This window comes from Watersipora subatra, chromosome 9, assembly GCF_963576615.1.
Source record: "Watersipora subatra chromosome 9, tzWatSuba1.1, whole genome shotgun sequence".
Classification (NCBI taxonomy): Eukaryota; Metazoa; Bryozoa; class Gymnolaemata; order Cheilostomatida; family Watersiporidae; genus Watersipora; species Watersipora subatra.
Window position 1 is genome coordinate 43,631,146 of NC_088716.1, and position 227,175 is coordinate 43,858,320.

The following is a 227,175-nucleotide window of genomic DNA, read 5'->3' on the forward strand; positions in this document are numbered from 1 at the left end:
TGACAGGGCCATGCCTCGACTCGGCAGACAACACGGCTCCCGGTAGCACTTTCGGGCAGCCAAAGGTCAGCTGCCGAATCGATCTTGCTGCTGAGGGCGGAGCTAAGCAGTCATAAAGAGCTGTAAGAGACTCCGCAGGGGTGACCAACAGCAGGACGCCTGGAAGTCTTTCATTGTGCAGTTTACTGGATGTTCATTGCGTCTTGAACCGTACTCTTATATATATAATAGTTGTGCTACCCAGCGTTGCCAGGGTATTAAAAATCAGCTTATAAACATTGAGAAGTAATCAGAGTTGCCTGCCACTTGCTATTAGCCAGGCAGACTGCCAATGGAAAATTTGAGTAAGCTAACTAATGACAATCACTTACTTATGCAACGACAGTGTGTACCCAACCTGCAAAGCCGTTGGGTATGTGCTCTCAAGCTATCAACTGATTCTCTGTGGCCTAGTGGGTAGGGCGTCGGACTGGCGAACGGTAGGGTATGAAATCAAATCTTCGGTATGAATTCATTATTCCAAGAATTTAATAGCTATAGCTGGAATGCATACATACACGCATACCTTGAGAAGTATATATATTTATATATACTATCCATGTTATAGTATATATATAGTTTATATCTACCATATACTATAGATATATATATATATATTTATAGTATATATATATATATATGTATATATATATCTATAGTATATATATATATAGAAGATTTACTGTGAAATATATATTCTATGTCTTGCATTTGAGTGGTTTGTTTTGTTGTGGGGCAAGTAGAGGAACTTGATTGGTTCTTTTACAGTATGCTGAAGATTATTCTTATACTTCAGAATGCATTTTTGTGAGTTAACTTGGTGGTGTTGGCCTCACAGTCTGAAGGTCATGGGTTCGAAACCAGAGCGAGGCATCATTTTATGAAGCACTTTATTTCAGAGTGACAGTTTCAAGATTACAAGATCAGAGTCTATATAGTAATAGAAGCAAATACCAGTAGATAGATTTAATGTTTATATAATGTAATATAATATAATTTTTATATGCTACGATAACAGAACACTCGCCGTGTATCAAACACATTTAGTATATACTAGAGCAGTTTTATGGTATTTGTTGTAAGTAATCAATGGAAAACCGAAAGCATCTAAGAATGTGGCATTTGAAGGATAAATCTATGTTCAAGGATAAAAGTGAAGCTATATGGAATCTATTTGGAAAAAGAATTATCAAGGTTGGTGGGTTGTATCCCGACCTTGACATAGCTTAGAGAACTCGACCATTTTCATGGAATTAGCTAAATAATAAATAGTTATTTCTAATAGTAATAAATATATAATAAATAGATATTTCTCATCATGTATCAAATATTTACATCTAGCTGTCTCCGCTAATATTTTTTGGTTTTTAACAAGTATTTGGCAGCGTTAGTAACAGAACGCTAACTGACAGCAGTCATGCATCTGACTGCTGTTATTATAGCGCATGAGATGTGCTGATATGTAGAAAGAAACCAGCTCTGAAATTGATGAAGAAGCTTGCAAAACACTTTAAATATTTTTGGCAGTAAAAAAGTTAATGAAGGAAGTTATTATACCTTTCATTTGCATTGCTCTATTTTTAGATATGAAATAAAGTATGGAAAGAGTATGCTTCTCTATTGTCAAACGACCTTATTGATAAGACAACTATAACAAAACTTAACACACGATTGGTACAATAGGTTCAATTCAACTAGTGTATATAGTTTATTTACAAACAAACAAAAATAACATATATGTACAACAATACTTTCTAACGAACATTCGGTTTAAAACAACCGAAGAACAATTTTTTGAGTCGACCACCATTTTGTGGTGGGAAAACCTCAATATTGCCAATGTCCATGTCCAATGTAACATATTTGGTTTGAGGAGGATTAGCTTCCTGGCTACAGGAAGGCAAGATGCTGCTACCGTCAATAACTGTCACGCGAGCTTCTAGGTCAAGGCTTGAGTTGTCTTGTTCTAATGTAACATATTTGGTTTGAGGGTGATCAGCTTCCTGGCTACAGGAAGGCAAGGTGTTGCTATCGTCAATAACTGTCACGCGAGCTTCGAGGTCAAGGCTTGAGTTGTCTTGTTCCAATGTAACATATTTGGTTTGAGGGTGATCAGCTTCCTGGCTACAGGAAGGCAAGATGCTGCTATCGTCAATAACTGTCACGCGAGCTTCTAGGTCAAGGCTTGAGTTGTCTTGTTCTAATGTAACATATTTGGTTTGAGGGTGATCAGCTTCCTGGCTACAGGAAGGCAAGATGCTGCTATCGTCAATAACTGTCACGCAAGCTTCGAGGTCAAGGCTTGAGTTGTCTTGTTCCAATGTAACATATTTGGTTTGAGGGTGATCAGCTTCCTGGCTACAAGAAGGCAAGATGTTGCTATCGTCAATAACTGTCACGCTAGCTTCTAGGTCAAGGCTTGAGTTGTCTTGTTTGAATGTATCATATTTGGTTTGAGGGAGATCAGCTTCCTGGCTACAAGAAGGCAAGTTGTTGCTATCATCAATAACTGTCACGCGAGCTTCTAGGTCAAGACTTGAGTTGTCTTGTTCCAATGTAACATATTTGGTTTGAGGGTGATCAGCTTCCTGGCTACAAGAAGGCAAGATGTTGCTATCGTCAATAACTGTCACGCGAGCTTCTAGGTCAAGGCTTGAGTTGTCTTGTTTGAATGTAACATATTTGGTTTGAGGGTGATCAGCTTCCTGGCTACAAGAAGGCAAGTTGTTGCTATCGTCAATAACTGTCACTCGAGCTTCTAGGTCAAGGCTTGAGTTGTCTTGTTCCAATGTAACATATTTGGTTTGAGGGTGATCAGCTTCCTGGCTACAAGAAGGCAAGTTGTTGCTATCGTCAATAACTGTCACTCGAGCTTCTAGGTCAAGGCTTGAGTTGTCTTGTTCCAATGTAACATATTTGGTTTGAGGGTGATCAGCTTCCTGGCTACAAGAAGACAAGATGTTGCTATCGTCAATAGCTGTCACGCGAGCTTCGAGGTCAAGGCTTGAGTTGTCTTGTTCCAATGTAACATTTTTGGTTTGAGGGTGATCAGCTTCCTGGCTACAAGAAGACAAGATGTTGCTATCGTCAATAACTGTCACGCGAGCTTCGAGGTCAAGGCTTGAGTTGTCTTGTTCTAATGTAACATTTTTGGTTTGAGGGTGATCAGCTTCCTGGCTACAAGAAGGCAAGATGTTGCTATCGTCAATAACTGTCACGCGAGCTTTGAGGTCAAGGCTTGAGTTGTCTTGTTGTGATTGTTCAATCTTTTCCAACTTCATCTGAGGCCTGAATTTTATTGCAAAGCCTTTCCATTTACCCTGACCTTTCTTTTTGATAAGGTATTTCTTTTTTCTTTGCTGTTTGGGTTTACTTCTTGGACCTGTAGAAGCTTTAACTTTCGTACCAGGGATGTTAAAGAATCTGTAAATATAATGGTGGAGTAATTAATGATTGTCTGTCAATCAGCACAAACTAGTTATGGTACATTTTACTTTAGATGAGAAGAACAGACTCTATCACTACTGCTGTCATCATTAATAGGCATAGTATTAAATGCAGCCCTGAATTATGATAGAGAAGATATGGTAAGATTACACTGCTCTGACAATGCTGGAGTTGTACTTCTCACATCACACGCATTATCATTAGTGTTATCAACCAGATGAGATAACTTTAGGTGAAGCTGTTGTGTTGTGCACAAAGAGAAACTAGCTGCTCTGAATAAGTTTAATTATATCCGATCATACACAAGCTTGTGTTCTTACAAAAGTAAACTATTTACTATAATACAGTTAAGTGTATTCATGCGCAGGGTACAGGTACAAATTGTAGTATTTTAATTGTTAATTGTATTTTTAATAGATATTAGCTGACTTACAGTATCTTCTCAATCAGTGGGACGATGATAATAGCTATCGTAAGAGCTACACCATTTCTCTCTATATAATCTCGAACTATCGGTATGATCACTTGAATCAGCATGTGATCACATGACATAATCACAAAGCAAACGAGAAGAGCCTGAATAAACATGTTTCCTATTACAAGTTTGTTCAGCAAGTAAAATCTGATTGTTTACGTAATGCTGCTTCAGGGTTTTTATTGTTAGGGTAACGATGGGTGACTGCATTTGAATTGGTGGGAACGTTTCGAAGCAAATTACTGTAAATCAATTAGAAGGAATTAACTTTTGAAAGATTTTTTCAATGAGAACAAACACTTCCTTATAGGCTAGTATAAAAAACTCATAAAACATATGTAGATTCATACATCATATAACATAGATACCATCATATAATATAGATACATACATCATATGAGATAGATGCATACATCATATAACATGGATACCATCATATAACATATATATTTACATCAAATGACATAGATCATGCATCATATAACATAGATACATACATCATATGAGATAGATGCATCCATCATATAACATCGATACCATCATATAACATAGATACATACATCATATGGCATAGATGCATACGTCATATAACATAGATATTTACATCATACGACATAGATGCATACATCACATGACATAGATGCATACATCATATGACATAGATACCATCATATGACAGATACATACATCATATGACATAGACGCATACTGTACATCATATAATATAGATGCCATCATATGACATAGATATTTACATCATATGACATAGATACATGCATCATATGACATAGATATATACATCATACGATATACATGTAGATACATCATATGACATAGATGCATACATCATATGATATAGATACCATCATATGATATACAGTAGATGCATGCATCATATGACATAGATACCATCATATGACATAGATATGTACATCATGACATAAATGCATACATCATATAACATAGATGCATGCATCACATGACGTAGATACATGCATCATATGACATAGATACCGTCATATGATATAGATGAATACTTGGTATGACATAAATACCATCATACGACATACACACAGATAAAAAGGATAAGACATAGAGAAAGTGTAAGGCAAAACTTACCCAGAAAACACCCACCATTCCAGCTATTCACATATAGGTAGTGAAATGGACTACATTGAATGAAAAGCATGGTTACACTGACCTTCAAGGAGCTATCCATGCACATTCAATGAGCTTTACAACAATGATAACAATGGACATGGCAAGAGATTATATCTTCGATTATTACTACTTCCCATTCCGGTATGGATACTCTTCAGTCAGATTTATGTATACATACATACTTCTTACATTTTCATGATTTCAGTGAAGCCTTGAATCAAATCTTTTGGCATGGGGAGGCTTTCTAAAGGTTTTGTAAAATCCTCTTCTAGAGAAGGCAAGACAACTCAATGAAAGATCTATGCTGGAACTAATAAATGAGGGCCTGCAAGTGATGGATTTACCTATAACTTCTGTTCAGTATCTCACCTGCCCACATGCTTTCCATAAACATTAGTGTATGGAGGTACGATTCAACTGCTGCTTTACGTGAGCATGGCCGAACAGGTATCTCACTGCCTGTCAAACAAAGAAAAGGCGATGCAGCACTCTTGATACAACCTGAGAACACTACAGTTGACTTCTACACGTTATAGGAAGTAACGAGAAGAGCCGGCAATTGCGTGCTGTCTGTACAACAAAGTCACTTCACTGATTTGGCCCTCACCCTTTTTCAAATACAAAAAAAGAATGGTAGCAGCCTAATCAGCTGTTCCTCGGCTTTATCAAGCTGATCATTTGAGCAAAAGAGTGTTTACATGTGCTTCATGTTTTCACCACAACATCAGGACACATTTTACCCTCCTAAACATATAACACAGCTGCTCTCATAGACACACTCTACTCTCAAAGACATTCTATGCTCATAGACACATATTCAACACAATATATGCTCATAAACACACCCAACATATTCTATGCTCATATACCCACTGTCACTTGCTGAACTTTTTACCGAATGCCACATTTCTTCTGTAACATTTATTTTCGACGCAATGACTGGTGAGAATTAAAAGTAAAGTACTAGCTATTCGCAGGGCATAACCAATCACAGCTCATTCCCACTGAGAGAGAACATGAGCATATGACCCCTGACATATGTAAAGCATGACTAGATCCGTCTTGACCATCTGTAGAGAAAACTAACACGTCGGTAGAAGTCTGTACATACAGACAGAATCTAAGCAAGTAAATACGCCATAAGCATATAATACTACTAGCAAGACTTTACAACAATAGCCGGAGCAATGCTGAAGGAGGATTATTTTCATAGCTTTAGCGAAACTCAACTGACTATTATTTTCTGGTAGTTAGAACAAATCAGAAATTTCTTTAGTACCCTGAGAGTTTGTTCAAAACTAAGAAACAATTCGCACAACCTGAAGAACAAAAAGCTTCCAAATTACTGATACAAGGTGCGGACCACATTAGTCGCAAAGCAGCAATTTAAATTAACAAAATATAAAAGTAAAACAAATAATAAATATAGAAGGCATGACCAACTGCATCACTCTTTTATTGAAAGTGTAAGCTAGTAGCCTCAGATCAGAGTTGTTCTTTCTACAATAAAGTCGGATTAACCAACAACACAAGGAGTTATCTTACCTTACTTGATATAAGCAGTTACCAACCACCTCTTCTTAGCTAATTTTTGAAGCAACAACGATCCATCTTTGCAATAAACAAACTTAATTAAATAATAGATGTGACGGAAAATTCAAGCAAGGTAGTTCAAGACCAGCTTACCTTTTTCTCATAAAATATATCTAACAATCTACATGTGTTTGATCAACTACCTACGATAGAGAGAGCAAGCAGGGAATGGAGAAAAACAAAGTTTTTCCTATAAAAATACTTTTTTCTTTTTAAAAGCAGTAAATTACTAGAAAAGATATATAAAATTTAAAATTAAATTGGACATAGCAGCAGTGATTTACTAGTAATTAATGGACAAGGAACATAACAGCAGCCAGTGAAGGTATGTTTGTAGATCGTACATCAACTATTCCATATTTATGGTCAGTTTATTATATAAATCATAGTATCACTTGACTTGCACCTCCCGAGCGCTACTTCATCTTGGCCATCCACATGGGTGAATAACTCCTGCACATGTTACTTGGTATAATTGCTGAGAATTCTATGGGTTTAAAATCTTCTAGTCTGTGACTACGAACATAATGATCATAATCATGTAGTAAGCTACTGCTATAGAGCAGTAGAGCTACTTTAATAGAGACGTAGAGTTCCTATAATAGAGACATAGAGTTCCTATTATAGAGACATACAGTTCCTACTACAGAGACATAGAGTTCCTATTATAGAGACATAGAGTTCCTATAATAGAGACATACAGTTCCTATTATAGAGAAGTAGAGTTCCTATTATAGAGAAGTATAGATACTACAGAACTCACAAGTCTGGCTGAGCAGATAATTCCATCTGATGATAGAGCTGTTCGTACTGACGGTTAAACCCAGAACCGTGAATAGCAAATGCATTAAACTTGTCCACCTTTGGGGGGAAATAGTCGAGAGGTATGTTTGCTTGCCCCTGCCAACTACCTGTGTCAGCACACAATGTCGTAGAATACTTGAGGGGTAGCAGAGTCTGTATACAAAATCAACGACGTTAGGTCAGCCAGTCCTAGGACGATTGAGGTAATAACCTGTTCAAAAAACGATAGAAACTTATTTTTATAGAATAAGCGAAAAATGACTTTAAATTAATTTAACTTATTGCTATTAGATTGTAGGTAAATAATTTATAGTATTTAATGTAAGTACTGGGTAAACACCGAACTCTCTCATGACGAGCTCAACTGACTGGCTTACAATAAGCCTCGACTCTATAACGTTGTACAACCGTGAGATGTCATGCAACTACATGAACGTGCCACTAGTTATCATTTTATAAACAATTTTTAAATATGTTTACCGAGGAAGAGGTATATGCAGCTTGTAAACACTTTTTTGCATTTTATTTGTACTTGTTTCAGGATTACCTTATTACTCTTATTATTACTCTTGTCTGTTTATTTATTGTCACTAATAGTGTTTTATCACGACTAGACACGCCCTCAATGAGAACAACTGCTAGTAAATAATGTGTACAGGAGTGAATAGTTATTTAGTAAATAATGTGTACAAGAGAGGATAATTATCCAGTAAATAATGTATACAGGAGAAGAGAACTCTCCAGTAATTAATGTGTGCAGGAGTGGATAACTATCCAGCAAATAATGCATATAGGAGTAGATAATTATCCAGTAAATAATGTGTGAAGGAGCGGATAATTATCCAGTAAATAATGTATACAGGAGCGGATAATTATCCAGTAAATAATGTGTGAAGGAACGGATAATTATCCAGCAAGTAATGTATACAGGAGCGGATAACTATCCAGTAAATAATGTATACAATAAAATCGAAGTATCTCAAAGTATTTATTCCTTATGTACTGCTATCATGTCTGAACAGATATGCATTTGTTATTTATTGCTTAGCTCTCCTACCCTACCTGACTTATTGTCACCTATTGTATTAGAATTGATTTGCATGATCTTTATGCAGTTGACATTTCAAAGGTGGGTTGTAGCAGAGTTAGAATAATAGTGCACAGAGTCCCGCGACCAATGAAGCATATATGGGAGCTCGCTAGTTTCCAAATAAACAGGCCGCGCCTACCATTTTTATATAACCTATAATTGAGAGTCAACCACATTACCAAACAAAAATACTCCCATTTGCAGTTGCCCTAAAATTCATTGTTGTATTACATACCATATAGAAGAAGACAAAATTTCTTACTAAATGCTATCAATAATTTTATAATTAAAGGTTGACTTGCAACAAAAATCACATTACAGCTATTTGGTATCAAAACATTCACCATGTCTTACTCTGTTGTGTAGTAGGTGCCAAATATGTGGAAATGTGATTACAAGCTCTTAAAAGCTCAAAAACGAAAAGCCGCCGTAGATTGGAATCTTTTTATTTCGATGACGTAGCTACGAAATTTGGTTATCGCCTTGTCACGTATGTTCTCACGTGAATTGAAAGGCCAATACAAAGCTCAATATAAAACTTATCGTAGCACTAGTTTATGACAAACACTTCGGGTTTTACCGAAGACCCAGTATCAAATATAGATGCTCGCTACTTAACAGTTTTGTTTCGGTTTGGTCTAATCGGCAAGTCGTAATCTGATCATGTGACCCAATACTTCGCAAATAATTTCTGCAGCACTTTTCGATTATCACTGGTGACCAACAGGCTCGTCGTGATTATCAGACAATGATATGTACTCTTTCAAGCTAAGGCTAAAAAATTAAACGAATTTTTACGGTAAGTTATAGGATATCAGTGCTAAAAGTGACAGCATTACGATGATGATAAAACAGACGAGTAAGAACAATAGACATGGTTTTATTGAATGCGTGAAGTATATTTATGAAAATATTTCGACGAATAAGGTTGCATGAAAGTGTAAACAGAAACCATCTCTCACAACTACATCACATTTGAGCCGTTTTGGAAAGAGAATCCAAACTACGGCGGTCTCGTGTGGCTGCGATTAACTGTTCGTTTTTTGAGCATTTAAGAGCTTGTAATCACCTTTCCACATATTTTGCATCTACAACACAACAGAGTAAGACATGGTGAATCTTTTCATATCAAATAACTGTAATGTGAATTTTGTTGCAAGTCAACCTTTAAAGAGGGTTAATTTATTTTAAATTATAGAATTAATGACATCATCTTGTAGGGAAATTCTTTTAAATGGTATATAATACAACAAACAATTTTAGAGTGACTGCAAATGGGAGTTATTTTTATTAGCTGCTATTGCTGTCTCTCCATTACAGCTTATGTAAAATGGTCTGTTTGTTTGAAAACTAGCCTTTTCGTTTCCGGTTCTGGTCACGGGACTCTATGCGCTATACTCTATGCGCTATACTCTATGCGCTATACTCTATGCTGTATACTCTATGCGCTATACTCTATGCGCTATACTCTATGCGCTATACTCTATGCGCTATACTCTATGCGCTATACTCTATGCGCTATACTCTATGCGCTATACTCTATGCGCTATACTCTATGCGCTATACTCTATGCGCTATGCTCTATGCGCTATACTCTATGCTGTATACTCTATGCGTTATACTCTATGCGCTATACTCTATGCGCTACACTCTATGCGCTATACTCTATGCGCTATACTCTATGCGCTATACTTTATGCGTGTATACTCTATGCGCTATACTCTATGCGCTATACTCTATGCGCTATACTCTATGCGCTATACTCTATGCGCTATACTCTATGCGCTATACTCTATGCATTATACTCTATGCGTGTATACTCTATGCGCTATACTCTATGCGCTATACTTTATGCGCTATACTCTATGCGCTATACTCTATGCGCTATACTCTATGCGCTATACTCTATGCGCTATACTCTACGCGCTATACTCTACGCGCTATACTCTATGGGCTATACTCTATGCGCTATACTCTATGCGCTATACTCTATGCGCTATACTCTATGCGCTATACTCTATGCGCTATACTCTATGCGCTATACTCTATGCACTATGCTCTATGCGCTATACTCTATGCTGTATACTCTATGCGTTATACTCTATGCGCTATACTCTATGCGCTACACTCTATGCGCTATACTCTATGCGCTATACTCTATGCGCTATACTTTATGCGTGTATACTCTATGCGCTATACTCTATGCGCTATACTCTATGCGCTATACTCTATGCGCTATACTCTATGCGCTATACTCTATGCATTATACTCTATGCGTGTATACTCTATGCGCTATACTCTATGCGCTATACTCTATGCGCTATACTTTATGCGTGTATACTCTATGCGCTACACTCTATGCGCTATACTCTATGCGCTATACTTTATGCGTGTATACTCTATGCGCTATACTCTATGCGCTATACTCTATGCGCTATACTCTATGCGCTATACTCTATGCACTATACTCTATGCTCTATACTCTATGCGCTATACTCTATGTGCTATACTCTATGCGCTATACTTTATGCGTGTATACTTTATGCGCTATACTCTATGCGCTATACTCTATGCGCTATACTTTATGCGTGTATACTCTATGCGCTACACTCTATGCGCTATACTCTATGGACTATATTCTATGCGCTATACTCTATGCGCTATACTCTATGCGCTATACTCTATGCACTATACTCTATGCTCTATACGCTATACTCTATGCGCTATACTCTATGCGCTATACTCCATGCGTGTATACTTTATGCGCTATACTCTATGCGCTATATTTTATGCGCTATACTCTATGCGCTATACTCTATGCGCTATACTCTATGCGCTATACTCTATGCGCTATACTCTATGCGCTATACTCTATGCGTTATACTCTATGCGTGTATACTCTATGGGCTATACTCTATGCGCTATACTCTATGCGCTATACTCTATGCGCTATACTCTATGCGCTATACTCTATGCGCTATACTCTGTGCGCTATACTCTATGCGCTATACTCTATGCGCTATACTCCATGCATTATACTCTATGCGTGTATACTCTATGGGCTATACTCTATGCGCTATACTCTATGCGCTATACTCTATGCGCTATACTCTATGCGCTATACTCTATGCGCTATACTCTATGCGCTATACTCTATGCGCTATACTCTATGCATTATACTCTATGCGTGTATACTCTATGCGCTATACTCTATGCGCTATACTTTATGCGCTATACTCTATGCGCTATACTCTATGCGCTATACTCTATGCGCTATACTCTATGCGCTATACTCTACGCGCTATACTCTACGCGCTATACTCTATGGGCTATACTCTATGCGCTATACTCTATGCGCTATACTCTATGCGCTATACTCTATGCGCTATACTCTATGCGCTATACTCTATGCGCTATACTCTATGCACTATGCTCTATGCGCTATACTCTATGCTGTATACTCTATGCGTTATACTCTATGCGCTATACTCTATGCGCTACACTCTATGCGCTATACTCTATGCGCTATACTCTATGCGCTATACTTTATGCGTGTATACTCTATGCGCTATACTCTATGCGCTATACTCTATGCGCTATACTCTATGCGCTATACTCTATGCGCTATACTCTATGCATTATACTCTATGCGTGTATACTCTATGCGCTATACTCTATGCGCTATACTCTATGCGCTATACTTTATGCGTGTATACTCTATGCGCTACACTCTATGCGCTATACTCTATGCGCTATACTTTATGCGTGTATACTCTATGCGCTATACTCTATGCGCTATACTCTATGCGCTATACTCTATGCGCTATACTCTATGCACTATACTCTATGCTCTATACTCTATGCGCTATACTCTATGTGCTATACTCTATGCGCTATACTTTATGCGTGTATACTTTATGCGCTATACTCTATGCGCTATACTCTATGCGCTATACTTTATGCGTGTATACTCTATGCGCTACACTCTATGCGCTATACTCTATGGACTATATTCTATGCGCTATACTCTATGCGCTATACTCTATGCGCTATACTCTATGCACTATACTCTATGCTCTATACGCTATACTCTATGCGCTATACTCTATGCGCTATACTCCATGCGTGTATACTTTATGCGCTATACTCTATGCGCTATATTTTATGCGCTATACTCTATGCGCTATACTCTATGCGCTATACTCTATGCGCTATACTCTATGCGCTATACTCTATGCGCTATACTCTATGCGTTATACTCTATGCGTGTATACTCTATGGGCTATACTCTATGCGCTATACTCTATGCGCTATACTCTATGCGCTATACTCTATGCGCTATACTCTATGCGCTATACTCTGTGCGCTATACTCTATGCGCTATACTCTATGCGCTATACTCCATGCATTATACTCTATGCGTGTATACTCTATGGGCTATACTCTATGCGCTATACTCTATGCGCTATACTCTATGCGCTATACTCTATGCGCTATACTCTATGCGCTATACTCTATGCGCTATACTCTATGCGCTATACTCTATGCGCTATACTCTATGCACTATACAGCTCTGGGTTGTAGTATCTTAAATTAAGCAATAGAGAAAGATTTACAGCCAAGTATTCTATCCATGTTTATGTCATGTTGACTTAAACGTACATTCTTCAATGTTCACATTGTCTACAAGGGTGTAAAAAATTCACATTTTCGCACTAACTACACAAGTTATGCAAAAATTGCTAGCTTGTGTAGTTTATCGGCTCGATGGATTTGATATCACATGCGAGGAGTGCAAACATTGTATACATTGTACGTAGTGGGTAGATGATGTGTAGGTAGTGTGTAGGTGATGCATAGATGTGTAGGTAAAGGGTAGGTGATGTGCAGGTGATGTCTAGGTGTTGTGTAGGTGTTGTGTAGACGATATGTAGGTAGATTGTAGGTGATGTGTAGGTAGTAGTAGATGATGTAGAGGTGCAGGTAATGGATAGGTAAAGGCAATGAATGAACATTTCATATATATGGAATGTAATAATAGTCTGTAGAATCAAACATAATGGAGAGAAAATGTTCGTCATTGCAATCTCGCAAATTGTACACAAAAGTTTCTAAAGAACTAAATACTGTTAACCACCAGTAAGGACAGTAAGTAAGTACGTACATACCACCAGTAAGTACATTTGATGAAATATCGCTGCTCGGTCTATTTACCTCTGTAGGATTACGCCTCCCTTGCAAAAGAAGTACGATGTAGTGTCCGTGCCTGCATCATAAAAATGGAATCAACAATAAAGCAGTATGTATATTCATTCAACAACAACTATCAAGTAGCAAGTTTTCATAAATACATGTGATAATCTCCTTCTACTAGATAAGTTTTCACAGATGTAGTGATATTCTTGTCTTTCATACAGGCAGCACTCACCATGCAGGATGTATTGTAGCAAGCATATTATCACTAATAGCAAACTTCCAACCTAGATAAAGCAACAATTTTTTCAGCGAACAGCATTTATTGGTTTTCGGATAACCAATTTTTTTGCAAAATGGGCACTTTTACATGTGCCTTTTTGTGCCACATATTTCCATTGCAAGACCATTGAGAATAGAACCTGATGCAGAACTTTTACTATATATGCTGCCTGCGCAGCTATCTGACATAATTATGTCTGATGCTGACAATGAGCACATTGAAAGTTAAGACTGTCTTATGACAATTCTCAACACGTATCTCTATATTGCTGAAAAGGCTGAGAGTCAAACCTGCTAAGAGTAGAGATCTTTGTGCAACTGCATGTTAAACTGCAGAACCCCATACTCACAAAGCAGCTTTTTATATGTATTACTAGGTGCATGTAGGGGCTTCAGAATGATTGCATACATGTAAATACTCACGCGCTACCAATGCTAATCATAGATATAAAGACCCATATATATCTATGATGCTAATACATTAAACCCTAGAAGATAATATAGGAGCAAGTGCTATCATTCCTGTGTTACCCTAGTCCTGTCAGGGATTGTTGTCTAGCTAGCAAAATGCATAAACAGGTCAGCTGATAATTCAAGCATAATATTATGAAGATACTCACATAAAGAAATATTCGCTCATTCGGGCAAGTGTCAGAGGCCCATGCAAGCGTACCAGCAGCAACTAACTGAAAAAGATTGCGCAAATGAGATGACTCACGGAGAGTATTCGACTTCCAGGTACGTATCATTTTGAGAATTGAGGAAAGATGCCTCGACCACCTCATAATCCCATAAAAAGTCTGTTGGTCGTATAATTACATATAAGCTAATGATAATTAACTATTTCGAAATCGATGTGAGAGACTTATAAATCTAAAGATGAGAAAATGTGGGAAATATGAGTGCTATGAATGAGAAAACAATAAAGCTGCACAATGATCGCTTAATTAAACGATTAACGCGACCAATACAAATAAACGATTAACTGAGTTTGGCCAATTAATCTTCAATTAAAATGCACCCGAGGGGATGTAGTAATAATACGTTAGTAATTCTAAAGTAGCCGGTTACTACCCAGGTTTGGATCTAGGAAAAAAAGTGTGTGGTGCAAAATTTGTGTAATAGGTATATCTAGAGTGGGAGGGGTGCGCGGGGCGACCCCCTTACCTGGCCCCGCGCTAGCGGAACTTTTTGAAATTTAGGCATGTTAAAATGAAGGAGAGGTGTGTTTGAGCCGTGTAATCATTTGTTTGCAGCAAACAACAAGTTTAGAGGTAAAAATTGACATTAGATATGATTAATTAAATTGATGTTTTATAATGTTCCTTATACTATGTATATCAAGATTACATGTAAACAGAAAGTTAACAAACATTTGTGCAATAAAATAAAATCAAAACAAAATCAATCACAAAACTTCAACAGCCATTTGGTTTGGCTGTGCAGAAATTAGCCATCATTTCCGCAAACTACCATTAAAAATGTTTCGTAGTATTAGCTACATAACGATGCTATTATAAAACAGATATATTAGGGCGTACTTTTTTGAATTGTTGTTTTGTTGTCGAAAGAAATGATCCAAAGTTCGTTCTTGACCTTTCTTTTGAGACATTTTGCTTTTAAAGTTGTTTGTAGTACTTCTTTCAAAAAGGTTGTGGCTCAATTGGGGATGTTTATTGGGACCACTCTCATTTGTTTATAAGCTAAACAAATTCAGGTCAATGTTATTAAAACTGGTTCGTTATAACGAGCTCTGCTAGGCCGTTTTTGTTCATTTCCTTCCAAAGCAAGTTCTCAGTGAAATGAATTGTAATTTACTCAATTCTTGATGGATTTTAAATCTTGTTTTGAAATTTTTTGCCATATTTATGGTGGTGCATTTGCACCATATACACCACAGTAGATCCGCCCCTGGTACCCTCTCCTATAATGTATTTCTAGTTCACGTGATTTTTTGATGCACTTTGTGTATCAACATCTGCTTTGGTGTCTGTGTGTCTAATGAATATCACAAAATTTTGGTGTGTCCATATACCATGTTGTTGATGACACATCTCTTGTGGCACTCTTATGTAATTTCCTTGAACTCTGAAAAAGATATCACATAATGGGTAGTAATCCTATAATAGACATGTAAATAAACATACATATGAGTTGCTCCTAACTAGATGAAACCTTACTCTACTGTTCAGGTTCCCTATTATTGCTACTACAATATGAAAGAACAGTTGAAAATAAAAAGTATCTCTGTTTATCCTACATGTAGATACAGTGTATAACAGCCTCTCCTATTTACAATTTTTAAAATGGAGAATCGATAGGATATCAATTAATATTACTATGCCAGAATTGTAATTAGAGTATTACTATCCAGTATAGTAACACTCTTCCAAAATATTACTATACTGGAAGAGGGTCAAGTTAAGCCAATGTAAACAAAACTTGCAGCATGCATCTGTTGCCTAAAATAAGGCACCTGCATATCCAAGTAAAAATGTAACATACTGCAAAGAAAGAAACAATGGCAACTTACCTGAATCGCTGTACAGTAGTAATGAACTGCAGTGAGATAGTCACACTCTCTAGAGGAGCGGCATGCGCATCAGACGTTCCACTTTCTATTCATCACATGACACTGTCACCAGACTACCATGGAGACATGAAAACTTCTCTATTCATAGACACAACATCAAGCTTGTTGGTAACGCTGCAAGAGAAGGTGGGGAGGGGGAGAAACCAAATCTGTGTGCTAAATTCTAGTGAACGTGAAGCCTATAGTTTATAAGCAGCTGTTTTTGAACACCAAATTTGAATATTTACAAACCAAATGAGATTTGTTAATTTTGCTGTCAATTTTAATAATTCACGCCTTTTTTAAATAAAACGAAGAAACAAATGTTACCTAAATCAAAAACAGGGAAATACGCTTGAATTACTATTATCAATGTTCCAAAAGGTAGTTGGAAAACAGTTAGCTTTACAGGGAGTACAACTATTGTCTGGCTTAAATGTTGTACCCGTGAGTACGTTTGTCAGAGGCAGATGGAGTTATGGTATCACCATCACTGTGCTTAACTTAGTAGTAAGTCGATGATTGAAAGTCTTCAGTCCATAGAGGCTTGCTCTTTATGAGCTGCTGTAGGAGTGTCACAAACAAGTAAGTTCGTCGAAACAGGTAGGACAAGGAGGAAGTCGGATCTTCTTGAGCTATTGTGGTGTGCTTGCATTCATTTTTGGCAATTGTAATATATGCAATTTACCAGTTGAGTAGTCTAAGCAAAGCCTGTCCATAGGTCTCAAATTGTCAATTCTCATTATCAAAGGGTAGTGGCATTCCAGCATGACCAATAGCCTGGCTCTAATTAGCTTGTTTTGATTACACTGCAAGGTAAACTGCTCCTATGCCATTGACAACATTTTCATTTTTTGACCTTCTAGCTCGAACTGTTTCTTTCATTTTAGATGCTTACCCAAGGGAATCACAAAGAAATTTTGTAATGGTAGAAATTTGAGCTCCGCTATCGATAAGGACTGATTGTTTCACACTGGCTACCATAACTCTCACAATTGATTCACGTACTCCCAGTAAGAAGATAAAAGTTAAAAGCCAGAATTAATTGGATAGAGATAAAAAGATACAACCTCAAGATCTAGTCAAATTAAGCAAAAATCACATGCATGGTGTATTGGAACACCGTGTTACAGTTAAGTTACAGGTGGCTTTAAACTGCGCTGCTTGAGACGGCTCAGTTTCTTGACAAAGACCTTCTGTCATTTAATGCCTGCTCATATCAGCCTCTAATATTATATTCATACTAACCAAATCAGGGTCAGTAACATGCAAAATGCACAACAAACCAAACCAGTTCAAACCACTCTATTCAACAACATAGAAAATTACTCAGATGAACATCACTCTACTCATTGCCATGTCACCAAAGACCTATGCACTGTTACAAAGCAATTATTTTAAACCCATTACCCTGATCGCAGTATGTCAAAATATGAGATCTCTATGCTGCAGGATGTAAAAATGCAAGAGCTGGACCACACAGCTAGAATGGTCACAGGTAAAAATCAATTATTTTATCACAAAAATTCCCTCCAATTATAAATTACAATAAATTACAAGAACAACAGAGAACAGAAAGATGAATGCACTAACCTCATGAGCATCATCAACAAAGCGTATCGTGACATATTTCAAGACTTATCCATAAAAGATCCTATCTCAAAAATGGTCATGAAGGAGGACATGACAGACCAGAAAATTAATAGCTGCACAGTTACTTGCCAGCACTTTCAATCTTTTTCGATTTTTGGATTTCCTGACCATACAACCAAGTGAAAAACTAAAATAAAAGAGCTATGGAATGCAATTCCAAAAGCTATTCCAAAGAGTTATCAATTAGAAAACCACAAAAACAGTTTGGCAACAAAACCCACTCACTATTTACAGCGATATACAACAATGGCACAATATTCATCCAAGGCTGTATGGTCCTGTTTTATGCTGAAGAGGTTATTAAATCATTACTGACTAGTTGGCTCCCTTCAAACTGTTCCATGTTAACGGTAGAAAAACGCTGACTTTCACATATGTTAAAGAAATCCCTGTCATTCCTTCAGTCAGATAAACATTCAAATAGAACCTCTGATGACAATTTACACATGATTACCAGGTCCAATTCTCTTTAAGAACCCAACACAGCTCCAAGTCTGGTAAAAACATATTATAATGTGGAGTTTCCTCAAGGTGGTTTTATCGTATGAATGTTGACAAGGATAATTCAAGACGACTGCTTAGCTAGGCTGCTTGATCAGTACTGATGAGTCATAAAGGTAACACCAGCTGGACCACCCATAACATTGCTTCAAGGTCACACATACTTAGTACACATATAACAAAACAATAGAAAAAGCACAAGAAAGACAGTCTGAAAGGATTCTGGTTGAAAAACAGTTCATAGTAGACATACAAAATCAACTCGCGTTCGCTACACAAATAATAGGAAAACTGAAAAAAGCTATATTAAATACTGAACTCTAAATGACAACAGGTCCAAAATTAGGAAACCTTAGTCAGCGTGTGAATAAGCTAAAACACAGTAACAGAGAAAAGAAAAAAAATCATACAAGAATGCAGCTCTTTCCTAAGCCTCAGACAATCTAAGATAAAATTTACCTATCAGAAACTCAAACAGCAAAAACAATGCCCAGCATGTCCCAAACAATTCAAACAGAAATTTACCCAATAGCAATGCGATTAGCAGAAATGATGCCCAACCTTCTACAATTGCATCAGACATGATAAGAGTTATGTTTGCCCCAAACAAATGCATTGTAATATACGATTGCAATGATAAAACACAACTCAGCAAGGGTAGCAATATCAGAAGAATAATAGGTAAAGACAAATAAATCACCATTGATAGAATATCTCATAGCACTAATGGCAATGTTCTAGTTCAACTTAGCAAAGAATTAATGGTTGACAAAGTTATCTGGCAATGGGAACCAAAAACTTTGGAAACTCCAAAGTAAGAAAGATTATTTCAGCAACTCTAAAATCAGGCGTATTAAAGGGAGTTCCAACAGACAAATGATGAACAGATACAGGACGACCTACAACAAGAAGACTATAATGTCACAAAAGTTAAGCGGTATCGAGTGGACAGCTCATACACTACAGCAATAAAAATCAGAGGAAGTAGAACCAGTAGGAGGACGGATTTCAGTGACACAATGCTATAACTGCATGAAATCTGTTCACATAGCTATGACCATTTTTTCCGTATGAGTCAAAAGAAATGTCGCCACTATTCTGACCCCTATGAAGAGATGCATGATGAATGTCCAAAGGAAAAGAAATGTATTAACTTTGAAAAGAAGCACAAACCCCTGGATAAAAACTACTCATAATACAGAAAGCTCTTTCATCGACAAGAACTGAGATGAGAACAAATGTTATGCTCCATCAACTACTATGGCTAATAAGTCTGACAACAAGCGAAAGATGATACAGATTAGCATAAATGGTTTTTGTCACCTCTCACTATTAACTCTCGACAAATACATCAATCAAAACAAAGCAGATCTAGTATTCATTTTAGAAATTAAAACAATGCAGATTTCAAATGATTACTTCCAAAACTACAGTGTTCTCTTAAAACCAATCAACAACAACCTCTCTAAGCAAGGCACCGTTGTTATATTACTACACAACACTATAAGCTCTGACAGACTACACAGTATAGAACAACGAGATTCAGAAATACTTTTCATTGCCATCAACATAAATGGTAAATATTCATACTCGGATCAACATATATTCAACCTGAAAATACTATTAAACTAGAAACTGTTCTCAAACAAATTAGTAGAGCTAGAGTCGAGACGCCTAATCTCAAGTGCACAGAACTAGCTATACATGGTGATTTCCATGCAAGGAGCCCTGCTTGGAATGACTGCAAAACCAATTCACTTGGCCAACAGCTTTTTAACTACTGCAACAACCAAAACTTTTAAGGGGTAGACAAACACAATGATTTCACTTTTCTCTGCAATTATGGTGGAAGTGTTGTAGACCTAATGATAACAACCCAAAATACAGCTATCATAATAAGCAACCAGTACACATATGACTTCACAGAACTTTGCTCAGGAGCACCAACAAGAGGCCACATTCTGGTGTGGACTTTGTTTACAACACAGAAGATGCAAACAGAACCAAAAAATTCATACTCATATAACAGATGTGAGTGGATTAAGTAAACTACACAATTAGATATACTTTGAGCAGAAACATTCTCGGGATTGCAGCAGAAACCGATCTTACAATTATCCAGAACAAAATTTTTACCAATCTTACTCGTTTTAAAGAATCAAATATCCCAAAAATTAAGCTATCATGAGACTGCAAAACGTATTGGCCGTATTGGACTGAAGAACTATCAACCCTGTCGAAAGAACTAAGACAAGCAAAGGCAAAATTAAAATAGACTAAGAGTAGTTCTTTTGAGAATGGTGATACACTTGAATTGTCAAAACAAAAATTCAGAAAAGCATCAGAATATGCAAAAACAAAATTTCCTTGAAGCAAAAGCAGACAAGAGGACCGCTTGAAACAAGCGGTCCTCTTGACCACAGTAATAGTCCAGAGTTTTGGAACAAATTCAAGTAGACCTTTTATCACAATACTAATGCTCGGTGGTACTTAGATTGGTGATCTAAGTACCACCGATCTAAGATTGGTGGTCTAAGTACCATCAGCAAGATTCTAACCACCGATTCAAGTAAAGCAGAACTTTTTTATGACAACATCTTCCAAGGCAAACACTTCACATCAACTCTACACCACACTTAGTTATCAGGGATTCGTTAGGGATGCATGTTAACAATTTAGTCATCAGGGAATTAGGAATTAGTTAGCATTTAAACAACAGAGTTGCAGAAGAATTGAAAAATGCACCTAGATTTTCACGCTTGACCAGTCACAATAGAAGAAATAATCGAGTCTACAAAACAAATTAAAACCAGAGGAAAAGGACCCGACTACGACAGAGTACACCTTTCAATGATAAAAAATGGAAGTTTCCAGTTTCAAATTACACTCAAAATTCTGTTTCACAGTATCCTTACCTCAACCAGGAACCATTTTTCAACAATGTAGTTAATTTCTTGAGAAAGCATGGGAAGAAAGATTACACCACAACAAACAACTATCGTATCGCCCAATCACAAAAATCTCTCAATGTGGAAAAATTCTAGAAAGAATAATTTAGCACGAACTTAAAACTCTAACAGGCTGGATACCAGAATACCGTCAGAATTTTGTAAAAACAGATTTACCTCTACTTACCTATGGCCAATGATGATAGAATTTCAATACAATCAATCATCTAAACAAAAATTCGCGGGTCTCTTTATTGATTTGCAAAAAACGTTTGACACTGTATGGCACCACGGAATGTTGTTCAGACTCGCTGAATTAAGAATAAATGGACCCTTTTTTCAATTAATATCTGATATTCTCATACGACGAGCGATCAGAATTAAAGTTAACAACCATCTATCACAGCCAAAACAATGCGAAATAGGACTCCCACAAGGAAACATCTTATCCTCTGTACCTTTTATATTTTACACAAGAGACATGCTGAGCTTATGGAATGGAACTCCGCTACAATATGCAGATGTCTGTTTAGTTATCTGCTGAAAACCAAATAAAGAGCTACTATATGAAATAATGAAAAGCAACTGCATCAAGCTCACACACTGACTAGAACAATGGCGCATGAAGGCGCACTGTTTTAAGACAGATACTATTTGGTTCAACTGTAACTCAAAACAACTCCAAGTCAGCGGAGAAAACATAAAAATTACTAATTTTTCTAAAGTTTTAGGTTTAACCCTAGACTCTAAGTTAGCATTCAACAGACAAAAAGAAGTATCAAAAGCAATATTGGCCAAAAAATGGAGACTACTTTTCTAGTTCATCAATGCAGGGTTAAAGCCATACTATTCTAAAAAGATATTAGAATCAACCATAATACCGAAAGTGTTTTACAATAGTTTTATAGGGAATCAAAAAGCTGACATCTCTCTCCATAGTTGTTTGAAAGACATATACTAGGAGCAAAGACTAATCCTTCAATAGAAGCACTCCAGCATATCACAAACATACCTACAGCTGAGTCTTTAAGCTCCAGAGACATATACACATACTGTTGAGTGGCAATAGGACAAATTTATTTCGCAAAAACTTTGTTATCTACGAAAAGTAAACTTCAAAATAAAATACATTCTCACATTGTAAGCCTAAATGGTAGAAACACAACTATAGCAGACATGTCAAGTCATTTTAGAGGATCCACTATTCGAAAGCAACTAATTAATGATTGGCAACGCCAATGGATAACTCGTCTGATAACGGGACACTGTTATCTTCTTCAGACCTGAACCCTTGTATATAGTATCAATCAGTTTATTTTTGTACAAGTTATCCTGCATTACTTATTTGAAGTCATCCTCTCATGTAAATTTTATTTTAGGTTTCACACAAATAATCTCAAACTGAACATGAATTGTTCACTACTATCTTGTATTCAGAATACTTTTACAGTTTCCATTTTATTTGATAATATTCCTGAAAATAGAGGCTTTTTATTATTTTGTTATCAACAAAATAAAAGATTACTAATTAACTTCAAACCTGGAACAACAAGATTCAGAGATACTTTTCATTGCCATCAACATAAATTGTAAACGATTCATACTCGGATCAACGTATATTCAACCTGAAAATACAACAAAACTAGATACTGTTCTCAAACAAATTGGTAGAGCCAGAGCCGAAATGCCTAACCTGAAGTGCACAGAACTAGCTATACTTGGTGATCTCAATGCAAGGCACCCGGCTTAGAATGACTGCAAAACCAATACACTTGGCCGACAACTTTTTAACCACTGCAATAACCAAAACTTTGAAGTGATAGACCAACACAAAGATTTCACTTTTCTCTGCATTAATGGAGGAAGTGTTATAGACCTTATCATAACAACCTAAAATACAGCTACTATAATGAGCAACCAGTACGCAGATGACTCGAAAGAACTTTTTTCAGGAGCATCAACAAGAGGCCACGTTCCGGTGTAGACATTGTTTACAACACATAAGATAAAAACAGAACTGAAAATCTCATACTCTTGGAACAGATGTGAGTGGATTAAATATACTACACAATTAGAGATACTTTCAGCAGAAACAATCCCAGGGATTGTAGCAGAAACAGATCCTGCAATTATATGGAACAAAGTTCTTACCAATCTTACTCATTCCAAAGAATCAAACGTCCCAAAAATTAAGCTATCAGGGCACTGCAAACCTTACTAGAATGAAGAACTGTTAACTTTGTCGAAAGAACTAAGACAAGCAAAAGAAAAATTCAAATACAGAAGTTCTTTTGAGTATGGTGATACGCTTGAATTATCAAAGCAAAGATTCAGAACAGCACTGGAAGATGCAAAAACAAAATTTCTGGAAACAAAAGCAGACGCCCTCAACTGCAGTAATGGTCCAGAGTTTTGGAAGAATTTCAAGCAGACTTTTTATAACAATACTAATGCTAAGATCGGCGATTTAAGTACCACCAGCAAAATTCTAACCACCGATTCAAGTAAAGCAGAACTCTTCTATGACAACATCTTCAAAGGCAAACACCTTACCATCAACTCTACATCAGACTCAGTCATCAGGGACTCGTTAGGGGCGCATGTGAACAAAAGAGTTGCAGAACAATTGCAAAACGAACCTAGATTTCCACACTTGACCACACCAGTCACAATCGAAGAAATAATCAAGTCTACACAACAAATTAAAACCAGAGGAAAAGGACCCGACTACGACGGAGTGCACCCTTCATGATAAAAAATGGAAGTTTCCAGTTTCAAATTACGCTCAAAATCCTGTTTGACACTATCCTTACCTCAAGCAAATGGCCATTTTCCAACAATGTAGTAGTTTTCTTGAGAAAGCTTGGGAAAAAATGATTACACCACAACAAACAACTATCGCCCAATCACAATAACCTCTAAATGTGGAAAAATTCTAGAAAGAATAATTGAGCACAGACTAAGTATTCTAACAGAGTCAGAAGGCTGGATACCAGAATACCAACAACGATTTTGTAAAAACAGATCTACCTCTACTTACCTATGTCCAATGATGTTAGAAATTCAACACAATCAATCATCTAAAAAAAGCTGCAGGCATTTTTATCGACCTACAAAAAGCTTTTGACAGTGTATGGCACCAAGGAATGCTGTTCCGACTTGTTGAATTAGGAATAAATGGATCCTTCCTTCAATTAATATCTAATTTCCTCACACGACAAACAATCAGAATTAAAGTTAACAACCATCTATCACAGCCAAAACAATGCGAAATAGGACTGCCACAAGGAAGTATCTTATCCCCTATACTTTTTATACTTTACACAAGAGACATGCTGAACTCATGGAATGGAACTCCGCTTCAATATGCAGATGATTGTTCAGTTATCTGCTTAAGACCAAATGAAAAACTACTATATGAAACGATGGAAAGCTACTGCATCAAGCTCACACACTGGCTAGAACAATGGCGCATGAAAGCAAACTGTTCCAAGACAGATACTGTTTGGTTCAACTGTAACCCAAAACAATTTCAAGTCAGCGGAAAAAACGTAAAAATTACCAATACTATTCTAGTTTTAGATTTAACCCTAGACTTTAAGCTAGCATTCAACACACAAAGAGAAGAGTCAAAAGCGATATTGGCCAAAAAATGGAGACTACTTCTCCCGTTCATCAATGCAGGGTTAAAGCCATACTATTCTAAAAAGATACTAGATTCAACCATAATGCCGAAAGTGTTTCACAATAGTTTTATATGGGATCAAAAAGCTGACACCTCTTTCCATAGTTGTTTGAAAGACATATGTAGTACTAGGAGCAAAGACTAATCCTTCAATAGAAGCACTCCAGCATATCACAAACATACCTACAGCTGAGTCTTTAAGCTCCAGAAACATATACACATACTGTCGAATGGCAATAGGACAGAGTTATTTTGCAAAAACTTTGTTATCTACAAAAAGTAGATAGATTAAGTCATTTTAGATGATCCACTATTCGAAAGCAACTAATTAATGATCGACAACGCGGATGGAAAACTCATCTCATAACAGGACACTGCTCCACTGGTTTATTAAAGGACCTAGAAACAGATCATCTGGAGGAAAACCTTATTCCACTTATATTACCAAGGAGACAAATATCAATTTTAACTGGGCGTTTCACAGGCCACACAACCTTACAATATCACTTATACAAACTCAATTTAACATTTACACCAACATGCACATGCCTGGATGAGGACCAAACAGTAGACCATTATCTATACAGATGCCGCAATTACACCAATCTAAGAAAGAAAATATTTCCAAACCCTCACAACTATCAACGCCTGCTAGAACTTGTACATGAAAGCGGCCGATTCAATTGAAAACATAATTAACCCACTGTAGATAAACCATAGAAGTAAACATCAACGATACTTACACACACAGATGATACCGACCATATTATAGTCATCCTATTATTAATAACAATCAATCTTGCCACAATCAATACTCATAGAGGATCTATTCTTCAGACCTGAACCCTTATATATAGTTTCAATCAATTTATTTTTGTATGTGATCCTGCATTACTTATTCGAAGTCATCCTCTCATGTAAATTTTCTTTTAATTTTCACACAATAACCTCAAACTAAACATGAATTGTTCACCACTATCTTGCATTCAGGATACTTTTACAGTTTTCATTTTGTTTGATCATATGCCTGCAAATAGAGGCTGTTTATTATCACCAAAATAAATTATTAATAACTAACTTCAAACCTCGAAGTTACGAGATTACCCGCCATTTACTCCCTCATTAGGAATTTAACTATATTTCGCTTGTTTATTTGTTATTTTCCATTTATTAACCAAGGCGATATAGGCTGCCATGGCATACAAACCTCAGAAGGTGCAGAAGGTTATGGTACAACCCATTGTATCCTTTCAAGTCTTTTTATCCAACGCTCAGGCTTGCCAACCCAAGAGTGGGGCAATGCTTGAGATTTGGTTTGGGGCAACTGATGTATCAATGATAGTATATATAAAATTGTTGAAATTGGGTCCAAAATCTCACGCATTTTCATTTTAACTTTGGGTTGGTTGTGTGAGAGTTGGCAGGTATGCTAACGCTAATTACTTTCCGTGAAAATGGCGCTGATCATTATTTTCATGATGATGAACTTTTTATTATTAAAATATGATATACAACAATGAAGCAAAAACCTCTTTTTGCAGGCTAACATGAAATGAAATTGTATGGTCCGATTATAGTACATATTGACCTTAATAGATCGTAATATATTATATAGCTAAAAATGTATTATGTACAATTAAAATGGACGTGTTTATTTTGATTGTTCATGTTTGGCAATGTTGACTGGCAAAATTTTCTATTTAAACAAGATTGTATTAAGTGTTTGGCATGATAGTCTTACGCGTTTGGCAAAAATTGTCTTGAATGCTTGGGTCGACAGTATCTGCAAACATCTGCAGAGCTGGTCTCCTGACGTCAGACGGCCCTAGACGCCGTCAAGTGTTAGTGTTGGTCGAGTTAACGCCTGGCCAAGGCTATAATATTATCATCTGGTGTCATGTGAACATGAGACGACGGGTGACTTGCAGGAAGTCTATTAGGGAATCCCAACTATTTTCTGTTGGCTGTATGTGTGATCTAGCATCTTTGGAATCCGCACATATATGGAGGTAATGGTGATCATCTTCTTTTAAACAAGTGCAAGTTGGACTGTAACTGAATCCTGATCTGAATTGGAATAATTGGAGTCTGCTTTGGCCCGCTTTGTTTTACATTGAAGGCATATGCTCAAAATGTTATTGTCATGAGCTTTCATCAAAACATTGACGCCTTAAATAATGTTATGGTGTGACTTCTGAATTACCTCGGATGAAGTAGAACGATTTTTGTCACCATTAGCATAGTGAGTGTGCCCCATGTTTAATGTAGTGCTATTATATATATGGCCGGGGTTCAACGATACTGCTGATCATGTTTAGCTGTCAGCGGGCCTTATATTGTGTAGGCGCTGTAAATGTTTGCGATAGTTATGTAGTATTTTGTCTACCCAAATTCAGCAATTTTTTAAAATCAGCGTATAGGTTTCTATTTATATATTATTTTTTTAGATTTGCATGAGAATGCAAAGTTCTGTTGACCTCACCAGCAAAGAAAAAATTAAATATAACTTAAGTGAGTATATAATACGAGTAGTGGATAGAGTATTTTATGAATGCAAAAAACTTGGCCCTAGTATGAGATGGAGTAAAATAGATTAAACATTGTATATAGGCCTACATGAGGTATAAAAAAACGAAAGATTTAATTTGGTAATTGGGCTAGACTTAATTCACTGTACTAATGGATGTACATGGAAAAAATAAATATGTCTATTTATGGAGGCTCCCTACTCTACTGTTCAAGAGCCATTTATGGCCCTAAAATGTAGACAGCCCATTGTTTATGATAAAGAAAAAAAAAAGATAGGGTTTATAACTTTCTACACACAAACACACCTATATGTACGTTATGTTATGTATGTACGTATGTATATATAAGAGGTCTCGAGGCACTGAAGCATTCACGTCAAAATGAGTTATTATCTGGTAGCTAAAATATCGGTCAAGTTTTGTTTAAAGCAATTTCATATGAATTTGCCTACGCTATCATGAGTGGGCGAATATGTAACAAGCTAGTGATCACTGATCATGCTTGTAAAAGCTGTTTCCATATGTCATCAGCCAATTGGTTTCATTGTTTGTGCGATCTGGTCATCATATTTAACGCCACTGTTGAATTAAAAACGACATTTTTAAGAAAATTTTGGCGTCATATTCTATTTTTTAAGATTTATTAGTTTGTTATCATGCCTAAAATGTTGTACAAGTCAAAAGTTGTAGTAATAGGTTTGGTTTACAAAATTCTTTCATTGCTTTTCTTAACTGCGTTGCAGAATCTTATATTTAGATATTTACAGAACCGTAGTAGAATTTCTGTGTGGCTCAAAGATAATGTAAAGCTAAGAATTGAAGGGATTATTGTCGGCTTCGATGAATACATGAATGTTGTCATGGATGACTCGGAGGAGGTTCATCAAAAGACAAAGCGGCGAAAAACCATAGGTTAGTTGTATTCGTGTTAGTTATAGAACTTTTTGTATAGCTTTATATAACTTATTTCGTATTAAATAATAGTGTGTATTTTTATAATCATCAGAGAATCTGTATACATTTCAATTGTTTCTTTTTTGTGTGTATCAGTCCGCAGTAATCATCTGAACGAAAATTTTCAATGTATACTTTTCTGAATGCCATATTAATTCTGTGTCATATGAACATGGTAACTATTGATTTCAGCCGCTGTGTGCATACATGTACCCACCTTTCCTTATGAGTACATTAACAGTTTTGTAATAGTATTCCCCAAAGATTCTAAAGAAATTACAAAACCAATATTCTGCTTTTGCTCTAAAACGCGTTGTCATAAACCACACAGCATAAAGATAATATATATTCGTTGCGCATCTCACATTGCCAAACAAATCTTACATTGTGACTGATGGTTGGAAGTACTATAAAATCTCAAATTACAAGTTATTCTGTAGTAGTAGAAGTAGTTTACGATAGAATTAATAAATCATCTGCAAATCTACACAAAAAGTTGGTAAAAAATATCAGTTTTCACATAGTTGGCCCACCTAATATAATAGTAATAATGATCAAATAAAATAAGCTTGCAATAACAAAGTTATTGTCCACCGTCAATCTTTGCGTTATTTTAGGTGTGACAATAGATGTCGAATTGAAAAGCTGATAATGATTTTTAATTGTTTCTCATAATTACAGTTGATTAATTTAATAAATGGTGGAGGAATCTGAACTAAAGCAATGGTAGTTGTGTATGACATAAATTGCTATTGCAGGTCGAATTCTACTGAAAGGAGACAATATAACACTACTGCAGGCCGTAGATGGTGTGGGAGGATAACTGACCAACATCAGTTGCTACACTTGTACAGCATGCAAGGTGTCCATGTCCGACAGCTTAATGGTAATTAGGTGGTCTTTGAACACCCAACTGCTCTAGAGCAAGGCTGTATTTCCTGTATAGTTCCCATCATATGTACATAATAAATTGCTTTACACATTTGTTTCTATTTGCCATTGTTTTTCATTTGTAAATAGATCTGATTGCCTATAGATTTTGTTATGCATAGAAACTATCATAGATGTACAACTTCTGTTTTCTAGATTGGGCAACTTCCTTGCCATTTTTATACCAAGTTTAGTGAGAGTATTATTGGTAATCTAAATGCTAGAATCTCAAATGAATGTCTTTGAATTGCTACTATGAGCAAATGGTCATTATTGAGGCAATAGAATTAGCTCTATTATCGCTTGATGGAATTAGAACTACATAATACCAGCCATCACCCAGCAACCCATCACATGCCAGCAACAAACATAAAAGTATGCCATTTGATAGTCACACGTTACTGTTAAAGAACAACTCCTAACATGGCAACAACAACAAAGCAATGAACAAAGGTGCAGGATGTAAAAGTTTACAAAGTAGGATGGCACTGTCAATTTTGATGTTGGGTGAAGGATTAATTTAGGATTGTCGAGTCTGGTTTACGATAATGCAAGGACAAGTTTCACCTTGTAGATGAACTCTAATGTTGCAGTGCAACCAAGAATTACAAATAAGGCTACATCAAAAAATAAACGTGATTCGCCAATAAACAAAAGGAAAGCATGGACAGCAATAAGCTTTTAGAAGCTAAGCTATCATACAGTTACAGTAAGCAACTCCTAACTAGTGTTACAAGATTGCAGCCATCTTGTTTCAATAAAAATGTTTTTTTGGTGAAAAAAGACAGTAGTACTAGAAACATACCAAAGAAAGGTAATTAATAATACTCATGAGAGTCGCCAAGGAATTACCTTGTGTAAAAGTACATTACGGCCTTTGTATTAGACAGACATGGAAGTTGACATGACAATAAACCACCCCAAGTGAGAGGAAAATGTTGCAAAATATGAGCTCAACGTGTCTAGGCACTATGACATTGTTGAATTAACAACAGGTGTGTTAATAAAAATTGTCACACTGTATTTTACTTAGTTCTTTTATAAAGAATTATTAATTTTCATTTTGATGCACACTTTCTACAACGTCTTATGTTGTAATGATAAGTTTCGGTTAGAGAATTTTTTGTAGTTTTTCTCAACTGTTATTTAAAAACCTGAAGTTTAGATATTTACGGAATCAAATCAGAATTTCTGTACGGTTAAAGTAAAATGTAAACATAAGAGTTGAAGTGCTCCCTATTGCCTTTGACGAAAAAGCAGCCATGCTTCATTTTTTATACACCAGCTTATGATCAATAGGTCAGTGATTTAAATCACAAAAGAACCATTCCTGGCGTTAGTATCTAACCACATTTGCTTCTGTGCTCCAGTCAACCATCATGCCAGTATTAATACAAAACATTTCTGGCAGCAACGACCCCACAATGAGTAGGACCAGCCAGTAAAAGCAAAATCGTTAGCATTTACTACCATGAACAAAATGTTATTATTGCGGATTGCTCCGGAATCATTTGTTGGCATTAGAACTACATAAAACGAAACACCTCTTTATGTAATAGCAACAGATATAAAAATGTGCTGCATCATTACTCAATAATAGCAGAATTAAGGTTATGAGTCACATAATAAAATTGTAAATCGATAATGAGGGTACCACCAAAGTTTAGTGAAAAACGTACAATTACCTCGGCTGGAACGTTTCAAGAATAACCCTGAAGTAAGACGGGAAGACTGCCAACTTTTCGACATACTTTTTCACTAATGATTGCCAGCGATGGTTGTTGATGTAAATAGAAAAGCAAGCACAGTGATGTGGCAAAAAATGCGTTGGCGATTATGCTATATGCAGATAATGATTATAAAACATGAATTTCCAGCGTTTCGTCAAAGCCGACGTGTTCAGCTCAGCGCCAAAATATAATTTGCAATAAATCATTATTTGTTTTTTCATATGTGTTGATATCTTACAACATTTTATAACATTTTAAAATATAGGAGCCTAGAGCTAAAAGTGTTTTAGTTACGTTTTAGAGAAATTAAATTTTGACATAAGGGGGTTATGGTACACATATTGGTACCATAACTCCTTATCCTACTTTGGTACCATGACTCCACAAACAATTGCACTATGTTTGTGTTTCTCTTTGTAGCCAATTAAATTGCTATCTTCAGCCAAACTAGGAAATTAGCTGGTGATTGTGACTCAAATAAGATTGATAGCTTTGTTTTCAGGATTTCTGACCAACATGAATATAGACTTTTAAAAAAACTCAAAAATAAAATTCACAGACTTGACAACTCAAAATCACTGGTTAAAATCCCTTAATTGATTGTATTGATTTTTTTGTCTTAGAAGTTCCTAGATCCTATTAGACAGGCTCATTAAATTGAAAGCTGTCCGCTTTTATGTGCCTAAAATCTTCAAGTCGTTGATTTCTATGCAAAAAGTGCCTTAGTTCCTTTGGAGCCAATGAGGTTGCTCAACTTGTTCACATGATCATTGGAACAATTCCGGCAATCAAGAGAACCGAGTAGAAAATGCTGGTCAAAACCATAAAAATAGTATTGCAGAAAGAAAGGAAGATCTTCCAGAGAAACCAAATCAAAACTAAAAAAGTGACACTTTGAGGTGAGGTTAAAGTTTGAGTCTTTTCCAGTTGCAGATTTTGATATTTAGTTACATATCTAGCCTTGGAGCTAACTATAAACAGCATGGGGAACATTTACAATGAAGAAAATTCAGAACGCCAAGTAAAATACCGACTCTACAATGATATCTTCAACCATGAGCTCAACATAGCATTCGGATATCCACGCAGCTACATCTGCGACACATCTAGGTGGTTCACCATTCAGCTCACAGCAGCTCATGCCTTTAACGATGCCGAGAATTCGAGGAAACTAATCAATGAGCACAAACTCCTTCAGAGAAAAGCTTATGTGTTTAACACACAACTTACTGAAGCAATGAAATCAACAAGGGAAAAAAGGACGCAGTTGTTTTATTGATGGATTACGAGAAAAACCTTCCTTTCCCGTTAACCAGTGTAGACAAAGAATACTACAGGAGGCAGCTTTGGTCGCTTAACCTCTGCATCCACCATAGCGTTAGAGACGAAACAAAAGTGTACATATATGCTGAATACATTGCTGGGAAGATCCCCGACGATGTACAGTATATGATGTCTTGAACCTGTCACCTGAAGTCACTCACGTTGTGGCTATATCATGAGTGGGCGACTAAGTAACTACCTGGTGATCACTGATCATGCTTGTAGAAGCTGTTTCCATATGTCGTCAGCCAATTGGTTTTGTTGTTTGTGTGAGCTGATCATCATATTTAACGCCACTGGTAAATTAGAAACAAAACTTAAAGATAACTTGGGCATCGTATTCTATTTTTTAAGATTTACGGGTTTGTTTTCAAGCCCAGAATTTTGTACAAGTCAAAAGTTGTAGCGATAAGCATGGTTCACAGAATAATTTCATTGCTTTTCTTAACTGTGCTTCAGAATCTCATATTTTGATATTTACAGAAACGTAGTAGAATTTCCGTGTGGCTCAAGGATAATGTAAAGCTGAGAAGAATTGAAAGGGTTGTTGTCGGCTTCGATGAATACATGAATGTTGTCACGGATGACTCGGAAGAGGTTCATCAAAAGACAAAGAGGCGAAAAACCATAGGTAAGTTGTATTCATGATTAGCTAGGCTGGATTAGCTAGAGCAAGGCTGTATTTCCTGTATAGTTCCCATCATATGTACATAATAGATTGCTTTACATTTTTGTTTCTTTTTGCCATTGTTCTTCATTTGTGAATTGATCTGATTGACTTTAGGTTTTGTTATGCATAGAAACTATCATCGATGTACAACTTCTATTTTCAAGAGTGATCAACTTCCTTGGCATTTTTATACCAAGTTTAGTGAGAGTATTATTGGTAATCTAAAGTCTAGAATCTCAAATGAATGTCTTTGAATTGCTACTATGAGCAAATGGCCATTATTGAGGCAATAGAATTAGCTCTATTATCGCTTGCTGGAATTAGAACTACATAATACCAGCCATCACCCAGCAACCCATCACATGCCAGCAACAAACATAAAAGTATGCCATTTGATAGTCACACGTTACTGTTAAAGAACAACTCCTAACATGGCAACAACAGCAAAGCAATGAACAAAGGTGCAGGATGTAAAAGTTTACAAAGTAGGATGGCACTGTCAATTTTGATGTTGGGTGAAGAACTAATTTAGGATTCTCGAGTCGGGCTCATGATGATGCGAGGATAAGTTTCATGTTGTAGATGCACTCTAATGTTGCAATGCAGCCAAGAATTACAAATAAAGCTACATCAAAAAATAAACATTCACAAGTTGACAAAATGAAAGCATGGACAGCAATAAGAATTGTTCAGAAGCTATGCTATCATACAGTTAGAGTAAGCAACTCCTAACTAGTGTTACAAGACTGCAGCTATGGTTCCTTGGTGAAAAGACAGTGGTACTAGAAGCATACTAAAAAAGATCATTGATAATACACGTGAGAGTCGACAAGGAGTTACCTTGTGTAAAAGTACATTAGGCCTTTGTATTCGACAGGCATGGACATGACAGTAAGCAGAGATTGTTTCAACATATGAGCTCAACGTGTTTAGGCACTATGGCATTGTGGAATTAACAACAGAAGTGTTAATAAATATTGTGACATTATACTCCACTTATTTTTTATAATGAATTATTAATTTTCATTTTAATGCCAACAGTTTGTACAAGTCAAAAGTTGTAGTGATAAGTCTGGTTACGAAATTATTTCATTGTTTAACTGTGTTGCAGAATCTTATGTTTAGATATTTACAGAAACGTAGTAGAATTTCTGTGTTGCTCAAAGATAATGTAAAGCTAAGAATTGAAGGGATTATTGTCGGCTTCGATGAATACATGAATGTTGTCATGGATGACTCGGAGGAGGTTCATTAAAAGACAAAGAGGCGAAAAACCATAGGTAAGTTGTATTTTGAATTAGCTACATGTATATAACTTTGTTTTATTTTGTATCAAATAATAGTGGCTATTCAGAACAGGCTATATAAACCTGTTACTGGTAGCACATGTAATCCAGTACCACCTGTACATGGGTTAGGCCGATGACTAAACCATCAATCTCCATAGAAATTGGAGGGTTAACTGGACACCATTACAAAATTAAAAAACAGCCTCTGTAAAAGCACTGCGCTATCCCAGTGATGCTCAGTGGCAGCATTTAGAGGGTGAGGATAAGCAAGCCTCTTCATTGCCCAGCCACTGCAACAGAATAAAAATGCTAGCATGTCTCGACCTGTTCTTGCCCACTGGATACCATTTGCTTTCTGTCGAGGGAGTAAATCTGGTACTGCGAAAGCCAGAAATCACTTAAAAATTTGCACACAGTTTTGTGGAATAAATCACAAATTAAACAATGTCTAATACCTGCTTGAATGTCGTTCGAGTTAACAAGGTTTGCTGGGTCGCTTCCTCTTCGGCATCTCGCAAAAAGTAAGCTAGGGAAAAATGCAAACAAACAGAAACTATTGAATTTAGCTGAGTAGAATGTCAGCACATTGAGTAACAAAGAGACCTCAAAAAGAGGTATTTTCTAGACAGCATTCATTTTGAAGGAGCTCGGTAGATGCAACATAGACGTAGCCTGTCTATATGAAACTCGACAGTATGAGTAAAGTATTCTGGTAGACAATGGATACGCTTTCTTTTGGAGTGGAAAGCGGACAAATGAAAGAAGAGAGTCTGAAGTCAAGGTCACTATCAAATCCATCACCCAATGCCTAGAACAAGATTCGGAGCCCAAATCTGATCAGATCGTGTCAATGAGACTACCACTTTTTAAATAAAAGTAATACTACTAAAATTTTCAGTGGTTTAGTCAGTGATACTCTGGTCCTTGAATAATGTAGACGTTGAGTAAAAAATACTTCTTTCATATGACTTGTGAGCTACTGAAGTCTAAAGCTATGCCCAGTTTATTGAGAGTTCTGCCTGTGTTCAATACTATGTAAGTCCTCTACAAAAGTGATAGGATTTATGCTTGAGACCGTCTTGCTGCCAATTCTAGGGAATGTATCACGGAGTTGGTCAAATGTAGAGATATACAGTGTGTTAAGGCTAAAAGCCAATGCTCCCCTATACATGTAGGTTATTAAACGCTGGCATGTAAATATATTGAGCAGAAAATTTATGCCAGTCAAGGATCATTGCATCTAGACCTTAGTTTTTAAAGCCTGCCAACAAAAGAGCCAACCACAGGCTTTTTGATAGAGAGCAAAGCTTACAGTTCACTCTTGTGAAATTGTTTATCGAAACAACTAGGAAATCCTGTCACAGACTGTTTATATTTTACTCCATTCTAACGACAGGCATCTTTATCGTCAACACTGAGATAGTTGCTTGTATAAACAAAGCAGACAAGGCTGGAAAGATGGTAAGTCTCAGTTAGAAAAGTAAGATAGCACTAGATCAATATTATGTCGGAGTGAAAGACTAGTTTAGGGCTGTAGAGTCTTGGACTCTTGGCAATGCAAGGACAAGTTTCACTCGGTGGGTTGATTCTAATGTTGCAATGGAGCCTAAGAATCACGAATTATGGCAGAAAATGAGAAATATGATTTACCAATTAACGAAAGGAAGCTTGTTTGGTAATAGAAACTGCTTGGAAGCTATGCAGTCAGACAGTTAGAGTAAGCAACTCCAAACTAGTGTTACAAGATTGTAGCTATGGTTCCTTGGTGAAAAGACAGTACTAGAAACATACCTAAAAAGATCATTGATAGTGCTCATGAGATTCATTAAGAAATTACTTAGTTTAAAAGTATATTAAGGCCTTTGTATTAGACAGACATGACGGCGAGCAGAGATTGTTTCAACATATGAGCTCAACGTGTCTAGGCACTATGACAGTGTTTATTAACAACAGAATGGTTAATAAACACTGTGGCATCATATTCTACATATTTTCATAGTGAAGTATTAATTTTTATTTTGAAGCCCAACATTTTGTACAATGCCCAAGGTTGTAGTAAAAAGTTTTGAGTACAGAATTCCTTTGCTGTTTTTCTTACGTAGAACCATACATCACCCTATGTAATAGCAACAGATATAAAGGTATGCTGCATCATTGCTCCATAAAAGTAAATCAATAAACAATAAATTTATTTTACCGGCGCAAAGATTTTATAACACTGTTGTCTATTGGGTAATGTATATAATGTAGCATTAAAGCCCAATGTTGCGTGAGCGCAACCTTTAATATCTCAGGTCAGGGCGATAATAGAAAACAAAAAAAAATAGGAAAATACTTATACATATATCTGGAGACTGTCCAAAAAGTTTGAAAATTTTCAGTGCATATCTTCTATGTATGGGCCTCAGAGGGTTAAGTTGGAAACACATAAAAAAATTGTAAATAAATACTGAGGGCGGGTTTGGAGTTTACAGACCATTACCTACCATGCATACCATTGCCTGGGTGGAATGTAATACAATCGTTTGAAGTCAGAAACACTATGACTGCAAACTTTTCATAATGGTTGCATGCAGTAAATGTCGATAAGCGTGCGTGAGCGAATGATGTGGCAGGAAATGCAGCGGCAGTGCTGTTTTGCCGTAACTAATATTATTTAAACAAATATTATCTGCAGCAACATCAATGTATCAGCTTGAATAAATCTTTTTTCTTCTTTTAGATATGCTAATATCTTACATCATCTTATAACATTTTAATAATTCTTATTAATTTTAGAAATTCACTATTGCATTTTCAGAATTCAATTTGTGATTGTAAAATTTTGCTATAAGATTTTAAAATTTCACTATATTATTTTTAAAATGTACTATAACATTTTAAAGACTCTCTAGTTTTTTTTTAAATTTACACCTGCATTTTAAAAATATAGTATAACACTTTAAAAAGTTAAGAGAAATGAGTATAAGGGAGATTCTATCAAACGGATGGAAGGTCATGATGTAAAAGTGACAAGATCAAAAGAGGAAAGCAATTTGTAGAGTAATTTCATCTCACTCTAGCCAAAAGTTTTTTGCTCTGCAATGAAAAGATTAAAACTATCATAAAAAACTAGGAAAGTTTCTATTAGTTTCTTAAATTGAATTCAAGCAAGAGCACTAAAATTAATTTAATAGCTCATGACAGGTTTGACTACAAAAGGGTAGTAGTGCCCGAGCATAGCAAGTCATTACATCCCCTGGAATAGTTAGACCTAATGATTATACTAGAGCATGTCTACTGTCTCCGTTTACTGGGAGCTCGCGATCAAGCTAAACAAATGGGTTTCTCTCTTGAAGCTTAACAAAAATTTTTGATGCTGGTCAATAATTTGATAATGAAAGAATAATTTATCCATGATCATATTTCAAACATTGAAGACAAAAAAGTTCGAATTTATTTCAACAGTATGTTCTCAATGTTACGGGATAGCGGAGTAAATAGCGAATATAGATGAAGAGCGGAATATATACAGTATGGTAAAGCTAGAAGCATACTCACCCATATAGATGTAGATCATTAAACACGTGGCATATAAATATATTGAGTGAAAATTTAAGCTAGTCACGGATCATTGCAGCTCGACATTTGTCTTTAAAGCCTGTCAGCTAGAGCCTATCACAGACTTTTTGTATAGAGAACTAAATAAGTGTAAATAAACATAGCACAATTAAATTTCCAGACCATTACCTTGAGTGGAATGTATCAGGAATGGCGAACGACTCGTTGGAGGTCAGGCATATTTTGACAGCCATTTTTTTCAATAACGAATGCCAGCAGTAGCTGTCGATAACTTAGGTAAGCCAATGGCGTAACGGATATGCTCCGGCAGTGTTCCTTTCCGAGATTAGTATTATAAAGCAAATGTTATCTGCAGCAAAACCAGTGTATCCTTAAATAAATAAATCTGAATAAATTTTTTTTTAATATGTTAATATCTTACATCATCTTATATAACATTTTGAGAACTCTGTATAAACCTTAGAAATTCACTATAGCATTTTTAGAATTCACTTTGTGATTATAAAGATTTACTACAAAACTTTAAAAACTCACTATAATACTTTAAAAATTCATTCTATTATTTTTAAAATGTACTATAACATTTTGCAAACTCTCTATTTAAAAAAAATTTACAACTGCATTTTAAAAATATAATTTAATGCTTTAAAAAGTTAAGAGAAATGAGTATAAAGGGAGATTCTATCAAACTGATTAAAGGTCATGATGTAAAAATTACAAGATCAAAAGAGGAAAGCAGTTGAATTTGTGGAGTAATTTCATCTCACTCTAGCCAAAAGTTTTTTGCTCTGCAATGAAAAGAGTAAAACTAAAAAGATATCATCCTTGTGGGTGGAACTTTGGCCAAAGCTCTTAGAATCCTTTAATGGTGAACAAACAGTAATGGAAACCATTTGAATGAAACTATTTGAAGTGATAAAACTGGGCAATGTTCTACAGGCTGAATATAAAGAATTGCCTGAAGCGCTGCTCTTTAGCGCGACACATGTACAAGCCAGAAGAAGAGCAAGATGACGCGAGTCACCGAGCCAAATGTGAGGAAAGATCATCTATCTATATAAATTTCAAAGTCTGTCTGTATGTGTGTATGTAGATTAGTGTGTCCAGCAATAGCCATTAAAATCTTGGAATTAAAATCTCACATGGTGCTGGATTTCAACTCACAAAGATTGCAACTGCAGGTTTGTAATCTAATTGTGTAACCATGAGTCTACAAAGGCCCCTACAATTCATAACTCTCATTATATACAATATACACCCTTTTGCAATTTTACACGCCAAATGACGTATTAATTGAAACTCTTAACTTTATAAAACACGATGCTTGTTCGTCCTCGTACTAGCACTAATTTGTTTTCTGCAAAGCGATATCAGCAATAATTTCTCTTGAAATTAAAATTTGACGATTGTATCTCAGTTCAGCTTCATCCGTTGTGGTAAAAACGGGTTCGCAAACAGATAAGTGATAAAATTTTAGTTTAAAGTTTACTGTAAAGCATACTAAAAATGCCTTCAAGTATGTTTTAGTAAGCTAAATTCACATGAGTTAGATTCAGCATTTATGTTACATGTCTGTCTTGAAAGTAAGAACTCTGCATGTAGTATATTGTAATGTTACATTTTCTCGCAGATCATAACCACAAAGTGCACTAAAGATATTGTAGGTAACTATACTTACTAAGGTTAACATATTGTTTTGTTATTATTTTTTAATGATGATGATTTTTACCAGGCAGTGATTGTATTAGATAATTACTATGGGTTTCTATACCATTCTATACGTCTCTATACTCTCTATACAAATCATATACTCGTATACCAAATAATTTTTTATTGTAATCGTAGCAAAACAAACTATATTTAGCTATTATTTACTAATGATTTCACATTTACAATTAAACACCTTTACAGTTTTATTTTTCTTTCTAATTTATTTCAACAAAACACTTCTTTCATGATATGAAAATTAAAAGTTACAGTTGTTTGAAAACCTTAACAGTTGTATTATTTTTTCTAAATTTATTTGAACTGCACAAACAAACACTTTTCCCACGATATGAAACTTAAAAATTAGAATGGTAAATGCTCTATATATTAAATAAACATAAATTTTCTGTTCAAAAACTTTTTTATTACTTGAGCAACGCTGGGCAATCAGATAATAGCATTCAGTCTAATATAAGGTCTGCTGCCTACAAAAACTGTTTTAAACTTTCATGTCATGTATTAAGCTAAAATGATATTAGGAAAAATGGAGACTAGACATCTTGGAGATTAGAAATCCTGGAGCACCCTAAAATCAGCTGACTACAAAAATTTGTCAAGTATGTTTTTTAAAGTCATATGAACTCCTAACTGTAACTACATGTAACTGTAACTAACGGTAAAACACGTATAGTACACGTATAGTACACGTATAATACACTTATAATGCACGTATAATACATGTAAAATACATGTATTATAATACAGGTATAATACACGTATTAATAATACACGTATAATACACATATTTACATGTATACATGTATACACGTATACAAAAATACACGTATATATGTATATATATTTACATATATACATAGATCCTGTCTCCTGTAAAGAAACCCTATCTTAATTCAAAGGTCAACTATACCTCATAGAGAATCTAACAGCTATTTTGAGGGTTTAAAATGGCAATAGCTGTCAATAGTATGACTTAAAATTTTTTTAAGTTTTGTGAACAAGAGATGATGAGGAAAGATAACTTTTAGAAAAGGTTTTTATACTTGAGTACCCCGCGTTATGCATGCGAATGATTGACTACAGAGCCAACATTGTTGGTTTATGGATCGAATTGTTTTTGAGACATGTGAATTATCTCTCATCCATAATTCACATCAATATTTTTTAATGTTTGGTTAATTTCTCATTCCTTTGTTTTTAAATATTGGCTAATTCCTTTGAGGTATGCGTAACGTTGTCAAACGAATATTAATAGAATGCATAGCCACAATCTACAATAACTTACTGTTATTATCAAGAGAAATGTATGTCTGTACAAATTCTAAAGCCATCATCAATATTCTTTTCAAATTCTCGCCTGGTCTGGGTCAAGATTCTTCATATTTGCTCAAGTCTAGTTTAAGAGTTCAACTAACAGAGATTAGCCAGTCTATGATACAGAAGCAAAATGGCTGAGTAAAGTGTCACCTATTCAAAGAAATAGTTTAACTGGTCAAGTCACCAAATTAAACATGATACCTAGTACTTATGTAATGCATATATGATTATCAGAATATTGAACTGTTGTATGTTTCAGTATAATGGACAAGCAACACATGACACATTTATAATATAATATTCGTGTGAACAGTATAGGCTGTCAGCCTAACAGAGCTTAGATTCGTTTGTTCCGAAATTGTGATACATGAAGCTTGAGCTTTCTACAATTTTGACAGTTGTTAGCTGAGAACTTTTACTAGCGAGTCATAAAAGGTATGTTCAACAGTTCTACATCAAAGCTTATGACTAAAACTTATATATATATTACTTTATTGGCGATTACTTCATTTCAAATAAAAATATTGTTTCAAATTATGCCATACAACAATAATAAAACCCAAAAACTCAAGTTTACAAATTACTAAAATTAACAATGGTTTATTGTAGAGTTGCATTGCAACTCGTCAGATACGGACATGGTAGAAGTTATGTCACTAGTATATATAGAAGAATAACCAAATGCCCTGCGTTGCACGGGTAATAGAATAATTACCTAATGAATTTTAGTAACTTACCTGGAAAGCTAAATCTAAACTAAAATCTTTACTAAAACATTACCCATGCCTTTAGCCAGCTTAACAATAGTTACACTTAACAGTCAACAGTGCTAGTTATTAACCCCAAGCAAGCTCTTCAAGCGTGAGTATCTTAGCCAAAGTAATGACTATTTGCCAAGTGACTTAATAATACTGGGTAAGTATTATTAAGTCCCAGGGCCAATACTTAATAATACTTAATAATGCTTGCCTAGTTGTTAACACGGAATACAGTTGATCCACTGTATTCTGAGTAGCTTAATGGGTAAGGTTGCTGCCTCCAGATTTGGAGGTTCTGAGATCAAACCCAGCGTCTTGTACATTTATCATGACTACCTATAACTGAATACAGAGTTTAACAAAAAAACAAAAAGATATACACTAAGACTTACCTCTATATAATATATATATAGATTTAGGATGCATGTTTGATGATTTACAAATGTTTTTTATGTAGGCAATATATTTCAAGAAATGGATTTAGAGACACGCGTCACACAAAAAAGTATCGATGTGGAACTTGTGACATCAAAATTTATGCTGCCCTCTGCAAAGGTTAGGAGTTTTCTTTCTTACCTGTTACATCAAATATAGTTTTTCTCCTAGTATCTCAGGCTATTAGAGTCACCTTCAGTATAGTATAGTTTAAAATTCATTGTTTTTCCAACTGAAATTTAATCCTGTGTTTATGCATTTCATTACTTGATATGTCAAGCGGCAATGCATGCTGTCAGATATTAGGAGACAGCTGCGCCTTGCTAGTTTTTGTTCAGTCACACTCTTTTAGTTTCTAGAAACTTGTTTGCTGTCACATGCTATCTTGTTATCATCGAAATTCTGTACATCTGTCATTATTGCAGATGGCAAACACAATTTTGAGAGAGAATCTCAGTCAGTCCAGAATGTTACAGAGGCACAAGCGCTTGCTCGACAAACAGGCCCGCAAAGAGCTCCTACTAGTAGATAGATCTAAGAAAAACTTTCTGTTCTCTCAAACAAGAAAGCAAGGTAAGCGTAGAAGAATTTTAGAAGCTGATAATTTTTAATCGCCGATAGTTTGCTTGTTTACGTGGCCAAAAGTTTTTTTTTAGCATATCAACCGTTTTACAGTAGTTACTAGTATTAGCTTAAAGCTGCATTGCTGCAATTGCTTTTAGTGGGGGAGCCAAGGTATGTTTTTAGTGGGGGAGCCAAGGTATGTTTTTAGTGGAGGAGCCAAGGTATGTTTTTAGTGGGGGAGCCAAGGTATGTTTTTTGCTCATTGAAGAGAACTGATTTTGATTCTGCAAGTAACTTTTTCGTACCAGTGGCAGATAAAACGCTACAGGGGCGTCAACGGGGTAAAAGGGGGATTTGTATGCTTTTTCGTTGTAGTGTATATCAAAATGTTAGCATACTGTACATACTTTAATAACTGTTGATCCAAATCTCCTCTTTTTCATGTGTTATGCCGAAAATATTGTTGGCTTTGTATACTCAAATTTTACACCCTACCTCACTGTATGATCAGGGTTTTTTTGGAGATATTCAGGGGCATGTCATATTTTTGCAACATTTTTGGGTTCGCACATCAGCCATTTCCTTTCAATCATAATTGAGCTTCTAAAGATTATATATCATGATGACCAATGTGTTTATGTTCAGAATACTCAATTATATCTTTCTGGACTTATTACTTTTGAGAAAATTGACGCGTTTTGTATGTTATGTCTATTTCAGAGTCATCCCCAAATATGTATTATCTATGTTTTTGTGTGATCTGATGCATTCAAGATCCACATCTAGGTCAGTTTATAAGACTTGCACAGAGAAATGGCATTTTAGCTAATTTATTGATAAAATGCAAGAACTAACAATGAAATAACTGCCTATTATCCATATAATCATAAAACTAACAGTAGTAGTCATTTGCAGGGTCATGGACGATCTCGTTCCTTTGTTCCGTGTTTAAAATAGCGGTCGTTTTATCTGTATTTCTTCTCAGCGTTGTGAGAGATATTTTGGAGAATAGCATATTAACATTTTTTTTATTTCATTGTAACTAGTGCAACAATTGCCAACTTTTAACTTTGAGAGAAAGTTTTGTTGATATCGTATTTCGGGAACACAAATTTGTTCTATTCGAAAAATTTTGATAAAGCATCCTGTTTCATAGACTTGGGCAACAAACATTTTGTAATTAAAGGGACATCGTAACCTGTGAGCGCAATGTATCAGTTAACTTTTTATTTAGCAAGTGCAATCGAGAAAAGGCTATACGGTAAATGATAAGAGCGCAAGAATTGTAAGAATTCTGTAGCTTCATGGTTGGAGGCAAGTATAGAAAATTGTGGTTGTAATTTTCGTTAGTTCAAATCCAGCAAAAAGCAAGTTTTTCAATCCAAGATTTTAATAGCTATAATTAGACAGATATCTGAACAAACAGACAATGACTATGAAAAACTTTGATATCTATATACATAGGCACAGTGTAAGTATGCTTAACAGACAACTGCATAAAATGAGGCTCTCGTGCTCTGCCAACTTCTACTCGACGGGCTCCTTTTACATCGTAAACATTAGCAGGCTTCCCTTTTTTATGGGACAGCCGACTCGGTGGTAGGTCGAATTCTTTAAAGCCAGATGGCCATACTTGCCAAGTAGTTGAGTAAAAAAAGCGGAAGATTGACGGTAAAAGTAGTAGTTGAATCTGAAGCCTAGATTTTTTTGCGAAGTGTTTTTTCTTCTTTGGTATCTATATAGAAGGCCCTTCTACGATTTTGTTCAATGTTCAGGTACTCTACTATCAATGTGAGGTCATGGTTGTTTGCCAATGATATGTCCATGTATAATCTTTGTTTATTGATGAAAAACTGTAGAGAAAATTGTTAGACATCAACGTTGCTAAATCTAAATAGCCCAGGTTTTATGGCAAACATACGGTTTAATAGCAGTCTGTTTCATTGTTGCTAACTTTGTATGATGATGAAGGCTCACAACTAGTAAACAAAGGGAAACGACAAGTAAAAAAATTAAACCACTACTTTTATTAAAAAAGCTGGAGGAAAACGAGAGATTTTGTAAAAAAGGGAGACTGACTTAAAATACTGAGGGTCTCGGCCAAACCGGGAGACTTGGCAAGTATGCAGATGGCTCTTTCGTCTTCTAGCTAAGACGCAGGTCGTCCAAAAAAAAGGGTAAGCCTTTTGCTCTGTGACCCTGTTCAGCTGGTGGTAGTCAACACACAATAAGAACCTTTTATCTTTCTTTTGGACCAACACCACTGGGGAGCTCTTGGCACCTTCAGCTGACTAAATGGACCTTTTGCTGAGAATTTCTTGCGCGTGGCATTTTGCCCCAGCATCCTTCTTTGGTCCGAGTTAATGGAAAGGTTGACATATTGGCCAGAGCTCCTTCTTCGATACTATAGGATGCTCCACTTCAGAGGGTCAGCCCACATCTCTTTCTCACATACAAAACGTTGCTTGACAGCATGTTAACAGTTTTGATAACTGTTCAGAATGTCCCGGCTCTGTGAAGTTTTTTTTGCACTGCTTAGAACAGGTCCTTTAGGTAGGTTGGCACTTCTGCCTCTAGTGCTTTCGTACCCCGAGCCATGAACACCAAGCTGCAGAGAAGTGGTGCCTTATTCACCTGGTGGTCCTACACCCCAAATACGTGGCGAACAGGGTTTTAGCTTGGAACATCAGAGGTTTGTCTCTGAGCTTCAGACACTCCATAACTATGCTTCTCTTTGGCCCAGGCCGGTTCAAGCCTGAAGTCAGTAAGAGATCCTAACCAAAATTTTATTTACTCCAATCAGCAGTAATTCTGTGTGGTCACCCAACACAAAACAGACATTTCAGCCGGAGCTGGCACCACCATGTCTCTTACCACCTGCATCTTGCTAAGTAACAGTATTCCTTGCCTATTTATGTTCGACGTAAAGGGAGCTCATCATGCAGAGATTAGCAGAGCAAGGTAAATGCTCATTTTATGCAGTTGTCTGTTGAGCATACAAACACTGTACAGATTTATATATTTGCACAACATGTCAACACTTTCCCTCAGAAGGAAAGTCCAGGCTGCTGAAAGTCCATAGGACACTATGGGCTGTTAGGAATGGTATTAAAAATAGGATCTTTGCGAATGTGGCTCATTACAAAGACCTCCTGGGTCTTTATATCCTATAATAAAGACTAAGGAGGTCTTTATTATGGGATACAAAGACCAAGGATATTCTAATACAAAGTTTGAAAATAGCTGTATTGGCAGCCGTATGACACTGTAGAATGGATCAATTTTTCCATCAGCCACGGGATCGTTGCTATTAGTCGATTTGAGTAGGTCTATCGTGCCTTGAGGAAACCTAAAAACCTGCTTGCTTAGCATGTTTGTAGTGCATCTGGTGTCAATCCAAAACTGGATAAACTTCCTCTCTAGTTTCTGTAGAAGGAAGTATCTTGTGGAATGGGACCAGTTTGGAGTCTGTGTTCTGATCAGCTCATCACCACGCTCGCCATGAGTGGTAAAGTTAACTGAACCGAAAACTCATGCGTCTGCCAAGGCAGTCGCATGAGTTTTCGGTGTTGTACAAAGAAATGGTCTGCCAAGGCAGACCTTTAGGGTCTAAGTTAGGTTCAGTGATGGAGTGTGGTATCGGTTGGCTCTGCTGCTTTAAAAGCAGGCTTCCGGACAATTGCAGGCCCAGTCTCTCCAGACCAGTGTCGGAGCGCACCTCTTTCAACCAAACTCAGTGGGGCTTGTTTAGACTCTGGCTGTGCTTCCCCAGTTGAGCTGCAGCTCAAGCATTTGGACTCCAGCTTTTCCAGGTCTCGTAATAAATTTGGGTGGCTATAGCAAGAAATTTCCACATAACATTCTGAGTAGATATGGCAATAGACCTTTGCATCACCTTTCAATTTTAAGGCCATGGCAAAAGGTCGCCGTGTCACATCTTTGTTCTGGGTGGATATGGCAGAGAATCTCTGCATCGCTTTTCCATAATTCCTTGAAGCCTTCCTCACTAGAGTCCAGCCAGACTCAGCATGTCCATCGAGCTTCCCGAAGCACTTTTTTGTTAGGGTCTGAACAGTTGGGGGCCTTAGTACAACTAAAGGTCGGTACTAAAATGTTGCGACCTTTCGCAGTTTCCCCGGTTTTGTTTTTTCACTGGGAAAGTTCTTCTAAACGTTCTTCTGGCTCCCACAGCCTCAACACAGAAATGGTTGAATTGACATAGCTTCTTTTAGGCCAGGGATATCGAAATCAATTGTACAAGGGGTCAAAATTCGAAACACAATCTAGGTCACGGGCTGAAAAGGATAAACACTTATTGAACATAATAAAACTAAATGTTTTTGGAACATAAATATGGATAAAAACAGACAGGAATATTATTCTGAAACAAACTTTAGATTAAATTGACCCAAGAAGCATGCAGAAAGGCAGTTGAAGTGTTGCATTATGGGATCTGTAGTTCTGTGCAGTATTATGTCATCAGCATTTCATATTAACGGGTCATGAATAGCAATAACGTAAAATGTTCTTGCAGGCCAGATCGGATTACAAAGTGGGCCGGATGTGGCCCGTGGGCCGGATGTGGCCATGGGTTTGACACATGTGTTTTTGGCCATGTTGCTCTTCTTGCAGCTGCTGGACCTGCTTGGTCAGCTGATGCCCCAGAAGTGCAAGCTGGTTGATGGTCTGATCCTAGACCACTTCCGTCTACTTGGCTACATGACTTGCGGGGGCCGAGCCTTCCTCTTAGCAATGATACTGCTGACCAGTCATGATGTGACCCTCCTTAGCCCTGGGTCCAGCTATCGTCTGCCACCACACTAGTACTTTCACCCAAAAACAATTACCAAAAATTTTGTTGATCTACAATTTGTGAAACCTTCATATCTTAATCTGTCTGACACCGCTGGTCATCACGAGAAAGAAATTATGACAAAAACCAAATATTTTTAAAATTAAACTTCACTCAGCATTGGCTGTAAACATATTTTCCATTGGCTCAAGGCAAACCGACAATTATTGTTTTCTTTAGTTCTAGTGTATACATTTATCGATTGAGTGTTAATTAATCAACTATTAACTCACCAGAAACGTTTTGTAAGGAACCTACAAAAGGCGCACCACACCCCTTTTGGCTATATGCAACTGATGTGCCATGCAGCATTACAAAGCTTGTTGTACACAATAAGTTACATGTAAGAAAAAAGAAAAACTTTAGAGATAGTCATATTTATATCCTACAAAATCAAAGTCTTCTAGACTTTTGACAAAGTCGGTAAGTCAGAGTTCTAGTTGTTATAATGTTTGCATTACTATTTGTATTATCTATAATATAGCATAAAATAGGTACAAGAAACACAACAAGTAACTGGTCCCGAGTTGTAACGCGTAACCCATGATAGCACACATGACCCGGTTTCATTTCATAACCTCTTTATTGAACAATGAAGGAGAACTGGAAAAGTTTAGTGGCGCATAAGTAGATCATCCTATGACTACAAGACGTGCTTATTTTATGATTATATGGATAATAGGCAGTTATTTTATTCTGTTAGCTCTTGTATTTTATCAATAAATTAGCTAAAATGCCATTTCTCAGTACAAGTTTTATAAACTGATCTAGATATAAATCTTGAATGCATCAGATAGCACGAAAACATAGATAATACATATTTGGGAGATCAGAAACTCACTTACGATTGAAAGGAAATGGCTGATGTGCAAACCCAAAAATGTTTAAAAAATATGACATGCCCCTAAATATCGCCGAAAAACCCCTGATCATACAGGGATGTAGAGTTGAAAATTTGGGGATAACAAGCCAACAATATGTTCAGCATAAAATGTGAAAAAGAGAAGATTTGAATCAACAGTTATTAAGGTATGTATGCTAACATTTTGATATTCGCTACAGTAAAAAAGCATACAAAACCCCCTTTCACCCCGTTTACAACCCTGTAGCGTTTTATACGCCACTGGTACAGAAAAGTTACAGATTCAAAATCAGTGAACTCTCAGCTTTCCAATGGTATATGGGGCATAAAGTTCTCTTCAATGAGCAAAAAACATACCTTGGCTCCCCCACTATAAACATACCTTGGCTCTCCCACTAAAAACATACCTTGGCTCCCCCACTATAAACATACCTTGGCTCCCCCACTAAAAACATACCTTGGCTCCCCCACTATAAACATACCTTGGCTCCCCCACTAAAAACATACCTTGGCTCCCCCACTATTTGGTGTACGGAGATATAATGTGGATGCTTGGAGCAGCTAAGCAAGGTAGCTTGTTGACCTATAAAACTAACAATCTAACTCTATTTAACAGGTTGTGTAGAGTTGAGCTTTACAAAAATACATAAAACTCCTCCAGGCGTTAAATGCCTGGCGTACTACTATGAACTTTTATATTTTAATATTAGTTGGCAAGTTTTAGTTAATAAATGAAATCTAACATCAGCGTAACCTACTGTCTTTCTGTAGCTTTTCTATAATAATAAATACAGCTTTATGTTTACTGTAATGACTAAGAAAAAATTATCGTTTGAGAGGCTTAGCCAATGACACAACAAAGCATTCCTTTCGTTTATATTTTTAGATCGATAGCTCAAACTGCAGATGGCTTGTGTTACTATATAAACATTTTTTGTAATATTTACCTCTTTGAGTGCGCTGCCAATTTACTACATGTAAGTTATGCCTCAGTAAAGCAATGGCGATTGAGCGCATGGCTTCGAGCTCGGCAATTCCGCAATACTCTTAAACAAAACTTTGCAGCATATACAAATGAAGTACCAACATCAAACAAATTAATTTAAATATGAAATATTTATACTTTAAATATTATCAGTTAAAAAAATACTAATAAATTTTTAACAATTTGTATAAAGGCTACAAACAAAGTGGCAGCATCTTGAGTTGTTTACTGTTCAGCATCGTCATGGCAACTATAGTGACCTAATCAGGCTATCTGATCATCTGGGAGTTATCTTCATCAGAGAGGGCAAATTCTGCTGACTTTAGAATGACTTGCAGAATAAGGGAACAAAGGGTAGTTTTGGCGAAATATTTTTAGGTATTAGTTTTTAGTAATTACATTTGCAGTCTTTGTGAACCTTGCTTTGCTGCCGACACCTAACTGTTTATGTAGCTCACTTCCATCCAATTAGTTAACAATTGTAAAGAAACTGACCGAGTTCTTCTACTTGTTTCCAAGAATCAAACCACTCGAGTACAAAGCAAATGAGTATACATTTGGCTTTGCCCCTCGGTGGGCGGGCTGAGTCAGTAGCCGAACTTCAGCTGACTGGAGGTGTTACCGAGAGCCGAGTCTTCTACTGAGTCAGGGTTCAGAGCGATTTTGGCATCGGTCGCCTCGGCTTCAACTGTCCTCTTTAGATCGGCCTTGGCCCCGACGATCGGCCACCACACATTGAGCAGTTTTTTCCTTCTTTTAGTTAGTGCTTTCTTTATGGGGTTCTATTGGGCCGTCACTTATGATCGCCTCCACAAACCAACTTTTTGACATACAACAAAAAATGAGTGAACATTTGTTTTGACATGAAATAATTTTTAATAGATGATGTCCAAAATTTTTTGATATATTACAAAAGAAAATGTTAGAAAGCATATAAAAATTAAAACCTGTAAAATTAATAAGAATCGATAGAAATGAACATACGCTATTTCTAGTGCAAGTGAGAGTAAGTTATGTTTATTGTATGTTATAGTAAGCTATGTGGTGTATGCAAGTGAGAGTAAGTTATGTTTATTGTATGTTATAGTAAGCTATGTGGTGTATGCAAGTGAGAGTAAGTTATGTTTATTGTATGTTATAGTAAGCTATGTGGTGTATACAAGTGAGAGTAAGTTATGTTTATTGTATGTTATAGTAAGCTATGTGGTGTATGCAAGTGAGAGTAAGTTATGTTTATTGTATGTTATAGTAAGCTATGTGGTGTATACAAGTGAGAGTAAGTTATGTTTATTGTATGTTATAGTAAGCTATGTGGTGTATGCAAGTGAGAGTAAGTTATGTTTATTGTATGTTATAGTAAGCTATGTGGTGTATTTTATGCCTACGCATTGCTAAACTTACAATTCATTCTGATTGCTTTAAGGTGAAGCAACAGAGCCAGGAAAGGGGTTGCTAGGGTATTTGTGATTTTGTGGCACGCATTCCCATATTAGAGAATTTGGTGCATTCTGATAGTCAGAGTGCTAACAATAAGGAGGGTCATAAAGACTCTGTAGCAAATTATTATGTTAATATTACTAAAAAAGGAAACTACTACAAACAGGTATCGTATTCCTGAACAACCTTTAATTACGGTCATCAGGTGTTTTTCTTATTCGCTTACTTCTTCCTTGCTATTTGAAATGCAGAAAACTTCTTCATTTTTACAGTACAGCAGTTTTTAATAGTAAGCAATAAACTAGAATGTTTGATTAGTTTTTAATCTATGATTAGTGCGTCAGACCTAACTTCGGCCATGATGAATTAAATGAATTGATAGATTTTAACTTTATTAATGTTGATCAATGTTGCTTAAATCAAATTAGACCATGTGACTAAAATAAAATAAAGAATAGTAAAGTGAAGCTATGCGTATTGAAATAAAAAGCTCTTTTTGCATAACAGTGTTTTATAATATAAATTGGCAAGGTGTTGGGGTCTAGTATAAGGTGTAGTGTTTTTTCTAGAAAAGTAGGAATGTAATGGATGGTCCGGCAGATTGGAAATACGATCTGAGTATTTTAGGTAGCAAATATCTAATAACCTAGCCAGCTCAGTTTTAGGTCATTTAGATGTGGATTATAACTGTCTATATCAAGTAGTAGAACCTAGCCTGTCTTGACAAACTGTTGTTTTTGTGGAGTTGTCCCCCATCGAGGGGCGAGCAACACAACAGCTTGTCACAAGACATATTGCACCTGATGCATCAGCTGCACTTATAGGGAGTTGTTCTCTTCCGTCTATGCGGCTTGGTTGCGATGTTGTCGGTCGCTCCAATGGTAATCATAACGAATTTCGCGCAAAAATGTATGTAGAAAAAAATAAGATTACAATATTTAACCAGCGACCGGTCTCTGCGGTAAATTTTAGTAGAACTTGAGAACTTAAGCAGCAACAGCGACTAAAAATTTCGTTATTTTTGCGCTCTGTCAGTTTTATTTCTATTTTTGCATCAGTCAGTTTTATTTGTTCTTATGGATTTTATTTTCAATTTATTTTATTCTTAAGTTCTACTAAAGTTTACCGCAGAGACTGGCCGCTGGTTAAACGTTGTAATCTTATTTTTTTCTACATAAATTTTTGCGTGAAATCTGTTATGATTACCAATGGAGCGACCGCCATAACATCGCAACCAAGCGAACAACTCCCTATAAGTGCAGCTGATGCATCAGGTGCAGTACATCTTGTGACAAGCTGTTGTGTTGCTCGCCCCTTCGACGGGGGACAACTCTGCAAAAACAACAGTTTGTTAAGACAGGCTAAGTAGAACCTTGAAACATAATTTTTCAAAGTGTTCATATGTTTTTAATGCCCCATTACTGCTGCGTCATTCCTAATTAACAGCCATGATAAATCAAATAATTTGAAACAGTGTGACAAGCTGTAAATCATTCTTGAAAGCTTCACATTTTTGTCATAAAAGTTATTCTAAAGACATCAAAGCTATTTGTTACAAACCAGGGGTACAAATGACTAAAGCACGGGTTCCAACAAAAGCTATAATATTAGCAGACTGTCCATTTCCTTGATTTGTTGCAGTTCTCCAAGCATGTCAAAATGCCATTAGGTAAGCCAAGTAGATTTGACAGCCAAGCAAAGCAAATAAAATGCTTGACATAAACAATGACGTTAGCCGTTAGGTTTTTGTTGGCCTTTAACCAGTTATAAATGACCAGCAGCTAGAATAATTTTGTGGTTTTAACAGCTCTTTCCATGTCTAAACAAATTTTGAAGGTAAATGGAGAAGGGAAGACGAAGTGAGAGTAAATTGTTTAAATCTTCCTACAATAAAAGCTGAAAATCTACAAAGACCAAACAGTATGAAGGTTTTGTACAGCTCCCCGAACTACGATGCCGTAAAGCCAAATCAGCAGGTAAGTATATATTGATAAAACATTTAATAAGCTAAAGCAGTCTAAAAGTTTTTTTCATAACAAGAAAAAGCATTTTGATAACTACTTTTTAAAAATATCAACGGAAATTCTTCGTTAATAACAATATGCTCATACTTTCCAAGTCGTGAGCGTAAGTATGATAGTTCAACTAATATTTCATAAAAACCAACTGAAGTCAAATATTCAAAACAAATTAAAAAAGTTAAATTAAACAAAATTTGGAAAAACTAAAAGACCTTCACAGCCACAACATTACTATATATGGCTTTAATTCAGAAGCTATGCTCGTCATGGATGTTGCGGGATTGTCTGCTCTCTGTTAGTGAGATAGCCTTCCTATTTTTGTTTTTGTATTTTTAGATATATGTGCCTTTACGTAAGACGATGGGAATCAACACTAAGAGGACAGAAATAGTAAATCACAACACACAGCTTGCTGTGACACACCTGCCTCCCATAGTCAATATTAGTAAGGCTGTGCTCTCTAAATATGACAGGTGAGTTAGTCCTGACTTTTGGCCGCTTTTGCCACAGACCAATTTTTTGAACACTTTCGTACTTTTTTAGAGCAAGTACAACAAGCGAGACTTAGTTTTTTTTATCTACTTAGCTATAAGATTTATGCAGAGACCTTTTGTTTGCTAAACTATCCATGTTCCTTAGATGCTGCCAAACTCTTGCATATGATTGCCTCACCACACAAGAGTTTTAACACACAATGTATAACTTGAGTAAATATTCACTCCTATTTCGATATTGTTGGATGCTATTTAAAAAGTTGCAGCTTTGTAAGTAAATGTGTTAAGGCTCGTGAATATTAAAATAAAACATTAAAAAACAAAAAGAAAAACATGTAAGCTTAGTTTAAACTTGAACTAGTCAATGTTTGAGAAAGTTATGCTATCTTTAAAATAAGCGACTCTACAATTCTATTTGCGCTTCTTTATGTTAAACAACAATAAAACCTATTTTTATTGTTTATGATTTATTAATTTCATTTTTACATAATTATAATTTAGTTATTCAAGTATTTGCTCTAATGCATTTTAATGCTATCAGTATTGCCTGCAAATTTTGATGAAAAATGATCATAGATTTTTAGACTGTAAAGTGAATTAAACTAAATTAATTACTGCATATCATTCTAAGGTATACTATCGAGTCACTGTCAATTAATAATTGAATTAAATCACTCATTAAATTATTAACTAGCACTTAAATTTAATGCACAATTCTTACGCATGGTAATTTAACATTTAATGATTAAAGCAGTTTTCTCAGCAAATCATTAATCAATGCAACTATTATAATTAATGCAATTTTTTCAAATGCTTATTTGATAATTTACTGAAGAATTCAACTTTTGAAAAAATTCCCTAATTTTATTATTAATGTGCTTACTTGACGAATTAATTTGGCAATTTAATGCATAATTCAATTCAGTCATTTGTTGATTCATTAGGTATTAATGAATCAACAAATAATGTATAAATTATTAATAATAATAATATTATCAACAAATAATAAATAAATTAATGTATTTTTAAATTACTATTTAATTGCAATTTCTGCCATCACTCCAAATCTTAGTATATTATTCTGCTCTAACATATAAGCAGAATAATATACCAGGGTTTGACAATAGCAAAAATTAATTGTCATATTTTGGAGATGAATCAAAAAGAGATTTTATTTTTTATGCCACACTAGTCGTTTGTGGTATAAGCGGTAATCATTTTGTAGTCAATTGAAATCGGCATACAAACCTTTACATCAATGATAGAACTGCTGTTTCACTTACTAAAAATCTTTGTTCAGCAGCTACAAAATATAGATTGCAATAAAGTAGAAGCCAGGTTGAAATTACTACTTACCAAACATATGTGCCGGTTTCTCTTTTCTCTTAAAAATGGTCATAACAATTTAATTGCGGATTAAAATTTGGTAAATTTGTTATTCAATGTTTCACCCTTATGATCATTGATGTTTGTTAATTGTTATATTATTGATATTTTTAAGGGTGTTGTATTACGATAGTACAAGGTAACAGAGGTTAATTTACCTGCAAAGTGATTTAGCTATATCTCATCTGCAAAGTTTGTATGCGCTATGCATGTATTTTATAAACCTTTTTGTCAATTAAACGCATTTTACTAGACTTATAACAACTTCTAACGGGATTATCAATAATCTATCAAAGCACAGATCGGCAGCGATCGTGATTGGAATTTTTTTTCTCCAACAGATACAGAGGCACATCCTTCATGACCCCAACTTTGCTGTCTACCGATGCGAGGTTTACAAAGTGCGCACAACTTCTAGAGACTCTAGGCGTTACAGAACCAAATCAGGGAGCAGAAATTCTCACCAAAAATGACACGACCCGTCAAGGCTTCTACCTGTCCTGCCCAACTAAAAGTTCAGAAGAGGCAACTAAAACAATGCTACAATCTCTAAACACTACAAGGAGTAAGTCTTCTGTGACCTTTGCACCCACTACCTCAGTAAAAATGTCTACAACTGGGTTTTAGCAAACTTTCATCCAATATTCTTGACTAACCTGGGTGCGATCTCCTTCGACCTCAAAAACGGTTTGCTGTTAGCCAAAATTTCCAAACGCTTCAGCAAATTTTCAGAATGTCAAAACTTCAGCAATTCTGAAGTAACTCCAACAATTTTCATATTTCAAGAGATTTCGGTTATACTAACAGAATCAAGTTAATCAATTTGACAGTTTCCATAGACAAGGGAGTTACACAACATGTTGGTTGAGGAGATATTTACAGAGGTCTAACGAACTACAATAACAAGAATACTTGGTGCATTTTACTTACACTTCTCTCACTGCATATGCATGTAAAGTTGATACAATGTTACACCAATAGTATTAAGCTAGGCTTATTATTATTATTATTATTATTCTTAATATGAAGAGAACTGTTGCTTTAAACTATCTTTGAACATCAGTAAAAACCATGAAGTACCATTTCGACAAATCAGTTGTGTTCACCTTCGACGAATTAAACCAGCCAGTTTCAAACTTTTGCTACTCTGAAATGAGAGAACGATACAAGGTCAAGGTCATACAACAGTGTAGCGAAATACTTTATTCAGCCATAAAGCAAAATCTGGTGACCCAAACTGTCACAATGAGATGCAAAAAAATAGAGTCAGTGTAACATTGGTCAGGCCTACCATAGGATTTGCATTAGAAAACGAGAAAGGATCTAGAATGGTTATATAATCTTGTTCTGGAATATGTAGATTCTTCAATATTCTGATGATGAGAATAACGTCGTTAGATGAATATGACAAAGTTGTAGGCTATTCAAGGCTAGAGATCGTTCACATCAACCATAAATAGCCTAAAAAACATATGCAATAATAAATGTTTGAAGCACTAGTTGTTAGTCGTGTGCTCTCTGCAATACAATATATCGTAGTCAATAGTATATGAATGCAGACAACTCCGGATGATAACAAATTGATGCCCAGGGGTGACATTCTAAGGTAGATGTTCGATTTATTTAATTTATATAATTTCACAGTTAATCAACTCCATAAGCAAAGAGTCTCCAGAATGTTTTGTTGATGAATGATTAGTCGGAGTTGTGCTTCCGCTGAAAGAATTTGAGTAGCTGCTAATCTGTTTACGATTTGAAGTACATTTTTGCAAAGACTTTACACCAAATCAAACTACCATACAAAATGTGCCAAATTTTTAGCCAATCAAATAAAACACCAATATTCATGCCACTTGCTTGTATTTTCGGCGCTATTAGCATTTTGAGATATGATTAGTCAACTCCATGTTGTATTCCGTCAATGCTGTCTGTCGAAAATGAACAAACATAGTATGCAGCATTTCACTGGTCTTGTGTCGGAGACTGGGATAAAACTGTCAGTATGCAGCATTTCACTGGTCTTGTGTCGGAGACTGGGATAAAACTGTCAGTATGCAGCATTTCACTGGTCTTGTGTCGGAGACTGGGATAAAACTGTCAGTATGCAGCATTTCACTGATCTTGTGTCGGAGACTGGGATAAAACTGTTTTTATAACCGTTTTTTGTTTTACACAAAACAGACTTTGTAAACGTGGAAGCAACTCAGACAAATTGTCCAGGTGTGAACGCAACTTCAAGCATTTGCCATGAAAAATGAAACATATCGGCTTGCAGACGCACCTGTATACATCTTAGCAATAGACAACCACTTACAGAAAATGTCATGCGAATAGACGATGCCTCAATAGAGAAACATTAACACAGTTCAATAGTATAGCGTGTGTAACTATGAGTTAGCACTGTCTACACATAATTATATGAGAAGTTGTGACACAACTTGTGTGTGAAACTCAGTGTAAAACAACGGTTTGACTAGCGAGTCAATAGGCACTGTGTAGGCAAACTTCACAGCCATACAAATAGGACATCATTTTAGTAATCAAATTTTGATAAAGACTACATGGAAATGAAAGTGAAAACATCCTCATGAACACCTAAATTTTATGAGCAAACTGATTTCATAAACCTTCAAACCGGGTAAAGAGAAATAAACATAACTTGGTGTATGCTGTGAAAACGAGACTAACCCTGTACTAGTTAGCGGTTACATACACTACCATAAAATATATATTCAAATACAATAAATCCTGAATTACTCAGTTGCAAATGTATAACTGTAAGTGATATAGACAACAAACTGGGGCCTTCAACAGAATAAAATGCCTTTCATAAAGAGGTACGAAAAGGAGTGAATAATCATATGTAAAAATGTTAGCTCGAGTATCTTACTTGAGAGATAAAGTCAACCAGTATTACAGAAATATATGCTTTGTAATGGTACTGATCTCAATACCATAAATGGAAATACCTTTGATTCAGACGATGAAAATATTTTAAATACAAAAGGGGCCAAAAGAAATAGTTTTGATATACCTTTATAACTATTTGATGTTGATGTGTAATATAAATCATGAAAAGGCACAAGGCCTGCAGGTGACATGATAGTTTGCCAATATGAAAAAGCAATAAATAATAAGTTGGCACATTAAGTTTATAACATCTAAAGCAGTTCAATCGAATTTGACTGCATCCCCGTCTCAAATCTATAAAACCTCCGGTACAAACTACTTGAACGTCTATAACATTCATTTTATGTAAGGAAATTATGAATTACTTATGAATAGTAAGTACATTTTAAATCACCTTGACCTTCCCAACTCCCTGAATGCTTCTAAAAGATATTGGCAAAAATAAACAAATTTCACAACACCTTGAGAAGCATCTTGATATGACTGTGAAAAAGCGGATCAACACAATTTATCTAAATAAAACCTTAAAAATACATACAATCTAACTGTGATTTTCATCCAGAAAAAGAATTATGCAAAACATTCAATTGAAAATTTTGTCCAACTCTAAATAAAACCTTGATAAAAATGTTCCAAAAACTATTAAGCCATGAACAGCCATTGGCAGAGGGCAATGTTAGCCACAGCTTAGCCACTGTAAAACAGTACAACATTGACCGAGTATTTGCTCAGAATCACACAAACCGAAACAACAGACTATAACAATTTTCACAAATCTTATTTTTAAACCTTCACATAACATGATAAGGTTTAGAAAAAAAACTTATGTGGTGAAAATGATACAAAGGATAAAATGGCAAGTTATTTGGAGCATTGTTGAACATGCTGACACAAAATGACTGATTTTTCCTGCTACTCACAATTGTCTAGCAGTGGCAAAAAACACCATCTGTCTAGAGTTTGAGTTTTTCGGAAAGAAATCATAAAAGTTACTTGCAGAATCGAAACCATCTAGTGGAAACTTCACCAATAATGACACAAACCTGCTTAGCGAATTGGGGCAGAGCGAAGGCTGCGCGGTGAACATCTTCATTATAGTACTTCAGAATCATCTCCTCTTTCTCTGCACTGTTGAACACTGTGACTGGCTCCCTAAAGTTGGTCTCCTGCGAATAACATGTATAGCATTGTAGTGAGTTCAATGTTTAAATATTATATAAAAATCACTAGCCTTTGATTGGTTGGATGCATTTACAATCGATGATGCCTATTCAACAAGGAAAAGAAGTCTGTTTTTGTACTGCATTCTATACCCTGTTTATGAAACTAATGTTTATCTAAAGAAGACGACTCTTCAAACGAAATCCAAAAGAGGTTTTAATAATATGTGGTAATGGGAGCAGTGCCATGGAGAGCAGTGCAAAAGAGTTCAGAGATTTCAACATTAATAATTACAAAATATGAGTTTTGCACTGAACAACAGTTAACTAGATCAAGCTTGGTCTGAAATTATAACGAGAAGAAAAATCCCACAATATTTTGCATCCAGTAACTCATAAAATTTGGGTAAACCAGGTCACAGATCAGAAATACTCTTTGCACAGAAGGCTGTTGGTTTTGATTAGGCATTTATTATAACAAGGAGCGCTACTGCAATGCTTCAAATTACGATGTTTATTACGGAATGCATCAATAGCTCTACATGTGATGGATTCATGGCTGGCTCCATATTTTGTGGTAACAATCTTATGACTGCAACAGGCTGATAAAAATGAGCTACTGTCAAACCTCTTCTTACGAAGTTACAGTCAAACCTTTAAATATGAAGCTACAGCCAAACCTCTAAATATGAAGTTACAGTCAAACCTTTAAATATAAAGTTACAGCCAAACCTCTAAATATGAAGTTACAGTCAAACCTTGAAATACGAAGTTACAGTCAAACCTCTAATACAAAGTTACAGTCAAACCTCTAAATATGAAGTTACAGTAAAACCTAGACATATAAAGTATCAGTCAAATTTGTACGTACAAAGTCAATTCATTCTAATAGCTGCTCTGTACTAGAATTGGTGCATGCTAGGGCAAACATTCTCATGAGAACACACAGTAACGCATTAAGTTGTTCCTCGATTCAAAAGCCTCAGATACCTTCCTGATAAATACTGCAGTTAACTATGTACAAACATCATTAAATGAATGTATTATATATAACTATGTAAAAAGTTATTGCAAAAATTATACTGAAAAATAATTCGTAAAGTAATGAATAAAAAGCAGCTTGTATGGTTACTTGGAATGGAATAGAAGTGCAGGCTTGGAGAAGAGAAGGGTGGAAGAACTAGTTTTGGAGGTAGATGTGGTGATGAGGTATGTAAAGTAATTTACTCATCGTGGACTAAGGAAAGTCACTCAACTTGAACTAAGGAAAGTTTAAACTAACTTATATTTGTATTTTTTGCAAATTATTTTAACTTTCACTAAAATATTTCACAAAACCGCAATACATGTTAAAACCTACTAATGTAGCAACAGAACTATTTGAAACGCATACCCCACTTGTTGCACAAAGGATGAAGCCAATTTGACCACTAGGGTAGGTTGGAATTGTTGTGTATCCGTAGTCGACCACTGGATATTCTTCTTTACAGAAGTTCATCACTTTCTTAATGATATCTTTATGAAGCCACATACACTCACCTGCAGAGCACAACTAATCACCATTCAAAGGAGTCAGTGCATCTCCTCTGAGCATCAGTAAATCTTAGTTGCGGAGAACTAACGGAGCATTTTCAATGAGGTGAAAGAGTGACAATAAGAAGACTAGGGATTTTATGTGAATTAATAAATAATATAAATATAAAATAATTAACCAAGACTCTCAGTGGTTGAAGATTGTTGAAGGTTGAAGATAGTCTCAACGCTGACAAGTATTTACTCTCAAACCCAGGTAGACAGTCTGACCTGACAGCCTGCCTCAATAGCTGGGAACAAAGCAAGACAGGCCTTCATTTCCTATGACCATCTCAATGAAGATGAGGAGTTATAGCCTACCTTGAGAGGAGATAACTCCGCCTGTTCGTAGAGCTCTTTTCATTAACTGATAGTATGGCTGTTCATACAGGACACTTGCAGGACCTGTCAAAGTGAATAATCAGATACGACAGATGTACAAGGAGTGCCATATGTAGAATTAACTTTGAAGAACTGGGATGAAGAAAACATTGCGTCCTGACCTAGAACAAAGATGTGCCCATCAAGGGTTCGGTTATAATTCTAGGAAGACACTTGCATGTGTTTTCTATAACTAAAGCCTAGTTCCCATCATATTACCAGAGCATTGACGTGGCTCCCTCAACTCAATGTGAATGCTGCAAATCAGGCCGCTCATGTTTCTTTTATATTTCTAATTTTCTAGTAACTTTCACAGCAAGCCATTACACTTTCCTTTAGCCCAACCTTCTTCCTGTCACTCCTGAAACTTATTCTATGTGTATACTTTACTTATTGCAACGAGTGATTGTACAGCGAATAATTCATTTTCCGACATGTCTAATGAATAATCACCGCTCTTATTTGACTATCTCTGACCCTTATAGGATCAGATGAGTTGAACATATGCTGCGAGAGATACAAACTACATATTGGATACGATGACTGCAAAGCAAAAACTATTCGTACAACAGATAGCATACTAAAGTTGTAGAAATCAAAGTGAAACTACCAGTGTTATGGACTATCCATAGCATTTGAAACAATTAAAGTAAAACTACCAGTGTTATGGACTATCCATAGCATTTGAAACAATTAAAGTGAAACTACTAATGTAGACTACCTATAGGATCTGAAGAATCTGTAATAATAACGTCAAACTCATTTTCATGTTTTCTCATGAACTCAAAGCCATCTCCAATGTGAAGAGACAGCTTAGGATTGGAGAATCCTTTACTCATGCCAGGCAGGAACCTTTTTGACACATCCACCACCATCTGCAAGTAGGAAGTAAGAGACACTGTTGGAAACTAAACAGGCCATTATGGAATCTATTATTACCCTTTATTGGCAAATCTATTGAAAGCTATAAGATTTCTCATATGATTTTTTGGGTCCGGAATTGCAAGGGCAAGAGATAACACATGTCATATACAGACGAATATTCTTGCTTGTGAAAATGGAAAAAATTAGAATATTAGAAAAATTAGAAAATATTAAAATTACAATCAATATATGTACTAAAAATATTTCCAATAAAAAATTGATTCGTTTGCTCCCCTAGATTTATTCTTAACATTGAGACTTGAAGAAACCTTATCTAATAGATTCTCATTAACAAGGGGCAGCCAAACGGCAACTGAACTGAAGTTGCCTTTTAAAGAGCAGGAGTAGCTGAAGCATAAAGGTATTGGTATTGTTCAATTTGATTTGATCAAGCGCAGCCAATGCTCACATTTGATTGGACAACTTACTATTAGCAAGTGCAATATTTGATTTATTTTCTACGAACAGTCAATTCAAATATGATTAAGAACGCAACAAGTGGAAACACTTGATCATAGGACAGGAAATAGCAGCACCAACACTGATTTTCTGAGTTCAGTTCTGACCTGTGTGGTCATTCCTTAATAACTTCAGTAAAAGTATACGCACTTTGGAAATGGGGATTCGATTGGCATGCCAACCCCCTCCTTAAGCCTTAAAGGTTGACTTGCAACAAAATTCACATTGCAGTTATTTAGTATCAAAAGATTCACTATGTCTTACTCTGCTGCGTTGTAGGTGCAAAATATGTGGAAATGTGATTACAAGCTCCTAAAAGCTCAAAAACGAACAGTTAATAGTCGCCATCCCAAAATCGCCGTACATTAGAATCTCTTTCCAAAATGGCTCAAATGGGACATAGTTGTACAAGATGGCTTCTGTTTACACTTTCACCTAACCTCATTCGTCGAAATATTTTCACAAATATACTTCACGCATTCAATAAAACCATGTCTATTGTTCTTACGCGTCTATTTTATCGTAATTGTAATGCTGTCACTTTTAGCACTGATATCTTATAACTTACCATAAAAATTCGTTTAATTTCTTAACCTTAGCTCGAAGGAGTACATATCATTGTCTGATAATAATGACGAGCCTGGTCGTCACCTATGATAATCGAAAAGTGCTGCAGAAATTATTTGCGAAGTATTGGGTCACATGATCAGATTACGACTAGACGATTAGACCAAGTTGAAACAAAACTGTAAAGTAGCGAGCATCTATATTTGATACGGGGTCTTCGATAAAACCTGAAATGTTTGTCATAAACTAGTGCTATGAGAAGTTTTATATTGAGCCTTTTATTGGCCTTTCAATACGCGTGAGAACATCACGTGACAAGACAATAACCAAACTGTAATGACTACGTCAGAGAAATAAACTGATTCCAACCTACGGGGGCGTTTTGTTTTTGAGCTTTTAAGAGCTTGTAATCACATTTCCACATATTTGGCACCTACAACACAACAGAGTAAGACATGGTGAATCTTTTGATACCAAATAACTTTTCAATGTGAATTTTGTTGCAAGTCAACCTTTAAGGAGACTCCCTTAGAGACTGAGTCCATTGCAGAGACCATAACTAAACCCTATTGAACCCTAGTCACCTGCATCACTCAGTCGCCAGCTACACTACTATGCCAATTTTAGTGCTGTAACTAAACTTGGCCTCCATGATATGCTTAAAGGGTTACCCACGCAGAGTTCAAAAGATGTTATCAGAGACTATAAACATTTTATTATCATTCGAGATTTTGTTCGCTGTTTGAGGCGATCTGACTACCAGGATGTTTCAAGATTCCAATTGTCAAAACTTGATCGTAGTTGGAACACTCCAAAAAGAGTGTCACACTTCCTGTTTGTCCCTCTCATCAAGACATCGGCCATTTGGTTCAAGTTGCAATGTCAAGCATCTCTATTGGCTTACATTTTATTTTGTTTTTGATCATGGTTACACAACTCCAAATATAGCCTAATATACATTGCTATGAATGTTTCAAATAATTTAAAGATATGTTGGTCAGAGTTTACCCTACTGTTTTTCTCTAAATGCTGTATAAACATATGAGTACCTGATGTTGATGCGACAGTATATTTATCACTTATAAACAGCATGCACAACTACTGACATCATTCTTGCGCAAGTCTTTTTCTTCAGAGCATTTCAACTAAAATGAATTTTTGTTAAGTTTAATCTTGAAACATTCTGGCAGTCATTTCACTTAAACGAACAAACAAAATCTCAAAAGATGGAAACATAAATCTATACCTTTTGATAAAAGCTTTTGAAATTTGACATGAGTGATCGTTCAAAAGCTGTTACTAAGCGAATGCAAGACCAGCTTACTTTTTACACTTATCTTCTTTTTTTGAATTTCCACCATTCCTCTTCACGTTCACTTACAAATCTTAGTTTACAAAAAATCTGAATGCAGCCCGTTGTAGAACACTTTGGTGTACAGAATCTACACAGACTAATTACAGTAGTGGTTGTAGAGTGCAACTTTACAATGTGTATGATATAACTCATTTGTTGAGGAGACCAAAGGTCATAGGTCTATGTAGCATTTAGAGCACTGATTACACAAAAAGGACAGATGGCGTGGATAGCTAAGTACAGAAGTTTTCTCATCTTGGCAACCTTTTGAAATCTAAAATAAACCAATTTCTTAGTTTTAAAAAACAGGTAAAAATTCACAACTTTCTACAACAGAAAGCTGTGAATTTTGGAAAGTGAACAGAAAGTTTGTAAAGAGTTCAAATTATTTCAAAAAAAACATGTACAGTCAAACATGGATAACTCGAACTTCACGGGACCGAGCGAAAGTGTTCGAATTATCAGAGCGTTCCAGTTATCAGAGCACTGTCACAAGTCCATGTATTTACTTATTTATTAGTAGATATATGTACATATATAAACTATAATATAAATCAAAAGCACAAATGGCTTGTTTCAAATTAAATGTTTCTAATGTAAAGTTTAAAACGTTTTTATCAAAAAGTATAGAGATTTTTCTATCACTTGAGATTGGTTTGTTGTTTGAGGTGATGTTATTGCCAGGACGGTTTTTAGATTGACATTGGCAAAACTTGATCGTTGTTGAAATGCTCAAAAGAAAAGACATCAGTACATATACAAACTATAATATAAAGCAAAAGCACAAATGGCTTGTTTCAAATTAAATGCTTCTAATGTAAAGTTTAAAACGTTTTTATCAAAAAGTATAGAGACTTTTCTATCACTTGATATTGGTTTGTTGTTTGAGGTGGTGTTATTGCCAGGACGTTTTTTAGATTGACATTGGCAAAACTTGATCGTTGTTGAAATGCTCAAAAGAAAAGACATCTTTTTCTTTTGAGCGTTTTACCCACGATCAATTTTGCCGATTTTTCTTGAAGCTTATGCAAAGATTATCTCACTTTACCTTGCTTCCGAAGGGCGATCGCAAAGCGGATGTTTGGTATAAATCAAATTTCACCAAACCTTTAGAAAATTTGTTGACAAAAATATTTTGCCGATGGTGGTAATAACGACGCTTATGAATTACGAAAAGTTGAGGTTTACCTCTATGGCTTGGAATAAAGTGATTTTCTAAAGCGATAACAACCGTTTCGGTAGCCGTTGGGAAAAAACAGTTCGAGTTAACAGTGTTGAGTTCGAGTTATCCATAGCAATTTATCATTACGTGGGAACGGACCAAAGAAACCGTTCGAATTAACCATGTGTTCGAGCTATCCGTGGGCGAGTTATCCATGTTTGACTGTACTTCCTAAAATTTACGGTGCCTACATATAATAATAAAATATTGTGTGTAGTTTCTTCGCTGAAAGAGTGTTTACAACTTTTGAAACAGTTCCAAAAGTGAACTTTGTGAGTTTTTGTGCAATTTTAAAAGACCTACAGTAAGTTTAAAGTAAAGTATAAATATACCCCAGTAATTATTAGATATTTAGTTAGATTATAATGATTCTTAAACATTTCACAAGGAAGGTGGCTATATTCTGACTACATTACAAAAACCGGGCAACTTTTGAATTGAGAACACAATACATGTTAAAGGCCGGTTCACATTATGTAGCTGTTTGTCAGCGTTTCCCTTTCGGCGTTCAGCGCCGATTATGTGAACCGTGAATTGATGGCATAAACTAAACATCGTGGACACGCCGGGAAAGTTTACAGCTGTCAAACTTTCCCGATGCTTCGCTGAGCATCAACGACCACCTTACAAATGTAAACCATTTCGGCGATGGTAATTCGAGATCGTAGATAGCGTGATTTATTCATACCCGTTTACGATAGTCGCTGCAGGACTAGTTTTTGATTACCGCATGCGAAAACATAGAGGTTTCTTCATGAAAATTTAAAAAGCTAAATGTCAATGAGTATTTCTTGATGCAAACGCGGATGGGTTTTTGACAGTGTGAACATGGTTATCATCGACGATCACCGATGTTTGCGGCAACAACGCCAAAACACGGCGATATAGTGTGAACCAGCCTTTAGCCCGCTAGCGCAAACGAAGGAAAAGCTAGAAATACTATATAATAGCTTATAATGGAACGGATATCTTACAGCATCAATCTCACACTGTGTGACCTCCTTCACAGCGGGATGTTTAACCACCTCCCGTGCTACTCCTCCATCGCCTCCACCTATGATTAGAACCTGCAGAAGACAGAAACCTGTTCAGCAACTGATCAAGCAAGTGAAGACTAAGCTAATCAAATCAACAAGATGAAGCAACAAAATGATACAGCGGACCCCCGCCATACAACTGATACAGCGGACCCCCGCCATACAACATTAATGATACAGCGGACCCCCGCCATACAACATTAATGATACAGCGGACCCCCGCCATACAACATTAATGATACAGCAAACCCCCGCCATACATTAATTTGTTCTGGTGATGGCATTGTAAAAATTTCGTAGAGGGGTATAAAAATTAGTGGCCTAATAATTATCTAATGCAACACCCCTGGTAAAAGGCATCTAAATTTTATATATGTACCGCACATAATAAAAATTAGTAACAAACTAGTACATTTACCTTAGTAACTATAATTACCTACATTAACTTTAGTGTATTTAGTGGTTATGATCTGTTTATGATTATGGTTATGATTCTTACTTCCTCCTTTAATGTTGTCATCAATCTTAGGACCCATGGCCAATGAATTAAAGTTATACATGTAGTTCTATACGTATAATGAATTAAAGATGTGGTTGCGTCAAAAAATTCAATTTAATGAAATTAAGACCCATAAAAGGCTAAAACATCAGCTACAATTTGATGCCATTTTTGTCTTTGTAGACCAACCCTGTCCAGAGATAAATGCGTTTGAATGAGGCCCTCTTTTAAAAAGCTCACGTTCCAGCGGGTGCTTCTTTCGTGACGTCACAAGCAATATATCTGAAAAGAAACCACGAGCGATAAATATGAGGTCGCTCCCTTAGCCAATCATCAGCGTGAAATTTTTATATAGGCCGTAATAAATGTTATCACTCGTAAAACGCGTTGTCTGTGATCTCAAATTTAGGGATTTTACTCTATTATTAAATCGCATGGACATCGATATTTACTAAATTAATTAACATCGTTACTTTAATGAATTACTCGATCAACACGTTTTATTGGCGAACAACATACGTGTAATAATGTTATTGTAAAATTGCTGTAAAGTTACTGCGAAGGTGACTCCGAGTTTTCTTGGCGTCAGGTGGTTAAAGTTCTATGGAGGAAGCTCGGAGAATGGAGGTAAATTTATCTTTTACTTTGAGTCTCCTATAGAGTTTCCTGTTGAGTTTACATTCAGATTATATTTCCCTGTTTGAGGCTAAAATGTAATTTCCTGCGCGTGCGAGATACATATGTACAGTAAGTTCTTGACGGCTTCTTTTTAATCTTTAGCATCTAGCTATACAATGGCTTAGATTGGTGAATGTACTAAAGGCAATATTTTAGTACTCATTAATACATGTACTAATTAATAAAATTGTAGTTTTTTGCTATCACTAATCATCGTTTTATTTTTTTTTATCGGTTCACAGTTTTTTATCGCTACATTCGCTTCAAATTTTCTGTGGTATCTTTATCTAGTAAATTACATTTATGATTTGACATTAGATGTTCACTTTTCACTTGTAGAAAGTGAAGAAAATCGATTGATCAATGCAAATCTTTAATTTCCAGAACCAAAGCTTCGAATCGTTGGCTTGGCGTACTTGTGCCTTTGTTAAACGTTTATTCGTTTTTAAAATTACACTCGCAATCTATTTAACTCCCAATTTGGAAGCTGTCGATACGCTTTACAATGACATATCTATGAATGACATATCTTTATTGCATTTGTTTTACTGATTACAGAATGTTTATGTTGTCCCACCAGCCGAAGAAGCTTTGTCAGTGTGGAAACTGCCATAAAGGGGAAAGAGAGACTTGAATGTGTGCTGCATAAATCATGGTGTTTTGTTTGAGTTTGTTGCAGTAGATGAATTTGTCTTATTGTATCAGCTAAAACTATGTGAGTGGCCACGACTTGATGAATATTTTTAATAAAAGCTTTATGCCGAGATGAAAATATTTTTGCTTGTAAAAATGATATAATAAAATAATATTGTTGAAGATAATGCAAAACATGATTTGCAGAATATTGTAGTGAATTGGATATGGTATATGGATGTCCGCAGAACTGGAGAATGTGAGTTCAAATCCAGTTTGCAGCAGACTTCTCATCCTTAAAACTCTATCCCTGTCTATATTCTTTTCAAAGACGCTATTATTCGGTAAGAATACTACTAGTAAGAAACTAGTACGTAGACGGTGTAGGCAATGATATACAGCCCCGCCCCAAGAATAGGCGACGGACACAATGTGGGCGGGACTTGTGGGAGGCTGTATATCGTTAGTATGGGTAGCTGCAGAAATGTGCTGATACAAAGACCTCATTCTACATAGTTAGCTTGACAGAATTACTGTAGACCGGTAGAATTGGTAGTCGGTACCCAAATGTTTACACAACATTTGGAGAAAGTGAGAACAAATTTTCAATTTTCGTTATTTGAGGCCTTTGAAACCTTCATAATAATGCATCTGTAGCAGGATTTAAAATTTTATTCTAGCCAACATGAGCAAATACAAAATAAGATATATGCCAATAGAGCCGCGTAAGACTAGACTTTTATCGCAAATAGCCGATGTGAATACGAGAGATAGAGACAGGTTGTATAACGCGTGACATCATTTTGGGCAAGTCTGGGCACGATTTTGTGGCCTGAGCGTTTTTACCGCGATCAGACTTTTTCGATTTTAATCTTCAAATATCTTGGCAATGAGATCGCGTAACACAACAAACAACATATCAACTGATAGAAAAAAAAAATGCTTTCTTTTAAGATCAACTCAAATTTGACGCAACCACATCTTTAAGGTTTATAGTAAATATTATATTACCGTAAAACCTCTAATTAAACGCCACCTCTATTTGCCCGCTTCTTTGACATTTTTTTATCTTCATGAGCCCATAATAGCAAGTGATCAGTAGAATCAAAATCCTTAAAATCGTACTTATAATTACTCGGCTACATCAATAACAATGAACTCTTTCTTTTTTTGTTCGTACTGAGGTCCCAATCGAATTTCCCAACTCCAGAGAATTTCGGGTATATTGCAAATACTTTGAAAACAACACCATAAAAATAAATTAATAACTGTATCAGGCTAATAGTAGTTCCTTGTCTAACGCGGTGATAATATTTCAATGTATGCGAAAAACGGCTTACATTTACAATGGTATATGAACTACTAGTTATAGGCTAAAAGTTGTGTTCAGAGCTCACGCGGCTAAAAGTGTATCACTATTTGTGCGAAACGCAACGCATAAAAGTTTTGTTAATATCGACTAGTTCAGCGGTGCAGAAGAAGAGTTGAGGTCAGAAGACATGGTGGAAAATATTGAACAACCAGAAGATGAAATCGGTCCAAACCAAAGCAACAATCAAATCGCGACTGGCGAAGCAAGCGATGCAAATATTCTTGTTTCCAAAATATCACTTTTTGTTTCTGTATGGAATATAAGTATGGTTTTTTATGTCACTTGTTGAATATATATTTTTAGTATTTAGTAGATTACCATATAATCTTATAAATTTGCCGATTTATAGCATATTATTTTATAGCATCATAGCGGTATTCTAAACTCGGCTTACAATGGATCGACGCTTATACCTCTTCTTCTACTGCACATAAAGAGCCAGTTTTGGCTGCAAACTGTAGCAAACATGTCAATGAGTGCAATGGGCTTTTACGCAGCATTTTAAAATGTAGTTATAAAATAAAACTATGCCTTCAAATTTGGAATAGAATAGATAATGTAAAGGTTGACTTGCAACCAAATTCACAATACAGTTATTTGGTATCAAAAGATTCACCATGTCTTACTCTGCTGTGTTGTAGGTGCAAAATATGTGGAAATGTGATTACAAGCTCTTAAAAGCTTAACAACGTTATCGTATACCATATAACAAATGCACAAGCTAATTATTTTAGCAATGCAGCCACGTGTTACAAAGCCCCTGTTAAGAAATATTTTTTGTAGGCATAAGGTTCAATTGCTATATATGGGGTCAAGGTCAATTATTTTCACACGGACAATTATAGGAAACCCCTCGACATTCTTTCTCCATTCAGTCAGACAAAGACAGAACGATATTTTATTTTTACATTTGTACCAGTATCGAGAGGTATAGTCTGGTGGCCACAGGGCATTATCGTGTCAACAGGTGGCAGAAGATGGGGTCTATGGTAGCTTGACACTTTTAACATGTTTCTAATTTATTCATTACTAATTTAGTTTCCTACCGCTATTTTAGTTGATAAGCTAAGAGTAATTTGCCATTAAATGGTGAGTAGTTATACAAAAATAAATTTTTTCTTACGCCGTGTGCAGTCAGTCGGACCAGCCAATCAGAGCCGTAGACCAACATTTACGTCATGTTGTAGTACGGGGGTCTTAAATTACCCCGATATCAATTAGGTTTGTTGTCAGTTTCCTGTCTCATCGAGCGACCGCCGGCCTTTGGAGTAATGATCGAAAACTTTAATTTACTAATTATACCGATTTCCAAAGCTAGCTGTCATGGATTACATAATTCAATATAATCAACTACCACATTCTAAAGGCCCGTTCACACTATCGCTCAAATCGACGTTCAGCGATGGGCGGTGGGATGCGATGACGTCATTTTGCGATGAGCGGTCAACGCAATCGCTGCTAGCGACGATGCGATGGACTTTCAACACGTTGAACTTTGACACCGATGATCGCAACTATCTGCATATTGATTGGCTGTTTGCGGACGACATCGAATACAATTTCAACAATTGTCATGGTCAAGGTCATTTAGCAAGCATGGCGAACAAGTATGCCCGCGACGAATTAATAATCAGCTATGTTAAAGATTATCCATGTTTGTACGACTTCACATCACCTTCGTATAAAAAATCCAAAAGCATTAAAACCAATGCGTTTAATCAGATAGCTGCACAGATGAGCCAGCAGCTCGGCAAAACTGAAGATGGTTAGTATACAAGTATTGTCTGCGAATATTGCTTTCACCAGATAATATATAAAATCATTAAATTTTTTTTTGAGTTTGGGCTGTTGCACAAAGGATATAAAACAGTTGTGTATGATACCCCGATACTTACTATTATTCACGCTGTTAATATTTTGCAGGTATCAGTATCCAAAAGCGTTGGAAAGACATAAGGGATACGTTTTCCTCGTACGTGCGGAAAGAAGTAAACGCCAAAAAGAGTGGCAGCGGGCGAGGACCAAATGTAACATGGCCACTATGGGAGCACCTTCAATGGTTACGAGATTACAACAAAAAAAGATTGTAAGTTAATATATACCGTTTATTTTTTATAAGTTTCGGTTTAAAAAATTGTGGCCATTGTTTGTAGTTCAATTGTTTTTCAACTTGATTATAGGACACAGAGTAACTACCAAACAATGTCACAAGCAATAGATGCCCCTTGCTCTGAATCAGCTCCAATAGAGAGCATTGAGTGCTGTTCCACCTCAGCCTCCTTAAACAGCCCTCCTGCTGCCTCACCTTCAACTTCACAAACTATGCGAGATATGCCACCTACTAAAAGAAGGAGGCCTGCAGAAACGGCCGAAGATCCATTTCAGTAAGCATACGTAAAATACTAAAAGTTGGCAAGTATGCGTAATTTATGGGATCCTTGTAATCGAACTCACATGCACAACACTGTCCGATTTTACAGATTGCAACTCCAAGCAATTTCTACGAGAGTGCAAGAAAGAATTGCGCGAGAAGAGCAAGAGAAAGATATAAGTTATCACTTTGGAATGGAGGTGGCGGGATACATAAGAAAAATGACACCATCAAAGGCACTCCGAACAAAAATTAAAATCATGCAAGTAATCGCTAATGAAGGAGTTGATGGAGTTGCCGAAAGTGATGATGAAGCAGATCCAGCGTCATATTTAAATATGCTCAACTCTAACTAGAATATTTTATATACATTTATATTTAGGCAATAATGATGGGACAATTAGATTTATTTGATGCCAACTACACATGCACATTTGCTCTTATTAAAAAATTCTTTGAATTAATCGATGCAGTATTTTCTTGGCTTTCAGGTAATATAAAATTTACTGCTTTCAAAATAGTAGTTCAGGAGCTATGATAGGCAACATGCATAAATGATGGGACACCACAAATGTCCCATCATTTACACATGTTGCACTTCATAGTTCCGGAACTATTATTTTGAAAGCAGTAAATTTTATATGATTTGAAAGCCAAGAAAATACTGCATCGATTAATTAAAATGATTTTTAATAAGAGCAAATGTGCATGTGTAGTTGGCATCAAATAACTCTGAATGTACCATCAGTATTTATGAACACGCGTATTTATTCAAGGAGTCAATTATATAATAATATATATATATATAACGATATAAAATATTAACTGTCTAATTTGTACGGCGTAAAACATGATGCTCTTGATAATCAAGCCTGCCGCTGTTGCAGTTAAAGTACTGCATAAAAGAGTTCCTCATATCGATTGCATAAGTTGCTGAATTCCTAGGTGCAGGTTGTCTAACTTCATCTAAGGCCGTTCCTGAATTTCTCCATAGGCCTAGCTCATCATCTGTGTCGGTGTATCCTGTTGGCATATAATGCGCTGGTTCACGACTCTGCAGCAGATTGTGCAGCACGCACAGAGCACGCACGATGGTAGATACTCTCTCTGGCTGTCCTATCATTGTTCGCTGAAGAACACGCCATCTAGAACTTAGTACACCTGAAACATTACAGCATACCTTGTGAAATCATGTTATTTCAAGTTAATAACTTATTTTTTCCAAAAACCAAACAAAAACTTTAGGTGATAAAAACTAGCTTACCGAAAGCATTTTCAATTGTTCGCCGAGCTCGAGAAAGCCTGTAATTGTAAACCCGTTGTTGATTAGTAATTGCACGTCCAGGGAATGGTCTCATAAGCCATGTTTTTAATGGAAAGGCTTCGTCACCAACAAAGCAATATGACAGTGCATTTGGGTATCCTTGGATGTGTTCGTCTCCAGGTATTGCCATGGTACCTGCGCATTGACACAAATATTGAACAATTACGTTACATTAATTATATTAGCAAACATGTATTCGAGGTTGCCAATTGAACATTACTGCACATCACCATCTATGTAGCATAATACAGCATCTTCACATTTTCTTTCATACCGTGTTTTATATACTTGCCATTCATAAGAGCAGTCCCAAAGGAACACGTTTCGAACACACCAGCATCGCTCCACCGTCCAGCCTGTCCTACATCAATAAGTGTAAATTTTAAATTAGCGTCACATGCTGCCATTAAATTGAGAGAGTGAAACCCTTTATAATTGTAGTATTCTGAGCCAGCTGCTGGTGGACATTGCATTCTGATGTGTTTGCCATCAATGGCTCCCAGGCAGTGGGGAAAGTTCCAATGTTCTTCAAACCTGAAATAAAAACAAATCAACCCTCTCAGTTATACTTTTTTAATATAACTTTAGCTATACTTTTTTAATAATTTTAAGTTGAACATTCATTCCTGTCGCCTACCCACCCTTTGGCTATTCCTTTCCAATCATCAAGTGTTTGAGGAGGTTTCAAGTATAGTGGCATTAGGACATCCCACAGGGCATTGCAGGTTTCATGGATGATCATGCTTACAGTGGATTTGCCAATTCTCCAATGATATTTAATAGAGTTAAATGAGCAGCCTTCTGCCAAGTAGTGCAATGTCACTGCCAGTCTCAAATCAGCGGGAATAGATTCTCGCAGATGAGTATCCTGCTTTTCTATTCTATAACAAAATTTTAAACATAAATTCTACGTAATACTCATTTCTATAAACAATATTGCGTACTTAGGCAATTCGTAGCCAATAACGTTATAAACTCACCTATGCTTGATCTTGCTAAGAATATAATCAAATGTGTTCCTTGTCATACGAAAATATTGAAGATGGCAGTAGGCTGGATTGGTACCTCCTCTCAACTCTGGCAATAAATTGTAGTACAATCCTTTTTTTTTCGTTTTCCTACGATTTATTAACGGAATTTCCCAATACATCCTTTTGCTAGCTCGTTTATTAAGCTGATGCTGATCATAGCACAACATCAATGCTGTGAGCTCAAGTTGAACTAGTTCCCAAAACATGCTGCTTTCGTGATTCCGTGAAGATCTGCGTAATAACAGCAAAAATAACAAAATCTGCGAAAATAACAAACGGACTCGCGATATCAGGAATGCTCGTTCGTAATTTCTATTGGTTGTTGGTAGCGATCAGCCACAGTTGATCGCTCGCAGTGTGAACACCTAATCGTTGATGATTACGTCATCGCATCCCACCGCCCATCGCTGAACGTCGATTTGAGCGATAGTGTGAACGGGCCTTTATAGATAAAATGTTGTTCAACGATCTAACACGTTCAACACTGCATCTTTATGGCAAGTCTGATTCTACAAGTGAAGCCGACGCCAGATACAGGTTGTTCTCATCAAAGACATCTTATGAAAAAAAACCTTCCATCAAGATGGTTCTCTCCGTCGGCATTTAATGAGGGTCAATTACTAAGCAGCAATACAGCAGTGGAAAATTCAACCATTAATGGTGCCCCCAGATCCCACAAACCATGTCTGGAGTAAAGATGATGATGAGATTTCTGGGCAATGCTTTCCTGATGAGCAAAGAGCTATTCCTAGGCAGCTTGTCCAATGGACCAGTTGCTCATGCAAAAAGAGTTTGCACAAGTTTATGCGGCTGTGTAGAGTGCAGTAATGAAATGACTGATGAGATTGAGGATGGTAATCAATTAGACGGTGATGATGAGCTTCAAGATTATAATTATGTAATAGTTTTATTAAATACTTTGCAATATGCTTTCTAGAATCAATTAACAGTTTTTGATGTATCATGATAAACAGACTATGTACTTTGGTAAACATGCTATATAATAATCATACTAGTCTTCATAAGTCTTCATAGTCTTCATACTAGTCATCATAAGTACTAAGATACCCATACAAAGACATGATCTTTGATACCCATACAAATTAATCATCCAGAAAGTTGGTTGTCATCGAACATACTGCACCACACATTCCATCATACTGGTTACATTCAACATTTCAACCATACATGGCTTCAAAATACTGCATGGTTTTAACATGCTACCAGTACAATAAATCTAAAGCTAAGCCAGAAATTGCGCATATTGATGTCAGTTAAATAAAAAAGAAATAATTTTAATAATAATAATTTCATTTAAAAGATTAAGTTTACATTAGATTCGTTAGTTAGTCTGCATCACAACCAGTGTACCCAATGAGGTATACAGCATAGCCTGTCAATCAGTAGTTGTACAGGTATCAATGTAACGAGTATGAAGAGGGTTTCTGGCAGATCAGTGGCTAAGGTCACGGCGAGAAATGTTTGTCATATCAAGTCCCTGGCGGCCGACTACAATGTAAAGAATCGCATCCATTAGAGACAATGAGTTCAAAATACAAAATGATCATATAGACATATAAGAGCTGACATACATTTATGGTGCAATATTTATCGATCATAACCTACCCGAAAAACGATCTATCAAAGCATGTAGCAATAAATTTAAAACTTGAAAATAGGAAGAGCTACAATACTGATTTGAACGTATACGCAATGTGCATAGCCCTACATAAAAGTAATAGATGTACCCCCTTTAGCTTTAACCACAACAATAATTAGTTAACTCATACATCGCATACTTCTGTAAGGTAATAATTGATACGTGAGCGCTATAACAATACAATATAATACAATTGATTAGAATACAACAAAATATGTATTAATATATATTATATGACACGATATAATGCAACATATCAATCCTATAACACAATTCAAATCAGTTCAATACAACATAATACAGCTATTATAATACAATACAATAGAATATAGTTTAATAACACAATAATACAGTACTGATAAGTTCTGCATGACACAATATAGTAACTTAAAACTAACCAAACCATCAGTTAAATAACAATCATACATTTGCATAAAAGTACTACACTTTGTGTTGATATTGGTTTGACGTTTCAAAGAGCAATACAGTCTCCAATTTTGTAAATAGGCGAGCTAATTCTTAATAAAAATCAGCAGAGGCATTCTATATTACAAATAGTCCAGTATTACTGGTTTATTAAAAAAATACCCAATCTAGGTATTCTATTTATGAAGCCCAATAATATAAGTAGCTTATAATGTTATGTAGTGCTACCGTTTTAGCCTAAAAATTAAACAAATTGAGTTGAGCTATTGAGTGTATGAAACAGTGAGTGTCTAAAGACACAGCAACAATACCTACGACAGAGAGTAGTTTATCGTATAGTTTGTAACCAATACGTAAAATCTGGACTGAGAAGTTTGACTTGAGAGTTTGATTCATTATAATCAACACCTATCACTTATTGATCCAACTGACTACAGTACACAGTGAAGGAAACGCAAGATTTTCAATAAAGCAATGCATTTAATCTTTGATTAATTATTCATAAATATTAAGTAAATGAGTTTGCTATCATCTCACCTTATTTTTTCAGGGGTTTGAGATTCTTTGCAACTTGAGAAGCTCTTTGTTATTTCGACTCACTAGCAATCTTCCTCAAGCATTCAGTGTGGCATTTACATACGACTAACACTGCGAGTTGCGATCTGACTGTTTGTAGATGGTGCTCTACATCTCATAAAAACTTTGGATTATCGCTTTTTTCCGTTAGTAAAACTTTGTTGACTTCTTAGCATGTAAAACTTGATTATAATTAATTATGTAACCGATAACAGCTAGCTGTGGTAATCAATTTAAATAGAAGATACTAAATTTGCGCTACTACTAACCGACGTATACGGCAGTTTCTAACGGTGAACAGCGGAAACAGACTAAGGGCACAAATGTTATCGGTGAAAGCAAATACGCCCCGTATTAAACAAATGCATAGATTATTATGTTTACCTAGCTGATTGGCTGATTTGGCTAATTGCGCATGGCGCAAGGGAAATCTCATTTATGTATTTCTACCCATCTTTTAATGGCAAATAATCACTGCTTGACAAGAATAATTCCGGTAGGTATAATAAAAAAGTTAGGAGATGATTTATTCTATCCATTAAATCTAAGATTCGTTATACCCCATTGTCGTGCCACCTTGGCAAAAAAACGACACAAAAATGCCCTGTGGCCACCAGACTAGTACCAGTATTGTCGTATTCAAAGTTTTGATGGATAGCTTGAGGTGAAACAGTAACCTTTTTTACACACACACTTCTATGCAAGAATTGTTATTATTAATTCAACATACCGTAAAACCTTTAATTGAACGCCATGGCGCTCTATTTTACAACCCCTCCTCTATAGTGGCGGTCAATTGGAGGTGGCATTCAAATAGAGGCTGGCGGTCTATTTTTCCAAAGGGTCGTTAGAATTTTTAGAAAATAAATTTAGCCCTAATACAGCCGAAGCGAATGTTGCCTATATTTTGCTTTCTTTTCGCAGTGGAGCGATATGAAAACCTTTGGATGCAACAAATCTGCTAATTTACCTCTAAATTGTCAAAGATCTCTCAGAAAATGTTCACCGAGAAACCGAGGAATTTCTCTACCAGTTGATATTTATTGCTTGCAACTGACCTGCGATGATATTATAACCTGTGTCCTTCTTTGCAGTTTGTTGGCATTTTCAATTTTTATTTCATTCTAAATTTGAAGACTTTCTTTATTTTATATCTATATTTAACATCGTTGAATAAAGGCTCATTGCACTCACTGACATGTTTGCTACAGTTTACAACCAAAACTAGCTTTTTATGTGCAATAGAAGTGGAGTTATGAGCACTGATCCATTGTAAGCCGTGTTAAGATAGCCGCAAGGATGCTATTCAACAACATGCTATAAATATGCATATTTATAAGTCTATTTATGTCTGCACATATAATCTATCAAATGATACAAATATATATTCATGAACAAGTGATATAAATGAGTCATACTTACATTACATGCAGAAACAAAAATTGATGTTTTTAAAATAAAAAATATGTCGATCATTTGCTCGGATATCTGCGTTCTGATTGTTGCTTTCGATGAAACGAACATCTTCTGGTTGTCCAATACTTTCCGCAATATTTTCTGGCCTCAACTCTTCTTTTGCACTGCTAAACTAGTCGATATTAGCATCCAAAGAATTTTTGGCAGAGCAAAACCTTTACGCGCTGCATTTAGCACAATAAAAGTATGCTCGGTAAAAGTAATCTTTGGTCCAAAACTTGCAAACCGGTTTTTATATGCACGTCCTTCGAAGTATCAGGACCGCGTTAAACAAGAAACCGCTATTAGCCAGAGACAATAATTGTTTCTATAGCCTTGCTTTATAACTTCATCTACCATCACAAACTTAAGTCGTATTTTTTTATATTTAGGCTACTTCGAAGTAGAAAGACCGCGTTAAACAGAGAACTACTATTAGTCTGAGACCGTTATTGATTATTTCTATAGAGTTGCTTTCAAAGTTGTAACGAATTAATGAAAAGCTTTGGAATTGTACAAGAGAATTAACTGTTATTGATATAAACGATTCATTGTTACGATTTTGTGGACAGTTTTTTACTGGACAGTTGGTATTATGGGCTCGTAAAGATCAAGTAATGTCAGTGGGAGTCAAATGGAAGTGGCGTTCAATCGGAGAGTAGCGCTTTATTTTTCCACCCTTCTCTCAGGGTGGCGGTCGATTGGAGGTGGCGTTCAATTAGAGGTTTTACTGTACATTAGTTAACTATCTTTTCTAAATTGTTTATACACTTGCACCGCAGTGACTTGCCACAAGTATTGCCTTACATTAGGATAAGCTAACATTAAATGTTAAGCTATGCAAAAAGGTATTGCTTAGCTTTAACATTCAACTGCATAAAATGATACATCAACTAGCATAAATGCTAGTTTAATAACCTCAAGTATTTTAACTGACTGAATAGAAAAAAAATCAGTTTTTCTACCAAAATGATCAATTCGTGATTTCAGGTATCCTATAAAAATCACATGAGAAGATTAGAATAGCCTACCTTTGCTGGATTAGGATGACTATTTAAAGGAAGAAAAGAAATCATCTCCTGATAACTAAACTCATCTCGCTCTGTGCATTGGATCACGCCATCCAGCACTAAAACATTTCCATAGGTCTTGCTACAAGCAAGAACGATGTTAAAGGAATGATGCTGCAAAGTACCAAGTAAGCAATTGAAAACAAAGAACAGTCTAACATTTAAATATTTATGTTCGACGACTGCCCAAACTAAACTTACAAGTTCTCCATAATGCTACATTATATGTTAAAATAGACAGATAATAACAACACAACAATTCAATCGGCAAGACTATAAACAGATACTCATTCACTCGATTTATTCGCATACTTATCCATAGTTATGCTGACCTCTTGAACACAAGGATGTCTTGATATTCTGACTTTTCAGTAAACAACACTTCTTCAACTTCTAATGTCATGGCTTGTCCAGGCCATAGTTCATTTTTTTCTGCAAACCAGCCTCCTGTTATCGATGGATGGTCCATGATAATTCGTTTTTCACTTATCTCTTTAGTGCAGCGTTTCGCAGGCAAAACGGCAATGCGATTGAGCACGTTTATCGATGACCTTCATTGTTGACCTTCATAAGTATTGCTCGGCTCCGTATCACTTGTAGTAGGCGTAACCTCTTGTACGCACTGTCTTGGGTCTCAGAATATCCGTATGAGATTAGACGGCAACACTGATTTATATTACCTCTAAAATGGCCAAGGTCACTTATCCGCGTAATTATTTGAGCGCCATTCTTGTCCATGCTCCTAGGTCACGCTCTCCTTTATAGTCACCTGGCAACATTGTACAACATTTAATCTCAATGAGCTTGTGGGTGCTTTTATATATCCCCAATCTTAATCAACTTATATATCCGAGTCAAGAAAAAGATCTACATATTCATTCAACTTATATATCAAAGTCAAGCTAGCTAAAGATCTACAGATTCTAGGCTATAAGTTTTTGTTGTAGATGGCTATTGGCATGGTTTCAACAATAGGCAGACAACTCTATATGGGCTCTATATAATTTGCATTTATTATCAACAAATGTTTCCACTGGATTTAAGGGTATCATTGGGATCGTTCGCCTTACCAGCCCAGTGAACTTTAGCTTTAAAACTTCTTAACTATCTAATAAAAGATCACAATAGTTGTTTACATCACTAAGAGCAGAAAACTGGTCAAAACTGTTGTATAAATTTGACTAAAATCTTGCAACCTACATTGCTTTGTTCAAAAAGTGGTTGGATTGGCCTCGAGCCTAGATTAGCTTTTGTTATTGAACCAGTAGGTTCCAACACGCAATATATCTTGATTTGTGTTATATTTCTATGTGTTATTCGTTAACATAGACCAAAAGCAAACTATAAATCTTAATTACATTATGCTTGACCATCAAATTTTTTTGTGATTCAGAAAATAAATGATCTATGCATAAAAAATTAATGAGGCAGATGCTCTGATGATCCTAATATAACGTCTAATAGCATTATAGTATATATAAATTATATAATAAATTGAACTACTACATGCCTGCAAACTGCACAATTTGTATGCATATATAAAGAAGTCTTAAAAATAAATACTTACTTAAACCGGCTATAGACAATTTATGTTACAGCGACATAACAGACAGTGCACTGCCCTCTAAATAATATGTTTTTGTAGCATTATATCTGATGTTCACTTTATGTAAATCTAGGTTTCTTAAGTTGGCAAAGGGGTGCTGTCTTAAATCAATGTATGTTTCAACCACTAAAGCTAGTAGTGAGAAGTGATGATTATCAATTCCTACAGAAGTGTCAGTACAATGTTGCTTTAATTCAAATATATCATAGCGTGCAATCTCTTCTTTTACACACTTCAGAATCTTGGAATATTTCAAACATTGATTCGCTGATGTAGCCGCCGTCAGATACTTTTCGGTGCATAGAACAGTTGTTACAACACCATCACAAGGAGAAATCAAGCCACCGTTGCTCTTAACTCTTAACAGAACATGAATATCATAATATTTTGCTAACTTCCTTTAGAATGAATTAGGGAGAGTCTACGTGGCTCACAATGCAACTTTTTAAGCAGTTTTCTGACAAGCCAACCAGACAAATATGTAGCAATGTTACCAAGAACAGGATGTGATGTAATGTTTAGCATTCCTTTGGGAAGCATAGTTTGGCTGTCAATAACATCTTCAACATAATCTTCACTACCAACAGTTGGTGGCACATAGGTAGTAGAAGCTTGTAACAATGCAGTGTCATCCATAGATCTGACATTACCAGTAGCTCCTGGTGTAACACCACATCTTGTAACCAAGCGCCTAAAGATATGCTGGAACTGCTGTACTGATGAGTTGTTGTTCCAGCCTCTTGAAATAATAACAGTTATCCTTTGATGCAATTGGGAATAAAATGGAAATGGTGCTAAAATATGTACTGAATAATCCGGTAATACTTTGACAAAAGTACATGCTGTCTGTATATGGGGTGATAAACAGAAGAAAGCGTTCATATTCCTTATTCTTGCATGTTTATGCTAACGGTAATGTGGTCTGCATGTGTACTGATGCAAAAAGGACAGATAAACAAAGGAAGCCTTTTGGCATCTGAAAACTGAAAATATTACCAATGAAAACATGTTTGTCATTTGACAATATTGTACTTTAAAATGGCTATAGCATTATTGTCAACAACTCTAAAGACATGTCACACTTTGTTAGTCTAAAAGCGCATACACGGAAAACCAAAGGCTGAATCCAATTTTTCACTTCATATTAGTGAAGTTGCTGCAAACAGAAATAGGATATTTTGCTGAAAAAACTTATGTAATCTATATACACGTACATATTTTTCAAAGTACATGTATGTGTGTCTGTCATTCCGGCTATAGTTATTAAAATCTTGGAATAAAGAATTCGCACCGAGGAAGGTTTGATCTCAAACCTTCCTGTTCGCAAGGCAAGTCACTTTTGTGACTGCCTTTGTTATAATTGCAAAGTTTTCCTCCACTTTCAGCAGTCACCTAATTCTGATAACTGTCTTATTCAAATGCAAATATGGCAAAAGATTTTACTGTTCAATTTTAACGTTTTTAATGTCTTCTAACAATTTTGCTATTTAATTTCTGTTTGAATCGAGTTGTTGAGAATATTTCAGACAGAAGACCGTTGATCTTGTTAGGAACTGCTATGACAAGAGATGATAACTCATGAAGCACAAGCAAATTTAGTTTAGATTTTGAATTTTCTAAAACCATAATCCAAGATGAACTCATCAGCAAGCCATCCTTCCTGGTGCAGAAACAAGTACCATCAAATATGCAATCACAGATTCGGGAGACTCACAAATGGCACTAAACGTGAGCGACAATACTAAATTTATTGCTTAGTAAGTGGCCAACTGAGTTTCCCTTTTATTTTGTATTGTATTTCATCATAGTTGTCAGTTTCACAAAAATGTAGTCTGACTAAATGTGTTTGTAAACACCAAACTCTGATTTCTCTTTGACAGAAAGTCTCCACTACATGAGGCTATGGTGTTCAGATAATCATCCCACAGTCTTATGCGAGTTTCCAAAACTGTAGGATGATATCCAGTCTTCTGATTGGAGTCGGATGATATTCAGTCCATAGTCTCCTTCAAGATTTCACGACATGGCATGTTTTAATCAGATTTCACGACAAATGTATTTTCAGAAGATTTAGGATATGGCATATTTTACTAAGGTTTCATGACAAAGCGTATTTTGATAAACTTTTGTGATACAGAATGTTTTAATAAGATTTTACGACAAAGCATATTTTCATGAAATTTACTAAAATTTCTCGGCCAAGCGTGTTTTTATTCACTCATTTTCCAAGCTTCCATTGTTTTCTCTTTCTAACTCTAATACTCCCGTTACAGCTTCAACAGGTTCCACCTTCACTGCAAGGCCCAGTTCTATGCAACCTTTCAATGACTCTACAAATGACAGTAACTTTATAACTTATCCGCTAGCACTGCTACCAGAAGCCCCGACAATTGACACAGTGACTAATACTATGAATAACTTAATTAATATGTGCAACGAAATGACTCAGTTTAGTTTTTTCTGCATGGGTTTCTACTAACAATATTTGAACCTTTGCTCTAACATTAAACCAGATGGCTCAAGTAAACATTACATACTCTTTGGGACTGGGCCTGATAGTTATTGCATTTTTTACACCGTGTTCAATCTCGTCACTACACTGAATACAATGTACTGTTTATCCTATCAACAGGTTTTGTCTTTAACTTGCTCATCCTAATATGTATGCGTTTAGTTTATAAAATTGATGGTCTTCAGTTTCTTAAATCTGATCAAAGAAAAATACTGTTAGAACAAAAATTTTTAAGTAAAAGCTTCTTGGTTAAATTGAAAGATGAAATTTTTAAATTTTTGCAAACTTCAACGAAAAGCACAAAAATATTAATTTTGTTTAATTTTATTTTATTTTCATAATTTTTCATTTAATTTTTATCGCTAAATTTAATTTTAATTTCATAAAATATTAATTTAAAAATAAACTTGAAATAAACTAGTACTTAATTAAAAAAGCAGTACTGATCCTATCATAATTTCTGAAGCTGAAAATTAGTTGTTATAATACAAATTTAAAAATAAATAAAATGATTTTTAAAAGGTCTATTAAAAATTGAAACCAAACGGACTGACACGAGATTGGTACAGTGGGGCGAGTCACTGAGAGCAACATAGTTTACTTTGGTGCAGAAAGGGTTAATAAACTATGGTATACGTCACTGACACATAAATTCAATCACTCAGAGTTTGTTGAGGTTGACAACAGGCGTAAAGTTGATACAGTACTGGAACTACAGTATGCACAACTCTATCTTTTTTGCTCATCTGATTCCTCATTCTTGGCTCCTTATTCTGATTCCATATTCTTATTATTATTATTATATTCTTATTTACTTGCTCTGAGTTGTTACCAGACTTATTGTCGTTCTCTGGCTGCCCCTCTTTGTTGTCCGTTTCATTTATCCATATTGATGGTAAACAATTAAGGATATACATGTACATGTATACTCACAACGTTGTGATTTTTTCTATTTGGAATCAAGAATTTGGAAAGAATATTTTCTAAGAGCTTTGAAACAGCAAAAAATTGGAAGTACGCTGTTTGTGAAGTAAGTTTATTAACTTTGGGCAAAGCAATATAAAGCTTTTATACCCATGATACCATAATTTTTCCTATCTAATTACTAAGGAGCGTAACACACAGTGAACTAATACATACGCTAGTACCCTGACAGTCTAGTCTGTTGTAAGGAATCAGGTGTGATAATAAAGCTCATAGAATAGCTATCTGTACTGTTATTCTGAAACACCAGAAGTCAGTCGGTTGGGATGGGTGTTAAAGTGTTGATCTAACAAGTTGAATGATGCAACCAAATTCTGCTTATAAAAATCTATTACTTCATTTTATCTGAAAAGCGTGACGCACAGTAAACCAATGAACAGGCATGCTATCATATTAATATTACGATTATTCGAACGAACAAACCGACACCCTTTCATATTACTAGAAATTCTCCTGTCATACAGCCCACGACCAAAGGGATATTGGAAAAAAGAAAGGGTACTGCTGGTTGAGAAATGCAATATTAGCAGTCAAATGGCACTGCAGTGCAATAGGAGAACTGCAATGGTAGCTAGAATAGTAGCTGTAATGTACTGGGTGTTATTATGTACAACAAACAGCAATAATGAAAGGAAAAGATTATATGTTTATATCTCTACCCTGCAATAGGAGAAATGCAATATTGGAAGTAAAATGGCAAGCTGTTGTGCAATATACACAGTTTGAAAGTTGGTTGTGTTGAATGTAGAATGGTTTTGACAGCGATCCGTAACCAAAGTGAAAAAATGGGTCATGATCACAGAAACCATTGTTAAGTCGAGTGTGTGAGATTTAGAGTTACCTACACTAGCAAAAGGAGAAAATATTCAGTTATTTTGCAAAAAAATTTGATTCCAGCTTAATCACAGCAGGTTTTATGGTCAATAAACTGAATGCATGTTTACCATTAGTGCAAAAACATAGTTCTGAAAAAACTGGTGTTAAAGTTTGGAAACGAAAACCAATGCACAATTTTGTTTCACATGTACATTTCAAAACGTCATAGCAACCAATATCAAGAAGTTGTGATATTTATCTAGATTTTCGTCTTAATATCTACAAAATTATGCTGAATTTAAAAATCTAAACAGATTTTAGTTGGTTGTCATAGAAATAGCTGTATATCTATAAGAAAATGTAGGCCTATTACTTAATTTTGCAGATAGTAAAAACCGCTTGGCAGCACCGCGATTTTGGGCACAGCTGTAGTATCATCAACAAAATCTTTAGAAAAATAATAACAGTAACATATTGCACACCATCGATCACTATATACTTCGATCTTGTAAATTCGAATGATTATTCTTATAATTAAATATTTTTGAAGATAATAAAAATGGCTTGGCAGTACCGAGATATTGGGAACAGCCACAGTATCATCAACAAAATCTTTAGAAAAATAATAACAGTAACATATTGCACACCATCGGTCACTATATACTTCGATCTTGTAAATTCGAATGATTGTTCTCATCATTAAATCTTATAATAATCTTATAAAATTGAATAATTTTTCTTACAATTTAATATTGTAATAATCTTATAAGAATCGTTAAAAAAATATCATCGTCATTTCTTTTACTTTTACTGCTTTGGACATCAGTTGGAATACCAAGTACTCATTATAAGTGTCCAAAATGTCAGAGTCCGGTAGAATCGGCAAAAATAAACCATTACTTTTCAGCACTTCTACGTTAATCACAAAAACCTTCGGCAATTGGACAATGCCATAGACTGGTGAAATGTGCACGTTTCTCACGTGAAATGCGCATGGCTTTATGGTTTTTCTAGCTGTCGCGTGGCTTTATGGGCGTTTTGTTGATCGGCCTTAATTTTGATTAAAAAAGGCTTGTCAGGCTTTAATGGCAATTTTAGGCCAAATTAATCTGTCTAGTTATGTATTATTCAATCAGATGGGTAAGTTTTAGGATATTGTCTACACTTTTCAAAGATTTGGTAACATATTTAAATAGGTTTATATGTGTTTTGTATCATTATTATACTTAAATGACTCCACATAAAAATTGTTAAATTTGTTGATGAGATTTCGGTACAAGGGTTTGTGTATGGCGTTGATGAATAATTTTTGGGAGTTGTGTGCGCATATGCATTTATCATAAAGCTCCTGTTAGTTTTAGAATGATATAAACGCTGTACTTGGTATATGTATTGTTGATTGTCGTAGGTCGCAGGTAACATTAACCTAGAGGTCTGGCCAGCCAGAAAAAGTACTAAGTTCGTGAGCAATATGAGTCATCTAGTTCCTTTATTTATGTCCACGCGGGTACTATCTAGCGTACTGTTGTTTAGGTACATTTTGTCTACGATCCTGATTGGTGGATTACATCTATTTTTGTTGCAAGGAGATAGCCTCGTTATTTAGTGTTCACACGATATCCGGTTGTTGAATAATAATGTAAGGTCCTTCCTTCTCCATAAGATATACAGAAGACAGAAGATCTAGCTTAAATGGATAACGAATACGATTGACCCATAACCTGGTTTGATAGCAGAGAAACCCTTCTCAAGATAAGTATGTAGGTGCTACAAGTGAGTACGAAAGCAAACAATCTAATGTGATTAATAGGTTGGGAGTAAGTGATATACGGTAAATATGTACAAATGAGAGGGCCCGGCCCGATTCCATTTGGAATCTATCAAATCGCTTAGATGGAAATTTAGCACTCCTGAGCACATCTGAGCTTCCAATGTCCTGGAGCTCTTGTCATGTCTGTCATCCTGTTCATCTTGACGAGTTTGCAAAGCGTCCAGAGCATTGGGTACTGAGGGAGCTAGGGTTCCTGAAATGCTGGGAAGTGGGCTGTAAATATTCCTGTTGAAAAGCATCTCAGCTGGGCTAAAAGCCAGTCTAGATACGGGTGTTTGTCTGTAAGCTAGGAGAGCAGCATATATGTCACAGCCAGAATCACCAGTTTTTTTATGAATTGTTTTATGGTCTGTACATATATTTCAGCCATACCATTGGATTTGGCATAGTGTGGACTGGAGGTAGTGATATTAAATCTCTACTCGCTGGCAAAGTTTCTCATGGCATAGCTGCTGAAAGGCATATTTTCTGCAATGACCTCTACTGGGCCATCATGAACAGCAAAAATAGACTTTAGTGCTGCAACCACATCTTCACTTTTCTTGTGACTGATCAGATGAATCTCTGGATAGTGAGAATGAAAATCGACTACAATAAGATAGCTTTTGTTCTGGAAGTCCATGGTATCCATGCCAACCTTATTCCACGGTAGTTCTGGGACAGCGTTAGGTATCAGCGGTTCTTTCTGTTGATGATTAGCATGTCGTTGGCAGATTGAGCATCGCACTACCGTCTCCTTTATCTCAGCAGCCATGCGAGGCCTGTATTGACTTTGACGAGCTCTGTCGATGCACTTTTGCGTTCCAAGATGTCCTTGGTGAATCTTAGAGAGATACTCAGATCTCAAGGTCTCGGGAATAACTAATTGCTCCCCTCTATAATGTACAAACCCATCTTTAATGTAGAGCTCATCTTTAACACTCCAGTAGGGGTGCAAGCTTACTGGAGATGCTGTTTTGTTGCCCCAGGCCCATCCTTTGAGAATGGCACTCCACAGCTCCTGCATGACTGGGTTCATCTCATAGGCCATGGTCAGTTGATCTTTTGCCTCATCTTGTATCTGCATTGTGTGAACCATCACTGCCTCTTCCTCTAGTTCTTCATTTTCATTAGCTAGGTAGGTGCGAGACAAGGTGTCGGCTAGGTAAAAGGAATTTTTCAGAAACATAAGTGGCGCACCGAATGTCATACTTAAAGAGGCATAGCAACAGTCTCTGAAGTCTGGGTGAGACTTTATGTAAGTCCTTCTTGAAGATGCTGACTAGCGGATTGTGTTCTGTTTGTACATCAATGCGGTGGCCATAGACATAGCTGTGGAATCTCTTAGAACCAAACACAATCGCTAACAATTCTTTATCTATTTGCGTCCAGTTCTGCTCTGTCTCAGGGCTCTTGAAGCATAGGCAATTGGATGATTGTCTTGTGATAGGACGACACCAAGCCCAGATTGTGATGAGTCTACTTGTAGTGTCGTGGGCTTCTGTACATCGAAGTATTGTAGCACTGGAGCTTTACTTAGAAGTTCTTTGATTGTTTCCATGGCCAGGTCCTGTTCCCCACTCCAAGTCCACGCAGTGTCTGCCTTTAGCAATGCTTGGAAAGGTTCAGTAACTTCCGAGATGTTGGGTATGAACCCCCTGAGGTAGTTGAGTGAGCCTAACAGTCATTGTATGCCCTGTTTGTCCGTTGGTTTCGGCATACTAGTTATAGCCTCAACTTTCTCTGGCTCAGCCTTGAGCTCTTCTGCCGAGACGATGTGTCCCAAGTACCTCACTTCACTCTGATTCAGCTGGATCTTATCTTTGTTAAACTTCACATTGTACTCTCTGGCACACATCAGCAGCTTCTTGAGGTTGTCATCATGTTCGTCCTGGTCCTTGCCATATACGATCAGGTCATCAAAGTATATTGTCACATTAAGGTCACCGAATATCTCTTCTACTCTCTTCTCGAACACTTCAGCTGCAGAGTTTACACCAAATGGCAATCTGTTGAAAGCAAATCGCCCAAATGAGGTGTTGAAAGGAGTGAGTAGTTGGCTCTGATGGTCAAGCGGAACATGCCAATAGCCATGTTTCATGTCAACAATTGTGAATATCTTCATGCCTGCAAATTTGTGGGCGACATCATCCAGTGTTGGGATGTGGTGATATTCATGAAGTATCGCTTTGTTTAGCTCACGCGGGTCAAGGCGAATCCGTACACTGCCATTCTTTTTCTCAACCACCACCATACTACTGACCCACGGCGTAGGCTGATCTACCTTGGATATGATGTTGGCTTGTTCCAAAGACTCGAGTTCAGTTTTCACTCGATCTATCATTGACAGTGGAATTCTTCTAGCACAGTGGACAACTGGCTTGATTTCTGTGTGAACTACTATTTTGTGCTCACAATCCAGACAACCAATACCTTCAAAGCAGTTGGGGTATTCTTCAAGAATAATCTCTGTCGTGATTGTGTCTACACACTTTACCAGACCTAGTTTTACACTTGCAGCCAGGCCTAGAATTGGAGAGAAGTGGCTGTCCACCAACTCAAACCAGACATCGCCTTTGTTCACTCCATGATGTGACATACTCAATTTTGTCTTACCAATGTTGTTGATTTTGTGTCTACTATACGATGTGAGATTGGCTTTACTAGGTACTATGATTGGGTTGACGTTTTTGAGGATGGCAATCAGTAAGATGTTCGCCTCAGCACCAGTTTCAATCTTGAAATTGAATACGGTACTCTGACCATTGTGACTGATCGTGTATTCTTTCATCCAGTTACCCTCACCGTCTTTATCCTCAACAGCACCTACAAATAACTGATTCATGTTAGCCACATTCCCACCTTTGGAGTCAGATGTGGTTATGGCACTAACCTCCTTGCTTTCGAAGACCTTGGCAAAATGGTTTAGCTTTTTGCATTTCCTACATTCTTTCCCATAGGCAGGGCATTTTCCCCTCATATGCTCATAAGAGCAGAATTTGCATTTGAATTTCCTGGGTGCAGGAACAGGTTGAGAATCAGATTTGGGATGTACATCGGCAACTACACTGATCGATTTCTCATTGTTTAAGGTTTGCAGCTGCATTTTCGTGACTTAAGCTGCTCGAATTAGGTTGATTGCTTGATCAAGGGTGATCTCAGGATCCTGCAGAAGTTTTTCCTTCAATCTCTGATCAGAGATGCCGAAAGCACATCTACAGAGCACCATCATGCCTTTCATGTCACCGAACTCGCACTTAGTTGCTTGTGTTCTCAGTCTTTTGGCAAACATGTCAACAGGTTCCCCACTTGACTGTGTAAAGAACCAAAATGATTACTATTTGTATAACCTATTTCTTCTAGGATTAAAGTATAGCTCAAACTTTGCTAGTACATCTGGTAATCTGTTGGCACTCTCCGCAAGTCAGCAGTAGTGTCAAACTCAAATTGATCAAGTACTTCTACGGCATCATCACCAATGCAATGTCTTAAAATCGCTATTTGTCATATCCAGATGGCTGCATTGCCTGCTGGCTAGGTACCATCCTCATCTGCTGGATCAGCAGTGGAGTTCATAGTCATCAAGAAGTTTTCAACGTTCCTCCTCCATCTCCTCCAATTCTCAGCCAAGTTGCCCTCCAGGGACAGAGCAGCAGGGATTGACAACCCCAAGGAATTCATCACTCACAAAGCAATAGACACAATATTCAGTCGTGGGACAACCACAACACAGTATAATTACTAACAGTAAATACAACACTCAGGCGTCATAGGTTCTTTACCATTCATGTAGAGTGTATGTCGTAGAAGAAGTACTCAGTCAGATTCAGAACTCTTTCACACTCCAGAATGGTCTAGCTGCCACCATGTTAGTTTTAGTATAATATAAACGCTGTACCTGGTATGTTATGTATTGTTGACTGTCGTAGGTTGTCAGTAACATAAACCTAGAGGGCTGGCCAGTCAGAAAAAGTCCTAAGTTCGTGAGCAATATGCGTCATTTAGTTCCTTTATTTATGTCCACGCGGGTACTATCTAGCAGTACTGCTGTTTAGGTACATTTTGTCTAAGATCCTGATTGGTGGATTACATCTATTTTTGTTGTAAGGAGATAGTCTCGTTATTTAGTGTTCACATGATATCCGGTGGTTGAATAATAATGTAACAGCTCCCAAACACTTGCTTCACTCGTGTTTGGTCGTGGGAATATTCAGATTATTCTGAAACATCCATTCGATACTGAGTTTACATGAGTCTAATAAAAGTTAAATAATTAAACATTCAATTACGTCTTGTTCTAACAGCATTTTCGAATGTCTATCCTAATGTCCATCACTAGTTGCCACAAAACACAATCAAGCTAGACTTTAAGATCTACCAGTTTAATAATAATGATTCATTTTAAAGATAAAACATTTATTTTGCTGCTTATCTTTTATTTAATGGATTGATTGAGAGACTGTCATTGATCTGATTCCATGAACATAAATAAACTGCTGACAATATTGTAAGTTTTCTGAATGTTGATAGGACCAATTTAAACTTAGCCGCTCCTAGTTCTCATTATAGAGAAACATCAATGTTAAATGACTTTGGCTAGTTTTTTCTAGACTTCTGTGAGTCTGCTTAAAAACAAAAAAACGCAGTTGGTCACCGGCTACATAAGCAGTAAATTCAGTATCCTCACTTACGTTTGGAGTCATCTGGGTGCGGCCCAGATCTGTGGTTGCATATTTGGCAAATGTTGGCAAAGTTTTTAAGATAATTTTGTAATTCAATGCATTAAGTAGTTTCTACAGAGAATAATTAAATAAGTTAATTTAATTATTTGGCAGGTGAAACATGGAGCTATGTAAGGGAAACAACTTTTGTATTTACAACTCCAACTCTGAGCTGTATGTTTTCATTTCTTAGTATTTTGGTAGTTAAATTGTGTGGCGCATTGCATAAACATACTCAAAACTTTTTGAGATAACGCTTTAATTGCAGCTGCTGCTGTGTGCTTGCTTGAGCTGATAAGCACTTTAAGCGCTTATGAGTTGAACAGAGTAAAAGAACACATCCACATCAATGATATACAGCCCCCCAGATGGGGGCTGTATATCATTGTCCACATACAGCATTCAAATGAATATTGCCACCATACCTGCCAACTCTCACGCATTGGGCGTGAGACTCACGCAATCACCCCAAAGAAAAAATGAAAATGCGTGAGAAATGCGTGAGATTTTTGCCCCAATTTCCACAATTTTATATATACTATCATTGATACATCAATTGCCCCAAAACCAAATCTCACGCATTGCCCCACTCTTGGGTTGGCAGGTCTGATTGCCACCAGCTATCATGTTGTTATATCTGTTCACTTTTAGAAGCAGCTACTAGGGTCTTTACACAGACCTCAAATCATACAATTTCTCTAAACAAAGCAAACCAGAAACTGGTTGCAGACACCAGACCTATCAAGGTCTGAGTTACCCTATATGCAAATTTAGGTAAGACTTCTGCTTTGACTTGAGCTTTAAAGGGTTATACTATCTTAAATTGTGGAATTGTTGGCAGAAACCTTTAGAGAATGTTGTCCTCTTTTGCATGGTGCATAATACAACAATCAATTTTAGATCTACTACGGGCACTACGGAAGGAAGTTATTTTTGTTCGGTAATGTTGTAGCACTCCATTATCCCTCCATTACAATAGATTAAAATAGTGGGCGTGGCTTGTATGTTTGGAAACTAGCGGGCTCCATACACGCTTTCATTGGTCGCGTCATAGAGTTATCTCCCCCTAGAGTGATAACTGTGCATTCAACAACACGAGCGTTTCCGGTGCCAACAAGGAGCGTTTAGGCCACGCCTCTTTTTTGTGCTAGTCAATCGTAGTGATCGACAGAACAATAACGTCAGCCATGAGAATGATCATGAATTTCCAGTTAAGATAGTAATTATTGCTCATATTAAAGAAATGATGATTATAGTTTATTACTCTAATATATGCTTATTATTTAAAGCAATTCAATGAATTGAAAAGGCACTGAATAGATGGTGTTAAGTAAGTGAGTTAATGCAATCAGTTACTCCAATGATATACAGCCCCCACACATGAGGGGCTGTATATCATTGGTTATTCATAGATAAGATAGATAGTCATACTGGGGTTGTATTACATTGGTGTGATGGGAAGCTAATTGACTGCCATCAACTGAAAGTATTGACATTGTATGGTGATAGAGTGATTCATTGTCACCTCAGTTCACAAACAGCCCTTGCATATAATCTTAGATTTCAATACATATCAATCAAATACATAGACTAGCTTGAAGCAAAGATGTCCACTAGTTAGTGGACATCTTTGCTTGATGTAAGCAAGCAAAAAGTTTGAAAGTTAGAGTGGCAAATGTTGTTATATGTTAGATAAAAATAAATTATACTTAATTATACTAAATTATAATTATTTAAAAATAAAATAGACTTTTTATTACTTTATTTATTAAATAAAGTAATAAAAATTAGCTATGATTACAATAATTTTTTATTGTAATCATAGCTAAACAGATTATAATTAGCACTACTTGCTAATTAATTTACATTTAAACACATTTGCAGTTTCATTTTTCTTCCTAATTCATTTCAACAAAAAACTTCTTTCATGATATGAAATTTAAAAGTGGTAGTTGTTTGAATAAGCTTGAAAACATTTACAGTTGTTTTTATTTTCTCTCTTCTCTTCATTTATTTCAATTGCACAAAACACTTTTCATAATATGTTGTTTGAAAGTTAAAGTGGCAAATGTTATATATTAAATAAAAATAAATTATACTTAATTCTACTAACTATAATTAAATAAAAATAAAATATACTTTTTTATTACCTTATTGATTAAATAATTTTTCATTGTAATCATAGCTAAACAGATTATATTTAGCCATTACTTGCTAATTATTTTACATTTAAACACATTTACAGTTTTATTTTTTTTCCTAATTTATTTCAACAAAACACTTCTTTCATGATATGAAATTTAAAAGTTGTAGTTGTTTGAAAAAGCTTGCAAACCTTTAGGGTTGTTTTCTTTTTCCTCTTAATTCATTTAAACTGCTTAAAAATATTTTCTTATGATATGAAGTTTAAAAGTTAGAATAGTAAATCTTATATAAAAATAAATTTTCTGTCCAAATACTTTTTTATTACTCGGGCAACACTGGGTAGTACAGCTCATAGTTGATGGCAGTTGATTAGCTTCCCATCACACCAGTGTAATACAACCCCAGTATGACTATGTATGTTATCTATGAGTAACTGCTTGCATTACCTTCACTTTCACTCACTATCAATTCAGTGCCTTGGCAAGTCATGTAGGTATCAGGGATTACGTGTATGTCACAATTTCCATTTTCATAATTCATTTCCATATTATTTCCATTTCCATAATTCATTTCCATTTCCATATTATTTCCATTTCCATAATTCATTTCCATATTATTTCCATTTCCATATTATTTCCATTTCCATAATTCATTTCCATATTAATTCCATTTCCCTACTTCATTTCCATAGTATTTCCATTTCCATATTATTTCCATTTCCATAATTCATTTCCATTTCCATAAAAGTTCCATAATTCATTTCCATATTAATTCCATTTCCATAATTCATTTCCATATTATTTCCATTTCCATAGCATTTCCATAATTCATTTCCATATTATTTCCATTTCCATAATTCATTTCCATTTCCATATTATTTCCATTTCCATAATTCATTTCCATATTATTTCCATTTCCATATTATTTCCATTTCCATAATTCATTTCCATATTAATTCCATTTCCATAATTCATATCCATATTATTTCCATTTCCATATTATTTCCATTTCCATAATTCATTTCCATATTAATTCCATTTCCCTACTTCATTTCCATAGTATTTCCATTTCCATATTATTTCCATTTCCATAATTCATTTCCATTTCCATAAAAGTTCCATAATTCATTTCCATATTAATTCCATTTCCATAATTCATTTCCATATTATTTCCATTTCCATAGCATTTCCATAATTCATTTCCATATTATTTCCATTTTCATACCATTTCCATACTTGTGAAATAAAATTTCCATATCCATTTCCCTAAAATTATGGAAATATTTATGTTTATGGAAATGAAAAAGTAAACATTTCCATAATATGTTTAGCAATCCCTGGTAGGTATTGAATTGCTTTAAATAATAAGCATATATTAGAGTAATAAACTATAATCATCATTTCTTTAATATGAGCATTAATTACTATCTCAACTGGAATTCATGATCCTTGTTTAACCCTTCTCATGGCTGATGTTATTGATCTAGTCAATCACTACGACTGACTAGCACAAAAAAGAGGCGTGGCCTAAACGCTCCTTGTTGGCACCGGAAACGCTCGTGTAGTTATTACTCTAGGGGGAGATAACTCTATGGGTCGCGTAGCTCAGTGTCGTATAGGGACGTTCCTATACGACACTGGCGTAGCTTTCTCGCACAGGTATTGCTTATACCATCCAACGAGTTATTTTACTAAAGCGCATAAATATCGTGAACAGTGTAGTTGGTCAAAATGTTTAGATTTATGATTTTCTTTTAAGATCTATAGGCTTGAACAAAAAACCAGCCAATTATCTTAGGGTAGCGAGTCCAAACAATTAAAAAGAAACCTCATTATTCTGATTGCGTGGCAGTCAACTGATATAAAAGAAGTAGGCAATATACAGCTCGCGATTCGTTTGAATTGTTAGCAGAAAATTGTTTGCACGTTAGCATACCACATTTTATTACAATGTGTCGGTTGAGGACTTTAATATTGATGTGTATTCTGCAGCTAGCACTCTCTCAAACTTCGAGGTCTCGCCCTAAAGGTGAGTTGTTTCACATTACGTTCCAACTATTTTATTTAATGATTCTCCAATGTTTATTAACCTTTAATGTTATTTTGAATTGTTCATTAAACACTTTTGAATAAATTGCTTATTGCACTTATGTTAGATATTGTTATCTTAGTAGACTGATAGACCCCTTAAGAGATAATCTGCAATACTTACTAAGTTGGATATTTTGAACGCATGAATAAGATTGCTTTTGAATTTGCCTTACTTTTCTCGAGAAAATGTAAACAACTGACCGCTAGTTTTTATTTTATTTTAGGGTGTCTGTCGCTATGGGTTCGACCTCTAAAAAACTAACCACGCAGATTGTTCTTTTGAAACCGCAATATTTTCGGTCCTTGCTTGGTCACTGGCCTCGGTTTCTCTCATCATGAAGACCACATGTTCTTTTTAAGCAACAGAGACGTTGAACTAGCAGCTTGAATTTTTGTTTCCTCATTTTCAGAAGGTTTCATTCTTTAACTTGGTTGACTAAGTAGCCTACTAATCAGAAAAGACTCTTGAATAATGTTGTTCTTGTGTCAAAAAGTATGAATAAATTCTTTTCCATAATATATGAGTATCATTGTTAACCATCAAGCATCGAATGCATTTCTGCTGTTACAAGTAGCACATAATATCTGCTGCATATTTCTCATTTTAGAGCTCGTGGTCTTGATAGTCGCCACTGATACGAACCATGACGGGTATGGGCAATTCATGCACTCAGCACAGCTGAACAGTTTGACTGTCGAGGTAAGTTAATTGTTGCTTCTATTAAGATATAAGATATAATCATTAACTGGTTATTAATGAATATGTATGTGTTTATCAAATCTACTTATTTAGCCTATTCAATTGTAATGATTGGCAAGATTGATCTATTTTAGCCTATTCTATAGAGACTTCTACTAGAAGATTCTTATTATGTAAGCGTTATGCTTCACTAGCAATAGTTATCTGTATAGTAAAAAGCTAACTAGTAGTGCATTCCTATAAACACGTGTCACTTCATCGTTGCTCAAACATCGTGGACAGGTGATGTACAGGCCCTGCATATGACACCCACCGATCTTTTGTGCATTACGTGTTCATGAATATAATACAGTAGGCGGTATGCGTACGTGACATGCCTCTTGTACGCTTCTACCCGCTTTGCTCATGTGCTCTGGACTTAATGATCAATGAGCCCTGTTTAATTCTCTTCATCCACAGCTAAGCTATTAGCTTACGGATAAAGGTAGCCAAGTGTTTTGATTAGCTCCATGATGTCTGTAAATAGATTATCATTGACAGCGTGTTTTCGTTACTTACAAAGGCCTAAAGGCAGTTGATGATTTGTTTAAATGTTACTATTTTAGCTTTACACACGGACATGCCATTGACGGTCGAAATGGCTCCTGTCATAAACAATGCTGCAGCCTTTATTAGAAGCTTGAAGGATTCGTAAATATTTGCCAATCTTTTTACCGGCATCTGTGATTTTCAGTACTTTCTGAACGATTATTCTTGACTTTAATTAAAAGCGTTTTGTGATGAGAGTACATGTAGATACAGCTGTGCATGGCAGTGTCTCTTCAAAATCGGGCTGCCTGTTGCTATAGCAACTATGGTCATTGACAGAGGCTATACTTCAAGACTGCTGTTTTTATAGAGAATGTTTGTACTTACATAGAGGAAACACTATTCTGCTTAGTACTATTTTATGACTGAATCATCAAATGATTTCAGAGCGCGAAAGGCCAAATTTTACATGAAGCAGGTTTTGCATGTAATTTCGTGTGAATTGCTAGACATTAAGAAAAATGTACAGTAAGAGTAATTTGAAAAAAGAATTGAGTGTTTGTCAGTCTGTCTTTAACACAATGTCTCACCTATTTTCATGTGACCTATTTCCATCTGACCTATTAACATCTGACCTATTAATATCTGACCTATTAACATCTGACTTATTAACATCTGACTTATTATCATCTGACTTATTAACATCTGACTTATTATCATCTGACTTATTAACATCTAACCTATTTACTACATCTGACCTATTTACTACATCTGACCTATTTACTACATCTGACCTATTTACTACATCTGACCTATTTACTACATCTGACCTATTTACTACATCTGACCTATTTACTACATCTGACCTATTTACTACATCTGACCTATTTACTACATCTGACCTATTTACTACATCTGACCTATTTACTACATCTGACCTATTTACTACATCTGACCTATTTACATCTGACTTGTTTCTGTCTTATCTATTCGTATTGCCATTATCTTCAACTTCTCTTTTGCACAGACGATCGGTGCAGGGCAAAAATGGACAGGAGGGGAGATCGAGACCATGCCAGGTGGTGGAATGAAAATAAACTTATTAAAGAAAGCGGTAGAGAAGTACAAAGATCGTGAAGATATGGCGCTTCTCATTACAGACAGGTGTTTTTTCAATCATATCGAGTTCTACAGGAAGTGGGCAATTTTCATGCTGTCACCTGTTCCATAAGCTTTCAAAGCTTCAAACTTGAATTCTTATTCATTTATATTCTAGTCAAGCCACCATCTTTTTTTACTGATTATCGTCCACCGAAATTTTCAAACATGTATGGACGGTAGCTGATTGAGTTAAACTTTGGTGTTTCATAAACAGCCGTGTGTCAGGGAAATTGTTTAAAAATTTTCAGGTTTTCAAGTTCGTCAAGTTGTAATGACAAATGTGTTTCAATTAAGATTTTACTATCCAAATGGCATCGTCAATATCTAGAATTATCCACTAATCAACTTGCTAAGCATGAAAGTCAGCTGTGTATAAAGAATAGTGTTAATTGTGTTTATGTCAGAGTTAACTGATGATAACTTCACTGACCAAGTAGTTTCACATTATTAACAATATTCAACAAGGGGTCTTTTAACCGAGTTGTCTTCTCTACCTCTTAGTATTTAGAATGAGTGAACTTTTAGCTTCTAGGATTAATTAATGCTAATAGGTCATCAGTATACTGTTTAAACCTTTTGCCAATGACATCGTGATGGTGGAGATATCACTAAAATCAGATTTCGATGTCGCTCACACCTGTTTCTAGCTTTGGCTGTAATTGGAGCCAAATTTTTCTAACATAAAAATTAAGATTAAGCCATACAAATTTTCTCTCGTTATGTGTTAAACTTTTTCCAACATCGTGAAATTACGACTGATTGCGATTAACTTTCAGTTATGATGCTATAATGACTGGAAGCGAGTCCGAGATAATCGATGCCTTCATGGACCTACACGCCGAAGTTGTCTTCTCAGCAGAAGTATTCATTTGGCCAGACCACACACTGGCAGTAAGTTATCCCATCTATTTGCATATGAAGTTTAGAGCTGGTTCAAAGACAAAGGTATACCAAATACTCGATCTCTAGGCTTAGGATATATAAGTTGAGTTTGATTGCGCTCAGTTTTGGTATAGAGATGTGTGTTGGATACACTTTCTAAAAAAAATGTACTAGTGTCTTGTCGTTAGCAACGCTAATCATGATTGTTAAAAGGTTTTAGAGGGTCTTGAATGGAATATTTTAGGCAGCAAATGTTTTTAACAACTAATCAATGTTTTCATGAGGAATGACCGATATGGCGACTACCATGTTTCAAATGGTTGGTGTGTGATTGCAGCATAACCAACAAGCTGTTTGAGTGTTAATGATTGGCTTACACAAAGTTTCAGTAGATTTTATCAGAAAGTATCAATATAAAGTATCAATTATATGCGACTGTTTGTGATGTTTGAGGTGATCTGACTGCCAAAATGTTTTAAGAATAAAATGGAAAAAACTTGATGACGGTGAAAAGCTCAGCTCAAGCCAAAGTACACTCATGGCGTCTATAGTTGCAGAGAAACCAAAAGAATAGAGGCGCGTAACGCTGTAACGTAACGCAATATTCGCTATCAATGATAGCAACTAGTGACATCATTTTGGTACGTATTTCTGAACGCAGTCTGCGATCAATTGTTGTTGAGATTAATCTTAAAACATCCCGGAAGTCAGATCACCTGAAACATTTGCACATGATTGAAAAATATCGATACCTTTGAATAAAATCTACTAAAATTCTGTGGGAGTTCATCTTTAAGGACATGTTATAGACCTTATCTTAAATTCTGTGGGAGTTCATCTTTAAGGACATGTTATAGACCTTATCTTAAATTCTGTGGGAGTTCATCTTTAAGGACATGTTATAGACCTTATCTTAAATTCTGTGGGAGTTCATCTTTAAGGACATGTTATAGACCTTATCTTAAATTCTGTGGGAGTTCATCTTTAAGGACATGTTATAGACCTTATCTTAAATTCTGTGGGAGTTCATCTTTAAGGACATGTTATAGACCTTATCTTAAATTCTGTGGGAGTTCATCTTTAAGGACATGTTATAGACCTTATCTTAAATTCTGTGGGAGTTCATCTTTAAGGACATGTTATAGACCTTATCTTAAATTCTGTGGGAGTTCATCTTTAAGGACATAGAGACCTTATCTTAAATTCTGTGGGAGTTCATCTTTAAGGACATGTTATAGACCTTATCTTAAATTCTGTGGGAGTTCATCTTTAAGGACATGTTATAGACCTTATCTTAAATTCTGTGGGAGTTCATCTTTAAGGACATGTTATAGACCTTATCTTAAATTCTGTGGGAGTTCATCTTTAAGGACATGTTATAGACCTTATCTTAAATTCTGTGGGAGTTCATCTTTAAGGATATGTTATAGACCTTATCTTAAATTCTGTGGGAGTTCATCTTTAAGGACATGTTATAGACCTTATCTTAAATTCTGTGGGAGTTCATCTTTAAGGACATGTTATAGACCTTATCTTAAATTCTGTGGGAGTTCATCATTAAGGACATAGAGACCTTATCTTAAATTCTGTGGGAGTTCATCATTAAGGACATAGAGACCTTATCTTAAATTTTGAAAAAAATTGATTTTGATAAATCGCGGTAATATAATAATAATAATATTGAAGAACTCGTGTAATGCGATGTTGAACATTTTTATACACTTTATTGTGAAAATCTGTAATGCATCGAGTGGCCAGTCTCTTTTTGTCTCACGTCGATTCACCAAATATTTAGCATAACATCATCTCATGAGAGCACAATGAATGGTGTTCTAGCTAGTGTAGATGGTAACTAAAGCCTGATTGGACGCTTTATAACCTCCGCTCACATTGGTCATATGGGATGAGGTTTGACCAATAGATCAACCTAAACATTTTTATGCATATCATACATCTTCAGTGTTATTTTACACATTTCTGTCAGTTTTGTCCATGAACAGCAACTAATGTGAACCAGGTTTAACCTTCAAGTGGAACAACAAATTTCTAAGATAAATTTCTAATGACAAGAATAGACAACTCTTTTATATATGGGACTATTATTAAAATAGCCCAAGTTTGTAATCTTGAATGTATACTCTATTGATTGATCTTCTAGAGCAGCGGTTCTTGACCTGTTGGACACACTGAATCCTCCAGTTTATTAAAAAATAAAATTTGATTTTTGTCATGTTCAAATTAGGTATGTTTTACTGGTGCTCCCAATGAACTGCATTAAAATCACTGTGTTCACAGTGCAGAACCAATACAGTGCATGAACTCTCTACAAATTACAAAAAGTTTCATGAAAGTATGACCTTGCAAATCAGTGTGATTTCTGCAGTTGCCTCTGAGAAACCTCTATTAAACCCTGAAACCAACTCACCGACCACCTAGACTTTGGTGGAACCCAGGTTAAGAACCACTGTTCTAGAGCAATGATTCTTTTGCCTTTTACGCTGTTTCAACTATGAAGTCATACTAATTAAACTTTTAAAGGAGGTGTGACAGCCAGTATGAGCATTTTTTTAAAACAATTATGTAATAAACAGGTTTTTTTAATTTTGAATTAAATATACATGTACTTATAGAATAATTGATCAAGAATTCATTGTAGGCACACAATAATGCTCACATATTTTAAAAAAACTGTCGATAATAATCCAATGCAAGGGCGCAAGGCAGTGGTGCTCCCACTCAGTCCAGTTTGTTTAATTGTGTAGAGAAAAATAATTTGGGTCTATTGTACGTTGGTCTAATAGCTACCGCCCCTTATGTTGCTCATGACCCTTATGGGATCATCTCTAAATGTTTTGATTTTGTCGATTTTTAATGCTGACCAGTTTTGTATTACTATTTTTGGTGAAACAAGGACAATAGAATTGGTGTAGTTAGGAAGATAGAAATGTGGTCTCAGTTTTTAAAAATTACAGGAATCTTTGTAAAACGATGAATCGAGACGGTAAAGGATGCACTCTCATTCATGAGGTGCACAAGAAAGTTTCCAATAGTTGAACACTTTGGTGGCATATTTAGGTCATGTTCTTTATTTGCATAATACTATTTTTGGTCATAGACTCTATGCTCATATAAAGACACTAACAATCACTCATAACCTGTCTTGACAGTAGCCATCATATTCTACTCAATCTTTTACATTTACATCATTTCCTGTTTTATAATCTCTGAATCTTTCCTTATTCTCATTTGAACAGGGTACGTGTTGGCTAGTGTCACCGTTGGTGGGCTACTTTGACGTGTAACAACTGTTCTCACGTGTCATACACGCGCTTATGACATGTCACGTCCGCACAATTTTTTTAACATAATCACTCATTGTTTATTGCTTCCTTGTTCCACCAGGCTTGGTATTCCGCCATACATCTCTTCTTTAAGACTCCCTATCTTTCTCTTATCAAAAATTATTAGAGAGAGTTATGACCAGTGATTGAAGGTCATTATTCTCGATGAACTTTTGATATTTTTGTTGTTTAGACTACTCTAACAGACTATCACTAGGTTTCCATGATTTGAATGGATTCAGAGTTTATCTCTGCCGACGAATTCGCACCCTGTAGTTTCAATGATTCGGAATTGCACTTTATCAACTTTTTCAAGACTAGCGAAGTATTCCTCAAAACAGAACTTGTTAAAGTAGACTTGCTTTTGGGTCACGGTCACTTTTTAATTCACACTTCGTAGACATGTTACACTAACTCTGAAGGGATACCTAATCAGAATTTTCTTTATTAATAATAATATTAATATACCTCAATAATTCAAAACAGCAACAGAATTTACCACTTGCTATACAATTATTACTTCAAAGGTTGCATAAATGAAGTTCCATGGAATCTCATGGATGAGTTAAACCTAGGAAGAGGTCGGCTCCAGTGCAGTGGTAATCTCTCGAATAGGTAGTTGCAGTTGTTTAATGAATAAGGTAATAAGGTGATTATCTCATCATTGTCGCATGAGCAACCTATCGTTGGCTATAGTAGTTATATGTAATATACCCGTGTGGCATAATGCACTGAATTTTTCACTCTACTGGGGAGAGCTTAACTGGCTATTATTGATTTAAATCTATCCGCAATGAGCATTTCTGTGATATCAAATAGTACTCTCACTGCGAATGCCTTTGCACAAATTTTGCGAAGCGAAATGGGATCGAATCTGTTTGGATTTTGCTGTTTCTACAATTCGAAGTGGAAGAAACTCCGAATCCATTCGAAGCTTGGAAACGCAGTAAATCTCATATACCCTTCACTTCATAGCTACACCCTACAAATAAAGAACCTCAAGTGCACCAGACAAACATCTTACCCATCCTATATCTAGAACATTCTTGTATCATTAGAATTTCTCTTTTAAATATTATTTAATTCCCATGTTACTATTTTTTTTCCACACAGCGTGATTTGTTTTTATTGGCTGGTGAAATGAAGTTGAGATCAAATCAAGATGAATAAACATGCAAGTCCAAGAAAAAGTTCCTATGAGAACCAGATGTAACCTTTGACCTTATTTCTATTGTTGTCTAGCCAATGAAATTGAAGGGTTTGAAATAACTAGTTATATAATCAGTTAAATTTTATAACAAGAACCTTTCCTTTTATTTTTAATTTATGTTCATTTCCTATACATGTAGATGCTGTTTATATTTGCGTGCTATGGATGCATAGACCTATTAACTATAATACTATATAGTTAATAGTATAGTTAATAGGTCAATGTACGGATGACTCAAACCTTTTCCAAACCTTTCAACAAATATTTCATTTTATAGACAAATCATTATTTGGTTACCTACAGTATTTGTGTGTGTTTTAGCTCATCAATTAGTAAAAATATAACTTTAAACAAAAAATAAACTTAATAGTAGTTATAATATTGATTAAATTAAAAAAAATTAAAGCTTAATTTTTTACATAAGTAAGTTATTATGAGGCCCACATGAGCAGTAGCACTACAGCTAGTCGAGGCACTGGGCCTACCCGAATACGTGTTATATAAATATTTGTAAATGTAATGTGTATATATGTGTAAGTATGAGCTTGGCCTGCTCTGCCTCTCTCATTGGTTCTCCTATAGTTATGGTCTGGTCTAATATGTAACCTAGAATACATGTGTTGTTAGACTGCCTGAAGTACATGTATAGACATTCCCTTTGCCGGTATAAATTGCAATTATTGAATAAACCAGTCTTGCACTTATTCTTATACCATTTTAGTGCAATCACTTCATATCATGAGGAAATCAAGTTATCAGTTTTCATATTTTATTGTCTTTTTTATGCGAGTAACTCTTGTATTGTGTTATTTTGGCTGTTTATATGTGCTCATTATGAAAACCCTAGATATGCACCAATCAGGGTTGGCTGAGTAAAATCAAATGATTTAATTCATCCTAAACAAATCATGTTTGATGATTTTTTTGATTTTTTCCATTTCAGAAAATGGGACTTACAGAGGGTCTACTGTGAATATGAACTGCACAACTTGGTCAAAATGAAAATAAAAACAGCTTTTAATAAATTAAAGGGATGCAAAGTTGTTTTGTTATGTTGCTAATGTTTTCATGTGGCACACTTCAACAAAATAAAATAATATTATGTGAGTGATTATGAAAAAAAAGCTGGTAATTGATGTTTTTAAAAAACTTCGATTTAATTTTTTTTAAATCTGATTTAAATCCAGAAAATCTGAACCTTTTGATTAAAAAAAGTCATGATTTTTCCAACACTGGCACTAATCCTGGTATCTACATGGGTATCGATATAGATGAGAAGGGCCAATTGACCTCTTCTGAGGTCTAAATTAGAGATTTTTTACAATTCAACCGGTGAATCTGGTAGGCTAATAATGTAGTGATTTAGCATGTGGGTATATATGTATATATATATGTATATATATATATATGTATATATATATCAAATATCATAAACTGAAGGTTTTCTCACTCAGATATAAATATATGATTTCTGATACTGGTGACTAACTGTTATTCATATTTGAACAATGCATCTAATGAATTCAACGAAACATTCCTGTTTTAGTAGTAATTAATAGTAGTTGTAACACAGACATGCATAGTAATTAAAATTATTACAGCCAAACATAAGCTAGGATTGCGATGGAACGCTTCTATCTAGTAACATTATGAAATTGAATTAGGTTCATTGTTTTTTAAAACTAGCAAGTAAATAAATGTATTTTTTAAGTTGTGTATAATAAAAGAAATAAACCATGAAACAAGACATAAATTATTGATAAGCCTCTGGATTGAGTTAGCCCTCATTGAAGATTGATGAGTCGGATTGGTATGCAGATTGGTGTCCGGCTAGGTGTCCGGATAGATTGGCTCATGTACATTGAATTGAGGCATGTCTAAAAAGACTCAAGAGGCCAGCTGAGTAGATTAGCTGAATATTATTAGTTTCTCTCATTGTTGCTGAATGTACACATTGTAGCCTAAGTATCCACCAGTAAGGGCTGGAGAGTCACGATATCTCAACTCCGGAGGGTACATGGGCTACGCTGATAAGATCTATGAGTTGCTGTATGATCATGAGATTGCTGACAAGGATGACGATCAACTCTATTTCACCAACCTCTTCATTGATGAGTATCAGAGTCAGGTAAGCTATATATGATATATGCTGTTGACATATAGTTGTATTCGATTAGGCTTGGTGCACAGTCTTTGATATATATTTATAAGACTAATACATATATTTTTAATGTGGTCTTGATCGAAATGCTACATATGGTTTTGTCTGCACTTTTTAGGATGTGCTATAATTAATCTGAGACCATGAAGTGTATGCTGTTATGACAACATGATATATATAGTATCATACATGGTATCATACATGATATCATATATGATATCATATGGTCATGTTATATCATATATGATATCATATATGATATCATATATGATATCATATATGATATCATATATGATATCATATATGATATCATATATGATATCATATATGATATCATATATGATATCATATATGATATCATATATGATATCATGTTATCATATATGATATCATATATGATATCATATATGATATCATATGTAATATCACATGATCTGAACATACTGTGGGGAGTTCTTACCTTCGAGACATACGTATAACATAAATGTTGAATTTAACTTGAAAAATGAATTTAGCTTACTAAACACATACTTCTTAAAGCTAACTTTTAGTATGTATTTTACTAAACCAAACTTAACTTTGTCATAAGCTAAAATTTTATTACTTATCTATTTCGAATTCGTTTTGACAACTAATAATGCAAAAGTGAGATAGAAAGTGAGCATCCTATTTCTTTCAGGCGTTGTGGGAGAGATTTTGACAAATAGCATATCGGCATTTTCATTATTTCATCATAATCGGTGTACCGACTGCCAAATTATAATTTCGAAAAAAACGTTTTTGTTGATATTGTATAGCGAGAAAAAGCCAAAAAAAATCGTCTTTGTATGGCGAGCATGAAAAAACATCGTGTTCCATACTGTAAGGCAACATAATTTTACAACAAGGGCATCGTAAACTGAGGGTGCACTGTATTAATTGATGATTTAGCGCTTGCAATCACGAAAAGGTTCCACAGTATATGGTAAGAGGAACTGGTGTGATAAGAATGGCTTAACCTCGTGGTTAAACTTTTGGTTGCAGTCTAAATGAGTTCAAATCCAGTACAAAGCACATATTTTTTCTTAAAACCTTATCACTATAACTGGACAGGCGAATGACAAAATTTGAGATTTATATATAGATTGTTGCTGCCTGGTGAACTAAAAGGCAGCGAGGCACACTGTTTTTATTTCTAATGGAGTGTCTGATGAGTAATTCACCTGCTAGGAAGGCAAATCAGAAGGCAGCTTGTTCTAAAAGGGCTTTGCATGAGGCTTTTTCTCAAATGGCACACTCGGTGACTCTGACCACCATTCTGGCTCACCATATAGACAGCGAGATTTATTGTCACTGATCCATATGTTATATACGAGAGAAGTGTAATAGGCTAAGCCTTATTGTCTCTGCCATATCACAAAGTTAGTAAACTTGCATTTCACATGGATATGGGTTCATCCTCCCATTATAGTGGTGATATTCTTAGAAGCATACATATACAATATCCATATTACAAATACAAATAGATATAGTAAACAAATACAATATCTATTTGTTTACTATATCTATGGAGGCATAGACAATGGTAAACAGGGATTTATCACATTTTGCTCATGAACTCTGATATATTTTTGATGCATTTATTCTGCTGAAGGTTTCAATATGTATTACGCTTCTCAAATGGCTGCTCATGACAGCATGCAATGCTTATACCAACTAATATTTTTATCTGCATGCTGTTTGCCATTTTCACAGCGCTGACGCAGCAGCTGCACAGGTAATGCCTTGCGTTATGCTGCTCAAATGGACCTTGGGTTAAGGTTGACTATGCACGTTTCTCTCTTCAATCTATTCTCCCTTTGGGTCATTCTTATACAGTATTGAGAGAGAATTAGTCCTTTTTCACTGCTCTACATCAGAATCTATTGTATAATTGGTTGAACCTTGCTAATGATAGTATGCGAGATTTCAGCTAGGGCGAGACACCATTCATCATAATGCCATCTTGTTTCTTAGTAAAAGAATTGATGTCATAATAAATGAAATAGTTTCTGTCTCTGTGTATGCTAATCCGTATATTACCTGATTGACTCTTTTTATGATTGCTCTATGCTTGTCTGTCATATCTAGCTTTTCGAGTATTGCATTCAGTAGTTTTATGGTGAAGATCATAATATCGCTTCAGCTAAGGGGTGGCTCAGAGTACACCGAGGAGCAAGCGCCTACACTTACTCCAGCTGAGGCTATTGAAAAGATGTCTATTAAGCTGGACAAACGATCTACTATATTCCAAACTTTGAATGGAGTTCTTGGTAAGAATGAATTGGTCAACAAAAACACCAATAAGACTATACGTATATTGTTAGAAGTTGTCTGTCCTATATTGTGTTTTATATGGAAGCAAAACAACTAACAATATCGATGCTTTCTCCAATTTCTATTACCGTATATTAAACTAGGTGAATGCCTGGCGTTGCACGAGTAATAAAAAAAAGTTTTTGCATAGAAAATTTATTTTTAATCAACATATACAACACTTACTATTCTAACTTTTAAATGAAGGTATTTGTTTATTTGTGTTTGTGTCCGGTCAATGCATGATTCAAATATTTGAAAGCTCGATGCATAGCTGAAAAAGATTGGTGAAAAAAACATTTCTTATTTATGCTACACATTTGCTCAAAATTCAATATAGCTTTTACACAGTGGCAGGTAATGTAGTTGCTGTTGGCTTGAGTTACTCAATGAATTTGAGTAACTTGAGCTAGTAACTTGAGCTAGTAACTTGAGCTAATAACTTGAGCTAGTAACTTGAGCTAGTAACTTGAGCTAGTAACTTGAGCTAGTAACTTGAGCTAGTAACTTGAGCTAGTAACTTGAGCTAGTAACTCGAGCTAGTAACTCGAGCTAGTAACTCGAGCTAGTAACTCGAGCTAGTAACTCGAGCTAGTAACTCGAGCTAGTAACTCGAGCTAGTAACTTGAGCTAGTAACTTGAGCTAGTAACTTGAGCTAGTAACTTGAGCTAGTAACTTGAGCTAGTAACTTGAGCTTATATTTTAAGCGAATATTTTAATCTTTACTATAATAAAAGCCGTGTCTGTCCTAAACTGGTTAAGAGCGTTAGCAAAATAAATTGCATTTAACAGAAATCGAACCCGTTCATTTGGATGCATGGATGGGGAGCCAGGCACATTACCACTAAATCATGCAGCAACCTTGTCACACTTCGGAACAATTGTGCATATAATCATTACATATCCTGATCTCTCACGGCGCACTCGTCTGCTGAAGAGTGCAAACTTGTGTATTTTAACCAATCACTATTAACTGGACATACGACGACAGACAAACACTTGATTATATATATCTAGATCAAATCTTCTCCGGTACGGATTAGTTGTGACACTTCAGTGCAGGATGTCACTAGCAGCTTTGATTGGTTTTGTGTATTACTTACTTTACTCGACATAAACGTACATACATAAACTTACCCGAACTTACATATATTTCGACCAACCTACTGTGGCCTGTTATTTTTATTTGGTAAGTTGAAAAAGGTATTCCGATTACGTGTTCTGAGTGCAATTACTCGCATATTAAAGGTGTCTGTCTACGTGAACATTGCTGTTGAGTGGTTGAAACATAGCACATAAAATGATGCCTTCTTTTACAGATAATGTTGAGATCAAATACAAAAACTCAAAGAGTTTCATGTACAACCAGGCAGCTGGAAGCAGACCATTGGTCATCCATGGCAATGGACCCATTAAAGTAAGTTGAATTGCCAATTGTGGATACGCGCTTCATATCGGATGTTGTTAGGGTTATGTATCCTAATTTCCAAGATTAGCTTTGGATAATATAGGAATGCTTATAATTGTCAGCAGCGTCTAATATTTGATGGAATTGATGATCGCTACTCACTGGTGAGAATCGGGTTTGGATCGAGGATTAAAATATATTGAGGTGAAAAGTTTTCTAATCGTCCTGGTTTTTGTTGATATGTGCTTATTGTTTACTGGGAACTTGACCACTGTGGCGCTCTACTCCATAGATCAATATGAATTTGTAATGATCTATGGATGTTTGCTGGTAAACTATTGTTAATAGTGAGTTGGACTGTTTCAATACCCATTGTTATAAGTGCGGAACTGTAATACTCGTGTGGGCTGTTAAAGATGTCTATGGTTTAGTGACAATTATGCACCGTCATCATGAATGTTTAGCCAGTCATAATGCTGACGAAATCGGCGGTTTTTTGCATGTCGGAGTCTTTTTTCCTAAAACTGGTCCTTTCGAGTTTCAGAATGTACATTTCCCAGCCATCTCCGTTTTTTTAATGATGTCAGCCACTGCCTACTTTAGGATTTCTACAAACGTAGAATTCTTAAAATGGGCAGGCTTACCATCAATGACTGACATCGTTATTGAAAAAGGTCTAAAATGGCTGAGCCATGTACACCGAATGGAACAAGACTGGCTCGTACATCAACTATTATACTCGCAACATGTGATTGTAAATAAAATCAAAGAAGGCCTAGACTATGTTACAAAAATGTAGCTAAGAGGAATTTAAAATGCAGACAAATGAATACAAAATCATGACAGACAACTGCTAGTAGCCGAGCTGATTGTAGATTTGTTATCATACATAAGCCACACCCATAAGACAGTCATAAGTCATCCCGATTGGCTGCAAGAGAGTTTTAATTGTCTAACTATTTATGTTCTGCGGCACTTTTTTTCGTGTTAATTTGTTTTTTATTATCAAAACTATCATCATCTCAGCAACCCAATATTTCGTTACACTCTCTTATTTCATCTTGTTTTCACAGGTCTAATAATTTCATGATAACATTGTAAGATTGTCTTATTTGATGCTAGTATTGCGAATAGTGAAAGTTTGAAAAGTTTAGTTATAGTACTGTAGATAGTACAACCAAAATTTTTCCTGTACCTTTATAATTTAAATCATTGTAGAAACTTGCTGTTGCTCGCGGGTATCAAATAAGTTCAGTCGCTTTGATCTATTCTAAAGATAATTGCCAATTTTGTGTTTTACACGACAAAATGCTGAATGCATTGCCTAAAATTTTGATAAGCTTGGTTTTGGTAGTCCAGCTCGCAATCGGTTGTAAACGGAATTATGGAAACTGAATTTAATGGTTGCTGACTTGAAGCTGGAAGAAAATCAATAGACTGTGTAAATCTGACCTGACCATAGATATATATACCATAGGTATATATATCTATGGACCTGACACTAGTTATCGTTCTTATTTGTTCTATGAGATCAATAATTGATCTGTGTATCACCTTACATCACTGACTACTGGTACAAATAACATGTCCGGAGAAAAGTGAGAATATGCAAGAAATGAAAGCAAGATAAATGGACAAAAATCTAACCAAAGCTACGGTATTATGCACTTTTGTCTGCAGTTTTGTTGAAATCTATTGTTCTTCTTAATGATGAAAAATTTTTATTCGATATCTCGTGATTATGAACGATCGACTGACTTATCATTCTTGACTTAATCCGTATGACTGTGAACCAGCCTGTTCCTATTCTGCGTTTCTTTCAAATACACGACTAACAGAGAACTGATTAAGCTAGGTTGTGAACATTAGTGCAATAGGCGCCTGCCTTTCGTACAAAGCAATTGATTGTATTTGGTTTGGCTAAACTTTTTGTTTCAGGTTTCAGTTAGATTAATATGAACTGTGATGACAGCTTTCATTAAGTTTTCATGACATGGTTAATCTCCAAGTTTGCATCATTTGCAAGATGGAAATGGCAAAGATTCGCAAGTTAAGCGAGTTTTATTGCTCACAAGTTTTAGTCATATCTCTCATGCTTGCGAATGATGCGCAAGAAAATGCTGTGCCAGCTATTCTAATTTAGGCATTTTTTACACTTCAGCCATTCTTATTTCGCTTTGAGAAGTTCTGAATGCTCGACTATGACATCTGGCAAAGAAATCCTTATCTTTTGTAACGAAGTGTCCACGTTAATCTGTAACATTCAAGTGTCCATTGAAATATTTGTCACCGTTACTACTGTAACGGCAATAAATCAATGTTACTCAATGTGCACACAACTCTAAATCTGCATCTTGGAAGCTTAACAAAAATTGAAAAGGAATGTCAAACATTCCAATGATATTAAAATACATTTGTAAACTGTAATATATATTACAGCTTTTAAAGCTTTGCTCATTTCATAGTCATAATCAACCCTTAACTGATTATGCAAACAGCTTGAAGGCAGAACTCTACTAGTAAAGGAGTGCATCTGACCGGTTAGTATTCATATAGATATCATAGGTAGTTCTGAAAAGGTATCTGTCAGTGAATCTCATATCTCAGGTGTATTTCTACACATTCATAAACATGGAGTTGTTCTCTCCCTAAAACCGCCCACCTCCCTCCTTATTCTACTCGTAAACCCTTTCTCAATCTAGTACTTCCAACATCTACTTTAGCATCTGGACATCGTCAGCGTTCATACCAAGCCTCCGAAGCATGGAATCATCTGCCTGCTGACATTCAGAGAGTTAGAAACACTAATTTCTTTACGATGGTCTTGAAGCGGCGCCTGCTGCCGAGGCTAGAGTAGTCTGAGCATCATTGGGCTGTCTTTTTGAATTGCACTGGTTTTTCATCAATGTTAGCCACACCCTGCTCACTGTCTGCCAACTGGGCTCTGTGCCTCAATAAGCCAAGCTATTGTGCACATTGAGCCTTCATCAATCATTTTTTTGTGTATTTCTCCGCCATTGACTTGATGAAAAAATAAAATTCAATCTTCTGCATGCTATTTTTAGCCGTATGTAACCGACCGGGTAATTACTCCATCAAAAACCCTCAAATAAAATGAAATGTTTAGACTTTAGCATACCTTAGATACATTTGTTATTAGGCAAGTGTTCAGTTATCGTAGATTACGGTACTACATGAAAATATTTCAGAATATCACAAGACACAGCTTTCGCTTACAAGTGCTTATCCACTGTCAATAGTACAAAATCAAGTTTTTGTGAGAACTACTTGAGCCAGTCTCATATTCTAGTTAGCAGCATGCTGGCAGCCCTGTACACTGTGAGAATTCATCATGTGTAATAACTATGTGCACAATTATTCTGTGATGTAGCAGGATGATCGAGTTGTGTAGTTGGTAGTGTGTTAGGTTGAGAATCTGAAAACCTGGGTTCAACTCCCCTTTGTTGCCATATTTTTTCCCAACACTTAGCATGGCTACGGACAGACGCGGCTCTTATTATAGTAAAGTTTGGCCTTGCTAACTGTTCTATTTATGCATAAGGCAGTGTTTGTATTTGTATGTTTTTAGCACAAGTTCAACCGCCTTGTCTCTTACCTCAACAGCGCCTGGACGCCAACTGCAGGCTGCCTCGCATGTAGCAAGAACAGGATAGACGTGAAGAAAGAGGCTGACTTGCCTACCCTTTACATGACTCTTATGGTTGAGGAGACAACTCCGTTCCTGCACCATTGGTTTGCAAGGCTAGACAAACTCACCTATCCCCGAGACAAGTTAGATGTCCTCGTACATAATCAGGTATGTACCAGAAACTTGAATATTAGTTTTATGCAGCTATGATTACGTAGGCTCTATGTTTAGAAAGAGATTGACTCTAGGAATCACAGTGGATGTTTGCTTTATGAATGTGAGCTTAATTCATGATAATGCCTTCTCTGTAGATATTAACAGATATTCTCTATGAATCTCTGCCCTATTAGGATGACCTAATATTTTACTGGTAAAAGAACTTATACTCTATGAATTCACTTTATGGATTCCTTTTAATGGTGTATCCAGTTTAGCCTGCATTATCAGGCTCACCCTGGATATGCAGACAGTCTGTTCTATTAGTGTAGTAAGACTTGTGAGGTTAAAGCAATAAGTAAGTCTTAGAATATTGTCAAAAAGGATTTGTAATTGTGTAGCAATAGTTGACCAGCGAACTGTTGACAATAACCAAAGGTTTAGGTCAGTCATAATAAGTAAAAGTTAGCCAAAAGCGATTCATTCAAGTTGTAGTGGCTTTTAGCTCAAGACGTCTGAACCCTACATGGAAGTTGTCCACAGATTTGTAAAATAAATACTCTAAAAACATGTTTATTTAGTTTAGACGAAATTTTGGGGCAAGAGACTAATAGTAATTGTTAGTTCATATTAAAAAGATACACAAATAAAGCGAAATTGAAGAGAAATTAATGTTCTCAGGAGTTGTTTACTCATGACATATCTGAATGATCATCAGTCGACAATTTCTAAAAACCTTATGGTCTTCATTTGTTTTCTTTGTGGAAATGAAGATTTTTATAGTGTTTCTTTTATAATCTCACTAAGAGGCGATTTATTCATGTTTTCTTTATTAAGAATCATTAAATGTCTTAGAAAAACTTGGAAGTCGCTTTGACTGCTTACAACCAACCTGTTACAGCACCCATACCATGAGAAGGTTGTGTCTGAGTGGGTTGAGAAGAACAAGGATGCCTACAAGTCTATGGAGTATCTGAGCTCTGAGAAAGGTCTCAACGGAGCACAGGCTAAGAATTTGGCTATGTAAGCATGAAATGAAAGATAGCTTCTATTTTCATTGAGTGTTAAGTCATAATTTTCTTAGAGTTGAGGCTGAATAAAAGTGTTTGCGGGTAATTGTTATCTTCTACTTTAAAAAACATCTAATCAATGCAATAAATTAATTTTCTTCAAATAGATACTGGCAACATTACATCTTTTTGGCTGATGTTTACTACATCTACAGACACGCTTGATATAGGTATTTATATTTGCAATGATCTTTGAATAAATTTTAAATTTACGAATGGAAGTCAGTTTACAGTGTTTCAGTCAGATTTAAGTATTTTTGTTTGTGATTACAGAAACAAGTGCAGGGAGAGAAAATGTGAGTATTTGCTGAGCATAGACTCTGTGGCTCAGCTCACTAAGGAAAACGTTATTCAGGATTTGGTGTCTATGAACAAGTAAGTTTTATTGGACTTCTAGATGTCACAAATTGTCAAAGTCGTTTGTAATCTGTTATGTTTTATATTATTTTACAGTGTTTGAACAGCTCACTGGAGCTTTTCCAGCTCACCATGTTTGCAACCCATTAAATTTGACCATCTTCATGACACCTGTTAGGATAAGTTTTCCACAACAACTTAGATATTGGCTAGCTTGCGGACTGTAGCAATTGTTTTCTGCTGCAACTTTACCAAATTTAAGCTATTTTTACCACTTGAGATTAATTTTATTTATCACTGCAGTTACATGCTTCGAAGTTGTTTTTCTTTGAAGAAACTATATATGTGTATGGGAACATAGTTTGCACTGAACATAACATAATATTGCTGTACTGAAGATCGAATCATTCTATCGGCTAAGAAATTATTTATCACATATTACACTGTAGCTAACTAATTGGCTGCTATCGATTTAAATTTGTAGCGATTTGAATTTTTGTATTTATATTTTGTGGTTCACTAATGATTGGCTACTTGCTTTATTAGTTTTAAATTAAAATCACACTGAATTCATTTTCATTACATTAAGATATTAGCGATGGCAATTTTATGTTATAAAGGGCCGTTATTTAAAGCATGGAGGCGCGTTATATGTTCTCGGACATTTGTGCTCAGGTGCTTCGGTCATGTTACTTGTCAGGCACATAACAATGTTGTGTGCGACTCAATACAGGTCGTGCGTCTCGCCTATGATGACGAGAACAGGACTGATGTTTAGTACTTTCTGGGCAGCCATGCAAGAAAATGGCTACTATGCCTCTGGTGAAAACTACAAGGAAATTGTTTCCTATGAACAGATGTGAGTTGGCGGCAGGCGATGCGCGTATGTGTTTGTCTCTCCTCTGCCAACTCTGTGACCTATGCCTTCTATTCAAACTTGCATATAAAGTATAATATACTTTATATAGATATGAAGATATATATTATATATATGTTATATATATATTATATCTTCATGATCATTGAGAGAAAGGCAGTGTGTTGCGATGTTGGCATTGTAGACTCTTCTCTCCAGGTGATAGATGTGATAATTGTCAGCATGCTATTAACAACCCATTGTAGGTCAGCGATTTCACCGGTCATGGTGAGACCAAACTTTGCCTGGTCTACTTTCTGGGCATCTGTTAGCCCTAAGCATTACTATGAAAGGGCAGACGACTATAACGATATTATTCTCAATCAAAAACAGTAAGTTTTTGAAGTGCTAGTGTTTCAGGTCTTTGTTGAGTGATGTGATTGTTTGATGAGTTATTAGTTAAGTGATGTGATTGGTTGATGAATTATCTGTTGAGTGATGTGATTGGTTGAGTTATACATGTAGTGATGTGATTGGTTAATTAATTATCTGTCGAGTGATGTGATTGGTTGAATTATATATTGAGTGATGTGATTAGTTGATGAACTACGAGTAAAGCGACTTGATTGGTTTGTTAGCGGTTTTTAACGAGTTGAATGTTTAATTATGCTGTGTTTATTCTGGCTGGTTGGTAGGTTAGGTATGCACCTATCAGGTTAGACCGTCAACCATGTCTCACTAAATTTACCAGTCTCAAAATAATGGTGTTTTGGAAAATTTGATGTTTGCAAATAGTGATGTGATATCATGTCTAATGCTATAACGTGCATTTTGTGGTCATGTAGTCTGTCCATGACATCATTCAAGCGAGTTATATCATTGGTTAATAACCACGTGAGAGGGGAGCAATTTAGAGAGAGTGAGAATGAATGATGGCATGCACCTCCCCCCTTGTCTATGAATGCAATTCAATGTCTTGTTTGTGGTGTCCTTAATTTCTGTTCGGTAAGCGTGCATCATTTTTGGTTGCTGTAAAATTGCTGTCACATCACCTTCATAATTCTGTGACCTTGGCAAAGTTGGTACTCTTCTTTGCCCTCCAAATGGCACATCTATCAGCTTCTACTTTCCTTTGCCTTTTCCCATGTCTTCTTACGTTTACCCTTGTCCTCAAACCCTTTTATTAACTCTTGTTTACACAGAAAATATTTTGCTACGCGCTGCTTGTGCAATTGTTTTCAGCAGTTCGGCTCTAACATCTCATTGGCAAACTGAGCATTTTGAACTGCATGCCTATTTTGGCTCAAGTTCTAACACTATCTGTCTACTCGGGTGCATGTCTCCGCGTCTCCTAGTCAATTGATGAATGGTTTATTAATTGCTTATCACCTATTTTTGCTGAAAGACTGTCGCGTATCACATGGAAATGATTACATGTATGGTGCAATATTTAGGGGCATTTGGAATGTTCCGTACACATCTGGAGTGCAACTAATAAAGGGCCGCAAGCTCTCACTTCTTCCCGCTGAACCGTACAGCGCTGGTGATCTCTTCCCTCCACAAGATTACGATGTTGCCTTTGCATATCAAGCCAGAAAAGCCGTAAGTGGTCTAGCAGTGCTTTGCTATAGATGCCGAGCGATTCTTAAGTCTTTAGCGATTCATAAATCTGCTGCTCTGGACCTGGTATAAAGTTGAAAGGGTTTTTACTTTAAATGTTTTTAAAAAAGTTTATATAATACATATAATTTAATTTATGTACAGTAAAAATCATGGAGTGGCTATGGTGTTGTGGTTAGCAGTCTGGCCTGCTAAATGGCAGGTTAGAGGTTCGGGACCTGCTACAGGATGTCAAGAAGGGCATTTGGTTTCAAATTACTTTTGTGAGAAGGAAGACAACTGTAACAGGAAACCTCAGGAACGCAATGGGGAACCATCTCAGTGCCTTCCTAAGAAAACTCTTGATATGTCTAATCCTAATGCTAATCGGATATGTCTAATCTTAATCCGAGCATTAGGATACGATCATGACAATGAAGGACTTGCCTACAGCAGTCTACAGCGGACTACAGCTGATTACAGCTGACTACTCATACCTAGACTGACAAATTCATCTGAGAGCGCATTAAACTACATGATGTTTTCAATTAATTTATGAAAGTTATTTATTTACAACTCATGTCAACCTGTTATTGACTTCTGCAGCTGAGCAGTCGTTGTCAAGACATGAAACAGTTTTTGCTAATTATAATTTCAGGGATTGTTTCTACATGTGACCAACCTCGAGTACTATGGTCACTTGATGAATCCTGATTCATACGATACCTCGAGGGCAGCACCCGATCTCCATGAGCAGATGACAAATAAAGTTGATTGGGAACAGCACTATCTGCATGAAGACTTCTTCAGTAAATCTGTGAATGAAACATTCGATTTAGAGCAGGTTGGTGTTGGCAGTCAGTTTAGTTACAGCTAAGTCTAGTGGTTTTTATTTCTTGTTAAGTTTTTATCGCACTTTGCCAAGTTTTTTAATAATAAAATCAGAAACAATAAAATTTTTGGAAGTCTAATTGTGTCTTTATGAAGGTAGCTATATTGGTTTTGAGTTTCTTCGTTCCACATTGATTAAATTTTCAGCTAGAATATTTTTATTAAAATATTTATAGGCGATGTTTGCCTGCATGTTTTAATGATCATAACATCATATACATGTTGTTACGATTAACACTGTTTTATATGTAGGTTACGGGCTGTCTAGCTAGTATTGATGTGCAATTCTGAACGTTTCCTTTTTTAATGCTTGAAGATAACAATCTGTACAGATATGATCAATCCACATACATTTTTATTAGCTTATATCAAGTCATATACATGTATATGACTTGATATAAGCAATCAGCCATTAAAAATGAGATGTTCAGAATTTAGCCAACATTCTCATTCACAAACATAGTTTTACAGATGTTTGGTTTACATATTTAAAATTCGTACAAAATGAGGATTAATTTAATATATAATTTATGGTTATTAACTAAATTCACAATGAGTAACAATGTTTTAAGTGAACATTTTAGTTCTTCAACAAAGGGGTCCGGTTTATTCCGCACACCACTGTAAATATCCTAGACATACTGACTAAAGACTGACTGGCCAACTTTGCTCCGAGAATCCACCAATGACTGTTTCAGTGACTACACATTGCTTATTTCTAAATATTAACATATAACTCATTACTTCTTGTTATAAACATAAAATTACTTTTATAACAGAACTTCATATGTTGAACATTATGTCTTTGTTGCTATGGACTTTTCCACATTCAAATAACAAAAGTACAAGTAATGTATATCACCTATCACTTGCGTAAATGTATTGACCGTCATAATAACACGAATTGACGTAGAAGGTTGCGTCTTTAAATAAAATTTGCTGCTCAAACAGAATATAATCTCCAAATCTAAAAGTCTGCATTATAGTGAGTATTGAATGTGTACAAGACATTAGCAATGCTGTTTTACCGCTATGAAGGATAGCTTATGGGTAAAAGTAATTTGGAGTTATGCACCCTCGGATGTTTTGATGCGATTGCCATGTGACCACACAATAAGTAGCAGATATGATTTTGTCTGAAGCGTTTATTCAGAATCCACCATATACATGTATATATAGATATATATATATATATGTATATATCTATATATATATAAACTTTGAGTAAAATTTCCACACGGAGTGCTCGATATTATAAAATAGAGCCTGTTATACAAAAACGAAAGTTTAAAACTTATGGTTAAAACACTTTTATTACTACTAGTTTCATGCTCTGAAGGAGCAATCATCAGATAAAATATGTCAATCAACTACAGTTGTTTATATACTAGAGGTGAAATAGCTAACAGATTAAAATGTTTAAATACATAGAGTCCAGGGTCTTACTACAGCTTATGTCTTGTGATTGCATAACAAGAATTTGTATACATTTCTGCATGTAGATGACAGTTCATTTCGCCTGTTCAATGTAGCCAACTCAGGCATTCGGATGATGTAAAACCTTTCCCACAAGCACAGGTTACACGTCTTAGTTGAACAGTTAAAGGATGTTGCCTTTCTAACAATTCTCCATCTTATATTAAAGTCATTGTTGTTCTCCTTCAAGCTCCATACGTATTTACTCAATTCGATGCTAGGTCTCTTTTGTGCATGTCTAAATGTTGACTTGTGATTTGCATAGCTTGTTTTAAAAGTATCATCAGTAAGTCCAACATAGTGCTGGTCCGGCTGCTCATCTGCTGTTGTCACTGTTGCTTTGTACACTACTGACTTAGTTAAGCACTTTCCATCTAACAGGCAATCTTCTTTAATTCGGCAATTGCATTCTCTTGTAACTTCAGGGTCAACTTGCAGTGAGGCGCTATTGTGTGAGTTTATAGCCTGCTTGATGTTTCTCATGCAACTATAACTCACTTTGATGTTGTTTCGTTTAAATATCTTTCGCAGTGGGGGTGTTTGGAAACTCACTGTCTAGCATACGTAAAAATGTTTTCCCGATGCTGCTGGTCACATTTTTGCTGAAAGGTGGATTATACCAAGTTATCTGCCTTTGTCTGTTTTTCTTTTCTTTGCCTGTTGTTGCTGGTGAATATGTTAGCTGGTAATCATATCCACTTTTGTTTAGCGCATTCTGGTAGATTCCTGTTTCACTCACAAACGATACCTCATCAGATGAAATGTTTATAAGCCTTTTATTTATGGTATTTATTATTATCTATTTATGGTATTACCCTATTATTTATTTATTTGGTATCAAAAGATTCACCATGTTTAAAGGTAGGGCCACACGAGACAAAATTCTCACGAAATCGGCAAAATTTGGACGAAACAATTCGTACGAATTGACATTTGGACGAATTCGTCCATCGTTGGTTGCGCACGATGAACGAATCCTGAATTGGACGAAACGTCAGAAATTCCTACGAATCGTTGTTTGATTGGTCGGTTGAAAAGGTTAGTTGAATGTTGAAGGTCGTTTTCTTTTGCGCATGTTTGTACTGAAGCAAATGATTGAAACGGAATCGGCTTCAATTTATCACCGCGTTCTGATTGGCTAGTTGAAAGTTAGTTTTGTACGAATCCGTGGTGGGGAAACTCCGTGTGGCAGGTCAGAAATTTCGTACGAATGGAATTTCCCCAGATTAGTTGAAATTACACGATACGTGTGGCCTTACCTTTACTCTGTTGTGTTGTAGGTGCCAAATATGTGGAAATGTGATTACAAGCTCTTAAAAGCTCAAAAACGAAAAGTTGCCGTAGATTGGAATCTCTTTATTTTGATGACGTAGCATGAAATTTGGTTATTGTCTTGTCACGTGATGTTCTCACGTGAATTGAAAGGCCAATAAAAAGCTCAATATAGAACTTATCGTAGCACTAGTTTATGACAAACACTTCGGGTTTCATCGAAGACCTCGTATCAAATATAGATGCTTGCTACTTTACAGTTTTGTTTCAGTTTGGTCTAATTGGCAAGTCGTAATCTAATCTATGTGACCCAATACTTCGCAAATAATTTCTGCAGCACTTTTCGATTATCACAAGTGACCAACAGGCTCGTCATGATTATCAGACAATGATATGTACTCTTTCAAGCTAAGGCTAAAAAATTAAACGAATTTTTACGGTAGGTTATAAGATATCACTGCTAAAAGTGACAGCATTACGAGGACGATAAAACAGACGCGTAAGAACAATAGACATAGGTTTATTGAATGCGTGAAGTATATTTGTGAAAATATTTTGACGAATAAGGTTACATGAAAGTGTAAACAGAAACCATCTCTCACAACTTCATCACATTTGAGCCGTTTTGGAAAGAGAATCCAAACTACGACGGTCTCGTGTGGCTGCGATTTTCTGTTCGTTTTTGAGCTTTTAAGAGCTTGTAATCACATTTCCACATATTTGTCACCTACAACACAACAGAGTAAGACATGGTGCATCTTTTCATATCAAATAACTGTAATGTGAATTTTGTTGCAAGTCAACCTTTAAGGATTTGTGGTGGATGGTTGGTTCTCCTATCTATATATCGCGGAGTGTTGTTGGGTTTGTTGTAAATTTTATGTGTATTGTTGTTTAGATTCAATGTTACATCCAAGAAGTTGACTATTTTTCGGTTGGCGTTGATTGTGATTTTCAAGTCATTTCTCCTATATATTGCGCAAATTTTTTTCTTGGTATTTTTGTCTTTTTGAGCTCCGCCTTCTACGATGCCTAATCCATCATTCCGATATAATCCATAGTTATTACCACATTCTTTGCATATTTGGTGCAGAATGTATGCTCCAACTAGTTCGCACGTCTTGGCTCCATCGTAACTGCCCATCGTGACGTCGAATAGCTGGTCCGATGTCTTTTTCTCTCAGATGTTATTCTGATTGAACAGTACTGATCTTTTAGTGTGCAATATGACATATCCTTCATCTTGTATGTTGTCAAAATTAGATGCGAAATCTATAGCAGCATTAAGTAGTTTTGCAGATATCGATGGATAGAAATTTACAATGTCAAACTCAATAAAGGTGTATTTACTTTTATTCTGGATGCCGCTGAACCATTTCAACACAGAAGTAGTTGTGTTCTTCTACTGGTTTAATTTATTGCTTATTTTTACTTTTGAGTTTATACGTTTGAGTATCTGCTTACTTACTTTTCCGAGCTCCGATTTGGCTGGGTTGGTAAGACGGCATGTTGGGTTGTTGGCAAAATTTTCTTTGTGGTCTTTCATAGTTATGAAGGCTCTACTCTCTGCTGTTTTACAAATCCTTTCATCAAGTAGCAGTTTGGTTGCAATATGCTTGGCTTCTGTTGTGATGTTGGAGATGGTGTTGTCGCGTGTAGCCTGTGCTTGTGGGAAAAGTTTTATATCATCCGAATGCCTGAGTTGGCTACATTGAACAGGCGAAATGAACTGTCATCTACATGCAGACACGTATACAAATTCTTGTTATGCAACCACAAGACATAAGCTGTAGTAAGACCCTGGACTCTATGTATTTAAACATTTCAATCTGTTAGCTGCTTCACCTCTATTATATAAACACCTGTAGTTGATTGACATATTTTATCTGATGATTGCTCCCTCAGAGCATGAAACTAGTAGTAATAAAAGTGTTTTAACCATAAGTTTTAAACTTTCGTGTCTGTGTAACAGGCTCTATTGTATAATATCGAGCACTCTGTGTGGAAATTTTACTCGAAGTCATATATATATCTATATATATATCTATATATATAATGTATGTATAGTAAATACCAATAAGCTTTAATAATGACATTAGATTCTCTCTGTGGTACAAGTAGAGGTTTTAAGCTTATATATTACCTTTAGTTTACAACCACCTGCAGATAACAGTCCAATAGTTTCTTGTTTACCATCTGCAGCCCTGTCCAGACGTATTCTGGTTCCCTATCGTGAATGACCATTACTGTGATGACCTTATTCTTACAATGGAGACATTCGGGAAGTGGTCCGGAGGAGGCAACACTGTGAGTAAAACAGAGGAGTTGTTCCAATATCTTCATTCTTGTTGGCTTTGTTCTTATGTGCCGCCAAATTGTTTTCATTTATTTTAGTGGCATCTTTCTTGTTTATTTATGGTCTTCATTACAGGATGAAAGATTGGCTGGTGGGTATGAGAATGTGCCGACGAGAGATATTCATATGAATCAGGTTGGCTTGGAAGAGCAGTGGCTACAGTTGCTCAGGGATTACGTTCACCCAGTACAACTCAAGGTGTTCCAAGGTTACCATAGCACAGTGAGTAGTAACATTGAGTGCCTATAAAATAGCGATGCAAAGAAGTTTTGAGAGTCTTTGTTGTTTAAAATTGAAACAAGATTTAGCAGGTAATATTGAAATATATTCTTTAACAACTGTAGCTAACTTCCTGTACTTCGAGCTTTTTATCTGAGTGCTGGCTGCCTAAAAATTAACATTAAAATACTCTGTCTCGGTTTCACTTATGCTGTCAGCTCCGCAATACAAACACTTATCATGGTGTCCACTAAATTGAAGAAGGAAACTCTTTCATCTACTCTGGTGTATAAACTTGAGGCTTCCAAAAGTCGAGAAGGCTACGCCATTCTATAAGTTCGGTTTGGAAGTGCATCCTCCCAAGGCCGAACTAGCATCTTTAGCCCAAGTTCCTACAACGTAGTCACACGCTCAAAAGACACCTGCATATACAACAAGCTCAACATTTGCAATCTTAGTATGCATTTTGATCTCATTCCTTGTACCTTATACACAATAATTTCATATTGTCCGTGTTTTTGGCCAATTTCACATCATCTTTGTTACCAGCCATTCTCTTGTTCAAAGATTCAGGATCAAAAATCACTTCACTATATTTTCAACCCTTTTTGATGTATTTTGTAATCATCTGAACTCAATCTTTTTGTACAGAATAACTTCCCAACAAATGTCCTCACATCAGGTTTATAATTAATTATCTTGTTGTCATGTCTGAATAATTTGTCTGTTGACCAGGTTGTTTTGCAATATCGACTTGTAACGGACGTGTGTACCCAACATGTAGGCATTTCTATTTGCAGCTTCAGGCCATCATGAACTTTGTTGTAAGGTACAGACCAGATGAGCAGCCCAATCTGAGGCCACACCATGACTCCTCCACCTTCACCGTAAACATGGCTCTGAACACCAAGGATAAGGACTATGAGGTAGATATGCAATGCCCGCTCAAAGTGATATTCTTTTGTTGGGAATTCCGTCTGGAGTTCAGTTTATTGGTGTTTGTGGGTGCGACTCTAATGGCATGGATTCTTCATAAAGTGCTACCTATTTTCACTGACTATTTATCTTTTGTGTAGACTGATAGTTATTTATCACCCAAAAGGTGTTCAGATAATCTTAATAGAATTTTATAATAAAATAGAAATTCATAATAGAATAAGAGCCTTGTCCGTACTTATATGCTTGAAGTTAGAAAAAGGTTGCTTTCAATTGGATTCGAACTTTTTACTTTTGGCTTGGTAGACCAACACTCCATCACCTATGCCAATTGGCCTCCTTGCCATACTCTGGAATCATCGGGCAGTTAGTTGTTACACCTGATGATCTCTCACAGCACTCGAGACTGCCTGGGTACTAGTAGATATAAAATGTGTATGATCTTAATATTTAAAATTTATTCAAATCTGAGCAAATTTTTGACTTTGTGTTTCAAGTCAAAAGTTGCAGTCGCATTAGATTATCTGTCTGAAGAGGAATGATCAGTTAGGAATGGAATTTATTGATTGGTCAATTAATATCTATGGGCAAAAGATTGATTAAAATAGTTTTAAAAAGTTTACATAGAACCCTAAAGATTTGGTTTATCGACACATAGGAAAAATGAATGGTTCATTGACTACTGTCGTTGTTTGACTGAAGTTTGTCAAACTATATTGATCAGTTAATAATTGCTGCTCAATAAGTTCATATTGCTATTATTGATCATCTCTTGTGAAATATTCAGAGCTCTACAAATCGCTTTTCATCATAAACTGCTGATGCTATTGATCATTAGCTATACCTTGACTGTACATACTATAAGTCAACTGTACATACTATAGCTCAACTGTATGTACTATAGGTCAACTGTATGTACTATAGGTCAATTGTACATATTATAAGTCAACTGTACATATTATAGATCAACAGTACATATTATAGGTTAACTGTACATACTATAAGTCAACTGTACATATTATAGGTCGACTGTACATACTATAGGTCAACTGTACATACTATAGGTCAACTGTGCATACTATAGGTCAACTCTACATACTATAGGTCAACTGTACATATTATAGGTCAACTGTACATACTAGAGGTCAACTGTACATACTATAGGTCAACTGTACATATCTAGCCTATCTCGCAGCAGCTTATTATAGCCTTCGAAATTTTACTGTAGGGCGGAGGCGTACGGTTCCTCAGATATGACTGCTCATTGATTGGTTTGAGGAAAGGATGGATGTTGATGCATCCTGGACGCTTGACTCACTTCCATGAGGGTCTCACAACTACAGCAGGCACCAGATACATCATGGTCTCATTTGTAAACCCATAGGGTAGTAGAATGTAGCTCACACCACCACTGATGGATAGTTTTCAGCAACTTTTGTACATTTTAGAAGTATAAGACATGAACATCTTTTAGACTATTTGTTACGTTCAACTATGTTATCGTTTGAAAAATAATGTTACAAGAATTGAAGATATGAAATATGTTGTGGGAAATTGTCTCCTTTCAAAAAAATTAACAGACGGAGGAGACAACTCATAATTTACAACAGCATAATGAATACTTTTACACTTAGACAACTGGCTTTTGTCAAATCATTTTTACTAACAGTGTATTTGTGTACAGCGCTTCAAGTTTTATTTCCAGCTTTCTTCATTATGTTGCTTCATACTGCATCAGTGTGTCTGTTAGCTATCATATTTCTCACTCAAGACTATTTTAGACTTAGCTTTTTTGGTGCTGTTTTTTTTTGACAGTTGCATAATTATTAAATAAACATCTTTAAAATATCTATTATCACTTTTGTTTACACCCTTCTGATAGCGCAAATTTATGTACAGATATAACCAATGCACAGTAGTGTGTTTCTGGGTCACATTTGCCATAAACATTCCAACATTTCTTAGTACGTCACTGCAATTGATACCTATGAAGCTAATTGCAAAATTTTTTGACTGAATTGAAGAAAGCAGCTACAATATCTTGGTCTATTGAAAACCATTACCGCCCCCAGACAAATACCGACCAATAATCTGCTGACAATTAGATGTAGCACATAGTAATAATCATTAGTCTACTGAGAGGATAGAGTGTTGAATTAAAATAGAAAAACTCATACTACAGTACTGTAGGTGCTTACTGGAAAATTAATAATATGAAAAAGGTCGAGTGAAGTAGGATTAATTGAAGAAACATGCTTAAAACCACTCTTGATTTGGCATGCAAAAGAAACTTAGCCTAATCCACATCTCTCGTTCAAGTAGTTGTATTGAACATTGGCAACATTATCAATAATATGAGAAGCTGCTGATTTTGTACCTTTAACAGTTAACAAATATTTTTTAACTTTCCATAGATGAAATCAATAAGGATTGTTCTTGAATATTTCATGACTTATTTCCCTATACTTATGCGATGATGATGATGAACGTTTTATTGATTAAAAATAATACATAAACAAAAACAGAAAAATGCCCCTTTTTGCGGGCCAAGATGAAAGGTTAATATTTGAGAGTGTATAGATACAATCAGTATAATACAATACAGTATAACTGTTCCTGTACAGATTTTACAGTGTTATAATGATATAATATTGTAACGATGGTATAATAATACCGGTATATACAGAATGATACTTGAAACTAAAGACTGTATGACTAGGCCTATTAGATTGGCAATTTTTGAGGTTTATATTCTATCATCTGGATTGAGTATTGTTAGAACATCAGTCTTCTCATGAGATTAAAGAACGAGATGACTGATTTCCAGTTTTCTGTCGAGAGGTTAGTATGGGATCTGGCAACATCATAGTCTGCACAGAGGTTCGTGTAGTGATTCGCTGTTTTTTCTTCTATCAAACGGGTGCATATTGGAGTGTATGTTAGATTTAACCTGTATTGGAAGGAAAGGAGCCTGCTATGACCAGTTAGTAGGTCACACAGTGCCCCAAAATCCTTTCTTTTTGTGTGTTCCGGAGTCAAAGTAGGGAGTAGGCCATATAGGCACATACCATTCGTAAGCTGTGCATTCCATTGCCGTATCCATTAATTGTGAATGCACTCGTTGATCTTGCTTCTTGAAAGATCTTGAGGTTTCAATTCTGTAAGTTTAGTTGTCTGATGGACCAGTTTCCTTATGTCGGACATGAGTTTAAGGGTGAGTGTGCTACGAGGTGTGTCAGAGAGCATGGATAGGTTATTAGTTTTTAGCAATCTTCTGGTAAGTTGTAATCGCTCTTTGGTGTATAGAAGGGTTATAGGTGGGATGTTCGCCAGTACATGTAGTGATTCGCTGGGAGGGTTGTAGCCCGGTTGTAGTGAGCTCCGAGGAGTAGTTTAATAGGACCATGCAAGGAGATCTTAGTCTTATATACTTATAATGATGATGATAATGAACTCTTTATTGATTAAAAATAATACAAAAATACACTTATAAAGAGTTGTCCTCTCACAAATTTGGTTATTACACAACAACAAAATAAAATAAAATAAAAAAATTTTGTATTTATTCAATTAATTAAAAATAAAAAATTATACACATTATTGCAACTGCAAATTTTGCCAACTTTGACAGGCACGCAAGGTAACATCCAGTGTGATCTCCGCTAGATTCCGTATAATTCCGCGAACTAACCCAGATAATAAACAAACTAGCCTTCGACCCGGTCTGTCATATTTGCAGGTTTGTCTTACAGTATTTTTCATGGATAGCTAATTGAACGTGATCCTGTCAAGCTAACAGAACAAAGTTGTTTTTGCGTGCAATGTTTTGATTTTTAGTGTGTATTTAATGTTTTTATAACTTCTGCAATATCTACTTGATTGACTTTTGATCCTTGGGTAATAGTACATTGTACATGCGTTGTAGTAGGAAGTATTGTCATTTAGTCGCCACCCTGGTGAACACTTAAGTTTCATCAGTTATTCTCTTCGGATAAATTATTTTTATTGAGTTACTAAACATAGTGGTTAAGCATAAATTGAGGTAGTTTCAATTATATATTGCATGGCGCCCCGGAGGATATCATGCACAAGTCAGTTAAATGTTAGCATTTAGTGTAGCGTTATTTCAATTGTTTTTTACACGCTCGTTTTTTGGTGGTAAGAATTTTGCATTAACACTCTTGACAGAACATATACTTGATATGATTTTTACTCAGCATCATCCATTGGCTGAGTGGTTTCGTTTGAGGCTGTCTCATTGTGTCATCTTTGGTTAAGATTAATTGCCAGGGATTGAAAACCCTTCTAAATTATGCTACGTACCTTAGTAAGGTACTCCTTCATGAAGCTTCAAGTTGTGTCTTTCTCTTTTTTTCATCAATTGATAGATATAATCCATAGAACTCCTTCCATATGGTTTTCCAGTAAACAAATTGTTATGAAAATATTCAAGTAATTGCCTATCTTTTTAAACTGTTTCATAAGCTGTTTCGTGTTGAAAATGAACTCGATGAGTGCAATATGGCAGCATTTTTGGATAGTTTATAACTAACAGATTGTTCTGTTTGACAGATGTATAAGAGAGTAATAGGCCACAGCTTCAATATATATCATGATAATGGATGTTAGGAAAGATTGGATGTGTTTAAATATTCATAAATATCAATTTTTACAGATAATTATTCAGCTAGAATAATTTTGAAAGATTAGGGACTACCTAAAGATTAACGGCAAACCTATTTCTGCTGTTTGAACAAACAATCCATTGCATGAATGAAAAATTGTTGTTCCTGAGGTATATTACAAGTATTTAATGAAAGGAAGGTTATTGAGACTAATAGTATGTTGAAAGTTTGAAGCACTATACAAATATTCAGCAATGCATCAGAATGCCTTATTTTGTATCGTGTCAGGATGCATTCTAAACCTTATTGCTTGCTATTAACCCTTTCAGGTTCAATTAGATAACTCTATTGCGCACGTCCCGGCCTGATTAATCAATTGGCTGCTCATAAGTAATAAACTCGGTGTTGCTAAATTGCCCGTATATCTTTTTCTATTAGTTTTATCTTAAATGTGTTTTTTATCCAGGAAGAAAACATCTCAAGCTACATATATTTATTTTAAAATAATGTAGTTATGTACAAGCAAAGAAACTTTTTATGAGCAAAATAAAAAAATTGCTTCAAACCACTAAATGAATCAATAAGTACTAGCTACTAAAAGTATAAAAAATCAACACAACTTGGGAAACTATAAGTTTAGGTTGTTGGCATACTTGTTAGCATGAGCAGTTAGAAAAATCATGAAGATCCATGCACTACAAGCTGAGATAACTGTCATCATGTAAAACGTGGCTGGTCAACTTCTGATTGTATTCATCAGCTGTTGAGTAATTATTGTCTATATGCCCAATTTTAGCAGCGAGTACTAAAGCTGCTCGAAAAAAAAATACTACATCAAAGTTTACTCCACTCGCAAAATCACAACTGTCATACTAAGTCAGAAGTAGAAACGATAGTTAATGTTTGATATGTCGTCCTCACTCTTTATTAAAAGTCTAGTACTTGCCTGTAAGTAAATCAATCAAATTTGCTCTTGAGACTAGAGCTAGTGCTCAGGTGATAAAGTTGTAGAGTCGGAATATAATATTGAAATTATAATGATACTGCTGAAAAAACTGTCTGCCAATATTGCCCATATGTAGGATTTTTCTCACAATTTAAAAGCCTTTTTTAGCCTGGTTTACTAGTTTCAACCTATAGCAAACTGGTAGCAAAAATAGCAAAATTTAAAAGCTTATAGGATGTGTACTTTCAGAATATTACAGCAGAATTACGATATAGAAAATGTCGTGCATAAATCGCTTAAAATCCCCATCGATTCGGTGTAGGGGATAGCAACTTCCTGAATATTTGGGGATCATAAGTTTGTACCTACTAAGCTTCAGCATTGCAGTCTTTTGGGAGATTTCATCAAAGTACTGACAATATACATACGATTATGGTTTGTCTTCGCCCTATGAGCGTAATGCAGTCTACCAAATCAGAAAGCATCAAAGCAGAATAGAAACACAACACAGTGTACAATAACAAGCAGTCAAGGCACTAGGAACAGCTGCTTACTTTTTAGTTCTTTTCCTAGTAGTATGGCAACTAATTTAAGTCCATTAAGGCAGGGTTCGGGGTATTTTAGATTTATGAATAATAAATGTATTTACTCTCTGACAAGCGAATAATTGAAATCTATATTTGGTCAATTCAAATTAGCTCCAAGTTTAATGTACAATAACAAGTAGAGGTGCTATGTAATTCTTAGAAATTTATAGTAAAAATTTGATGGTAAAATTATTGTACTTAAACAAAGAGCTATATTCATTGGCATAATTTGGGTGGGATCTATTTTGCAACCTCATATTCAAGATAATAGTGTTTACACTTGGCAACCACCTACGCCTGCCAATATACTTAGCAAAAGTGACAACGATTTTGTATAGTACGGATGAGTCATAGTAATTCTGCTAATAAATAGTCAACTTTTTAAAATATTTGGTTGATACAGATGATCTGTCGATACTTATCGGTTCACTAATAAAAAGAAAATGATGCAATGTCTATTAGTCCATGTCTTATATGGCGAACCAGATATTTTATTTTGTTAAGCAAGACACCTATGGTAGCTTGTTCCATTGTCTAGTATTGGATAAAATATTAGCAGAAATACTTTTTAATTGGTTCAAGTTTGTCACATTCACGAATTATGTCAGTTGCAAAACAGTTTCATGTAATTGTCAAACAGTGCCTCCAAATTTTTATTCTGCTGGTACAAAATACAGCCGAATGCACATCCAAGTGGCACTATTTTACATCTTTTGTTATTGACCTTCATGGGGTGTACGGTGAACTAGTGACAATAAATTACTACTTGCAAGTGGTTTTTTGTCAATTAAGGCCTTCATTACAACAGCGTTATGGGATGGATGATCGCTGGGAAACTAAATCGGTATAATCTTTCGTACTACTAGTCAGGGAAGCGCTTTTAGTGAAATGACAATCCACGGTTACCCAAATGCGATGTTGTAGTTTTGAGGAAAATTCTTGTCTCATTTGTAGATATGAGTTGTTACATCATCTTACTCTTTGCTAAGATTTGTCTTTTGTTATGGTATTGACCTTTTAGGAAGTTGTGAAGCTGCTGCTCACTGATGTAAACTTTTAATTTTGAGTATATTGAGGCATGATGTGCTGTGACAGTAGTTTTTATATTGATCATGTAATTGTTTTTAAAAAGTAGTAGGGGTCCTAGTGTAGATTTATACAATATTGGTGTACAGTTGGTTTGGGTCAGTAGCTTCTGTATAATGGCAATATTTGTGATCCTATAGCATCTATCCTAAATCCTGTAGCATCACACTTGCTCTTTTTCAAATACAATTCTCCCAAGTCCTTGTTATGTAACTGAATTGTATTATTTATATTAATGAATTACACTTGAGTAGAAGTTTGTTGCCAACGTTTAACATTTGAACTTAGATATTTTGTATTTTACATCCTTGGTTAATGAAAATATTCAATTGCTGTAAAGGAGACTAATGATGCGGATTTGTTGGACCTCGGCCCACTTGGTTTAGAATGACCTAGGAACTATCAAAGTTTCACACAAGTTTATTAGAATTGATTAGCGCCACATCACAGTTTTCCATTTTACACACTTGAAGTCTAAAGCTAAAAACCTTCATTAGGAAACATCTCCGTAGTATATTGCAGACTGGGGTTGCTTTTGGATACTTAGTATTCTGCTACAATCATTGATATCATTTTAAACTAATGTTTGTGTTTTATTGGCCAAGTTTTTATCTATCTGCTTAGTATATCAAACATTTTATACATGTGTGATACTTTTATCTACACCTGTGAATTGGTAGCCTATCAATGCAAAGTTTCCGGTGTATTAAAATAAAGAGTGCCTTCTGTAATCGTAGTTGAAAGCTTATAATTGGTTTAACTGAACATGGATAATTCTACTGTTTTTGTAACCCACATTTGATTCATAGTCAGTCTTTGTATATAACAATAAATTATTTCGTCATGTTAGATAGTTTGCTATCAGGGCGTTTTTAGCCATTTCATGTAGGCATTTTCATGTGATTTCCTTAGAAGAAACTTTAAGGCATTCGGTTATTTGTGTATAGTAGCATGTTAATGAAGTCAAAATGTGGTTTCCAATTTTTCTTTTCTGAAGTACTCTCAACTTTTTTGTTCTTGTTTTCAGCATACTGTTGTGGTAGTAGTTTTAAATAATTTTTTTCAGATTCTTATTTGTAGGTTGTTTTGCCCCAGGCTATTGGACACGTGGTAGTTTTTCTGTAGTGTTTGTAACTTCGGTGGTTTAGCCCTGCGGCTGCAGCTCGTCCACTCATCTAGTCAAGGGCTCTTGTAAAGTAAAATATTAATAACCATACCAGAATGGCTGAGCCCAACTTAGAACAACTGCGACAGGAGGCTGATTCTCTCAAAAACACTGTTAGGGTAAGTAGAAAGACATTTTGGTGTCTGTCGTATCTTTAGTTAGTAACCTAGAGTGTCGTGTAGAGTAATTTTTACTTGTTTTAACTGTTGTAAGATAACTGAGATAGGAATTGCTGTTGCCAGAACAATGATTTATCCTCACAACCAACCCTTTCACTCGGCTGATCTTCAAATGTTGTTTAACATGGCAGCTGCTAGTCTTGTAACTTGAAGGCATGTGTGCGCTGAGCATATATGACTCACATAGATCTGCGTTCCGTTATGCTGTGTAGATGATAGCCAAGATACGCAAGCTGCAGTTATTGATTTTATCTCCGCTACTAGACCGACTATAAATGATCATTTTTGTCGTCATTAGCGTGAGTGTCTTTGTTGAACTCCCAGAAGGGCTAGCCATTGAGTGATCAAGTATTGCGTTGAACTAAACATTGGGTCTGCCCAATCTATGCTATTGGTATCATCTTTCAGGATCAGCGCAAGAATGCTGTAGACACATCTCTGAATCAGATGGTCCGAAATGTAGATCCTATCGGGCGTGTACAGATGAGGACGAGAAGAACATTGCGAGGACATCTAGCAAAAATATATGCCATGCATTGGGCTGTAGATTCCAGGTATTAAGAGCTAGAAATTAACTCTCAACCTGCCAGTTACTATATTGCCATCTTTTTAGCGTGTTTATATTCACTGTAATATATTACTCATGTTGCTAGGAATCTCGTGTCGGCCTCACAGGATGGCAAGCTGATAGTCTGGGATGGATACACAACAAATAAAGTACACGCTATTCCACTACGCTCTAGTTGGGTCATGACATGCGCCTACGCCCCTTCTGGTAACTATGTTGCCTGTGGAGGTCTAGATAACATATGCTCGGTGAGTTTTCATTATCTCAGTCGTTTTTCCCTTGGGCTTGCTGATATAGTCATAGTACCAATTTGTGTTTATCTACCAGTGTTTGTTATTTGTGAGCATGTTCACATCTGTATGTTTTAATAACATGTAAGTGAGGTACAGGTCAACAGCATTGGTTGTTGTTGCTGTTTGTCAGACAGCGATGTCAACTCGCTACCATTTGTATCCATAGTGTCTGTCGCTCGTATGGCTTACAGGGAGTTAGATAGAGACAAGCTGTTTCTATCAGTTTCTATCAGTTTCTATCAGTTCTTTCTTTGGTTCATTTTCACCCCAGAGCTCACTCATCCCTCAATGCACCCTCAGAGCTCACATCTTTGTTGTTTACTTGTTACCTAGTGATTTTGTAATTTGTTTGATAGCAAATTCGAGTGTAGTGCTTCATTTTTTAATATTGCTGGGACTATGAAAACTGAATCCAACCTACAACAATTTTTATATTTTGTATTTACTTAAATTATTTGTCAACTTTTTGGTACAACTATACTTACTTTTTCCTTCACCAGGAGTTGTCAAGTGTTTAAATCAGATGCTGTGTTGATATTTGTAGCCAAATCTTTAGCTTATCAACTTAGTATGGTAAGTCAGTTTGCATTTTCTGCTGGTCTGTTTGCAGGTTTATAATTTAAGGACACGAGATGGAAATGTTAGAGTAAGCCGGGAACTCCCTGGCCACACTGGCTATCTATCCTGCTGTAGGTTCATAGATGATAACCACATTGTCACTAGTTCTGGTGACATGACCTGGTAAGTAATATTCTGGGTTACAGCGCTTTGACAATTCCTGTTATTGATCTCTCCACACTGACGACCATATTTTTATGGGCATTGTATGTATGCTCATTGTTAGAGCATCTGTGCGATTTACAATATTCATTGACTCTGCGCTAATGGCTGGATTTGTGTATTGACAGTCTGACGCACTCCTTTGCCCTCCCTACTTATATCCACTAGTCTCCACTTTTAGCCACTAGCAGCCGCATAATCACCCTTAGTTAATACCATACATTCGTCTGAAGCAGCGTCCAGTCAATGTTCTCCTTGGTCTATCTCATTACGCCTCTCAGTTCTCTGGGTCAGACAACTCAGTAGGCAGCTGTTGATGCCTATTTATAGCTATGCATAGTCGGCAATACTATTTATAGATTCATTTATCAGCTGTCTTGGTTGCTTACAAATAATTTATACTTGAATGTAAAGGCTCGCTTGAAAACTAATGCTACTTGTTTTGACTGCTGTTTTGTGCCCGTTCTCTTGAAGTCAGATATCTTTTGACTTTGCGCTGTCTCATGTTGTGTATCCTTGACCATAACGAGGTAGTGCTGCGTTTATAGTGCATTGTGGGACATAGAGACTGGTCAACAGGTGACCGACTTTGTTGGGCACACCGGTGATGTGATGAGTCTCTCCCTCTCACCTGACATGAACTCATTTGTCTCGGGAGCGTGCGACGCCTCTGCAAAACTCTGGGATGTTCGGTCAGCAGATTGCAAGCAAAGTTTTACAGGTCACGAGTCAGACATCAATGCTATCACAGTGAGTGTTTCCTAGTAACTGTCATACCCGATTTCTTTCCTGATTGATGGTTGTGATACAAAGGCATCAATCAGTTTACTTACTTTCTAATGATTTATAGCTACATATATTGTAGAGTAAAGATAGATTATAAATAGTCTCTCTTAAGTTTTCGCTATCAAAACTATCTCTATCTCGAACCATTTGACCGAAATTACACAATGTCCTCAACTTCAAAATTAATATATCTTCGATGCCTCTTTTTTATGCTGGGCATTGGAGTTTTTCAGTGCCCAGCATTTCTTGGTGCTGTGTTTTTTGACAGTTGCATAATTATTAAATAAACATCTTTAAAATATCTATCATCACTTTTGTTTACACCCTTCTGATAGCGCAAATTTGTGTACAGATATACCAAAGCACGGTAGTGTGTTTCTGGGTCACATTTGCCATAAACATTACATTTCTTAGTATGTTACTGCAATTGATACCTATGAAGCTAATTGCAAAATTTTTGACTCAATTGAAGAAAGCAGCCACAATATCTTGGTATATTGAATAAACTAAATTTCTCAACCCTGAAATCATTTTTGGTACGAGGATAAACTGAAAATCAGCATAATTGATCTTATCAAGACTCTGACTTACAACTTTAGTTGTCTTAAAAATATTTCCAAACAGCTTTAACGGAAAGATTAACCTCAAGCTGCCTTCAGTAACTTCAACCAAATTTCCAATTCTACCCGAAGCCCATTTAGGTAGAGCTAACCCTTATGTTCCAATAACCATAGGTTGCAGCCATCGAGATTATGTGCAGGGAGCTATCTACATGTAATTTAAGTTGGGCGTTTAGCATTTAGCGCGCGGGACTCTACAGCGAAGAGTTGCGACTAAAGCATGTTCATTGAACCTACTGGAGAAGAACGCCCTGATAAAAATAAACGAAAATCTTAACATGTCTTTTTTCCTATGTGTCCCTAGCTTTTTAAACATTTACCACAGATTAAAGCTGTGCAAACATTTGGTTTACTTTTTATAATTCATTATGACTAATAAATTTAAGAAGTTGATAATATCCTAAAACGAGCATGAAAAATAATTCACATAGTTTTGAAGTGTTATTGAAAAAGGTGAAAGTTGTCAGTTCCAAAATTTTTGGAAAAGACAAATTTCAGAAAGCTTGCAATGGTCATTCAGTAGATTTTCACATAAATGATTTTGACAAAGACGAGCAACAGTTTTGAGAGTAGATCTTCCCGATGGAATGACTCTCGGTGGTTCAAGTTGAGCTCATCATTACCTTTCAAAACTATTAACATGAGTTCGAACATGAGTTCGAATCCTATACGAAGCAATCTTTTATCCCTGTCTCTAACTGTGGTTCTGGACAGACACGACTGTTCTCATAGTAAAGATCAAACTCAATACATTACACTGACAGTTTTTTGACTTACAACTGATTCTAAAAGCCTCGAAAGCGATGCAGCTCCTTTTAGACTGACTTTAGTGCATTAAATTTTTTTTTAGTGTTGAAATATAATTTTTCAGTCATCATAATGAAACTTGTGTGGTGATAATTTTAAACACGCGATCGACTAATGGTTTTTTAACCAGGTTGCTCCTGCATTGCTCGCTCACCATGTAAATTAGTTGGGTGCTGAAGTTTTGAAACACAGATACATTGTCATTTCTGATAAATAAATTTTCCTGCAACTACCTGCGATATGCTAATCATTTCTCAATTGTAGATGACATGGTTTCCATATTTTATCAATCCTGCTTAACTGTTTGAAGTAATCGCTCCTATTTACAGTTGTTTTATCTGTATAAAATTTCATTAAAGTATGCAGTGTCTCATCTGACTGTTTGATAGCTCTTGCGAGTCTATGGAGATGCTGACTATAATAAAGATGGCTGTTCACTATGAAAAACAAATCCTTTATCATAGTTGCTCATATATGTTACGGGTTTACTATTTATAGAATAGCCTTTGCCATTTGAATACACTCATCAAACTAACGGCTTTTTGATGGTATAGGATACGTTTGCTTCCTTATACTTGTATTACTCAAATTGCTCGCATTTGCTACATGTATTTGAAGATATTGTAACAATTTTTATGTCACAATATTTATGCGCGAAGTTGAACTTCAATGCGCCTCGAAGTTTGCAGGCCTTGATATAATTCATGTTTTCATGAAATCAATGATGAGAATTACTTGTTCAGAAGATTTACATGAATTGTTCAAATATTTATTATTAATGAACATGTATGTAATTTTTTATCAACATCCAGCTAACTTGAAAAAGGCTGTTGTATGACAAGATATCTGTGAAGGCTGGTTTAATTCATGGCATGAATTCCCTCTGCGTTGCCTGAAGGTGCAGAATAACCAAACTGAATATGCTGAAAGTGACTAGTTAATGAGTGTTACAACGTCATGCTAGAAAGTTTCAGGAAGGGTTTAGTTACGAGGTAGTGCATATTTTACTGTTAAGGCAGCTGCTAACTCTTTGATTTTGCTCTGCTTTAGATATAGCATAAGAGATTTATCCATGACACAGTAATTATCCACCTACGCTTGGTCTCAATGAGTCTGCTCTGTGCATTGTTAATCAATAGATTCTACTCATCGATTACGCAACTTGTGTTTTAGTATTTTCCTGATGGCAATTGCTTTGCTACTGGCTCGGATGATGCCACCTGTAGGCTTTTTGATATTCGCTCTGACCAGGAGGTAGGAATGTACTCGCATGACAACATAATTTGTGGCATCACCTCAGTTGCTTTCTCTAAGAGCGGACGACTTCTTCTTGCGGGCTATGATGACTTCAACTGCAACATTTGGGATACTCTACATCAAGATCGAGCTGGTAAATGCATTTATAAATTGACTACAAGACAGCTAGCCCTGATTTATGATTGGTGATAAAAACAGTAACATATTTTGAAAATGATAAACCTGTCACTTGTATGTATTAGTTTAAGTTTTGGGCCAGTTTCTGTGAGTAAAAGTCAAACCTTTTCAGAAGAAATTAGTTTGATTCCGAGTTTCGTGTCACTTGTCATATATTTCCACAGCTATTTGCTACACATCCGAAAAACGTATCAATAAAACCGCATTAAAACAGATGCATTGTACAAAATTGCCAAAAACTATAAAAGGTTGGTATTGCTGCCACAGAAACAAAAGCTGATGATTAGGCGCAGCAATACATAGGTTTAGAGGTAGGATACAGATGTACGGCGTAACTTATTCCAACTTGAACTGGGTGAAGTCTATACTAACTTGGTTTATGTACTTTTGTGGTATTGTTACCCTATAGGATGAATTTATTCGCGGAGTTAAGTTTCGCGCAAATTGCCTTTTTCATGCATATTCGCGGACTAATTTATTCGCGGGTGAACACAATCACTCTCTATTAAGAATTAACTCTATTGTGGCTAGTAATAGAGTTAACCCTTCGCATGCGCACACCGCGTGTTTCTATTTAGCTTACAACTACGAGTTGATCATGTTAAGCTATAAATCTCTAGCTGCGTTTAGAGGTTTTCACGAATATTCATCGATTTGGAGGCTTTTGATGAACCAACAACTTGTGGTAAGTAATGAGTTTTTTACAAAACCATTTACTAACTTCGGTATTTGAGGTTGATGGAGTTGATTTCAATGTAAAAAGACTGTAGGAGAGATTTTTGCGATGAGGACGCCATGCCGAATAACTTGTGAAAACCTTGAATAATTTTGTAAAGAAGCTTGATGTATTGGCAATGAAATTAACTCGAAGCCCCGGTGATGATTTTAACAAGGTTTTGGAACTCAGCTACGTTTAGCATTTATGCCTAGCAGCTAGTTTTTAATTTGAGGCAGTAATTCTCCCTTGTGATTAAAAATAGAACTAAGTATTCGCGGAATTTAATAATTAGTGGAATTGACTGTTCGCAAAATCGCGAATTTTTATATCCGTTGAATATTTTCATCCTGTAGGGTATATTATTTTGTAATTTCTCAAACTTCAAGTTCTCTTGAAAAATTGGCAATGTTTCGAGGAAATGTGAAAGTTGGGTGTTGAAATATCTTTTTGGCGTAGAATCAAATGTATGTACATTATACGTTGGAAAATTTATATAATTGAGGTAACTGTAAATAAAGGTTGGTTAAGGTAAAGTACCTATTATTAAAATATTTGATTCATGGATTTGACTTACTCATTTTTTCCGATTGAAAGAGACTGAGATGTGAATCACCTGCCTCCATGTAGTTGTTGATAAATAATCTGCTTATTTCTTGAATCTGCTTTTTAATCTAAAATAGTAGTAGTGCACTTTTTGATTTGTTCAAGCTTTTTAAGAAGGGGAGGAAATCCACTAAAGGTGACATAGCTCTGCATCACTGTACTTCACCTGCCATTCCACTATCTGTTAAATTCTTATTAGTAACTTGAAGATCTTATCCAGTTAAGCACATTTCATAAAACTGTTAAAAAGATGTCTGTGATAGATGTTACTTAGTATTTTAGCAGTCAAGAAGCGCACTTTATACATTAAATAATTTCTAATATATATTAAATAATCTCTAATATATATTAAATTAAACCTGTTTAAAAGGGAAAGCCAGATGACAAGCTGCATGTAACACATTTGTTCTTTAATTAAATCAATGAAGTTAGCTTATATCATATCTGATATCTGAAGAGCATCATTAAAAAACCTAATGTTTGTAGGTGTTTTGGCTGGCCATGACAATAGAGTATCTTGTCTTGGAGTGACAGATGATGGAATGGCTGTAGCCACGGGCTCCTGGGACAGTTTCCTCAAGATATGGAACTAAAGCATTTAAAACGGCCCTCGCCTTTTACTACTAACAAACTAACAAGCTTATGACCAGCTCAAGTGATGCATGTGACTTGTCACGTTTTCAGCAGCATTGCATTAGGGAAACTGTCAAAGCTTTTGTAGCTGAACAATGTTTAACACACGAAGGGCTGGAAGTCTAGTCAACAGCAAGTTGTAACATAGTCTCTCTTTCTGCTTGCCCTCATTTCCTGCCCTCGATAACCACCTCTTCTTTGACCTTCCTCTTTGGTTATCTGGCAGCGGCGCAAGTTTTAACTATTCTTATATAGCAGCTACTTTTGTCAGCATTGGTTCAACAGTGCTGCCCTATTTATTGTGTACTTTTGTACCTTGTTTACTTCAAAGGAGACTATGTTCTGTGGAGTAGTGGTATTGTCAATATTACGATAGTATTTAGATAGATTATAGTTTTCAGTTCGCCATCTACCATGGTCTGTCTTGTCTAGGTTGATCTTTCTCTCCTTTTCTTCACTCAGACAGAATGCTTGTTACCACTTTCTCTCTATACTTTCTACGAAATTCGTGTTTCTACTTGGCACACACAACTTGTTCCATTAGCGAATTTTCTGTTTGAAGCTTTTAATCGTTATGTTGCCAAATCATATTTGAAATGTACAGTAGTGATTGTGTTGTCAGTCTGTTTGATGTCAAATGTACATTGCTTGCAAGTTATTTCATTGGCAATTTTATGTACTTCTCTTACTATTATTAATCTTCTCATCTTAGCTTTATCGAGTGGTTCATTAAGCACACATCGATCTTTCCTTATTGACGTTCCCACAAAAAACTGCGGAATGATTAAGTTGGTTAGTTTTTGAGACAATTTTGTTACTGTTGCTGTACTCAAATATTGCTGAGAAACAGTTGTACTTTTGTTAGCTAATAATATATATTATGTTAACTTACTATTATGGATTTGTGTGAATCTTATATGTTATAATTTGAGTATTGTCTTGATAATAAAATCTCATTGATATTGTCCAATAACTTGGTTCTTATAATTTGTTACAACAAAATATAAGCTGTTTTGTCCTCAATATCTTCAACATTCCGAGTAGTTTGGCCTTACTCGATAGTCTTACATATCACACATATGTATTACTAGAACAGTATTGTTCGAAATGTTTGTTGTTATCATCCTACCGAGCTCATTGTGTTCTCTTATCACGCACTTGCAATACGCACAACATTGTTTCGCAGCTTTCACCACTTAAATACCAATTGCTGTTCCATATGGTATCAAATAGGAAAGACTCTAAAACAGCTACACGTTGTCTTTTTTTATTTGCCGTATAATGCATGATTTCGAAAAAAACATTTAGTGAGTCAAGCATTGAAATACTGAAAATACGCATGTCAACGCAGCAGCTGCGTTCAATTATTACAGGTAGTACATGCATGCCGTGTCGTTTTAGCTTTCCTATTTTGACACCGCCTCTGCTGCTTGCAACGGGCAGAGCCATTGAGTGTTACACTCAATGGTCGTATAGGTCCCTATACGACACTGCGGGAAGCAAGGAACGGTTGGAAAAACCACCAACCGGCACCATTTGAGCGACTCAACCCTATCGAAAACAACAATCAATGTAGCGACTACAGCTATTGTTGTTTTCTAAAACGACTCTCGCTAGGATAATCGGGAGTTCGCTTGTCAAAAACATTTCTTAACAGCTGCAACGTCTACGAGTGCTTCAGGTTGAATTAACTAGATTTAAAAAAACGTCACATAATTAGTTTCTCAAATACCACCGCAGCCTTAGTCTCACGATACTTCACCAGCGGATACTACATTAAATTTTTGCATATTCTACATGACACTTTGTGCACGGTGTTTGCAAATAAATTATTTCTTACAGGAAATTTAGCTATTTTAGTTTATACAAAATTTTTTAGAGATACAGTGATGTGCAAAAAAAAAGGGCCTACCCTAAATTGTTGTGTATTTCGGACAGTAAACCTGTGCTGAAGCAAAGGTGTTCGCTCCAAGTATAATAATGTATATATTTTTGGAATCAGCAGCTTCTGGAGAATCAGAACCTGATGTCATTTTTGATCTATCCTGCAAAATGTAATGTCTGGGATAGAATTTCCGATGCTCGAATTCCTGAAGTCCCGTTTTCGCTGCCTTATATACACAAATTCTAAATTTTGCAGAATGCTAAAATTTTAATATCATCTCAAGAATGAGTTGAAGTGTCAGACAAACTTCAAAGTGAGTGAATATCTCACTTCAATCAGAAGCTAGAGCCAATTAAAAATTGGCCATTGTTTGACGGGATTAGCGAAAATAGAGTAGGATCAAAGGAGGCTAATTAGTACTTGCTCATCCATTGCTAATCAATTTACACTGGAATTACTTACATCAAAAGAAAGCTGAGTAAATGCTGAGTCTATTGATATATAGTTTAGGTAGATTTCATTAAGTTGGCACAATTTTATGAGCATTTGAAATTTGGTCTACATGTACATATATTGGCAATGAGAATCAGAGGTGGGCCCTTTCTTTTGCACATGACTGTAAGCTAAGTAGTTTGGATTGTTACTGTAGTGTGCTCCAAGCCTTACTGATGAGCAGTTAATAAGGTTGCTTATGAAAATTTTATTTCCGAAAAGGTTAAAGCAGTATGCCACGAGTTACGACGTTTGACGAAAGTAATCAATTTGAACCATGTATAACGCTTAAGGTTAGAAGGCACTCTTGGAGAGACCCTGCTCTCTATATATATAGTGTTACAAACTTAAAAAGGTCATATTCTGGTGTAGCTTTTCGAGACAAATCTAATGGTATACTTGGTTTGTTCACCAAACAAACAGTTCTCATTTTATGAATCAGAATGTGGTTTCGGAGTCATGTTTCTCATGCAAAATATTTGGATGAAAGTTTTAGTGTATCCACTTTAAAAGTGGTTTTTATAGTGCTAAACAGTGTATATCATGATAATATGGGAGCAGAATTTTCAATTACAACTTTTATTCAGTTTAAAAGAGACAAAAAGTCCTATATGCGAAATCAGGTTGGAGTTTATATCATGGCTGCACCCCCTACACAGAGAAGAGAAAAAATCTGAGACCATAAATACATCAGTTAGGTTTCAAGGAATAGCCATACAACATTTCAAGTCTATATCTTTAAAATTGACAAAATGACAGCGTTTTAAAGATTGCAAACACTGACAAAAATCAAATAATGAGAAAACGCTGCTGAAAGTTTGGGAATAAAAAACGGATAATTTATTTATAGTTATGGGCAACTAGATTGTCATGAATACATCTCATACTCTTTTACAACCCTCCACTTGAATATTATTAAAACCATCCACTTGAATATGTATTATCATCTGGTGCAGCTGACCTTCTGTTTGTCTTCCTAGCAGCAATTACCACAGGTTCAGTTGCCTTGTTTCCACGTACCACAGGGCAGAAATACTTGAGACATTCTAATTGCTGAATTGTCAAGTAGGGGAGGGGTTACAAGAAACAAGTTTAAGATTGTTTGAAAGTGGTTTGACATACTTCTTAGGGGCAGCAATGGAAAGAGCACACTTGAATTATATAGGAAACATGTTTTTCTTGAAAATAATTTATTTGAAAAAAGTACTATTTTCAGGGTGCCTTCTAACCTTAAATATTATGCAAATAAAATGCAAGTCATAGCAATATTTTTCTTTATATTAAAAAACAAAACTTTATGTTCTTGAAATGAAGATGGTGATGAAGATTATGTCAATGGGAGTTTTTGAAAAAAATCAATAGAACACTGAGGGGGAACACATATTTTGTAAATTAGACATTAGAAAAGAAATGAGGGATGAAGAGTATGCACTAAGAAAAGAGATTCTAGCAGAGCACTAAGAGTTCAAAACTCTGATGTTGAATACAGAATTAGAAACAAGATAATTCAGACCAAAAATGAAAAGGGGAATGGGTTGCAGCGAACAAAGAGAACCCGGAGATCAAGGGGAACAGGGAAAGCACAACAACAACAGTTTAGAACTTTTTTATGCTAACAAAAAATATCTAAAAGGGAAAACTACAACACTATCGATGTTAACGTTCGACTATGGTGTAGTATGCTTAACTGAAACTAAACTTGATCACACTATAAGTAATAAACATATTTTTGATTGCAATCATAAAACAATTTATAGACTTGACAGGACATTATACGGAGGAGGTGTTTCGATAGCTGTAAATCAAAATATTGATCATGAACTTATAACATTCAAAAATGAAATTTCTTGTGAGCTAATTTTTGTGAGAATAAATGGCACTATACTAATTGGTTGCTACTACCGACCTTAACATGATAGAGAACTTTCAACATTAAGTTCTGCTATCGAGGAATTGCTGCATAAATATATTGGCGGCACGCTAATACTTATTGAAGACACGAACTTTCCAGGTATAAACTGCAATGATCTACCGAATAAAAATTGCTCCATCAAAATTTTTAGACACACTAAAACAACATGGTTTGCATCAGCTAGTTTTTTAACCTACACACATACTAGGTAACACATTAGACCTAATATGTACAAACAATCCGACAGTCATAAGATGTACTGATGTTATCAGTCCAGGCATTAGTGATCGCTATATAATTACAGCAGATCTTAACATCGACAAAAAAATTATCAAAATTAACAAGAGACATAAAAATGTACAATAAAGTTGAACTTGAAAAATTCAACAGTGAAATACGGGAGGTTGAAAATCAGTTGTCTCAAGTATCAAACATTGATGAAATGTGGAATGTGTTTTCAGCTGGACTGAGTATAGCTATTAGTAAATATGTGCTTACAAAAACGATAAGGATAAAAACAAACATTCCTGTCTGGTTAAACAAGGAAGCATCTAAACTTATCCATAAACAGCGAAAGACTTATAATCAGTTTAAGAATTCTAGGGATTTATTTCTATTAGAACGATACAAAAAGAAGAGAAAGGAAACAAAGAGGGCTGTAAACAGGATAAAGAGAGATTATATTGAAAACAAGCTCTGTAATCCCTTAAAAGAAAGCAATACTAAGCCCTTTTATAAACACATTAAACAAACTGACAAATCTATATCTGAAAAAACTTATCAGGCTAACTCTCCCAAATGGTAATACAACAGAAAATCCGGTCCAATGCGCCAAAATGTTGAATAACTTTTTTCACAGTCAATTTTGCCAAGAGCATCAATTAAAGGCATGCTCAAGCAATCAAAACGAGTACACATGGCCGGTAATAGTACCAGATGGTATTGAAACCTCAAGTCACAATCTTCAGGCTGGCAAAGCAGCTGGGCCAGACATGCTCCACAAGGAAGATCTACAAATAAATGTGAAATTAACTTCAAAAGGCTTAGCTAAAATACACAATAAATCTTTTGAAACTGGAAAATTGCCAAAAGCATAGAAATCAGCAAATGTTACTCCTCTACACAAAAAGGGCAGAATGTACATACCAAATATCTATAGATCCGTTTCACTAACAAGCATCCCATGCAAAATTCTAGAACATGGGGTTTTGAGAACACTTAATTTTAAACTAGACTTTATACTCCATAACCGTCAGCATGGATTTAAGAGAGAACTTTCTTGCGAAACCCAGCTTTGTGGAACTCTACATGACATATTATACTCAGCTGAGGCATCAAACAACATGCATGCAGTTGTACTTGATTTCACAAAAGCATTTGACAAGGTACCTCATGAGCTTCTAATGCAAAAACTTTCTACTATACAAGGTAATGACAGTTATTTGTTAGCATGGGTACATGACTTCTTGTCTGGACGAAATCAATGTGGGGTGTTCAATGGAGTTAAATCTACTGTTCTGCCTGTGACCTCCGGAGTACCACAGTGATCTGTATTAGGGCCTACTCACTTCTTAGTGTGCATCAATGACACTGCTGCAGAGACTGCTCAGTAAGTCTGTTTGCAAATGACACTCTGATTTGCCAAGTGGTCACCAACACAACTGATGAAAATCATTTTTAAAAAACATTGATTCGCTGCAACAATGGGCAGATAAAGAGAAAATGAACTTCAATGCAACTAAGTGTCACATTATCTGCTTTAACAACAGTATAGTAATACCAAAATACGCCCTTGGTGATCAAGTTCTAGACCATGTGGAAGACACATGTTATCTTGGTGTCCAGTTACAATCTTACCTAAGATTTGACAAGCATATTTATGAAAAAACAGTAGTTGCAAAGCGACAACTAGGCATAATAAAATGAGCCTTATACTGGGCTTTACAATCTGCTCGGTTGCTGGCATACAAATCACTTTGTCATCCACATCTTGAATATGCTGCAGCAATATGTGATCTGTATCTAAAGAAACACAGCAGACATAGAATCTGTTCAAAATCAACCTGTACGTTTCATGAGCACCTTTAATGACCAGAAAGTGTTAGTGAAGCGAAATAAAAGTTTGGTCTTGAGCTACTACAAAAGAGATGTCGTGACATCAGACTACGACTTTTAATGAGGATACTTAGTAAAGAGGATAAGCATTCAGCACTGAACAGTTCATACGACCAACTTATTAACCAATCCGAGCCTCACATTCAAACTCGAACAAACAGTAAAGGACTACCATCATCCGTACATGCCACTACAAGTGAATACTTTAACAGCTTTCTACATAGAACAATTAAGAGACATTAAAAATCCTCCAAATAACCACTCAGCTAAAGCACCATAAATTTATATAGCAAGTTAAGCTTGCACTACTGACTAGCATTATACTCTCAACTACTCAAAAATTGAAAATCACTGACAAAATAAATTAAATCATATGAGGCACACCACTTCCACATTAAGTGGTCTAGTGTGAAGACAACTACGATGTACGAACCGCTAAGTAGGCAAATTTGATGATAGTTTTAAGATAGAGTAATGGTTATCCTATTAAAATAGGTTAACTATTTTAACGCCCTTTAAAATAACAACTTTATTTCTGCAAATGTAGGTTTGAATTTTGTGGCAAGAACATTGGGAAGCCATTCTGAATCTTTGAAACTAACATACACGCGCTGTGCTTTATCAGCATGTTCTACTTCATAAAATGTTTCTAAGCAATGTGTTGTTTGCACACCGGATGCATAAAATGATATTTAATATTATGTATCATGAACAGGTAGCTTTTATGGTACTATAACAATGGATATATATATATATATATAAAATTGTTTCCTCACCCCGGTTAACCCATATGGGTGGTAATTTCTGCTCTAACTCGGATCTCCTACCAGAGACCTGGGAGTTTGAGCACTCGCCTCAAGATCTTAGCTGTTCCCAATAGCGCACTTTTCTGCAACTCACCTGAGTTGATTGCTGTCGTTATTTGGGCAAGCCACATTTTATGCGCTGGTGTTATTGCGCCCAGTGCCTTAATGACCACTGGGATTACAGTTGTTCTTACATCCCAGCACTTTTCAATCTCTTCTCCAACAGGGAGATATTTCTCTACTTTTTTCTTTGCTGGCTATATTGTAGTCATTGGGTACTGCTATATTTATTATCTAAGAGAAAGAGACTATATATAGACTATATATATAATATATATATTATATAAACATGTTTTATACAAATATATATATTTATATAATATATATATTATATAAATATACAGGGCAGTACAGGACAGATAGTGCAGTTGGTAAGGTGTTGGGACAGTGATCATTAGGTCCTAGGTTCAAACCCAAACAACTGCACCCTTCTGGTGGTCCTTAGACAAGACCCTTGCTTGTATAATGTCTACAACCTCTACAACCTCAATCACCAAAACCATGCCGGCTCGGACATTGCCGGTCAAACAAGGTCTGCGCTGCCTGTAGCTGAACCAGGACAAGGCAGTGAAAAATGGACTACTGGTTCAAAACGGATGATCAGGACTCGAACTGATAACACGGACCTCATGCAGTGCTACTTTATGAGTGAACCTCAAAAGTAGGGCTACATGGGAAGAATGCGTCAACTGTAGATAAACATGCGCCCTGAATTGCCACTAACCGCTAAGCAACTTGTAGCTCAGAGGAGTAACATAATCAAGTGGCATCTCATATCGGAACTGGAGGTAGATGAAATTAGGGAACAGTTCACCCAAGGAACTTTGACCAACGAGGAGTGCATATCAACACACACTATCACACATACACAATCTTATGTTGACTCATGGGTTGAAAAAGACACGCACTTTGACCTTGACCCAAGAGTGAAAGAGCTTGCGGAAAATATCATCAACAAGATGCCAGCCGCTAATGATTATGGAAGCAGGGTACCACTACGGAGAGTTAGCAAGGCCATACCTAAGAAGCTGAAAAACCAAGACCATCTCCTCCAAGACCGTCATCTTGGAGGAGATGGGTATTAAGCCACTGCCAACAAGGCTTCAAGCCATTCCATCCTGGCAGCTGAGGCTACAAAATAAGAAGAAGAAAGTTGCGCAAGAAAGTTGGTAAGCGCAGTGAGAGATCTAACCACAGTTTGGAGCATCCAAAAAGGGAAGCCACAATAGAAGCTCTAGAATCGGCCAAACATACATTTATATATATACATATATATATATATATATATTAAATGTATGTTTTGAAGTTATATATACATGTATATATCATGGCTTCTATATCAAATTTTTGTAAAACTGGTGTAGATAAACTATCTTACAAAGATGCTAGATATACATGTATTTTATTAGGATATCAGTAGGGTATTATGAAAAAGTAGGGATACTGTCTTGTTGTTGCTAGCTGTTAGAGAGTTAAGAGTAATAACATAATGTTTCAAAACCGAATTAAAATAATGAACTGTTATATTTATCACATGACATAACTGGAATAAAAAACCTCTCCGAATTAAAACATATTATAACACTCAATTAAAACTGTTATATTTATCACATGACAATTGGAATGCAAGCATTTGCCACAACATAAGTGATTTTCAAGGGCATTTTTTAGAAAGTGCTTGGCTGAGAAAATATCAAGAAACCGGTGGTATTTTAGCATGTTGTTTTTGTAAAATACAAGCACTATATTATACTATTCATAGGTCCACAGACAGCTGTCAATATATGCATTCTATTGACAAAGGCAATTTTGAGATAGTAATACAATTTAAGAATGTAGTTGCAAAATTAAGTAGTTTATTAGGTAGGTCTGCTAATTATTTTGTGATGTTTTTTCAACGTAATCACTACATAGTTTTCAGACTTGAAATCAAATGATCAAGCTTCCCACTTAGTAATAACTAAAAACTCTTTATGGCCCTTTAATTAACTAATCAATATTACATTTACTTATTTATCATTTAGTTGCATTTATATCTTAATAAATCTTAATTTCCTACATCCGTCAGCTATAACACAACTAAATATGCATTCAAGTTTCATACATTTCTCTTGTTGCCAAAAAAAATTTATCGTGAAAGATTTTTCGCTTTTTTAAACTGATAACTAACTTCAGACAAATTTAATGCGTTGAAAATCTAGTGACTGATTGTCTTTCTAATGCAGATGAATTTTTACAATCATTGGCTGATGTTAGTCCAATTGAATTTTTTATGATTATTCCGATTTTTGCTGTCATTCGTTATACAAACATAATTACATGTATTAATTACTTTTCTCTTGACCATCTAGCTTCACCTAAAATGTTTAAAATTTATTTATTTTGCAGTAAGTCGATGTAAAACGGTATGCAAAGTACTTGATGTGAAATACTGATAAAAGCAATTTAGTACCAAATAATCTGAAAAAATATAAAGGTGTTACAGCAAAAGTGCCTAGGGAATAAATGGTTTCCCGACCTTGAGGTGATAGTTGAAAGTTGAGAGTCATCTGCTCTTGCATGGTAATATTTATTATAAAGACCATTAAATGAACCGTTTAAATTGTTTTCAATGCTTTCAAAAGTCAGTGCTTTTGAAAGCATTGTCAAAACTCTTGCTACAAACCATTCATATCAGTTTACTGCGCTAAAGTTTAACGCACGCAATGCTATTGTAACTCAAAACTAACTTGAGTTGATATGCTCTAGTTATATTGGATGATATAGTGATTACCCACCAGTGATTACTTCAAATCTCAAAAACCGTGACTTTTGCACATTTAATTTATGATTTGATAAGATTGATATAGCTTTTTGTAGTCACAAATTTTATGAAGCCATATGACGTTGTCAGTCATATAATTAAGTTTATGAAAATGAGTCTGTAAATAATTGATATGGACTATTCGGCATGTGATGCAAGTATTTTATTTTAGATAAATGAATCGGGTCGACCATGTGGAGAAAGACGCTTTACGGTGTTCTTAGATCAAGTTCAAGAAGCTTGCATACACTCAGCAATAGGAGTGCTTTTAAAGTTGAACATTTATTCTTGCAGACTGATCGTCCTGCTACATTTGGGTATCTTAGAGAGGTTGGTGGCGCATTTACCAAAATTTTTTTTGTGCTGTAAAATATTGTAAATGGAGTATACAGTCATTCATCGACAGGAGCTTAATGCGTTCCGGGACTGTACTCGTAGGTCAATTCTCTCATACCTCAAATCAATTTTTTCATATTAAAATAGCTAAATCCAAATTAATCCTTCCCACCTTCTGAAAAAATCACTTAGAAACAAGATATTACTATGGAAAAGTGTTTTTTCAATTGTTGTAATTCAGCACCTACACTCACAAAGTAACAAATACCTATCTAGTAGGTATGATCTGGAATAAATTGTGACATTATTATATACAGTACTTATTACAGTACTCTGTATTATATAGTTTTTGTGCTGTATACAGATTTTACCTTTAAGACAAATGGTAGCGGCTAATGGTGGTGAGAGAGACTTGACGGTAACATGTTCAGTACACTACACTTTTGTGACGCTAATATAACATAAACTTCAAGTTCAACTTAACGTGAATTTAGCATACTAAGCACAAACTTATTAATATGTTTTAATCTTACACGGAACTTGATTCTAATTTTGTCTTTTATTATCTTTTTCTGACTTGGCTCTTTTTGCTTTTCTTTTCGGCTCACTTTCACCTTGACTTTTATCCGGGCTTTTAAAACTTTTTAAAACTGATCCGACGAGAAAGAACAAGTAATGCAATTCTTCTAAGCGACCTCTTGCATACTCGGCCATCTAGCTGCTGTATCGAGAACCGTCTAGTGACCATATCAAGAACCACCTAGTGACCATATCAAGAACCATCTAGAACTCGTATCTCAAAGTTGTCTCATGTTTCAAGGCAAAAATTTGTGCTATTTTTCCTCATATCACAAATCTATCGTATGTTTAGACACTCGTATGGGGAAGTGTGACTGTATTTAAACAGCATGTCATTGTTTTTTAGGTTGATGAAAGGTATGTTCTTGTATTCATGTAGTTTTTAAACTAGAACAAGCTAGTCCCCGAGGGTGCGATCAAAGTGTGTACTTGTATACCCTCTGTATTTTTATGATGGACTTTTTTTGCTTGTTCAAATTTCAACTGTATATGAGACTTCACTTAATTTAAAATGAAATGACAATTTTGCAGTAGAAGCTTTATAATTCAGATAATTTTGACATTGTATGTATGAAGTTTGTTTGTATCCCAGATGAGCAACGAGGTGTCAAAAGCTCGACACGCCGCACGGTCATCACACACTCCAACAATATTTGATAAGATCATTAAACGGGAAATTCCAGCCGATATCATCTACGAGGATGAACGGGTCAGTTCTCTTATTCATGCTTTTTATGTTTTAAATTGTATACAGAAAATAGTGGCATTATTTAATTTGTGTGGCAATGTAAATTGCCTATCCATTATTTGTAGTTCTAATATTGTGTTTGTTAGATCAGTTCATTTGCAGAGCCTATGCAATGACTGTCTATCTTGTATTGCTTAGTAACCAATTAATATTACCAAAGTCCAGAGCCTATGCAATGACTGTCTATCTTGTATTGCTTAGTAACCAATTAATATAACCAAAGCGAGACATGAAGCTCTATATATCTCGTGTCAATTGAATTAGAACTGCTTGCCAACTACTAGAATATATTTTAATTGGTTTAAGGTTAACTGTCAGCATGTTGAAGTTACATTTACGTGTAATAGTATCATTGGGATATTTTGTTTGTCAGTACTAATTTTAATGCTTGTTGAACGAAAAACCACTTTTATAGATAAAAACACTCAAAAGACAAAATATTCGCTGTTATATAGAGCGATTTTTTCAACAAAACAAAGACTTAGGAATTGTTGATGTCAATATTGTAGATTAGCCAATGGGTGAGCACGAGACAAATGAACTTGTCCGGCCATTACTTTCACCATTATTTATAACGTATCATAGCAGGCATTTTATGAGATTTTAAACAGCCATGTAACAGAAATCAATGATAAAAACAAGATTATCACTAGTAATACTTCCCAAGTACCCTACGTGTATATGTCATCTGTCTATAGTTGAGTGTCAAACGATTAGTTTACTGCCCCGCAATTCAATCTTCTGCACATGCAGGGCAAGGCTAAAGCAGCTTGCACAAATACTGATAAAGTCTCCATCATATTTATTTATCCTGCAACAGTTTTCAAGTCATGGTTATTGAATTACACCAATCTGCTTGGCAGTCTTATTTTGTAGATTATGTTAGCACTAAATTCTTCTTTTACACATTGAAGTTAAAAAATGTTCTGTAACAGTCTGCTATTCCGGAAAATCATTGTTTAAAAATCTATCAACACTCTATTTCCCCTAATAAAGATTTTTATGAACGGTTTTTAGATAGTCTTGCGCAATTCCAAGCAATTTTAAAGTAATTATATGGCGCCGCGACCGTTTCCAGTCAATTATTTTCAAATATCGAAATCTTGTCCATTTTCGCACTCTGTCAAATGTCGGCTCGACCTAATATTTGGTTAAAATTAGACAAAAATTTGTTCAAACCCAATTGGTAATGTTATGTGCTACTGACAATGCATAATTTCATAAACTGTCAATTAACCTTTAACCTTTAAAGGAAGCTGTTTGTCATCCTACATGGTATGTCCTATGCCTCTTGGAATGCCAAATATTGTCTTCACACCTTTATTATAGTAAATTTGTTGTTTTAGCATGCATACAAATAATTTATTTACTAACATTTACAAATATGGTTATGTCATATGCATATATGACATAGCTGCAAGTTTACTGTTTTAGTGTTTAGCCTTTCGCGATGTCAACCCAGTCGCTCCAGTTCACTTTCTCGTGATCCCTCTAAAACCAATTCAGCAGCTAAGTACTTCAACTAACAAAGATCAAGATTTGCTTGGTCATCTGCTTTGTGTTGCTAGAAGCTTGGCAGCAAAGGAGTCACAACTTGACGATGGCTTTAGGATCGGTAAGTAAACCTTTTGAAAAGTTAGCTGGACAAGCGAAGGCTAGTTACATTGAACAGGTTTAGTATGACGTGTTCTTTCTTTCTCAAGATGTTTTTTAGTAAAATGAATTTATGTTTATATTTTTTTAAAGGTTGCATCGCATCATGCTGACAAGTTGAATCTGAGGCTATTTTTAGATCATGCTTGATTACATCTCCATTCGCGAAACAGATGGTCATGGAAATTCATAGTTTTTTCTGTCAGCTTGTAATAGTGCAACACTTGTGTAAAAGGAGGAGGGGTGGTTTCACGCAGACTGTTGGTGACACATGACTGTTGGTGACACATGACTGTAGGTGACAATTACTGTTGGTGACACGTGACTGTAGGTGACAGTTACTATAGGTGACACATGACTGTAAGTGACAATTACTGTTGGTGACACGTGACTGTAGGTGACAGTTACTATAGGTGACACATGACTGTAGGTGACAGTTACTGTAGGTGACACGTGACTGTAGGTGACAGTTACTGTAGGTAACACATGACTGTAGTTGACACGTGACTGTAGGTGACACGTGACTGTAGGTGACACGTGACTGTAGGTGACACGTGACTGTAGGTGACACGTGACTGTTGGTGACACGTGACTGTAGGTGACACGTGACTGTAGGTGACACATGCTGAGCCTAGCTGGCTATAGAGACATCTGTAAGTTTCAGACTCTTCCCCAGCCAGCTAAAGGCTGGTTCACACTATATCTGTATCACGGTATGTCGGCGTTAATCCCACAATACATAGGTAATAACATTATTCACATTGTCACACAACTTTGGTCGCTAACACGAGAAAATACTAGTCCCCCAGTAACTATCATGAAGGGAAATATAGATTAAGTGATCTGCAACAGTCAATCACCATTGCGAGAGTGAATGCATGATGAAACATCAGGAAAGTTTGGCTGCAATGTTTTCCGGCGTATCCGCGTTGTCTCGACGACGTCATCGGATTGCGGTGCAAATAGTCGACAAAGGAATCATTGCCGAGAGGACAACCCTGACATACAGTGTGAACCAGCCTTTAAATGCATTGTCTCTAAGGACAAGTCGCGTGCATTGATATTGCCATGCTCTATTTTGTCCGCTGAATGATAGCAAAATTATTTGTGATGGTTTAGCTCCAGCGTAAGCCGAAACGGTTCCGGCGGTCATTGTCATACCGTCTAGCAAAATACTAACTTGCTACTTTTTTTGTCTATCATTCCAGCATATGAAAATTACTGTAATCATGCGGTCAGTTAAGTGGCGCTATTTTCTGCATGGTATATCGACTACAGGAAAGTGTTAGATGGAGCTACATATAGTGTGGGCAATAAACCAAGTCCTTGGTTCAATGCTCAACCAGAAAGGCAGCGCTCGAATTCTATAAATTTTTTTTACCGTGTTTCGAAAATGCTTCCCAATTATTATCATTTTTTGTTTTGCTCAATTAAAAAAACGTCATGCTACCCATTTATTTTATATCTTTCAGGATTGAGTCAAATCTATATATAATGTATCATACTATATAGCTTTTTAATGAGTGTATATATTATTTACAAACAAAAGGTAAGTCATATTTGCTTTTGCAATATCGCGTATCACTGTGGTATTAGTCTATGATACACAAGGTCTGTTTTTAGTGTTTGCAGGCATTATTAGAAGTATCACGGGCTAATCGCTAGTGAAATCTGAACTTGCATTAAAAACCTTTTTGAGTTCTGCATAGCCGTGATGTATTTTCAGCGACTTCAGCCTCCAAAGCTTAACTACCAACTTTATTTGCGATTTCGTCGTTAAAATTTTCAAGTTTTCTACAAACACGTATTTCTTGTAACGCTACATCAATAATCTCTATTGCTAATTATATGAAACAGGTACAACCGCTAAACCTATGATGTCAGTAAAATGAGTGTCTGGCTGTCTGAGAACTGCGCAATACTTGATTAGTGTGATAGGACAACTCTGCCTCAAACTTGTAGTGATCAATGATGGCAAGCATGGGGCCCAGTCAGTATACCATCTGCACATACACGTAATGGGAGGGAGACAAATGACATGGCCCCCTGGCTAACAGAACAAGACTATTATTAACTTTTCTATTGCGAATGACCACATGTGTTCTATTTCCGACAGGGTGTTTTGGATGCTTGACCACTAATCACTGGTGGTTTATACAAAATGAATGCTTGCTCGTTCAACATGTTGCTATTTCAAATAAACCTCAATTTGTCCTTTCGGTGAGAGCATTTTCACATGTCAAAAATTTCCATTACATGTATTTGACATAACAATGAATCGTAATAGATATACATGTATGTGTTAACATGGGAGATCAGTTGATAACATGAATTATTGATGAAAAATCGCTCGAAATAACAACAACAACCATGATTATTGTATACTATAATAAAATAGGCAGTAAAATATGAAGTTGTACCAATACAATAGACCATTTAGCCAGGAGGGCATATCAGGCTAGCAAAAGCTATTGTACATGAGATAAAATTCTGTGTAAGTTAATAAAATAATAAAATATTTGGTCATAGTGGTGCCGCAATAGCAACATTAAAACCCTCATTGCATTTAGCCGCCCTAAATATTACGGCTTTCATAAAAAATACTAACAGACGAGTGATCGCAGGTAGAGAATATCTTACGGGGCACAGCAGTTATTCAGGAATGCAGGTTTTAAGTGATACCATGAGACAGACAGGCTGAACCTAGGATACCGAATCTCAACACCCTATCAGAAGAATGATTCTGTTCCTAGTTGAAATCAGAATCTTTATGCTAAGTTGCTGGAATTTGTGGATCGACGAAGAGTGCATTGGTGTCAAGGATTGATGCCAACTCCTTGATGTACATCTGCTGATTCGGATCCAGAATGATTGAAGCGTGTGGAATTTCTGGATGAGCAGTTGGAAGATAGGTAGGGCCCTGTATTAAGTACATAGTGGTAGAAGACATTAGGGAATAACTAATTGAAACTTGTAACATTTGAGACTATAATAATTCCTTACTTATGGGGTATACAATCGGTACCATACAAACATCACAAGGATCCCAAAATAGTATTTTTACATAGAAATTAGAAATGATTCAGATATTGAGATGCAGCAGAGTGATGCCACAATCACTGCAAAGTACATGTATTTTAATTTTTATGGAAACGATGCATGTTTCCATTTCACTTCATGGTAGGCGATCGCTGGTGAGCTTTTTAGCCTACTGGCAAGCTTTTGGCAATTATTTAAATATCTATTGTAAGCAGTTAACTGTAGTCACACATGCACAAGTGTTTTATAGACAATATTAATAAGCATTTGACATCAAATGTGCCCAGCGCCTGTTGTTTAGCCATGCTATGCGATTAGCCTTGAAGCGAAAATGAAGGGTTGACAAGAAAGACCTTTCATAAAATTTAAATCTGTCAAAAAGAAGGTCCTTGTATCCATTTTTTATATTTGATGACTCCCAAGCTTTTAAAGAGCTAATACAACGCATCAAATAGGCCAGACATGCATTTACTAATCAATTCTTCAAACTAGTACAGGAATTTCGGAGGAGCCTGCAAAAAGCAACCTGTTTGTGCGTATAATGACTTACTTTGAAAGCTCTGTGAAGAGTCAGTGTGGTTATACAGAAACAGAATCGAAGTATAATCATACGCATAAACTCATCTCCATAGAACTGCATGTAGTCATGATCTGCAACGCATCACCATCAAGCATCTTAACCTTCTGAATGCACGAAAGAATGTGAAAATAACTCCTACGGTGCTAAGTAATCTCACAAACATATTTAGCCTGACTTACTCAGCTTTCTACACCTGATTATCAGCTTGGCGCAGTCATCCATGTACTTGAATACTATGGTTTGACACTTGACCCACAATTCTTCTGGTACCTGCATTGAGCCAATTTAATTGACATAAAATTATGCCAGCAGATAAAATTAGAGAAACCACAAGCAATTATTTTAAGAGACCTTCACTCTTAACTAGCTACTGTGTCTACTTACAAAAACTTTTGAGAGCCTTATGACAAACTCTCTGGTAAGTCAACTGTAAATAACTAAATGAAGAGTATGTAGCTACAAGTAACTGTGGAGTCTATAACTACACGTAACGGTAGAGTGTATAACTACAAGCAACTGTAGAACGAATTACAGCTAGGAAAGCCAAGCATTCATAAAACAGCCACACTTATGATCTTGTTAAGATCCCAAAGTTAGGCGCTCCCAAATTTCCCAGTTTTGTCATGGTTCAGCATGCGAGTGAGCTCACTGTACATCTAAATGGATTGACATTGTTACCTAATAAAAGAGGGCCTCTGTCTGCTATATACATGTAGGTGCTATGGTCTGTACCAGCCCACAGATTTTGTGACTGCACCATAGCCCAAGCAAAATATCCAATAAGCAAACCATTTACGATGAGCTAAGGCCATGGAAATAGCAATTGGTTCTTGGGCACATCTCACCTCATCCAGGTTGCACACATAAAAGAATGCCATCGTTGGGTTGAACAGAAAGAGGGTTAAGAGAGAGCCCTGGTGCTGCTGGTCAGCCATCGCTGCCGGTACTTCCTGAGCTGCCATAAGTGCAACAAGAGGCTGGCCAAACAACTTGGGAATGAACTGCAATGGGAGGATAATAGTACGCATGTCAGTGCATCTCAAAAGAAGGGATATAAGAGCAGGTGATTCCTTGGTAATGTAACTTGAATGCTTTCCTACACAAAGGCAAGCAAACATACATACTGAGACAAAAGTAGGTCCTTCAATTCCTAACATACATGCATTTACTAGTTGTATGCAACAACTCCTTAGCATGTATTATCAATGTTATTGACATTTTTGTTCACAAATATAAGAAATGCTTGCTCGAAAACAGCTGACATTTGCAGAAACACTTCAATAACTGTTTCCTGCCTAGCTTACCTCATGAAGACACCTTTATGACTGACTTCCACACAACATAGTTTTTAATATTTTTATTGTTCAGATCATGACCTGAATCAAACATTTCAATGTTTTTCAAAGATGGGAGACCATTATGCAATGTGAATCATACTATGACATTTTGCTAGCACCACTACCCATCACAAGGTTAATCGGAGTGTGCGATGAGGAACTGTTTAAAAAGATAATTTGCAAGTAGATAGATCTTCATGCACTACATGTCTGGCACATGATACATGACACTTCGCGTCTGACACATGATACTATGTCTGACACATGATACATGACACTCCATGTCTGACACAAGATACATGACACTCCATGTCTGACACATGATACATGACACTCCATGTCTGGCACATGATACATGACACTCTATGTCTGACACATGATACATGACACGCTATGTCTGACACATGATACATAACATGCTATGTTTGGTGCATGATACATGACACTTCATGTCTGACACATGACACTTCATGTCTGACACATGATACATGACACTCCATGTCTGATACATGACACACTATGTCTGACACATGATACATGACACATCATGTCTGGTGCATGATACATGACACTTCATGTCTGACACGTGACACTGCATGTCTGGCACATGATACATGACACTTCATATCCGGCACATGATACATGACACTCCATGTCTGACACATGATACATGACACTTCATATCTGGCACATGATACATGACACTCCATGTCTAACACATGATACATGACACTCCATGTCTGGCACATGATACATGACACTTCATATCTGGCACATGATACATGACACTCCATGTCTGACACATGATACATGACACTTCATATCTGGCACATGATACTTCATGTCTGACACATGGTACATGACACTTCATGTCTCAGAAACAGCAAAACGCCATCGAAGTTCCAAGAAGTACCAGAACCTTAGGCATTACGTTCTAATATTAGCTGGTCAGAACAGCATTTGACCAATACATAAACATATTGCTTGACACAGGCAGTACATCCAATCTTGCAGTTTCCTGCTCTGTGATGGCAAGTATCAATGTTAAGGGCAAAGATTAGGAGATTTTTATAACTTTAACAGCAATTCATCACCACACTTCTTACTAATTCGTGCATAGTGAATTTCTTTAACATTGTGAAGTCTAGTATTGTATATAGAAGCAGGTCTCCTGGTCCTAGACAGTGGTAACAACTTTCCATCAACTGTGAAAGTACTTAGGAGAGCACAACTTCTTTTGAACTGAATATCATTTTGAAATTCCAAGCTCGTAGAGTTCAACAAAAAAATACTGAAATCAAATAAAGTGAATAGGCTCTTTTACCCTCTTTCAAAGAAGTGACGTTTTAGAGATAAATAAACAGCATAATGAATATAAATAAACAACATAATAAATATAAATAAACAACATAATGAATATAAATAAACAACATAATAAATATAAATAAACAACATAATAAATATAAATAAACAACATAATGAATGCAGCACACTGAGTCTTATAGATGGCGTGTGTTTCTTATAAATAAACAAATAGTTATAGTGTACAACTCTTGTTACTTATGATAAGAAGCATTGTTTATTTTTGATGTATTATTACCAAGAATTTCAATCAATGTGTCAAAAGAAACGTTCTGTCAACAGCCATTTCTCATTTTTCAGTTGGTTAAAAGTTCCCTCAGCATTTCAGCAATATCTCAAGAGTTAATAGTACTATAAACTTACAACTTTGGAATTATACTGAAAACGTATTATATACAACGAGACCACAACTTTGTAATCCTATGCAAACTGAAAGTATGAAAAGAAACAAAGTGAAACTATGCAGCCGAGTTTCCTTGGGTAAAAGAATTCCTTGAACTATTTCGAGGATCAGGTTGCAAAGTTTTAAATAGCTTTCCAAAAGTTAAATCAAAGTCCGAAACAGAAATTTCTCATATCAGTCACTAGCCTTAATACCAATGAGCTCATTACAATGATCGACAGCCTAAGTTATTGTAGTAGCTTTTGTGCCTCGTTCCAAGTTTCCATAGATGTCTGATCAAAGAGTTATAAATTTCATGTCACAATTAGTCTGAAATGAAACCTGTAGTAGAAACCAACGCTTCTTTTAATGTTATAAGGAATCGTAAGCAATACTTAATATGACCTCTTATATGGTACCTTGAAACTGCTAGCAGTTGGCGAATCTAGGATGAGAAAGAGAGGTTTTCTTGTGTAAGGTATGATGTCACCGGGGAAGAAGCAGTGCATGTCGTGACCGCCAATTCTCTTGCGGACGGGTGCACTGTCTTCATCCTTTCCCCCACAGTTCAGACCCAGTCCTCCCATATCATAACATGCCTATGATAAAATTTTTTTTTGTTTACCATCTCATTTTTTTTTCATGAGAAGTAAAATAAGTGTCAGGAGTCCTTGAAACATACATATATTAAAAGCTGAGTTTTGTAGCGAGTTATCCAACAGGCTATAAACTATTTCATTAATTATACAATATAATTTATTATAATTATATCAATTATTATTAATAATTATATAATATAATTATAGTTATAAATATCAAAAGATATTGAAATGTTAAAATGATACATAGGAAATGCCTAAAGATGGTGACCACGAACTGATGGCTACAGTTACAATTGATTTTGAATGAAACCATCTTTGTAGGATATACACATAGGACGAAACCACCTTTGTAGGATGTACACATAGGATGAAACCACCTTTGTAGGATGTACACATACGATGAAACCACCTTTGTAGGATGTACACATAAGATGAAACGACTTTTGTAGGATGTACACATAGGATGAAACCACCTTTGTAGGATGTACACATAGGATGAAACCACCTTTGTAGGATGTACACATAGGATGAAACCACCTTTGTAGGATGTACAGATAGGATGAAACCACCTTTGTAGGATGTACACATAGGAGAATGTACACATAGGATGAAACCACCTTTGTAGGATGTACACATAGGAACATAACACTTTTTAAAGAGAATAATAAAGAACCAGCTTCAGAATCCAGCAACAATAAAACACGTAGTTTAGAACCTCACATAGTTTAATCCCCACCGCACATCATATTGTAATTCCCACAGTACATCATATTGTAATTCCCACAGTACATCATATTGTAATTCCCACAGTACATCATATCGTAAGCAAATCATTAAAAACATGAAAAATGCCACAAAAAACTTTATTAGGGGCAGCTGAGATATATTCTAATAGCATTAAAAATTTTTAGCGCTTTAATGCTTAGAAAACATTGGTCTAGTATTTGGTTGGCCCAGGATAGCCCAAATTGACATACCAACAATAGATGTCATCCAGAATTCATGAAGAGTTTTCAGGTAGGGAAATTTGGCCACGTGTCTCTGAAGTTAATGATGGTCCAAAACAAACCCCCAACTGATGCTGAGATAAAAGTAAAGGATTTTTACTACGGGGTTACCGAAATTTGCAACACAAGTCTCCAGCGTAAACGGTGGACATTTTCTGCGGTACTACACACCAGCAAATTAACAGTTTTCAGTGCCAAAGTTAAATTCCTATTATAAGGTTTTTAATTTTTTATTTTTGCAATTAATGCATCTCCTAATAAATGAAGTTATTTAATACACTCGTTCATACTTTGTTTTGGTATTACAATAATGCATTACAATAATGCCTTGCTAATCAGCAATAATATAAATATTATTGCATAATCCATCACCTCAAAGGCGTCTATAGCCAAATGATTACTCTAATGAGGAAAAAGATGCACCGGGCTCTCCGCTCTTACAACAATTTACCGACTAACCATATAAGATTGCAGCTGAGCAGCCTCGAGGCAAAACCAGCATGAAACACAACAAACAAAATGACAACCAAACATCCCAAAAAGCAATTCAGTGATCGGTTGCCCACATCAAAGAGCTAACTTCAACGCAAACATGCTGATATACATCGTTGTATTCCTGTTCCTTTTCTGTTATCATTGAATTCATCATATAATGATTTTTCCTTTGATAACGTGATAGGAAATATTATTAGTGCATAATAAATACATTTTAGCTTGATCGCTAATAGTCTTAGTCTATATATATAATTATATATCAGTGTGCTCCTGCCGTCTGTCTGTCGTTCGTGTGTCCAATTAAAGCGATGAAGTTATGAGAATGAAAAACCCGCTTCGCGCAGCAACTGAACTCGGAAACCCAGATCTGCGGACAGATGTGCTATTCACTAGGCCAAGCGGCTACATCGCTATACAATGAAATAATTGTGGTCATACTCATTACACCAGTAAAATAAGCATGCTTGAAGCGCTTGCAAAAAACTATTGGTTCTTACAAGCACACTTGAAAATCATGATCGATTGCGTGAGAGATCATGACCCGTAGTGTAATAATTACAAGCTGACTTCACGGCTCTTATTATAGTAAAGATTTAGACTAGCTCAAGTTACTAGCTTAAGTTACTCAAATTCATCAGGCAATTATTTTATGACCAGTGCAACACTGAGCATTTAGCGCGTTATAATAAAAAAAGGATTACACTCTATTTTATGAAATCGTCTTTCCTTGACACTGATGAGTACCAATAGCTCAATGTAACCAGGTAAAACATGCTCTTATATCATCTGCCATATTAACTACTGATATAATATATTTAAAACAATATATGTGTAGCTATATTGTAGTTCACATCTTTTTCATACGATGTCTTATCACCCAACATGATGTACAGCTGTCTACGATATTCACAGAGCATGTTTGATTACAACTATTTTTATTCTCATAAAATACAGGAATGATCATTGTTCTATGTTGGAGACCATATCATTGTTCACATCTGCTCAGTGTATAATTATTCTAAACACTTTGTTGGGGTATGTAAAAAGCAGAGTGTTCCTATGTATAAATTTACACCAGTAGCAAAGCCTACGTCACATGCTGAATAAGGGCTGTATTTAAGGTCAACGCCGGCCAAGGTTAGCCAAGGGGTTACAACTTTTCCATCCTAAATGTTACATTTCTAAAAAGGCAGGGGTTACTACCAACTCCGCCGATAAGCAAACATCTTACCTCTTCCAAATCTTTCTTGTTACTCGGATAGCTTGGCTCACACGAAAAATACAGGAGCAAAGCGGATTGTGGAGGCAACTCCTTAAAAGCCACACTGATATAAGTCTGTAACTGAGCGTATGTTGGCTTGTAGAGGAGGTATTTGTGTGGATTGTGTCGTTTGATTGGCTGATCATCTGTCTAATAATAACAGTTTAATAGTAACAACTGCCTAATGCGCATTCTTCAAATGTTTTAGCTAAACCGGTAAAAAATAAGAGATAACGGCAGGATTAATGGCATGAGCAACTCATGCGGATACGTGGAATGGAAATGCTAAGCAGTATTCTACTCAACCAGATCTGCTTATTGCTATAAATACCCACATAAATACATAAACTAAACGAGCTAACCAAATAACTCTATTAGCTACAATCATATTCCATATATAACAAAATTTCATTTGTCTGCTTGCTTTTCCTCCATGCATTCTGAAACCGGCGAACGAATGTGAACCAAACTTTTGCAGGGCAATTTCTACATGTCCAGGGATGGTTTTAGGCTACTAAACAAGGAATATTTTCCAAAATAAGGTACTATTTTAGATTCAATTATTAAAATACTATTTCGTGTTACGTTATGAGAACTTATGATTTTACAGTCAGATTAAATTGTTGATTGTATTAAAAAATCTTATAGAACATGATGTGATTGATAGATACAGTTGAAAATAAAACCGCATGCAAATTTCATTTCAAAAAAGAGACACGGGGAATGCTGCGTATTTCTGCTAGTAACACTAAAGAATAACTGAAGCAGATGAACATAAGCAAAGGGGCACCTAATAGCAAGACTAGAGCAGAGGAGCCCACATTAAACAGCTACTCAGATGCCACCGGCCTGAGGTCAAGGCCATGCCCATTACCACACACCTTACACACTACAGGTATTACCATAGCAACTAAATATGCACGTTCTCAATTCCACTGCTGTAATGCAGCCATATCGAAGAGGCAAATTCCTAAAAGAGTTCAAAAGTAACTTTATGGCCACGATGTTTGCTGACAGACCAAAAGAAAGAGATGAGAAATAATCACTAAACACAAGCAGGAATCAAGCTTAGACAGCGATATTTTCTACATACTTGAGCATGCTTGAGATTGGGCTGTACAGGTCGGGGAGAAGAGAGAATCATCGAGGCATCCGTCTGCCGCTCTTGGAGAAGATCTTCTTGCGGCTCATACTCGACAGCCTGCAGCATCCTAAACATGTCCAGCGTTAGTTCACTGAACTTTATCTGTAATTGACAGATAATAGCATATGGTAGCTGACTCCTTATTCGCTACTACTCTACACGGAGCTGACTCCTTATTCGCTACTGCTCTACACGGAGCTGACTCTTTATTCGCTACTGCTCTACACGGAGCTGACTCTTTATTCGTTACTGCGCTACACTGAGCTGACTCCTTATTCGTTACAGTTCTACACAGAGCTGACTCCTTATTCGTTACTGCTCTACACGGAGCTGACTCTTTATTCGTTACTGCGCTACACTGAGCTGACTCCTTATTCGTTACTGTTCTACACAGAGCTGACTCCTTATTCGTTACTGCTCTACACGGAGCTGACTCCTTATTCGCTACTGCCTACACGGAGCTGACTCCTTATTCGTTACGGCGCTACACGGAGCTGTGCATAAAATTAGATAACCAATCGTAAACAAGGTAATTAGCAAACAGACAGCCAATCTAATCCATCTCAGCATTTTTAAAAATAGCCCATAGATGAAAGTTTCTTGGTGGCTTTCCTTAGGTTATATTTCTAGTCTTTATGTGTTATCGCTCTGTGAAAAACGCCTTGTTAATTGTTAACCAACCAATCACAGACTCTCTATAAAATGGCGACAACAGAGCCTGTCAGTTGCGTCTGGTTGGAAATAAGAGGTCTTGTAGATACTAACCCGGAGTGGACAGCAAAGTATGCTAAAAAGCTAAATATCCTCTTTGTTTCTCCCCACTAAAACAAATGACTCTAATAATTTTGTTTATTAGTACCTGTATTTAGTAATTGAAGAGTTGAGTGCTAAAGTGTTAAGTACTTCCCGTCACATTCTAAACAAACGTAAGCGCTATTTTTAAACACGAGTACGTTAATTTTGACATTAATATTCTATGTTGAATGTCTGTAATGATCCTCGTTACGTCTAACATAAAAAATTGGTGTGAAATCTACTTGACCATGTCTAAAAGGGTCTTTCATTTTTTTGGAATCTGAATCGGTACTTTTCACACAGGGATATACAATCAAAACCTTGAGTCAGAACTAATTCCGACTCAACTATTAAAAATAGCTTTATGGCGAAACTAGAACATATATAGGCCTACTGTAACATGTCTAAGTAAAATGTGTCACCTACAATAGAGTTGTCAGTATATACTGATAACTGTTTGTATTCTGTTATAAAATGTCAAACAAATAATATCAAGTGTTTGTGCTTCCTTTATTTTCCTGATGTATTTTATATAGATGTATTTTTGAATTAGCTAGACGGAAGGCAGTCTTGAGAGTTTGGTATAAAATAAATTTTCAGGATCATTTATGTTTCGTCATTTATTTTTAGGTAAACTTTGGTGAGCTTGTATCAATACTAAATATCCTGCCTTTTGCGTTTAAACATGTAAACATTACAAAAATATTAAATTTTTGGCCATTATATAAATGTTGAGTTATTTTAATAAAATCACAAAGATGTACATTGCAAAACTTGGTAAATAAGATTTTTAGATTTCCATCTTATGGTTTAGGCTGTTGAGGAATATTTTTTACCAATTTGCAAAAAACAACAAGAATCTTTCACCACTCATAGAATTACGAATTTAGCATTCATAAAACTTTTAGTCACACATCTGGCGGGAACACAACTCCTAATTTACATATGTTATGTTGCGTAAACCTGAAAAAGGTCCCATGTCAGACAGCGTCAGCATTCATTCTATTTTGTGGCTACCACTGCGCAAAATAGGCTGGCATCAATAAACTATTTAACATGTTAAATAATAATAACATTATACTTATTATGTTTGACATTGGTTAAAGCTGCCAAAATTTCTAGCTGTCTGTCTCAGTTCTAAATCACATGGCAAGACAATTTCCAAAATTAGGCACATCATGGCATGCCATTCTCCTTCGGGGAATACAGCAGCATCTAAGATAAATTTACTATCTTTTAAGGATATAAAATAATTAAAAGCTACACTCTTGCACAGCTATTCATAAGTAAATACAGCTACCGTGTGCATCTAACACGACTGCCATTACCTGAGCACCATTGTGACCAACTATGACGACCTCATAGAGGTCAAGGTATCTTGGGACAGTTTTATCTAGAGGTATGACAGTCTCGAGAGAGATCCTACTGTTAAGGTACATGGCCCTGTTGAACTGGTCCTTCACTCTCAGCAACTGTTCATTGTCGACGAACAGTGATACCTATCAATGTATACGAGAGGTCAATGCATAGAGTTACTCTGAATGCACCGATCACAATTCCTATAATTTATTTCTACAGCGTCTACTTGCGTCATTACGGTAAGGTTTACAGAATCTATGTGTGAAATTAGACAAGGAAATCAATAGCCTGCGATGATTACAACTATTACAGCAATAAATAACAGAATAATCTAGGACTTTAGCATCAGTTTATGGATGAAGGATGCACAAGTTGTGAACTAAGAAAACCACCCACAGCTAACCTAGACTGCCAGAGCACCAAGGCTAAATGAGTAAAATTCAGTACTGACTGTACCATATTCTCAGCTTGACCAGCTTGAGGATGGATACTAGTACTAGCTACTGATAAAGCTGATATGCATCTCTTAGTACCATATTTGACCTTACAACTAAACAAATATTGGCCCTCGATAAAATATACCATCTTTTAAATGGTTTCAGATTGGCTGTTGATGCTGGTACCTACCACCACTTCTAGGGAGGACAATAGCAAAACTTTGAAAATAATTTCTGTTTTTACATTACTTTACAATTATATAAGCTATTTCATTCATTTTTCTTTTGCATTGTGTTTTAAGTGAGCAAACAAGCTCTCTGTATATTGATGAATGCAACAATATGGAACCATATCTGGCACTAAAATTAAATCGACAATAAGATTACAAAATAGACTGAGATCCACACACTATTATTAATAAGCACTTGCTGGCCTCCCCCATACTGATCTATATAACAATAGTTATAGCTTAAACTTGTATAAAGATTGGTACTAGACATATAAATACCTCATTGGCTACGAGCAGCCACTCCCTGTCTTTGGACTCGTATGTATTTTTATAGTCCTTTATCTGTTTGTTCAGCTCCTGAAATGGGCAAATAATGCAGTAGCTTATCTAAGGTAGAGTTGAGACTAGAGACAAAGATGTCATAACTTTACCTGAGAATTTAGCCTAAGTATTCCTGAGAATATTCAAACTATTAACAGTACGAGTGAACAATAGAGTGAGCAATAAAGTTGTGATAATAACTTATGAATAATAGCAGGAGTTCTAAGTCTCCTTAAAAATAAACTCACACAAAACTAGTTAATTTTATCAGAATGTATCGTTATTTACTATCATTTCCAATTGTTTGTGATGTTTTAGATGGTCGGACAACCAGGATGTTTCAAGATTAAAATCTACCAAAACTTGACCGTGACTAAAATGCTCAGATCAAGTGAAAGTGCGATTATGACGTCTGTAGTTGCAAAGAGACCGATAGAATAGAGACGCTTATAGTAATATAGACCGATAGAATAGAGACCTGTAATGCTTCAACTTGAATGCAAAAGACGATATCAACTATCGCAACGATAACAATTAGTGATGTCATTCCACACGTTTTCTTTCTGATGAATTTAATTGCGATCAAGTTTTATCGATTTTAATCTTGAAACATCCTGGTCGTCAGATCACCTCAAACATAAGAAACAATCACAAATGATAGAAATACGTCGACACTTTCTGATAAAATCTACTAAAATTTAGTGCAAGTTCATCTTGAAGAGGCGATGTATTAGTTTATATAGCTATATAAGGTATCCACTTCAACATACACAATTTTGAAAATATAAACACCATGTATACAACTGGTGAGTTTCGCGAGAAAAATATAATTCTGTCTGACCTTGACGAGCTCAACCACCAAGGTCATCCTCCGTAACAGCAAGCAAACAACTATAAACCTCGTATAGTATCGAAGTTTTTTCAGCATCACCTCAGGTCTACAGAAAAAAATTTAAGCATCTGAGGGAACAGTTAGTCACACACTACAATCAAGACTGCTGTAAGAAGCAGAAGGAAATACGGAAAAACTACTCTGTTTGGTTGTGTGACTGAAAAAAGCAACATTAATAAAAATCTATCAATCTAAGTTTTCCATTAAAATGAAATTTGAATCTAGGAGATCTCAGGATTTGTGCACTTTTCGCTATGAACCATCTAACATTGTGAAGTCTGGTTTTGTATGAACAAGTAGGACCCCTGACCCTAGACTGTATTGACAACTTTCCATCAACTATGAAAGTACTCAGGATAGCACAACTCCTTTTCAACTGAATATTATTATTCCTTTTGAACTAAACTATCATATTGATGCTCCAAGCTTGTAGAAAAACAATACAAAAACAACAGAAATTAAATAGAGTAAATAGTTTTTTATGCCACTCTCAAAGAAGTGATGTTTAAGAGATAACTGAAGGAACATAACTATTGCAGTACACTGAGTCTGATAGAGTGTGTATATTTTTATAAATAGAAAACAACAAATGCTAGTGTCAAGCTCTTGTTGTAGATGAGAAGAAGCCTTTTGGTTTAGTTTATTTATGAGCCTTGATTATTAAGAGCTCCAATCAGTTTGTTGCTGAAAACTAGTGTCTTGTTAGCAGCTGTTTATCATTTTCTTTTCCTCGGTATTTCCACGATATCTTAAAATGTTAATAGCCCAATCAAATTGAAACTTCGGAAATATACTAAAAATTTACTCGCAGAAAGCGGAAGGAAAGCGGACAAAAGCTTTGTGATCATGCCTAAACTGGGAGTGGGTGCAAACAAAGTGAAACTACGCAGCCGAGTTTTCTCAGTCGTAGGATCCGGTGAGAAAACAACTCCCCGAATTATCTCCGGTTCAGGCTTCAAAGTGTTCAAGGTTTAACAACTGATTTCATTGGCCTTGTTCAGACCAAAAGAACCTCAAGTGTGAAATAAAAAATAACTTGCTTACAAATGATATTCCATCATATATGCATATGTATACATATACGTATATGTATACGTATACATATACGTATGTGTAACCAGATAAAGTTTCATACTTTCAGTCGCAGTCATGTAATAATCAAAATGGAGATTCGACCAATCATTGCGCACACTCAATGATTGGTCAAACCCGCCTCAGTTTTATCATATGAACAACTAGACGCTTTAACTCGTCTGGCTGACATTTTCCAACATAAAATTCCTTCGATTAAAATGGCATCCAACTTTTCTACAATTTGACTTTCAAACTTCTTCAACAAAAAAACCTGATGCAATTAGTTTTGTCGTGTGACTAGGATTAACAAATGGATTAACCATAAAAGCATCCCATACCGTTGATAGAAAGCTATCCCATGGAATCATCATTTCATAATCAGTTTAAATATCTCAGTGTTTATCTTCTCTTTACTATCTATCTTTCAATCTTATACAGCTTAATCAAGAACGGCCAGCTATTTGAATTTCGATGAAATATGCCATATATTTCAACGAATATGCCAGCTTCTGCGGGCCCAGGGCAACGACTAGCTGCAGTGTTGCTGCGCAAGTGGGCCTTATCATACCTTATTATGTAGTAATTAAGACTTCATTTATTTATGTTTTTCAATTAATCAATACTGTAACTATATCTTAATTTTTGCTTAATGTTATATTTCTACTAATTTATAGAATAAAAAACACACACATAAAAAAACTGATAGCATGTTTAGCCAAAATACAACAATTATTGACATGGCAACTACCGTCTGCACTTCTTTTTATGCATCATCAAATGCCTGGTTAAGACTGCAGTACATCTTAGCTAGAAAATACATGTTTTAAATTACCTACATGTTGGTGATTCTACACGAAATACTCTCCTTAATAACATGGTATAACAGAGTGCTATACCTGAACCTGGTCTTACAGGAGCTTTAAAAGTGCTTATTGATAAACTAAATAACTTCCTTAGCGTATGCAGCAGTAATATCGTTGACTCCGCGTAACACTGCAAGCCAACTACATGTAAACAAAAAAATGTAGATTTTAAATATAAAAATGCTAAACGAGATGCAGTTATTGGTGGATGCGGTGTAAAGATTTACAAACCAGCAACATACCGAGGTACTACTTCAGGCTATTGTTTAGAAACACCATTTACATATGTTCATCGACTGTGTGCTTCAGAAAGTTCAATTCATAAAAATTTCAACATTTCCTCATTCATCCAGTAGGCATTGTCTGAACACCATTGAAAATAAATATTCTGCTTCAAGCCTACGAATAAAGCAGACAAATAATCCCAGAGGAAATGATTTTCCAATATTTGCATGCTCTAGCTTTCCATACTTACGTGTCATGCTTTTTAGCCTTGGCATAATACGCTCTTGTCCTAATAGCTGCATAGAAAGAGAAAGCTTCATATAAATAGTTCGGTTCGCTAGTTCTGAGGCTAAAAAATAGCACGAAAAAATGTTTGGATATTCACTCCTTTCCCGTATCCCTAACTCTATATCCTCTACAAGCCAAAACTGCAAAAAGATCCAAAGATGGGCTTCAAGTCTGTAACTCCCGAATTAGCTATTACAACAGGAAAATCGTGTCAGCAAACTTGCCAGTTAGTCTGGTAGAAAATGGGTTGGTGTAGCTTTTAGAGCTAATAACGCAATTAACCAATTAGACTCTGTCTATGTGACATCAGCAAATATACTTACAGAAGAAAAAACCTATTCACGCTAGAAGCAAATAATATAACTTCTTATAATCTCACATTTTACGAAGAAACACAATATATCTGTTCAGCAGATGGTTAGTTGAACAATCATAAAATTGCTTCAGGCAAGCATTTACACAAGTTCAACAAGCTATAATAAAATGAGGCATACGGAGTTGTATGCTCTTTTTTTAAATGTTAGAATTAAAAGACAATTCTTGATTCCAAGCTTCATCCAGGCGGCTAGTGGTTTACATTTGTCTTATTATGCAGTTAGACGTTGACATACAAAGCTAATTAATTCCAAATTATTTTTATGCGTTAAAACAGTCGGATATTGGCACAATTATGCTCATAAGAAAATAGGCGGTATTTTATTTAATACATTCCACAGCTCAAAAACTTAGCGTCGAATACTTTAGGTCACAGCATTAAAACAAAGGCATTATATACAATTATGTACAAAAATTGGATGCAATAAACCAAATTATCTGTGTAAGAAACTAAAACAACGATCAACAAGTAGAGGTTTTGGTCAATTACCTTTATAATAAAAACATGCACTCAGGTGTAGCTTTGGTGGTACAGAAAATAGACAATACGTAGGTAGAGTTAGTGAGGCAGGTATGAAACTTGTCTAGCTGAGATCATGTTAAGTTTAAATTAACATAAATTGATATTTCTTGTTTTCATATTTCAAAATTTGCTTTAATTATCAATTTCACCTTCCTCACTTTCACTCACTCCAGTCCTATCTCTACTTGCATCACCTCCTCTTTCGTTGTTACGATCACTACTTGATAACTTTGTACATTTAAAAAAATCCATCTAAAATTTCTTGCACACCTTTCTTCCTCTTGTTCTTTGTTACCAGACACACTAGTTTTCTTGGAGCCGATAATTTTAATACTAAGAAAGGAAGACATGAATTTCAATATTATATAAACACTTGAAATATTTAATATGAGCGTTTGGAATCACATAACGTTAAAGAGAACAGCGTTCATATGCACCGGTTCACCAACTGCAATGTTATAGCAAACGCTGTGTGTCGCATGTTGACTGCAATGTTATAACAAGCGCTGTGTGTCGCATGTTGACTGCAATGTTATAACAAACGCTGTGTCATACATGTATAACTGTTAAAATATAACAGTTATAACATGTTATAACTGTATGTCGGATGTTGACGATTACCTCACATGCTGAGACAAACATGTCCTCAAACATCACACCATTATGTTGAGGTGATCGTAAATCAAGGTCTGATTGTATTGCAGGCAGCCACCGAGCTCCTGTATAAGTTTGCTGAACTTCTTTTATTTTATTTGCTGAAGTTATAAATAAATAAACTTGATCGATTGGTGCCACAAAACACTGATCAACTTTAAATCAAATCGGATCGACTAAAACTATTAAAGAATTTTGAAGTACCTACTAGTAGTGGTAGTGTATCTGCCCAATCTTGGAAGCAATCTCTCCAATTTGCCACCGCTTTAATTTGTAGTATGTCTCCAGAGTCTTTCTGCAAAGTAGAACAGGTAGAAACCAGAAGTAGCTTCATATACCAATATATCAACATCGGATCACCCATTAACATCAAGGAACCAGCAAAATACAAGCCTGACATAAAGTTCACAAAAATGTTTTTATTCTCACAAATACTGAAAACAGTTGGAACACAACAATGTGGTAGATTTGTAAGAGGTGGGTTTGACCTTGCTGCAAGTACAAATATAGGAAATTATGTCAAGATTGGTCAAATCTACCTCAGTTTAGACATCGCAATCCTTCTGCAGTTGATCCTTCTGCAGTTGACAATAGGCAGACGCTTACAAAATATTCTTTACCTCCAAACATTGGAAGTTTGTAGAAACAAATCTACTCAAAGTTTAGATGTATTTTTACACTTACCTATGCTCTTGTTGGTACTTCCATAGCCTAGTGTAGACCTCAAATGTGCGGGCAAAATAAGGCTGCCACAACTTCGCTCCGTATTGGGGTATTTCTCTAAAGAACCAAGGCTAATATGTCTAACTCTTTCATTTACATTCTCAATCTGACAAGACCACATTAAAGTATTGGTTATACTGCATTCACACAAAATTATTTTGTATTCACTTGATGAGTTACCTCTATTTAGATACATTTTGGCCTTTCTGGTGTTTTTAAAAATGATTCTGTATTCACTTGATGAGTTACCTCTATTGACATGTATTCTAGTGTTTTTAAAAATGATTCTGTATTCACTTGATAAGTTACCTCTATTGACATATATTCTGGCATTTTTGGTGTTTTTAAAAATGATTTTGAGAAAATTCAAACCAGGCAGGATACTTCTTAAATATTAAATAAGAATTTGTGTACTTCCGTTTGAAAGTTTTGTTCAAAACATAGTCTGGATGCTTTGTAACGCATGATATTTATAAATATGTGTAAACTAGATGCAAAGTTTATACCTATGTACTGTTTACAAATCTCTTTTGATAGAGTACATTCAGTTCAACAAATCTTGTAGAAACAGTAGGTAAAAGGACTACATTACTTTATATTACACCGCTCATCATTAACGCTCTTCCAAACATTCACATGTTGAAGCAGATCATAAATAGAGCCCAAGAAACTGATGTCATGGAGACCGAGCGAGTAAAAAGTACTCACTTGAGCCCGTTGAAGAGATTTTTAGCTTTCTCAAGAAGATGAACAAAATCCATGACAATCTCTTTGGCCTTTTGAGCTTCAGACTCTTGTTGGTTTAATACAGGATTGCCCTCATCCATCTCTGGTGTACTCTCAAGTATCCCCTCCATTTCAACCTGCTGACATCAGAGAACTGGAATTACCATTTGACTAGATGTGTATAATGTACCAGTTACAACCTTTTGGTTCTCAGGCCAAACAGCCTAAGATGGGTATCTAAGGAGGAGTTACAAAAAGATGATAATGATTAAAAATGTTATTCCTACCATCATGATTAGCGTTAATGATGATGCATTTGTACACTTGGGTCATAGAGGTGATGGCAGCGAAATCTTAGAATTATGTGGCTGTAGAGTTCCAAGTAAAAAAGTGAGTTCCAAGTAAAAGCCTCACTAATATTTATTAATGAGAAAGCCGCTGCAAAATGTTTTGGAGTTTTTTAACATAGAGCTTCCACTTGCAAAAGCACATATACCTTTGAGGTTTTCAATCACAAGTAAAGACTTTTTGAGATCCGTGTCACATTCTTTACAGATAGCTTTGTGATCTAAACTGTTTGCCGAAACTATTCCGTAGTGATGGTGAACTGAGCAATAACAAGATTATTTTATATCAATGTACCCAAGACTAATCAAACAATGTAGCCCGTAAAAATAAATTCACAAATAAGATTAAAGGTTGACTTGCAACCAAATTCACATTACAGTTATTTGGTATCAAAAGATTCACCATGTCTTACTCGGTTGTGTTGTAGGTGCCAAATATGTGGAAATGTGATTACAAGCTCTTAAAAGCTAAAAAACGAAAAGCCGCAGTCGATTGGAATCTCTTTATTTCTCTGATGTAGTCATGAAATTTATTTATTGTCTTGAATTTTTACAGCAAGTTATAAGATATCAGTGCTAAAAGTGACAGCATTACAATGACGATAAAACAGACGCGTAAGAACAATAGACATGGTTTTATTGAATGCGTGAAGTATATTTGTGAAAATATTTCGACGAATAAGGTTGCATGGAAGTGTAAACAGAAACCATCTTTCACAACTACATCACATTTGAGCTGTTTTGGAAAGAGAATCCAAACTACGGCGGTCTCGTGTGGCTGCGATTTTCTGTTCGTTTTTGAGCTTTTAAGAGCTTGTAATCACCTTTCCACATATTTTGCACCTACAACACAACAGAGTAAGACATGGTGAATCTTTTCATATCAAATAACTGTAATGTGAATTTTGTTGCAAGTCAACCTTTAACCATAGTTACGTTATATATAGTGGTAGAATTTTACTGAATAGCCTCTTAAAAAGAGTGGATGAGCTTAGTCAAAGCGGTTGGAGTCGTCTTATAACTTCACTAGACACCCGTTTCTATAAGCTCGTTTATGATGCTTGAAATGTTTGTTATAGCAAATGTTATGAATATCAGAATGTACCTCTGTTTACCTAATTGCTTAGTTCTTTAAACTTTGATATAGTTACCGGCAATTTTATCATTTAACAGTGGCACAAACTGTCATAGATTGCAAAGCCTAAGTGCTGCTACAATTTGTATTTGTGTAAAACACTGATACAAAAAGGTAAAGTTCCAAAATTTGCAAACTGCACACTAATATTAGTATTAGTGTGCAGTTAGTGCAGGATTGTATCTGTTTAGTACAATCTGATAAACATGTGTATCTAAAATCTGATAGCCTCTATTGCTTTCATAATGTAACTTAGTACTAGAAAGTTTGGAGTTTTTGTTTCGTTTTGTGACTAGACATGACAAAAACTGACCAGACAGCAAAGAAATCAAGACAGCAAATGCTAACTAGTCCTACGGCATCGCGTGCATTTAAAATAGAACACAATTTCTGAGCAATAGTCATCTTGCATGTCTCAAGAAAATTTTAGAAACCAATTCTATCATTTAAGCTACTAAGGATAAACTGAATTGTTTCTAAAATAATTTGCCAAATGGCAATAATACAGTTTGATGAGTGAGAAGACTGATTACAAGCCATGCCAACAGCATGCCATGAAATTAGCTTATTGAGATGTGTAGCTGTGAAAAAGTAAGTTTGTTGTTTCAATGTAAGTTTGTTAGAAGTGAGTGATGCTTGTGCTCTGATATGATAAGTTCAAGTTCCTAAATAATTCTTATTGGTTTGTTTTTGTTGCGATAGATGGAGTAACCATTGGCATATTGACTGTGATTAAACTGGTAACACCGGCTATAAGCTGGGATTAATCTGGGCATTTTGGTTTAATAGAGTAAAATACTTAAAAAAGAGTTCCAAAAAGGTGTGCCATAGCTGCACTCAGACGTGGGAAGAGACAAACTTATTCTTCGGCTAGCCGATGCAACATATCAAACATGCTAGTGTATCCTGTTCCCAACTTGTTCCTGCTCGCTAAAATACATCTCTAGAGGAGAGAAGGTCTCTAGCAATCTCTGGAAAGGAACTCTAGTAATGCAAAAGCTAGTGTTCCTTAATACCTTTTGCATGCAGTATTTTTATGAAAATGGTAAATGGGGATTTCTAAATATTAAAATAAGAGTTTTGTCAATAATGAAGTAAGGTTGAAGGTACTAATCCTTCTTGCCACATGTTTTAGAATAGGACTAAATAAAGTGTTTATGATGGAATGAATGTCGAATGGTTAAACATCCCAATGATTTGACGTCATACGAGGAGTCCAAATACTTCAGGCAATTACACAATTAATGGTTGACTTGCAACAAAATTCACATTACAGTTATTTGGTATCAAAAGATTCACCATGTCTTACTCTGCTGTGTTGTAAGTGCAAAATATGTAGAAATGTGATTACAAGCTCTTAAAAGCTCAAAAACTAAAAAGCCGCCATAGATTGGAATCAGTTTATTTCTCTGACATTGTCATTACATTTGGTTATTGTTTTGTTACATGATGTTCTTATGTGAATTGAAAGGCCAATAAAAGGCTCAATATAAAACTTCTCGTAGCACTAGTTTATGACAAACACTTCGGGTTTTACCAAAGACCCCGTATCAATTATAGATGCTCGCTACTTTACAGTTTTGTTTCGACTTGGTTTAATCGTCTAGTCGTAATCTGATCATGCGACCCAATACTTAGCAAATAATTTCTGCAGCACTTTTCGATTATCCCAGGTGACTAAGTTATAAGATATCAGTGCTGAGAGTGACAGCATTACAATGACGATAAAATAGACGCGTAAGAACAATAGACATAGCTTTATTGAATGCGTGAAGTATATTTCTAAAAATATTTCGCCGAATGAGGTTGCGTAGAAGTGTAAACAGAAGCCATCTGGTACAACTGCATCTCATTTGAGCCGTTTTGGAAAGAGATTCTAATCTATGGCGGTTTTGTGATGGCGGCGATTAACTGTTCATTTTTGAGCTTTTAGGAGCTTGTAGTCACATTTCCACATATTTTGCACTTACAACACAGCAGAGTAAGACATAGTAAATATTTTGATACCCAATAACTGTAATGTAAACTTTGTTGCAAGTCAACCTTTAAAGAATAGAAAAATGTCCCTGCTCAAAACCTTGACCAGCAGCCTTCCTTGCAGCCTCATACCCCAAAACCTCGACCAGCAGCCTACTCTTGCCCTCCTCACCCTTGAGCTCTTAAAACTTTGAACACTTTTTGTTATTCAACTTTGTTAAATTTGCATTAAAATATTTTATTCAGATGGCAGCTAAATATAGAATTTTTCATTGGTCGCTAATGTGGAAGCGTCTAGAGCTTTAGTGTGAGCAAAGGCATATGCTAAAATATGCCTAGCTCAAGGGTCCAACAGGCATTGCAAAAGCTGCCGCATTTCAAAACGCACGGCGTAACCCTAACCTTGCTATATTTTGTGAAGAGGATTCAATCAAACATGCTTGATCATGCCTAGACATCTTCCAGTTTCAGAACATGTCTCACCGAGATGTCAGTTGCAATTCAATAATTTGTTTATCAAGAATTCCAGGTATTTACTAAAAGTACTAATACTACAAGTGATGTATTGCACATTCTACTAAAATAGTAATGTGCTGCATACACTTGGCTTAAAATTAAATGCAATTAGATTGTTTCCTGCTTAAATTTATATGATTTTTTCATCTAGCCTAGTCATAAAATCCAATCTTGCTATGCCTACAGTGGCAAAATTGGCAGAGCGCAAATTGATTTAGTTTATAAATCAGCAATTCACACTATGAAGGGCTTCCTGAATGTGCGTCAGTGAGGCACCCTGTCGGCTTTGATTCGATCTATTGAGCTGCTTGTAACATAATATTTAGTTAGTCACAATATAATTCTGTCAACTCTAAAGAACCGCTGCCAACCGCCGTAAAACGTGGTCTAATTACTTTTTGTAGAATGTAAGTACATGTATATAAAAATAAGTGTTTAGCATTTCAACTATTGTCTGAAGAAACAAGCACGATATAAAAACCCGCCAAAAGGCGTAAACACAATTTTATTACAATGCGTTTATTAAAGTTATGTTTCAGACAATCGACTTTGGCATGCTAATAACCATTGCATAACAAGTAAAACATGTTACGCAGAATGAGCCACGGGTGTCGGATAAGCACTATACACAAGTACCTTAATCGTTGCTAGTGAAGCCTTTATTCCAAAAATTTGCCCTTTGACATTTTCCTGTTATAACCTAATCAGGCTGACCTTTTAAAAATGTTATGGCCGTAGGCTAAAAAACAACCCGGTTTTAGTGACAATAGACGACTTGCGCGATAACTCGGAATTATTATTTAGCAATGCTAGTGAATTGTTGTGGCGTATCTTCTTCTAGACGATTGCTGACCGAGTTAAAAGTCGTGTATTAAAACCGTGAAGGTCTTTAGCTAGTGATTCTATTAAAACAAGTGATTTTCATTGTCGCGCCAACTTAATGTTTTGAACCCCGGTCTATTGCGCATAAATTCGCCAAACGCGCCAACGGAGGAAACCTCGCCATAGAGCAGTTTCGGGATAAAATAGTGTTGGTAGGTTTGCCTTTTAAAATGTATCAAATTTTTTAAACATTTATACCATACCTTTCTTAAAAAACATCATCGTTACTAGTAAAGACTATTTTTCTATGTCTAAAATTGAAATACATCAAAGGCAATTGAGAGCTATCCCAATAGGTGCGTTTTGATATAAAACAGAACTGACGAAAACCATAGATCTTCAAAATGATATTTAGACTAATCTGCTTAAACTCTTTTTAAATAGTGAGCAATAATCATTTGTTCGTTAATAAATTTTTCCTTTCACGTGGTTTTACCTAGCAAATGCTAGATCGTATTCTGATAACGTTGTTCTCATGGAGTTTCGGTAAACTTCGAGAGACTCAGCAACAATAAAGAGGACTTTTCATCTATATACTTATATAGATAGATATTATTGGTTTGTCTTTTTCTCTTTTTGTCAACTTGTTTTTATTTTCTGTAATTATAGTTTTTATGTTCATCATAATGGTATTGCCCTAATACATTGCCATGTTTCTTTTATTCATGTTTTTATTATTCACTTCTCCCCTCCCCTTCATCATACTTTTTTTCTTCCTATTTGTTTTTATTTGTTATTACATACATATACACTCACACACTCATTAACTCATTTTTTCTTTTCCCTTTGTGTCTATTTCGTTCTTCCTTTTTTTTTCTCTGTTCCTTTTCGTCATCACTAGCTTGTCTCTCTTTTTCCTACTCGTTCTTTTTTGTATTCTGTCTCTATCCTTCCTCGCACTTTTTTGTTACTGTTTTTTATTGCATTAAAACTTTGAAAAAGTTCCTTTAGTTGTAGGTCTTTACACACAGGCTCTCTTTAGAAGTTTCAAATAGTTTTTAACCACAGCGAGTGGAATTTCTGGTTTTGGTTCATCGTTGAAATATATAATTATTTCTACTGTCATGTATTGTGCATGTTTGTAGATGTGCCAAAGAGGTTTTTCACTACATAATCCATCAATTTATAAAAAAAATTGCAAATGAAAGCTAAATTTGCAAGCTTCCGGTGAGTTGTAGGTGTAAGACTGCAAGTTGTAGGTAAAGACCTACATTGGCTCAATAACATGCCATATAGTATAATTTCTTTAAACAGATGCATAGTTAATATTATGTTTTGCAAACAGATGTATAAAACTAAAAAACTTGCTTTATTTCATCACTTTAAATTAATATGCAACCAAAGGCTTGCAGCTCCTTTAAGAAATTTAAGTGCAAGAACAGAATTATATTTTGAAGATTAGTATTGATGCAAAAAATGTGCAAGCTTTCAATTTTTAAAGTAAACAAACATATCTGGATTGTTTGAATGCAGACGTATTATAACACTTATAACACTCGATAGAGCAATGTGTCCATGAAAGCTAGGATTCGCTAAAAGTTTTGATAGCTTGCAGAACAGTAATCGGAAAAAATGTACAACCATGTCACCTGGTCCTGGGTCCTAAGTTAGCCGTGAGGTTTCAGGTTTTTTTGAATGTGAATCCAGTACATAAAATTTATAAACTTGATGCTATAGCTTTTTTCCAGTTTAGATTAGTAAAATTTATAGACAACTTTTACCAAATAATTTATTCTTATTCCATTTCTTTTATGAAAAGAGGCTGAATCAACTATAGCATAGTTTTACGCAATAACTCTGTTGCTTCTTCGTAAATCGTTTGTCGCACTGCTTTACCTATTTTACCTGCACTGTTTCTATTAAATGATCAATACTACTTGAAAAACGCAAATTTTCCTCAAGAATAATGCTTAGACATTTGCTAGCTAGACAACCTGCTGAAAGTCATAATAATCAAGGTTATTTGTTGCATTTATTCTATAATAATTGTGACATTAGGAATTCGAGAACTACATTTATTTATATAGGTTCTGTGCGCTCTGAAAATCCATGTTCATTATGTCATTAAGACTAAATGGATTGTAAGATTTTCTGAAGAGTCCCTGTGTTTCATAAGGGAATGGATTTTAATGTTAATCCTTGTTCATTATGTCATTAAGACTAAATGGATTGTAAGATTTTCTGAAGAGTCCCTGTGTTTTACGAGGGAATAGATTTTAATTTGTTGCTATCATTTAGTTTTTACCAAACCCCCAATCAAACTCCCAAAGTCAATCTATAAAGCAATTTTGGATATAATGGTCATACCTATAATAAGTCATGATTATAACACTAATCTACTGAAGCTTGGCTTGTCATATCTTGTCATATATAAATCTATTTTTACTGTTCATCTAATGATCAAAGTTGTAAAAGTATTTATCTGACGAAACTTGTTTTAGAGCATTGCAGCATAGTGGGAGATGTAGTATGCTTGTAGAAGAGAATGGTTTGGTTTAACTTTCTAAGCAGCTAGTCAAAAAAATTTGAACTTGGATCACTAGATATGTGGGTGTCTGCGTGAATATACATGTATATCGAGCCGCTATTTAATTTGAAACTAAAAAAATGAGTAGGTTTTAGCTTTTAGAAAAAAATCTTTAGTTACCAGAAATTTTTATGTTCCTTTTTCGTTAAATACATCTCCAACTAATCAAACTAAAGTTTGAAGTCGTCAAAAGATATTGTACATTAAAACTAGTGGCAAGTCTAAGCAATCATGGGACTTTTTTAAAGGTTTTACAAGATTTTAAATAATTCAGGTTTAAAATTCAGGCTCAACATAGAGCTGAATTTTTCATTCAGCTGGACTGGAAGCAGGCTTGAGCAATTTGGGTAAAGAGTAGTTTCAGGATTTTGAAGTTTTATTATTGAAGTCACGGTAGACTTTCGTGAGTGCTTTTCACTGATAAATATTCCGTTTTTGGGTTCAAACATGTAAATATAAAAAAATTTCTCCATTTCTGATTGTTTTATACATTGTTGAGTTATTTTAGTTAACTTATAAAGATGTAGATAAGATAAGAATAGGATAGTTAAGTTTCCATCTATGGTTTAGACTATCGAGGAATATTTTTACCAATTTGCTGGAAAAGGACAAAAATCTTTTACCACTCTTACAATTGTTAATCTAGCATTCATAAGAATTTTAGTCAAACATCAATTGAGAACGCAACTCCTAATTATCACGTTATGTACATGTATATACTAAAATTTATGTTTGTTAGGTCATTTTATTAGCAAAATTACCAAGCAAGCCTTATCACAAAAGCGTACGATTACTAGCTAGGAGAATGGAGGAGCATGGCCAGTCAAGCGCACAACAGCCCAAGTGAGTGAAGTGTCAACAATATCCAACAACTTCATTTAGCTTAGCAATTTATTAGACATGTTCCTATTTTGTTATACGTACATTAGTGAATGCCATCAATAAGCCATTGTCCTTGACACAAATGTGGTTGGCAGTAGGTCGATAGTTGGAAGATCGATACGAATATCGCCGTGACATTGGGCCAGCAGGGATTGACAGAAATTAGGTTGACACAATTATACAAATACAGCTTGAGTAAATATCGCTCATGAAAAATTGGTGGCCCGAACCTGTTGACTTTATAGTTCCAAAATATAGGTGTAACGTCGCTAAGCATTAAAGATGGCCGACGATTTGCAGACACTTGATGCTCAGTCATCTATTGTTGCTACTGGCCTTGAACTATCATAGGGACCACTGCAGCAATTTCTTTGACGTTCAGAGAATACGAAGCCGTGAGTTGGTTGAAAAAAATTGATTTTGACAAGCGTCACGGACCAACTGATGAATTTAAACTGACCAACTGATGAATTTAAACTGACCAACTGATGAATATGGCAACTTTAAATTTTCAGATCAATCTTTAGGAACATCAATCAAACTTGTGTCAAAGGCAGTGGCTAAACGGCTAGAGATTGCTGCTTCTTATAGAAATTACATGATATTTTATAGATTACTCGTCTAGTTTATCTCTGTTATCAAAAAATGTGATTGACCTATAGTAGTAGGCTTTAAATAATTAATGTATACAGTTAGTCTTCACTCAGTGACGTCTAAGCACTTGCGTCATTATATGAACCCCCTTTCGAGTTTCCGTTGCATACATATAGGCTATTTGAACTGTACTGTATTTCTTCGCTCTTTCTTTACGTGCTATTGGCTTTTTAATAATACGTGTAAACTTTTAAAAAGTACATTAAATTTTAACTTTTGCTCTCTTCTTTATCTTTTGAGCATATATGTAAACAAATGTTTTGTCCTGTAGAGCACACTGCAGTAGATTTTATGCATTTTTACCTTTTTATTTACTTTTCTAGTATTTCTCTTTTCATTTAGCATTTGTTTGTATTATAGGACTTTTTATAACACTTCAATTATGGCAGGTGCCATAAAGTGCCTCGATGGAGTACCAAGGTGCTTAAGGTGCATAACATCTAGCGCTTCATGTGCCTAGGTGGCAGATATTAGCGTAACACCTGATACCGTAAAATAAAAGCGATCACTGTGTTTCCGTGGCTCATGATGCGCATTTGGAGTTGTGCACACATTGAGTTACGGTACATTTGAGTGTGTCAATGGACATTCGCATGATGTGCATTAAACGTCAGCTCGTTGGTAAAAAGGACAGGACTGCTCGCTAGTTATTGACTTCCATAGGTCAATCAGTTGCGACGCAGGCTTGTCACGCTTGGAACAATAGGTATTCAGAACTGCTCAAATCGAAATAAAAATGGCTGAAGTGTGAGAATGTTTAGATAGGAATAGTATGTACGATATTTGAATGCGCATAATTCGCAAGCATGAAACATTTATTAAAGCTTTGCGAATCACTAAACTTGCTTGACTTGCGCATTTTTGCCGTTTTTATGATGCGGATCTCTCGCGGACCTACTCAAACTTGCTCATCATGTGTTTCAAGGAAACAGCGATAGTCATGGCAAGCATACCCGTGTAATATCTATATGTTCATGGTTAGTTTAATGGTAAGAAATTATTTTTCTGCTTTTACAATTTTAGTATGTTGTAACTCTGAGTCATCATAGCTCCAAGTCATCGTTAAGTGAGCCCATCTTTAAGTGAGGATTACCTATAATAGCGAAATATGGCTAGATCATTGTGTTAGCACCTATGAGTTCTCCAATCTGTGTCCGATCTGGGACATTATTACCACAGTAGCTGACCGAGTTATGAATTGGCTGTTAATATATGACAATTTGTATGTTTTATTCCTATTCAATCGTCTGGGTTTCAGTCATTGATTTAAGCTCAAAATTATACTTGGATTTGTCTACTCTCTATATATATACTCTGAATTACCTTGCCTATGTATCTGACTTCTTCATGTTCTGTATTAGTTTTCAGAACTGTTTTGAGTTCAAACAGTTAGAAAACAATGTTTTTGCTAAAATTGATTTTATTTGATGTAAAACTCCTTGACATATATTATTACATTAGGCAGTGGGACTGCTGTGTATTCATATATAGGCAACGCTAGTTACATTAAGAACTATTTGCTTAGAATGCTGAAGTCATGCAATTCCATCACAGTTACAATACAAATCTTTGTATTCCAATCGGAGCATGCAACACACTGGTGACCGAGAGGATGTTCAAATCTTGTGACTTTTTTAGGCTTCTCTCTCTACTCAAGCTACCCTCCAAAATCGGGTCAGCAGGTAAGGAAAATGATCAAGCAAGCTCAGTTAATGCTGACAATAGTTGGTACCTGCGTGAGATGTTTCCCAGTCTAAAACAAAGCTTAATAGATCAAGTTGTAAAATCTGCTGCCACTTTGGATGAAGCTGAACGGGTTCTAACCACTCATGCTTGTTGTAAAGGTTGGTATAGCACAGCCACCTTTTTCAGCACTTTAGCTATGTTGTAAAGGGTGGTATGGTATAGCCACCCTTCTCAGCACTTTAGGTTAGCTGTAAAGGTGGGTTTCGCATAGCCACCCTTTGCAACACCTTAGCTAGAGTCTTCCACACCTAAATCCTGTTCCTCTTGCCGGTTTTAAAAATAAGGTTGTTGAATTTGTATCAAGTTATTCATCATTGGAGAGGTTTTATTTTACTATGGCGTTACATTATGCTGCGTGTCTGTCTTCTGCATTATCTTTCCCGATAGTAATTCATTCCTGAATCGAGTGTTTTTTCAATTTTTATGGTTAGTAATGCTATAGTACAAAGTTCCTTGGATGTAGTTAATGTTACATTGTTTTCTCATTTCAACCTAAAGGTACATCAATGGCATCACTGATAGTGCTCTTATTTGAGCATTGTAACATTGTTGGTCCACGCATTCTCAAAATGTGTTCCCTGGATTTTTGACAATGCTACAAATTCGCTTTTTATTCCTTGGTGGCAACTGTTATAGTAGATCTTGTCATCATGTTGAGGTATCAATTTTATTGATCTTTTCCGATCGTGTTGTGGCTATGACAAATTGTCCTAAAAAAAGTAGCAAAGCTAGTCTCTCGTCTTTGTTAGCGTTTAGTCAGAGCTTTTATTTGGTGGTTTCGATAGGTAATATCGTCAAGTTTCAACATACGATCATCACCTTAATGAATAAATTTTTTTTCATGAGATGTTAAATTTGATAAAAAATCTATTTTGACAATTGCAATAATTTTCGACATACGATTTCCGAAGTCTTTTTAAAACACTGCACTCTTGTAAATCAGTACATATGTAGATAGTTCTCCTTCACATTGTTGGATTATATGATCCTAGGCTAATTTTAAACAATGCTTCATACCTTGCTTTTGTAGTGTTAAAATAACAAATCCACAGAAGACTAGTGCTAGTAGTAGTAGTAGCAGCAGTGGAAATTGGAACTTTCCTTGGAATGAAAGAGCAACATTCTAGGAAAATATGAACAAATATCTTTAGTTAAAATTAACTAAAGATATTTGTTCATACTTTCCTAGAATGTTGCTCTTTAATTTCAAGGAAAGAATGGTCCTTTCCCTTTTTTTCACATTTTTTTTAAAAACTATGATGTTGTTTTGTAATTATTATAAAAAAAGTGATGTGGAAAAAATCTAAAACATGTAAAAGTGGAGAGGCTGGATGTGATAAAACCTAACAAATATCACATAAGAAAAGAAAAAATACAAATGCATTGTTCATGGGAAGTTCATGTGGTCTAAATTAGACTAGCTCTACGTCTCTGTCACCACCTGTCTGTATATGTCAATCTGTCACCACCTGTCTGTAAATGTCAATCTATATCTATAAATCTCAAAGTTTGTGTTCCTGTGAGTCCAGCTATAGCTATTAAAATCTTGGAATGAAGAATCCGTAGCGCAGAAGATTTGAGATTGAGCTACGCGAGACCGATGGATTCATGGGGCGATGTGAGTCGATAATTCGTTAAAAATATGCATAGCGCTATGCGTTACGCAACATTATTTAAGCTTGCACCACCATTGCTACCCCGTGCACCCCTTGCTACACCATGGAATAAATTGGGCACATACTTGGAACACATGTCAATCTTTCACAGCTTCGCGTTAAATACGGCAGCTAGCGTTGCGCCTAAAACTGTACCAGAAAAAAATCCGTGAAGTCAGACCAGAAAATAAATGCATGCCCATATGGGAAGAAAAATGCTTAAACGCATATATCCTACAATACTTGCAATCAGTATAGATCTGTAGCAGGCACTGCAGCCGGTGCGATATAGATTACGCAAAAATAAACACAGTAAACAGAAATAGCACAGTACCCAGAAATAAACAAATATGTTTTTTTAAAAGGTTTTTTTCTTGTTTTTAAAAGTTCGAATGGTAAATGTTTTATACGTTGATTAAAATAAATTTTCTGCTCATTAACTTTTGTATTACCCGTGCAGTGCCATGCATTCATCTAGCTCCTTATACTGCCAAGGTTATATACATATTCATTCGCCTGTTTTCAAGGCAAAATGATGTGACAATCTTTTTATTTACTATTAATTTTTTTTTTTCAGATGACGGTTTTTATATTTAGTTTTTTACAGTTTTATAATTACTAAAAGTATTAATGGCAAAGTTTTTGGGTTGCGGAACGGATTACAGTGTGTCCTTACATAATTATTTGCACCAACACCAATGTTTTGATATATAAAATTAATCTTGGAACAGATTAACTTCATATGTTGAGGTTTGACTTTGTAAGTATACAGACATATGCAGTTGATCATGTCATGCTATATATTGTTACAATGATTATCTCAAACTGTCTGTAACTATTCCATAGGTAGTTAAAGTTTTAGAAGTAGCGCTGAGCAAGTAAATTGGCTGGCCAGCTTTGGATTGTTTCTAACCAGCTGAACCTAAGAAGGTAGCGGAGACTCGTTATAAAAATTCTTGTTACTTTCATCCTTAACAGCTACTGGTCAGGTGTTGAATAACAAGGGAAAGGTGAAGAGGCGAAGAGTTCGGCTGATGAGTGATAGCAGTAATGAGGATTCATCATCTCCTGCTAAACGACGAGCTTCTCCCAGCATTGGTAAGACCTTGTCTTATAGCAATAGCTTATACAATGACAAATCTTGTAATTTAGGTAATGACTGTTTAGTATATATGCATATTGTTTATATTATATATATTATAATATATACAGTATTATAATAAAATGATATTACATAGTATTATAATATATATTTTTATATATGTTTCTATATGCATCGTATAGAGTAGTGCATAGAAACGGGCATTGAGACAATCTGGTAATGTCACTTTATGTCATCTAACTTTTGAAACAAGCATGATAACTGCCCAATAGCTGCCAGCGATGATTTGGTCATTTCCCAAAATTGTAGCATGGTTTTTACGAATTTACAACATGGATAATTGTCACACGTTTCGCAAAGGTGTCACTTCTACAAAAATACTACTTGCATAAATGTAATTGAATGCTGCTTTGGAGAGGCATATTATGAAACATCAATTTTTTTTCTTTTCATTATATATTTATGTCAATATATATTATATATTCAAATAATGATGCCAATATATATATTACATGTATATCTATAAATATATACATTTCTCAAAGTATGTCTGTGGATCTGTCTTTCCTACTATAGCTGATTATTTTACCGATGCGGTCACGCGTTATGATGCCCGTGTTAAGAAATATTTTCCGTAATTACTATATCTGGGGTCAAGGCCATTTCTTCTCACGCGGACAATTGCATTGTCTCCGTATTGTTGTATTCAAAGTTTTGATGGATAGCTTCTGGTGGAACAGTGAATTTTTTATACACACGCTTCTATGCAAGAATTTTTATTATTAATTCTACGTATTCAGGATGTTTATTTTGTTTTCTCACTTCGTATTAATTGTATGGTTACCGAATGATCTTTTATTGTAATCGTAGCAAAACCGACTTAATTTAGCAATTACTTGCTAATTATTTCACATTTATATCTGAACTTTTTAATATTTGTTTTATTTTATTTGGCCTGCACAAAACATTTTCCTCATGATATGAAGTTTAAAAGTTGTTTGACAAAGTTTGAAAACCTTTACAGTTGTTTTTATTTTCTCTTTTAATTTATTTCAATTACAAAAAACACTTCTCTCATAATATGTAGTTTGAAAGTTAGAATGGCAAATGTTGTTATATGTTAAAATTATACAAATCAATTTTCTGACGAATACTTTTTTATTACTCGGGCAACACCGGGTAGCACAGCTAGTATTTATATAAGGATGCCAATATCTCACGGAGTTATTCCAAATGTGTCCATTCTCTGAATGTCACATTAAGTGAATTCATTGAGTGATTTATCTGTTGCTATATCATCAACTCTGGTGGCCTTTCTATCTAATTAGGATTGTCATTTAATATCATAAGTTGAAGAATAATATGATGATTTGTCATTAAAAGGTGACAAAAATAGTTTTTATCAAGAGATACCAAATATTTATTTCTATGCGTATCACAACGCACACAGTAAAATGTTTCATTCTAGTACAAATTGTTCAAATAACTTTGGTGTATGAATATTGTGGCTTGCGGTTGGACATCTTCCGAGATATTTGACTAGTGACGGTATGACATTAGATGAATATTTAATCAATACACTTTTGAGAGAAGTTCAGAAATAATCTGAACTTGTGAACTCTGTTCAGTCAGGCTTCATGGAGGCCTTATGGCTGTTTTACCTCCTTTAATTTGAGAATTTCAGGACCTAGCAAGTCCTTAAGGTGCCAGTAAGTCTAGTTATTGGTTCATAACAGTCAAGACTGCAATTAGTAAAAATTTAGAATCAGAATTGTAATGATCTGATTCAAATTTGGATTAGTATCTAAACATACAGCAATATCGTACAGTGACTTATTAGTCTATAAGCATACAGTATATAGTAATATTGTACAGTAACATATTGCATCCCTTTGTGACATATTTAGGAGAGAATGGCAGTGCACACGACGTGACAGTTGATGTGGAAGGCAGACCAGTGAAAGTGTCTATTCCAGGTAGATAGTAACTGCTATATGATAGTTACTGCTATATTTTCCATCTAGCCAGCTTTATTATCAGCTAGTTTGGAATTTCGCTCTTTGCCATGAAGTTATTAGAACTGAATGATATGGTCCAGTCGCAAGCAATAAAAGCATGTCTTGGTAGTTACGCATATATATCTCGACAGTCAATATTTGCTACTACTGCCGCACGCCAGCCTCTTTTAAGCCAGTGTCACTCTAAAACTGTAGGGTAGACATCCATTCCATTGAACATGTCTTTCATGAAGCTTATTCCATGTACAGTAATCCCTTGCTGCTACTTCGCTGTTTTCAGTACTTCACGCTTGAAAATGTTCATTAAAAACAAAAGAAAATTAAAAAAGTATCAATAAATTAAAATACATAAATATACATACATGAAATGTAGTTACAAACATTTTACATCCGCCCTACAACAAACCCAGTTAATCGCAAGTACGAATATTCAGACCAGATGAAGTCCGAACTACGCCCTTGCTATGTAAGTGTATTATCTGGCTTGAAATACTGGGACTCAGTATTTCAAGTCAATAAGTCATAAGCCGATCAAGATCACTTCAATTTCCTTATTATATAGGAAATAAATATAATATGTTTAAAAATCAGTTTAAGTGTTAACATTTTGTTCATACACATTCTTTAAATTATTAGTTTCTTTTTCACCGATTTTCTCTTATCGCAAGGGACTCCGGCCCTCATTAACCATAAAAAACGAGGATTACTGTATACATTTAGTATTCTTCCGGAACATTCTCTGTATAGTGTTACCTGTATTGTTATTGATTGATTTGTGATTAATCCTAGTGATGTCTCATAATGGTGGGACTGGAAAGGATCTCAACTCCTTGCCTGATGATTATTCAGAAGAGGAAGACGATGGAACCAGCAGTGATGAGGTCAGAGGTCATATCTGTTGCTGGGTTAATTATTTCATGTTTCTTTCTGAATGGGTACAGTGTGCCCTCAGGTTATGATGACCCTATTATATAATTTTTTCGTGTTACGATGTGGAACACGATGTTTTTTGTGTCCTTCATAGGAAATTTTTTTTGCCATACAATATCAACGAAATTTTTTTTTCGAAGTTCAACTTTGGCAGTTGGTGTGCTAAATACGTCGGAATAATGAAGATGCCGATATGTTATTAGCGGAAGTCCCTTCCACAGTGCGTGAAAGAGATATGATGCTCGCGTTCTCTCAGTTCAGCGTTATTCATTATTAGTTATGGTGAAAAAGAAACCGGAAACAGATAGGGGATAAAATTTTAGTTGTTGACGAATTTAAAGTCATTAAAATGCATATTAAAACATAGATTTAAGATTTGTAGAATAAGTGCACTGACTGCCAAATTTGAATTCAGACGAAAATTTTGTTGAATTCGTATGGTGAAATAAGATTCATAGTGTGGTAAAAAATCATTGCTTTTCACTTCGTTAAGTGAAAAAAATCGTATATCAGGGTAAACGTATCCTGAGGGTGCCTTTCTATATGTAATATGCTTTGCCTCATGTTTAATGTTCCTGTAGTACTTTGTATTCACCAGCTGCCGGGCTTATTCACTAGTTTTACTGATGACATTTAGTTCAGAGTTGAACAAATAAATTACTGTCAAGCATATTTGATATGAGGTCATGCAGTCAAACGATACCAGAGAGTTCTTGCTATATTTTAAAGTTTTCTATGACTCCTCATAATCTAGCTATAATAATATGCTAAGGCGCAGGTTTGTAAAACACACGCCTTTCATCAGTGACTAGTTTGTCTTTGTGACTGCAAATTTAGCAAACTGGTCACGCTTTTTGTCACAGGAAGAGTTGGTGCAATCAAAGTCAAAAAGAGAGAAGATCCTAGAGTTTTTTAACATAGCAGAGTTTGAGGAGGTGATGCGTATGCCCCGGTGTAAGGAAAAGAAAGCAGAGTTAATTATCAGCCTCCGTCCATTCTATAACTGGGATGATCTTGTATGTACAATTATATGAATACATAATTATAGTAACGGTCGTTACGTTATGTGGTGGAAATATTATGCACGAATTGTAAACATAAATGCTCCAAATTAAAATCTTAGCTTTAACGATTTTATTTGTGAAATACAGCAGCACCACAATTGGAGAGAAATTGCTGGCATTTCTCAAATATGTTCACAAAGCTTCAAAAGTGCAAGACTTTCTATTTTTTATATTTGAATTCTGTTCCAAGGTCTTACTCCTTGTTGATGAGCTGTAAGATAGCTTCATTCTATCTGCTGGTCACGATAGCAAAAGAAAAGCAGGAATATGAAATGATGATCTCGGGTTGAGAGTGGGAAGATCACACTATTCACGGATTCTTTCACACGTCAACTAGTATATTTTTCTTTCACAGTTTCAAACAATATCTGGGTTTCATAATAAATGAAGCTGATTGGTAGACAGTTCAAAGTGAAGTTTATGAATTTACTCCTCAGGAATTTAAACTGGCAAAGTTATTTTTGGTCTTTGTTGGCTGTTAACTCGCAGCGATGGTTGGTGACTGCTGTTTGGACTTTTCTGTTTAAAATCATAAAATATGAAAACAATGAGAGAATACAACAAAAAATCTTCACACTTAATTTTGGTAAATGAAAATCTGCTGCACTTAGCAATGCCTTTCCTTTTGCGTTGTATTTGATTTGGGATTATTTCTTATCCAATTGCTTTACACTTTATCCTAGTGGCAGACCACTAGGATTATTGCTTCATTTTAATCCCATTCTAGCTGCCTTGATTTCTTTTGACCTTCAGTGTGTGAGATGGAATTTACCATTACTTGTCATAGTAACTTGACTCGATCATACTAAAGCTATTTCAGTTTTTTAGTTGAGTTGGTTCGCACTGGCAAAATGTATCAGTTCTTATAAAATTGAATTGCTGTTCCTATCCGACAGCTCAGTTTTATCTCAGACTAAAAATGCCCGTTGTATTTTTGAATTCAACTTTTTTGCCATCTAAGATCTCTACGCTTTTCGAGTAGATTCAACAAAATCGTTTTAAGTTCTTACGCGCTAAACCTGTTTAAATTCTTAGATGGACCAGCCATAGCATTCTCTCAATGCCTTTTCAGCGTTTTGTATAACTTTTCTCTTTTGTATGTTCTCTTACGTTATCACAGAGAATAAAGTTCGATGGACACCGCGTGCTAGGACCAGAGACAATCGAGAATTGTAGAGAGCTTATCGAAATCCGACAAGTCGTCCTCGACTTGATGGAGAGGTGTGAGAAGATCTCAGAGCGGCTCACACATCATGTTAACTTGCTCACAACCACAAGTGACCTCGGGTCGTGCCACATCAAAGAGCAGCCAAGTAAGCATTGAACAATATCAAAAGAAAGAACTGTGTGCCAGTGTTGACCATTGAGGCATGTATGATGTGTCAGAAGAACAGTATTTGAATCAAAAGTAGTAACCTATTATATATCTCCAAGTTTGTCATTCGTCTGTCCAGTCATAGCGATAAAGTTTTAGGAACGATAAATGCGTTTCATACTGGATTTGAACTCGCAACCTCAAGTTTACAAACACTCGCACATAACCACGAAGCTAAGCCATTCTGAACACGTCCATTGCCCTTACCATATACTGTACATATATCCTTTTTGCGACTGCATATGCTAAATTATTAATTAATACGGTGGGCAATCGGGTTACGATGCCTCTGTTATAAGATCTCTTCTGCCTTACCATATGTAACATGGTGTTTTTTTATTTTGCCATTTGAGAACGAAAATCTTGTCGACTTGTTTCCTCCATACGATATTAACAAGAATTTAGCTGCCGGTGTACTGATTACCTCGGAATGACAAAAATGTCGATATGCTATTCGCTGAAATTCCTCTCACAACGCTCGGAAAAGATACGATGCTCGCTATCTCTCAGTTCAGCGTTATTCGCTATAAGTTATAGTGAAAGCAAAACCGAAAACTGATAAAATTTTAGATGATTGCAAAGTTGGAATTTAGTAAAATCGTTAAAAATACATATTAAAATTTAGCTTCAAGTATAGGTTTAGTAAATTAAATTCAAAGTTTATGTTATACGTCTGTCTCAAAGGTATGGACTCTCTACGGTACCTATTGCACATAGTACATTGTAATGTTACATTTAATTGCAGATCGTAACCACTAAATATACTAAAGTTACTGTATAGTAATTGTTTTTGTACACACACTTCTATGCACTAATTGTTATTATTAATTCGAAAAATTCATGCTTTTTATTTTGTTTTCTCAGTTTGTATTATTTGTATCATTACCAAATAATTTGTCATAGGGATCGTAGCAAAACTGACTTTATTTAGCCATTACTTGCTTATTATTTTACATTTACATTTAAACACCGTTACAATTGTTTCATTTTTTTCTTAATTTATATCAATTTCACAAACCCTTTTTCCATGGTATGAAGTTTAAAAGTTACAGTTGTTTGAAAAAGTTTAAAAACTTTTACAGTTTTATTTTTTCTCCTACTTTATTTGAACTGCACAAAACACTTTTTTTATAGTATGAAGTTGGAGAATTAGAATTGTTACTGTTGTTATACAGTAAATATAAATAGATTTGCTGTGCAAAGATCTTTTTATTACCCTGGGCACCACCGGACATTCAACTAGTATGTTTTTTATACAGAAGCTTAGTAACTGGGTTTTTCAGTCCGAGCTTGAAATAATCATTACTGTAATATTGTATATTCATAGTATGTATGACTTGTTGATATGCCAAGATTTCCGGTGACAAAATGACCTTGCCTGAGATTCAACAAGCGTCGAGGGCAGTTTGTCCTTGGCGCTTCTCCTCTAGAGCATTATCTTGGGAGCACATTTGTTATCTTTAATTTTTTAATATTTTTTTTTAATAATAAAAGTTTTTGTTGCCATAGTCAAAACTGTCTGGTGATGGTTTATCTGAAATTGTAATTTACTTTGGTTTCAACTTTTTGAACAAAATATCAGATAATTTCTGAGAGATTGTGCTCCCCTGAAATGCGGAAAGATAACTCTTCTGTTCATTAGCACATTCCAAACTGCCGACTTACTTTTGCATTATGAGACAATATCTGAGATGAAATTGTTCAGCTTCATGAGATTTTATTTAAAGTTGGTAACATATCAAACGTAGAGAGCTTTGAGGCAGGGGCACAGCATACGATCAACCAGTTTGCTGTTTGTATGCAGCCTAAGCTGGAAGTTTTTACCTCTATCGTTCAAATCACTGGAACCTCAGCTGCAAGCTAAAGGTCATTTGTTCGGATGAGATCTTTTCTATAAAGTAAAAACAGCAGAAGTTTATAATGGTAAATTGAAAGGCTTAGTTGACCAACCAAACTGCATAATTTTAGAATTATATTTTTTTAGTCCAATTCGTCTTTTACTTTTATCAAAATTCTATGTATTTTATGCATATAATATATTGATCACTCGGAAGGACATAGAGGAAAAGACATTTAAAAAAAAGAATTCTTTTAAGGATGCTGTTTTGTTTGCAGGTCTCATCAACCCTAAACTAAAGCTAAAGCCATATCAGCTAATTGGTATTAACTGGTTGCTACTCATGTACCAGCAAAAGGTAGACGGTATTTTAGCAGATGAGATGGGCCTTGGCAAGACCTCTCAATCTATAGCATTTTTAGCTTATCTTTTGGAACAAGGCAATGTGGGACCCCATTTGATCATCGTGCCATCTTCCACACTAGGTATGTTGTTTGTTACTCCGAAACTGGAACAAACCGCATTATTTGACGATTGGTTCCGGTTTGATTTGAGTGTTGATGAGAGGATAACTCAGCTTTTCACCTCAAAGTTAGTCATTTTTCTGTGGCATTTGTACATATCAATCTGATAAAATGTACTTGAAAGCAAATGCAACCATTTTTCAAAACTTTCATTCCTTTAGAAAATAGCAGACATGGCGCTACTATAAATACCTTTGACCAATCCTAATTAACTGACTGGTGAAAATTTCTATCAACGTATCGTTCAACTTCTGCAAGCCTCTGCTCATCAGTTCTGTTCTTTGTTTGTCTCTTGTTTGCGTGGTTAACGAATTATTGTTATCTTAGCCCATAATTCTTATAGAGAACTGGGCCGTAGAGCTGAGACGGTGGTGTCCAGCCCTCAAGTTTATCACCTATCATGGTAGCATGGAGGACAGAAGGTATCTTCGGAGTCAGATATTCATGGAGCAGGGATCTTATCATGTTATTCTGTCAACGTATGTATATTTCTATTGTTAACATCTGCCGTTGTACATACCAATGTGGGAGTTATTCTTTCTTAATTTTATCACAAACATTAATCCTGGGATTGCCCTGAATGTCTTTCATGTTCAAACAGATTGTCCGTAGCACTCGTGTAGATTTTCAACAAAATTTGCTACATTCAGTTCTGACGACAACAGCCCATGAACATGATCATTGAGGGCAACTGTCCTTAATGCATGCAAAGGGGCAATCTTGAGTTTCTAATCAGGCGGCTGTTTAATCAGATGGGGTTTTTAAGAGGCTGCTTCTTTGGAACCAGGCAGAGTTTGAAACCAAATATTTTTGGCAACCCGGCAGGAAGAACGGAGCATAGGCGTGTGAAGTTTGGATAAAATCAGCCAAAAAGTGTGTAAACTAATCTCATTCATGCAGACTAACAGACAGACAAACAAAATGATAAAGTAGGATTTATTGTTTCATCATTAAGTTTTGTTGCTGTTCGTTATAAATATACGTAGTCAAACGTTGACGTATGAAGTTGTCATCGTACGCTGTATTTCATACGTTGAAGCCGTCATGTGTTGGCGCAAATATTCATAAAAGAGTATGTTGTATTTTGTTTAATTTGTTTTAGAGCCCAAAAACAGCAACCAATACTTCAAGTAATTTTATATAACACTAAAACTTGTGCGTGATATACAACTGTGAAAAAACGCCTTTCTTGGTTTCGGTCATCATAGGTAAGAAGCACATTTGTATTGGAACTGTTTTGTTGAAGTTCTAAAAATGGTGAAACATGTTGTTTAATCTTGATGTTAGGGTACCATTTTAATATCATCTTTGCATTATATAAGCAGATTCTTTTAGTGTTTATAAATACATTAGCGGAATGCGCGGAATTGCGCTAGTATTTAAATCAGCTTATAAACAGTGATACATAATTTAGTTGTTTGCCATTAGCTTGGCACATTGCCAATTACTAAATTGAGTAAGCTAGTAACCTATTGCTAAAGTTACTATTAAGAGCTGTGAGAGCAAGCATAAAATGACGTTGCGTCGTACTCGGAGCAGTATGCGTATTTTCACCCGCATAGCAACATATATCGCTCAATGAATCTATCAATATTGCTTAGCTCAATGGTGTAGCATATCATCCTGGAACGGGACGTTCTCAGATAAAATCTTGTGCGGTACAGATTTTTCTTTCTAAGATTTTAATAGCTATTATTATAATAGCTATATTATTATAATAGCTATATTATTATAATAACTATATTATTATAATAGCTATATTATTATAATAGCTGGACAAACCCAATCACACACACCCAAACTTTGAGATTTGTATATATAGGTTAGCAGGCTGTAGCATGAATGTTAAAATTGTTTTATACTGCAAGTTATCTGTTGCTAACTTGAACAATATTCTGTTTATTATATAACTTTCATAAGGTTTTCCATTTCGCCGGAGCCGAAAGAGCATCTCTTCATCTGACATGAAATATTTACATTAGCTCGCTTTTTCTGTTTATTTAAGAGAAATTGTTTGTCATCTAATCCTTCTCAATGTATCGTTTAAAGTTGATTTCTTTCCTCTTGAAGGTACAATGTGTTGACATCTACCATAGATGACAAGCAAATCTACAAAAAGATAAAATTTCAGTACACAATATTAGATGAGGCACATCTCCTGAAGAATATGACTTCACAGCGGTACCAAAACCTCATGAAAATACAGGTTAGCCCTTTCTTTGCAACTTCTTTACAATTTCACATTTTTGATTAAATAATGGATATATTCCTCTATTTGGTGTCAGACATGATAGTTAATTTCTGGAGCAATGCTCTTAACATCAGTTCTTGCACTTGTCATGTGTTATTCCCATTGGCCAGCTCATATCTCATTCTAAAATTATTTTATCTGTGATATCAACCTCTGCGATTCTACATTTAATATTAGATATTGGATATATTCCTTTATTTGATGTCTGACACATGATAGTCGAGTTATTTATATAGCAATGTTTTTAACCCCAACTCTGGCATATATCATTCGATGTTCCCATTTGACGGTTATTATCTCACCCTTAAAATCACAGATTCTGTGACATCTCCTCTGACCTTTCTCATTAGTGTTTGACCTTCAGACCAACTTTGCCATTTCACTCTCAGCAACTCGGCATCAACAGCTGGCTGTTAGCAACTTGTTACAAATTTAGTCATGCTGCGTCGCAATATTCGACTCTTGTACATGCATATATTGAATGGATATTATATTGTGAAGTTTTCTTTCAATACAGCTTTGCAAGTTTTTGAAATAGATTTTTTATTATAAAAGATTTATAATATTTGTGAATTTCCATGAATTAGTTGAATTATTTTATGTATTTGCAACCTTTCCAATAACGAATATGTGGTTTGTATCTTGCCTAGGCTGTCAGAAGGCTGCTCCTCACAGGTACTCCCTTCCAGAATGACCTCGTTGAACTCATGTCTCTCCTCTGCTTTGTCATGCCCAACATGTTTATCAACAAGGAGGCACAGCTCAAAAAGATGTTCACCTCCATTTCGGTAAGATCATTGTCTGATGGACTGATTAGTGCGAGAGGAAGTGGGATGATTCACCCTCTCACGTTTCGGTTTGCTACGTATCATGTATTAGTCACCGTTGTTTTTTAATACATCAACGGACTTTACTTTCTCTGTCTGAAGCCCTGGCTTGGGCAGCGAGTCTAGATGCACCTTGTGCTAACGGTTCAAGTTAGTTCCAACTTTGCACATGGTTTATATATGGCGCATTGAAATTATTTAAAAATTAGGTGATAATTATTCCGTAACACATCGAATTTCATAATGGGTTGTACCGTGTATAAGTCATGGGGACAGTATTTGATCAATAAAAGGAAGTCATTTTCCATGAATTTTTTGTTATTAATTTAAAAATGCGAGTGTTTTGGATACAATCCAAGAACATAAATGATGTTCATATAAAGTTTGAAACTGCCATTTTATTTTATTTAAAATAGGATTCTCGTTGTAAATAATAATTTTACCAGCTATTAATTTTAATGAATAAAAAATGAAGCCTGAATTACCATGTTTCATCTAAAATTATTTTCACATTGGCTAAAAACAGTTTGAATCTTGTACGGTGGACCCCCGCAATACGATATTAATTCATTCCGGTGTTGACATGGTAAGAGGAAAATGTCCTATAGAGGGTTATAGAAGCCCATAGTAATTACCTAACGCAAACACCCTTTGGTGAAAAACGTCGAAGTTTTATATGCGTATATAATATAGCATGTTTATTCTTTATAACTTTAGTTACCTACAGTAACTTTAATATATTTAGTGGTTATTATCTGCATTAAAATGTATCATTACAATGTACTATGTGCAATATTTAGTGTAGGGAGTTCTTACCTTCGAGACAGACGCATAACATAAACTTTGAATTTAATTTAAACGAATTCAGATTACTAAACACACTTGAAGCTAAGTTTTAGTAGGTATTTTACTAAACCTGAATTTTGTCATCGTCTAAAATTTTATCACCACTTTCCAGTTTTCATTATAACTAATAATGAATAATGCTGAACTGAGAGAGAGCCAGCATCGTATCTCTTTCAGGCGTTATGGGAGGGATTTTAGCATCGTACGGTTTGGCGCACTGTATATGTATATACGGTTGGGCGCGCTGTATATGTATATACGGTTGGGCGCGCTGTATATGTATATACGGCTAGGCGCGCTGTATATGTATATACGGTTAGGCGCGCTGTATATGTATATACGGTTGGGCGTGCTGTATATGTATATACGGTTGGGCGCGCTGTATATGTATATACGGTTGGGCGCGCTGTATATGTATATACGGTTGGGCGCGCTGTATATGTATATACGGTTGGGCGCGCGGTATATGTATATACGGTTGGGCGCGCTGTATATGTATATACGGTTGGGCGCGCTGTATATGTATATACGGTTGGGCGCGCTGTATATGTATATACGGTCGGGCGCTGTATATGTATATACGGTCGGGCGCGCTGTATATGTATATACGGTCGGGCGCGCTGTATATGTATATACGGGCGGGCGCGCTGTATATACGGTTGGGCGCGCTGTATATGTATATACAATTGGGCGCGCTGTATATGTATATACGGTTAGGCGCGCTGTATATGTATATACGGTTGGGTGCGCTGTATATGTATATACGTTCGGGCGCGCTGTATATGTATATACGGTTAGGCGCGCTGTATATGTATATACGGTCGGGTGCACTGTATATGTATATACGGTTAGGCGCACTGTATATGTATATACGGTCGGGCGCACTGTATATGTATATACGGTCGGGCGCACTGTATATGTATATACGGTCGGGCGCACTGTATATGTATATACGGTCGGGCGCACTGTATATGTATATACGGTTAGGCGCACTGTATATGTATATACGGTTGGGCGCACTGTATATACGGTTGGGCGCACTGTATATGTATATACGGTTGGGCGCACTGTATATGTATATACGGTTGGGCGCACTGTATATGTATATACGGTTGGGCGCACTGTATATGTATATACGGTTGGGCGCGCTGTATGTGTATATACGGTTGGGCGCGCTGTATGTGTATGTAGAGTGAATGGTCACAAACGTTATCAACTTAAAATCTTTGCATTTGTAGCAGCTATAAATAATCAGAATGTTTTCATTCACCAGAGGTAGTTTGATTATGTTGCATTTTCTCATCAAACTGTCATAATGGCTGCAATGACAATTCGGTTGGCATAAGCAATTCCTAAATAAATTATAATGGCATTTTAATGCATTCTGAAATGCCTTTTAAAAGTTAAAACAATATTTGTGTTGGAGTCATTTTCATAAATTTCTTCTGTGATATACATTTGTAAACCTGGTTGTTGGTGTGCTATTTTACTTTCATGTTGGTAGATTAGACTATAGAATTTATGAATTTGTTGAAATATAAACTCAAACTGGTTTCTACAAATAGTCTCTTCGCTACTCAACGTAGGCGAACAATCCTTCACTAGACCGTGAGCACCGGAACAACCGTGTGACCAGAAGATCTGTCTAAAAAAATATCAATAAATAAACATTGTAATATTGCAATGTTTTTTACTCTGCCTTTTGCCTCATTAAACATAATGCAATAATTTCTGTTAGTCATGCATATTAAAAGGCCGCTTCAGTTTGAAAATTCTACATCATCGCGCATGCTCAGACTTAGGCAGCTTTTGTAGCTTCTTTTGGAACAGTTGCTGTACTACGATGCCTTTGCTCTGGCAGCCTATTCAGTAAAGGTGAACATGAACTATATGCTGTAACTTAGAGACTCCAGTCTGACATGATATCTGTACTTTACATGCTGTATTATAATATTGTAGAGGAAAACTGACATCAATGGTAAAACATTTGAAGCCAGTCGAATACTCCATGCTAAGAACATCATGAAACCTTTTGTGTTGCGCAGACTCAAGGTTGATGTAAGTTACACGATTGGGTCCTGCTATCTCTCTTTTTTCTCGTCTGTTTACCTTTTGTTGTTTTATATACTTGGTTTAAAGGATGTCATTTGTCTTCTTCGATATAAAAGGTTATTATTTATTTGTTTCATCTTTTATATTTTTATTCTTTTGTATTTTATTTCTTATTTTTGTATTTCAATCTTTCGTATAGTTTCTATTTTTATTTTTTCTCATTTTTTGTAATTCATTTTTTGTTTATTTTTATATTTGCAATTACATAATTTTGTATTTTCAATTTTGTTATCTTTTGTATTGCTAATTTTCGTACTGTATTTTTACGCTATCTCTTGCAGGTGTTGAAGGACCTCCCGACTAAGCACCATGTTGTAGCTGAAGTGACGATGTGTCCAGCCCAGCAGAAGCTCTACTCCAGTCTCGCCAGTCGATTCTCGTCTGATAAAGTTGAACTCGGCAAGATGGATGCCATCACACAGTTGCGGTTCACAGCAAATCATCACCTGCTGCTCAGGAACCACTACACCGATGGGAAATTGAGGCGCATGGCGAAACTCATTCTCACGGTAACTTGAGTGTTGCTCAAATTGTTTAGTTTTGTAAGCTCTCCGTGTTTCAGTTCATCTTCCCTTCCGTTTTAGATCGATATCTTCTTAATGGAGGTTGACAGCAGGAATGTCTATATGTTTAGTAAAAATGGTTGCTGGACAAACGACGATACAGTAGAAGCCCTTACAACATAACTAATCCGTTCTAAGAAAGTTTGTTATAGGAATTTTATGTTATGCGAAACTTAAAATGCATGTTACTAGCTTAATTCATCCCAAGATCTTTCTAAACTCACCTCTTTGGCCCCTCAAAATGAAAAAACTTAAAGTTTCAATTTATCGGCGGTAGTATTGATTTGTATGGACTACTTTTTACTCTTTTTTCCTAGCACTTACACTTGGTTTAGGGTCCATAATTACAGTAATTTTACGCTAAGGGGACGCTAGGCACGCCTTCAATCCAATTTAAATAAAATAATTTTATTTTTTCTGTATCATAGACTTTGCCGTGGAGGAAAAAGAGAAAATATAGCTTATGGTTAAAAAAGTAAAAAATATAATTAGTACTCCTATTAATTATTTTCTCTTTCAAATGTGACAAGTGAGAAAATGACAATTTTAAGGCCGACTATGGGACTTTCGTATTTCAAATTGAATTTGAAAACTTACACTGACCTGATGCTTTATGTTGTAAGGAGTTTTTACGTAATACTCGATTAACTAGGACGCTATGCTATGGCCACCACATAATTCCCAGCGTTTTTCTTTTATCTAATTTTCATTGAATGTTTGATATTTTTAATGTCCATGAATACAACTATCAAGATAATCAAGGGTCACTGTTAAGACAATCAATCCAAAGCTTTCCAAAATTCGGATATTTTTACCAAAGCTAAGAAAGTTTGTAAATACCGGCCATACCAGTCATAACTGAACTCAGAAATAACTTTATTTCAGTTACTTCCTGTTGTGTGGCTGGGCGATTCTACTTGTTATGTTATGAATCATGATTGTATCAATCATTTGGAAACAATAATGTAAATATTGGATTTGCTAATACTAAGTTGTTCAATCAAACATGACCTTTGGTCTTGGTTCTGCTGAACCAAGATGAGCGGGTCCAAAGCTTTTACTCTTCTGTTACTTTGACAACTTGTCCCAACCAAAGCTTTCTGTGTCGGAATCTATACATTGGTTCCCATGTGGCCACTCCATCAAACTTAATTTCTTTTTGTATGCGTTGTGTCGCTGTTTGTTACTAAGAGCAATATGATATATTGAAATAGGTCACTAAGAGCAATATGATATATTGAAATAGGTCAAAACTAAGCATGGCTTATTACTACTCACTTGTTTATTACACTGTCACATTTTTTTCATACTGTTAAAGCAGCACTTGCTTTAGCGTCATCAAAAATTATGAAAACTATGTTTTTTATATTTTCTGCTAGAAATTAAGTGTTCTATAAGCTGCCGTAAAAGCGTCCTGTTGGCAGCATTTGAATGTACCATTGCGTAAAAAGTCAATCGGAAAAGGTAAATTTGAAAATATCGAACATGAAAATGTTATTATCGTGCAAAACTGGTAAAGATCTTGTACCACGCTGCCTTTAATAAAGAAGATAGCTGGTAATACCTGGCAAGAATGGGAGTAAAGTAATGAGCTCTTTTTGTGACCAACTTCAGTTGTGTGGTTTGCATCAAAAGGTTTGGAAGGGCAAGGTTACGCATTTATGATAAGATTAATAAATGACAGGTGAGGTTCACGGATGGCGTATTGTAAACAGTTGACAACTCTTCATTTATTTTTAAGTCATCATCAAATCCAAATGAAGCACCCGATCACTGTCTAATTTTAATCCTAATTACAAAAACAGAATATGTGTGCGCTGGATACAAAGCAATAATTATCTTTGAAATACTGCTAATAAGTCACATGATGAAATGCTGGCTCATCTTTACTCACCAGCGACTGGCTGATACCTGAATTACTTACATACTTTAACAGTTGTGTGACTGTTCCCGTGCTAAATAGTTCATACCTTAGTATCCTTCGATAGCAAATGACTGAATATATTTGGCTGTAATATCTCCAAGCTTGGGAGTATAATTGTAATTGAAGGCGAGGAGTTGTCTGTCGCTGAAACAAATATGTCAGATATCTTCGCATTATCAGTCACTTCTTTGTTGTTTGTTATTTTTTTTGCTGCTTTCTAAAGCAATGCGTTGTTTTGTTACATTAGATAAGCTCACCATATTATTTGCTCGTATCTAGAAGCTTATTAATGTTCTTAGGTTAACTAATCATGGTAAACAGTCGGGTGCATTTTAGTCTTATCTGATGTATGGTGTCAGAGGTGAGTGCCAGCGGGTGAGTGCCAGCAGGCGAGTGCCAACAGAGACGCTATCAGTCATGGCTGGCTGTATACACAAGATGCTTTTTCAGTAGTGGCCGTCATGGATAACATTCCTTGTTATACGTTATAAGTCACGTGTGCCACCGGCAACAAATTCAGCTCTTATGTGATGTCAGTAATGAATGCTAGTGATAATTAATATACTTTTTTGACTTTATTCGTATATGTTGATGATGATGACAAACTCACCCGTTTTGTGTTGTCAGGAACCTGACAAGTCGGGGTGTTCTGAAGAATATGTGTATGAAGACATGCAAGTCATGAATGACTTTGAGCTACACAGGCTTTGCAAGTCGATGAAAAGCATAGAGAAATACTCTCTCACTGATGAGGACATACTTTCTTCCGGAAAGTTCCAACATCTTGATACGGTCCTCCCGCAGATCAAGGAGAAAGTAAATATTTTGTAGTACTTCAAGGTTTTGATTTATTCAAGAAAACATAATCTGTTAGGGGAGATAAATCTTAGTTATTATGCAGCGTTTGTTGATGAGTAGAGCTAGATGTTTTCAGTCGGAACACTGCTCTGGGGTTAAAAATTGGATATAGTTATACGCAAACATGCGATTAGGAGCACCACCATTGACCAAAAGATTTTGATTCCATAGAAGGTTCTATCTTACATAGTTGTATTAACAGTAAGATCAACTATTGGCATCAATAGAGTTATCTTAACCTCGTACTATGATACTGGTGGGTGTATGTAGCATTTTGTGTCAATCATGAAATTAATTTAAGCTGAAATAATTTAACGATAAATTTTTAAACTTCTGCAATTATATGAATTTTGATGCTTTTGATGTGTTCATCCATCATCACTTGAAGGAATGTACTGAACATTGTTGGGATTGTAATAATATTGTGTAATTTTATTTTTATTATCTCGGAGTCTGTCAAATGTACCTGAGGTTTCATGCCTCCAGTTCAAGGCTGTACCATTAGTTATGTCTGATTCATCATCAGCCATGGGCAGCGATGACGCACTTCCTGCACCGTTGTAATGATCCGTTCTATTTTATCTCCCACACTATGTTTAGCATGAGGAAATATTAGCAACACTTGATACGCTTCATATATGCCTGATATATATATCACTTTAGCCTTAAAGCTACCTAGCTTTAGTATTGTTGTGGGTGGTAGTAATAAAGCCCCTTGCCTCTGATTGACAGGGAGAAAAGGTCCTCATATTTACACAGTACAAGCTGATATTGGACATTCTTGAGCACTACCTCAAGTCGAGAGGACATGCTTATCATAGACTCGATGGCAGCACACCAGTCTCAGAAAGGCATGTTTAATCTATGGCCATGTTGTCCTGCATGTCTTTGTCATTTTATTAATTAAGGATTAACTGTTTACATCGGGTTACAATTTAGATCAGTTTTAATATTAATGTTTTACTGTTTCCATTGCTTTTTACAGCAAAGTACAGTCCCGCCTCGATTTTTAACATTTCAGATATCGAACCAACTGAAGTTAAACCCAAAAGTCGAATGTTTTTCCTTTAGGTGCCGGAGCAAAAATTCCGATCTTGAAAAAACTTGATAACTTAGCTCAGCTGCTGACTGACACTCTCTCAGTCTATTTAGTGCTCAATGATTGGCTTGTCATTGATACGTTATAGTTTTTCATGTTGTAAAAATAACAAGACATGTTTCATGTACATTTTTAACCACATGCCATTGATACATCAATGGCATGTGGTTAAAAAGCAAGGGTTTACTGCAGGGCTGTATTGTTCATTTTTAGGATGCCTCTGCCAATATCTTCAGTAGCTGCCATAGGCAACTTGTGAGGGCTGTAGGCCCGAGTGGCCAGCGGGGTGGGTTCGAGAGGGGTTCAACGCCCTCCCGAATATGGAAAATTTTTTACATAACATACACAAGAAACCCTATATGAGAGCAGTTTTAATTGTATTATTGCAACTTATACAAGCAAGCATAACACTAGGAAAATTTCTCAAAAATCATCAAGATTGCTGTGCATCACCTTCTGTACGAATTATTGAATTCATGTCATGTGGTATGTAAACTTGTACCAGGGGTAAGAAAGCAAAATATTATGATTATTGATTAAGATTTGATAATAAACTTAAACAGCAAATCTATAAATAAAAGACTAAAGATTATTTAAAATTGAATATTAGATGGTTTGCGATTCTGCTGAAAAAAAATAATGGTAGAACAATGAAACTAATTTGAGCTCTCTACATCTATAACAAGAGCACCAGTCACTGAGTGACTCAAAGTTCAACGTGATGTCAGAGTTCTTTCCTGAAGATTATTTAAATTTGAAGATGGTTGATTTTGAATTTTACAAAGTTAGAGATTCTTTTCACGCCCTGGGTGATCAGGTTTGATGCTAATGGTACTACCCTTACTCGTGGATAAACAGGTTCAACGAGTGGGCATAAAATAAAAACTATACAAAAAATATTTCCATGCAAATATAGGTTATAATATAGCTCACTAAGCAAACAAATTATAGACATAATACGTGACTAGAGCTTGTCAAGCAGATATTAAAAAAATAAAAACACAAAATTATGGAAAGTTTAAATCGGCTGTTACATGTATGCAGCCTCAGAAAATCCTGAGTTGAATTCCCTGCAATGAAGTAGATGTTTTCACGTAAAGATAATGTGGAAGAACTAACAAGCATACTCGATATATGAGCAGTAAGAACAAAGCTCGCGGCAAATTTCTTTTTTTTTCTTGAAAGTTTCAAGATAGTTCTAAACACGTCTGCTTCACGCAGCGTCGATATAACAAATAGAATAATAAAGAAAACATTTCAAATATTATTTGCCAATTGTAATCAGTCAAGTGACTATCGTCAAAATATTTCGTAAAACTGCAATAAGGCTAGTAAAGCCAACCAAGAATTATTCTACATGATCCTGTAAGTAATTGGCTTCCCATAACTATCAAAATATTGATTGATCTTAAGTAGAAGTAAGTGTTTTGAAAGTCCAGAATTTATAGTCATCGTCAAAATCAAAACTCTTCGTCAGTTCAACAGCGTCTGGCACGTTATCATTAAAGATGTGAATCCAGAATGGACAAAACCGAAGCGTCTGTTTTCCGTTCCATTCTCAGCAGTAAACAATGTTGTTGAAATGGATTCGCTAGGTTTGCAACCACTAGTAATATTCTGAAAACGGGCTTTGCACGATACGTTCACACTTTTTGTCTGAACATTGTCGACACTAAACAACAAGAAAATCACAGTTTGGCCGTTATGGGTGCTGAAATTTTGCCTCTGCACAGCAGAGGCTGCCTCATAGAACAATACGGCCCTGGTTTACTGTATTGTCTTTCCTGTTCTATCAGAAAATTAAAGATCGAAGTCTTAAAAGGCCAGCTTCAACTTAATGTTATGTTTATGTAGCAGTAATAATAAATCGATGGATGCCTTATGTTAGACCCTTTTTTTTTACCTAATTCTGCTTTGGTACATGTTTTTCAATTCGATATCCTCCGTCGGTTTCATAAAATTTCATCTAGCAAGCTTCACTATTACATCACTACAGCCCATACTGAGTGAGCTGCATAACCTTTCATAAGCCAGAGAGCTTCATTGATTAGCTATACACTCCACACTCTTATTAGTCAGCCAAGTCACTGGTTAATGTACTGTCAAACTTATTGTTTCCTTGACACTGTTGCCATGGTTGCTTAGCAACATTTTGTCCACTGACTGCTGTATCCTCTTGGGCAACCAAGTCCTTTTGTCTGTATTCACTAAGTGTGTCAATGAATAGCTCTATATCGCTGCTAATCCTATATGTTGACACACTTCTTGAAGTGTTTAGCAAAAGATTAAGTTCTTGTGAGTGCTCATGCAAGAGATGAATCAGGGCATGTTTCTAAAAGTTACTAAAGCGAAACTGTGAAAACGTGTTCAAGTGTTTGATTAGCATAAAATATGCTAACTTTACTTAATATGAGTTCTGTAAAATAGCATCAGTGGCGCCCACAGTGTCAACAACCGTCAAAGGAATGAATTAAGTTGGAAGTATACTTCTGAAAGAACTTGAATCACACCAAACTTTTCAACAGGGTATTTTAATCAGCATAATTATCCAGGTCAAATTATTTTACCTCTAACTTTTTACTGCCGGTTTCGTCTTGCAGTTCTCACCAATTCAAATGGTTCGATTCTGGAGTCAGTTTGTAAATTGGTTGAATGAAACTTTAAGTGTTACGTTTCTAGAAATGAGTTTTCATATAACAAAAATAGTCTGCGAGTAAATAACCTCTCATACAGGTGCTTCAAATTCTCAACGACTATTTGAAAGCATCTTTAACAACTGTGTCTCCCTTTGACTAAAATCCATATCTATGTTAGCACCAACCACTTCTTCGAGCTCAACACCATTCCCTGCCACTCTTAGCAACACAAAGGCCGCTATTTGAGACTCCTAGGCCTCTGGTAGCCTTTTTACTAACAAGATGTTAATGTTTTGTGAAGTGTTCACCTCAAAATTCAGAATTATGCTCTAACTTGCCTGCAGTTTTGATTAATTAAGTTGTCACTGATGAACTCCTGTAACCATCTCTTTGCTCATAAGTTAGTCCCGTCTATTACAGGCTGTCTATGATAGAAGACTTCAACAATGATGATAAGCTCTTCGTATTTATTCTTTCAACTCGGGCCGGCGGCCTAGGCATCAACCTTACGTCAGCAAATCATGTGATCATACATGATATAGACTGGAATCCTCACAATGATAGACAGGCAGAAGATAGGAGTCACAGGCTAGGACAAGAAAGGTTTGTTTTATTTTTGCAGCGTGGGAAAATATTTCTATATGTGCAAGTGTCCCCACGCATAACATTCACGGTACCTGTATATTTAAGTGTTTGTTTTGGTTTTCTTTGCCCTCATCCATCATATCTAACAGAGCTCGAAGAGAATTGTGGGTGTCAAGATCTTAACTTCATAAACAGATGAACTTCAGCCGGTGTTGAATATTTACAACTTAGTCATTAAAATAGCTATCATCTACCTGACCCTTAGCAACGCTACTTGGCCCCTACATGGTATACTTGCCATCTATCTGTTCTCTACTTGTCATCTACCTGTTCTCAAATGGTCAACTACCTGTTCTTTGTCACTACCTGTTCTTTACCTGTCATCTACCTGTTCTCTACTTGTCGTCTACCTGTTCTCTACTTGTCATATACCTGTTCTCTACTTGTCATATACCTGTCATCTACCAGTGTCCTACTTGTCACTCCCTGGTCTTGTACTACTTCTCTCAATGTTTAAAGATATCACAGTTGATATGAATAATTTATTAACTGAATACATCTTAATTATAATATAATTAATATAACTATATTTTTATGGCTTCTAGTAAGTCAGACAGACAATATAATTATGATATTTTAACTAACACCGCAAATGATTCAGTCCCAAATATATTGGAGGGAGGTACTAGGGCAGGAGCGCCTATGCAAAAGTGCATATTAACGGCATGCACATTGTGATATATATTATTACTTGATAAGAATTTATTGAGAAGTGATTCTACATTCGTATACCTTTGACAGCTAGTTTAGCATCTGCCTGCACTCGATTGCGGGTCTGCAAACTAGATAGAGGAATATTTATGATGCATCTTATTTACCAGTAAAGTTGCCCATATAAATTTTCATGTTACTGTCCTAGGACACTTATGTATTCGCGGCATCTGACTTTCGCGATGTCATCCTCTCGTGAAAATTTAATGAGCGAAACTAAACTATCATAACCAACGAGCGAAAACGCGAAGTTAAATAGCTTTGTTCATTGATATCCACAATAAAATCGTCATATTAGAAATGCAGGCAATTTTCGTCTGTGGTTGGGCTCAATGGGAAATTTCTGGTAAACTTATTATAGCTAATACACCGACTGTGCAGCATAGCAAAGCAAATTAAGATTATATCAGTTTAGCCACCGAATTGCTAACTGATGAGGATGAAAGTCTGGTAGGTGAAGTCATAAAATTGAAGAATAATTATCGTAGTGATGAATTTTATTACCAACCAAAGACAATATCAACCCTCATCAGGTCCAACCACATTATCTCTTTCACTGCCAACCATGTACAAAATCGCTACCGGCCTATTGCCAGCCATTTTACCGAAATTGCTGATATTGCTTCATGATATGTATACAGTATTTTTTCAAGTTCTTCTTAAATTATCTGTATAATCACGAAAATCTAAACTGGCTATTATGTTATCAACAACTAATTACCTGTTTTATGACTCGCGCGGGGTAGTTAATGAACTCACAGAAAAATGTTCGTTTTTAGATTAGAAATTCTCAAACAAAAGTTTAAAATTGCTTCGTTGTTTTAGGCTGATTTTATAGAGAAATCTTCGGACAACACAGTCAATTTCATAAAAGTCTTAAAGACCGTGGGTTATGTGGTCAACGAATAATAAAATCAGGTTATCACGCAATTGCTGAGAAAGTCGAAAAATGCGTTTATGGCAGTGGCCCCTAGAAAACGCATAAATGCGTTTATGGCAGCGTAAGGGTTATACAGTTTTGGTTGTGAAGTTGGTTGTTACTTATCTATTTTCTCCTTCTTGGGTTTCGAGTGTGAAAGTCACGGCGGGAGGGACCTAGACGTCATTGATAGTCTACAAAACAAATGGCAGCAAGTGATCAAATTGAATTGTCGATCTCACCCACACATTTCAACCTGTGGTTTACAAATACGAACTAGTCCCAAATTGAATTTTTTTCTTATTAGCGAACTGGACCTGAGGAATGTAATCGGTTTTTTTTCACTGCATTTATTTTCACATCACTATATTTTCGCACTCATCAGAGTCGCGAAATTAAGTTGCAGCGAAATTTTACTCTGTGTGCTACTCACGGAACTAAATACTAGCGAAATATAAGTGTCCTAGGGTAGGTTTAACTAGCCAACATACTAACCTGAACACCTGAGTTATTCAATGTTCAGAGACTCGTATTTGTCTGAGGGTTGAAATAGTCAGAGATTTCTAATCTCTGATTTGTTCAGTAGTAGCATTATTCCATTGTTCAAAGCTATCCAAACTAAATTTTTAAATACTGTTGTTAAATTCAGTTGTTATTACCTAATAATAATAACGATGCCCGTTGTTTAAGGGAGGTCAAGGTTACTAGGCTCATATCTAAGGGAACGATAGAGGTGGCCATGCTCGCTCAGGCTACAAGAAAGTTGGAGCTAGAAAAGGAAATACACGTGCAAGGTATGATTATAGCAATACGTCTCGTGTGAAGCAATTGTGTCCTGATGTGCATCAGTTAGAGTGCTAGACTATGTTCCAGGTTATTTGCTCTGTATGACTTTCACTCAACAGTCGTGGCATGAACTTACTCAAAATTTTAGTAGATTTTAATGGAAGGTCATGAAGGTCATGGAAGGATTTTAATGTTATTTGTCTATTATTTGCAATTGTTTTGGATGTTTGAGGTGATATGTCTGCCAGAATATTTCAAGATGAAAATCAACAAAACTTGATCACGATTTAAATCACTCAGAAGAAAAATACGTGACGAAATGACATCACTAGTTGCTTGGCTGCCTGTCTCTCTCAGCATTGATATCGGTTATTGTAATGTGAAGTTGTAGCATTACACATCTTTATTCTGTCAGTCTCTTTGCAACTATAGACGATATAATCGCGATTTCTCGAATCTGAGCATTTTAATCGTGATAAAGTTGTGGTGATTGTAATCTTGAAACATCCTGGAAGTCAAATCACCTTTAACATAAAAACAACCACAAATGATAGAAAAATACATATACTTTTGATAAAATCTACGGAATATTGTGTAAGTTAAGTTTATTTTTAAAGCCAGCACACTATGGACTCTTGTTGATTCCTTATTGGTCATCATTGTGGTTGCTCAGGCTTTTGAAGAACTTGTTTTCTTTGGATCTGGCATGTCACTTTTAAAGATAAATTTGCACAACATTAGTAAATTTTATCAGAAACTATCGATATTTTTCTATTATTTGCTATTATTGTTATGTTTGAGGTGATCTGATTGTCAGGATGTTTTATGGTTAAAATTGATTAAACTTAGTCATGATTAAAGCTCTCAGATCGATCAGATTATGACGTCTATAATTGCAAAGAGACGACAGAATAGGGACATAACACTATAACTTGAATGCTACAGCCGATTATGACGTCTATAATTGCAAAGAGACGACAGAATAGGGACATAACACTATAACTTGAATGCTACAGCCGATTATGACGTCTATAATTGCAAAGAGACGACAGAATAGGGGCATAACACTATAACTTGAATGCTACAGCCGATTATGACGTCTATAATTGCAAAGAGACGACAGAATAGGGACATAACACTATAACTTGAATGCTACAGCCGATTATGACATCTATACTTGCAAAGAGACGACAGAATAGGGACATAACACTATAACTTGAATGCTACAGCCGATTATGACATCTATACTTGCAAAGAGACGACAGAATAGGGACATAACACTATAACTTGAATGCTACAGCCGATTATGACGTCTATAATTGCAAAGAGACGACAGAATAGGGACATAGCACTATAAATTGAATGCTACAGATGATTATGACGTCTATAATTGCAAAGAGACGACAGAATAGGGACATAACACTATAACTTGAATGCTACAGCCGATTATGACGTCTATAATTGCAAAGAGACGACAGAATAGGGACATAACACTATAACTTGAATGCTACAGCCGATTATGACGTCTATAATTGCAAAGAGACGACAGAATAGAGACATAACACTATAACTTGAATGCTACAGCCGATTATGACGTCTATAATTGCAAAGAGACGACAGAATAGGGACATAACACTATAACTTGAATGCTACAGCCGATTATGACGTCTATAATTGCAAAGAGACGACAGAATAGGGACATAACACTATAACTTGAATGCTACAGCCGATATCAACTACCGCAACGATAACAACTTGTGACGTCATTTCGCAAGTATTTTCCTTCTGAGCTATTATTTAATAGCCATTAAGTTTTATCGATTTTACTCTTAAAACATCCTGGCAGTCAGATCACCTCACACATCAAAAACAGTTGCAAGTGATAGAAAATTACCGATACTTTCTGATCATATCTTCAAAAAATTTATGGAAGTTTATTTTTCAGGGAAGGAAGTGAGTTACTTTCTCATTCACAAGTTTCATCTAAGAAAGCTTCCTAGTTTGTTATATTAGTTTCTGTACCCATGAGCTATAGGCTTGTTCACTGCCTTTATAACTGACGGGTCATTTTTCTTCATAATAACGGCCTGTTGAGAATAACGACTGGATTATATTTGATAGTCATTGAATAAGTGACTGGAATATAAAGAATCCTGAACAGGAAGTCTTAAAATTTGTTATTGCGGAGTTAGCTATATTTGGTGATGGGAGTCACCAGCTGGTACCTAGAACTGTGTGGGACTAGGTTTAGCTAGGTTGTCAGCTATGCTCTTTACCTCTGGTACTCTCTCACATCCTTTTGAGCTCACATCGCTAATGATGCCTGTAATGGGATCAGTGTTGAGTCAGGGATGTTGCTATGAATCTCCTCAGGTCTGCAATAGTTCTGTTTCAGTTATCATATTATAGCGCTTGTCTTGTTGGGCAACTGTGATATAACCCGATGCATGAGAACAGAGCCTACCTGCTTACATTAGAGTTGAAAACTCACTCCTTGAAAAATGACTCCTGCACGGGCCCCTTGAAAAATCTATTCGTTGAGATTTGTGAGATTGGACAGAGATTGAGTTGAAATTCATGTGATTGGACACAGACTGCAGTTGTGATTCGTGTGATTGGACAGAGATTGAGTTGAAAGTCGTGTGATTTGGACAGAGGCTGAGTTGAGATCCGTGTGATCGGACAGAGATTGAGTTGAAAGTCGTGTGATTTGGACAGAGGCTGAGTTGAGATCCGTGTGATCGGACAGAGATTGAGTTGAAAGTCGTGTGATTTGGACCGAGGCTGAGTTGAGATCCGTGTGATCGGACAGAGACCAACCGTTCACCTTGTGTTTGTTTTTGTTGACACTGATGAGTTAATGGCAACACTGAAATGAACATTGGAAGGTTCTAAGATATCGGTGGATTTCTGTCAGTCATTAATTGCATCTTAGCTTATCTTATTCGCTGGCAAAAACAAATAATTTTTATGTCAGGTTGATGGCCATTTGCTATTTTTATGAGTTTCTATAATTTATATTCAGAAGGAAATTATTAGCAGTGCTTAACTCACAATCATTACATTCACCTTCGCTCTATATATTTGTTGTATTGTATTTCTAATAGTTCATGTGGGAACTTCTTTGAGTATTTGCTTGTAATCAATTGGAAATTGAAATTTCAAAATGATTTCAATCGATCAATTGAAATCATTTGCTGGAGAGTCAATTGAAAAAGAGCTCAATTTCATATGATGGTCTAGCTTCAATGGTGAATTGGTTAATTTACTTTGAGATCACTGTTTTACACTATCAAGCGTCCTACCATTAGGTTTCCCTATAGCATGCCTCTCTCAGCTTGTCGTTGTTAATTCCGCCTGTTGGTTTTTTTTGTGCTTCATAACATTTGCCCAAGCTATGATCACTCTCACCTGCCTCCGGTGTGTATATCATTGCCCCCCTCCTCCTCACATACTTAATCCATCAAATTTGGAGGCTAATTTTTGTAGACGGTAAGGCAGAGGAGGACGTTCCTGATGCAGTCACCTTGTTGAATGAGTCCCTCTCTCTCTGGACTCACAATCAGTAGCGCGAGCTAGTCATCTCTTGAGAGTTGTCTCTCCTTGTGGACCATGTTACCGTGCAGTATGCGTTTATAGTCATTTATATTCAGGTTGAAGTGTTGAAGTTTGTTTATAAGCTAGTTAATAAATATATTTTATATAAGAAACCACCTTTGAATCAAAGGAAACCCTAACTTTTTTGCTGTTTTATAGCATTAGGTAGGTAACTCCAAAATAAGTTGGAAAAGTGTAATTTCTCTCGAATGGCTACTGTTCAATTAATAGGCATGCTTTAGATACTTAGAAATATGCTAAGGGATTGGATAAAGCATCCGAACAGAATCTCATAAAGAATTTATTAGGCATCTTGCATTGTCATCTGTAATGTCTGTTGTTGTATGATTACTGCATTTCTTATAAAGCTATATATTTTTTATATTGTCAAACATTTGAAATATATACTTTCTTTTCAAATGGATGAATAGATCTTCATAACTTTCGAATATGGGTGATGCGTTTATCTCGTAATTTTAGTGTCGTACAAGATTTGAAAACTCTGCACTCTAGAATTTCCTACTACAGAATGCTATCGTGGTTTCGTTGTGTTTAGGCTTTATAGCGAGTTTATTTATGGATTTTCAATTTTTTTATCTTTTCATAAAATAATCTGGAAATCATAAACAGGGTATTGTTAGTATGGAAAGAGGTAGATGTCTCATGGAGTTCTGTCTAAAATCAGTCTCAGTTGCATCCCTGAGAGAAAAAATTCACTATGCTATAATTTATCCAGCAATTGCAATCAGTGAGGTTTTGCCAAAGTTTAGTCATGATTAGGCATTGTCAACACCGAATCTTTACTATAATAAGAGCTGTGTCTGTCTGAAGCCAAGGTGGGAGGTTGAGAAAAAATGATTACACTTACAGGATTTGAACCTGCAACATTTGTGTGTACTGTCAGGTACACTACCACCTGCACCAATCGACCAACACGCTTTTTAGAATAACAGAATAATTGTATGTACAAGTGTAGTTATTACACTATCCGTCTGTCCAGCGCCACAGTTCGAAGTTGGGAAAAAGATCGTATCACGTGTACTTTGAACTCACGATCGTTCAAATACTACCATTATAGCATGATAGACCAACAGTAAAAGCTGCAGTAAAATCAATCGACTGCTTACTGGATTTCCAGAATAATTATATGTGTAGCTACTACACCTAATGATCTCTTACAGAACACTAGACTGCCAGGGTACTAGTTAGATGTTAATTTGTCTCTATAAAAAACATTTTTCTGTTACGCTAGCCTTACACTTCTCGTCATAGCATCATTCGTAATAATCGTAATAGGCAAGCACACTCTTACATGAATTAGTGTTTCCATCTCCACACTGCTAAGCCGTAAAATGACAACAAAATTTATTATTACGCATTATAACAAAATTTTAGTAGTTCCTATGTAGTATTTCCATTCAGTATTATCACTTCGTTGTGATATAAAATAGCAATAAACCTTTTATTGTTTATTGTTGGCTTCCCGTCTGTGCCTCTATCAACTTGAGATTTAATGTTAAACTTCGCTACGCCAATGTGCTGCGGCCCATTTTAGCCAAGCTGGATTTGTTGGAGTTCATCTAAAAACATTTTTTTGGTGACACCCGTTTACCACAGGGTCCTTGCTCTAATTTTTTATTCACTTTCATTAGGAAATATTTCAATACAAACACAGTCATGATCACCCGAGCAAAGCACACACGACCTGGTGCTAACTTTTACTAGCACTGCATGACGTCATAACTTCCTTGTCTCCGTTGATGATCAAACATTTTTCTCTTGAATATTTTGCCTTGTAATATGGAGGAAGAAGGTATTAGGTGAAATGCTTGGCTGACTTATACAGGTCAAGGATCATGTTTCATGCTCATTGAACACAAGGATAATCCCTAAATTTATTGAAGTTTTAGAATGAGTTTCTGTCGCAACACATGAGAGACTGTAGCAATCCTTTGTGTTACAATCAATTGAAATGCTTGCTGAAATTCATGGACAATGTTATTCTTGTGTGACGTTGGCTAGCAACTATTAAAAGCTAACAGTCTTAAACTTGCAATAACTGAGAAGTAAAACAAATGTTTAGGCATGCTGTCAGGATAGTTAAACAATATTAAACAAATTGATGAAATTCTGATATGTTACAAAATTTGTTCTCTTTTAAAAAAGGTGCCATTATAAAGGAATATTATTTACCTTCTGGCATTAAGAAACAGTACATTTTATAATTATTTTGCACAAAAATCTTTTTTCGTAGTTCTAAAACTGTGTTAGCCTCTTTCGTAATGAAATCGCTTTAGTATGCTGTTGCAGTTCGGAAGTGAAAGTTGAGACAGATTTAAATGAGTAAAGAAATCCTTCATTGCATTGTCAAACTAAGAGGACACACGGGTAGCTCAATATACTATATTTGAGGTCTAAATTAACAAATTTTAATTTGAAAAGTTTTACGTTTGCTAATCGCTTTATATCTTCTTGATATTATCGTTTGAAAGCACTGATTATAGTATAAGAGATGGAGAATATATAAAAGTACAGTATATAAGAGTATAGAGAAGTATTGCAAGATATTGTCACTCCCGTACATTTCAAAATCCAAACTTCCAAAGCCTTTGGCATGCCAATATATTCAACAACTTATTAAACATTCAGCATCTATTCTTAAAAAATAAAAACAATAAAATAAAAAGTTCCTCTCGATAAAAAGCTATAAACCTTTTAAAAAAATTTCCAAAGGCAATTTTTTTGTCTATTTAGATGACTTTGCAGCGTTAATTTATCAGGATATTTGCTATTTATCCAGATGCTTGCTATTTATCCAGATACTTGCTATTCATCCAGACACTTGCTATTCACCCAGACACTTGCTATTTATCCAAATACTCGTTATTCATCCAGATACTTGCTATTCATCCAAACACTTGCTATTCATCCAGATACTTGCTATTCATTCAGACACTTGCTATTCATCCAGACACTTGCTGTGCATCCATACACTTGCTATTCATCCATATGCTTGCTATTCATCCAGACACTTGCTATTCATCCAGATACTTGCTATGCATCCAGATACTTGATATTCATCAGATACTGGCTGTTTATCTAGATAATTGCTATTTATCCCGATACTTGCTATTCATCCAGATACTTACTATTTATCCAGATACTTGCTAATTATCCAGTTACTTGCTATTTATCCAGATATTTGCTATTTATCCAGTTACTTGCTATTTATCCAGATACTTGCTATATATCCAGTTACTTGCTATTTATCCAGATACTATTTATCCAGTTACTTGCTATTTATCCAGATATTTGCTATTTATCCAGTTACTTGCTATTTATCCAGATACTTGCTATTTATCCGGACACTTGCTATTTATCCAGGTACTCGCTATTTATCCAGATACTTGCCATTCCTCCAGATAATTGCTATTTATCAGATACTTGCTATTCATCGGATACTTGCTATTCATCAGATAATGCTAGTTTATAAGTTGTCAACTAGTCACCTTCATGAACACTAAAATATCGGGCCGAAGCCGTGGAATTTTGTGCAATTATGTTGACACAAGGTTTTCCAGTTTTTCTGTACACTAGAATGAAAACTACAAAGTACAGTATGTGCAAAAATGCTACTGTTGTGGCTAAATAGTTTACCAATATAAAGGATATCAAAAACAAACTGCATAATATAATCATATAGGTCCTAGTATAATGTGTGATTGATGTGCTTCTAGTCAGTTCAAACCCTTGTGGCTGTGTCATCGTTCATTATCTCCTCCATCATAATGATGACATCAGCACCAGACCTTAAAGCCTCTCAACAATGCTCATTATTTCAGCCATAGTGGAGCTACAGCTGAAATAAGATTCTCATTGAAATTATGGTCTAAAGAAAGAGGATCGATTTAAAATATTGTCTTGAGAGATTTTGTGTTAGTGATTTTGTGCAGGCTTAGGCTGAATTTACATTAAAAGTGTTCATGTTGTAGTCGATATATAAAGACCAGACCGTAGTTTGTTAGTAAAACTGTAAATTCGAGTGCTTAACAAAAAAGACGGAAACAGAAACACAATGGAAGTTTTTCCGCTACGTAACATTTATTTTTGCTAGAATCATGACAGGAACATACCAGCCTGGTACTAGTCGGTACATAATCTTACCCTCGGTTTCCATAGAGACGTTTGCATAAATACACACTCATAGCTTGAGTTTCAACATCTGTGTAGGTTATATCTACAATAGGATCAGCTTAAGACCAAGTAACTGAAGCGTGACATTCTCTCTTGCGCACAATACAAGTTCACGCTTCATTATCTTCTTAGGTATAAAAATCTGTCTCGCAGCATGTCTCTTTTAAATCACTTTTATTCTCTATGGTGACTTCATGGTAATACAAAGATATACACTATGAGGATATCCATTCTTCTAGCAGCTGTACTTCTACTAGGTAAGTTACATATACTTACATTTTGTAAAGACTAATATTCACACACTGAAATACTTTTATATTTTAGTCCAGACTCAATAATATATTCACACCATGAAATAATTATATATTTTAGTTAATCGTCAATAATATTTTTACACCATGAAATACTTTTATATTTTAGTAATATATGATATTATGATATAATTTATATATATATATATATATATATATGATATATATATCATATTTATATATATAATATTATGATATCTATAATATGTTTACACTATGAATTGATTAGATATTTTAGTTCATCATCAATAATATATTCACACCATGAAATACTTTTATACTCCAAACTTTTAATTCATCAGGTGGTGCCTCAGCATAATTCTGGTTATTCGTTTTAACTTTTCCCATCTGTTTTAACGAGAAATCAAGTATGAAGTGATATTCATAGGAAAAACAAAGTGTTTATTGTTTTAAAGGAACTGACATAGATATTCAACGTATTGATTAAGAAGCACATAACTGCCACTAGTTTGGATCGGGATAACCTTGGTTACCAGTTTTAGAGTTCATACAATGGTTCCTTCATTGTCAAACATAGTGTCCCAATTATATTTTACATTAATTCTATTTTTCGTGTAAATACTATAAACGAAGATCTCATAAGTACCGATTCTGTTCCATCTGTTGGTTTCTCCAGTGCAAACGATGCACTGTATTTAAATATTTAAAATGTTGTCGTTAACAACATTTTTATTTAGCCATTTGTTATTATGCTATGACATTTTGTAATAAAAACAAGTTTTCACATAATCCATCTGAATTTTTAGAATGCCCAGAAAAGCTGAATACGTACTTTAGAAAAGTAAAGATGTTTGTAAACAACGAAAGAAATATTTTGAAATAAACTCATTTCTCACTGCGGGAATATTTATGATTGCAATGTTAATAATAATTAATAATATTTTATGTCTTTCAACATTATTTGTGGTCTAATTGTAATGTCGGTGCTTGCAGCGGCTTCTGGTCATAGTCAGCGGATCAGAAGAAGACAGAGGGATCGTACTACAACAACTGTGAGCCCTGGACCAGCTCCTATACCCAGTGGTACCTCTCTACAAAGTCGGAACACCTTTAGGGGATTTGGTAAGTCTTATGAGGAATGATTCAGTGTCTAAACAAAGACAGCAATTTCATGAAAGTACAATCTCAATCTAATTCCAGAGAAAAATATGAGTACTCAAAGTAAATTTACTTTCACTTTTGATGGAATTATTTACACCAGTGTCAGTTGCTTATCTATCACAACTAGTCGAATGCCCCTAATGCCGAATGGGTAATAGATTAATTACCTAATAAATTTGAGTAGCTTACCTGGAAAGCTAGATCTTTATTAAAATCTTTACTAATATCTCAACTAAAACAATACCTACAGTTTGGTCCAGCTTAACAATCGTTACACTTAACAATCAACAGTGCTAGTTATTAACCCCAAGCAACCTCTTCAAGCGGGAGTATCTTAACCAATGATAATGACAGTTTTCCCAATAATTCCATTGTATTCCCGTAGCTTAATGGTTCCGTTTGTTATCTCTACATCTGGAGGTCCCAAGCTCAAATCCACAGCCATGCAGATTTTTCATGACTATATTTCAATTGCTATAGCTGGACATAGGGTTTTACAAAAAGACAAACACTGAGTTTTATATAACTATATAGATTATGAGAGCTTTCCAAATTTAAGATAAATAAGTACAACTTTTTAAGAATCTTTATTTAACCAGACTTGCAATTTCATTTTTTTTAGCCGCGTTGCACTTCAATTGTCATCAGAAAGTTTAATGTTGTATCACTAAATTTTTATCTTGAAATTTTTATATAATGTTTTTTGGCTACTGTGATGCAATATCTAGTTCGATCTTGTATGTTTATCTGTAAACAATGATCATCGTAAACAAATGAGAAACTTATTTGCCTAATCTTCAAATAGCAATTGAGGTTGAATCAGTTTTAGATAAACCTTCACTGGAAGTTAAAGAATCTCTAAAGAACTTTGTATTGTTACAAGTACAACCTTTTTGAATTTGTTAAAAAGTGGCACTAAAATAGATATAACTAATAAAATTTTTAGTTTCCATAAAACCCTTTCAATTACTAGTTGTTTTTTATCCACTTGAGATGATTTATTGAAATTAGAAAGAAAACAATTCTTTCCCATATATGAACATGTCAAACAAACTCAATGGTACCCACACTTTTTCATACTTGAACTTTAATATTTTAGGGAGACGCCCAACATCACCTCCACCTCCCCCTCCTCCACCCGCTCCAGCAACAACTACAACAATCAGGACAACAACTGAACGTACGACCCCTGCTCCTTCTCCTGTACCTACGCCGAGCACTCGACGCCCTCCAGATGCTCCCGCTAGTGACGCTCCTCTCAAGAAGCCATTAGACAGCGGTATCACAGGCGCTGTCGTTGCCTCCGACCTGCAAGGCCTGAGCAATTCTGGAGCAACTCGAGCGGCAGATGTATGTATCATCGTTTGAAGTGTACAATATATGGAAGTTCATTTAGAGAATCTGAAAATTGCAGAAATACTAAAAATACCGTAAAGACTGCTTTCTCTTTTGCTGACTTCACCAGTTGCAAAGTGACCGGCTCTTATATTTTTATTGGGATACAATAAGAATATAAAACACTTTATCATATAAGAACAAAAACTTTGATAATGATAAAAGTTTTTTGTAACCAACAGCCTTATTATTTTATATCATTTTGTGGCCACACCTAGTTTCACAGACATAGAAAAATTAAATCTAAAATGATGCCAGCTTGAACCTTTAACACAATTAGCATTCAGCTTTCAAGTTATGGTTGCCGTGTTACTGTTTTATTTATTACTGTTATCATTTATCATCTTATATTTATTTTTGCAAAAAAATCTGCAATACTATTATTTAGTCTATCGTCAAAGTCATGTCATCATGTCTAGTTTATGTTCTGTTTAGAATGGCGTGACTACCAACCCCAACAATACACGTCCTGACACTCTGAAAAAACAAGGATCTCTTCGCCCGAAGATGCCTCAAGACAATGGAAACTCACGCGTGTCGCAGGCTCATGACCAAGCCTCGGCGAGTAATAACAATGTGGATGAAGTTCAGGAAGAGATTTTCAAGGATGAAGCTCTGAAATCAAGCAAACCGCGCAATGTTCAGTACTCTAGCATGCCGGGGCCTCCTGAACCTCTTCCGAAAGCTCAAGGGTCCCAAGGCTCACAGCGATCTAGTGTCGATGGTGGCTCTGATGCCGTAGGTGAGTAGAAATCATGCAGTTAGTTTATTAATTGGCCATGAATAGAGTTTTTTGTTTTGTGTTTAGCATTCTCGGGGCAATGTTTGAACGATTCCTACCATCTTAAAAAGATTTCATTATGGGCGTTGTATTTACATGTATTTTTTCCAAATTAGTTGCATCAGTTAAAATAGGTTTAACTGCAACTACATTAGTTATTGAGTAATTGTTCATTGATACCACAATTACGTAATCGCTCAAGTAGGAGGGAGACGATTTCTATCATTAAACTGTCACTCTGCATGCTTAAAACAGTTGAAACATGTTACAACAGTTAAACGGTTAAAAGATGCTATTTTTAGACTAAATTTTGCCCTTCACATGTTTGCAAATTACTTTTAATACAACAGAAGCATTGATAGCAAAATATTCAAGGATAGAAAGCCATGTTTCTTATTTAAAGATGCATATACATTACACAACTTTTTGAGCAATTTTACATTTTTCCATTATCTGCTGCAAACAGAAAGTCGTTAGTTTCAAAATCTGGTCTTACGTGAATCCCCAGCAATCTATCTGTATTGAGTTGAACTAATTTGATCAATAGCTGGTCGTGAGAGTTTTTTAACGACTACGCATTTGTCATTTTCAAAAACTGTCATGAGATGTCCTTGTAGCAGTAATATTAAATTTTAACTAAAAGCTAATACCTCTTCTATGCCATTGGCTGTTTTGTAATGAACTATATTATCCAATACTGAGAATAAACGTCGCTCATTGTAACCTACTTGTGTAAATAGTTAAAGGACGTGATAGCAGAAGAGACATAGAGTGACAGTCGCCGATAGATTATCTCTACTATCATAAAAAATGGATGCTGCAATTTTTTATTAAAAAAAACGAAAAATATTACAATTGTGGAGCTCATCATGAATGGCACAAGACAACTTACGTCAAACAACTTATACCGATTGCTAAGCAAGTAAACATCCTGTTTGCACCTCGTCTGTAACTCTGTGCTTGAAGGACTTGGATAGTTCACATTCTGGTATCATTTCATCTCATATTGCCATTTCTGGTTACAGTCAATTTACTCTGACGGTTGTTATTGATATACGACAACTGCACTGATTCTCTGAGTCTAATCTGCTCTGTATCTGTTTGATGATCTCTAGGTATATGGGTGCAGGATGGGAGCATCCTTCTTATACCAAAGTGTGAATGAGAGCATCCTTCTCACACCAAAGTGTAAATGGGAGCATCCTTCTCACACCGAAGCGTAAATGCCATATAACCTCTCTTTGTTACAGCTGGCTCTGTTGCTCAAGATGTTAGCAGCTATGGAACAGAGTTTTGGATTGCATTCATGGACAACGATGTGGAGATCCCTGTGAACGCCCCCTTAGAAATATATTTAGCCGCCGGGCATTATCCTGATGGAGTGAAAGCTACTGTTAGAATGTGGTACTATAATCCTTATGGCAGAAAAGAGGAAATATTTGATACGACTGAAGTGAACTCGGACAGCGTGAAGATTCTAACCGTACCCGCTTTTATGAGAAATTTTGGTAAGTTTCCGGGCTATGTCACAAATATGTTGTTTTTGTTCGTTGGAAACGTTTAGAACTAATGTCATATTCAAATATTTTAAAACATCTTGTGTCCACTGATGATATTTGTGCCTAACTCGTGGTTTAATGGCCTCAGGTGTCAGGTCTAAAGTGGTCTTTGCAGAGGACATTTTAACGCTCACCTCAATACAAAACAAACTTTGGTGAACTCGCAATACAATGAGATATCAGGCAAATGGCAGAAAACAAGCCATTTGTTAAACCACTAAATGGTACATTCCAGTATCTTAACAATATAGTCCAGTATTCATCATTCTTCCAAGACTTTACAGTGTACTCCCAAACTTGTCGTACACATCACTAATGCAATGTACATCATGCGACACTCTGACATTTTGTCAAATAGAAACCAAACAAAAGTAAAGCAAATCATATAACATAATCTTATTAATCTTTCTGCAAACAAAAAACGCATTCACATCATCACCGAAAAAATGTAAACTAAATTTGTTTATTTATTTTGCATCATCTTTTGTTTTAGCTTGTACTCAGAAAATGGCTTTATGGTAAACTAATTAAATTGTGAATATTACCACATATTAAGACACATTATAACTCCCAGCTGTTGATGAGAAATAAACTTCATTCATAAAATGAGTAAAATCTATTTCAGTGAATGGAATATTCAAGAAAGGCATTAGAATCGTGTCGACGGAGCCCATCGGTGTCGTTGGATTCAACTATGAAAGATACTCAGCTGATGCCTTCAGAGTTCTGCCGTTAGACGCTCTCTCTTCTCACTACGTAGCGGTGACCTATGGCCAACCTTGGGTGCGCACTCAGCTAGCTTGTCTCGCGGTACGAGATGATACCCTGATTAAGGTGACCCTTCCAGACCAGCCTCCTGCAGGAGTAACTGAACCCGTAGTCGACATCGAAGGTAAGAGCCAGTCTATCGACAATAGCGAATTTATTTTATTTATTTTAGTGGGTCTCAGTTGAATCGGTTTTCGAATAGAAATTACCAAGTCGCTAAGATCCTGACTATAATAATAGTAAACAATCACGAAACCATCATCATCAGTACATGTGGTGGACCAAGAACAATATATAATAGTCATCATTTGTATATGTACAGCAGGCTAAAGACAATACATAGCGATCACAATCAGAATATGCAGAGAAGACCAAAGATAATACATAATAGTCATCATCAGTATATGTTCAGCAGACCAAAGATAATACGTATTCTACATAGTATTCACATGAGGATCTGTATATCTAAGCGATGATTTGTGATGAAAAGTTGTTATTGATCAGGAAATAGGCATCTGGTGTTCCAAAAAATGCTCTCATAATGTACTGGTCAGTTTTATCTTTTATAGTTTGGCTCACATGATGTAGTTGAGGGTCTTTGACTTATAATTTACTGTCGCATTAAATGGATAATTTTGAAATAAATTAGCTAAAAGGCATGGGTTCAAGTATTGTTATGATGTTGCATTTTTACCATATTATAAAAATTGTATTATGGTATTATAAGTGATTAAACCACTTATAATACCATAATAATACAATACTATAATAATATAATAATACAATAATAATATAATACTTATAATACATTAATTATATAATGTCTTTGAAAAAGTGATATTCTTTTTCTGTCCTAATTTAGTTATAACTTTACAATCATTTTGCGTAATTCATGCGTATATGAAGTTTTATTATCATTAGTATTATAAAGATTATTATAAAGTTATCAGCAGTAGCGATTACAACACTATATGATAAGCCCTATGATATTTGGA

At 35.7% G+C, this 227,175-nt stretch overlaps 7 protein-coding genes, 1 long non-coding RNA gene and 1 pseudogene across 9 annotated transcripts; 6 read left to right on the forward strand and 3 right to left on the reverse strand.

Moving 5' to 3' along the window:
- The first annotated feature begins 33,123 nt into the window (after positions 1–33,123).
- LOC137405106 (uncharacterized) lies at positions 33,124–56,049 on the forward strand. The gene is made up of 7 exons (XM_068091330.1): positions 33,124–33,177; positions 33,392–33,539; positions 42,686–42,783; positions 43,089–43,236; positions 53,200–53,339; positions 53,721–53,857; positions 55,606–56,049. Exons 1-7 carry the CDS (start codon positions 33,124–33,126, stop codon positions 55,889–55,891), a joined length of 1,011 nt encoding a protein of 336 aa, XP_067947431.1. The 3' UTR covers positions 55,892–56,049.
- Positions 56,050–56,446: 397 nt separating this feature from the next.
- On the reverse strand, positions 56,447–80,478 carry LOC137403885 (spermidine synthase-like). The gene is made up of 8 exons (XM_068089986.1): positions 80,278–80,478; positions 79,907–80,027; positions 66,788–66,880; positions 62,009–62,162; positions 61,228–61,311; positions 60,728–60,873; positions 59,218–59,340; positions 56,447–56,725 (listed from the first exon to the last, which is right to left on the reverse strand). Exons 1-8 carry the CDS (start codon positions 80,412–80,414, stop codon positions 56,711–56,713), a joined length of 873 nt encoding a protein of 290 aa, XP_067946087.1. The 5' UTR covers positions 80,415–80,478; the 3' UTR covers positions 56,447–56,710.
- Positions 80,479–96,386: 15,908 nt separating this feature from the next.
- Positions 96,387–127,044, forward strand: LOC137403632 (multifunctional procollagen lysine hydroxylase and glycosyltransferase LH3-like). The gene is made up of 17 exons (XM_068089608.1): positions 96,387–96,567; positions 97,238–97,329; positions 98,885–99,021; positions 99,795–99,909; positions 106,412–106,579; positions 108,777–108,903; positions 110,267–110,364; positions 113,945–114,172; positions 115,062–115,183; positions 115,504–115,605; positions 116,321–116,446; positions 117,898–118,045; positions 118,701–118,886; positions 123,884–123,988; positions 124,113–124,259; positions 125,057–125,182; positions 126,421–127,044. The coding sequence occupies exons 1-17, from the start codon at positions 96,489–96,491 to the stop codon at positions 126,574–126,576; spliced, it is 2,262 nt and encodes a 753-aa protein (XP_067945709.1). The 5' UTR covers positions 96,387–96,488; the 3' UTR covers positions 126,577–127,044.
- Positions 127,045–127,967: 923 nt separating this feature from the next.
- On the reverse strand, positions 127,968–129,536 carry LOC137405107 (uncharacterized; annotated as a pseudogene).
- Positions 128,873–141,995, forward strand: LOC137405431 (guanine nucleotide-binding protein subunit beta). Its single transcript, XM_068091690.1, has 8 exons — positions 128,873–128,931; positions 133,517–133,720; positions 134,189–134,334; positions 134,434–134,596; positions 135,252–135,382; positions 135,970–136,171; positions 138,808–139,024; positions 140,876–141,995. The coding sequence occupies exons 2-8, from the start codon at positions 133,658–133,660 to the stop codon at positions 140,980–140,982; spliced, it is 1,029 nt and encodes a 342-aa protein (XP_067947791.1). The 5' UTR covers positions 128,873–128,931; positions 133,517–133,657; the 3' UTR covers positions 140,983–141,995.
- A 628-nt stretch (positions 141,996–142,623) lies between these two features.
- On the forward strand, positions 142,624–156,635 carry LOC137405424 (uncharacterized HIT-like protein Synpcc7942_1390). The gene is made up of 5 exons (XM_068091679.1): positions 142,624–142,703; positions 151,268–151,425; positions 152,603–152,719; positions 154,193–154,373; positions 156,374–156,635. Exons 2-5 carry the CDS (start codon positions 151,288–151,290, stop codon positions 156,463–156,465), a joined length of 528 nt encoding a protein of 175 aa, XP_067947780.1. The 5' UTR covers positions 142,624–142,703; positions 151,268–151,287; the 3' UTR covers positions 156,466–156,635.
- Positions 156,636–156,658: 23 nt separating this feature from the next.
- Positions 156,659–175,237, reverse strand: LOC137405425 (protein SCAI-like). 2 transcript variants are annotated; one of them, XM_068091680.1, is made up of 14 exons: positions 175,088–175,237; positions 174,341–174,436; positions 173,865–173,951; positions 172,067–172,165; positions 169,604–169,700; positions 168,721–168,798; positions 167,744–167,914; positions 165,570–165,722; positions 164,447–164,626; positions 161,531–161,710; positions 158,876–159,031; positions 158,210–158,300; positions 158,001–158,101; positions 156,659–157,331 (listed from the first exon to the last, which is right to left on the reverse strand). In XM_068091680.1, the coding sequence occupies exons 1-14, from the start codon at positions 175,234–175,236 to the stop codon at positions 157,185–157,187; spliced, it is 1,785 nt and encodes a 594-aa protein (XP_067947781.1). In that variant the 5' UTR covers position 175,237; the 3' UTR covers positions 156,659–157,184. The 2 variants fall into 2 exon arrangements, with proteins under 2 accessions (XP_067947781.1, XP_067947782.1); XM_068091681.1 differs by lacking the exon at positions 156,659–157,331 and having other exon boundaries at positions 158,022–158,101; positions 158,224–158,300.
- Positions 175,238–180,069: 4,832 nt separating this feature from the next.
- On the forward strand, positions 180,070–185,730 carry LOC137403583 (uncharacterized). The gene is made up of 3 exons (XR_010979591.1): positions 180,070–180,114; positions 183,229–183,332; positions 185,664–185,730. It is a non-coding gene; the product is annotated as an uncharacterized lncRNA (long non-coding RNA).
- A 74-nt stretch (positions 185,731–185,804) lies between these two features.
- Positions 185,805–216,474, forward strand: LOC137403819 (SWI/SNF-related matrix-associated actin-dependent regulator of chromatin subfamily A containing DEAD/H box 1-like). The gene is made up of 17 exons (XM_068089880.1): positions 185,805–185,869; positions 188,405–188,524; positions 190,436–190,504; positions 191,336–191,427; positions 192,340–192,492; positions 193,661–193,853; positions 196,031–196,237; positions 196,620–196,755; positions 198,347–198,482; positions 199,178–199,315; positions 202,160–202,258; positions 202,594–202,821; positions 205,427–205,615; positions 206,390–206,508; positions 209,813–209,995; positions 212,358–212,461; positions 215,943–216,474. Exons 2-17 carry the CDS (start codon positions 188,461–188,463, stop codon positions 216,020–216,022), a joined length of 2,190 nt encoding a protein of 729 aa, XP_067945981.1. The 5' UTR covers positions 185,805–185,869; positions 188,405–188,460; the 3' UTR covers positions 216,023–216,474.
- The last annotated feature ends 10,701 nt before the right edge of the window (positions 216,475–227,175 follow it).

Coding starts and splice junctions, on each gene's coding strand:
- LOC137403632 (XM_068089608.1), top strand. CDS start 96,489: ATGTGTCGGTTGAGGACTTTAATATTGATGTGTATTCTGCAGCTAGCA. Junction 96,568..97,237: donor TTCGAGGTCTCGCCCTAAAG/GTGAGTTGTTTC, acceptor TTCTCATTTTAG/AGCTCGTGGTCTTGATAGTC. Junction 108,904..110,266: donor AACTTTGAATGGAGTTCTTG/GTAAGAATGAAT, acceptor CTTCTTTTACAG/ATAATGTTGAGATCAAATAC.
- LOC137405431 (XM_068091690.1), top strand. CDS start 133,658: ATGGCTGAGCCCAACTTAGAACAACTGCGACAGGAGGCTGATTCTCTC. Junction 134,597..135,251: donor GTCTAGATAACATATGCTCG/GTGAGTTTTCAT, acceptor GTCTGTTTGCAG/GTTTATAATTTAAGGACACG. Junction 135,383..135,969: donor AGTTCTGGTGACATGACCTG/GTAAGTAATATT, acceptor CTGCGTTTATAG/TGCATTGTGGGACATAGAGA.
- LOC137405425 (XM_068091680.1), bottom strand. CDS start 175,236: ATGGAGGGGATACTTGAGAGTACACCAGAGATGGATGAGGGCAATCCT. Junction 174,437..175,087: donor AATCTCTTCAACGGGCTCAA/GTGAGTACTTTT, acceptor TTGGTTCTTTAG/AGAAATACCCCAATACGGAG. Junction 168,799..169,603: donor TGGTGGTTGAGCTCGTCAAG/GTCAGACAGAAT, acceptor TGCCCATTTCAG/GAGCTGAACAAACAGATAAA.
- LOC137405424 (XM_068091679.1), top strand. CDS start 151,288: ATGTGGAGAAAGACGCTTTACGGTGTTCTTAGATCAAGTTCAAGAAGC. Junction 151,426..152,602: donor CATTTGGGTATCTTAGAGAG/GTTGGTGGCGCA, acceptor TTTGTATCCCAG/ATGAGCAACGAGGTGTCAAA. Junction 152,720..154,192: donor TCATCTACGAGGATGAACGG/GTCAGTTCTCTT, acceptor TTACTGTTTTAG/TGTTTAGCCTTTCGCGATGT.
- LOC137405106 (XM_068091330.1), top strand. CDS start 33,124: ATGCTTGTAGAAGCTGTTTCCATATGTCGTCAGCCAATTGGTTTTGTT. Junction 43,237..53,199: donor CTCTCAAACAAGAAAGCAAG/GTAAGCGTAGAA, acceptor CAAATTTTGAAG/GTAAATGGAGAAGGGAAGAC. Junction 53,858..55,605: donor GTGCTCTCTAAATATGACAG/GTGAGTTAGTCC, acceptor TTTCTCCAACAG/ATACAGAGGCACATCCTTCA.
- LOC137403885 (XM_068089986.1), bottom strand. CDS start 80,414: ATGGACCATCCATCGATAACAGGAGGCTGGTTTGCAGAAAAAAATGAA. Junction 62,163..66,787: donor CACAGTGTGAGATTGATGCT/GTAAGATATCCG, acceptor TCCTACTTGCAG/ATGGTGGTGGATGTGTCAAA. Junction 60,874..61,227: donor CGGAGTTATCTCCTCTCAAG/GTAGGCTATAAC, acceptor TGTGCTCTGCAG/GTGAGTGTATGTGGCTTCAT.
- LOC137403819 (XM_068089880.1), top strand. CDS start 188,461: ATGAGTGATAGCAGTAATGAGGATTCATCATCTCCTGCTAAACGACGA. Junction 191,428..192,339: donor ATGGAACCAGCAGTGATGAG/GTCAGAGGTCAT, acceptor TTTTTGTCACAG/GAAGAGTTGGTGCAATCAAA. Junction 196,238..196,619: donor CGTGCCATCTTCCACACTAG/GTATGTTGTTTG, acceptor TAATTCTTATAG/AGAACTGGGCCGTAGAGCTG.